Source organism: Leopardus geoffroyi, chromosome C3, assembly GCF_018350155.1.
Source record: "Leopardus geoffroyi isolate Oge1 chromosome C3, O.geoffroyi_Oge1_pat1.0, whole genome shotgun sequence".
In the NCBI taxonomy this organism is placed as follows: domain Eukaryota; kingdom Metazoa; phylum Chordata; class Mammalia; order Carnivora; family Felidae; genus Leopardus; species Leopardus geoffroyi.
The window spans coordinates 119,440,913-119,671,874 of record NC_059338.1 but is presented as its reverse complement, the minus strand read 5'-3'; the positions used below and the strand labels follow the sequence as shown (position 1 = coordinate 119,671,874).

General features: G+C 36.6%; 2 protein-coding genes and 1 long non-coding RNA gene across 8 annotated transcripts; 1 reads left to right on the top strand and 2 right to left on the bottom strand.

Moving 5' to 3' along the window:
* The first annotated feature begins 2,542 nt into the window (after window positions 1-2,542).
* CPNE3 (copine 3) lies at window positions 2,543-50,599 on the top strand. 4 transcript variants are annotated; one of them, XM_045454563.1, is made up of 16 exons: window positions 2,543-2,682; window positions 15,865-16,004; window positions 16,286-16,465; window positions 18,169-18,243; window positions 19,311-19,382; window positions 25,119-25,202; window positions 28,003-28,092; window positions 32,725-32,823; window positions 34,762-34,848; window positions 35,841-35,900; window positions 36,386-36,519; window positions 40,762-40,816; window positions 40,897-40,948; window positions 44,108-44,241; window positions 45,492-45,728; window positions 47,504-50,599. In XM_045454563.1, the coding sequence occupies exons 2-16, from the start codon at window positions 15,873-15,875 to the stop codon at window positions 47,612-47,614; spliced, it is 1,602 nt and encodes a 533-aa protein (XP_045310519.1). In that variant the 5' UTR covers window positions 2,543-2,682; window positions 15,865-15,872; the 3' UTR covers window positions 47,615-50,599. The 4 variants fall into 4 exon arrangements, with proteins under 4 accessions (XP_045310519.1, XP_045310523.1, XP_045310520.1 ...); XM_045454564.1 differs by lacking the exon at window positions 2,543-2,682 and adding an exon at window positions 3,082-3,228; XM_045454566.1 differs by lacking the exon at window positions 2,543-2,682 and adding an exon at window positions 4,399-4,473.
* Window positions 27,050-38,067, bottom strand: LOC123585901. Its single transcript, XR_006706480.1, has 2 exons — window positions 37,642-38,067; window positions 27,050-27,170 (listed from the first exon to the last, which is right to left on the bottom strand). It is a non-coding gene; the product is annotated as an uncharacterized LOC123585901 (long non-coding RNA).
* Window positions 50,600-78,773: 28,174 nt separating the features above from the next.
* Window positions 78,774-230,536, bottom strand: CNGB3 (cyclic nucleotide gated channel subunit beta 3). 3 transcript variants are annotated; one of them, XM_045454542.1, is made up of 18 exons: window positions 230,358-230,536; window positions 226,757-226,838; window positions 217,134-217,260; window positions 168,920-169,065; window positions 166,744-166,896; window positions 165,567-165,775; window positions 159,338-159,388; window positions 156,477-156,563; window positions 153,147-153,211; window positions 152,047-152,169; window positions 138,598-138,739; window positions 133,962-134,121; window positions 132,619-132,716; window positions 117,632-117,715; window positions 105,923-106,041; window positions 82,036-82,182; window positions 81,412-81,586; window positions 78,774-79,091 (listed from the first exon to the last, which is right to left on the bottom strand). In XM_045454542.1, exons 1-18 carry the CDS (start codon window positions 230,466-230,468, stop codon window positions 78,831-78,833), a joined length of 2,340 nt encoding a protein of 779 aa, XP_045310498.1. In that variant the 5' UTR covers window positions 230,469-230,536; the 3' UTR covers window positions 78,774-78,830. The 3 variants fall into 3 exon arrangements, with proteins under 3 accessions (XP_045310498.1, XP_045310499.1, XP_045310500.1); XM_045454543.1 differs by lacking the exon at window positions 82,036-82,182; XM_045454544.1 differs by lacking the exon at window positions 226,757-226,838 and having other exon boundaries at window positions 230,358-230,470.
* Between the last annotated feature and the right edge of the window lie 426 nt (window positions 230,537-230,962).

The following is a 230,962-nucleotide window of genomic DNA, read 5'->3' as shown; positions in this document are numbered from 1 at the left end:
ACAGCCAGTGATGTAGAATAACATGTAGGAGAGTATTTTATAAATATCTCATTCATTTAACATCCTTTAAATAATATCTATCTGGTGTTGAGTCCCATACTTAACTGCTCTTTGTTTCTAGAATCTTGTTATTGCTGATACATAAATACACATTCAATACAGTAAGAGCAAAAGTAGAAAAGAATTCAGACTATAGTTGGGGAGAATGAATAAACACATCAAATAGCTATAGCACTATGTATTTAAATGAGAGATTGCATATTGAGTATTGAAAGTACAAAACTATTTCCTTGTCTCTACCCTTTCCTTGTTTTAATGGAGCCAAAAGTAAGGAAGGCTAGGTATGCACACTATGTATTTTTGAAATTTTGAAACTTGCAATTAAATTAGTAGTGTCTGAGGACCTTAACTTAAGTGTAACATCAGAATCAAAAATAAAACAAAAAGTTGTTTTTACAACTTCAATAAAAACAAGATTAAGTACTTCTCTTTCTTCTCCCCACTGTCCAACCACAAAGGCCCTGTTACTGTCCCTGCAATTTGCTGTCTCTTTCTGTCTCTGCCCATCATTTCCCTGATTTCAGACCTTTGCCTGATTGGTTCTTTCTTATTTTTCAGGTCTCAATTAAATATCACTACCTTAGAGAGACTTTCCCTGCGCCCCAGTCTAAAGAAGCTCCCATTATGGGCACCTAGCTGGCTCTGTCAGTAGAGCATGTGACTCTTGATCTCAGTGCTGTGAATTTGATTCCTATGTTGGGTGTAGATATTACTTAAAAATAAAGCCTTGGGGGAAAGAAGCTCCAATTATCTCACATAAACCTGTATTACTTTCCTCATGCTACTTATGGCTATCTGAAATTATCTCTCATTTGTTTTTAGTAACTTATTTGTTATCCCTCTAGAATAGAAGCTTCTGTCTGTCACTATTTTATCACAAGTCTAGAACAATGCTTGGCACATAGTAGGCATTCAAACGGTATTCAATAAATAAATGAATGAATCTTTACTTGCACTGATATAATTATTTTAGAAGTGTTCTGTTTGCATTTTTGGATTAAAAGTAGTTTTTGTTTCTGTTTTTACTTAGGAAAGTCTATATTTCTTCATTTGTATCATTTTCCATATCCTCCACAATTTAAAAAAATGAAACTTTTGCCCATTTTCTATTTTTAAAAAATCAATTTATACTTAAGATACTAAATCTTCCTTTGGCTGTCAGATTTGTCGTATTTTTTCAGATGTATTTGCCTATTGATTTTGTCCCTGTTTTCCTTGTGCAGAAGTTCTAAATTTCAAGTAGTCACATGTAGCAATATTTTCCATTGTAGTTTGTTTACCTGCAGGAAGCATCAAGTAGTGGTCAAGCAGGACATTTTGAAGTTAGTTTACTCAGGATCTGTGATTTTAGGCAAGTGAGCCAATTACTAAACTAACAAATTTCAAGTTACTCAATCACATTTTTCTCATTTGTGAAATGGGTTAATGGTACTAAACACATCACAGAATTGTGAGAATTAAATGAAATTTGGATGTAAAATGACTCAGGGTAGTGTGCACATTTAAAGCTCTCTAAATAAGAATGGTTAGGAGCTTCCATTTCACTACTTTCATGCTGATATTCCTGGTCAGATAGTGGTATGAATTTTCTCAGATAGTTTAATTCTTTTATACTTCTGAAATTGACTTTGGTGCACCAAGCAACTCATTTTAATGCCTCAGGTTGGGTTTTTTTGGTGAGTAAGTTACTTACACTGATAAACAATATGTTTACACCTAGACATACAAATGCATTCACTAAGTGTATGTTATACCAACCTCTAAACAATGTCCTATAATATATAACAGTTTAGGTCAATAGCATAATGATTTGAAAAATACATGGAGTCTTTGATCTCAAGAGCATCTCTGCGACCTTTCAAGGAAGTCAGCCTCTACTCAAAGGCCCAAGAAGCTTGAATGTCAAACAGTAGGTACCATTTAGCCTCCTTTGCACCTTAGGTTTAGTTTCAGCTTTGTCAAGGCCTTGCCACATAGACATATGTGTCTTATGTACCTGCTTTTCCTTTTTTTCCCAAAGGAATCAAGATGGCTAATTTAATTCATCCTCCAGGCAGGAGATCCTTGTAGAAACACCCAGGAATCAGATTAGAGCCCAGATGGGAGCAAGAAGAAAAAGAAGAAACAGTACAGAAAATGTGTCAGAATTTATCACATGGATCCTCCAGAGTGTCTCTTCACTTGCTCTCACTGGCATAAAACCTTCTCATGAAGTTCTGAACCATCTTACTGCATAGTGACACCACTGAGTAGCAAGACAGTGGAAAAAATAAGAACATAGGATACTCACACTTTCTGTAGAATACACTTTCTGATAATCTTAGTTTTCTAATTAAATTAGTTACAATAAAATTTTCAAGATTCTCTAATGAATTATAAATGGAAAGAAAAAGACGCTTTAAGCATCAGCCTACCCACTGGGTGCAGATCTGGTCTGCAAGTAGTGGGCGGTAGGTGGCCGTGGTGGGCGGGGCCGCGTCTTAGCTCCACCTCAACCCGCTCCGCCCCGCCCCTCGGCCCAGTGGGCCCCAGGTTCCTGTGAATCCCCGCGCCCCGGCTGCCCTGTGGACTCCGGCTGTCTGGTCACCACCCGTACCTGATTTCCACTACTGAGAGCGGGATGTGAGTGCGGGCCTCTCTCCGCTTCGGGGCCGGTGTAGCGGGGCCCCAGCAATTCACAGATCCCCTGGGGGAGAAAGAGAGCCTGGGCATGGAGAAACGGGGCCCGCAGGCTCCGAGCGGCAGGGCCCGCACGGCCCTAGCGCTGGAAGTGCACCCTGGGCTCAGCGCGGCCGGAGATGGGCCGCGGCGCTCAGGGGACTCTTGCGCCTTAGCATGCAAAGTCCGCGGCCTGGGGAGGCCCGGCGCTGGCCAGCGCCTACCGGAGAACCCGGTGTTCGGGGTTCAGCCCTGGGCCGCGAGGAGCCTCCTGGGCCTGGCGGTCGCGCACCTGGGTAGGCGGTGCCCAGGATCGCCAACCTCACGCAGCGGGGAGTGTCGGGCCTTCGGCCCAGGGGAGGGTGACACGCTTAGAAAAATCCGCAGCGCCCAGTGGGGGAGAGGGACCGGGTCACGGTTCCGCGCTCTGAATCGAATGCCCAGAGGAAAAGTGCACGCTTCAGAGCCGCTGAGGATTCAAGGAGAAGCTGCTAGGTCGGGTGGGAAAAGGTAACTTGATTTCCGAGTAAAGCAGGAGGTTGTGAGAAGGGGTACCTAATAGCTCCTGTTCCGGCTCTGGCTGCTCCGTTCTTGTCTTGTGTTTTGGGCTCACTATAACCGGGGGCGTGGAGGAAGTGCAGTTGTATTCGTTTTGCAGTGCCAGATCCTCAGGGAGACCTAGCATACCGACCATTAATGTTGCGCTTGGATGATGATCCACAATTTTTGCTTACCTTTGGTGTTTTTGTGTCTGCCTCTATAAACCAAAGAGAGAATCAAATAGAACAAATGCGGGATTAAAATATAGCGATTTTTGGTTACAGTGTCCAACAAACAATTTGCTAGACAATTTTTTATATATGTTTGTTGATTTAATGCTCACAACCACAAACTTAAGTGGAATTGTCATTCTGTTTCACACTAGGAACTCAGATTAAATCATTTGCCAAATTACATGCTAAATGGTGGCATGGGGGTTGGAATTCAGGTCTGTGTATGATTTCAGAGCACAGGTTTATGGCTTAATGTAAAGAACATTACTTCTTGGGATAAGACAAATACCTAGGTTTCAAATCTGTGCTTAGTGTTAGCTGTCTGACCTTGGGCAGATTACTTAACCTTTTAAGGCCTGTTTCTGCATTTGTAAGATAGAAAATACATCCTGTCGTAGGGTTTTTATGTGGATTAAATAAGATCATATTTGTAATACACTTAACAAAGTGCCTGGCACATAGTTAGTGGTAAACATAGCTACACATATCTTCCTGTTGTCATTAATTGGGGTCAGCAAACTTCAGTTACCCGCCAGAGCCAAACAAAACTGTAGGCCTAGAGCATAGGTAGAGAGAAGCAAGAAAGGATAAGGAGAACTGAGAACAGATGACATATATGGTGGCAATTATCGTGAAACCCATAGATTAATCTGTGGTATCTTTTTTGCCCACTTTTTTGCCTTTCTGATATTTTCTTCAAAGGCGGTTCCTTCTGGCTGATGTTTTGAAAAAATGCATCCCACTCTGGGCTGAAAAAATTCAAAGAGGCAAGTTTTGGGGACTGGACTATGTGGAGACTCTCTGGATGTGAGGGCGAGCTGAATTTTAGCACTCCTCAAACTGAAAGGTGCTTGTCACAAACCTTCCAATGAAGTGTGCAGTTCTCTTGTAGGATTTCTTCTTTTAGATCTAGCCCCTGAAGAATGGAGCAGGAGAGGTGTTTTCAGGATGGGAGAAACCAAAGGATTCTTTGTATTTTAAGGTTTGCTTAATGACTGGACACCTCTTTTACTTTCACCTATAACTGTATACACTTTATAGACAACGGTCTTGATTTCCACATAAATTTAAGGCAATTTAAGTATTACACATTTTCAAATTTTTTTTAATATATCCTTTCCAATGCTATCACTGAGGTCCTGAATATTTCCTTTGCGTATCTGTTCAGATAACCTGTTCATACTGTATCCTAGCTCCTATCAATGCTTGGTATGGCTTTAGACATAGTTTTCCTTGCCCTCCTTCTTTTTTGGTACTATTGCTATGTTTCGGGGTTTTTTTTTTTTCCTACTATAGAGTTCTTTTTCCTCCTTTTTCAAAATTTGCTTTAGTCAGTGATTTATTACGCTAGAAACCTGTAGCAAAACTGAGAAGGTTAGTGTTGGATATGAAATATGACTAAGTAACATTTTGACCTTCAAAGATCTATAATGAACCACCACTGATCATCAAAAGCATAGTCTCTGAGGTGGATCTTTTAGCAAGGATGAATGACACTATCATTGGTGGTACTCAACAAGTTTGAGGAGTCCAAACTTGGACATTCCTTTAATGTACCCACTATTACCTTTATGCTATAGGTTAGCTTCCTTCTCACCAATGTTTTCCCTTCATGTTCACTTATGTTATAAGGATTGCTAGTCAGGTTAAAGTCCAACAAACAATTAAGGAGGATATTTGGTAGAAGATTTGTTGAAAGATTGGCTAAGAAGGAGGTTTAAATGAACACCTAAAGCTATCATAGATTTTATTTAACTACGTTATTTAAGTTTCTGATATGATAATCAAAACCAGATGTTATATATACATTTGGTAAGGTTATGATAACTATATTTAAGTTGATTATGCTGGCTTAAATTTGAAGAAGCTCGTGGAAGAGTATTGGGATTCTTTTGGAGATTCTGTTTATTCTTTTAGTATATAACAGCTTATCAGTGTGCAATCACATTTTTTTTTGCAATCATATTTAGATATTAATACAGTAATCATATCTACATCACCATCTAATACAGTTTCCCAATGAAAAATAGAAGGAAATACTACATATTCATTTTAGCAAATCATTTTGAAATATCACATATTAGATATTCAGAGATTCTAAGTTAAATGGTGGTTTTACAGATGTTTATTTGATTGTTATACTTTATAACTCACACATATGTTACACACAGTCTTTTCTGTGTGATATATGTTGTTCAAAGGAGACTGGTTTCCTCATCTTAGGCATTTACCATTTCAGGCTTCTATAATTCCATTAGGTTGATTACTTATTTTTTTTATTTTTATTTTTTTTTTTAAAGTAGGTTCCATGTCCAACATGGGGCTTGAACTCATGACCCTGAGGTCAAGAGTCCCATGCTCTACCGATTCATCCAGCCAGGCTCCCTCCCCGTTTACTTATCTTTTTTATTGTCTGTCTTCCTATAGTGTAACCTCATCAATGCAGGGTATTTGTTTTGTTCATTGTTCTCCCAACACCTTAGAACAGTACCTGACACACAGTAAAAGCCCTATAAATATGTGTTTAGTGAGTGAATAGTGTTTTTAACTGTTCTTGGTTGGGAAACAGAAAGGGGCTTGCCGGAAAGTTAAAACCAAGCTGCAGTGTATGTGCTAAGTAACCAGAAACGAATATTCTCGTAATCAGGAAATGTATAAACATTTCAACAATCCTTGCTCAACATAAAAATTTTTACTTTTTTTAAAATGTTTATTTACATTGAGAGAGAGAGAGAGAGAGAGAGAGGCAGAGCATGAGAGGCAGAGGGGCAGAGAGAGGGAGATACAGAATCCAAAGCAGGCTCCAGGTTCTGAGCTGTCAGCACAGAGCCTGTGACCTGAGCCGAAGTCAGACACTTAATTGCTTAATCTACTGAGCCACCCAGACACCCCCTCTCTCCGTTTTTGTTTTTGTTTTTGTTTTTTTTTTAAGATTTTATTTTTAAGTAATCTCTATACCCAACGTGGGGCTCAAACTCACAGCTCTGAGATCAAGAGTCACATGCTCTAGTGACTGAGCCAGCCAGTTGCCCCTGCTCGACATACAAACTTAAATCTTGAGAAGGAAGTAGTTGTAGTTGTTCCAGCTTTAAACTGAAAGAATTGTTGTGTCATTGGGGCTCCTGGTGGCTCAGTTGGTTGAGCATCCGACTTTGGCTAAGGTCATGATCTCACAGTTCGAGGGTTTGAGCCCCACATGGGGCTGTGGGCTGATAGCTCTGAGCCTGGAGCCTGCTTTGGATTTTGTGTCTCCCTCTCTCTCTCTGTCCCTAGCTCCTCCCCCTCTCAATAATGAACATTAAAAAAAAAAAAAAAGTTATGGGCTGATTGGATTTAAAAAAAAAAGAAAGAAAGAATTGTCATGTCATTGTTCACTATGAACTAGAAAGGAGCACATAAGTGACAAAATGTGAAATGCCTGTCTTGCTCAATTAAATGTTGTATGTGCCCAGCTAAGAAGAGTAGGAAGGGAGCCGAGTTTTAGAAAGCCTGCTTTTAGAGTTGGGCATCATAGTTGGATAGTAGGGACAGGTGAGAAGTTCTGATGGCCAGCCCAACATCTAGGAGATTCCATTAGGTGGGGAGTTTTTCAAGCTCTCTGAACACCAAGGGGCATCAGTCTCAGCAGGTCAATGCGCCTTTATATAAAATCCAAACTGCCTGCTTCACAGCTGGCCAGAGGCTTCACTGAACCCTTATAATTTTAACATTTTCAACTGAGCATCCTGGAATTTTCTGCTAGGGAATGTAGTTCTGATTTTTATCAATACAAGTTTTGGTAAAAGGTGATTCACTTAGTAGATATTTACTTTGTAACTAACTTTGCCAAGATGCGTGTTTCATAAAGTGAGTCAATATTGAGATGTTGTAACTGCTTCTGACTTTTATTAACACCTCACTCAGTGCACCTACTATGAACTGTTCATTTGACAGGCTTGACAATATAATCAGTGACATTTCCAAAATGTATATAAAGTAGCCAAGGGATTGGTAAAGCAGTATAACCTGAAACACATGTGAAGTAAACTCTGTAGCCTGCTGTGAATCATAAAACAGATCAATATAATCTTAGGAATTTTCTAGAGAAATCAAGGAAGGGGCCTTAGTTAATCGCTCACTTTTTAGCAATAAGGACAGGGTTAAAACAGCATATACTTTCTGTGTTTAAAGTAAGAGTGATCAAGTGTGAACACTTTTATATTTTATATCTTTCTGCACTTCTGCATCTTCAGGTATCAGCAATAGTGTTGCTATCTGGATTTTATTTAGGATAATTCAAGAATCTGGAAATTCATTAAAAAAAATGGTGGTCAAAAGCTGATTGCTTTTGCTGCTGTGATATGAGCTGGGAGTGAGATTCCATGGATGGTAGTAAAACTCACTTCCTTATTATCTTGCATGTACCTAATAGGTTGGGCCCTGTGTTTTGTTGATGTGCATTACTTTTTCAAGTCACTCAGGGACAGGAAATTTAATAACAGTTCCAAGCAAAGGTACGTAACTGGTGGGAAAGTATTTACCTAACTGTGTAAATCCTAGACAGATACAGCTTTTTTGGTAGTGGGAGATGGAAGTTGAATTTGGAAAATTTTGTTCTTTTCCTTCTGTTTCCCTTTTTGGTTCTGATAATTTTTCTTCTATTTTCTACTTTTTTTTATTTTTCTATGCCTTTAATACGACTTCCTCAACAAGTTCTGTATTCACTATAATTAAATTAGTCATAGAACATTAACTAGAAGAGGCTTTAGAAGTTACTGAAAGTGATTGGCTCAACTCTTAGAATTAGCACTTGAAAAATCCAAGCCTAGAGAAGTTATAGCGCTTGCACACAGAGGTATGACTGACACAAAACTACTTCCGCCTTCTCCAACTCCCAATCCAGTGACCCTCCTGTTGGTCCTTTTTGCACATTGAAAAGAAAACATGCCCTTTTCTCTGTTTATGTGCTTTAGTGCTTGACCTAATTCTAATTCTCTATCCCCATTTCTAGTGTTCCATTGCAGGGTTTAAAAACAAATGTGGGCATCACTTTCTTAATAAATACAGGGCAAGCTTACTGTACAATTCCTTTAATGTAAGTTTTTCACTTGATATTCAGTATGGTATATTCCTGAGAATTAATGTTGCTGCATTAATTCAGAAAGCACTGAGATCCTGTGTCCCCCATGTAGATCTGTGTGTGTGGAGACTTTAGCAAGAAGAAAATGCTTTCTTCGCCTTAAGTAATTCACAACGTAATGGGCTGTCTGGAAAAGGACCTGCTGTGATGTAAACACAAACCATTCCGGTTCTTCCACTATTTGGCCGTTACTGTTTATTCTGGTTGTCTTTGTCTAAGAAAGATAATCATAGTTGTAGGCTAAATATTAATCTTCTAATTTTAAGATTGTGTTCATTAATTTGTGTCAGACTGAATATTTACATTTCATATACTAACTAAAAAGCTATTGGGAAATTAATTAGAGACTATTGCTGTTATACTAAGTAATGATTAATTGCAGGCTTTAGTGCTCCCAGGGCATCTGGCACGAGAGCAGACAGATCTGGGATCTTCTGCTGGCCTTGTTACTTATCAGCTTGTTTATCTTGGGCAAGTAATTTAAACTTTTGGGGAATTTTTTTTTCTAATACACACTATGTGTTGTTTGGAAGTTAACAATGTGCTGAATATTGTTAACATATTCTGGGGCAATCCAGATATTATAGTCCTAGTTACGATGTATTGACCTCTTGCCATATAGTAGTAATCCTTGTCCTGTCCAATTTACCAGGGTTTTTTCATAAAGTTGAGAATATATTATTTGGAAGCATTTTGAAAAATTTGTAGAAAGCAAAAACCAGAATTTATCCAACTGTATGTACTTATTAACTCTCTCTCCTCTCCCACTCTCTATCCAAAATCCAGTAGCAAGTGGCAACATGAATACACATTCTTTTGTAACAGAATATAGTTTTAAGCCTTGGTAAAAGTAGAAATCTATAGATTTCTTTTCCAGCTCTGAGGGCACTATGACTGCTTCCTGTCTGCACCATGCGGGTTTATCATGTTGTGTATTTCTGTGTATACATAGATAGCTAGGCATTCTGCTTTTGCGTTGCATTCTTCCCTTACCCCATTTAGAACACATAGACAATATTCAGTGAATAATTGTTGAATGAATGGATCTCCCCAGTATGATTATAATGAGCTCCAAGGTCTTCTTTTGCTGTATCAAGTCCCCGCTGTCCTTAACATGAGAATGGGTGCACAATAACCTCTTAATGTAAACACTTGTTGATTTGACCTGGGATCTCCAAGAGGTGTAGCAGCTCTTAGACTTATTGCCATATTACCCTTCTCCCACTTTTGGGGGGTGTGGGTTGAGAGGGACACTTATAACTGTTCTGAGCCACACAATTGGAGAAACACTGCATGGGCTGTGTACTGCTGATGTTGCTGGGCCCCATTCCAGCTGCCCCAAGGTTACCCTGCTTGCTTTCATTGTAGGTCATCCAGGATGCAGTATGTATACCATTTAGTGAATCATCGTATTAGAACCAGAAGGAACCTTTGAGAACTTTGTAATGTTGCCAGCCTTCTCATTTGGTAGCTAAAGAGTGAAGTGTACTAAAGACATTGGTGGGTGGGCATTGACTTCTCCCTCCCCATTGTTACAGGACAAATAATCAGTCACTGCCACTGGCTCTGTCCCCTCTCCCCCATACACCAACTAGGCAGTTATTCAGGTAAACAAACTCTTCTGAGAGGATTTAGGAAAATTAACACTTATCTATAATAAAGCCTGATTGCTTGGCAAGTTAATTTTGTGTAAATCCTAGACATTCTTTTATTATTCTTCTAAGAACTTCTTTATTTTTTTTAAGCTTTATTTTAAAAAATATTTATTTATTTTGAGAGGGAGGGAGGAGACAATCCCAAGCATACTGACAGCACAGAGACCGATGCAGGGCTCAAACCCACAAACTGTGAGATCATGACCTGAGCCAAAATCAAGAGTCTGATGCTTAACTGACTGAATCACCTAGGAGCCCTTAAGAAGTTCTTTATAAACAAGGATAAGAAAGGTGTTTTATGTCTTAATATTGAATAATAAGCCATTGATGCTTAGACAGTCAACTAAAATATTTGAGTAGTCAATAAACTAATTGCTACCATTCATAGAATATTTCAAAATGCTGAGTGTCCTACAAACCAAAATTGTCTGGTAATTTTTTATCCCCACTTTATAGATGAAGGAATTGAGGTTCAGACATAATTTGGTAAAGCTGACACACCCAAATTAACAAGAGGAAGCAAATTTGAACCAAGCATACTGACTCCAAAGCTACAGCTATTTCTGCCATGAAAAACCTGTGCCAGATATTCTGCTTCAGGATGAAGAGGAAGCAGTAAAACATGGGTGTCTGTCTTCAGCTCACAGTAGATAAAAAGGGTGATGAGCCATGCATACAAGTAACAATAGTGAAAGAAAAAAGTGTCAGTACATAACTACTTTAGTGGGTAGTTATGTACTTTAGGTGGGTATCAGCAACAGCTTTATGGAGAAAGTGTCATTTGAAATGGATCTTGAAGAACTTAGATGGGCAGGCTGGGGGCAGATGTAGACAAAGCCATGAATTCCAGGTGTAGCTAATTGGACTAGGCCCTGGATAGTCAGTAATGATTTTTTTAAAAAATGTCAGAAGTGAGGAGCGCCTGGGTGGTTAAGTCAGCTAAGCATCTGACTCTTGGTTTCAGCTCAGGTCATGATCCCACGGTTCATGGGACGGAGCCCCACGTCAGGCTCCATGCTGACAGCGTGGAACCTGCTTGGGATTCTCTGTCTCCCCCTCTCTCTGTCCCTCCCCCACTTGCACTCTCTTTCTCTCTTTCAAAATAAATAATTGATTCAGGAAAGTTAGGGTGACCAGGAGAATGGTTGATAGGTTTAGTGTTTTGGGGGGTTATTTGCATTTTAGAAACCAAACGATTCTCTGGTAAAGAATCTGTATAATAGAGAAGCTGTTGTCCACTGCTAGGGGCTGTTTCTGTCTTTTCTATCATCCTACTTTTTGGGTAGTAAAATACAAAAATGACTCGTTAGTTGTACATACACATTCTTCTGCCTGGTCACTTATCCCAGCCAAATCTCCTATTTCCCATCCTCAAAGGGTACAAAACATTTGCTTTATTTTCTTCCATCATAAAAGAATATCTTATTGCTCTTTTTAAAATTGTGTATCATGTGCTGGATAATGACATAGAAAGGAAATGAAAAGAGCATCTTCATGAATGTTGCTATTAACAAGGTTCCAGACCTGATTATTTATGTAGTTTCTTCCATTTGTCATTCAGTCATAATGAGTTTCTAGATAAAAATGAGGCTGCATTCAGAGTCATTTTCATGGGGGAATGCTGCTAATAGAGGAAATTTGTGTCCCAACAGCAATTAAGTTATGTAACTGTCAACAATTTACTACATAATCAGGTGTGTCTGGCATGTTGGTTTTGTAGCTCTTGTATGAGCATTGTTAGGGAAAAAAATAATGTTCCTCTGTTGTGTTGTGTCTCTTTGCTGTGAGACTAACTTCACACACAGATATGGTCTGTATTTTCTGTGTCCCCATCCTTGGAAATTTGAGGGCTTTCTGGTTACACTACATGTTCTTCAGAAGCTTTAGAAATCCTTGTTCATTCTAAGTCTGTCCACAGGGTACTGCATTATCCTGGGTACTGCTAACATACAATTTACAAGACTCTAAACTACCTTATGCAAACGGAAAAATTATATAAGTAATATTTATTCCATAGATTCTATGTTAGATATGAAGAGCAAGATGGCTGGCACATTCCAGATTTATAAGTTTCCTTGGGGTATCTCCATTTTCACTGATGAGGAAATCTAGGCTCAAAACATTTAAGTAATTTATATGCGGTCATGCAGCTATCACCAGATGCAGGATTCAACCCAGGTGTGCATTCCTTCAAATTTGATCTTGTTCCTATACTGTAGTTATCTGTTACTATTAGTGCAGCAGGAATTCAAATGAGGGACTTGGTGTAGGTTGGAATAATTAGGGAAATCATCTCAGAATAGAATAGTAAAAAAATATAAAACATGGGATACACTGGAGGAGATCAGAATCTGGGGGCAGGTAGTTCTAAAATTAATAATAATAATAATAATAATAATAATAATAATAATAATAAAAGCAACTTTTGAACACTTACTATGTACTAGGCACTGTTTAAATATATTCATTCATTCAGTCCCCACAACAACTATATGAGGAAGGGACAGTTATTATTTTCATTTTGTAGATGAAGAAACTGAGAAGTTATATGCAGGTTAAGGCTCTTGCCTGAGATCACAGATAAAGTCACTGGTGGGATCCAGATGAGAACTCAGCTGTCTGATTCCAGAGCCTGTCCTATGGGGGAATGAAGAGGAAGGGACAAGTCAAGGGTCTTCAGGGCCGAATACAGTAGATGTAGAATAGGGAAAAGGTAATTGTGTATAGGGACAAGGCTGAAGGATGTAGGTTTGGGGAGTACTATATGCCAAGTGGATGCCTGAAGCCTTGAGAGGGAAAAGAAGTAAAGGTAGACATGACGTCAGGAGGTGACAGAGCCTGAAGGGATACTCACAGTTTCTTGGAGGGGAGGAGGATGAAGGGTTGGAATAGGAAACGAAGAAAGTCAAGGATGGAGAATCCAAGGAAGAAGAGACTGAGGATGAGGCCCCAGTGTCAATATGCCAGAGACTTCATGGATTTGGATAAGTTCAAAGTAACTGGACCATTGTCTCTGTGCTTTTGTGTTTGGTGGTATCTCTTTTTTCCTACCAGTTTCTTCTTGCCTCTTACTATATTTTTAGCACTTTTTCTTTTTTCACAAATCAAACTGTAAAGGAATGATGATTGTATTCATGCTATCATTGCAAATGCTCTTTAACATTGTGCGTATTTCCAAAAGGAAATAGCTAATCTTCTGAATTAGATGGTGTGGAGACATGCTAATTTTTGTGAATTCTGTATCCATGGATTGCTAGATATAAAGACCTTATGGGTATCATGTTCTAAATTCTAAGATACTGTAGAATTAGAAGAGATTTGACACAAGTGACATTTTAAAAGAAGCCATTTCATCCTGCCATCCCTAGTTTGAGAACTATCAGTAGCACCTTCTTGCCCACCCCCCAAATCCTTCAGCTGGCTCTCAGGTGACCCTAAACTCACCCCTCCTACCTGTCCAGCCTGGTTTCCCCCAATGTGGATGCTCACTTCTGTGACACACAGTGAGGCATCCTCACTGTGTCTTCTAATGTCTTGGTTCTTTTCTCCTTCTATGCTGTCTCCCTCTTCACCTAATGGAGTCCTTCAAAGCCTGGAGAATGAAGTCTCATCCACACTCTTGATACTGCTAATTCTCTGTCTGCTTCAGTGATTTCTCCTTTATCTTGATATCTTTGGCGCATATTGTCAGCACTGTGTATTTTGGCACTTAATAATTTAGACACAGGTAACCTGACCAAAAAAAAAAAAAAAATGACTTTATAGTAGTTTTATTTTACAAAATAGGATACTTAGTAGGTGAATTGGGAATATGTGAATTTTGTTTCTTATTAAGGAATAATTCTCTTCCAAGTGAAGGTACACACATATAGCATCGCTTTTAAAAGGAATTTCTAGCTACCAAGAGTATGAAACCTACCTCATTCTCATTCTTCTTTAATTTAGGAATATTAAATGCTGATATTGATTTTTGGCACACATTGAGGATCCCTACAATTTTGAGAGCATCCATTAGAGCAATTAATGAGTTTCCATGAGACATAAGTTGTTTTGACATTGCCAAAGGGCTCTTCTCATAGTAATCCTTATCATTTTAGACCTGATGAAGCATTTTGTACAGCACAGATATCCTGTTTAAGTATAACAGGATGATGAGTGGATTTGTCCCTGTTGTCCCAAAATGTCAGCTCATCTCAAAGTGGAGGTCAAGGGCATTAAATGCTACGTCTTACTGTCCTACCTCCAGAACCTGTCCTACCACCATCAACCTGCACTGTACTCTTAGACAGCTGGCTAAGTGAACTTTCAACCAAGGAATGCAATGCCTGTTTCTTTTTCTTGGTGAAACCCACAGTTTCTTTCTTTCCCTGGGTTCAGGGAAGAAGGCAGCTTACCCTCAACATATCACCTCTCAAGGCCAGCTCCCAAGTATTCCACTCTGTCCCCAGTCATCTTCATATATTGATTGGAGGTTGGAGTGGGCAGGGGTGTGTGAAAGCTAGGTTAACTGTGGTATTCCTCAGCAAGTCTTGAGGAAACTTAGGCCATGCCTGTTTGCTGGATGCTGTCTGTGAAAGAGTGCGTTTGCCAACCTTGCCTACATGTTAGAGTCATCCAAGAAGCTGATGCCCAGGTTGCACCCTTATCTCTTTCTGTGGGACTCTAGCATCAGTCGCTTTGAAAACTTCCCAGGTTATTCCAATAAGCAGCCAAGATTGAGAACCACTGCTGTAAAATGTATGGGGATGGGATAGGGAGTGGAGGGGGTACTTGGGGTCTTTTATTCTCCAGGTTTGACTTTTAGATAGAATTCTTTTTTTAAAAAAAGATTTTATTTTATTTATCCTTGAGACAGAGACAGAGCACGAGCAGGGTAGGACAGAGAGAGAGAGAGAGAGAGAGACAGAATCTGAAGTGGGCTCCAGGCTCTGAGCTGTCAGCATAGTGCCTGACATGGGGCTTGAACTCACGGACTGCGAGATCATGACCTGAGCTGAAGTCAGATGCTGAACTGACTGAGCCACCCAGGCGCCCCCCAAAAAGATTTTATTTTTAAGCAATCTCTACACCCAGCATGGGGCTTGAACCCACAACCCTGAGATCAAGAGTTGCACGTTCTACCATCTGCGCCGGCCGGGTGCTCCTGAAATTCTTTGAAAATAAAATACCTCACTCAGTATCTTGTTAAATAAGTAAAGATAAAGGTTGTAGTTTAATCTATCTTGTGTTTCAGCTGAATACCATGTTTAACTGAAGGATCAAGATTATACTTGCTTGGACTTTTTCTGAATGGTAAAACTTTTAATAAAGTGAAAAGATTAGTATGTTTTATTGGCCATCTTAAAAGCTGCATCTTATTGTCATACAGTAAATTAGTTTCATCCCAGCAAGAGAATCTGACTAAAGCAACATCACTGGGATGAGCTAATAGCCATCTGAATTGGCAAGGAGCATATATTAACAGTCATATTCTAGCAAGTTTATTCTGTGATCCTATTCTGACAACTTGTCCTAAGAATTCCACTATTTCATTGAGCGTGCATGTACTTCTTAAAGGCACCATTTCATTGGCTTTCTCATTTCCTTGGTTTTCTCACAGCTCGAGAGATGGCTGCCCAATGCGTTACAAAGGTGCAACTGAGCATTTCCTGTGACAATCTTTTGGATATGGATGTAGGGTCAAAGTCGGACCCCTTATGTGTGTTATTTTTGAATACGAGTGGTCAACAGTGGTATGAGGTAATGTTAAATTCTGTAGATGAAAAGCAATCTGAATTGCTCTTTTGATAATGTGAAGTGCTTATTTGAATTGTTAAAATAATAACAATTTAAAATTAACAATCTCTTAATGCAGTTTTTTTAGGCAAGTTTGTCCTTGATTGCGGAATTTTTCATCTATGTATAGAAACTTCCTTTACCTATCCAGTATGCCTATATCTAGTTACCTGTAGGACAGCAAGATGCTAAAATGTGAGTGCATTTTGATCTGAAGAAACTTTTTGTCTTGGGGGGGAGTATAGGTTGATCGCACAGAAAGGATTAAGAATTGCTTGAATCCCACATTTTCCAAGACATTTATTATTGATTACTACTTTGAAGTGGTTCAGAAATTGAAATTTGGGATTTATGACATTGACAACAAAACCGTCGTGCTGAGTGATGATGACTTCCTAGGAGAATTTGAATGTACCCTTGGACAAGTGAGTATAATTAGCTGTTGTACTATCTTGCGTCTAAATTTTAACCAGAGAATTGGGCATTTTTGATAAGTGCTCATTAGTTTAATTTTTAGAGTTGAAAAACATGTAATCACTTTAAAGCCCTGGTTCATATATATATATATGTTTGGTTTGAACATTATATAATTTATCTTATTTTTCATAAGGGCAGGAACTGTGTGTTTTTGGCAGAGCCCATTAATTCTTTTGCGTTGGGGTGTTTCTTTTCCTTTTTTTTTCTTAGACATGTTTCATTTGTCATTTCAGCATTTCAGTAAGTAATACCATTGCTCTAGCTGCTTTGTGTACTATTTACAGGTTTCCTATTTACATATTTCAGTACAGTTTTGTTCTTATGTTTAAGTCATAAACGCTTTCAAAGTAACATCAACTTCTCTGATGTTCTAACTAATGTGACTGGTCCCACTAGATCCCTGATGGCCCAACACCATCCCTCTACCTGGCTTGCTCTTCCTAAACATTAGGTACATCAGTGTAAGCCTTCCTCCCCTAGTAAGCGTCCTCTGAACACCTTGAATAGTTTGGAGCACAACCCTAATCTCAGCTGGTACTCTCTACTGCTTCTGTCTTAACATCTACCACATTGTATTATAGTTGCTTAATTATCCATCTTTCCAGTATATGACAGATTTTATCAGGGTACAGGTATGTCTGTAGGCTCACCATTTAGCTCCTAGCTCAGAGTCTGACTTCTAAGGAGAGATCATGACCATTGCAAAACAGCTGGAAAGATCTCAGGAGGGAGCAACCATTGTTTTTCAGTGGGTGACATTTATTGCTTAGATTTATTTATTTTTCAGTGTTGAATTGTTTGTGGATCTTGGTATTTCCTATTCTCAAGGACAAAAGCTGGTTGGTTTTCTAAAACTTTAATGAATAGTATAAAAGAGGAAATTAAAGTAATATTTATTTTTTGGAAAAAAAATCACATTGTAGCTAAAATTATGATGAATTTCAGAGATGTTCTGTTTGAGAGTACCTCTCTGTTTGAGAGTACTATATTGTTTTAATCAAAATGATATATTTTTTCCAGTTTTAATTTCCTTTTTTTTTTTTTAATTTATATTCAAGTTAGTTAACATACAGTGTAGTCTTGGCTTCAGGAGTAGAACCCAGTGATTCATCTCTTACATATCACACCCAGTGCTCATCCCGAAAAGAGCCCTCCTTAATGCCCGTCACCCCTTCAACCCTAAGGTTGTTCCTGTATTTAAGAGTCTTTTATGGTTTGCTTATCAAAATGATATTTTGTGGGGGTTATATCAAAGTTATGTGTCAGTTGAAAAATTGAATCCCATTTTTGAGTGTTCTGAGGCCCACCTCTTGCCTACAGGGTTTTCAGGTCAGTGATTAGTGTATGTGAAGAGAATCTGGCCCTCTTTTTCCACTACAGGGAAGCAGTTAAACTTTGAAGTAGTTGATAAAGAAACTAGTGGTTGGGAAGATTGTATCTGTCAGGATTGGCTCCGTGGAAATCTTTTCCAGTGGGTTTTAAATAAATAGATGTGTTTTATAATCTCTCAGTCTTTAAGGAATTGACTTAATGTTTCCATATGTAATGACTTAAGTCTACTTTATACTCAACTCTTTTTTCAAACCGTTCAGCTTAAAAATTTACATGTTGAAGTGAAATAGCTCTTTGTATCACTTTCCAATTTTAACAGATTGTGTCCAGTAAGAGGCTAACTCGACCACTGGTGCTTAAAAATGGCAAACCTGCGGGGAAAGGGACCATTACGGTAACAATAAGATATGTGTCTTTTGCCTGAAAACATTTAGCATGATAGGACATGCTGAAACTATACATACCAGACAAATATACTCTGTAGCCATGCTTTTATCATTTGATCTTGAATGTTGCCCTTCATTGGCACTTGCCTTATAATGATCACAAAATGGGAAATGTATTGGGTCAAAAAAGAAGGAGAAAAATGCAGTGTGGGAATTCCTTCTTTGAGTCTTTTAAATTGCCCATGGAATCAGGTGCACCTTGGTGATGCTTGCCTCTCCCCCATGGAAGTGTAAATTCCCAAGCTAGAGAGAAACAACTTAATCATCTGAATGGACCAGTTTGACCCTCTACAAGCAAACATAGTTCCCTTAATAGGACAGAAACTTTGCATAATGGATTTTATTCCAAACGGTTCTATATCATGCCATGCCCATTGAGCCTCTCAACTCTTAACCATCTTTTTTGTGCTTGCACTCTGCAACCCATCCGTCCACTCAGATTTTTCCATTGCTGATTATTGGTCCTAGGCAAATGAGTATATGGTTTATACTGTTTTAGATTTCAAATTATATAATGCTACACTTTAAATAAGTACCTCTAAATAATAGAATAAGATAATTATCTTCCAGAGTTTCTGTCCAGGTTATCACTGCCTGGAGCAGTAGTTTTGAACTTTATCCAAGAATAGAAGGCTGGCTCCCTGAGAGGCCATGTTTGAGGGTTATTGTCCTTGTCAAGTACATTTCACCACACAACTGTTGCTCTGGTTTAAATTTCCTGAGACAGAAGAATGTTAAGTGTCTTTGGGGTGTTGACTTCTGTGGGACAGAGAGCATTACAGTAGTTAGCTTTATTGCCCTTGGGGTCATAATAGTCTGGAATTTGTTTTTAAGTAGAACAGTTTTTCAGTTACATTGGATGAAAATTATTGATCTGATAGTTCAGTTTAAAGTTCAATTTAAAGTGTTCTCTAGGTATGATTTACTCACAATAATAATCAATCAGCACTTCCTAAGTTTATCAGAACCCCTAAAACATATTGTCTTTCACTTACCTTATGAAATCCACTTATAGATTTCAGCTGAAGAAATAAAGGATAACAGAGTGGTCTTATTTGAAATGGAGGCAAGAAAACTGGACAATAAGGTGAGTAGTTGATGCACATTTCCACAAGGATATCATGTTTTGCCTCACATTGATTCCTTTTTGAAAAAAATAATAATGCAATTAGCATTATGAAGTCCATCATCTGAACATCACTTAGTATTTAGTTACTTCCAAATTCTGCTTTTCAGTCTATTTTTTTTTTTAATTTTTTTTAACGTTTTATTTATTTTTGAGACAGAGAGAGACAGAGCATGAATGGGGGAGGGGCAGAGAGAGGGGGAGACACAGAATGGAAGCAGGCTCCAGGCTCTGAGCCATCAGCCCAGAGCCCGACGCGGGGCTCGAACTCACGGACCGCGAGATCATGACCTGAGCTGAAGTCGGACGCCCAACCGACTGAGCCACCCAGGCGCCCCTTTTCAGTCTATTTTTAAGCAGAATCCATTTTCCTTAACCTCTTTCCTCTAGATGTTATCAAAGGGTTTGTCTATCTTAAAAGAAGAGTTAATAAAAGCATTAATGTTATTGTAAAAGATATTTGAGAGAGTGTTGTTGGATCACTTTAGGGAAAGAAGGAAAATTTTTATGTTCTGTTAATTATGGATTTTCCTCTTTGCCTCCAAAAGTCAATGTTTTTGTTTTTTTTTTTTTAAATGAAGGAGGAGTACCAGTACATAATAACACAACTTAGTCTATGGCATGAATTAGTATAATTCTTTGAGTGATTTTTATACCTAATTACATAATTCAATCAAATTTTTATAATTTGCATTTACCTTACAATTCACTTTGTAAACATCTTAGACTAGTAGCCAGGAACTATTTTTACTTTGGAGAAAGTTAAACATACAAAGAATAGCATTTAAAAAACATCTGCATGTCCCCATAACCCATCTTCAACACTTCTAACTCAGGGCCAATTTTGTTTTATCTCCACCCCTATCTACCTTCTCTCCTCCCAGACATCATATCATTTCATCCATAAGTATTCTGGTGTATCTCCAAAGACTCTTTTAACATTATAATTGGTTGGTATGTTTTAAGTCTTTTTTAATCCATAAATTCCCCCTGTCTTTTATTTCCTTCCTCCCTCTTTCCATTATTCCCCCTCATTTTCTCCCTTCATCCCATCCATCCATCCATCCATCCATCCATCCATCATGCAATTTATTCAATAAAGAAACTGACTCCTTTGTCCTCTAGAGGTTTTAATATTTTGCATATAGCTGATTAAATACTTGTGATATCATTTAACGTGTTTATCTCTCCACCTTTATTTCCTGATTTATATAAGCTGGTGATTGAATCTAGAGGAATGATCTGATGATATTTTGATGGTATTTTGTTACAGCAGTTTCATAGGTAGTGGCATTACATCAGGAGGCTCACATTGTTGAGTTCTGTCTTTTTGGGATGTTAGTGAACATTGATGATAACTGTACTACCTAGATATATTATTTTATTCAGAGTCCTTTAAATAGTGAGATTCTCACTCTATCATTGCTTCTTCATTTATTAATGAGGATAGTTCCATAAAGAGAAGTATTCTTACCCACGTTGGGTATTTATTTATTCTGAGATATTATTGTACAGGAAGCAAATTAAAATGTTTGATTTTTTCCCCCCAATATATACAATTTCTCAGAATAAGTTGGTTCCCTATTATCCTCTAAATGTGACAATGAGGATTTGTTTGTTGTTTTTTATTTTTAGTATTATATGAGCTCTTTATCAGTGAACTTTTATTGATGCTTAAATTATCTTAACTTTGGCCTTTGGGAATCTCTTTAAATTTGTTCCTGAAGTCAACTGGCATATCTCCAGGAATCTTTGGATAGCTTCCTTGTTCTGTGGCATGACAAGATGTTCCAGGATTATTTTATCTAATTTCTTCCCCAGACTGGCAGATTAAAAGAAGCCTTATTATGTTTTAGTGGAAATTGTTGTTTAGAGACCAGTCTGGTGCTAGGGGTGCTTATTGTTGATTATTGCCACTTATTGTTTCTAAGGCTTTTTAGTAGACAGAGGAAAGACTGTTTTGTTTTTGTTTTTAAAAGAAAAACTAAATCATAAATTTATACAGCTATTTCCAGTTCAGATACAGAATTACAGGGCTTTACTTCTTTTTTTTTTTTTTTTTTTTTTTTTTATTTTTTTATTTTTTTTTTTTCAACGTTTATTTATTTTTGGGACAGAGAGAGACAGAGCATGAACGGGGGAGGGGCAGAGAGAGAGGGAGACACAGAATCGGAAACAGGCTCCAGGCTCTGAGCCATCAGCCCAGAGCCTGACGCGGGGCTCGAACTCACGGACCGCGAGATCGTGACCTGGCTGAAGTCGGACGCTTAACCGACTGCGCCACCCAGGCGCCCCAGGGCTTTACTTCTTTAATTCTATATTTACACCTCCTGTCTCTTATGCTGAAAATCTCATTTCGTAAGGATGTTAACATAACTGTTTATCTGTTGTGCCTTTTATAATATCTAAAAGTTTCAGAATAAAATTATCCACATTATCTTTAACAATATTTTTACTGGAAACAGTTTGAGCTTTCTTTGAAATTCTTTAAAAAAAATTTTTTTAATGTTTATTTATTTTCGAGAGAGAAAGACACACACACACACACACACACACACACACACAGAACATGAGTGGGGGAGGAGCAGGCTCCAGGCTCTGAGATGTTAGCACAAAACCTGATGCGGGGCTTGAACCCACGAACCATGAGATCACGACCTGAGCCGAAGTCGGATGCTTAACCAACCAAGCCACCCAGGCGCCCCTTGAAATTCTTTTTTAAAATTTTATTGATTGATTGGGGCGCCTGGGTGGCGCAGTCGGTTAAGCGTCCGACTTCAGCCAGGTCACGATCTCGCGGTCCGTGAGTTCGAGCCCCGCGTCTGGCTCTGGGCTGATGGCTCAGAGCCTGGAGCCTGTTTCCGATTCTGTGTCTCCCTCTCTCTCTGCCCCTCCCCCGTTCATGCTCTGTCTCTCTCTGTCCCAAAAATAAATAAACGTTGAAAAAAAAAAATTAAAAAAAAAAAAAATTTTATTGATTGATTAATCGATTGATATATATAATCTCTATTCCCAATGTGAAGCTTGAACTCATGACCCTGAGATCAAGAGCTGCATGCTCTACTAACTGAGCCAACCAGGCACCCCTCTTTGAAGTTGTTTTTGTTTTTAGGGTTATATATTCTACGTGGGTTGTATATTCAAATTCTTTGGTTTAAAGAAATCTTTTAGTTATTATTCTATCACAATGACACATAATTGAATTTTGCTTTTGAAATTTAGGGATTATTTTCAATTTTTAAAAATTTAACTTGCTTTTATAATTATGTGAAAGATTTATATAGTTCCAAAGCCAAATCTATATTATTAGATATATTCAAGAAATTTAGCATCTTTCCCCATCCACTCTTTTTTCTTTTTTCGTCTTGGTAGGTAGTAATTTTTTAAAATTTGTTCTATGGTTTAATTGTTTAATTTTATAAAAAATCTAAGATTTGTGTGTGTGTGTATGTTTATGTAATTTATGTGTCTCTGTGTATACACATATGATATGTGTGTGTATATTGATATGTCCATATAGATAGATATGTATGTGTGTATGTATGTATGTATTTGTATTTATATTCCCTACCCCCAGGCCTTGGGTAACTGTAACATACATACATATATACCTTCATACATATATATGTGTGTGTATATATATGTATATATGTGTGTGTATATATATGTGTGTGTGTATATATATATATTATGTACATATACACACTTCCTCCACCTTGCTTTCATCACTTAACATGTTATGGAGGTCTGAGTCAGGAACTTATAATTCTTATTTTAATTCTACTACTGACAACATCATGAACTTTTAAACAACGTTTGTTGTCTAACCTTCAGAATGATAATCATGATATTCTGCCCTTCTCATAGGTTTATTTCTAAGATAGGCCAGACAAGATACATTAATGTGTTTTTAGAAAGTTAACTTTTCTAAAGTGCTATTATAAAATGGTTCACAGAGAGACTTATTACACTGATTCTTTTTTAGAGTTTATTTATTTATTTTGAGAGAGGGAGAGTATGCGCATATGGGCAAGCAGGGGAGGGGGAGAGAGAGAGCATCCCAAGCAGGTTCCATGCTGTCAGTACAGACCCCGATGCAGGGCTCCATCCCATGAACCTTGAGATCATGACGTGAGCCAAAACCAAGAGTTGGATGCTTAAACGACTGAGCCACGCAGTCGCCCCTGATTCTTAAGACTCTTCTTAGCCATAAGGTTAAATTTTAAAAGTTCTGCATAGCCTTTGTGTTTATATACCCATATATATATATTAAAAGTTTATTTATTTAAGTATTCTCACTCAACATGGGGCTCAAACTCATGACCCCAAGGTCAAGAGTCACATGCTCTTTAGACTAAGCCAGCCAGGCACCCTTGTGTTTATATTTTTGACTGTACCAAATATGTTACTTGCTTGACATTGAACTGCTGAGGAGGGAAGTAACATTATCTTAGTTCTTAATTTAATACTGAGGTTAATTTAGGACTCAGAAAATCTTCAGTTCAAGGACATTAACTGCATACATTACTGTGGAGTTAACAGGTGTCTTTTTGGGGCTCCTGGGTGGCTCAGTCAGTTAGGTGTCCAGCTTTGGCTCAGGTCATGATCTCACTGTTTGTGAGTTCAAGCCCAGCATCGGGCTCTGTGCTGACAGCTCAGAGCCTGGAGCCTGCTTCAGATTCTCTGTCTCCCTCTCTCTCTGCCCCTCTCCCACTCATGCTGTGTCTCTCTCTCTCTCTCTCAAAAATAAATAAACATTAAAAAAAATTTAAAAAGTAAAGAGATCCTGATGTATCAGGTGTGTTTTCATTTTAACAAATAATAAGTAATATATTCTAAGGAGTATGGAAATTTCAAAATGAAAACAAACAAAAATGAGAAAACAAAATCATTTATAATCTCTGCTTAAGTTTGACCTCTGTGAGTGATTTGGTCATTCTTCCAGAATTTTATCTGTGGGTGTGTGTGTGTTTATGTTGAGGATAGTGGTAAGGGTATTTTTGAACACTCAGTGTGATTCAGCATTATACAGGTGCTGTGGTGAATTACAGAGGAAAAAGAAGATGTATTTTGCACCCTTGAAATAATTCTATTATGCACTCTACATATTTACCTCTACTCCCTTATATAAGTATGTAAAGAAATGTGTGGAATTGGGGAAAGAGTGTTGGACATAGAAGGATAAGATATAAAGTCAAGACTCAGATCCATCAATTAAATTAGATGTGTGATCTTGGCAAAGTTACTTAACCTCTCTGAATCCATTTTATTGCTGATAACTGCTCTGCCCTTCATATAGTATGACTAATGTTTGGGATGGCATTTATATCAAACTATTCAGTGCTATGCAAATGAATACTGTTAATAATGAAAACAAGCCCAAAACATATTTTATTGATTATGGGTCCTATTGTTCATTTTATTTTATAGCAATGTTCTCATGTTTTTTGAGAAGTGAAGTTGTGATACATAGGATTATAAGCATTTATCACAAATGCCTTAATAGTTCCCCTTGTAGACATCAGCAAGTTTATAAGTTCATGAGGAAGGTGATGGGATTTGTATTTACTACTATACTGTGCTGTATATATCTGTACTATGAAGTTAGACTTTTGATATTGCTAACACGTAACATGTATAAAGTATGGTTTTACATGGTTTCAAAGGAGAAGAATTGATTTCTTTTTTTTAATGTAGGATCTATTTGGAAAGTCAGATCCATACCTGGAATTCCACAAGCAGACATCTGATGGAAACTGGCTAATGGTTCATCGAACAGAGGTGAATATCTGAATTTGAAAAAGTAGAGTTGAGGTTTCTGTTGGAATTCTAGTAATCTAAAATATTTATAAAAATATCAATCTGAGTTCAGACATATATAGCCAGAGATGCAAGATCAACATACTCATTTTTTTCATTTTTTTTCTTCTTTTCATGAGGAAGTGCTACTATTAGTGCTGCTGAATTATTAGCAAAATTTTTATTTTGAAATATTTAAGACCCTGTAAAAAGCACTAAAATGTATACCTGTGTATCCTTCACCTAGACTTACCAACTGGTCATATCTGTATGTATGTTCTTTCTCTCTCACTTACACACACACACACACACACACCACACACACACACATCCATGCACCCATGCACACATATAGTTCCCATTTGCAAAACTGTCCTAATGTAGGCTTCAGATATCAATTCCCTTCACCTTAATACTACAGCAGGTATTTCTCAAGAACAAGGGCATTCTCCTACACAACTACACTTGAGAGAATTAATATGGATTTATAATATCACCCAGTATATCCTTTAAGTTCAGATTTCCCCAGTTGTCTCACACATTACACACACACACACACACACACACACACACGTGTGTGTGTGTGTGTGTGTGTGTGTATAGTTTTGTCCAGGATCAATTCAAGGTTCACATTTTGCATTGGGTTCTTATGTTCCCAGTATATACGATTCTTCTCCCTATCTGCCTTATATCTTTCTTCATGCCATTGAATCTCCTGAATAATCAAGGCTAGTATGTCCAACATTCTGAGTCTTCTGTTTCCTTACGATTGTATCCAAATCAAACATTTCCATCAAGAACATTATGTGTGCATCTTGCTTTGCACCATCCAGGGACCCATAGTATCAGGTTGTCCAGTATTGATGTTGCCAACCTTGTTCTACTTGGTTAAGCTGGTGACCACCAGATCTTACTATGATAAAGTCCCATTTTTTAAACTTTGTAATTAATAAGTGATTTGTGGTGTGATACTTTGAGACTGAACGAATAAATTGTTCTTTAGCATATCACCTGTCCAGTGATGATCCATCCTGAATCAATTTTTATATTAGGGGTTATAAAATAGTGATTTTTTTTCTAAGTCTTTTATCCCTTTACATATAATAGCAGATACTCTTCTTTCATCTCTTCTCTCCCACATCCTTTTTTTATTTTTAGTATCATCATAGACTCATGACTTTTATAGCAGTGTATTTGTGTCACAAATCATTATGGTCATTATTTTTGCAGTTCAAATTAATCCAAGTTTGACCAGGGAGAGTGATGTCTAAAGGCTCCTGGGTTCTTTTTTTTTTTTTTTTTTTTTTTTTTTTTTTTTTTTAAAGTTTATTTATTTTTGAGACAGAGAGAGACAGAGCATGGACGGGGGAGGAGCAGAGAGAGAGGGAGACACAGAATCGGAAGCAGGCTCCAGGCTCTGGGCCATTAGCCGAGAGCCCGACGCGGGGCTCGAACTCACGGACCGTGAGATCGTGACCTGAGCTGAAGTCGGACGCCCAACCGACTGAGCCACCCAGGCGCCCCTCCTGGGTTCTTTTAACATGACCCCATTAGCCTTTAAGCATTACTTTATTTATTTATTTATTTATTTATTTTTACTTTTTTTAATTTTTAAAAATTTTTTAATATTTATTTTTGAGAGAGAGAGAGAGAGAGAGAGAGAATGAACAGGGGAGGGGCAGAGAGCAAGGGAGACATAGAATCTGAAGCAGGCGACTCTGTCTTGTGAGCACAGCCTGAGCGGGGCTTGAACTCAAGAACCACGAGATCATGACCTAAGCCAAAGTTGGATGCTTAACCAACTGAGCCACCCAGGTGCCCCATATTTATGTTTTTTTAAAGTTTATTTATTTATTTATTTTTTAGTAGTGTCTACACCAATGTGGGGATCAAACTCATTACCCCCAGATCAGGAGTCATATGTTCTTCAGACTGAGCCAGCCAGGCACCCTTCATTCTCTTACTTTATATTAAAGTATATTCTCAGGTCACCTTGTGCTCATCCTATCCCAGGTCCAGAATGAGCCATTTCTCTTGAGGAACCCAGTTCCTTTAAGACAGTAGTGCTATTAAGGAATCTACTCCTGAAATCATTGTTGCACCATATACTAACTTGGATGTAAATTAAAAATAAATAAATAATTTTTTTTCAATATATGAAATTTATTGTCAAATTGGTTTCCATACAACACCCAGTGCTCATCCCAAAAGGTGCGCTCCTCAATACCCATCACCCACCTTCCCCTCCCTCCCACCCCCCATCAACCCTTAAGAGAGTAGTGCCAGATGTACTCATTGCTACCCAGATGTCATTGCATTTAGGTCTTTCCAATGGACAGAGCTGGGAAATGTGTATTTGTGTATATCTGTTTATTATGTGTATATATATTTATAACAATTTTAAATCATCAATTTAGACTATTTTTTCAATTCAAGTCCAACCCAGATTCTTTCTCATCCTTTTTTTATTCCAAATTTGAATCTTCTATGTCCTGCAATGAAAACCCTGGTTTCCAACAGAATCAACAATCAGTAGTTTCTAAATGTACCTTGTGATGGGTAAAATAAATTTTCCAAGTAGTTTTTTTCTTTTCTCAGACTGTATCTGTCACATTTTTCTTATAACAATTGTATAATATTGTCCTACCTAGTTTCTCATTGAAAAAGTTGACTGGGTGAAGAGGTAAAGGATGATTATGAGAGTATAGCAAGAATCTAGGAAAAGGAAGGGAAAATGTTAATGAACTGAATATTTTTCTAACTAGTCTTGGAATCTTTACAGGTTATTAAAAATAACTTGAATCCTGTTTGGAGGCCTTTTAAAATCTCTCTTAACTCCCTGTGCTATGGAGATATGGACAAAACTATCAAGGTAATTTGAATTCATGTGGATGTTATTTATACACACATACGTCTTTCATAAAACTAATAGATTAGATAGTATTTAATAAAAGTTAATGATGTAATAGATACCTGTAAGGATTGAATTGTATTTTTATTTAGGAATACTAAAATAGAAATGTCTCTGATAAGTAAATAGTTCAAAGGAGTAGATATGTTTGACTGATATGTTGACCTAATGCTTAATCAAACATTGTGATTTTTATTTTACTCTTCATTTTAAAAAATAGAATGTCCAATTTAAATCTTTCCTCCTTTTAATAAGATTCATTTGCTCTGCAAATAGAAACCTTTAACTGCAGTCTTTGACTTTGGTATGGCCCTTGTGGATAAAAGCAGATGTTACTTTAACTAAAAACCCCAAAGCTTCCCCCTATAGCAGAGAGGAGCAGCAAAATAGAATAGTGGTGGCATTTTCCATCACTTATTTTCAGAGAAAGATATTATTCATTGAAAACTTTTAGATAGCTTTAGTATAAAGTATTAGGAGAGCAGGGTGGGTACAGGGAGTAGCAGCAGGTGACTAAGAATTTTTTTTAATGGTTTAATTTATAGCTATTTAACAGAAAATATTTATTATTTTTAAGACATATTTTACTAGAGTCTCTTGTCTTTTTTTAATGTTTTATTTATTTTTGAGAGACAAAGACTGACCGTGAGGGGGTGGAGGAGGGGCAGAGAGAGGGAGACACAGAATCCAAAGCAGGCTCCAGGCTCTGAGCTGTCAGCACAGAGCCTGACGTGGGGCTCGAACTCCCAAACCATGAGATCATGACCTGAGCCAAAGTTGGGCACTTAACCTACTGAGCAAATGAGGCACCCCTAGAGTCTCTTTACATAAGCTTCCAGATAGAAGTCTCTTGTGTTTAGAGTCAGCAAACTGAAGTGGGTGTTTTTGTTTTCTTTTTCCTTTGGTAATGAATATGGTAAAAACAGGAAAGGTGATGGCATGGAACACTGGATTTTGTGTCAGGCTATAGTTCAAGTCTTGACTTAGGCTTTCAACCAGATAAGGGATCTTGGGGAGGTCGTCTGACTTCTTCATTTATATAATAGAGAAAATAATGTCTATGTTACAAAAAAAAGGAAGGATTAAATTAATGAAAGTAGAGGTTTTATAAATCATTATACATAGAATACTGTTACATTGAAAACGGTTTCATTCCTTAGCTCTGTAAAAATTTGTCCTCAGTTGACAGAGAACTTCAGAAATCAATATAGAGGCGCTTGGGTGGCTCAATTGGTTAAGCGCCGACTCTTTATTTCACCTCGGGTCATGATCTCATGGATCGTGAATTCCCCACATTGGACTCTGTGCTGATAGGGTAGAGCCTGCTTGGGATTCTCTTTTCCTCTCTCTGTGCCCCTCCACCTTCAAAATAAATAAATAAACATTGAAAATCAATATAAGTATGATTTATGTTGTATTTCAAACAGCAGTGAAAATTTAGGTAACAAATAAATAGAACGGTAGTTTTAAAAATTACTTTCTATTGTCATATTAAACTTTTGCATTTCACATTAAAAATAGTAAGTTGAGGGGCACCCACCTGGGTGGCTTAGTCGATTGAGTGTCCAACTTCGGCTCAGGTCATGATCTTGTGGTCCATGAGTTCGAGCCCTGCATCTGGATCTGTGCTGACAGCTCAGAGCCTGGAGCCTACCTCGGATTCTGTATCTCCCTTTCTCTCTCTGCCCCTCCCCTGCTTATAGTCTCTCTCTCTGTCGCTCTCAAAAATAAATAAAGATTAAAAAAAATAGTAAGTTGATACTTTATTAGCTCTGAGAAACAGGAAAGGCTGGGGGAAAAATGCCTAAAACATAACCGGTTGCTTATAATAATATGTTAACAATGAAACAATGTTTTTTAAACTTTCTTTTGCACACAGTGGCATGCTTACAGGGCTATTTTATTATAGTAAGTAAACTGATTTTATGAGCTTTCTCTGATGAATGTCTTCCGTTCTTAAAAGTTTCTCAGTTTGTTTTAACTGTACACAATTTGGTTTGCCATATCATGACTGTCTTTCTTTAGTTCTCTATTTCTTTGCAATATCACAAAGTCATACATCTGTGATTCTTGTGGTGTTTGGAAACTGTTTAGAGGTGTAGCAAAGAACATTAGAGCACAGAATAGAGTCAGAATAATTGGTAATTTGCTGTGTGAACGTGCCAGTGTTATCACTCCAGCATGTATTATTATTTTCATAATATCAAATGAATAAAAGAAATAATCATGCATGCTACCACCTTGCCTAAAATGGGAATGCCTTAGTGAATGTAGTATTGTGTGGTGTGTACATTCTTTTACATATATACATATGTGCATATGTATATATGCATATATTTCAATTTCATAAGCACTGCTGATACTGTTGTTTAAAACAGCCAATAGTACTAGTTTTTGTATTTTTGAGAAGAGAAATTAAATGGCACAAATTATTATATCGTTTACCTCAAACTATATCTGACCATATGCCAGTATTATAAATGTTACATCTTTCTTTAGTGCCAAACATTTGCCTTCAGTGGGGCAACAGTGAGGTTTTCCTGTATATTTATTATAGTGTGCTATCAGAAATTACAGTTTAAAAATATTTTAACATTCCCTGAAGTCTCAGGCAGTCTAAACATATGAAGAGTTTTAGATGTTCATAAGCTTCTTAAAAATAAAATTGGCCTTATCAAAGCTTGATCTTATATATAAATTGGAGTTTGCTGAATGCAAATCTAAAATGCAAAATTTGGGGGCACCTGGCTGGCTCAGTCCATAGAGGATGCTACTCTTGATCATGGAGTGGTGAGTTCAAGCCCCACACTGGGTATAGAGCTTGCCTAAAAAAAAAAAGGTCCAGTTCTATTTTCCATAATTTAAAGAAATGCATTAAAAATGCATGAAAATATTAAGAGTGTTTTGGCTTTATCTTAATTTTATTTCTCTAGAAAAAAAATAGTAAGATCATTAATTTTCTTTTCTCCTGATACTTTGAAGAGTCAGATAAAGGGCTTTGGTTTAAAAATTAAATACCAGATACATAAGGCAAGAATCAAACCGTCATAATTGGTACATGACCAAAGTGTTTCTAAAAATAAAAACCCTTTACTGTTACTCAAAATTGCAATTCTGGGCCTTGTTTTTATTGATTGGTTTTTAGTCTTCCTGAATACTAATGGAAATATTAGTAAGGAATGAAAGACTCCTTGTTACAGGCGCTTAGTTCACTTCTCATAGAACTGAGAAGAAGGTAAATCATTTTGCTGGCTGAACATATAGAATCTCTAAGCATTTTAGCTTGGCAATTAATATAACTTTGTAAAGGATGCTTTCTTGGCAAATCACTTCTTATAGGCTTTTATTTTAAATCATAGGCTCTTGAAGAATTCAAAAGTGCCCTCAGCATAGCTTTACCTATATTGGTTACCAAATAAAACATATCATCTTCTACGACTATTTAATTCCTTTGCCTACTTCACAAGCCTAAGTAGAGAATGTGTGCAGTGCACATAAAAATGTTTGCAGAAATGAGATAATCTGTTCTGAAATTATAAAGCACTCTAAAAATGTTAGTTATCCAGTGATCACAATGGACACCTCTCCTTGCTAACAGTTCACACCACATTAATTTTTTCATTACAATGAATAATCAGGTATTCTTGTGAATATTTACCCTCTGGTTACTCTGTCAACTTGGCACAAAATTACATGCAGCTCTTGGGGTGCCTCGATGGCTCATTCAGTTGAGCATCGGACTCTTGATCTCAGCTCAGGTCTTAATCTCAGCATTGTGGGTTCAAGCCCCACATCGGGCTCCATGCTGGGGGTGGAGCCTACTTAAAAATAAAAACAAAAACAAAAATATAAACAAATATACTTGCAGCTCTCTTCCTCCTGCTGTAAGAAAGAGCAAACATTTGGCCAGAGGCATAGGTAAGACTAGAATTCACCCTGTCTTACATGGAAATAGAGTCAATATGACCTAGAATAGATAGTTCCTCAATGGATCAAGTACTCTTTCCCTTGAATTTTCTTTTTTATTGTAAGACTTGTGATTCTCAGAAGGATGCAGATATGACTTCATCATATCTAATTCTGAATACAAACCTAGCCTTACCAGATTGCAGCTGATGAAATACATATTCCATATTTCTAAATCATCTAGGATTTAATTATACAATTTTTAGCTGTCTAGGATCTGACTTCCTTTCTTCCTGCAGATGATGGCTTTTAGTCTTTGTATAGTGATAACAAAGTAAAGAAGTGGATGAGAAAGAAGACGTAATTTCATTTTGATTTTATCAGCTCTTACAAAGAGCATGATGGTGAACTGGGAACTGCTTAATATGGAATTTAAACAATATTTGTACTTTTTGTCTGCCTATGATCTATCCTAGAGCCCCATTCCAAGGATAGCTGGGGTTTGAAGTGTTTCAGTATTACTCCTCCAGGAAGTTACTTCCTACTTCTCTAAGTAGAGCTGCATAATAAACATTTTCACTTATTTTAATTGAAAGGGCACTTCCTGGTAAGTCTCAATTATTGCAGCCAATCCTTTTAAACAAAATTTTGTTGATTTTTATATATTCTTATTATACTTAATTCTAGGTAGAGTGCTATGATTATGATAATGACGGGTCACATGATCTCATTGGAACATTTCAAACCACCATGACAAAACTGAAAGAAGCCTCCAGAAACTCACCTGTAAGTTACATCTTTGTCATTTGAATGTACTTTATGGTTGGCCATGTATTTATTATTTCATTTTTTCCCCTTGGTATGGCAAACAGTTTGCCATGGTTTTACTCTGTATTATAAAATGCTATGAAATCTGTGGATTTTATTTATGTAGTAATTGGATGATCCAAAATTCATCTTGGAGTATAAGTTTACATTTGTATTTAGAGGTTTGGTTTCCTTTGGCTTCAGACAACATATGTGGTTTGATTGGAAAACCCTAGTTTTAAAGCATTTGGTATTTCATTGGTCATAATAATTAAGTTCTACAACACTAGATAAATACCTGGGCTTGATCTGTGTACATTTATGTTCCTTTTGGACCCGCTTTTACAATATGCCTCTCATTCTTCTCTCCGACTTTTCTTCACTGAAGGGAAGGATAAAAGGATAATTATGGTATTTCAAATTATGTAATATTAAGCCTCCATCTAATGGCACTAATTTTGTCAAGTTCACTAATGTGCTTTAACTACATTCAGTTTATTATTTAGCATCCCAACATATTGCTAAAAGTGCTTCTGAAACTTTCCTGTCTCTAAAGCCGAGGTGCCTAAAAATTATTCCAGAGCATTTTATAAGTAAAATTTATCAATTGCTCCCATCTTATTTCCTTTCTAGTTTGAATGAGATAAGCTATTAATTCTCTTTATAGCTTACTTAAAATAGAATAATATGAATTGTTTATTACCTGCATAATGTTCATGCATATAGCCTTTGATTTTGAAAACATAAGAGGTTATGGTTAGATGAGGTCTTTTTTACCTAGTCATGTAAGTGAGGTGATCTAAAAGATACTTATAGTTTTAGATCAAAATGTAACTACAAAATAAATAACACTTATGAGCCATTTGGTTTAAGTAATGGGGAGAAATGAGTTTTAAACAAACATAATGAGACTCGAATTTTTAGTAGGTCACATAGAGATCTGTAGCCCTGTCCCTACTCCCTGGTCACAAAGGCCAGGTACTAGAAGTAGACTATACAAAAATGTTTGTGTGAAGTATGAAAGGCTTTTAAAATCATTCCTAATGGTTTAGGGGCATCTAAATGCCCTAATGCCTAAATCTAAATGCCTAAAATCATTCCTAATGGTTTAGGGGTTGCTCAGTCAGTTAGGCATACAACTCTTGATTTCAGCTCAGGTCATGATCTCATGGTTCATGAGATTGAGCCCCAAGCACGGAGCCTGCTTGGGGTTCTCTCTCTCTGTCCCTCCCCTTCACTCGCATGCTCTCATACTCTCTCTCTCAAAATACATAAATAAACTTAAAAAAATCATACCTAGTAGTTTAATTAAAACAGCAAAATTCAGCTGTAAATATCCTAAATAATTTTTTTTAAAGCAGAACTAATGGCAAATGCTAAAAATCTGAACAATTCAAAAAAAGCAAGCTACCTAAAAGAACTAAATATGAAGAGTGATTTGAATTGTTGTCACTATCCTTCAGAATCAGTAAATGACCTACTTTTAGAAGATATTGAATGAACAACCAACTCTGTAATACTTTATGGATCATGTAGAGTTTTCCTAAATCCAACTATCTTGATCCTTCCCTCCTCCATGACAGAATGAGGCTTTTAATGTTGCTGCCATGGCAAGGTTTACCTACTCTTATTCTTCAAAGGCAAGGCCATATCTTACCATCTCTGTTTTCAGTGCCTGGAATAGTGCCTGCCACTTGGTAGACACTTTGCAGAGAGAGAGGGAGACAGAGAATCCCAAACAGGCTTTGCTCTGTCAGCACGGAGCCCAATGTGGGGCTTGAACTCAAGCACTGTGAGATTATGACCTGAGCCGAAACCAAGAGTCGAATGCTTAACCAATTGAGCTACCCAGGCGGCCCACATTGGCATTTTTAGTATTGCTAGAAAGAATTAACATTTTGTCTTTTCTTCCTATAGGTGGAATTTGAATGCATAAATGAAAAAAAGAGGCAAAAGAAGAAAAGCTACAAGAATTCAGGTGTTATCAGTGTGAAACATTGTGAGGTTAGTTGATATTGACCATTTATAGTAAGTGTAATGAGATCCCATTTCAAGTTCTTTTTTCAATATGGTATATATTAAGCAAACAGACAAAGAATATTAAAGTTTTTTCTTAAGAAATGTGAATTGAATTTTGGGCAATTGAAAATCACATGAGCATCTGGATACCCTTAAGGAAAAGAAGAGAGTAGGAAATAGTAAAGAAATCTTTCAAGTAAACTTGGTTCCAAGGTTTGACAACTTTTTAGCAAAAGAAAAGATTATTAAAGTTTTTTCCTTATTGTAAGAAATATGAGGGGCGCCTGGGTGGCTCAGTCGGTTAGGCGTCCGGCTTCGGCTCAGGTCATGATCTCGCAGTCTGTGAGTTTGAGCCCCGCGTCGGGCTCTGGGCTGACAGCTCAGAGCCTGGAGCCTGTTTCCGATTCTGTGTCTCCCTCTCTCTGACCCTCCCCCGTTCATGCTCTGTCTCTCTCTGTCTCATAAATAAATAAACATTAAAAAAAAATTTTTTTTAAAAGAAATATGAAGCATCATGGTATTTTCCCAGAGCATTAGCAGAAACGACCTGACCCAGTGCATCTATCCTGGTCATAATTTCGAGTTGAGATATTGTAAACAGAGGGAAAATTCAAGAGATTTCTTACAACAAACAAATAAGGTTTTTCTGGTTTTGTTTTTTATTAAAAAAATTCAATTATTATGCTTATTAAAGCTCTCAACATATTAGATTCATTGCCAGTTTCCTAAAACCTAAAGTGATTTCATCTTTGGCCATTAATATTCTAATCTTAACATTGCTTTAATTATCTCAAATTAAAATCATACAAATTCATGACAAGTAGGGGCAGCATTAAACTCAAATGCTGGGGTGGTTTCCACATGCTTATATCATGTTTTGTTCAGTTTCTAAACTGTTAAAAACGTATGCCAGAGAGCTCTTTGTATCTCTTGTATAGTAAAAGAGTTTTAATTTTAACAGTGCTATCTGTTTTTAGATTACAGTGGAATGCACATTCCTTGACTATATCATGGGAGGATGTCAGCTGAATTTTACTGTAAGTAACACTGACTTTTTCAAAAGTCGTGTAACATATTACTTTTTCCTACCATTTTGCAGTGTTCTCTCTTTCCCTGTAAAACTGACTTAGTGATGAAATTTATACAAGCTGTTTAGTATGATCTCCTCAGACAGGTTGTCTAATAAGCTCATCCACAAGCTTTCAACTTTGTTGATTAGATCTGTTCCTTCTGATGGAAAGCAAATATGTCCTATAGCAATTTAAAATTATAGAAGCATTAGTCAAACAACATACAAAAATAAGCCCTACATCTAAAGTCATGGATTTGAGGCATCTAGAAAAAATAGGAATAACAGATTGTTTCATGCTGAAGCTTTAATTGTTTGTCTGTGGAAAAACTGGTAGGCCCAGGCATTTGTTAGAAAATGGTAGCAGCAGGCTCTGGGATGAATATTTGTTTCATCTCCTGGACATCGAGTGTAAGCTTTTCCTTATTAAGGGCTGCGATTATTATTTGGCAGGTGGGAGTGGACTTCACTGGCTCGAATGGTGACCCAAGGTCTCCTGATTCCCTTCATTACATCAGCCCCAATGGTGTTAATGAGTATTTGACTGCTATCTGGTCTGTGGGGCTGGTCATTCAAGATTATGATGCGTGAGTATGACTAAAATATTTGTTTTTATAATTCCCCAGAAGGGGCAGTTTCTGTTTCATCTGCTAGTACTTGGATATAGTTGTTGGTGATAAGACTGCTGGGGTTGACAGAGGGGAGGGGAAGGGGCATGGTAGGGGTAGCTTTATCCCTAAAATTTCTTTCCTGTTGTCTTTTCTAGTTTTCTCTTGCTGACAGTCTTAGTGTTTACTTTTGACCTCTAATCTCTGGCTGTGATCAGTTATAAAGAGCCCACAAGCTTGTTTCTTTGATCTGGTTTCCTTGGGGTTTACTCATTAGGGATAAGTTACCTGTGTGATTGAAGTTCAGATGACACATTCTGTAAACATTCACAGACACTATTTACTAACATGTCTGTTTCTTGCCAGTGGCTGTCAAATTATTTTCTTAATGGCAACCTTGAACAAGTGCCAAGAGATAACTTGACTTAACTGTTATAAAATATTTTGAATAGATTCTCAATATATAGATTTTTAAGAGATTAAATAGGTCCTCTTGAAGGTTTACCAAACAATAGAAAGCAATCTACATTAATACATTTTTGTTCTGGATCTCTTAGAGCACAGTATAAATTTTCACTTGCCTTTGCCTATTATTTTATGATAAAAGCCCTTACACAAATTGATGGAGCTTTTTATTAATCTGTTACAACATTTAAAGAGGTAATCTTTTCAGGCAAATGAAAACTAATCTAAAGCAAAGATGGCAATTCCAATATCAACCTAGTATGATTTAAGTCAAAACTCATTAAATGTAATAAAAAATTATTTTATAGAATACTTTGTTATATAATCCAAAATGGAAATATAACCATGGACATATTTGATAAAAGAGTATGAAAGCATTTCAACTGAAAATAGTTAGAAATAATTAAAAAAATTTTTTTTAAGTATTTATTTATTTATTTTGAGAGAGAGAGAGCACAAATGGGGAAGGGACAGAGAGAGAGGGGGAGAGAGAGAATCCCAAGCATGCTCCACACTTTCAGCATGGAGCCCCTCAGCACTGTCAGCATGGAACCTCATGTGAGGCTTGAACTCACGAACCACAAGATCACAGCTAAAGCCGAAATCAAGAGTTGGACACTTAACTGACTGAGGCACCCAGGCTCTCCTACAATAAAACTTTTAAAGCAACACAATTAAAATGGAGTTTATATAAAGAATAAAAAATTTATAAGGTTTCTTTCTCAGACTGCCACCTGGAAGTTAATACAAAAGGATAACTAAAAAGAATTTACCATATGGAAATTTAAAAAAATCTTAAGTAGTTGTTAGATGCAAGAGGAAATCAAACTATAATAACAGACTATCTAGAAATAGAAGGAAACAAGAAGACTATACATGGTCCTATCTTTAATAGAGGAAAATTTCTGGCTTTACGTGCTTTTATTTTTTAAAGAAGAAAAATCAAATATAAATGAAATAGAGTTTCAACAAAATAAAATTAAAGAATAGGAAGAAAAAATAAAGATATGATGATAATAGCAGATTCTATCTGTGTATGAGCCATCATGTGTCAGGCACAATTTAATGTAGTTTCTATGTGATGCTCATCTAATCTTTATAATTTGCTGTGACATATGTACTATTATCATCCATTATCATCTGCATTGTGTAGATGAGAAAATTGAGGCATAGGGAGTTAAGTAGCTTGTCCAGAGTGACTCAATTGGTAACTGGCAGAAACAGAATTGAGCCTGGGCTGTCTGCTCCAGAGACATGCTCTCCAGGCTATATTGTGTACTTTGCTGTATGTCCTCTAAGCACCAAAAGTAAGGGACTTGGAAAGTTTTAAAACCACCACTAAATGAATAAATTAAATGACAAGATGATTCTTTGCAAGTTCAACAAAACATAGGCAAATCTTGCCAACAACGTGCATAGAATATTAGTAATGAGACAGAGATTATAAGCATATAATCCAAAAAAAAAATTAACAATTGTAAGTTAATACTCAATAAAACTTATTACACTGGAACATCTGGATTAAAGGAAGATTTTGGGGGGAAGCTTTAAATTAGCAAAGTTGACTCAAAGAGGCAGGAAGCCTGAAGAGACTAGAACCATGGAAGGAATGGTATAGTCCAAAGAGCCACTCCTCACAAGAGAACCAGGCCAAGACAGTTTCATACATAAATTCTACCAAACCTGTAAGGAATAAATTTAAACCTAAGAGAATCAAGTAAAAAAATATTAGAAATCAGTGAGAGTTCAGAAAGGTGGTCAGATACAACATAAAATTAAAAAAATCAGTAACTTCTCAGTAGCCAGCAATAACCAATTGAAGAAATTATAGCAGATACAAGATCACAGTTCATGATGCAATAAAAAATAAGCATGAATTTAGAGAGTTCTAGGATCTTTAGTGAGGGAAAACTGCAAAATTGTACTGAGGGACAAAGAAGGAAACTTGTTTAAAGGGAGAGCTATACCATGATTCTAGATAGGCAGATGTCATAATGATGTAATATATAAAAATTATCCCAGAATTAAGCAATTCTAATCAAAATTGCAATGGAACCCTGATAAAATGATTTTTAAAATTTCCTAGTGGGAAAAATGAATCCAAGAAATTTTTGAGGGGGGAAAAAAAAAGAAATGAAGGGGAGTTTTGTTTTAGCAGATATTAAAACTTATTTTAATGCTGTATTAATTAGAGGCACCTGGGTCACTCAGTTAAGCATCTGACTTCTGCTCAGGTCATGATCTCATGGTTTGTGGGCTCTCATCGGTCTCTGTGCAGACAGCCTGAACCCTGCTTGAAATTCTGTCTCCTTCTCTCTCTGCCCCTCCCCACCACGTGCTTGATCTCTTTCTCTCAAAATAAATAAACTGGTGTATTAATTAATATTACAGAGCTAGTATATGACAGTGGAACAAAACAAGTCTTGAAATAGAGCCTAGGGTGTACTTGAACTTAATATAGAGATGTGATAGAGATGACATTTTAGGGAAAGGGGTTGTTACAGCTGCTAAACTAGACAAGAACTGAATTTGTATTCCTAAAATCATACCTATGTATGTTAGGACACTATTTTTTTTTAAGATTTGATTTGATTTATTTTAATATTTATTTGATTTTGAAAGAGAGAGACAGAGTAGGGGAGGGGCAGAGAGAGAGGGAGACAGAGAATCTGAAGCAGGCTCCAGGCTCTGAGCTGTGAACACAGAGCCTGACACGGGGCTTGAACCCACGAACCGTGGGATCATGACCTGAGCCGAAGTCAGATGCTTAACCAACTGAGCCACCCGGGTGGATTTTTAAGTAATCTCTACACCCAACATGGGGCTTGAACTCACAATCCTGAGATCAAAAGTCACATGCTCCACCAACTGAGGCAGCCAGGTGCCCCTTTTAGCATACTATTTTGTATAGAATATAGACAAACTGTTGAAATAGACACCCCCCAAAAAACGTACATTTACCAAAATAGGTGTTTACTTCTTTTTCATGTTGCAAGTGTAGAATGTGTCTAACTTAGGTTCTATCCTAAACGCAAAAAGAACAATTAAGAATTAATATAAAAAGAATATCCCAGCAGAAAAATTAATATGTTCATTACAGTGTTTTATAAGAGCAAAGCATTGGATGTTTATTGGTTGTGGGAGAATATCCATACAGTGGAATATTTAGCCATTCACATGATGTTATATATTCAGGTCCATAATCCCTTATCCCTACACCATTGGGGCCAAATATTCATACATTTTGCTACAGAAATGTGAGAATTTTATATGTGACTTTGCACCATGTTTCTGTGGCCAAATGTATGAATATTCATATTCAGTAGTATGAATAAAAGCTATAAATAACCTCATATCAGTTGAGGTCAGGTTTTGCTGCCAAATGAGTTTGCTATAAGCGAATGAACTTTTGTTTTTTAGGGCTTTATGGATTTATTTACATATTTATTCAGCAAAATTATATACAGTATTTAAGTAGAAAAGAGTATGTTATAAAATATGAATATAAACTCCAGTTTTATAAATATATATAGAGAGAGACATTTTTCACCCTTGTTACACAGAAAAATACTTAGAGTGATTGTTGCCAAATATTAACATTGGTTCTCTAGTGGTTATTATGGGTTTAATCTTTGTATTTGCCTTAGATTTTGAATTATTTTAAAACAAGCTCTATTGGTTTTATTATGAGCAAAGATAAAATTTTCTATTTTGAGAAAAAAGTTACCTTTCAGTTTTTTCAAATTTTCTTTTTAGTGATAAAATGTTTCCAGCATTTGGTTTTGGAGCTCAGATACCTCCTCAGTGGCAGGTGAGAGGAAATCCTATTTTAAATATTTCCCTCCAACAAAAGCAAAACAGGGTCTAATGAGTCCTTTCATCTTTTGACAGGTTTCGCATGAATTTCCAATGAACTTTAATCCATCCAATCCCTACTGCAACGGTAAGCTAAAAAGTTAACAGGAAGATTTTACACAGAAAGCCTCACTAGTGTTTGTTACTTGTTGTTTTCTTGTGATTCAATACTACTCAAATTCCCTTCCTCGTTTTCTTTTCGTGACATATTTAACATTCTGTTGTATAAAGTGGAAGAATTACACCAGGTTGTTGGTTCAAGTGGTAAAGATAATAATGGTGCAAATCTATTATGAAGATGATTGTTGGCTAAGTTCTACCTTGAGAGGTTCAATAGAAAAACAAGATTCTCAGTCTTGAGAACAGATCAATAGTCGTAATCATATTATTTTCACATACAGGTTGGTTTTAAAACAAACCTTTAATAAAACAAGTAATCGAATATATACAGATTTGTGAAGCTTTTCTCAGAGTAGCAGTCACTCTCTACAAGGAAAACATGTCCAGCATCAAATTACTTGTTACTCAGATTACATCTGAGTGGGCTAACAACGGAACAAAGAATTAAGCTCCCACAGTGGCTCTCCTCTACATAGACAGCAGAAAACCAACATCTGTTTCATTTCATTTTCTTCTTTATACCTCAAATATGCAAGTGTTTCCTCCTTTTTACCCCAGTGAACAATCCACCTAAAATGCCAAATGTCCCACAGTATGATACAAGTCTGAACTGTTTGTAGGAGGAAAAGGAGGTAGGGAAAGAAGCATAAAATTGTAGCCAATAAGCTAATTTTCTGCAAAGGGTCCTTTTGACAATTACAGAATATTTAGATTTCTAACAGAAGAGGGCGTTCTTTCCTTATCTTCAGTTTTCATGAACAATATTCATAGAGCAGAAGAGCATGAACATTTTGTTGGGAATAGTTTGTATTAGGGTTTTCTTGTTTTTTTCTAGGACACATTTTCCATACTAATTCAGTGTTCCTTTGATGTACTTTCAGTGGCTGGTTGTGACCTTTTTATCCCTAGTCATTTGAAATCGGGAATAGCAATTCTTGTCAAGAACTGTGTTTCATGCTTATGATGAAATTGGAACAATTTTTGGAATTTGGTGTTAATTAGGTTTTATTTCTTGCCAATAAATATGGATGACTTACATCATGTGAAAGTTCATTTTAGAAGTTCATTTACTCTGAGTAAAATGAGCCCATCTTTGGGCTGTCACCAAGCATAGCTTTTCTATTTTTGGTTTATAGTCTGAAGAAAATAATCCATTTGGTTTTAGACAGAGGACATACTGTACTGAAAAAAAAATACGCCTTATTTTAAAGCAAGGGAGTTGAATTCCCTTTTCTTGATTAATCATTGAACTTAGGTGCCCAGAAATAATATGTCTTGCTTGTTCCTTTAATGCAAAGGAAGGATTTTGGCATAATTTAATTTTAGTGGAGGAACTGAAGGCAATGGATATTTGTGAAGAAATTTAATTAACAGCTTATATATCTTCAGACTGAAAAGCAAACTGAAATGATAAAAATGAAAAAGAATATTATTGCTGTGAGGACTCAAATTTTCTATAGCATGTATCATTGCAGTAAGATCCTGCTGCTGGCCTATGTTAATATTATTTTTGTTAGCACTGAACTGACTGACCACTAGTTACGGCTTCACCTTGTGCATGTAAAATCACCTGTATATATGAATTAGTCACTTTCTCAAAGGATGTTCATGAGACTTATTCCTCACTTCAAAGTGACTAATAGGAGCTAATTAGAACTCTTAAATGTTAAGAGGAGAGCACTGGTCTTGTGAAGCTTTTAAATCAAGTATATACTTCTTTTCCTTGTTGATCTCTGTTCTGTTGGACATTTTTAATAGAACTTTTAAAAATTATTTATTATTTTTGACAGAGAGGGAGAGAGAGAGAGTGCGAGCAGGGGAGGGGCAGAGAGAGAGGGAGACACAGAATCTGAAGCAGGCTCCAGGCTCTGAGCTGTCAGCACAGACCCCAATGCAGAGCTTGAACTCATGAGCCATGAGATCATGACCTGAGCCAAAGTCGGAGGTTTAACTGACTGAGCCACCCAGGCACCCCCTGTTGGACATGTTTAAAGCAAGACACCTGTTTTAGTTTACATGTAACATTTTTTCAGGCAGATTTCCTTAATGATATCAACAAGTATAGTGGGGGAATTTCTTGAGGATTTCTAGTATCTTACCTGCATCCTTGACACTCTAATGTTAGGGGTAGATTCAACAGGCATGTATGTCACATTAAAACTTCATCAGGAGTGTTTTTACCAGGAATGCCACTCAAATTCCACTAAGTTGTGCTGTTATAATAACCAATCTCTCAGTAATTTATAATAACAATAGTTTATTTCTTGCTCACTTTATATATCCCTTTACATGTGGCTAGTCTGCTTGTTATTTCTTCTCTTTCTGGGACTCAGAACCTTGACTGAGATGTTCTGCTCTCTTCGCAGAAGGAAAGAGCAAGATTGCTGGTGAAAATAGGCAGTGGTTCTTAAAATATCTACTTAGGCATGAATGTCATGTCCATCTACATGCGTGGTCAAAGCTAGTCAAATGGCCCTGCCCCGTCTTCTACTATGCAACATCTCGGCAGGCCTGGGCGGTACTGCATCAACAAACTCTTTAGTATTTCTGCAGCAAAATGTAATACACAAGCTGGAAATGAGTTTTTAGAACTATACAGTTTATCATACCATGCTTAATCTTTAAGTTACTGAATAAACCCTTGACTAGAATTAACATTAGGATTATAGCCGTCTGAGTCCAGAGAATCTTTGGCCATCTATGCAAAAGTTTTTCCATTATAATCAATAACTTTTACTTACGCCTTATCGTCAGTTACATGATACAGCACCTTTTTCATTCTTTTTTCATTAGAGTCTTAGTCCTAAAACAACAAAAATTAAGCAATATAACAGTCCTACTATAGATTAATGAATAATTTGGCTGAGATGAAAATAAATGCCTTTGGTTGGAGGAGGGAAGCATTTAGGTTTTTGCAATAGAGCATAACTATGAAGTTTTGTAATATATGGCTGAAGAGAAACTCTTGAATATAGAATTTTTAACTATTTAAAGCAATATAGTGTGTGTGTATATATATACACATATATATAATTATACGTGTATATTAATTAAATTAACAGGTGTAGTGAACAATGAACAATTAAATTGTGCTTGACAATTTTTAATACTGCTTTTCTTGGCCTAGGAATCCAAGGCATTGTAGAGGCATATCGGGCCTGCCTTCCTCAGATAAAACTCTATGGACCAACTAATTTTTCTCCAATCATAAATCATGTGGCCAGGTTTGCTGCTGCAGCAACACAACAACAGACAGCTTCTGTAAGTATCGTAGTGCCAGGGGACAGGGAGAATATGGGTTGGTAGTTGCCTTTGGTGCCGAGATTCATCAAGATACAAAGAGCATGAAATAGTAAGATAGCTGTCCTTGGTTTTGGAGTAATATCTGCTATTTTTAAATTAGTGATCATTAAAAGCAGGACAACAAAAAAATAACCCTTAGACTCATGAGTCTTTTCTCTTCCATTTGAATTAATTTTCTTAGATAGGTTCTACTAAAAAGAAATGGCTAATACCTACCTTTTCAAAGGTAGACTTAACAAATTAAGGTTTGAGGAAATTTACTGTTTCAGTTAGTGATGAAAAATTACTTACTGTCCTAAAAGGGTCTGAATTAGACAACCATTATCTGTTGGATTTTGATACCAAATCTCTCTTAGTTTCATAGTTTTTTATACCCAAAAGTAAGGCAGGGATAACTACCTCATACAACTGCTGAAAAGTGAAATAATATAATTCATATAAAGTGCACAGTGCCTGGGGCAGAGTGAACACTTAGCACGTGATTGCTCTGTTATAAAACTTATCTCCATTCTAGACTTAAATGATCCAAAAGATGGGGTAACAACTTTATGTAACATTTTACCAGTCTCTAAAAATATTTATCAGAGATGACAGTATTGAGAGAAAGATTCCTCCCCAAACCATATCCATTTTTCAAAAAGTGCACTTTAGTTTGATAAACAATTCTGCTTCTTTCATATTTGACCTTTTAGAAACAGAGTTGCCACTTACTCTCTTGATCGATACTTTAACATATTTAATACTTATGTTACATCAAAGTGTTTATTCCAATGCTCACTAAAAGTTTAATGTCTGACATTTAGATGTCTCGCTTCTGTATATTTATACCAACTGTATTTTGTGGTCTGTTGCATTTTTTTTTATTTTTTAATGTTTATTTATTTTTGAGAGAGAGAGAGACAGAGCATGAACGGAGGAGGGTCAGAGAGAGAGGGAGACACAGAATCTGAAACGGGCTCCAGGCTCTGAGCTGTCAGCATGTGGTCTGTTGCATTTTTAATGAACCTGCAATTTTTGTATAAATAAATTTCCTTGTCATTAGAGAGTCTTAGAATATTTTATGTAGATGGTATCCTAGGTAGAGACTGGAAAGGAAAATGAATAAGAAAGAGACTGAAAGACTCATCAAGCTGGAGATGTTTTTAACTGTTGCTTTTATTGTTTGGGAGCTCCTGTGCTCAGTGGATATAATTTTCTTTTTTTGGCAGCAATATTTTGTGCTCTTAATCATTACTGATGGTGTGATAACAGACCTTGATGAGACCAGACAAGCTATAGTTAATGCTGCCAAGCTTCCTATGTCCATCATCATTGTTGGAGTGGGAGGTGCTGACTTCAGTGCCATGGAGTTTCTGGATGGTGATGGTGGAAGTCTGCGGTCCCCATCAGGCGAGGTAGCCATCCGAGATATCGTCCAGTTTGTGCCTTTCAGACAGTTCCAGAATGTGAGTACCACTCCTCCTTATTCTTCATACACACTAAAGAGTTTGACCACAGACCTTCACCAATCCATAACCAAGTGGTTGAGTGGGAGTCTGGGGTTAGAGGATGTGTGGATTTTTGGTTTGAAGAGTGCTGATTAGATTCAGCAGTTTTGCTTCAAGTTGTGTACTTGTGTGTTTCTTGCAGTCTATATGATAAATTGTTATAAGTGGTGTTGCTGTGAATGTTTTAAGATCTATTTTATCTTTACCTATGTATGTAACAACAGAAAAATTCTGTACAACTATATGATGAATTTGTCAAACTGGAAGTTGACTTGATGAAATTCTCTCAGGACCCTGTTTTACCCAGTTTACTCCAGTGGTAACGTCTTGTAAAACTGCAGCACAGAATCACAGCTGGGATGTAGACATTGATGTAAACAAGGCCCATCACCTGTGGGACCCCTCTTGTGGCCCTTTTAGAGCCACACCCACTTCCCTTGCACCTCCACCCTGCCTTAACCCCTGGCAACCACTAATCTGTTCTCCGTTTCTATAATTTTGTCATTTCAAGAATGTTATAGAAATGTTGGGATTGGCTTTTTTTCACTCAGCATAGTATTCTGCGTTGTTGTTGCTTGTGTTTATTGTGATTGGTGAGGTGTATTCCATGGTATAGGTATACTGGTTTATTTAACCATTCACTCATTGAAGGACATCTTTAATTCTTTCCAGATTTTGTCTATTATATGCCAACATGCTATAAACATTCATGTACAGGTGTTTGTGTGAACATGAGTTTTTATTTCTCTGGGATAAATACCCAGAAGTGCAGTTCCTGGGTTGTATGATTACTGCATGTTTAATTATGAAAGAAACTATGCTCTTTTACATTCCCACCAGCCAGTGTGTCAGTGTAGGGGGAGGTGATTAAAAGCAGTAATGTTAGGGATTCTTGTGGTGACGAAACTGTTGTGTATCTTTTTTTTTGTTGTTTTGTTTTTTTTTAGAGAGAGAGGGTGCAAGTGAACGAGGGGCAAGAGAGAAGGAGAGAGAGAATACTACCGGGGGAGGGGGGAGAGAGAGAGAGAGAGAAAGAAAGATGGAGAGAAGTGGGATTCACCCGAAGCTGGACAGGAGCTCACCCCAAGCAGGGCTCGATTTCACCAGATGTAGGATTTGAACTCAAGATCCATGAGATCGTGACCTGAGCCCCCGAGGCACCCAAAACCATTGTGTATCTCTATTGTGGTTATGGTTATACAGATCTACCCAGATGGTAAAATTACACAGAATAATGCAAACACACCTGCAAATGAACACATGTAAAATAAAACTGGTAAAATCTGAGTAAGGTCTGTGAAATGTACCATTACTAGTTTCCTGGTTTTGATATTACACTATAGTTATATAAGATATTACCTTTGGAAGAAACTGGGTGAATACTCTCTGTATTATTTTTGCAACTTCCTATGAATCTGTATTTCAAAATATAAAGTTAAAAAAATTAACACTAAGTAAATGAAAGACCCACATTTAAAACCTAAGGAACAAAAAAAAATTGTCAAATGCTAAAATGTTGGCACCAAAAAAGGATTTGATAAATGTTAGTGGGGGTAATAAAACATTAGTTACTTAGCTTATTCCATGCTTCATAGACCATTCCTAAGACAAGATACAGGCCTAGGAATTGGGAATTACTGTTTCTTACTGACTGGTGAGGTATTCCTAGTCTGTTATCAAAATGCCAGTAATTTGGTTACTAATAACGTCACTTTGATTTTGTTTTTCATAAGGCTCCAAAAGAAGCGCTTGCTCAGTGTGTCTTGGCAGAGATCCCCCAGCAGGTGGTGGGCTACTTCAACACATACAGACTCCTTCCTCCCAAGAACCCAGCTAAGAAATGAAAGGAGCCATGGCCGCAGGAGCAGAATTCTTTTGTGCTGTATGGAGCAATGGATTCCTCTCCCACCCCAAATCATGAATCTGTTATTTTACATGCTTTTCATCCCTACCATTTATGATGTAAACCTGGTTCTCTATGGATTATATCTATTTAAAGCATTCTTTTTATACTTTTTTTGGAGGAAAGTGCTAAGTTAATCTCTGCTCAATCAGTGCCGTGATTGCTAGTGACTTGCAGTGACACTATCAGGATTAGAAACTCGCGTGAGAAGAGCTGATTTGGTTGTTGTGGTTGTTTATTTACATATTGTGAAAATGCTGTTTTTTGAATGTTTGTCCCTAGAAAGAATGGAAAATTGCTAGGATGTGATTTACAGGTTGCTTTACTTTGTTCTAGGCAATATATGTTTTATAAACCAATGTCCATACCTGATGACAAGAACTTCTTAAATTACATGGTATTGAATTTGTTCCTATAACTGTATTCAATGCTTTTCCATGGGATAAAACTTCATTCACTTTTGCCCCAAAATTGCTGCAGTTTAGACATTGCAGTTTACAAAACAGTATGCATTTGCTTAGGACTTCATAAATAATACTGAATCATTCGAAGGGAAGGTACATATTCAATTCTTAAAATGTACAATCAGTAGGTAAAAGGAACCTCATGTAAGTAAGCCATTTTTATTTGCCCTTCTGGATCTTTTATTTCTATTGTGGAATACTGTAAACATGGTCAGATTCGACCTTTTCATTTACTATGTGGGACATTCAGGATTCTGTATCTGCATAGATGATAGTTTATCCTAGATTCAACATTATTAGAGTATTTTAATTGGAATTTGCTAAAATGGTTAGGACTGCTTTGTCCATGGAAGCTATGAGGACCAAACATATAAGAGGAAATTCAGAATTCCATTCCCTTTTAACTAATGAAATACTTTAGTTATTAAAAAAGGACAATTTTTATATTTTCCTTGCTAAGATCTCATACATTGATTTGTACATTTGTACAGATTCATTTAGACATTTGCTCCATGTTTTTAGTAACATTTTAGTCTGATTTTTAAACTCATGATACTGGTCATGTATTAATCAAAATCAAATTTTGCATTTTAATAATGTGTTATTTCCTAAGTCCAGAATGTATGTATTCAGCATAAAACCTGTTGTACCTTAAAAAAAAATTTCCCACTGCTGCTGCATTAGGATAGGGTGGACTTTACGTGCTTTTTTTTTTTTAGAGTAGAATTATTTTTTTCTGTTTTTTACCCTTTAGAACATATTCAGACATTTTCAGAATAGATTCAGTAATATTTTATTAAAGGACCTGTGTGCCAAGTACTATGCATATTCATATGCTGGCCAATCATCTCTAACAATTTAGTGTTAAAAATTGTGTGTTTATCATATATCCATAAGTGGATGCACCCGGTGCCTTGCTGACATGCCTTTCCTTCTTACTGAAACTTGCATCGCAGCTCATATCTCTTGTTCTCTGAAATGTCGAAGGGAGATGAGCTCTCAGCCATGAAGAACTTTGGCTTCTCAGAAGTCGCATGTTGTCAAGGTCAGGCTAAGAGGAGACCTGCTTGTGCTTGTGGTTGCCTAACTCACGTGAGCAGTTCCTGCCTTCCCACTTAGCTAGCTAGCGTCTGCATACGTGCTGTTAACTTGAAGGTGCCTAACTAATAGGCTGTTACTCTATGGCATATTTCAGTTGACAAATCATTTTAGCATTAGTTAAGTGAGAAAAAAACTGATAATTCTTCCAGTAGTTTGGAGCCTTTGTTGTCTCAGATGTCCTGATTTCAGTTCTCTTTGTGTGCTTGGAAACAGCATATATATATTGCTGTGGATTTCAGGATTTTTTTTGAAGCCTTAAAAATGATATACACACATCCTCAATGTATGGTGAAACAGATAGAAGTGGAGCTTCTCTACGCTGGAGCAGGGTCCAGAGTCCCTCTCACTGGTCCTCCTCCTCCCTCCCCTTAACCAGCTGCTGGCAGCCCTGAGTCACCAGCACTGGGCACCTGGGAACCACTGGTCGTGAGCATTCATTGTTTTCATTAGCCAAATACTGGTACTTCTGTCACCACTGTCTGATTTGGTCTTCATAATTTTATATGCTGGTTTTAACCAGAATCATTCCAATTTTTAAATTACTTTTTAAAAATTCATTCTTGATCAGGTTCATCAGTAGATGCTATTATTCATAGGAACTATGATTCCAGCAAATGAGGATAATTGATGCCTTTTTGCAGTTCTGAATAAAAGCATTTACAGTTTCTAAATTATCATTTGGTAAAATTCTTACTATTTCACCATTTCACCTCAACACATACTGATTTAATATTGTTTTGTATAAAAATAGTCCTTTTCCCTATTGTGCCACCATGCACTGCACTGTCACCAGTTCTTAAAATGCATTAAAAAAAATAACCAAGTTGACTTTCCCGTCTCATATGATCATCTGTCTTACAAACACGTATTGGGGTGACAGTGCCCTGGGCAAACGTAATATTTCTCACATATGCCTGCACTGAGAAAATAATATATACCAATTAGCATGGTTATGTCACCTTGTGCTTTGAATTGAAATTTTTAAGATCATAAAATTTCAAAGTCAGATCAGGAATTTACAACTGTTCATTTTGGTAGTGCCTTAGGCACCCTTTCCAGAAAAAGTTCTGGGCCCCATTGCTGTTTATGCTTTATCCGACATATTTTGCCTTTTTCATTGTATAAATTTCCAGGAAAACCATCTTCAATAAATTTCTTCTAGTCTCTTTCTGTGTGCAGTTGATAGTCATGGGAGTGACACATAAGGGAAGCCAGAAGTTTGGTTATGATTGGCAAGAGACTATCTTGTGCTTTAATGATGTTGTACTTGATAACAAGTGTATAAGTTACTAATGTATGAATTCATGTTAAATATATCTTCCATTTGAATTGCCTTTGGATAAAGTTATTTCTTGATGTGATTCAATAATGGTGCCTTGTTTTCATTTATTCTTTCTCTAAATTGTTATCAAAACCAGTAGAAAAATTAGAAATAAAGTGAATATAGTATTTAGGGTGGCCTGTATTCATGTATTGCTGCACTGAGCAGTTTGGGGCTTTTTATTATTTTATAGGAGTTTTTCATTTAAAATATAATGAATGCATTGAAGATACATTTCTGGGTGCAAGGGATAGGTTCTCAGCTTATAGCTGGATGGCCTAAACAATATGGTGCTCACATTGAATCAGTTGTGTTAAGCAGGGCAGTATACCCACCTTACTTTTTTGTTTTTTGTTTTTTGTTTTTTGTTTTTTGTTTTAATTGCTTCTGTTATGTTGCAGTCATCGGGCAGGGCCTTGGGGATACAGTGGTGACCTAGGGGCTGCAGCTGCTGCCTTCATAGAAATAATGGACTGGGGGAGAGAGAAAACATTAAATGAGTAATTACAGAAACATGAGATCAGTGTATGATGTAACATATTGTAGCAGTAGACTTGACCCGTCCATCTGGCAAAGAGCAGTTCCCTGAGGATGTGCCGTTTAAGCTAAGACCAGCTAACGTTAGCTGGGTGAAGAGGGTTAAAAGCATTTACATGGGGTTAGGTCAACAGCAAGTTTAGACTTTTAGGAATGGAAAGAACTTAAGGTGTGCTGAAATATAAAGTGTGGGTGGGAAAGTGGTAGGAGGGGGGAGAGATAAAATGGAGTGGTTGGTGTTTACATCCTGTGAGACCTCAGGGGCATGCAAGAGAGTTTGGGCTTAGACTAAAGTTACTGGGATGCCATGAATCAACTTACACAAAAGAATGATGTGATGAGGCTCATGTTTTTGAAAAACTGGAGGGCTTCAGATTTTAGGTTAGATGATGGATGCCTATTGCCAATGGCTTTGCCTTCCTGAGGCCTTGAGGAGGGAGTCAGTGGTGGTTACCTTCTGGTAGAAACTCAGCTGTCTGGTCACTTGCTAAGTGCTTGATTTTAGGTTAGTTTCTGAATTCTGTGCTTTTCCTGCCACAACCCTGACTCCACATCAAATCATCTGTTAGGCCCATATCTTATCAATTCCATAGTGGTCCAGAGGCTGGCTCACACCTGATGGCAACACAGATCCCCAGGATTGTCAAATCCTTGCTTGTAGCAAGATCATGACCTTTGTCACTTGTCACCAAGCATGGCCATGTTCAGCCACATTCCCCAGAAAACTCACAGCAAGTTGGAGTGTCCTTGGAGAATTTTATTCTGGCTTGGCTATTGATTCTCTCCTCCCCAAGAAGACGTGATGAGTGAGACAAATATTATCAGCAGAATTTTTACTTCTTACAATAGAAAGGGAGGCCATGATATCTTTGGCCTTTTCACAAGCAGATTCAACATACCAGGTTTTCTAATAGCACCTGGTCTTCTAGGACCAGACTCAGAAGAATATCAGGAATTGGGGAGCTCAAGAGAGTTCTCAGAAAGATGACTGAAGAGGAAATAAATTTCTCTTTTCAACCAGTTATTCTATCCAGTAAGAGGTATTCACTTTGAGCATATATTTATTGAGTAGCTTAGTATTGGCAATCAACAGGCAATGTCAAAATGAGTAAAATTTCTTCAAAGAGCTTATAATCTAATATGGAAAAGAAGATAGTGTATGATGCTAAAATAAAAAAATAAAGTGAATGAAATAATTAAAAAAAAGAATTAGTAAGCCCTTCGTGCTTAAGTACGACTATCCCTTCTTTTTTTTTCTTTTTTTTCCAACGTTTATTTATTTTTGGGACAGAGAGAAACAGAGCATGAACGGGGGAGGGGCAGAGAGAGAGGGAGACACAGAATCGGAAACAGGCTCCAGGCTCTGAGCCATCAGCCCAGAGCCTGACGCGGGGCTCGAACTCACGGACCGCGAGATCGTGACCTGGCTGAAGTCGGACGCTTAACCGACTGCGCCACCCAGGCGCCCCACGACTATTCCTTCTTACGCCTTCAGGCATCTGTAGACCCAAATACAGAAGGAACCCGTGACACTGCTGGCAAGATGTTCCTTTCTCCCCTCTTTCCAGCACTCCTTTCTCCCCACCACTGTCCTAAGATTGTCAGGACTGATCCTGCCAGTTCTCACAAGAGGTTCAGATCATGAACTTCCTCATTCAAACCCACCTCTGGCTCTGTACAATCCATATCCTGACCACACCCCATTTCTCTGCCACTGCCCAAACCCTCCCACTCCGCCCTTAGGAACTGGGTCATTCATCAGCGTAATCCGTTATATCAGTACTTTTTTTGAACAATCCCTTCCTCTGTAGTCCTCTCTAGTTATTTTCTCTTCCTGATCTACCATTGGGATTGGAGGATGGGTTAAGTGTCCTTGGTCCTCCCTTCTACCTTAGATAACCTTTGTCTCCTCTTTAAAACCTTTGGCTTTGGATCTCTTTGAATCTCTTATCATTAGATTATACCACTTTCTATTCCTCTTTGTAATAATCTTGTTCTCAACCTTACCTCAGCCCTCACTCTTAAGGTCATTTTCTGGACCTTCTTTCTACCCATAGCAAACCCTTTCCTAATCTCAAGGATCCCATTTTCCAATAACAACCCACTTTATAGCTCATTTTCTCTAGTACCACAACTTCAACAAATTATTCTCCATCACTACCTTCAAGTTACTAATCCTGCCAACTCTTCAAAGACTGCTTCTCCTTCTCTAGAATTCTTTTCTACTAATCTTTGCCTTGGCCACTCTGCTCCAACCATATGGGCTTTCTCACTCTTATGTCAATGTGCCTGGCATACACCTGGCTGTTGTGCCTTCTTGAAGAACTCTCTCCCTCTTCCTGAAGAACAAAGCACTTGTGAGCTTTGTTCCATTGCCTCCTTCAGGCCTTCTTTCAAGTATCACCCAGTGAGGTATATGCTGATCACTCTGTTTAAAATTGTACCTGTTTGAAACGCATGGGGGAGGGGAAGGAAAAAAAAAGAGGTTAGAGTGGGAGAGAGCCAAAGCGTAAGAGACTCTTAAAAACTGAGAACAAACTGAAGTTTGATGGGGGTGGGACGGAGGGGAAGGTGGGTGATGGGTATTGAGGAGGGCACCTTTTGGGATGAGCACTGGGTGTTGTATGGAAACCAATTTGACAATAAATTTCATATATTGGGGGAAAAAATTGTACCTGTTTCCCCAGTACCGTCTATCCTTCTTCCCTGCTTAAGTTTTAGTTATCTTGTTTCCTGTCCCCTTTACTCACTGTCATGTCTGTTCCAAGAAATCAGGGATTTTTGTTTATTATGATTTTATCCATTGCTTTATCCTGAGCCCAGATGAGAGCTTGGCATTTAGTAGGTGCTCCCTAATAGATGTGGGAAAAAACTGAATGAATAAGATATGTGCTAGAGCATATGTAAGGAAAGAAATTAGTTTATATGAGAAAATGTTGAAGTTTAGAGTGGGGAGCAGTCAGAACACTGGGGAGATATTGGAGAGCTTCACAGGTGGTTTAGTATTTCATCTGAGATTTGCAGGTTAAAGTTTTATAATGTAGAGAAAGCAGCAGAGCCTGCAGATATAGAAATTGACACTGTCTATGGATTGAAGTCAGAAAGTAGGGTGGGTTGGGAACATTGTTGGTACAGGGAGAGGAATATGTGTTTGTAATAATCCTTGCATTTCATAACCGCTTCTCTTTACTCACTTTTACAAATGGGAATTCAAAATTCCAACTCTGTATTCACATTCTTATTTTAGTGAAATCTGTGGTTAGTCCCTTCTGAAATATAGGCTAAGTATGAAAATTTCCTCTCAGATTTGGAATATAAATATGGTCCTTTCATGGCAGACTTTATTATCATTTTGCCCCATGACATTTTGGGAAATAATTTTATCTGAAAAAGTCCTTCTTCAGGTGGATGCTACTTTTATCAAGTTAGTCTATAATCTTCATGTTTGAAAAACAATGTGGTATCTTTGTCCTTGGATTCTGTGGTGTGATCCTGGACAAAGGATTTGGTTTTAGTGTTGTATAATGGGGCCTTGGAGTAATAATCTCTAAATTCCCTTTTAAGTCTAAGATTCTGGCATAAACAACAGAGCTTGATTTATTTAAAGCTGGATGCAAGAAACTGCATCACAAGCCTGCTTAATAACCCTTAGCATGCACTGTGTGATGAATTTCATATTAGTTAGAGTTTCCAGCAGATAGGGTCCTCGTAAATTTGTAGCAAAGTCATTGTGTGCAGTTGGCAGAGATTACTAGGGCTGCAAAGGGACAGTAAGAAGGGCTGTGACCTTTCAGGTAGGCTTCCCTTTCCTCATCTGAAGGAGTTATTGTCTAGAAATGTCAGGTTGTATTGCTTAATGATGCACATTTATTTGACCTTTGCACTGTCATTTCTAGTCACAAAAGTTATAGTAGGAGAAATACAGCCAGTCATAAAAACTCATGGAGGAAAACATCAAATTTTACTACAGTGTATGGATAAGGTACTTAAAATGTGAATTTCAAGTATCTTTGCTTTGATTAGATACAATGAATTCCAGAACAGCACGATGATTAATATCTTCCAAAGATTTAGAAAATTCCTTATAGGAAGGTAAAAGCATTATTATAAGTATAGAATAGGCCAGAATTACAGAAAGTACAGATTCTTTCTTCTCTTGTTGGTGTTCTATGTAGCAATTTATCATCTAATGCATAGCTGAAATGAAACAGTTTGTTATATATTATTTTAGGGTTTTTTATTAGCAGTGTTTCACCCAAGATGGTTTCTAGAATATGGGGAAGGGGCAAATTACTCCTTTCCTTCTAATACAACATTTGTTATAGTTGTACACTTTAACAGTAATTTCAAGTTCTCTCTGTCTCTCTTTCTCTCTCTTTTAAGTAGACTCCATACCCAACATGAAGCTTTAATTTATGGCCCTGAGATTAAGAGTCACATGCTGTACCATATGAGCCAGCCAGGCACACCAAAGTTCTTTCTTTTAGATAAATAAAAGTTTTGTTTATTTCTGACATGGTCTGTGTGTAGGATTGCCAGATTTAGCAAACAGAAATACAGGCATCAAATTAAATTTGAATTTCATACAAATAATAAATAAAATTTTAGTATAGATAGGTCCTAAATATGGCATGGGACATACCTATACTAAAATATTACTCATTGATTGAATGTCCTGTATTTTATCTGGCAATGTCCTGTCTGGGTGATTGCAAAAATGGCCATAATCCTTCCCCTCTCTGTACCTACCTCTTTTGCAAGGTTACTTTGCAGTCCTCCCAAGAGGTACACTTTTCTATTTTTTTCTATTTTTCTCAGATTTTATTTCTCTGCCCTTTTCACCTAGTCTGGTCTTGTGACTTAGCTAATAGAGTGTAGGAGAAGTGCCAATTCTAAGCCTAGACCTCAAGAACTGTGCTCACTTCTGCCTTCTTTCTCTTGGAACTCTGTGCAGCTTCCAAGTCCAGACTGTACTTTTGGAGGATAGGAGACTACATGGATGACAAAAGCCAGTCCGTCTGAGACTTCTAGAACAGCAGCCTCCAGCCAATTCAGCAGATGACTATAGAGCATGGACTAGCCCAGCTAAGACCAGAAGAACCCACTGGTTGAACCCAGCCCAAATTGGCAACCTACATGATTATTATTTTAGGTCACTTAGTTTTAGTTAGCAAAAGCAAGTTGATATAGTCTAACAATTTAAAGCAGAGCTGGGCATTTTTCAAGACTAGTCAACAGCTTACAGATTGTGCAAAGTTTTGAGGACCACAGATGAAAGTAATATAACAGGTAATTTGTGTAATCAGCCTTGAGCAAATAATACTTGAAGATGGCTTCAGGGAACCAGAGGAAATTCTTTCTCGAATAAACACTTGGGCCCATAGAAAAAAATCTCTTTGTATAGAGATGTTGCTTTACTTCTATAACAATGTAATGTTTATAAAGTGTAGAATTTCTGCTGAGTGACTCCTTGCTTTCTTCTTTCTCTGGGAATCTTTTCAGGATACATCCCTTTTAACCAGTCCACTCTCCACTATATCTTTGGCAATTGATAGATCAGACCCACATGAGACTCGGTGAAGAATTTTCATGTATCTATGCACCATCAATTAGCCAGTTAGTCAATAGACTACTTGTTGACTGGTCAAATGACTAATTAACATGATTCTATCAGGGATCCAGAGAAGAGAGATATGTGGGTTAGTAGTGGTAGGGGAAGAAAGAAAAAGTCGTAGGGGAAAACTCAGTCCTTATCTCTGGAGATCCTTGGATGTCTGGGTTTTGACTTTTGGCTAAGATAAAGGTGGTGGGATCTACAAAGTGGTATTTCAAGTGCTAAACTCTGGTGACTCACCAGTGGAGTTAGTCTTTGCTGAAGGTTTTCTAGTGGCCTGATTAGTCTGCCTTCATTATGCAGCTAGAAGGGTTTATGACCCTGACTGTGAAATACAGTTTTGAGCTCTCTTGTAACCTAGATTCTTTGCATAGATATTGACGGTTCAATCCTGAAACAGAAAGAGGCCAGATCCTTGTGTGACTAAGGATGCTGGGAGTTTGTTTATAGGATGTCAACCAGACCTCTCAATGCTTGACTGGGTGGGCTCTTTCTCTTGCTGCATCGTATCCCTTGCCTTTAAATAAAAACAGTGAGTATGAGTGTGAATATGAATATGAATATGTGAGTATGAATAGGCTCTCTGGAATGTGGCGATTCCTTTCCAATAGCCTATTAGTATTTTGGGCCTATCTGAAACCTCAGCACAGGGGGAAATTTGCTCAACTTCTTGTTTTTTTTTGGGGGGGGCGGGAGGTATGTTTATGTATGATAATTGTTTCTTGTTCACTCACCTATTATTAAGAAAAATACCTTGTTTTAAAATAATTGGTTTCTAACTTTTCATATTAAATTAGTCACCCTATGGTGGGGCACATAAAATTAAAAAGTATTTATTGTTTGTAATTCAACATTTGAATTTTTATTGGGGGACATTCAAATGCCCTCGTGTGTGTTCAGAAAATAGTAGCAGGGCATCTGTTTTGTGTTCTTAATGATGTTTGGTTTAAGCTAATGCTGGATTTAGTTTGCATTTGTTGGAGAGCATACTGTATAGGAGAGGGTATGGGTGGGGTAGAGAGGTCCTCCAGGGAAGGATGTCAATGCTAACCCACATCATGGCAAGTGGAAACTGGGTTGTGTTACGAATGCAGATAGCTTGAGGGAGACAGCATGCCCTTGGAGAGATCAAGGATGAGGTTGAGTGGTTGTTCTGCACCAATAACATTTGGAAGATTTTGTCAATAGCAGTGAGTCTTAATGTGACTTGAAATTGAGTATAGAAAAATGGAGAATAAACCCTGATATCTTGAGGGGATCTGGATGCAAAAAAAACCCTGAATGAGCGCTTCCTGGGAATTTATAAATCCTCTGCTGAGACAAGTGAAAAGAATATAGAAGACCTGAAGGTCCAGGAGGCAGGGAAGATGGTGGAGTAGGACCCTAAGCTCATCCTGTCCCATGGGTACAACTAGATAGCACTCAGATTAGCATAAACAACTCAGAAAATGACACAAAGACTGGCAAGAACAAACTCCACAGCTAAAGGTAGAAAAGAGGCTATGTTGAAGAAGGTAGGAAGGACTGGGCAAGTTTTGGGAACAAAGTGGACTGTGACCATCCATGGTTGTGAGGGAGTTGGTGGCACAGAGGAGGGCAAGGAAAACACTATCACATCAGGAAGCCTGCACAGGGAAGACAAACCCCTGTAACACTGGCTTTGAAAGCAAGAGGGGCCAAATTTCATGAGTTCTTACAACCAACTTGTAAGAAAGCTTGGAATTAAAAAAAGCTTGGAATTAAAAAAAAAAATCAATGGGCTCAGCTCTGAGAGAACCTGGAGGGTGTTAGAAAGTGGAGGTTCTGCCCTTAAAGGGACAGCCCAGGAGTGCCTGGGTGGCTCAGTCAGTTAAGCATCTGACTTAGGCTCAGATGATGATCTTGCAGTTCATGAATTTGAGTCCCGCATTGAGCTTTCTGCTGGCAGCACAGAACCCACTTTGGATCCTCTGTCCCCCACCCCTGCTCCTCCCCCCACTTGTTTTCTGTCTCTTCAAAAAAAATAAACATTAATTTTTTTTAAAGAAACAGTACAAAAAGCAGCCCACAGGGATACAGCATAGAAGCAGCAAGATAAAATATGTCTGGGGCATGCAGGAAGGAGAGTTATTTACTCATCTCAAAGCATGCCCTAAAGAGACAGAGATCACAGGGAGACAGACAGCAGGCACAATTCCCTCCCTCACCCCCTAATATAAACACAGAGCCACCTGCAGGAATCAGCACAGTGCCAATATTTGTTACTGAACTTGCTTACACCAAACCCTGAATCCCAATCATGTTTACTTCATTTCCTGTATTGCTGGTCCACTCCCCTAGAAGATGGACACAAACCCTGCCACACCATGTCTCTGACCCATGCATTTTGTGGGGTCTTCGTTCAGGTGACAGTGGCAGCAGGCCTCATTTTCCAAGCAGACCAGTGGGAACCTTGTTAATATGTGCCCCACTCCAGCCGGAACCAAACACTGCCACAATGGGCAAAGAGAACCTCTGAAGACAACTGGACTGAAGGAAAAAGTGGCCAATATACAACAAAAGAGCCTAGGCAACACATATAGGAGACGTACCCTGAAGTGTCAGGCCCTGGGGAACAAGAAACACTGCACTACAGGACATTTAGGACCTCTTTTTGATAAGGCCATTACCTTCAAGAGCAGGAGATGTAGTTGACTTTCTTAACACAGAGAAACAGACACAGAAAGTTAGACAAAATGAGGAGACAGAGGAATATGTCCCAAGTGAAAGAACAGGACAAAACCACAACAAGAGACCTAAGTGAAACTGATATAAGTAATATACTTGATAGAGAAAGTAACAATCATAATGATACTCACAGGACTTGAGAAAAGAGTGGAGCACATCAATGAGACTGTAACAAAGAGATAAAAAAGAACAAATCAGGGATGAAGAACACAATAAGTGAAATTAAAAATACACTTGAAGGAGTAACTAGCAGGCTAGATGAGGCAGAGGAATGAATTAATGACCTGGAAGACACAGTGATGGGAAGCAATGAAGTTGAGCAAGTGAGAAAAAATTATGCAAACTAAGAGTAGACTTAGGGAACTCAGTGACTCCATCAGGCATAATAGCATTTGCATTATAGGGATCCCAGAAGAAGAAGAGAGAATAAAGGTTGCATAAAATTTATTTGAAGAAATAATAGTTGAAAACTTGCCTATTCCCTATTCTGAAGAAGAAAACAGATATCCAGATCCAGGAGGCACAGAGATGTCCCCACAAACTCAACTTAAGGAGGTCCACACTAAGACACAAAAAATTAACAAGTAGTGATAAAGAAAAAATTAAAGTAGCAAGAGAAAAGGAAGACAGTTACATATAAGGGAAACCCCCTAAGGCTATCAGGGGATTTTTCAGCAGAAATTTTGCAGGCCAGAAGGGAGTGGCATGATATATTCAAAGTGCTGAGAGGAAAAACAATCTGCAGCCAAGAATACTCTATCCATCAAGACTATCATTCAGAATAGAAGTAGAGATAAGGGGCTTCCCAGACAAACACTGAAGGAATTCATGACCACTAAGCCAGCCCTACAAGAAGTATTAAAGTGGACTCCTTGAGTGGAAAGGAAAGATAATAAATGAGAGTATGAAAAATAGGGATCACAAAAGCAGCAAAAATAAGTATATCTGTAAAAATTAACCAAGGGATTCACAAAATAAAATAATGCCAAATATGACACCATATACCTAAAACATGAGGGAAAGAGGAGTAAAGAATAGGTTCACACTTGAGTGATTATCAACTTCATATAGACTGCTATATGCTGAAGATGTTATACACAAACATAGTAGTAATCACAAATCAAAAGCCAGTAACTGCTATGTAAAAAATAAAAAGTATAAAGTATATGTAAAATATATCACTAAAGAAAGCCAGCAAACCATAAAAGAGAGGAAGAGAAGAAAGGATCAGAGAAAAATTACAAAAAACAACCACAAAACAAGTATCAAAAGGGCAATAAATACATAGCTATTAATAATTACTTTGAATGTAAAGGCCTGGATGCTCCAATTGAAAGACATGAGGGTGACAGAGGGGGAACAAAACAAAACAAAACAAAAAACAGACCCATCTACATGCTGCTTAGAAGGGATTCATTTCAGATCTAAAGACAAATGCAGATTGAAAGTGAGCTTGCTTGGGATTCTCTTTTCCTCTCTCTCTGTCCCTCCCCTGCTCACATGCATGCACACACTCTCTCTAAAAATAAATAAGTAAACATTAAAAAAAAAAGAAAAGAAAGTGAGGGGATGGAGAAACACTAATAATGAAAATGGATGTCAAAAGAAAGCTAGGGTAGCAATACTTATGTTGGACAAAATAGAGTTTAAAACAAAGACTATGATAAGAGATAAAAAAGGACACTATATAATACTAAAGGAGACAATCCAACAATAAAAAATAACAACAATTGTAAATATTTGTGCACTAAAAATGGGAGCATCCAAATACACAAAACAGTTAATAACAAATCCAAAGGACCTAATCAATAGTAATACAACAATAGTGGGGGTCTTTAACACTCCACTTACATCAATGGACAGATCATCCTAACAGAAAGGAAACAAGGAAACAGGGAAATAATGACTTTGAATGAAACAGTGGACACACAGATTTAACAGATATATTCAGAACATTCCATCCTAAAACAGCAGAATACACATTCTTTTTAAGTGCACATGGGACATTATCCAGAATAGATCAAATATTAGGTCACAAAATAAGTCTCAATAAGTTCAAAAAGATTGAAGTCATGACATGCATCTTTTCTGACCACAATGTTATGAAAGTAGAAATCAACCACAAGAAAAAAATCTGGAAAGAACACAAATACATGAAGGTTAAATAAGATGCTACTAAACAATGAATGGGTCAAGCAGGAAATCAATGAAGAGATAAAAATTACATAGAAACAAATGAAAATAAAAACACAACAGTCCAAAATCTTTGGGATGCAGCAAAAGTGGTTCTAAGAGAAAAGTTTACCCTAAAACAGGCCTGCCTCAAGAAGCAAGAAAATCTTAAATAAACAACCTAACCTCACACCCAAAGGAAATAGAAAAAGAAAAAACAAAACCTAACAACAGCAGAAGAAAGGAAATAATAATTAGACCAGAAATAAATTACATAGAAACTAAAAACAATAGAACAGATCTATGTATCTCGGAGTTGATTCCTTGAAAACATCAACAAAATTGATAAACCTCCAGCCAGACTCATCAAAAATAAAAGAGAGAGAGAGGACTCAAATAAGCAAAATGAAACAGGAGAAATAAAAACCAACCAACACCACAGAAACACAATTGATTGTAAGAGAATATTATGAAAAATAATATGCCAGTAAATTGGACAACCTAGAAGAAATGGATAAATTCCTAGAAACATATGACCTACCAAAACTGAAGCAGGAAGAAATAGAAAATTTGAGCAGACCAATTACCAGCAATGAAACTGAACAACAACAACAACAACAACAACAACAACTCCTAACAAACAAAAGTCCAAGACCAGATGGCTTCACAGGTAAATTCTACCAAACATTTAAAGAAGAATTAATACCTATTCTTCTCAATTATTCCAAAAAATAGAAGAGAAAGGAAAACTTTCAAATACCCAAATATCCTGATACCAAAACCAGATAAAAACAACACAAAAAGAGGACTACAGGCCAATATTTCTGATGAACATAGATGCAAAAATCCTCAACAAAATACGAACAAACCAAATCCAACAATACATTAAAAAAATTATTCACCATGAAAAAAAAATTTAAAAAAGGGGGGTGACTGTGTGGCTCAGTTGGTTAAGTGTCTGACTTTGGCTCAGGTCATGATCTTGTGGTTCATGAGTTCGAGCCCATTGAGCTCTGTGCTGATAGCTCGGAGCCTGGAGCCTGCTTCAGATTCTGTGTCTCCCTCTCTCTCTGCCCTCCCTTGCTCATGCTCTATCTGTCTCTCTCTCTCTCAAAAATAAATAAACATTAAAAAAATGAAAAAAAATTTATTCACCATGATTAATTAAGAGAAATTTATTTCCAGGACACAAGGGTGGTTCAATATTTGCAAATCAAAGTGATACATCACATCAAGAAATGAAAGGATAAAAACCATATGATCATTTCAACAGATGCAGAAAAACATTTGACAAAGTACATTTATTCATGATAAAAGCCCTAAACAAATTAGGTTTAGAGGGAACATACCTCAACATAATAAAGACCATATATGAAGAATCCACAGTGAACATCATACTCAATGGGGAAAAACTGAGAACTTTCCCTCTAAGATCAGGTATAAGACAAGGACATCCACTCATTATTACATTAGTAATAAGCCGGAGAAAGAGAAATTAAGAAAACAATCCCATTTAAAACTACCAAATATAATAAAATAGCTAGGAATAAACTTAACCAAGGAAAGACCTGCAGTCTGAAAAACCGTAAAATATTGATGAAAGAAATTGATGATGACACAAAGAAATCGAAAGACATTTCATGCTCATGGATTGGAAGAATAAACATTGTTAAAATGTCTATATTACCCAGGGCACCTGGGTGACTCAGTTGGTTAAGCGTCCAACTCTTTATATTGACTCAGGTCATGATCTCATGGTTGGTAAGATTGAGCCCCATATCAGGCTCTGAGCTAACAGTGTAGAGCCTGCCTGGGATTCTCTCTCTACCTGTCTCTCTTCCCTTCCCAACACCCCCCCCCATCTCTCAAAATAAAAAATAAACATTAAAAAAAAATGTCTATACTACCCAAGGTAATCTGTAGATTTAATGCAATCCTTAACAAAATATCAACAACATTTTCCCCAGAACTAGAATAAACAATCCTAAAATTTGTATGGAACCAAAAAGACCTCAAATAGCCAAAGGAAACTTGAAAAAAAAAATCAAAACTGGAAGTACCAAAATTCCAGACTTCAAATTATATTACAAAGCCGTAGTAATCAAAACAGTATGGTACTGCCACAAAAATAGACACACAGATCAATGGAACAGAATAGAGAGCCCAGAAATAAAGACACAATTGTACAGTCAATTAATCTCTGGCAAAGGAAGAAAGAATATACAGTGGTAAAAGGACAGTCTCTTCAACAAATGGTGTTGGGAAAGCTGGACAGCTACATGCAAAAGAATGAAACTGCACCACTTTCTTACACCATACACAAAAATAAACTCAAAATGGATCAATGACCTAAATGTGAGACCTGAAGCTATAAAAATTCTAGAAGAGAGCATAGTCAGTAATATCTCTGACATTGGCTTTAGCAACATTTATCTAGATACATCTCTTGAAGCAAGGGAAATAAAAGCAAAAACAAACTACTAGGACTTCATCAAATTAAAAAGCTCTGCACAGCAAAGGAAACAATCAACAAAACTAAAAGGCAACTTATGGAATGGGAGAAGATATTTTCAAATGATATATCTGATAAAAGTTTAGTATACAAAATATATAAAGAACTGATACAACCCAACACCAAAAAAAAAAAAAAAAATAAGCCAATTAAAAATTGTACAGAAGACATGAACAGACATTTCTCCAAAGACACACAGATGGCCAACAGACATGTGAAAACATGAACAACATTACTTAGCATCAGGGAAATGCAAATCAAAACTACAATGAGATATCACCTCGCACTCATCAAAATGACTAAAATCAATAACACAAGAAACAACAAGAGTTGGTGAAGATGTGGAGAAAAAAGGAACTCTCTTGCACTGTTGCAGTCACTCTGGAAAACAGTATGGAGTTCCCTCAAAAAGTTAAAAATAGAATTATATTACGATGCAGCATTCACATTATTATTTACCCAAAAAATACAAAAATGCAAATTCAAAGCGATACTTGCACCCTATGTTTATTGCAGCATTATTTGTAATAGCCAAATTATGGAAACATCCCAAGAGTCCATCAATAGATGTGTAGATAAAGATTTGGAATATATATATATGAAAATTACACAGTCATAAAAAAGAATGAAAGTTGCCATTTGCAACAACATGATTGGAACTAGATAGTATTTTATGCTAAGCAAATTAAGTCAGTCAGAGAAAGACAAATACCATATGATTTCACTCATACGTGGAACTTAAGAAACAACACAAATGAACAAAGGAAAAAAAAGAAAAGAGAGAAAGAGACAAACCAAAAAAACAGACTTTTAACTATGGATAACAAGCTGATGGTTACCAGAGGGGAGTTGGGGGGGAGGGGCGGAATGAGAGACATCATCAGATGGTGGGGATTCAGGAATGTACTTTTTGTGATGAGCTCAAGTGGTGTATGGAAGTGCTGAATCACCATACTATACACCTGGAACTAATAGAACACACTATGTTAACAATACTGGAATAGTAATAGTAATAAAAAAAAACTAGGGGCACCTAGGTGGTTCAGTCAGTTAAGTGTCCGACTCTTGATCTCAGCTTAGGTCTTGATCTTGGGGTTGTGAGTTCAAGCCCTGCATTGGACTCCATGCTGGGCATGAAACCTACTTAAAAAAACAAAAAAACAAAAAAAAACAAAAAGAAAAAGAAAAAGACCTGAAGGGCTCTATGCATTGCAAAGCCAGACTATTTCAGCAAAAATCTCAGCAGTAACTCTGAGGTCTGTCAGAGTGATAAAAGTAGGCTCAATAAGGCTGGGTCTTGCTCCAGCATGGACAGAGGGAATCTCACATTTAATTTGGAGATTCCATTCACTAAGCTACTCTTCATTGAACATGTTCTGTTAGTTTTGCTAACCTGGAAAAGAAAAACACGTTAAAATTTTTTTAAAGTAAAAGATGTTTTTGAAATTCATAGGAAAAAATGTCTCCCGCATCCATGTTTTACCATGTCTACCTTCTCCCTCACATATTTCACATATTTCAACCAAGTATGGAATTTATATTATCAAAAGTTCTGGGCCTGGGTTCTATGAGGTACTAGATGATAATACTCTGGGGTTTTATGAAGAAAAATGAATTCATTAAGACTTGTCAAGAGAAGTGTTGTCAACATCTATGGAGGTTATGAATCCAGATTTCAACTATTGTTCTTCCCCATGCTAGGAACTCCTTGTTTGTGATGTGCCTAAAAAATTAGCTGATAAAATTTAAGGCTGGAACTTAGCGTGTTCCCTTACAGTTGTTCCCTACGTACCCATTATGTACGCTTCAATGTACACTTCATCTCTGTTTCACTGTCCTTTTCAACTTCTCAAACAGCTATTTCCCACCATAGTTCATGAAACTATGTGTACAGTATTAGTATGCTAGAGTTGCCATAACAAAATACTACAGAATGGGTATTTAGCAACAGAAATGTGTTTTCTCACAGGTCTGGAGCCTGGAAGTCAAAGATCCAGATGTCTGAAGGGTTGGTTTCTCCTGAGGCTTCTCTCATTGGTTTGTAGATAGCTGTCTTCTCACTGTGTCCTCACAGGGCCTTTTCTCTGTGCATGAACATCTCTGGTATCTCTCCCTTTTCTTCTAAGTAGTCTCTGCAGTAGTCAGTGGAGACCTGCTTACATGCAGGAGAAAAGCCTCATTGGTAAGTCAAGCACTAGTTAAGCAGATGAGGTAGTGGCTGTGTCTACAGCAGCTACCTGTGTGGCTCAGGAATGACCAAAGCTAAAGGAAAGATCCTGGTGTTAATGGGGTCTCACTTCTCTGCTAGCTTGTTACTAGACACAACACTGAAACTTACGTGCATAGAATTGAGTTAATCATGATTCTCAGTTCACTGTACACTACCCTTATTAGTTGATACTCTTGATTTATAATTTTTTGACATCTTTTATTCCTATCCCTTCAATAGTTACTATCTTTAATGAATTTAACATGGTTCCTTAGATATGTATATACTTTTGGAAGACCTATAGTGTTTTGTGTATGTTTTAAAATTGGATCCTGTGACCACTGCTTTTGTTAATCAACAAAAGGACATGGTGTTGAGAAACGCTGTTCTCCAAAATCAAAGATTGACAGAAACCTTGTTGTTTGAAATCTTATCAATAAGTCTGAAACTTTCTACTTTTGCCTGAAGGATCTCAGTAATTCCAATGCAGAGAAGCAGCTAGGCATATAACTTCAGATAAGAGTTTTCTGGAAACAACAGTCTATATTTATTTTAACTGAGTAGTAGTAGTTTCCAAGGAAACAGGACCGTGAGTCTGCTGGTTGGCCCAGGCCTGATATTAACCCCTTTACATACAGTTTTGTTTTAATTTGAGCCTCTTGAAACATTGTTTCATTTAAACTTTACATAACCTCTACTTTTTCCCAACATCTTATAATAATCCTGTCCTTTCCTGTGTTTGGATGGACACCCATGTTTCCTCTGGTCAATGGTTTCCCTTGTTGCAGCATGTTGATTTGGCTTTATTGGGCTATGGGTTTGTCCCTGACTGGTTTTAACAGATAGACTTTATAAAAATACACATGCACAGTATTACTGACAATCTCATTCTTTTAAAAAACAATTTTTTTTAAAGAAAAGATCTATCCATGTTGTTATGTGTAAGTCTAATTCATTACTTCTAATAGCTGGATAGAATTTCATCTTAAAAACACATCCACACTCTCACATGCCATATTTATTTTATCTATTTCCCAATTTAGACACCAGTCCTTTTGTACTACACACAAGGCATTTCCTCTTGAATTTTCTCTGATGAAACTGCCTGAGAATTTTTTGGGATATATTTTCTGAAGCAGTACTGCTGAGCTCTAAGGTGTACTGCCAGAATAGTAGCTCCAATTTATTTATGTATTTATTTATAAAAAAAAATTATTTTTTTAATGTTTACTTATTTTTCAGAGAGACAGAGCGAGAGCAGAGGAGGTGCAGAGAGGGAATGAGACACAGAATCTGAAGCAGGCTCCAGACTCTGAGCTATCAGCACAGAGCCCGACATGGGGCTCAAACTCATGGACTGTAAGATCATGACCTGAGCTGAAGTCAGATGTTTAACGGATTGAGCCACCCAGGTGCCTCAGTAGCTCCAGTTTATATATTTGCCAGCACTTGGCATTATTATCTGCTTTCAAATACTTTCCAATTTGATGGGTATAAAGTGATTACTCCATTTTTGTTCTGATTTGTATTTCTTTGAGCACAAGCAAGGCAAGCATCTTTTCTATGTTGATTACCTAATTATTTTGCTTCCATGATTTGCCTATTAATATTCTCTCTCCCTTTAAAAAAAACTGAGCTTTCTGTCTTTATACAAATAAAACATAAGAGCTAGTCTTTAACTTGTTATACTTTACAGGTAAGCAGAAATAACTTATATTTAAGCAGAAAATAGAGAATAATGGAGTGCTGTACTATGTGGTACTTCCTGAAAATGCAAAAGATCATCCCTTGAGACTAGAACCATCATGGGGTGTTTCTAGAGGCAACTGGGAGACATTTGGAAGTACAGTAAAACCTTGGTTTGTGAGCATAATTCTTTCTGGAAACATACTTGTAATCTAAAGCACTTGTATATCAAAGCAAATTTCCCCATAAGAAATAATGGAAACTCAGATGATTTGTTCCACAACCAAAAATATTCATACAAAATGATTACAATAGGAGGAACCAAGATAGCGGAAAAGCATGGAAGTTTTTTTTTGCATCTCATGTCCATGAAATACAGCCAGATCAACACTAAACCATCCTGCACACCTAGAAAACTGATTTGAGGATAAACAAAACAATCTGCTCAAACTGAACAACAGAACTCAGCAGGTACACAGTGTGAAGTGAACTGGGATAGAGAGAAGCCGTGGAGGGCAGGGAGCAGTTTTTGCTTGCAGGGAAAGGATGGAAACTTGGGGAGAGAATGGGAAAACACCCCCCCACAAAGCAGCTGGAGAGAAAGTGGAAGAGTGGAATCAGCTGCAGGGATTGAACTAAGAAGAGAGAGAAGAAAGGAGAGGGTTTAAATTCCATTAAGACTCTATAAACAGGGGGAGCACAGAATCTGAAACTCCATAGCTCAATACCTGGTGGTGCTCTGCTGGGAAGGGTGAATCCTCAGGAACAGAGTGAAGTCTGGGGAGTCCTCAGGCCACATGGGGAGAGGCAGTTCCCCTTTTGGGAAGACATTTGGTAGAGGTGGTGTGGCCTCCCCACAGGCAAAGGTGCCAGCAGACCCCAGAGAATAGCCACATCCACTGGTGTTGGAGCGAGGACGTTAAGGGTGAAGCCTGTCACCAAATGTGTGTTGTGATTTGCCATAATCTCTGAAATGCTACTGCTACACAATCGGGTGAACTTTTTCTGGGGCAGGCTGGCACCCAGCTGCAGTCTCTGCGCATTGGCAGCAGCGCGGTCCCGCAAATGTTCCTGCGGTTGGGCTGGCACCTGGCCATTGCTCAGTGAGACCCTCCCACAGAGAGTCAGAAGGGGTTAAAGCCAAAGTTGCTCAGAAGTGAGGGGTCAGAAAATACAGCTGCATCTGAGATAAAACTCAGGAGGGAGGTGCTGCCTGGAAACCTGACAGCTTGGTCATGGACAGTGTAAAAGCGGGGAGTGGATGGAAGCTGGAGACAAAAGACAGGTGCACAATTGCTGATCAGGGAGAATAGAGTTCCAATACTACAGCCTGGGTAGCTGGGTGATGCCATTTTCACCCCTCCCACACATGTGCATACACACCGACAAGCCCCACATCAATCCACCCAATAAGCTAAGCAGTGCCATCTAGTGGAGAACGGAGCTGTTACACTAAGACCCTCCCAAATGGGCCAACTTGGCACTTCAGGAACACCACAAGCCTCTCCACCTGCTTAGCTTATGAACTATAAGTGTTCACAGTTTGACTTTTAGAGGAAAACGATGTAATTTCAACCATATTTTAGTCTGTTTGCTGGTCTATCTATTCCATTTTCTTTTTTCTTTTTCATTTCTTTTCTTTTTCTTGAATACAGAAAGAGAAAAAATTTATTTTTGTTTTTAATTTTTATTAAAAATATTTAAAATTTTTTTCTACTATATTTTTTACTTGTGTGTAATTTTTTTCAACTTCTATTTTATTTCCATCATTTCATTTTATTCTATTTCACTGTATTCATTTTTCAAATTTTCAAATGTTTTCCTTTATCCTTTTTTTCCTTTTTTTAAATTCTCTTTGTTCTCTAATCTATCAAGCTCCTTTCAACACCCAGACCAAAACACATCTAGGATCTAGCAGCATTTATTTGATTTTTTTGGGGGGTGTGTTTTTAATTTTTTAATTTTAATTTTTTTACCTTATTAATTCCCTTTCTTCCTTCAAAATGACATAATGAAGGAATTCACCCCACAAAAAAGAGAAGGAAGAAAGGAGAACCAGGGACTTAATCAACACAGATACAAGCAAGATGTCTGAACCATAATTTAGAATCATGATAATAAGAATACTAGCTGGGGTCGAAAATAGATTAGAATACCTTTCTGTGGAGATAAAAGAAGTAAAAGCTAGTAGGATGAAATAAAAAAATGCTATAAATGAGCTGCAATCTCTAATGGACGCCATAGTGGCAAGGAGGGATGAGTCAGAGCAACAAATCGGTGATATAGAGGACAAACTTATGGAGACAAATGAAAGAGGAAAAAAGAGGGAGACTAAGGCAAAAGAGCACGATTTAAGAATTAGAGAAATCAGTGACCTATTAAAAAGGAACAAAATCAGAATCATAGGGGTCCCAGAAGACAGAGAAAAAGGGTAGAAGGGTTAGGTGAGCAAATCATGGCAAGAAACTTTCCTAACCTGGGGAAAGACAAAGATATCAAAATCCAGGAAGCACAGAGGACTCCCATTAGATTCAACAAAAACCGACCATCGACAAGGCATATTATAATCAAATTCACAAAATATTCAGGCAAGGAAAAAATCATGAAAGCAGCAAGGGAAAAAAGTCTTTAACCTACAAGGGAAGACAGATCAGGTTTGTAGCAGACCTATCTATAGAAACTTGGCAGGCAAGAAAGGAGTGGCAGGATATATTCAATGTGTTGAAGCAGAAAAATATGCAGCCAAGAATTCTTTATCCAGTAAGGCTGTCATTCAAAATAGAAGGAGAGATTAAAAGTTTCCCAAACAAAAATTAAAGGAGTTCATGACCATTAAACCAGCCCTGCAAGAAATTTTAAGGGGGGCTCTCTGAGGGAAGAAAAGATGGCAAAAAAAAAGACCAAAAGAAACAAAGACTAGAAAGGACCAGAGAACACCACCAGAAACTCCAACTCTACAAGAAACATAATGGCAATAAATTCATAACTGTCAGTACTCACTCTAAATGTCAAAGGACTAAATGCTCCAATCAAAAGAGATAGGGTAACAGAATGGATAAGAAAGCAAGATCCATCTATATGCTCCTTACAAGAGACCCATTTTAGACTGAAAGACACCTTCAGATTGAAAGTAAGTGGATGGAGAGCCATCTATCTAATGGTCAACAAAAGAAAGCCGGAGTAGCCATACTTATATCAGAGAATCTAGACTTTAAAATAAAGACTGTAACAAGAGATGAAGAAGGGCATTATATGATAATTAAGGGGCCTATCCACCAAGATGACCCAACAATTGTAAACATTTATGCTCCAAATGTGGAGCACCCAAATATATTAACCGATTCATCACAAACATAAAGAAACTCATTGATAATAATACATAATAGTAGGGGACTTCAACAACCCACTTACAGCAATAGACAGATCATCTAAACAGAAAATAAACAAGGGAACAATGGCTTTGAATGACACACTGGACCAGATGGACTTAACAGATATATTCAGAACATTTCATCCTAAAGCAGAGGAATATACATTCTTCTCCAGGGCACATGAAACGTTCTCCAGAGTAGATCACACAGTGGGACACATATCAACCCTCAACAAGTACAAAAAGACAAGATCATCCATGCATATTTTCAGATGACAACGGTATGAAACACGAAATCAACCACAAGAAAAAATTTGGAAATGTAAAAATATTTAGAGAGTAAAGAACATCTTACTAAAAAAATGACTGGGTTAACCAAGAAGTTAAAGAGGAAATTAAAAAGTACATGGAAGCCAATGAAAATGATAATACCACAGACCAAAACCTCTGGGACACAGCAAAGGCATATATATATATATATATATATATATATATATATATATATATATATATATTATATACATATATATATTATCTGCATATGTATATATGCATATGCATATATATAAATATATAATATATATATTTATAATATATAAATATATAGGCATATAGTATATAGCAATCCAGGCCTTCCTAAAGATGGAAAAAAGTTCTCAGATACACAACCCAATCTTACATCTTAAAGAGCTAGAAAAAGAACAGCAAATAAAACCCCAATCCAGCAGAAAACAGGAAATAACAAAGATCAGAGCAGAAATTAATGAATTGAAACCAAAACAAACAAACAACAACAACAAAAACAACAATAAAAAACAGTAGAATAGATCAATGAAACCAGAAGCTGGTTCTTTGAAAGAATTTAAAAAATTGATAAACCCCTAGCGAGTTTTATCAAAAAGAAAAAGGAAAGGACCCAAATAAATGAAATCAAGAATGAAAGAGGAGAGATCACAACCAACACAGCAGAAATACAAACAATAATAAGAGAATATTATGAGCAATTATATGCCAATAAAATGGGCAATCTGGAAGAAATGGACAAATTCCTAGAAACATATACACTACCAAAACTGAAATAGGAAGAAATAGAAAATTTGAACAGACCCCTAACCAGTAAGGAAATCGAATTAGTAATCAAAACCTCCCAAAAAACAAGAGTCTAGGGCCAGATGGATTTCCAAGGGAATTCTACTAAACATTTAAGGAAGAGTTAACACCTATTCTCTTGAAGCTGTTCCAAAAAATAGAAATGTAAGGAAAGCTTCCAAACTTTCTATGAAGCCAACATTACCTTGATTCCAAACCCAGACAAAGACCCCACTAAAAAGGAGAACTATAGACCTATTTCTCTGATGAACATAGATGTGAAAGTCCTCAACAAGATATTAGCCAACCATATCCAACAATACATTAAAAAATTATTCACCACGACCAAGTGGGATTTATACCTGGGAGGCAGGGCTGGTTCAGTATCAGCAAAACAATCAATGTGATTCATCATATCAATAAAAGAAAGGACAAAAACCACATGATCCTCTCAATAGGTGCAGAAAGAGCATTTGACAAAGTACAGCATCCTTTCTTTATAAAAACCTTCAAGAAAGTAGGGATAGAAGGATCATACCTCCAGATCATAAAAGCCATATATAAAAGACCCAATGCTAATATCATCCTCAATAGGGAAAAACTGAGAGCTTTCCCCCTAAGGTCAGGAACAAGACAGGGAGGTCCACTCCCACCACTGTTATTCAACATAGTATTGGAAGCCTTAGCCTCAGCAATCAGACAACACAAAGAAATAAAAGGCATCCAAACTGGCCAGGAGGAGGCCAAACTTTCACTCTTCGCAGATGACATGATACTCCGTATGGAAAACCCAAAAGATTCCACCAAAAATCTGCGAGAACTGATCCATGAATTCAGTAAAGTCACAAGATTTAAAATTTGTGCACAGAAATCGGTTGCATTCCTATACACCAATATTGAAGCAACAGAAAGAGCAATCAAGGAATTAATCCCATTTATAATTGAACCAAAAAACATAAAGTACCTACAAATAAATATTAACAAAAAAACCTCCCAAAATCTAAACAAAAACAACCTATACACTGAAAACTATAGAAAGCTTATGAAAGAAAATGAAGAGGACACAAAAAAATGGAAAAAGATTCCATGCTCCTGGATAGGAAGAACAAATATTGTTAAAATGTCAATACTACCCAAAGTAATCTACATATTCAATGCAATACCTATCAAAATAATGTCAGCATTCTTCACAGAGCTAGAACAAAAAATCCTAAAATTTGTATGGAACTAGAAAAGACCCCAAATAGCCAAAGCAATCTTTAAAAAGAAAACCAAAGCAGAAGACATCACAATACCAGACTTCAAGATGTATTACAAAGCCATAATCATCAAGACAGTATGTTACTGGCACAAGAACAGACACTCAGATCAATGGAACAGAATAGAGAACCCAGAAATGGACCCACAAACATATGGCCAACTAATCTTTGACAAAGCAGATAAGAATATCCAATGGAATAAAGACAGTCTCTTCAGCAAGTGGTACTGGGAAAACTGGACAGCGACATTCAGAAAAATAAACCTGAACTACTTTGTTACACCATACACAAAAATAAACTAAATGGGTGAAAGACCTAAATGTAAGACAGGAAGCCATGAAAATCCTTGTGGAGCAAGCAGGCAAAAGCCTTTTTGACCTGTGCTGCAGCAACTTCTTACTCAACACGTCTCCAGAGGCAAGGGAAACAAAAGCAAAAATGAACTACTGGGACCTCATCAAAATAAAAAGCTTCTGCACAGCGAAGGACACAATCAGCAAAACTAAAATGTGACCAACAGAATAGGAGAAGATATTTGCAATGACATATCACATAAAGGGTTAGTATCCAAAATCTATAAAGAACTTACCAAACTCAACACCCAAAAAACAAATAATCCAGTGAAGAAATGGGCAAGAGACATGAATAGACACTTCTCCAAAGAAGACATCCAGATGGCCAACTAACACATGAAAAAATGCTCAATATCACTCATCATCAGGAAAATACAAATCAAAACCACAATGAGATACCACCTCACACCTGTCAGAATGGCTAACATTAACAACTCAGGCAACAATAGGTGTTGGCGAGGATGCAGAGGAAGAGGATCTCTTTACACTGCTGGTGGGAATGCAAACTGGTACAGCCACTCCGGAAAACAGCATGGAGGTTCCTCAAAAATTAAAAATAGAACTACCCTACGACCAGGCAATTGCACTACTAGGTATTTATCCAAGGGATACAGGTGTGCTGTTTTGAATGGGCCCATGAACCCCAATGTTTATAGCAGCACTATCAACAATAGCCAAAGTATGGAACGAGCCCAAATGTCCATTGATGGATGAATGGATGAAGAAGATTTGGGGCATATATATATATATATATATATATATATATATACACACATACATACATACATGGAGTATTTGGGGGATATATATATATGGAGTATTACTCAGCAATCAAAAAGAATGAAATCTTGCCATTTGCAACTACATGGATGGAACTAGAGGATATTATGCTAAGCGAAATTAGTCAGAGGAAGACAAATATCATATGATTTCACTCATATGAGGACTTTAAGATACAAAACAGATGAACATAAGGGCAGGGAAGCAAAAATAATATAAAAACAGGGAGGAGGACAAAACATAAGAGACTCATAAATACGGAGAACAAACAGAGGGTTACTGGAGGGGTTGTGGGGGGGGGGATGGGCTAAATGGGTAAGGGGCGTTAAGGAATCTATTCCTGAAACCATTGTTGCACTATATGATAACTGATTTGGATGTAAATTTAAAAAATAAATTAAATACAATGGTAAAAAAATGATTACAATACTGTAATATAATACAAAGTAGTAATGAAAATACAAAATATAAAAAAAACTAAACTAATAACCTGCACTTTCTTTTGAAAACCTTCATGGCTGGTGTGATGGAGACAAGAGAGAGGAACATTATTGTGTAGGATGACTTCCACTATCATAATGGAATCACTGCTATCTATTGGCTTAATGGAATCTTTTTTTTTCCCATGAAACTTTAACAGATCCTATGCAATGATCTAGTTTGAAGCAAGGCATTCCTAAGTTTACTCCTGTATGGAAAAGCAAAGTACTGTCCATACGTGCTTTGAAGTGACAAAAAATATGCTAGTGGCAGTTGTGGGGACCTTCAAACATCCCAAAAAATCACTTTTTGCCAAATGCCATGGTCTGAGAGCAAACAGTGAGCTTGGGAGACTATCACCCCACAATCCTGCAGCGTGTGCATGCACGCCAGACAGAACAATTGGTTCAGTTGTGATCATGTGATGTTTGGCGTCACGTACTACTTTTATTGTAAGACATCACTTGTTTTTTAAGTTAAAATTTATTAGAAATGTTTGCTTGTCTTGCGGAACACTCGCAGAACAAGTTATTCGCAATCCAAGGTTTTGCTGTATAGGGAAGAGGAAAGCGATGGAGAGACAACATCCTGTACTGTGGCAGGCAGCATGGACAAATGCCAGAGGAAGAAAGGTAGGTCATAGTCCAGAAAAAGCAGGAAGATGAGTGTCAGTGAGGGGTATGTTTGGGGAAGTGGTAATTAAATTTGGATAAGTAAGATTTAGGACGGACTAGTATGTTCCTGAGCAGGGAAATAACATAGTCAAAAGGGGTTGCTACGATTTGAACGTGGTGTCCCCCGCCTGCAAAACTGACATGTTGAAATTCTAACCTCAAAGGTGAAAATATTAGGAGGTTGGGCCTTTGGGAGGTGCTTTTTCCTCATGAATAGGATCAGTGCCTTTGTAAAAGAAGCTCCAGAAGCATCCCTTGCCTCTTCCACCTTGTGAAGACCCGGTGAGAAGGAGTCTGCTATGAACCAGTAAGAGGGCCCTCACTTTACAATGCTGCACCATGGTCCTGGACTTCCAAGCCTCCAGAACTATGAGACATAAATTTCTGTTGTGTATTAACTACCCAAACTGTGGTATTTTGCTATAATAGCCTGAATGGACTGACAGTAGTATTTTAGAAAGATCTGATTTTTCCCTTTAAAGGGCTGAGAAGGCAGATCAGTGATTAGAAGAGATTATAAGTAAAAAGTGTATGTTTATTTGAATTGAGCAGAAAAATATGTACTGAGATGTTAGCACTGGAACTTAAAAAGAGGATAATTAGAAATATTTAAGAAAGAAAAAAGATTTGGTGACACTATATAAACAATGGAAGGGCTACTGATTACTCATATTTTAGTTTGAAGGACAGGAAAAATGAAGATGATATTATCTAAAATAGGATAGTTTGGGGGTGCCTGGGTGGATTAGTCGGTTAAGTGTCTGACTTTGGTTCAGGTCATGATCTCATGGTTCATGTGTTCGAGCCCCATGTTGGGCTCTGCTGATAGCTCTGAGCCTGGAGCCTCCTGCAGATTCTATGTCTCCCTCTCTCTTTGCCTCTCCCCCACTCACTCTCTGTCTCTGTCTGTCTCTCTAAAAAATAAATAAATAAAAAATTTTAAATAGGATAGTTTGTGAGGGAAAATAAGCAGCAGGGAAGAACATAAATTGAAAAGGTGTTATATATTTTAATTTATTTATAGGATGTAAGGGGAGAACATATTATTCACAAATTCAGAATTTTTTCCCTATTACTAGACTTTTTTCAAGCTATATTTCCACATTTTGTTTCTTCCTTTTCTAATCATTCTTTCTACACATGAACTTCCGTTAATCAAGCAAGTGCTATTTAACAATTTCTCTCCATTCCCTCAACTCCTGAAAAACATCAACCAACCTTTTGTAAAGCTTGCCATGTGTTTATGATACTCAAACACTGTGTTCAAAAATGGTGACTCAACCAAATGGTACATTTTATTATAGTGATCGATTTATACATGGTTTGCTGAATGCATCTATGTTGTAGGCATTTTGGCCAACATGATTTGTTAAAATCCTCTCAGCAAAGTGCTGTTACAATGACCATCCTCTGGGACTTGGGAATAGCCTTATTATACAGAACTTAATGTTATACACTAATGGCATTTATTAGAATGGAATTCTATATATATTATTACTTCCGACATCAGCCTGGCTTTTTTAGTCTCCTCACAGCATGAGACTTTAGTAATTATGCTAATGTTAGCTGATTCATGAGGACAACTTCCTAAAGTGCACTTAATTAACTTGGAGATTTTGTAAACAGCTGTACATGTAGGTTCTGCAAATTGTAGGGATATGTCAATCTGACATGTGTACAGTCTGCCTTCCTAACCTCATCACTTTTTACTAAAGCTGAAAACAATGAGAAGCTGAGATCTGGCACCTTTATTTTTTTTTTAAATTTTTTAATGTTTATTTTTGAGACAGAGAGAGACAGAGCATGAACGGGGGAGGGTCAGAGAGAGAAGGAGACACAGAATCTGAAGCAGGCTCCAGGCTCTGAGCTGTCAGCACAGAGCCCGACGCGGGGCTCAAACTCACGGACCGTGAGATCATGACCTGAGCCGAAGTCAGACGCTCAACCGACTGGGCCACCCAGGCGCCTCGAGATCTGGCACCTTTAGAAGCAAACGCTTGAGGAAGATTCTGAGAAACATCACTTTAGCCTACCTGAAGATGGGGATGATCGGATTCCTCCAGTCTGAGTCTGTGGAGCCAGATGAGTTAGGCAGACTGTTGCCTTTTAAGTTGGTATGAGGGAAAATATTCAAGTTTGTTTCTTTAGCAAAGGGAATGAGTTTTCCAACATGTCGCTACAATGTGATATTTCCCCGTGGGTTTGTTAGTACTACTGACCAATATTGCTCCTCAGGGGACTTTTCTGCAAGTCAGATTTCACATCCACAGACTCCGTTATCTCTGCTTCCCTTCAATTCCAACTGCTGGATTGATATGATATTTGAATGACTCATCATCCTTGCTTGAATGGAAATCACCTGATGTTTTATTTTTGACATTTTATTGAAATCTCATAATCCCCTACAAGTGAGAAACAACAGTACCATGCAAGACTTTCACACACACACACACACACACACACACACACACACACTGAAAAGAAAAGGTAAGTGAATCACTTCAGGGCCAATCCCAAGCTAATCAAAATGGAGGGAGAAACATCATCAAGAAAGAATGGAAGAGAAAAAAACCTTACTACATAAAATTAGGAGAAATACCAATTGCACAAAGCTAATGACAATGGAGAATAGGGATGGTTTTGAAATAATCTTCTTATTACTACTGCATAAGATCACACTCTCACATAAGTTCTAGAAACTAAGCCAGGGATTTGTCTATGGATTCTCAGGGGTCCTGGCAAGGTCTTTTCCCCTCATTAATTTAAGCTACAATCCTGGGTACAATCTCTTTGGGAATTAGCTAGATTACATCTAAAGGTAATCAAACACTTATTGTTTAGCCTTTTCTTTAACTTCAATCATCAGAACTTCTTCCCCAGCCTCTGTAGAAGGAGCCATACTGATGATGAGTGATTGACGAGTAGTTCCTCTGGGTAAAGCTGCCCTTCTAATTGACTGGGGCATTTCCTCTGCTGTAACAGAATTTGCTCTACATTCGGAGCTGTCCTGTGTTTTCTCTACTGGTTCTCTTCCTTTATCTTCATATTCTCTTCCTTTACCCTCTCCTTCTTTGGAGTTTTCACTTTTTTCCTGGAAGAAGTAGTTACAAAAAGTTGGTTTTGAAATCATAATCAAGGACATTGGAGTCTTATGATTAATATTCAATGGCTAAGGATCACCACCAAGACAAAGACTGTCTGAATTAAGTTAATGTGGGAATCATGTCTGCCTTGCATTCTACTATCATTTGACAGCTTTGTGATGTGCTGAAGAAGGAGGCTGAGCTGTCACATTTGACAGTGTAATTCTGGACTGCATTTTTGTCCCTGACAAGGAATTCTCTTCCTATTGGTCCTCATGCTCACTGAACTATTAGACTTAGTGCTTAGGACTCTTTGCTTTAAAAATATGTACTTATTTATTTTATGAAGATGAAATTTTAAATATTTATTTTCTAATAAAAAAGTATTAACCAAATGCCATAAAAATACTACAGAAAGTATGGTTTTCCTGTTGCATAAGCTCATGGGAGAACCTCAGGGAGAAACTCATATCTCTTTCCTCATACAGTCTTATTCGTCCCACGGGTGGTTGAGCTATATGGTTTTAGAAACTATTATGCTTAGTATCATCTGTAGAAATTTCATAGTGAAAAAACATACTATGCTCTGTGCTGATGATACTTGGGGTCAGTTTAAGAGAGGCTCTTACTAGGTGTGAATGGCACATATAAAGTTGAGAAACTTACTTAACATGTTGACACATATTTCTTTACCCTGTAAGTCTTTTACCCAGATTATTATGTTTTTTAATTTTTTTAAAAGTTTTATTTATTTTGAGAGAGAGAGTGAGAGCACAAGCACATGAGCAGGGTAAGGGCAAAGAGAGGGACAGAGAGAGAGGGAGAGAGAGAGAATCCCAAGAGGCTCGGCACTGTCAGTGCAGAGCCAGATACGGGGTTGGAACTCATGAACCTTTACAGAGATTATTATTTCTATGCTGATTTAGCTTACACTGTATCCCTAATTTTCACCATAGTGCTTCTCTGTGAAAAGGAAGAGGCAAGTTTTAGTCTCTTGAGTGTGACTGGTTTATAATATTTGCTTTACCAATTTTCTGAAAGATCCAGTCAGCCATTTCTTACAGTTTAAGAGATAACATGACTAGATTCAGAAAACCTGCATCCCTGCTCTGTTTTTCAATAGCTGCCCCATAGACTTATTATAAGAATCAAAGAAATATGAAAATAAAGACAGAAAAACTGTAACATTTGAGTATCTTGACATTTCTAGGAATTGGGAGGCAGCTCAGTATAGGACTACAAGTGTGAATACCTGAGTAATAGTTTTCGCTCTCACTTCGCTGTCACTTTTTGTGAACTTATCCAAATAAATTGAGCTGTTTCTTCATCTATAACATGACGGGTTTGGATAAAATCTGTGAAGTTATTTCTGGGTTTAAACATTTGTGATATATAAGTGATTGAATATTTGTGAAAGTATTCACTGGCTCATTGGTAAAATGTGCTATATATTTATAGGTGTATATGTATGTTTATACATAAACAATTGATTCTCATTATTCCTGGTAGTTTTGTTCTATACAGCTGCCACAAACACAGAATTAGCAAATACTGAACCATTGCTCCTAGGGGTAATGCAGGATTTGGTTCGTATGAGGCTCTGGCCACATTTTTGTCAACAAATCAATACATAACCTTGTTTTATGAGTATTTCTGTTTAGGGACATTTATTTAATATATATTGTTGATTCATTTTATTGAACTCATGCCCAACAGCACTATAACTCATGCTTGAATGAAGCTTATCTAACACATGTCTTTTGTCTGTAAGGCATATCAGAAATTTTTGTGCTTAGGATCACTAGACAGAGCTTCAGCACTATGCACTGCAAAAATGAGGAAAACATAGCACTTAAATAGATCATGAAAAGGTCACTTGTTTACAGTGTGAGACCTGAAATAAGAAGGTAGAGTTGTCTTCTTGCTCAACTTCAGCTGGGGACATGTGCATTGGGCAACTTAAATTTTTCACTGCTCTGCACATATGTATGTTTGCAAATGACCACATGGAGTATTGATATTGGGATTACAAAGAAATTTCAGCAAATAGGCAGATTTGCAAATATACAGAATATATAGATAATGAGAGTTGAATGTTTGTATATACATATATATTAAAACCATCTATAATAAACTGTGAGGATTAAATGTAATGAAATATGAGGATATAGTTTAGACAATAATAAGTGCTATAAATAAAGTAGTTATTATTCACATTAGATGCATCCAAACTGTCCCAGTGTTTGAAATGGAATTAGAGTAGGAGCTTGTCTGGGTATACTTAGTTCAGTGATCTGTTACAGCCCCCACTTCACTCTGCCTCATTACCTGGATGGTTTGTTCCCTCTTCATTTTGAGTAGTCTTGTAAGACCTGCTTTTCCTGTGCCTCCCAGGAGAGCTTTAAACATTTTGGGTGTCTTTTGTTTTGGTTGGAAGAGAAAAGCAAGTCCTTTTCTTGGAGGGGATTCCTCTGTGCCTGGAGCCTTCTTCTTTAGAAGCACACTGTGGATGGAAGAGAAAGGCTATTTTAGATAGTACCGTAAAAGTTCTGGAAAAACCTACCAGAGACACTGTCTTGTCTCCTAATCTGTGAAGTTTTCAATGGATATCTGCATAAACAATTGTTTGTTGAATGTTTCTTATGGAGAAAGTTGATCACTGCCATCATAATATAGTTCTCCTCTTAGATATTACAGTGTAAAACCAACTCTAATTTTTTTTAAGCTTATTTATTTTGAATGGGGGGGAAGGGCAGGGGAGAGAGAGAGAGAGAGAGAGAGAGAGAGAGAGAGAGAGAGAGAATCCTAAGCAGGCCCTGTGCTGTCAGTGCAGAGCCCAACATAGGGCTCAATCCCATGAACCTGTGAGACTGTGAACTGAGCTGAAATCGAGAGATGCTGGACCTACTGAACCACCCAGGTGCCCTTCTAATGAGGTTTTAAAGGTTGTACCTGGCTTTCTTCATGAGGAGCTTTTCAGAATCTGGATAATGCACTAGAATTTCTTGGAGGGTCTTTTTGTCCAGAGTTAAAAGATTGGCAAACCCATGGGCTATCACATTGGCAGTTCGACGGTTTCCTCCTCTTGCTGCTAGAAGGCTGTAGATAGAAAGGTGAATGTTTGCCACGAGTTTCACTCTCCTTTCACCAAGATCTTTTAAAAAATGGATTTACACTGCTTCAGAGAGGTGAAGGTGAGAGTTCAGGTGTTTGTGTGGAAGAAGTAAGATGTGGTGGTGATGGAAGTGGCAACAGTTTTCAACATGTTTTGTCTATACCTCCCACTTCAAATGAAGGATTTGTAGCCATCAGTGCCCCGTGAGATTCTCCCTCCCAGATTCCAGAGGCACAAACTCCTGTTGAACTGGGTATCTTCTGTTTGCTCCTCCAGATTCACTTTTCATCCTTCCCAATCCTCTCTGCTCCCCAGAAAGCTGACCTCTGGAGGTCTGCCCTTTGACTTGCATCTGAGTTCAGCCAATGGGAAATAGCAGTAGGAAGTTGGAAAACAGGAGGAGTGTGGTGTTGGAGCATTTATTCCACTGTTCATTCCTTGCCAGAGCTTATGTTAGCAGTAACTATAGTTCTCCACTAACATCCACAGCTCCTGACATGTGGCCATCTTCTAGAAGTATGATTCTCTATAGCTCTGTCTTGGTTCTGGTAATGTACCCTCCTCTTGCCCCCTTCAGGCCTAGCTGCAGAAAAACTTCTTTGCTGTTGCTAGCTCCAGGATGCATCACCATCCCTTGCTGGATATACTGATGTTTCTCCCAATTTCCTTCTATTGACTTTTGCCAATAGTTCCCTTTTAAAGTCTTCTTCATTACCTTGTTTGAGTGTACTTTCTGTTTTCTGCCTGGGCTCTGTCTGATATAGATCTGACATCAAATCTTAATGGTGCCCTGGTTATATCTGGTAAATCCAATCTCTTCTCCTAGTTAACACTCAAATCATCTTGGTTCTCAGTATTGTAACCTCTCTGTAGTATAGTCCTTCACATATAACTTCCCATTAGGAGTGTCAGTGAATTCTGGGCTTTATATCTCTCAGAGACATAGCTGGGCATTTTGTATTTGAGAAGTGACGAACAAATAGTTGGTGAATAAAAGAATACATGAATGAATAAAAAAATGGGTAAAATTATATCATTCACCAATAATCTGGAAAATAAGGGTTGGTATTTAAAACAAGACAAGAAAAAACACATTTAAATGCTTTAAAAACACTACAGGCTTTGCACTGCAAAGATAACACAATAGATTTAATCTCTTGGAGTCAATCAGTTAGGAAAAAACAGTTGTGGTTTTATCATTTGTGTGTGTGTGTGTGAGAGAGAGACAGAGAGAGAAGGCTCACATTAATAAAAACACAATCTTTAGGGGTAGAAAGGACAGGGAAAGCAACTTGGCAATAAAAATATTCATATTTTCACAGCCCTGCCTTTGGGGGCAATAATGCATGAGAACTTGCATGGGTCCTATGTCTGAAGATTTGTATTAGATAATGTGTGATTCTCTGACTATTGCAGAAAAAGGAACATTCCACTGCCTGTTAATAAGATAAAAAACTAACATAGGTTTCAGAAGTTGTCACTTTTATTCTTATTATAAAAAAAAAAGCTGAAGAAATTGGAAACCAATAACATTTCTTGGATCTATCAGAGAACTGAGGTTGCAGGGTAAATTCTCCTCCAAATCTGGAGAGATAGGTGAATCCAGACAGCCACAGCCAGATCTACTTACCTGGAACAGAAGTCCTGGAGCTGAAACGGCTACAAAAATTTAAATGGTACTTTTTATAAACTGCTAGGTTGAGAGTGGATAATCAAGAAACTCTTGGGGGTCACAATTATGGGGACTAATACCTGGGTTTAATCCTTGAGGAACCCCACCATGTTCTCATGGTTAAGAGCCAAGAAAGATCTGCTTGTGGCTCTGGCAGTAGAAGAGGATGATTAATCATCTTAAAATATACCCAGAGCTCATTTGTTCTCTACAACAAAGGGCTGCTATCTAGGGGAAAAGACTACCAGAGCCTTATCCCACCCAAAGGAAAAGTGTTTCTCCCACCCCAGACCCCTCTAGCCTTCCTGTCTTATTACCTAAGGTGGGTAGCAAGCTAAGAAACACTTGTAAAGGTCACATCCCGGGAACATAGATCCACTACAAGACTGAGATTTAGTTATAAGATTATTGATTCCCCCCATATCTTATCATTGTACTAATGGGGCTCTTGTATATTAACAGTGGATTATAGCTGCAGGATGCAGACTTTCTCTGAGGAGGTGTACTTAGGGAAGGCCAAAGTCAAAAGGTGGGGATGGAAACAAGGGCGTTTTAGAAAAATTTCGTAGCTCTGGCACTTAGAGCTACAGCAAATATTAAATACAGTCCAACTCCTAGTCAGATTAACATAAAACATCATGCTAAAGACATATCTACCTCAGTTCCAATTACTAATTACATCATGTACAGCTTCCAACAAAAAATTATAAACCACACTAAGAACACAAGAAAACCACAGCCTAAAGAGACAAAGAAAGCATGAGGACCAGAGTGGGATATGACAAAGATACTGGAATTCTCAGAGAATTTAAAATGACTATGATTAATATGTTAAGGGATCTAATGGAAAAATTAGACATCATTTAAGAATAGATGGGAAATGTAAGCAGAGAGATGGAAATTCTAAGATAAATTCAAAGGAAATATTAGAAATCAAAAACACTGTAACATAAATGAAGAATGACTTTGATGGGCTCATTAGTGAACTGCATGGGGCCAAGAAAAGAACAGATGAGTTTGAAAATAGGTCAGTAGAAAGTTCCCAAACAAAAATGCAAAGAGAAAAAAAAAAAAAAAAAACAAGCTCCCCCCCCGCCCTGAACATCAAAAACTGTAGGATAATTTCAAAAAGTATAAATATATATGTATCTTTTGTGTATACATATACATAAGATATATACAAAAGCATGCACCATCCTCTAATATTAGAAAAAATATTTGAAGTAATTATGGCCAAGAAGTTTCCCAAATTAAGTACAGACACCAAAATGCAGATCCAGAAAGCTTAGAGAATAACAAGCATGATAAATACCACCCTCCTTACATCCTACACATATCAAATTCAAATTGTGATAAACCAAAGATAAAATCTTGAAAAGAGACAGAGGGGGAAAACATCCTGCCTATTGTAGTATAAACCCTGATAGTTGTGTTTTATTCCTTATTTTGTAATGCAAGTGCTTGACCTAAGGTTGATTGCTATTTCAATGATGATCCCAAACACATTGCCAGCCACCCAACTATATAGAGTCAGACTGCCTTCCCTCACTGAGGTTCCTTTGTTTTAGAGATCTTGGTGAATTTTGATAACTGACAATTGGGCCACTTGTTTCTTTCTCTTCCCACACTTTAAATTCCTGGTCTTGTGTATGTATGTATGTATGTATGTATGTATTATTTCTTTTTATACTTCATTTCTTTTTTTTTAAATTTACATCCAAGTTAGTTATCATATAGTGCAACAATGATTTCAGGAGTAGATTCCTTAATGTCCCTTACCCATTGAGCCCATCCCCCCTCCCACACCCCTCTAGCAACCCTCTGTTTGTTCTTTATATTTAAGACTCTCTTATGTTTTGTCCTCCTCCCTGTTTTTATATTTATTTTTTCTTCCCTTCCTTTATGTTCATCTGTTTTGTCTCTTAAAGTCCTCATTTGAGTGGTCATATGATATTTATCTTTCTCTGACTAATTTCGTTTAGCATAATACCCTCTAGTTCCATCCACGTAGTTGCAAATGGCAAGATTTCATTCTTTTTGATTGCTGAGTAATACTCCATTGTATATATATACCACATCTTTTTTATCCATTCATCCGTTGTTGGACATTTGGGCTCTTTCCTTACTTGGGCTATGGTTGATAGTGCTGCTATAAACATTGGGGTGCATGTGCCTGTTCAAAACAGCATACCTGTATCCCCTGGATAAATACCAGGTAGTACAATGTGGGGTAGTTCTATTTTAAATTTTTTGAGGAACCTCCATGCTGTTTTCCAGAGTGGCTGTACCAGTTTGCATTCCCACCAGCAGTGCAAAAGAGATCCTCTTTCTCTGCATCCTTGCCAACACCTGTTGTTGCCTTAGTTGTTAATGTTAGCCATTCTGACAGGTGTGAGGTGGTATCTCATTGTGGTTTTGATATGTATTTCCCTGATGATGAGTGATGCTGAGCATTTTTTCATGTGTCGGTTGGCCATCGGATGTCTTCTTTGGAGAAGTGTCTATTCATGTCTTTTGCCCATTTCTTCACTGGATTATTTGTTTTTTGGGTGTTGAGTTTGGTAAGTTCTTTATAGATTTTGGATACTAACCCTTTATGTGATATGTCATTGCAAATATCTTCTCCTATTCTGTTGGTCACGTTTTAGTTTTGCTGATTGTATCCTTCGCTGTGCAGAAGCTTTTTATTTTGATGAGGTCCCAGTAGTTCATCTTTGCTTTTGTTTCCCTTGCCTCTGGAGACGTGTTGAGTAAGAAGTTGCTGCAGCACAGGTCAAAAAGGCTTTTGCCTGCTTGCTCCACGAGGATTTTCATGGCTTCCTGTTTTATATTTACGTCTTTCATCCATTTTGAGTTTATTTTCCTGCTCTTATGTCTTAAATTCATCATTAGTGAGCTCACAAAATCCTAGGCCTCCATTCTCAACCCCAATAAAAGTAGAACCCCCGGCCCATACACTCTCCCTCTCTCTATCTGCAACCTCACTATGTGTAATTTTCCAGGTCTTGTAAGTAATAAATCTTATTTTTTCAAAGTTTCCTCTGGTTGTTGTTGAAGAGCATTTACAGTCTTTTTTTTTTTTAATGTTTATTTATTTTTGAGAGAGGAATAGAGAGACTGAGAGCACTCAAGTGGAGGAGGGGCAGAGAGAGACAGAAACACAGAATCCGAAGCAGGTTCCAGGCTCTAAACTGGTATCTCTAAGCCCACGTGGGGCTCGAACCCATGAACCATGAGATCATGACCTGAGCCAAAGGTGGATGCCTATCCAACTGAGCCACTCAGGAGCCACTCACAATATTTAAAAAAAAAAAAATAATGTTTATTTATTTTTGGAGATGGACCAAGACAGGAGTGGGGGAGAGGTAGAGAGAGGGAGACATAAAATCTGAAGCAGGCACCAGGCTTTGAAGTGTCAGCACAAAGCCCCATGTGGGGCTCGAACTCATGAACTGTGATATCATGACCTTAGCTGAAGTTGGATGCTTTAACCAATTGAACCACCCAAGCTCCCCTGGGAAGCTTTTTAAAAAGTTTTAAAAGTTTTTATTTATTTATTTATTTTGAGAGAGACAGAGCACTGTGAAATCATGACTTGAGCCAAAATCAAGAGTCAGGTGCTTAACTGACTGAACCACCCAGATGCCCTGCATCTTACAATCTTAATAAAAACTACAAGGGCCAGTCCAGCCACATTGGTTATTCATAGGTTTAGACAGGCACAAAACACCTATCAGAGGAACAAGGATAATAACCAGCAGACTTTTCATGAGAAGCCACACAAATAAAAAGAGAGAGTGAAATACAGTGTTGAAGTTCCTAACAGATTAGATCATAATTGTTTTTACCACAAAGAAGAAATTATAATTATGTGACATGATATAGGTTAGCTAATGCAATAGTGGTTATCATATTGCAACATAAATGAATTTTTAAAACCAATATGTTTTATCCCTAAAACTTACACAATATTAAATGCCAATTATATCTCAATAAAAATAAAAACAGTAATAAAAAAGAAAGAAGCAAAAGCAGCAACTTAGAATTCTATGTACATGGAAATTACCCTTCCAAAGTGAAAAAGAGACAAAGATTTTCTTAGAAAAACAAAAGCAGAGGGGCTTCAACATTAGTTCACCCACTCTGCAAAAAACGTTAAAAAGAAGTTCTGCAGGAAGAAAGAAAATGATATAGTTAGAAACTCAGGTCTACATCAAAACTGGAAGGACACTGGGAAAAGAATAGAGGTAAAATCAAACTAAAATCTTAGTTTTTCTTATTATTAATTGATCTAAAAGATAACTTTAAATAATGAAATAATGATGCATTAGGTGATTATAGTATATGGATAAGTGAAATGAATGACATTAATGCCTTAAGGACTGGTAGGGAAGAATTGGGGATATTGTGTAAGGTTCCTGCTCTGCAGTTAGTGTTCTGTGAAGGGAGACTTAGATTAGTTTAAATTGTATATTGCAAGCTGTATATTGAAAAGAAGTATAATTGATATGCTAAGAAAGGAGAGAAAATCAAATCATGAAAAAAGCTCACTTAAAACCAGAGAAGGCAATCTCAAGCTATTCCAAAAGATGGAAAGGGAAGGAAAACTTCCAGACTCATTCTATGAAGCCAGTATTACTTTGATTCCTAAACCAGACAGAGACCCAGTACAAAAAGAGAACTACAGGCCAAAATCCCTGATGAATATGGATGCAAAAATTCTCAATAAGATACTAGCAAATAGAATTCAACAGCTTATAAAAAGAATTATTCACCATGATCAAGTGGGATTCATTCCTGGGATGCAGGGCTGGTTCAACATTCGCAAATCAATCAACGTGATACATCACATTAATAAAAGAAAAGATAAGAACCATATGATCCTGTCAGTCGATGCAGAAAAAGCATTTGACAAAATTCAGCATCCTTTCTTAATAAAAACCCTCGAGAAAGTCGGTATAGAAGGAACATAGTTAAACATCATAAAAGCCATTTATGAAAATCCCACAGCTAACATCATCCTCAATGGGGAAAAACTGAGAGCTTTTTCCCTGAGATCAGGAACACGACAAGGATGTCCATTCTCACCGCTGTTGTTTAACATAGTGTTGGAAGTTCTAGCATCAGCAATCAGGCAACAAAAGGAAATCAAAGGCATCAAAATTGGCAAAGATGAAGTTAAGCTTTCGCTTTTTGCAGATGACATGACATTATGCATGGAAAATCCAATAGACTCCACCAAAAGTCTGCTAGAACTGATACATGAATTCAGCAAAGTCACAGGATACAAAATCAATGTACAGAAATCAGTTGCATTCTTATACACTAATAATGAAGCAACAGAAAGACAAATAAAGAAACGGATCCCATTCACAATTGCACCACGAAGCATAAAATACCTAGGGATAAATCTAACTAAAGATGTACAAGATCTGTATGCTGAAAAGTATAGAAAGCTTATGAAGGAAATTGAAGAAGATATAAAGAAATGGAAAAACATTCCGTGCTCATGGGTTGGAAGAATAAATATTGTCAAAATGTCAATACTACCCAAAGCTATCTACACATTCAATGCAATCCCAATCAAAATTGCACCAGCATTCTTCTTGAAGCTAGAACAAGCAATCCTAAAATTCATATGGAACCACAAAAAGCCCCAAATAGCCAAAGTAATTTTGAAGAAGAAGACCAAAGCAGGAGGCATCACAATCCCAGACTTTAGCCTCTACTACAAAGCTGTCATCATCAAGACAGCATGGTATTGGCACAAAAACAGACACATAGACCAATGGATTAGAATAGAAATCCCAGAACCAAACCCACAAAAGTATGGCCAACTCATCTTTGACAAAGCAGGAAAGAATATCCAATGGAAAAAAGACAGTCTCTTTAACAAATGGTGCTGGGAGAACTGGACAGCAACATGCAGAAGATTGAAACTAGACCACTTTCTCACACCATTCACAAAAATAAACTCAAAATGGATAAAGGACCTGAAAGTGAGACAGGAAACCATCAAAACCCTAGAGGAGAAAGCAGGAAAAGACCTCTCTGACCTCAGCCACAGCAATTTCTTACTTGACACATCCCAAAGGCAAGGGAATTAAAAGCAAAAATGAACTCTTGGGACCTCATGAAGATAAAAAGCTTCTGCACAGCAAAGGAAACAACCAACAAAACTAAAAGGCAACCAACGGAATGGGAAAAGATATTTGCAAATGACATATCGGACAAAGGGCTAGTATCCAAAATCTATAAAGAGCTCACCAAACTCCACACCCGAAAAACAAATAATCCAGTGAAGAAATGGGCAGAAAACATGAATAGACACTTCTCTAAAGAAGACATCCGGATGGCCAACAAGCACATGAAAAGATGCTCAACGTTGCTCCTCATCAGGGAAATACAAATCAAACCACACTCAGATATCACCTCATGCCAGTCAGAGTGGCCAAAATGAACAAATCAGGAGACTATAGATGCTGGCGAGGATGTGGAGAAACGGGAACCCTCTTGCACTGTTGGTGGGAATGCAAACTGGTGCAGTCGCTCTGGAAAACAGTGTGGAGGTTCCTCAAAAAATTAAAAATAGACCTCCCCTATGACCCAGCAGTAGCACTGCTAGGAATTTACCCAAGGGATACAGGAGTGCTGATGCATAGGGGCACTTGTACCCCAATGTTTATAGCAGCACTCTCAACAATAGTCAAATTATGGAAAGAGCCTAAATGTCCATTAACTGATGAATGGAAAAAGAAATTGTGGTTTATACACACAATGAAATACTATGTGGCAATGAGAAAGAATGAAATATGGCCCTTTGTAGCAACATGGATGGAACTGGAGAGTGTGATGCTAAGTGAAATAAGCCATACAGAGAAAGACAGATACCATATGTTTTCACTCTTATGTGGATCCTGAGAAACTTAACAGAAACCCATGGGGGAGGGGAAGGAAAAAAAAGAGGTTAGAGTGGAAGAGAGCCAAAGCATAAAAGACTCTTAAAAACTGACAACAGGGGCGCCTGGGTGGCGCAGTCGGTTAAGCGTCCGACTTCAGCCAGGTCACGATCTCGCGGTCCGTGAGTTCGAGCCCCGCGTCGGGCTCTGGGCTGATGGCTCGGAGCCTGGAGCCTGTTTCCGATTCTGTGTCTCCCTCTCTCTCTGCTCCTCCCCCGTTCATGCTCTGTCTCTCTCTGTCCCAAAAATAAATAAAAAAATAAACGTTGAAAAAAAAAATTTAAAAAAAAAAAACAAAAAAAAACTGACAACAAACTGAGGGTTGATGGGGGGTGGGCGGGAGGGGAGGGTGGGTGATGGGTATTGAAGATGGCATCTTTTGGGATGAGCACTGGGTGTTGTATGGAAGCCAATTTGACAATAAATTTCATATATTAAAAAGAAATAAATGAAGTCAGACAAAAACAAAACAAAACAAAAAATAAAACAAAAAATAAAACCAGAGAAGGCAGAAAAAGAAGAGGAAGAAAACCTAATGCTAGGCCACCTTAAGGCATCAAACAGGGTCTGTTACCTGAACTTATTAAACTTAGATCCAGAACTGGAATCATTCCCCCAAGACCCAAAGTATATATTTGGAATCCATAAATGTTGCCTATGTTAATGCCTACTTACTTTGTCCAATTTTTAAAAAATTTCTTGTTCCATGGCAAAAAACACTTTCTTTAGTCCTTTCCTGAGGCTCTCCCCAAGACAAACTCTGCCTTCATCTTTTTTTTTTTAAGGAAGAGAGATGAATTTTACCTTTGTCTGTCTATCTATCTATCTATCTATCTATCTATCTATCTATCTATTCATCCAATTTCATATCTTATTTTCTTACCTGTCTCTCTATGAAATGGATGTTGGTATTTGAAGGACAATGAGAGAATGAGCCTGTTTCATTCATGTTCCTGTCTCCTTGTGCACAGGGTAATCCAGTAGTTAGGCAGGGTGAGATGGCACTGGGGAGCTTAATTTGGTTCTGAGAATGGCTCTGTGTGTGTCAGACAATGAGAGCAGAACGGAAATAACATATTTAAATGTCAGGTTATTTTGAGATTTCTCAAGCTTTAATTAAACTTGCCTACAGGTTACACGTTTAGAGTGCTTGATGAGTTTTTGAACGGAAGAAATAGTCTGTTTGCCAGATGGATTTTGCCCAAACTCTCTCAGCAACGTTTAAAATAGCATCTTTTTTTTTTTCCTCTTCTGTCCACAAAATGCTTCTCTAGCATTCCACCAATGGAAAGTTTCATGCATTAAATAGCTTAGTAAGAAGATACTTAAATATTCCTGACCCCATACAGAGTTTCTGGAAGCATGTGCTATAGGACAAATAGTTGAGGTTAATGGTAGATGTCCACAGGTTAAAAAAAAAAAAATAGCGAACAGAGCAATGGCTCAGGAAAGAAAGAAATGGATTCTAATTCTAGATCTACCTCTGTGTGCTGTGACCTTAGACAATAACTTAAGGACCTTTTTGATTCTCACTCCAATAAATGTAACTATTAAGCATGTACCACGTATTCAGTACAGTGAGATAAAGTAGAGCAAAAGAAGAATTATTAAAACCTGGTATTTGTGGAAAGAATATAGACTTTGGAACCAGATAATGTTAGCATTTATTGCATGTATTTCTAAGCAGTTTACTTAATCACTCTTTTAGGAAACAAGGCCATCTTTTATTACCCAGTATAGGTATATGATTATTTTCAAGGAGAAATAGACTCCTGATATTTAATTATGAAGAAGCTGCTATTAGGTAAAATTCCTGGCTGAGAAATTTTAAACCCTGATTTGTGGTATGTAACTGTAAAAAGTAATAATAACATTTTATTACTTGGAGTTCTCCAGAAAAAAACACAGAACAAATAGGATATTTACAGATATATATAAAAGGATATTTATTATAGGAATTGTTAATGAAGGCTGACAAGTCCTACAATCTGCCATCTGCAAGCTGCAGAACTTGCACCACCAAGGAAAGTTGGTGGTGTAATTCCATCCGAGTCCAATGGACTGAGAAGGGGAGAGGGGAGAAGGAAGCCTATTGTGTAAATCCAGGTCTGGATCTGAAAGCCCAAGAACCAAGGGTGTTGATAGCTGATGTCTAGGACAGGAGAAGATGGATGTGTCAGCTCAAGCAGAGAGTGCAAATTAGCCTTTTATTCATCTTTTTGTTCTATTTAGTACCTCAACTGATGGGATGATCCCACCTGCATTGGTGAGGCTGACCTTCTTTACTCAGTCTATTCAATGTTAATCTCTTTCCCAAATACCTTCAGAAGTAATGTTTTATGAGCTATCTGGGCATCCCTTAGTCCAGTCAAGTTGATACATAAAATTAACCACCATAGTACTAGAAGTACTATATATAGTTCTAGTGTGTGGATAAGTGAGTGAAATCAGTTGTGTGAATGTCAGAGAGACAATGTATATTCAGGATGAGAGGACCTATATGTGCAAAACCCTTAAATGTCAGGAATAAATAGCAACATGGAGATAATATATGTGTGTACATATGTGTGTACATATGCATATACATATATGCACATTATGCACATATAATATACATATATGTAATACATATATATGTGATATGTATAAATCACAAAGAGCTAGAATATTCATATGGTCCCTAGTCAGTCAATCATTCTCAGTTGTTTTCCAGGGTTGCCACATATGGCATCATAAATTGTGCTCTGCATACATAGACTATGTGACTGGAACTCCCTGGAGTTGTGTAGTGCACAGCCTGCACAGCCCTTTTTAGCAGAGTTAGCGTATCAAGAAAGCCCTCACACAGATAAGGAGAACACATAAATTGAGCATAAATTGAATGGAAGAGCAAAAGAAAAACAAGCATGGAGACATAAAATGGGATTCATACAAAAATGTAAACTTTGCTATAACAGTGCTTCAAACTTGACTTTAAGTCTTTTATACCATAAAAGTGGATTAATTTTTAGCTTTAGGACAGATAAAAATATCTCCTGAAGGGCTTAGTAGAGAGACCACTTGAAAGTGGTGGACACCATCTTCATTTTCTTATGATAGATGCAAATACAAGTTTGTTAAACTGTGATACAGTCCTCAATAAGGCCGTGTCACTCCAAAGTCCAGTTCAGCAAGAATAATTCTGTAGCGGGGAAAGGGGCATGCAGATACCCTGCTTTCTCTTTGTTGTACCTACGATATCCAGAGAACAAATAATCCCTCTTAAACATTGCCTTTCTCAGCTGGGCTTTTGATAAATAGTGTTTTTGTATGAGCTTGAGAGGCCAATCATGCAGGAGAATGTAAGGAATCATTGTATAAATTGAAAAGAAAAAAAAAGAAATTAGAGATAAATTAGGAGTGTGTAAAAATAGTATACTCCATAATGAGCTGGATACTAAACTAAGTTCCGGGGCTATAAAGATGATTAACATCTACCCATAAAATGTTTAAAATTTTTTTTTCAACGTTTATTTATTTTTGGGACAGAGAGAGACAGAGCATGAACGGGGGAGGGGCAGAGAGAGAGGGAGACACAGAATCGGAAACAGGCTCCAGGCTCCGAGCCATCAGCCCAGAGCCTGACGCGGGGCTCGAACTCACGGACCGCGAGATCGTGACCTGGCTGAAGTCGGACGCTCAACCGACTGCGCCACCCAGGCGCCCCTAAAATGTTTATAATCTAGAAGTGGGAAAAGTATGAGTGAGGGTTGTCAGACTAGCAAATATTAATAATGATATTACTAGCTAATGTTTTTGAGTGCTTACTATGAGTCAGGTATTTTTCTAAGTTCTTTTTTTATGTATTAATGCATATATTGCTTTCCAATGTAATGGATAGTTATATATCATTATTAATCTGTTTTGACTGATGAAGAAATGAAATCTCAGCTGAGTACCTTCCTCAGAGTCACACAGCTCATAAGTTGTGGAGTTGGGATGCAAACCCAGACATATTTCTTTTTTTTTTCCAATGTTTATGTATTTTGAGAGAGAGTGAGGGAGAGCACATGTGTGAGTGGGGGAGGGGCAGAGAATGAGGAGAGAGAGAATCCCAAGCAGACTCCATGCTGACAGTGAGCGTAGAGCTTGATCCCATAGTGAGATCATGACCTGAGCCAAAATCAAGAGTTGGACACTTAACTAAGCCACCCAGGCATCCCCCACACAGATTTTTTTTTAAACAGATATATGCAATTCAAAATGACAAATGCTTTAAATGTAAAAAATGAGAATGATTCCTAAAATAAAAATATTTCTAGTTTAAGAGCATTTTTCCCCATATATAATAATTTCATAGAATAGAAATAAAACTAACTCTGACTACTGTCAATGGAAAGAGTACCACATCCAATGCTGAGTAAGAGATTAAAATTTCAAATATATGTTCTCATTAAGCAAATTTCCAAGTGGATTATATTTAGAGGGTAGGAGGTTAGATCACCCATGTAGCCTTTTTTGAGATACCCTTTTATCCTTTCAGTGTCATTGGAAAACACTTTGTTGCTTGAACATTTTTATGACTTCACTAAAAATAAATTCTAACAAAACTTTTGTAGGTGAGCAAATATCAGAAGATGTTCTAGTATCACCTCTGCCCAGGCTGCTTGCTCTTTGTGGCTACTTTGATCTTTATAAAACTACTGCAAGGCAAACACATGTTAACCTAGAATTTTTTTTTCTTTTGTAAAATACTTTGAGAATAATCTGTATGTGTGGATTTTCATCAGAGTTAGAGAGTTTAGATTTCACAGATAGAAAATAGGTAGTCCCTTCTACCCCAGAAGGTGTTGATAATAGAGTTGAACTGGCCTCAGAGGAAGTGGATGAACAATGAAGAATCTAGGTAAAAATCCTAAGGATGTGGGGAGGAAAGAAAGAATAACATGTACATTTTATTCCATACCCTGTTTACTTTTATATCTGTTCAAGTGCCTAGGGTAATACTCTGCATTGATACTCTAACTCGAAAACACCCTATCAAACAAACTAGAAAGTAGCTTGTTTAAGGGTTTCTTTGAAGTCAAAATAGCTAACAATGACATATATTGATGACCATGTCAATCTGGTGAAGCACATTCTTACTTCTACTTCCTGACATAGAAACTTAGGTCCAGAATCAGTGAAGTGACTTATTCAAAAACAAATATGAGTTTCATTATTGAAACTCAAATGTAAGACTAGAGCTGACTTTAATCAAGAGACCTTTTCTTTATACATGAACTCTAGTGCTGCTAATGAAGTCTTCATTATTTTAATGACACATATTTTCCCATGGACATTAGGAAAAATAAGAGAAGAAGCCAATCAGGCTGGCATTATAAGCTATGTGCCAAAGTCTGACTATCAGAATCTTTATTCTTTTCCTACTGTTCCAAATGGTGGTAAGGAACCTCGATTTTCATAAAATTAAAGACATGGGACAAAGTTTCTTTAAGAGGCATCCTTATGATATTTGAATACATTTTTAAATAATGGTACTGATAATATAGTTGTTCACAGGAATATTGTGAAACTTACATGAGGTTTCCTTTTTGCTATAAGCAAAAAGGTATTACACAATCAAAAGAGATGATCTACAAAAGGATATAATGAAAATTCAAATACGTATTTAAAAAAATTTTTTAATGCTTATTTATTTTTGAGAGAGAGAGAGAGGGCAGGAGAGGGGAAGAGAGAGAAGGAGACACAGAATCTGAAGCAGGCTCCAGGATCTGAGCTGTTGGCACAAAGCCAGACTCGGGTCTTGAACTCATGAGTCGTGAGATCATGACCTGAGTCAAAGTCAGATGCTTGACTGACAGCCACCCAGGTGCCCCACAAATATGTATTTTTAACACAGGTTGTGTTTACAAGTTTGAGATAGGAAAAATATAGAAATGAAGAATTTTTTTCTCAATTAATCAAGATTTCTTACCCTTGCTCATAAGTCTAATGTAACTAACTCTTTCTGTCTTTAGGAAAGGAGTTGAGGGAGGGGGAAGGCATAACAGAATTATTCTCATGAAAAGTAAGAATATGGAATTAACATAGTCCAAAAGAACTAGGAGTCTCCCTTGGTATTCCCATTTAAAAAACTGAGTGTTCAGGGACAACTGAGTGGCCCAGTCGGTTGTGTCCAACTTCAGTTCAGGTCATGATCTTGTGGTTTGTGAATTCGAGCCCCACATCAGGCTCTGTACTGACAGTGTGAAGCCTGCTTGGGATTCTCTCTCTCTCCCTCGCTCTCTGCCCCTCCCCCACTTGCATGCCGTCTCTCTCTCTCAGAATAAATAAATAGATTTAAAAACTGAGTGTTCAGGAGAAAGAGGCAAACATGGTTTACAGGGAAAAAGAGGCTTAAAATTATTTTTCAAATTTTTTGGCTTTTTCACAATGATATAAATACCAAAAAGGAGTCCTCAGAATCGGTGATTTGACTAATAAAACTAGTGAAACATCAGAATTTACATATTTTAAATGAAAACCACACTATCTAAAATATATAAGAATGTATCAATGCCTAAATTCTACTCAATAACTCAATGATGGAAAAGGGATAGTGAAGAAAAAAAGAAATATGGAAGGTAAATAAATGACCATATTTATGAAAATAAATAGGTCCATAGAAAATTAATTCATTTAGAAAATATTTCTTATGGACCTATTATTTTCCAGGCACTATTTAGAGAAATGCAAATTAAAACAACCTATTAAAATGCCAAACCAATGAGAATAATAAAGTAACGTCAGGGATGCTAGGGAAAAATAGCTATACATTTCATGTTGAATTGTAAATTGATTCAATTTTTCTGGAAAATAATCTGCTCATATATTAGAAGAGTTATAGAAATGTTTCTACGTTTTGACCTAGTTATCTCACTTTTGGGAATAAACCTCAAAGAAATAAAAGCAAAGTAATTTTATAAAGATAAACATAGCAGTGCTATTCTTAATAATAAAAAACTGACTAAAAGGGCAAAAGGCTGAATATGCATATTCATGACAAAAATGGATGTGTATTAGTACATTTGCAAAGATAGATAATTACATTCACTTATTTATTGAATAACTATTTATTAGGTACTATGTGGAACAGGCACTGCCCTAAAGGCTGGGAATTGAGTACAGAGCAAAACAAATGTGGTGTATACTATTATTCCTGGGATATCCCTATGCCTTTGTGCAATTTAGAAAAACGTAGCTTCTCTGGGAACATGAAGTCCTATGGGTGCAAAGCTTTGCCAGAAAAATGCCCCCATTTGCAAAGTAACGGGTATCCATGCATGAGGAAGAGCACAATAGCAGGGATCATGAGTTGGGAGTGGACTATTGTCCCTCACTGGACATCTTGATGCAGAGCACAACAGGCATAGCCGCGCATAGCAGTCCTGGTGCTTACAAGTCAGTGAGGAAGAAAGACATCAAAGAAATAAATGCACCAATGAGGACATAATTACAAAGATAACTTCTCAGAAGAGAGGAATATAGCCTGACCAGAGCATATAGCAAGGAGAACTGGAAGGTCTCTATTATGGAGAATCTAGGAAGTTTGGAAAGAAGTTGAGACTAAGTAAAGGAGGTGGGAAAAGTGTCCAGACAAAAGTAACAGGATGTGCATAAAACTCCCCATGGCTGTACAGCATGTGGCATATTCAGGGAACTGAAGTTTGAATTAAAGAGGGCCCAGGGGGTGGGGTGCAAGCTGAAGTAGAGAGGTGGGCAGGGGCTACGCTCTGTAGGACCTTGTAGGTCAGGGTAGAAATTTGTTCTTATTCCTAAAAACAGTATAAAAGCACTAAATTGTTTTAATAAGAAGAGCAGGGGTATGATCATATCTGTGTTTCTAAAAGATCCCTCTGGCTGCAAAGTGGATGATGGATTGTAGAGGATGATGGTATTGGAGTGAAAGATGCAGAGTAAGCCATTGCAGTTGTCCAGGAGAGGTGGAGGTCATTGGACCAAGGTACCATCAGTGGAGATGGTAAAATGCAAATTATTGGAGACATACTGAAGAGATGAGATCGACAGGTCTTGGAGGTACACTGGCCATGTAGGGTGAGTAGAGGGAGGTGACAAGCATGCCCTTTTTTTTTCTAGTAAAATATTTTAAAGTTAACAATTTAGAGAGTTTAGTATTTGTTTCCTAGGGCTACTTTAACAAACTGCCACAAAACCAGTGACTTACCACAATAGAAATGCATTCTCTTACAATTCTGGAGGCCTGAAGTCCAAAATCAAGGTGGTGTCAAGGCTGGTCTCCCTCCAAAGACTCGAGGGAGGAATCCTTTCTTGCCTCTCAGCTTCTGGTAGTTCTAGGATTTCCTTGGTTGTGGCTGCATTAACTCCAACTTCCACCTCAGTCTTCAGATGGCCTTCCCCTCTTCCTCCTGTGTCTGTATGTCTTCTCCTCTTCTGTCTCATGTGAGGACACTTGTCATTGGACTTAGAGCCCATCCAGATAATTGAGAATGATCTTATATTGAGATCCTTAACTTAATTATATCTGCAAAGAGCCACCCCCCCCTTTTTTTTTTCCAAGTAAGGTCACATTCATAGGTTCCAGGGTTTAGGGCATGGATGCATCTTTGTGTGGGCCACTACAGGCATTATGTGAATAATCCTTTATGTATCCTACAGCAGGGACTACCAGGATTGACCTTTGTACAAGCATTATTGTCTGTATTTGCCATTTGAGGAGCACTGAAATGTTCTCTTTAAGTTCTCAAATAAACTCAAGTAATTGCCAAATCCAAGGGATACATTGGTCCTTGTGAAGCCTTTGTACTCCATAACGTCCTGTGTATATTTCATCATTGGATGCAATCCATACATTTTATCACCTGGTATTGGAATCTTTTATTGCCCTGTCTCATTGGTTTGTAAAGCTCTTCAAGGAAGCAATTTGTTTCTTGTTTGCCACTCTTGTTTACCATGTCATGCATGGCCTTCTTTCAGGTACTTCACATTATGCTGTAGGGGGGTTCTGGGTGTAATTTTCTGTTGTTTTTAAACATCATAATTAATTAACTAAAAATTACTGAATACACCTAAAATTATTTTTTAATATTTCAGGATATCAATGAAAATCAATAATTATTGTATAGTTTTTAAAATTCCAGTTTAATTGAGAAACAATTGACATGTATCACTGTATAAATTTAAGGCATACAGCATGATGATTTGATTTACATATATCATAAAATGATTACCGCATTAGGTTTAACTAACATTCATCTGCTCATATAGGTTCAATAAAAAGAAACAAAGAAAAAAAATGAAAAATTTTTCTTGTGATGGGAACTCTTAAGATTTACTCTCTTAACAACTTTCCTATCTATCATACAGCAGTGTCAACTATAGTCATCATTTTGTACATTACAACCCTAGTACTTATTTGTAACTGGAAGTTTCTACCTTTTGACCACCTTCTTCCAAATCCCCCTCCCCTCTGCTTCTGGTAATCACAGGTCTTTTCTTTTCTTTCTTTCTTTTTTTAAATGTTTTATTTTTGAGAGAGAGAGAGAGAGAGAGAGAGAGAGAGAGAGAGAGAGGATGAATGTGTTGGGGAGGTCCAGAGAGAGGGAGACAGAGGATCCAAAGCAGGCTCCATGCTGACAGCAGAGAGCCCAATGCGGGGCTCGAACTCATGAACCACGTGATCATGACCAGAGACCAAGTAGGACGCGTAATTGACTGAGCCACTCAGGCACCCTTCACAAGTCTTTTCTATGAATATTTTCTTTCTTTCCTTCTTTCTTTCTCTTACTGAGATCATACAGTATTTTTCTTTTTGTCTGACCTACTTTGCTTCGCATAATGCCCACAGGGTCCAACCTTGTTGTTGCAAAGAGCAGAATTTCTTATGGCTGAATAACATTCATATATATGCAAACAAAACTTATTTATCGATTCATCCATTGATGGATACTTAGGTTATTTGCATGTCTTGGGTATGGTAAATAATGCTGCTATGAACATGGGGTTGCAGATATCTTTTTGAGTTAGTGTAGCTATATTTGTATCAGACAAAATAGACTTTAAACTAAAAATGGTAAGAAGAGACAAAGAAAGTCATTATATAATGATAAAGGGTTAAAGCATCAAAACATCATTGCGTTCCATAATTCCTGTAGGCCTTTTTTACTTTTTTCATTTTTTCATTTTCCTTTTTGCTTCTCTGACTTGGTAATTTCCAAAGTCCTATCCTACAGATCGTGAATTCTTCTGTTGTGGTTGGATCTACTTTTGAAACCATTTTTGAATTCTTCAGTTCAATTGTTGCATTTTTCAACTCTTGTATATTTGTTTGCTTTTTTTGTTTGATCATTCTGTTTCTTTACTGAACTTCTCATTTTGTTTATGCATTGTTTTCTGTCTGCCTGTGTTTCCTTGTAGTTCACTGAACTTCCTTAGGTCGATTATTCTGAATTCTTTGTCTAACAGCTCATGGATCTCTATTTCCTTAGGGTCAGTTAGTTTTATTAGTTTCCTTTGGTGGTGTCATATTTACCTTATTTTTCCTGATCCTTGATTTTTTATATTATTGTCTGCACATCTGAATAATTGGGCTCCACTTTCAGACTTCACAGTTTGGTTTGGCAGAGAGAGTTCTTCACCAACCAATTCAGTTTGGGTTTCTGGGTGTCTGCTGGTTATGTCCTTGGGCAAGTGAGTCATGTTATTACAGTCAATTTTTGTGTGATGCAACCGTTCAAACTGTAAGGATAGAGATGAGGGACTCTGCCATTGGCTGAGAACAGTTGGATACGACTCCTATCCAAGTGAGGCTGTAGGATGGGTTCCATGATTGCCTGGATTCTCTGTTCAGGCTTACTAGATGGTCTGGAGTAGGTACTATATTCAGTAGTGGGTGGGACTATAAATTAGCTTCTCTGATGTAGCAGGGCAGTGGGATGGGACCCAGTCGTTGTTTGTGTACCTGAATCAGACCAGAGTGTGTACTGAATTCCTTGGTTAGGTGAAGCCTCTGGTTTTTCTCTGTCGATGGGGGAAGTTGTAGGCTCTACTCTCTGTTCATGTGCTACTGTACATAGGGCAGTTGAATGGGCTCTGGAGCTTCCTGTGTGCTCTGGTTAGGTTCCCTAATTGGACAGGCTGAAGGCTGTAGTCACCAATATCAGGGATGTGAATTAGATTCCCAATCTGGGTACAGCAGGAAAAGCAGCTTTAGAAGCAGGTAGGGTTCATTGTTTGTTAACTCAAGCCAACCTGAACCCCAAATTCCCTGATCAAACAGGACCACTGGCTTTGCTTTGTAAACTGTCAGCAATACCTGTTCTCCTTGACTGAGTGACTTGAATATAGTTTCCAGGAGTTGTCTCCAGCCCTTAATGGTCAGATGGGGCCCGATGACACTCTCCACAGCAGCTGGGGCTATGTCTTAGCTCCCTTGCCTGAGTGGGAGGAGAAGGGACTGCTCTAAGCTACTCAAAATTTCACAAACAGGTTCTGTACTTGAGGGGGGCTACCCTTAGCTTTGGCTAAGAATCAATCCCTCTGCCTGTGCATATCATGAGAATGCTCCACGCCTGGTACTGGCTTTTCTGCAGGCATTCAGTTCTGCCTGCCCGACTCTGCCTGCCACTGGCCCACACTGCTTCCAGGAGTTGTCACTAGCCCTTTTGGCCAGATGGGGCCAGAAGACTCTCCACAGTGGGTGGGACTGTGAATAAGCTCCTTGCCTGGGCAAAGGCAAATGGGGCTCTAGGGTCTGCAACTTCCTTGTTTGGGGATCTGAATCAGACAGATCTGTACTTCTTTGAGTTCCCTGGTCAGAATGCATTCCTGATTTGTTTCTGCAGAAGAGTAAACCCACTGGTTGGGATTACTACTTGAGCACGGGAGGTATGAACTTAGTCTGCCAAGATCCACTTACTGGCTATTGCAAACCTCCCCCATCTTCTCCATCACAGTCAGATTCCTAGTGGTTGAGACCCACAGATTCTCACGGATTCTCCTGCAATCCCCATGTTGAAAGATCAGAGTATGGGCTCCCACAATGCTTGGGGGCTGGGGATGGTTGTCCTCCTTGGGTTCTCTTTTCACAATGGAGGAACCGGAGGCTCAGGGGAAACCACTTTGCTTGGTGCTATGCTAGCCTCAGGTAGGGGCAATGTGGTCACTGTGTAGTCATTTCTCTTACCTTTCTAATTCAGGCTCTTGGTCTCTGTGTTGCAGACTTACCCTTGTGTTCTAGGATTCTCTCAGTGATTTTTTTTATTTATTAAATTTAAAAAAATATTTATTCATTTTTGAGAGACAGAGACAGACCATGAGCGGGGAAGGGCAGACAGAGGGAGACACAGAAACCAAGGCAGGCTCCAGGCTCTGAGCCGTCAGCACAGAGCCCAAGGTGGGGCTTGAACTCACAAACTGCAAGATCATGACCTGAGCCGAAGTTGGTTGCTCAACTGACTGAGCCACCCAGGTGCCCCAGTGATGTTTTGTTTTTAAATAGTTGTTAGTTGTTCTTGTGAGGGGAAGCAAATCAGGAAGAACTTATGTTGCCATCTTGGTGATGTCATTGGCTTACTGAATTAAAAAAATTTTTTTAATGTTTATTTATTTTTGAAAGAGAGAGGAGAGACAGAGTGTGAGCAGGGGAGGGGCAGAGAGAGAGAGGGAGACAGAATCCAAAGAAGGCTCCAGACTCTGAGCTGTCAGCACAGAGCCTGATGTGAGGCTTGAACTCATGAACTGCGATATCATGACCTGAGCCCAAGTCGGATACTTTAACCAACTGAGCCAGCCAAGAGCCCCTGTATTTTTTTTAAGTTTGTTTATTTTGAGAGAGAGAGACAGAGAGAGAGAGAGAGAGAGAGAGAGAGAGAGAGAGAGCACATGCACATGGGGAAGGGGCACAAATTGAGTCTTGAAGAGTGAATGGGTATTTTTCAGAAGGCGGACATTACAAAGAGATACGAAACCAGTAGGGAATTCTACTGAAATCACAATAGCAATACCAATGGTAAAAGTCCAGATGTGTTTCAAGAATGGTGAGATATAGAGGGAGGATAGGAAGTGGTTAAATACATTTGGCGAATAAGACTTGGCACTTAGTGTATATGTAAGGAAAACAATGGAGTCAGAACTAATACAAGACCATCCATTGGCAGACCCTAGGTCTCTCTATTAAAATTGGGGTGTCTTCACTCTTCAGATATTAATTGGAAGTGTGGCCTGCATTTTCTCCATGACAGGCTGTAAATCTATATTTTAGTCAGGGCTTTCCTCTTTTAGATTAATATATAATGTCCTTGAAAGCCCTCAATTCTTTTCTTTCTTATTTTTTTCCTCAGAAAAAAGAACTATCTTTAAATAGCTACATGATAGTGTTGGATGTAGCTCATTTTAACAAAGGTCACAGCATTTTTGAGTAGTAAACACGATTACCAGATCTTTCCAGTATATAGATGTTTGGCAGGCATGCCTCCATCACTGGAATAAATAACTAGAGTTCCAGGGGCATATGACAGCTGTGGGCCTGTGAAGCCTGTGGGTATCTGGAAAGAGCCAGATGCATCCTGTTTCTCCTCAACTATAGCCAAGAGGAGAATCAAGGCAAAAAAGCTCCCTTTTGCTTGAATCAACCAGACTATTGAACAAGTTTAGAGCTTGTCTGTTCTACTGGTTTCAAGTTGGCCTTAGAAACCAAATGGGTAATAGGAGCTGTATTTGAGAAGCTCCTGTCAAGAATCTAAGATTCTTTTCAATTGTAGCTCAGCAGCACCTGGATTCTATTCCTAGAGTATTTCCTCCTGTGATGATAATATCAGCAATTAACATACTTTTATTTATAAGATTTCATTCTTTAGGGAGTACTCAACCTTTGGGAGGGGTCAGCTAATTAATTTCTGCAGTGTTTCAGATTAGACTGCTGCATGTTTTATGACCCTGAAGATTACAGTGGTTATTAAGTCACTAAAATATTAAATCACTTTTGCAAGGATTCACAGTAAGGAAGAAATAGGAAACATGCAAAGAACTCAAATCCTGGATATTCTGAGAAGTATGTTCATCACTGCCCTAAAACAGGACCCTCACAGAAGTGTTCACTCTGTTTTAAGCAAGGAGAAAAAATAAAAAAAGAGAAGCCACATTATCAACAGAGAAATAACATACTTCAACATTCCAAGGTAACCCCACATAACATGAAGTCATCTGAAATTATCCACATCTCTGGAACCCTGAATATGTAACTTCTTAGTAGGTATGAAATCAGAGTTTGGATGAACATCTTTCTTATGTAGTGTGGTGGGACGATCACTGGACCCTAAGCCATAAAGCTCAGTTTTGAATATTGTCCCTTTCACTTCTTAGCTATGTTATCCTGGACAAGATAATTGACACCTTGCAACTGCCATTTTCTCAAGTCTGAAATTGATATATCATTACCTGCCTAACAGTGCACTCTTCTCTTCACCTTAAGAGCCAGAATCCTAGTTTAAGACTCCATCATCTTTCACTTGAACCACCATAACTGACTTTCAATTGGTTTCCTCTATTTTATTCTTGCTCCTCTACTGTCACTCCTCCACATAGCTGTTGGAATGGTCATTTAAAATCAGATTTCAAACTGTATGATTCTTTTGTCTAAAATCCTCCACTGGTATCCATTTATATTCAGAATAAAATACAAATTACTTATCATTGCCTAAAAGATCGGTAAAATCTGGTTGTTGTTCACTTCCTTGGCCTACTCAAAACTGCTATCTTAGCCTGACATTTAAGTTTTCCAACAATTTGACAACTAACTCTACCAACCTCTTCTTCCATAATTCATTTATTCACATATTCATTCAACACATATTGAGCATCTATTCTAGGTCAGGCACTCACTGACCTAGGTCCTGGGACTAAAGAGCTGAATGAGCTAGGTCTTTAGGGGAAGAAGGGATAAATAGAAATGTGAAAATCCTTATTTTACCAATGCTCTCAGAACAATGAAACCTTTGCCGAATTTGAGCAGGAACCTTAGTTATTTTATGACCTAAGATTTTTCTTTTATGACAGATGGTAGACTTCGATATTTATGATCTGTCTTTAAAATACCTGATTTCTCCAAACACTGCTCCAGCTTTCAGAGTAACCAGAACTTGAGCACCATCAGAGCCTCCAAGAACTTGGACTTCTCCTTGCTTGATGATATACATTTCCTTGCCAATTTCTCCCTGCATGCCAAATATAAACAGGAAATGGTAGTAATTTTATTCTTGACAAGTATGCCCCAAATTAAGAAACAAACTCTTCTAGAGGAATAATTATAAATAAAGCAAGAAATATCAATGTAAAAGTAATTGTCTTAAGACCTGAGGTAGTTATATACATTGGTTCGACAGACATGAAAGGAAATTATTAGGAAAGTTCTGGTTCCCAACATGTGAGCACTGTATGCCACCACTGGGCAGGTATCACTCAGCACATTGTTTTAGGAATGGGTATGGATAGAGGAAATAACGGGTTGTAAGCATAATCATCCTGACTTTGGTGACCGCTGCTATGCTTTGAAGAAGGTGCTTGGTCTATCAAAAGAGCATGGGCTACAGCCATGCAAAAGTCAACTCTATTCTTCTGCCTACAGCACTGATGTCTGAGTTTAGTAATTGGAGCACAGGAGACCTTTAAGGTATTATTCTTGTTTCGTATTGAAAGGAAAGTGTTAATGCAACAGGTTGTTTTACTCAGTCTTGCTTATCTCTGAGGACTGTTGGAGCCAGGGCAATGACCCTTGTTCAAAGCACTGAGAACTAAACTCCTGCAATGTTCACATAGTTACTGGTTAATAATTTTATTCTCTATTTCTGGGGCAGTGTGGCAGGATGTACCAGGATTTCAGCACTGTTTAATGTAAGCACAAAGATTTATGATGTATATTTGGTATCTAGTTTGGAGTCTGAACCATGGCTAGTCATGTAGCTACGTGACCAGCCCCATTTAAGAACTTCTGACCCCAAGACTCTGATGGGTGTTCCAGTGGAGACATTTTGTTCTTGTCTCTCTAGGTCCACAGCTGAGGAGAAAGTACTCTTATGACCATTTCAGAAGTAGGACTTAGGAAACCTGCACCTTATTTTTCTGGTCTTTGCCTATGTATAAATTTCCCTTCCTGTTCCTGCACTGTATTCTTTGCTGTAATAAATCTTAAGCCATGAATATAACTTTATGTTGAATCATGCAAATCACCAAACTAATGGGTGGTTATGGGATCCTTGGAACATCTCTTCTCACTCCAAAATGCAAAAAGAATAAATATATTTTACATGAGATCTAAATTGCAATTGGGTCAAGAAAAGCTGTTCTATTCTAAATAAGCCAGTTTGCCTATTACCAGGCAAACTATTTGGATAATAGCACCTATAAGTCTTAGTGAATTGGGTCTTGATCATGCTGAGCTATAAAATAATAGCATGAAAACAACAAATTTACTTACTTGGTTCAGGAAGGGACTGGGTTATTTGAATTCATTAAATATTCTTGTTGCCATATTTTCAAAAGATTAGGATACATTAAAATTAACTCAGGATTAAACAATGTTGATTATAGTTCATGCTCTGTGATGGCTGAGACAATGTTTACTTTGTTCCAGTGCTGAGCATAGGGCTTATGATATAAGCACTCATTTATGAATGAGGGAAATATAGTTTAACCATTTTCTAGGGAGTTTTGAAGTCTTTTAATACCAAGAGTTTTTGTACTATAATCATTAGGTAGAATTTGAAGTTTTCAGATTCTGTCTCTCAGTTAATATCTGTGACATTGAAATTCTCATTTTATCTCCCCATTATTTTTATGAGGAAAGTAGAGTAAGCACTATTATTTCCACTGTACAGAAAGAAAAATAAAGGCACAGATTGGTCCACTTGACTAGCCAAAGTTCCATGACAGTAATTAGAAGCAAAAGGAAGCCTAGAACATGGATCTCCTAACTGAGCAATGCAAGAAATATTTTTAAATTTTGCATTGTGTGGAATATTAAGCATGTATTTATTCTCAAACATAGATAAAAGAAGAAATTACAATACAGATGGATCTTATTACAGTTATTTCCATAATATCAATGCTAATAACAACATGTTGCATTTACATAGTACTTTTAAAAACCATAATATCTGATATTTACATTGCTCCTTATTTTAATACCTATATTTGTTATATCAGAACATACTACTTTGTAATTCCAAAGCATTTTCATCGATAGTAACTCATTCAATTCTTGCAAAAATCTCAGTGAGGTTAAAGATATTTACAAATTGATAGTAGAGGCTTGAAAAGTTAAGTGTCTTGAGCAAATTTACAAGGCTGGCCAATAATAGCATTAGAACTAGCAGCACCTATGTCACCTGACTGTAGAATATATACAGTTAGATCATTGATAAATCCAGTATCAACACCAATCTCTTACAAACCAATAAAATAGCTATGAATTATTTTTTAAAAAGGAAAAGTGTCTGCATATTACTATTCCACAAAATACTCTAGGAAGTAATGATTATGATGGGGTCATATTCCTTATTCTTTGCATGAAGTAATTCTCAAGGAACTGGAATGATTTTTCAAAGGCAGTTATTACAACTGACTGGAGGTAGAAGTACATAATGGGCACTTAAATATAGCTCAGCACTTTTAATTATTTTTTAATGATCATTTCAATAATTTTCCAAGGAGATCTGGCATAATCAACGAACCAAAACTTCCACGATTTCTTGCATATTTCTAGACTAATTTAAGCTTTTCGTGCAAGTTTAATTAGCATTCAAATGAAGTAGACTTTCCTCAGAGAACAAGGTCTGACAGCATGTGCAAAATAAGATCAAACCAAGCTTTTGTGGTTGGTTTATGTGCTAATTTGGAGGAAGTGTAGAAATGCAAGAGCTTCATGTAGAGTAAGGTAACCCTTAGTGAGAGAGCACTTCAAATTTTCAGAGTTCCTGTGTAGAAGAATATATCCAAGGCTATTAGAGACATTCTGACACTCAAATTAATTCTTACAATTAATTCTGGGAAAATTCCCAAATAATCTTTGAAACAGTTCAAGCTACCCACTCAATATGTTTAGGAGTCATCTTGAGGATTAGGCAGGTCAACAAACTTAGTCCCAAACCCTGACATTTCTTCAATTGTTAAGGCAACTGACAATAGAATGAGTTTTTTTCCTTCCTGTTTCCTACAATGATGTGTGAAAATGATAAGCAAAAACAAAGCTGAATTCAACAACTTTTCATCTCTGTCAATATCTACTATGATTAAATCCTCCTCTCTTAAAAACAAAAACAAAGAAATGTGGCAGGTAGTCTCATTTCTGTCTTCTCGTTTCTGCCATTTCCCCTATTTATTCCTTTCTTTCCCTCATTTGTGTTCACTGATCTGTTTTTATTATTGAGTGATGAATGTATGTGAGGAAGGAATTAGAAATGAGAAAGCTGTATCTACTCTGCATTTCACACTTTGTTAAGCAAATTTGCACTGCTTAGGGGCATGGGTACTAAAGTTTCTATGAGTTATCTCAATTTCCAGTCCCTGGTGCTATTGGAACAAATTGAAAGGCCATTTTGGTGCATTAAGGCCATGTCATTCCAAATGTACCACTGCCCTAAAGGGGTCCTTAAACTGAGCTGTGGTTTGTATTTCCCATTTCAATAAAAATGATTTCATATCACCAGGGTGCCTACTTTTAACTTGGACTAATTTGTGTGGGATTGCATATTCTTGGTTTCTATTATATCACAATATCTATATCTATATATCTGTATCTACATAGACACACACACACATACACACACACACATATACATACACCACATCTTTATCCATTCATTAGTCGATGGACATGTGGGCTCACTGGCTATTGTTGATAATGCTACTATAAACACAGGGGTGCATGTGCCTTTTTTGAATCAGTATTTTTTATCCTTTGGGTAAATACCTGATAGTGTAATTGTTGGATTTTAGGGTAGTTCTATTTCAAAATTTTGAGGAACCTCCATACTGTTTTTCCCCAGTGGCTGTACCAGTTGGCTTTCCCACCAACAGTGGAAGAGGGCTCCCCTTTCTCTACATCCTTGCCAACATCTTTTGTTTCCTGAGTTGTTAATTTTAGCCATTCTGACAGGTGTGAGGTGGTATCTCATTGTAGTTTTGATTTGTATTTCCCTGATGATGAGTGATGTTGAACATCTGTTTTTGTGTCTGTTGGCCATCTGTATGTCTTCTTTGGAAAAATGTCTATTTATGTCTTTTGCCCATTTCTTAACTGGATTATTTATTTTTTGGGTGTTGAGTTTGATAAGTTCTTTATAGATTTTGGAACTAACCCTTTATCAGATATGTCATTTGCAAATATCTTCTCCCATTCTATAGGCTGCCTTTTAGTTTTGTGGATTGTTTTCTTCACTGTGCTGTTATTTATCTTGATGAAATCCCAATGGTTCATTTTGGCTTTCTTTTCTTGCCTCCATATATGTGTCTAGTAAGAAGTTGCTATAGCTGATGACAAAGAGGTTGCTACCTGTGTTGTCCTTTAGGATTTTGATGGTTTCCTGCCTCACATTTAGGTCTTTTATCCATTTTGAGTTTATTTTTGTGTATGGTGTAAGAAATTGGTCTAGTTTCAGTCTTCTGTATATTGCTGTCCAATTTTCCCAACACTATTTGTTGAAGAGATTGTCTTTTTTTCATTGGATATTCTTTCCTGTTTTGTCAAATACTAGTTGACCATGTAGTTGAGGGTACATTTCTGGGTTTTCTATTCCGTTCCATGGATTTATGTGTCTGTTTTTGTGCCAGTACCATACTGTCTTGATGACTACAGTTTTGTAACATAGCCTGAAGTCTGAACTTGTGATGTCTTCAGCTTTGTTTTTCAAAATTGCTTTGGCTGTTCAGGGTCTTTTGTGGTTCCATACAAATTTTAGGATTGTTTGTTCTAGCTCTGTGAGAAATGCTGGTGGTATTTGTACAGGGATTGCATTAAATATGTAGATTGCTTTGGGTAGTATCGATATTTTAACAAGATTTGTTCTTCTGACCCATGAGCATGGAATGTTTTTCCATTTCTTTGTGTCATCTTCAATTTCTTTTATAAGTGTTCTCTAATTTTCAGAGTACATATCTTTTACCTCTTTGGTGAGGTTTATTCCTAGGTAACTTGTGGTTTTTGTGTAGTTGTAAATGGGGTTGATGGCTTGATTTCTCTTTCTGCTTCTTTATTGGTGTATAGAAAAGCAACAGATTTCTGTATATTGGTTTTGTATCCTGCGACTTTTCTGAATTCGTGTATTGGTTCTAGCAATTTTTTGGTGGAGTCTTTTTTGGTTTTCCACATGGAGTATCATATCATCTGTGAATAGTGAAAGTGTGATTTCTTCCTTGCTGATGTGGACGCATTTTATTTCCATTTGTTATCTGACTGCTGAAGCTAGGACTTCCAGTACTATGTTTAACAACAGTGGTAAGAGTGGACATCCTTGTCTTGTTCCTGACAGTAGAGGAAAAGCTCTCAGTTTTTCCATTGAGGATGATATTAGCTATAGGTCTTTCATATATAACCTTTATGATCTTGAGGTATGTTCCCTGTAACCCTATTTGGTGGAGGGTTTCTATCAAGAATGGATGCTGTATTTTGTCAAATGCTTTTTCTGTGTCTATTGAGAGAATCATATAGTTCTTATCCTTTTTTAAAAAATTATTATTAGTGTTGTATATCACATTGATCTATTTGCAACGTTCAACCACACCTGCAGCCCAGGAGCAAATCCCACTTGGTTGTGGTGAATAGTTAATTCCTCTAATGTACTGTTGGATTCAATTTGCTAGTATCTTGTTGAAAATTTTTGCATCATCATGGATCAATAAAATTTATTGATTTATCATCATGGATGCAAAAGGAGAAAGGAAATTCTCCTTTTTAGTGGGGACTTTGGTTTTGGAATGAAGGTAATGTTGGCTTTGTAGAATGAGTTTGGGAGTTTTCATTCATTTCTATTTTCTTGAGAAGAATAGGTATTAAATTTGAGAAGTTTGAGAATAATAGGTATTAAATCTTTAAATGTTTGGTAGAATTCCCTTGGGAAGCCATCTGGCTTTGGATTTTTGTTTGTTGGGAGATTTTTGAGTACTGATTTTTGAGTACAATTTCTTTCCTGGTTGTTGGTCTGTTCACATTTTCTATTTCTCCCTGTTTCAGTTTTGGTAATTTGTATGTTTCTAGGAATTTATCAGTTTATTCCAGATTACCCAAATTATTGGCATATGATTTTTCTTTTCTTTTTTTTTTTTAATTTTTTTTTCAACGTTTATTTACTTTTGGGACAGAGAGAGACAGAGCATGAACGGGGGAGGGGCAGAGAGAGAGGGAGACACAGAATCGGAAACAGGCTCCAGGCTCTGAGCCATCAGCCCAGAGCCCGACACGGGGCTCGAACTCACGGACCGCGAGATCGTGACCTGGCTGAAGTCGGACGCTTAACCGATTGCGCCACCCAGGCGCCCCTGGCATATGATTTTTCATGATAATCTCTTGTAACTGTTTGTATTTCTGTGGTGTTGGTTGTGATCTCTCCTTTTTCATTTGTGATTTTATTTATTTTGGTCTTTTTTCTTTTTGATAAGTCTGGCTAGGGGTTTATCAATTTTAATAATTCTTTCAAAGAACAAGCTCTTAATTTCATTGATCTGTTCCACTGTTTTTTTGTTTGCCGGTTTGTTTCTATATCATTTATTTCTGCTCTAACCTTTATTATTTCCCTTCTGCTGGCATTAGGCTTTATTTGGTGTTCCTTTTCTGTCTCCTTTAGGTGTAAGGTTAGGTTGTATATTTGAGACATTTCTTGCTTTTGAGGTAGGCCTGTATTGCAATATACTTCTCTCTTAGCTGTGCCTTTGCTCCATCCTGAAGGTTTTAGATTGTCATGTTTTCATTTTCAGTTGCTTCCATGTATTTTTTATTTCTTCTTTAGTTTCCCGGTTAACCCATTCATTCTTTAGTAGGATGTTCTTTAACCTCCATGTATTTGTGGTCTTTCCAAATTTTTCTTGTGATTGCCTTCTAGTTTCAGTGTTGTGGTCTGAAAATATGCATGGTATGATCCTGATATTTTTGTACTTGCTGAAGCCTGATTTGTGATCCAGTATGTGATCTATTCTGGAGAATGTTCCATGTGCACACAAGAAGAATGTGTATTCTGCTACTTTAGTATTCTGAATATATCTGCTAAATCCATCTGGTCCAGTGTGTCATTCAAATCCATTGTTCCTTGTTGATTTTCTGCTTAGATGATCTGTCCATTGCTGAAAGTGCGGGTGTTAAAGTCCCCCACCATTATTGTATTATTTTCAATAAGTTTCTTTATGTTTGTTATGTATTTATTGATTGGTTTTGGTTCTTTCCAGTAGGGGGCATAAATATTTACAATTGTTATGTCTTCTTGTTGGATTGTCCCCTTTATTATGGTATAGTGCCATTCTTCATCTCTTACTACAATCTTTGTCTTAATGTCTAATTCACTCCATATAATTATTGATAAATATGAATGTAACCTGTAAAGTCATTATTTCTGGAGATTTTCTCTGTTCCTTTCTAGTCTTTGTAGCTTTTGTTCTTTCCCATTCAAAGAGTCCCCTTTAATATTTCTTGCAGGGCTGGTTTAGTGGTCATGAACTCCTTTAGTTTTTGTCTAGGAAACTCTTTATCTCTCCTTCTATTCTGAATGACAGCCTTGCTGGATAAAGTATTCTTGGCTGCATATTTTTCCCATTCAGCATGTTGAATATATCATGTCACTCTCTTCTGGCCTGCCAGGTTTCTGTGAAGAGATCTAGTGTGGACCTGATCTGTCTTCCCTCGTAGGTTTGGAATTTCTATTCCCTTATTGCTCTCAGGATTCTTTCCTTATCTCTGTATTTTGCAAATTTTACTATGATATATCTTGGTGTTGGTCAGCTTTTGTTGATTTTGATGGGAGTTCTCTGGGCCTCCTGGATTTGAATGTCTATTTCTTTCCCCAAATTAGGGAATTTTTCAGCTATAATTTGCTCAAATAAACCTTTCTGCCCCCCTTCCCTCTCTTCTTTTACTGGGACTCCTATGGTGAGAATGTTACTATGCTTAATGAAGTTGCTGAGTTCTCTAAGACTACATTTATGATCTAATATTTTTCTTTCCCTCTTCTTTTCAGGTACATTATTTTCCATAATTTTACAGAAATCACTTATTCATTCCTCTACTTCTTCCATCCTTGTCATTACCTCCAGTCAGTTTTGCATCTTGGTTATAACATTTTTCCTTTTGACCTGATTAGTTTTTAGGTCTTTTATCTCTGCAGTAAGGGTCTCTCTGATTTATTCTATCCTTTTCTCAAGCCCAGCTGGTATCCTTATGATTGTTGTTTAAATTCTTGTTCAGGCATATTACTTATTATGTCTATTTTGATTAGCTCCCTGGCTTTGACTCTTTTTGTTCCTTCTTTTGGGATGAATTCCTCCATCTTGGCATTTTGTCTACATCTCCATGTTTTGTGTATTAGAAAAGCCTTTTTCTGGTCCTATTTCCACTAGAGCTGAAGCTGTGCAGCACTGTATGATCAATAGAGCTAGTGCATGCATGGAGGAGGATAATGGGGGGTGGAGGTTGTGTTTTCTTTGCTGTTGTTCCTTCCTTGACTGATTAAAAAAGCCACATGCATTTGGCTCAGGTCATGATTTCATGGTTGATGAGTTCAAGCCCTGAGTCCAGCTTCTCATTGACAGTGGAGAGACTGCTGGGATTCTCTCTCTTCCTCTCTCTGTCCCTCCCTCGCTTGCTCTCTCTGTCTCTCTATAAAAATAAGTAAATAAACTTAAAAATAAAGGAGTTGCAGAGCACAGGGGGACAGAGCTTGGTGTAAGAGGCTCAAGCCTCTGTTGTGTGCTCTGTGATGATGGGAGGTGTGAAAAATGGCATCAGCCCACTCTTTTCCCCAGAGAGCAGAGTTTGTGCCCATTGCTCCTCAGACAACCCTCACAGAAGAGTGAACAATCTCCCTTCTTGAGTCTGAGGCTTCTGTCTGATCCCTGTCTTCATCCTGTCTGTGTCTGTGCCTTCTGCCTGCCTGGTAGTGCAATGCTCCTGTGTTTTATCTCAGGTGCGTGGCTGAGTTTCAAAACACCATTTTAGGGACCCAGTGCAGCATGGGCCTGCACTTATCCCCTGGGGGATGGTCTCACCATGGTTTGGCTGGTGCAGTTTGTCCCAGAAAAGCAGTCACATGACTGTGCAGGGATTTGGATTTTATGGTAAAGTATAAAACTGGCATCCGGGTTAGCTGTCAACAGAGGAGTCTCTGCTTGTATACTAATGAATGGTGTAACTCAATGGCACCCACCAGCTCTTTTGTCCCCTGAGAGGCAGTACTGCCTGTCCCAAATGCATTCCAGGGAGGGGAACTGTCTATTCCAGTGTGACCCAGGGGATCCTCAGAGCACGCTGTCCACTCCCAGGACTCTTCTCTCCTTGTCCACAGGAGCACCACTACACCTGCCAGGCTTGACCCTAGCAATGGTGCAGATTTCTAAAACTTTAGACTTTCAGGTCTGCTGCTTATAAAAACTTGTGATAATCAGCCTAGTCAGTGGTTTTGGGGAAGTTTTTTTTTTCTGTGCAATCCCCTGTGTGCTGCTTTCTCTTCCTCTCTCTCTCTCTCTGTCTCTCCTCTCTCTGTGATCAGGGCTGTTTCCCCTCTGCACATCTGCAATTGTTTTCTCTTCCAAATCACATCACTGCACCTCCTACCTTCCACGATGTGGCTTCTTTTCTCTCTCTAGTTGTGCAGTTTGTTCTCAGTCCTCAGATCAATTTCCTCGGTGTTCAGAATGATTTGATAATTAAGTAGCTGTGTTTGAGGAATGAGGCAGGCATAAGGTCCTCCTACTGCTCTGCCATCTTAACTTCTCCACTGAAGTGAGCACATTTCACCGTTATACATTTAATTTTATTTCACTTGTTCATTGTTTATATCTTCCATCAGGCCAGTGATTCTCAACTTTGGCTGCATTTTAGAATCATCTGGGAGCTTTTAAAAAATACTGATATGTGGGTTCCATTCTGATACACTGAATTGTTTGGTATAGAGCCCAGACTTCTAATTTCAGTAAATTCTGATGTATACTGAACTGAAAAGCCCTGCACTAGACTGTAAGCCCCTGGAGAACAAGAACCATCTTTCTTGCTGTTGATTATACCCAGTACTCAGCATGGTGCCTGGCTCATAGTGCTAAAAAACAGTTTTTGAGTTTTTTGAATAAATGATACTAATGTGTTCTAACTTTTGACTTATTGTAGTTCTCTGCACTTCCTTGGTAGAGAGGTTTTTTCTTTCTGCCTTAGCTCATGATAATTCTTTCCTTTATCTGGAATGCTTATTTCTTCTTTCTCTTGGTTTATGTAAATTCATTTTTTTAGGAATTGGCTTAAATACCATCTTCTCCAGGAAATGTTGTCAGTATCCTAGTGGGACCAGTGTCCCTACTCTGTGTCCTATAACACTTTGTTGCTTATGTCTACTATAGCACTTAATAAATTATTTTAGAATGACATAAATGCTTCTCACTCTCACTTGCTTGTGAACTGTCCAGGGTTTTGGATCATTTCTCATTTCTTTAAACTGCTCATCCTTCTGTACTTTTTATATTTATTATTGATTTCACCACTGATTTAGTCTCTCGAGATATAAAATCCAAAGCCAGCATTCCTTCTCTTCTCCCTTAAGTTAGAAATCAGGGACGTGCAAAAATGTTCACTGTAGAGTTATTTATAATAGCAAACATTTGAAAGTTGATTAGAATATATTCATAGAGTATAATACTATGTAGCTTTAAAAATGAGGTTGTAGAAGATTACTGAATAGTAAATAAAATGTTCATATGATATACAATTACATGACAAAACATAAATGCAGCATGATGTCAATTAAAGAAGATCTTTAAAAAAATTTTTTTTAACAATTATTCATTTTTTGATAGAGACAGCATGAGTGGGGGAGGGGCAGAGAGAGAGGGAGACACAAAATCTGAAGCAAGCTCCAGGCTCTGAACTGACAGCACAGAGCCCGACGTGGGGCTCGAACTCATGGACCTGACCGTGAGATCATGACCTGAGCTGAAGTCGGACGCTTAACCAACTGAGCCACCCAGGCGCCCCTGTATGATGTCAATTTTATAACAGAATATTTATCTACATCAATCAATATAAAAAGATAGGTTGGAATATATGAATAATGGTTATTTCTGGGTGGTGGAATTTTTGTCTTTATGTTTTTATGTGTTTTCCATTTTAAAAATAATGAGCATGTATTACTTTTGCAATCATAAAAATCATAGTAAAATTGAAAAGAATGTGGCACTAATTATCCATTAATTGAGTGAGCGAAATGGAGGTAACTGGTATCTTGCTGAAGACATAAAAAAGGCAGAATCACCTTTCACTTCTATAGCTTTTTTCTCCACTTTAAATATTTGGCATTAACGGGGTGTGGCTATTGATTTACATTTATACAAAGCAACTTTTCACACTACCCACACTTATACCCTATAAGTAATGAAATCCATATTGTCTTGTTCCATTTTGAACTCTGAGAACATTCTTCTTTTATAAAACTGTGTATCATAATAATTTCTATACTATGGAATTCAGCCTGGAAATTCTGTTTAAACTAAGTTCTTGACCTATGTCTGAACCCCTTAAATGCACTTATTTACTATTTGTGCATTTGAAAGATAGCATGCACTCACCTTTTTGCAGACAAAGTCACCAGGTAAATAAACAGTGGATTTCAATCTTAGCAACATGTCATATATCATTTGTGTATCACAACCCTAAAGAAAAAAATAACAAAAAGAAAAATAATTTTTACAGACACAGCTACAAAGACAACATTCCAAATAACTTTAAAAGGATATGAAAATAAATAGTAATAAAGATTGTCTGTGTTAACACTAAAACATTAATTGCCAATGAATATGGATTTGTTTTGACCTAAAATTTAGAAAAAAAACCAACCCAATAGTTTGAATGCAAGACTTTGGATCCCTGGTCAGATAGATTTGGGTTCTAATCCTATCTCCACTACCTATTGCTATGGAATCTCTAATGTCCTCAGTTTCCTAACCTGTTAAATGGGTACTAATTCACAATGATAAAATTTTAGTCATGTAAAACTTAACATAATGATTAACTAATGATGGATATTAATGATTAAGATAATATAAGCAATAATAATTGGTTAATATTAAGATTGACAGATAAAAATCAAAATCTGAATATTTTTATTTTTTATAACATCTTTAATACTTTTGTTAAGTATTATTATTTAACTGTCAAGGCTTCTATGTCTGTCTTTACCAACTTATTTATCTTCTTAAAGGCAGAGTATCTGTATATAATAGATACAAAAGCAGTACCTGTTGAGTGAATGATGTTCATATCCACTTTAATAGTGTAAGAGACGAATTTGATTTGTTAGGATATGTGTCTAGATTTGTGGTGTGCCCAGAGAATTATAATTTATTGGGACACTTGGGTGGCTCAATCGGTTTAAGCATCTGACTCTTGATATCAGCTCAGGTCATGATTGCACAGTTTGTGAGACTGAGCCCCACAACCAGGCTGTGCATTAACAATGTGGAGCCTGCTTAGGATTCTCTCTCCCTCTCTGCCACTTGTGCTCTTTCTCAAAATAAATAAACATTAAAAAAAGAATTATAATTTATCTATTACGATACGGCAAAGAAGAATTGACAGATGCTTCAAAAATGTTTTTACATAGTGATTTTGAATCTTTTGCTTTCGCCAAATATTGTTATTTATTTTTCTCTCATAGCTGCTTTCCTTTTGTGATTGGTCCTGCCCATCCCTTAGGGAAACTATTATTTTGCAGAAAACTAGTCATAGTCAGTAGCAGAGAAATGAGGAGGAGACACAAAGGGCGTACTCCCAATTTGTGGATTGGATGATCATTCTTTTAGCAATCACGAGTTTTCTATAATGACACGAGTTTTTTAGCAAACACTTGACCTAGATCCATCTGAAATTTAGACATCGGGTTTGCTGAATGATAAGGAAAGTTAATAAGTTATGATTGAAGTATCTTCACGTAGCCATTGGTGAGGAGCATTCAAATGAATGTGAAGTTAGAATTTTAAAAACTTATGTGAGAAAGTATAGCTTTTGGTTATCCAGGATAGAAAAAAAGGCCAAGGCCGACAAGAATACCTTAATACAGCCCAACAAAAATTGATGAAAAGCTGCTATGAGCAAGCTTTTTTACATGCCCTTGGAGCTATGAAAGATGAAAGAGAGTAAGCTAGTTGGGATGATGTTTTAAGTAAACAGAAAAGCTGTTATTGATGATTGAAGTGAATCATGTTATAAGACATTCCAGTTAATTATCTATAAAACTTTTAAAAGGAGGGGCAATTACAACTTCCTGGGAGTGGGGATAAGAGGGTAGGGAAGCATCAAGAAGTTGCTCATATGGATAGCACAATTTGAGTCAGTTGAAGAGGAGTATAATTTGTATTTGCAAAAACACAGAAAGGTTTTTATATGTAAAGGAAAATTTGCCTTTTCTTACCATGTTATGTATTTTTTTTGTGCAAGGTATATGATTTTTATTTATATTTGTTTTATTCCTACCATGTCTCATAGGTTATCATATTTGCTAAAGCAAATGACAAACATTAATTTCTTTCTAAATATTGTGCTTATTTTGTTTTTAGTAAAAATTATCTAAATATATGGCTCATATACCTGATTTCTTTTAAAGCTGTCATTGGTTCAGAGTAATTTCATTTTGTAAACTGGTGTTCTGATCACTCAGAACTCTTAAAAACACATACAAACTTTGGATTCATCTTAGGATCTCTCCCACTAAAGAAAGTTCATGTTCTTGATGTTTTAGAGAAAATTCATTAGAAATATATTCCAAAGTTCTTAAGCTTAAACATGTTTGGAATATCATTGCAATGGAGCTAACTCTCAATTATTCATATTCATGGAGAAGAATAACACTGTAAATAATCAGAAATAGAAGATCTAAACAAATCCACTTACATTTATTTTCATATGTGCAATTTGAATATTTTGGCATTAAGTTTTACAATCCTAATTATAATTTTAGGGCAAAATTAAGTTTTCATTCCTTGAGAAATTCCTACTGGAATGAACTTTGATGAAAATTCCCAGCTGTACTAAATAATATTCATAGGAGTTATTAATGATTTTAAATGTTTTCCTATAACCATAATTCTTGTTCTATAAATGCACAGAGATGTGTGTGCAGTATTTTTTTCAGTACTGGAAAAATTGGAAACAATATAATGCCAATCTGTGGACAGATAAAAATGTTGAAGATCTGTAAGTTGGATTACCATAGAGTGGTTAAAATAAATAATTCAGATCTCTGTATATACAGATATGATTGAACTCGACAAAAAATGTGAGCTTCACACAAAAGTAAGGTGTAGAATATATTCAATATGACTCCAGCTATGAGAAAGTTACACAAAATAGACCTTGATGTTTATATAAAGTAAAATTATAAAAATGAGGATTAGATGGATACCCTTGAAATCATCCTAATGGCCACCTCTGGGAAGGGGAGGAGAATGGAATTGGGGAGAAGAATGGATGAGATGTCAGCTTGACTTTTATTAATTTTAATGAAAATAAGTAAAACACACATCCTGAGATCGTTTGTAGGAACAGAATGTCCTTTGAGGAGGAATACGTTTCATCTTTTCTTTCTATCCTTCAGGTTAGCTCACAGGCAGAAAGCACTAATAAAGGAAACCCAATCCATGAAAGTGTTAGACCAAACTAGGAGATAAGCTCTAAAATAGATAAGCAAACAATTATTGCTTTCCTCAGTCGAAATGTGCAAGTGCTTACAAGAATAACTTTTAGCTTATAGTTTCGATTTCCTCAAAGAAAAACATCTGAACTGTTATAAATATGAATTTTTATTAACACATTTGCATAGAATATGTATAAATTTATGTAAACGGAACATAGCAGCTGTATGTAATAAAAACTTACAGTTTACGTTTTATCAATGAAGTGATTCTGTTTCCTAATTGCTTCATGGACAGGTGCGACTGGCCTTGGGGCCGCTGTGATCTAGAACTAGGTCCTTCTCATCTGTACTTAGACGTAGCTAATGAAATTTGCATTATGAAGTTGTTATAGTTTATGTATATGAGAACAATTATCCCCACCCTTTGAAAATGATTATTTTCTTGGGATACACTTTGCTCCACTATTGTGTATAAAAAGAGTTACATCCCAGGGCTACTGTTTTCTTTCTTTGTAATGGCAGCTCCATTTCTTTTATAGAAGCCATTAGGAAATTTTCTGATTTACTGGAAGTGAGAGCACAGTCATTGTTTCATAAATGTACTTTTTTCTATAAAGTAAGAGTACCTGTATAAGTATCAACATTAACATTATATTAATAATGTTTGTATTAAATTTTACTATTTTCTTATCTTTACTGGTTTTATTCTTTCAACCTTCCTGTGATGCCTGGCATTAATTAATTTGTTATTACTCCTGGTTATTGATGAAGGGACGGAGGCTCAGGAAGTCTATTGACTATTTCTCTAAGGTCACACATGCAATAGATGTCAGAGAAAGAGAATCACCAGTGTGTGTGTGTGTGTTGTTGTTGTCTTTTAAATCTATCTTCTGAGCAACTGAGGACTGGATATGTGTATTATTCACTTTTGTACCCCCAGTGTCTCACCAGTATTTGGGGCATGCTAAGCACTAAATAAACATGGGCTGATGTATAAAATGAAGTTGTTAGAGATTATTCCATTTGCAACAATGGGAAATTCAGTGCTATATGAACATGTGCCACAGATTTGAATAAAGATTCTGGAGATCTGGACAGAGTTAGGAGAAATTCTATTTTTATTTTATTCAAAATATAACATATAGATTAGATGGTGGTTCCTGTACCCAGAAAGTTCTTTTAATAATGGTAAGCTCTGAACACAACTGAAAAGCTGGTAACATTTATTTTTGGAATGACTACTTTCTCAGTCCTGTAGGATGCCTCCAGTTCTGGGCTTATTCCTGCTTAAGTTCTTTGAAACAGAACTTAAGATGTTATCAGTAATTTATAACTCACTGTGACTTTAAGTCATCCTTAAGTATAAACAATAGTCTTCCTTGGGCTTTTCTCAGCTCAGATTTATTTATTATAAAAGGAAATGCTTTGTCCCATCTTAAACTCCATTCCTATTAAGCAAGTGATGGGTGATATGTGTAGAGCAGGGAGTTCTAAATCCAGTTGCCCATGCTATTGACTATGCCAGTCATGTACTTATTGGCAGCTGTTGGAAGCAATGAAGTCAAATGTGATAATAATTTGCAAGTTACTATGTCATAACTTTTTGAGTTCTAAGTCATGTTGGACCCAACCCTATGCTCAATATTTGCAAACACTTGTAAAGGTCACGTCCATCAAGTGTTCCTTGAGAACTGACAATAATTATATTTTTTCTGAGCTTCAGTATCACATAGTCAAAGTGGGAAAGTCACAAGTTGAGTGAAACCCTGTGGATAAATCCAATCCATCTTCCTATGTTCAAGCAGGGCCACATGAAGAAGATGATTTTACCAGTGTAGAAACTCATGTGTGATTGAATCAGTTTTATTTTTCAGTTAGTAATATGGTAATAATAACATAGAAGAATTTACTATGTGGCAGGAATTGATATAAGCATTTCATGTTTTGAGTCACTTCATCATTGCACAACCAAGGGCATTATTATTTAGAATTTCCCCACCTTATTGAGAGTCCCTGGAGACTAAGGAATATAGGGGTATAGTATCTGGAGTGCCCCACTAATGCTTTAGACAGAGTAACTGTTCAGGGTGTATAGTTGAATGGAATTCATCTGGGTCATAATCTCATTGTTGAAAATACTTTAAAAAGTCTAGCAACAATACCTTATTACTGATACCACCAGGGTGAAAATATAGCTAAAAAAAATGAAATGTAGTAAGTCTAATTGTAATGCTCTGATTTGAAACCCTTCAGAAAAAATATGTGGTGGCGTAACTGCTTAGGATGTTACTACTGTGGGGTCCGTGTGATTGGTAAAAATAATGGTGTCATTTCCATTCTGTTCCTGACTCTGTCACTCTCATTGAAAACTCTTCCCCTGCATCTTTCCTACCCCTGAAGCCAAAGCCTTTCCAGGCCTCGCTTGCCTCATAATCACAATGAGTCATGGGTCCCAGTGAGGTGTCCTGTTTGGGATCAGTTCTGCAGTTTTACTTTAGCAGCAAATAGTGAGAAACGGTGTGCTTTCCTTGACAGACTGGTGGTGCCTACATTCTCATTTTGGTATCTCTGGATCCCTGATTTCTTACTGTTAAGCTCTGTTTCGAAGAGATAAGATTTAAATTCTGACCACTAGGTGGAGCAATAGAACTTTTATTAAATTCTCTCTGATTGATGGTAATTTAGAGTTAGAGGCAAAATGTGATTTCCCTAGCATTTTATTTGATAAAAGATATTTAAAAATCGTAATCAAAATAATAGATCATAAGAAAGTAGAGAAAACTGCCCAACCTTATAGAAATGATGTGTTCCTTATTAGCTTAATACTTGAGCTTGGGCTGTAATAACATGCAATCTGCAGGGAAGAGAGCCATTTTTGTGAAAAAATTAAAAAAAATATTATGACTATTCATCTCTAAGCTCTTTAGAAACTCTGAAAACACCATGTAGAAGAGGCAAATCTTACTAATTAGCCACAACTGATTGAAGCAAAGTTTTAGTAAAATCCTGTTACTCTCATTCTATTTGCCTTGACTGAGAGAAAAAAGAACCACATGAGATTCAGGGTTTTTTCTTAGTAGGAGGATAGGAAAGTGTGTGTGAATTTAGGTATCTGGGTGTGAAATTGATGTGCTAATACTAATTCTGTGAAATTGCTGAAGAATTGCCATGAGCTAGCATTGTTTTTTTGCCCCTAGGAAAAATTTCTCTGGTTCCTCAGCATCTTATCACTTATCCAACTAAGGTTGCTGGGAATTGAAAACCAGCATCATAAATGGGTTAAGTTCATAGACTGTGGGGTAAGAAAAATCTGTGTTCAAACCCTCTCTCATTGCTTTGAGATCTATGGCCTCAGTCAGGTAAGTAATTTGCACTTTCTGTAAAATGGAGATACTAATAAAACATTTGTTAGAGGTGTGTTGTGAGAATTAATTGACAGAAGCAGATAATACAGTGTAGTACACAGTCAGAACTCAATAAACAGCAGCTATTATTATTTTTGAGAAGACACATGTATCAATTTTCAAATTTGGCATTACCAATAGCTTGGTTTCTTATCTTTGACTTGATTATATTACATATAGTTCTGACAGTGCTTGGGGACCCTGATGGTTAATTTTATGTGTCAATTTGGCTAGGCCATGGACTTCTCAGATATATAGTCAAACACCAAATGTTACTGTGAAGATATTTTTTGGATGAGATTAATATTTAAATCATTAGGTTTTGAGTAAAGTGTGGTATACTCCATTATATGGGTGTGACTTACCCAATCAGTTGAAGGCGTTAAGAGAAAAAAAAGACTGAAGTCTTCTGAGGAAGACAGAATTGTGTTTCCAGACTACTTTTGGACTTGAGCTGCAACATTAACTCTTCTCATGGTCTCCAGCCTGCTAGTTTGCCCTGCAAGTTTTGAAGTTACCAACCCTGATGATTATATTAGCCAGTTTCTCACATAAATCTCTCTCTCTCTCTCTCTCTCTCTCTCTCTCTCTCTGCATATCTTATTGGTTCTATTTCTCTGGAATATCCTGACTAATGTAGAGGCCATGAAAGAATTGGGTATAGCAAGGTTTATGGTAACAGTAATGAGATTGAAGGATCAAAAACAGTATGGACAATTTTCATGTAATGTTGTTCATATTATGATTCATTACTCCATTATTATATTACTCCATTATATACTCCATTATTATATTACTTTTGCTAAAGCATTACAACACTCACTGTTCCACTAATATGTAAACAAATTTCACAAGGCTAAAAGGAAAGGAATATAAGCATATTTGTGCTTTTTGCAGTTTCAAAGAAATTTGAATATAACATAAAATTAAAGCAACAGATATATGTCTTTTGAAAAAACTCGAAGCAAGGTTATTTAGCATAGAATCATTCCCTGCAAACAAATTCTACTAGATCTGTATCCATTGTCAAATTTACAAAATGGAGAAAAGTCCATATGAAAATTTTTACTGAAGGCCCAAGAAACAAACTTAAAATATTCCTTAAGGCATCTTAAAATAAATCTTCATAAGTTAAATGATTTTCAAATACTTTTTATTTCCCCTAATCTGGAAGATTGAAAAGACACAAAACATGCCTGCTAGCCTCCAATCTTGGTGCCAGATCTCTCTCTCTTTTTTCTCTGTCTCTTTATCTCTCTCTTTCTGTTGGCCTGCCTTTTAAAGATATGGAAAATTCACTTTATGGAGGTTTTCAACAGTTGACAGTCATCTTTCTTTGTTACTCTTGGATATTCTGGTCTATTCAGTGTAGTTCCATTTCTTGTCTTTGTAAAACTGAAATCTACACTGTCAGTTTCCTGCTTTCTAGCTTTCTTTCCTTATAGGATTGGGCCCACACTACCTACAGGCTTCACTGACCTTTCTAGATTCATCTTTCGTTATCATCCTATGCACTGGCCGTAACTTCTTATTCTGTAAACACGTTATAATTTCCCATGCTTGTGATAATAAGAAGGCTCCTGCCCAGGAGCTTCCACTTCCTCAACCTGTAGACTCCTAAGCATCTTTTGCACACACATACTTCAAATGTTCTCTCCATTGTGCACTCAGCCAGAGAGCATAGGTGATACTCTGCGAATGTATGTAACTGATAGAAGCAACACCAGAGTCAGTTGGGTATAATTTATGAGGTAAGGGTGTAGGATTACCATTCAGCCTATTTTCGCCTTAAGAAAAATAACAAATTTGTATAAACTACTAAGAGTGCCTTCACGAAAATAAATTTAGAAAAATCCCATACCTATTCATTTTCTACTTCATTTAGCTTTAGAAAAAAATAACCTTTTTTACTTAACAGAAATATAAGTGGAAATGGGTTCTTTCTGGAAGAAAATGAATTTTTAATGGAAATGTCAGGAAAGAATGAATCTAAGTTTATATACAACATTAGTAAGATGTGAAGATTTAACCTTTTTTTCTCGATCAGATTTTGCTGATTTTATGGATTAAAAAAATATATATTAGCCTCAGAAAAAACTCTGAGGCTAAAAACTGATAATTTTCCAAATTAGAGACAATCCCATAAACGTCATTGGTACATAATTTAAAGGTTTTGTTTTGTTTTTAAAAGAGAGACAATTATGTTACTTATTCTCAATTAAGCTAGTCATTAAGGTATAGAGAATTTTATAACATTTAAAAAATGTTTATTTATTTTTTGGAGAGGAGGGGCAGAGAGAGAGGGAAACAGAAGATCTAAAGTGAGCTTTGCACTGACAGTAGAAAGCCCGATGTGGGGCTTGAACTCATGAACTGTGAGATTATGACCTGAGCTGAAGTGAGAGGCTTATCCAACTGAGCCACCCAGGTGCCCTGAGAGTTTTATAACATTTTAAAATGCTATTAAAATAATTTAGTTTCATGGCTTTCATATCTTTTTTGACCATACCCTACAGTAACACAGATATTTATGTTGAGCTCAGTATACACATATTTATATGTGCTTTAATTTAATTTACTTTAATTTATTTTATTAAAAAAAGTTTATTTATTTGTTTTAAGAGAGAGAGAGCATGAGCAGGGGAGGCGCAGAGAGAGGGAGAGAGAGAATCTTAAGCAGGCTGCATGCTGTCAGTGAGGGGCCCGATGCAGGTCTTGATACCATGAACCATGAGATCATGACTTGAGCTGAAACTAAGACACTTAACTGACTGAGCCACCCAGGTATCCCTATTTTCTTTTATTTTTAAAGTAGGCATCATGTCCAGCACAGATGTGGGGTTTGAACTCACAACCCTGAGATCAAGACCTGAGCTGATATTAAGAGTTGGATGCTTAACTGACTGAACCACCCAGGACCCCATATATATGTGCATTTAAAGCTAAATAAAAGAAACAAACATTTCATAATATAATACCTACCCTTACTTATGTGTGAAGTACTCTGATATTTTCTCTTCTATTTTACATGCTTGTTGTGACCCCCTTAACTGAATTCATGATCCCCCCAGTGGATTGTAATCTGCAGCTTGAAAACCATTTATTTAGTTGAGCCTGCTAACCAATGGAGGAATCTCTCTCCCAGTTTCCCTGATAGAAGATCAGAAAACTCTCTTTGTACACATTCCATGATGCTTCTACTTCACTGGAGCTTCCACTGTGGGAGTCTCACTAGAAATTAGAAATTACTTTCCAACTAGAAAACTACTTTCATATAATCTCAGTAGTTGGCCCCAGTGCTTCTTCTCCTCCCCACACCCCTTCTCTCTCCCCACTGCCCCTCCCTCCCTTCCTTTCTAAGTAGCTATTCTCTGTCTAAAACTGTGCTGTGTCCAGTGAGTATCAAGACTATTAGGACCAAACTTGCTCTCCAAGAGGTTTTACTTCTCTGTACAGGGCCTGTTGTTCAGAAATGGAGTTTACAGTTGAGTGTTATTTTGCTAAACAATATAGAGTAAGTCTCATTCCTTATCCATATAAGTGACTTTAATATATGTAACCTTTGCTCCTCTTGAATTTATTTTTTTCCCATAACTAACATCCCATAACTAAACATTTTTGTTTGAGGCCATTCTTCTTTTTTTAATGGAAGCATAATGTATAAGAAGTAAAATATACACATTTTAAGAGACAGTTGAATCAGTTTTGACAAATGAACACACTGTAGCTTCCATAGCAAGACAAAAAAATTTCACCCCACAAGGTCCCCTTATGCCTCTTCCTAGTCAGTATCTTCATCCCTGCTCCCCACTAGAAGCAACTGTTGATTTGATTTGTATTATCATAAAATAATATTATTTTTAAGATCATCTTCTCACTATTTCCTTGGTTCACTATTCAACTCCTACCTCTTACCAGTAACTCTTAGCTTATCTACCTTGTAAAAGTTCTTAAAACGGGTTATTTGCAATGTGATAGGTTAATCCAGATGTAGTTACAATAATCAAGAAAACCAAATTATGTTTGGTATAGCATTATACCAAATACAAACATGTATTATAACATTATAATACATAACTCTGTTGATTTATACAGAGTTTGATCAGCAAAAATGCCCAGGTGTAAAAAAAATGTTGTGAAACTAGCTATGGCTCTTTTATATGTGTAATATTTCAATTTTCAGTCTAAATTTGGAACTTCACTTTTATGCTGTTGAAGTTAATCTTGGTTTTGCTCATTGTTTCAAAGTATTCAGTTAATTTTTAGTTTTTTTAATATAACGCATTTTATTTTATTTTATTTTATTTTATTTTATTTTATTTTATTTTATTTTATTAAAGTTTATTTATTTATTTAGAGAGACAGAGAGAGAGAGAGACAGAGTGCTGAAGGGGTGGAGAGAAAGGGAGAGAAAAAGAATCCAAAGCAGGCTCTGCATTATCAGTGTAAAGCCTGATGTGGGGCTCAAACCCACGAACTGCAAGATCATGACCTGTGCTGAAGCAGGATGCTTAACTGATGGAGCCACCCAGACACCCCTATAATCTAACACGTTTTAAACTGTTCCTTCTTACTTTGTGTCATCTGCCAATTTTAAAATCACATGGTTTATATCTTCACCAAAATCTGGATGGAAATCTAGAAGGATATATCAAGAAAAGAGTCCTAAGATACAGACTTAACTCTAGTATCCTATGGAGCCGAGGTGAGCCTAACACTGGGAGTGACTCTGCCCAACCATTTTACCATACAGCTTCTGCTTCTTCATTTTGTCCCCAATGGTGTTGATTATGTATTTTCAAGGCATATGTTTCTGTCTGGATTACATCTTCTTTTCTGTCTACACTTTTCAACCTAGGGGATCACATCCAGTCCCATGGCTTGAAATACATCAATATGTTAATATGCACAAATTTATTACTTCAGCTTGGATATCTCCCCTGAACTCAGATTTATTTATCACACTGCCTACATGACATTTCATCTGGAGGTCTAACTCCCACCTCAAACAAACACATCCCAAAACAGAGGCCATTTCTAACCCCCTCACCCTTCACTTACTCCAAAACTTCTTATTTTGCAAACGATATATTTGTTCTTCATGTTCCTCAGGCTTAAATCCATGGAGTCAGCTTTGCTTCCTTTCTCTCCCTGTCTCTGTCTCTCTCTCCCTTCACACAATCAACAGCAAAAACTTGGGCCTCTTCCTTTGAATATATCCAATATTTGGCCACTTCCTAACAATTCTACTCCTACTACTCTGGATCTGGTCTCTATCCTGTCTTCTATGGATGGTTGCAGTAAACCCTATGTGGCCTCCCTGCTTCCACATTTGCTTCCATGGTCTATTATCCACATTATAGGAGAGACGATCCCTTCAAACTGATCTTAAATAGGTCACTTTCTGCCTAAGGTCTTCAGTGGTTTTTGCATCTCACAGTACAATCCAAGGTCTATCCTACAGCTTCCAAGATCCTCTATTAACTTACCGTCCCCCTTGACCTCCCTTTCTTTTATTCTCCTCGGACTATTCTTGTTTTCTATCACTGTGCCCTTGCCTCAGCTACCCTGGCCCCCTTTCAGGATGTTGCTGGCTCAGGGCTTCATCTTGTCTATTCTCCTGTAATATTGCCTTTCTGCCCATCCCTCCTTTCCCTCCTCCAATATCTGCATGGCTCATTTCCTTGCCTCCTGTAGTCCTTTGCTTAAATACTCCATTGTACTTTATCAGAGCAGCCTTTATTGACCAGTACCCTCCTCATCCGCCTTAGTCTGCTTAATTTTGTTCATAGAATTATCACCTCAAAACATATTTCATATTTATTTTTTATTTTCCTCTTTGGGATTTAGGCTCCATGTAGCAAGTATTTATTTTCAACAAAGTGGCTAAAATGATGCCTGGAACATGGTAGGAACTTAACAAATATCTGGTGAATGAACAGATAATCAAATAGATAAATCAGTGCCATGACACACACAGAATTAAATGTTAATGAGAAAAGTTTACATGCAGTACATTGCATTAAGAAGAGGAGAAAGTAGTAAAATTAAAGACGCTCAAAAGTTAAAAATTTCTTTGTTATTCATTCCCCCCCCCCCCCCAAAAGCTTCTAAATTTGAATTTGGCCATCTAAAAACTCTAAATCCAAAGCATTTGTGACAGAAGACATGGTTAGGCACAATTCTCTGATTGTCAGACCAATCCAGAGCTAATTTGGGTCTTGTCTGTCACTCATTGCCAAGGTACATTAATAAATGGGAAATTGTGTGCATAGTAGCAAAGACATAAAGCTATAGAGCTTAATTACATTTAAATTAATTCAAGAAGAGCCTGAAAAACTCTTTTCTGACCGCAATTAGGAGAGAGTGGCTTCTAAAGAAGAAGTCATCTCATGATACTCTATATGGAAAACCCAAAAGATTCCACCAAAAAACTGCTAGAATTGATTCATGAATTCAGCAAAGTGGCAGGATATAAAATCAATGCACAGAAATCGGTTGCATTCCTATACACCAACAATGAAGTGACAGAAAGAGAAATCAAGGAATCGATCCCATTTACAGTTGCACCAAAAACCATAAAATACCTAGGAATAAATCTAACCAAAGAGGTGAAAAATCTATACCCTGAAAATTATAGAAAGCTTATGAAAGAAATTGAAGAAGACACGAAAAAATGGGAAAAGATTCCATGCTCCTGGATAGGAAGAACAAATATTGTTAAAATGTCAATACTACCCAAAGCAATCTACATATTCAATGCAATCCCTATCAAAATAATGCCATCATTCTTCACAGAGCTAGAACAAATAATCCTAATATTTGTATGGAACCACAAAAGACCCCGAATAGCCAAAGCAATCTTGAAAAAGAAAACCAAAGCAGGAGGCATCACAATCCCAGATTTCAAGCTATACTACAAAGCTGTAATCATCAAGACAGTATGGTACTGGCACAAGAACAGACACTCAGAACAGAATAGAGAATCCAGTAATGGACCCACAAACATATGGCCAACTAATCTTTGACAAAGCAGGAAAGAATATCCAATGGAATAAAGACAGTCTCTTCAGCAAGTGGTGCTGGGAAAACTGGACAGCGACATGAAGAAAAATGAACCTGAACCACTTTCTTACACCATACACAAAAATAAACTCAAAATGGGTGAAAGACCTCAATGTAAGACAGGAAGCCATAAAAATCCTCGAGGAGCAAGCAGGCAAAAACCTCTTTGATCTTGCCCGCAGCAACTTCTTACTCAACACATCTCCAGAGGCAAGGGAAACAAAAGCAAAAATGAACTGTTGGGACCTCATCAAAATAAAAAGCTTCTGCACAGGGAAGGAAACAAGCAGCAAAACTAAAAGGCAACAGACAGAATGGGAGAAGATATTTGCAAATGACATATCAGATAAAGGGTTAGTATCCAAAATCTATAAAGAACTCATCAAACTCAACACCCAAAAAACAAATAATCCAGTGAAGAAATGGGCAAAAGACATGAATAGACACTTCTCCAAAGAAGACATCCAGATGGCCAACTAACACATGAAAAAATGCTCAACATCACTCATCATCAGGGAGATACAAATCAAAACTACAATGAGATACCACCTTACACCTGTCAGAATGGCTAACATTACCAACTCAGGCAACAACAGATGTTGGCGAGGATGTGGAGAAAGAGGATCTCTTTTGCATTGTTGGTGGGAATGCAAGCTGGTGCAGCCACTCTGGAAAACACTATGGAGGTTCCTCAAAAAAAAACTAAAAATAGAACTACCCTATGACCCAGCATTGCACTACTAGGCATTTATCCAAGGGATACAGGTGTGCTGTTTCAAAGGGACACATGCACCCCCATGTTTATAGCAGCACTATCAACAATAGCCAAAGTATGGAAAGAGACCAAATGCCCATCGATGGATGAATGGATAAAGAAGATGTGGTATATATAGACAATGGAGTCTTACTCAGCAATCAAAAAGAATGAAATCTTGCCATTTGCAACTACGTGGATGGAACTGGAGGGTATTATGCTAAGTGAAATTAGTCAGAGAAAGCAAATATCATATGACTTTACTCATATGAGGACTTTAAGAGACAAAACAGATGAACATAAGGGAAGGGAAACAAAAATAATATAAAAACGGAGAGGGGGACAAAACAGAAGAGACTCATAAATATGGAGAACAAACTGAGGGTTACTGGAGGGGTTGTGTGAGAGGCGATGGGCTAAATGGGTAAGGGGCACTAAGGAATCTACTCCTGAAATCATTGTTGCACTGTATGCTAATTTGGATATAAATTTTTAAAAATAAAAAATAAAATAAAAAAAATAAAGAAGTCATCTGCCAAAGACAGACCCAGTTTATTTGACTCTAACTTCACGTAAATTCTCCAGATTGCTGATTTTGTTAAAACATAAGGCAATAAAAATAATAAATCTGTATACAGTAAGAGCTTAGACTTTACAGAGAAATTGATATGGTGTTTTTCTCTTAATTATAAAAGCACTTGCCTTGAACAAGTCGACTTTGCTGATGATGCTGAGGTTCATATCCACGGTGAGGGCTAACTGCATGGTGACAGGCAGTGTACTGATCAGATCTGACTCATCTTTGCAAAGACAAAAACATAAACCCACAAGCAGAATAATTAAAAAAAGTCACCAAAGTATAAGAAAAATTTTTTAAATTAAGGAAACAAAATGCCAACTCTTTTTATAAACAGCTGCATCAAATTCTAGATTTTTATTACTTCTATTGGACATACATACATATCACAATAGCACTATCACTTTAATGAGAGAAAAGAAGTATAGTATTTTAACTACAAATGACATAATAGTTCTGAATAGTTTCAGAACATTGTGTTTATTGAAACTTTAGATATAAAGTTTAGTGATCATGGGACAATGGCTAGTGAACTACCTGGATGGAAAAAGGATCCAGTTCTTGTCTTTTGATCTACACATTCCAGCCCTAACATCCTGGGGATGACAAGTAATAATGAGTACCACCATGTGGCATTTGAAAGCTTACTGAGCTCTGTCACTATCTTAGGTAACCTTTGTGACAACCCTAAGGTAAGTGTTCTCATTCCTGCTTTGCAGAAAGAAGAAACAGAAAAACTGAAGCTCAGACAGGCTGTAAGTGACTTGTTCAATTGTGAATAATTGGTAGGTGGCTCAGCTTGGAATGGAATCTAAAAGAGAAATTGCTGAGTAAATTCAAATTATTGTTATTTACTTGCTTATTAACTCAATGAAGAATGTGAATACATTAAAGATTTGTCTGTATGTGAATGAAATGATAGGCCTTCAGGCTGATTAAATGTTCCATAAATAAATCTGCCCATTCTTAGTCTCTAGTATAGGACAAATTTCTGAGAGTTGATTATTTTTATGTTTTCTTACATCCATTTAGAAAAAAAGAATTGATACATTATATCCTTATTTTGATTCCAATATTCATTCTAAATCTGAAAATCCTTTCTATAAAAACATAACCCCTTGTTTCCAAGGGTTATTTGTCCTTAGTTCCCTCCTAAACCAAGGTGACGGAGTAGTATTTATAGTTGGAGAGAAAGAAGGAACCTGTTACTGCTCCTTTTGCTGCCCTTCCTCACTTGTCATGTCCTCAGGAATAGCTGTGGATGATCTTCCAGGATTTGCATAACCAGTAAGTTATGTCCGGGCATTTAAGGAAAAAAAATCTCATTGTATTAAATTAATACTTTGAAGAACATTTAGTTGTTTTCCAGTCTTTTGTTCAAGTCCAATTAGTGTCTGCTTCTAACTTACAGAACTTCCATTATATGACATGCTATACAGGGATTTAATCAGTAATCTGCCTTACTTACCTAGCATTCTTTGAGAATCCCATGTATATTCATACCAAGTCCGAACCCGCTTCTGCACACTCTTAGGAATGGAATAAGTATTCATGTAGGAAATGGTATGATCCATGCTGTTTCGGAAGTTGCTCTGATTGGCTGTAGCTGCTCCAATTACATCTTGCATCTGAAACCACAAATATGGTCACTCCACACCTGGCAGAGGAACTGAAAGAGTTTTTTACAAACCCAGGTGAATTAAGAGTTTGTATGAGGTACATTCCATTCTAATGCACTAACTACTAGATTTTTAACACACTGATATTGGGTCTTAATTTCAATCATTCACATAAAACAATGGGCAAATCATATCCTCCTTTTGACCCCATACATACAACAATAGGACCCGTCTTACCATGTGAAGTTTTTGGGAGGATTCAGACACATAATGCATGCATCTGCACACAATCTTCTTTGCAAACTTGTATATTACTGAAAAGATGTTAGTTGATATTTTAAAAATTATACAGCTTATGCTTATTCAAGGGACAAGGAAAGTTGAGCAATTACCTGGCAAAATGTTTAGTCCATTTTGGTGAGTCTCACTTTGAAAGAATCTTTCAAGACTATCCAGTGTGGCTGGCTATATAGACTCAATTCATCATGAAATTGCAACCTCTGTACTTCCCTTTGTGTTGTTTAGACAGATAAAATCAAATCTCATCATGCTTAAGGCACAGTATTCAGCAGAAGTTGAAATGTGCTGAAATTACTGAAGCATCATCTACTGCTGTGACAATACTTAAGGAACTGTCAGGTTTTAGTTCTTGGATGTTTATAACTCAGCCATAAAAACCCACTCTAGGTTAAAAGCTGATCTTTAAGGTCTCAGCACAAAAAAGATATATAGCTTGACTCTTCCTCTCACATAGAGGGAAGCAAGTGGTTGTAAATTTGCTTTGACTGTAGGTTTATAATACGGAGGAAAACCAGAGTCTTGCTTTTATATTCTCAAGACTTCGCTCATTCATTCTAGTAGCTGAACCTTTTCTGCTTATGGAAAAACTACTCATTCTTTGAAGTCTACCTCAAATGGCTCTTTTATTGTGGTGCCTTCCTCAGTTTCCATTTTTAGAGTCAATAAGTTCTTCTTATCAAAAGTATCTGCTGAGGAGCTATGCAGATAGTCAAACTAGATACATCTATTTCAGTCTCTGACTTCCTCCTTGGGGGCTATTCCAAATGTTCTTCTGCAACCTCAGTTACTAGATCTCCTTTTTACAAGCCATTCTTGACAGATGGAGAACATTACCAACTCACCTAAGGCCGTGAGAATTGGGACGTTAGGGGTTGGGTTGGGAAATTTAATAAAGTTTAAATTGGGAGCCGAGGACAATTAAAAGCATTATTGATCAATGTTGAAGGCCCAAAATCTATAGTGACAGGAATCTGAATGGTTTATGTGCTATCCTTCAGCAATGATGGTTTTGGTAGTGAGGTGAAGAATACATGTATTTCATGATGTGTTCCACATTAGGTGAAGAAAATGCCAGTCTTTATTAATTGTATCAGAGACTAGAATATTGTAGTTAAAATGTGATGATCACATCCAGGGTGTAGTTCTTGGTGTGGTTATATATGGGAATTTTGAATAAATGGGGATTTTGTCCCAGTCTCTCTTTTGTTTTTAACTGTTTTCCTCAGCATTTTTTAGTCACTGTGAAAGTTTAACCACAAATCTGTACCTCCTGTCTCAATCATATTTTTTTGTGACAGGAGGGGGTGGCAGGCTCTAGTATTACATTTTCAGTGGCTTGATATTTCTTCCTGTTCCTGTTGGAACCTCGAATTCAGTGTAAAGGCAGATGTGGTGTGGTGTGGTGTGTAAAGCAACACTTCTCAAACTTTCATGTGCATATAAATCACCTGAAAATATTGTTAAACTGTAGATTCTGATTCCTTAGTTCTGGGGTAAGGTCTGAAATCTGAATTTCCCAAGTGATGCTTCTGCTGCTAGTCCAAAGACCACATACTATATAGCAAAAGAACTGAACTCAAACTAGATATAATTTTTTAATCTTGTAGACATTGACTTGGACACAGTAAGTGCTAAATACGTGTTAGATTTTACTATTACTATCAACATTTCATGGCTGTATCATTTCACTGTGTGAATTACATGTATGAATTAGGTATGCCTCTTAATCTCTTTACACTGGAGTTTCCTCATCTATAAAAGTGAGACAGCAATGAAGGGGATATGGCTACCTCACACAGAATTTTATGAGAAATTATGAAATAATTTTATTTTTGCTATTTAAGTTCAAATTAATTGCATTAACCAGCTTTCCATTTTCAGTCATTGATGCGGTGACTGAGCCACTAAGATTATGGTATTTTATACTTAAAGTTTTTTTTTTAAGCAGGCTTCATGCCAAGTGTGGAGCCCAATGTAGGGTTTGAACTCATGACTCTGAGATCAAGACCTGTGCTGAGATCAGGATTTGGACGCTTAACTGACTGAGCCACCCAGGTGCCCCTATACTTATAATTTTTAACTGTTTGTGTATTCTTCCCAAACCTGAATATTTTCTAGAGTTTCCTTTACAGTCTCTCTCTCCATGATGTTACCATATTCAGGCTGGAGTTGCCATATCCCTATATATCCCTATATATCATGGTATTAACCATGTTTTTTTATTTTCTGTATTTTGATGCTTTGATATCTGGTACTACCCTGTCCAGAGTCAGCTGATTCCGAGAGATCGCAAACAACTCCACTGTGAGTGGGCTTTTATAGTCAAAGTAATCAATGTAGAGGCCATACTCCCAACAGCCTTCTTTATTGGGCTCTCATATTCCAGGCTACTATCCACCTGATCCACCGAATCACTCCAGAGCCAAGTACCAGACAGAGACAGTTCTTAAATCCCAGAACCTGCTAAAATTATCCAAACTAGCCAATCCTAAATCTGTTACCATGCTTCACCTGCTCCTTTCCTGGTGCTTCCCATGTGTCTCCCTTGGCATATTGTGACCCTTCCTTTTGAGTCTGTTTGTCTAACAAACTATCTTATCAATGCCAATTGTCTCTTGATTTGTTGGCTTCACCATATCTAAATAATAATAAAACCTCCTTTTTATTTTTTATTACTTTTTAAAGTGTTTACTTATTTATTTTGAGAGAGCGAGCAAGTGCATGCAAGTAGGGGAAGGGCAGAGAGAAAGGGAGAGACAGAATGCCAAGTAGACTTTGTACTGTCAGTGCAGAGTCTGACACAGGGCATGATCTCAAGAATGCATGAGATCATGACCTGAGCTGAAATTAAGAGTCCAACACTTAAGTGACTAAGCCACCCAGGTGCCCCAATAAAATCTACTTTTAAAGACAGTATCACCTCCTCCAATTCATATTATATTTTGATAATCTTCCTGAATTTCTCCTTTGTTCAAAATTCTCCCTTGGCTGACTTCCCACTGCCTTTAAGATAAAGTTCAACATCTTTAACACTCAGAGCCCTAAAATATTTTGTCTTTATGTACATCTCTAACCTTATTTACAAGCATCCTTCACTCCAGTCATGCTGGTACTCCTTCTATTTCCTCAAACATACTTGTTTTATATTGTTGCTATCTTTCACACACTATTTCTGATTGACTGGACTATCTGTCTATAATGACTGAATCCTATCTGTTTTATTAAGATGTTGCAAATACATTCTTCTCCAGGAAAACTTCTGGAAAACTTCCCTTTTCTTAACTAATATAATACAGCTTTCAAACTTTCCTCTGGTACTTACCATGGATAGCAGGTCCTGATATTCATTGATGTAGGATTTGAGTTTTGACTACTTGTGGTCAGCTTCAAATGTTATTAAAATAGCTTTTATTGCAAAATATTGTTAAAGCATGCAATTTATTCATACCACTGTGAGTGTGGTGAATGAGAAAGAATAATTTATCTAGTGGGAATAGTCAAATAGTCATTTTGTGAATTTGTCTAACTCTACCCAGCATACAAATCTCAACATGGGGCTTTTTTGTTCTCAAACATATGGCATATGAAGTACCTTCCAAGGAAGTATAACTTCTAAAAAACTATGTTGTCCAGCTTTTTTTTCTTATGCATCTGGGAATGCACAAAGATACTGGGTTCTATGCCTTGCAAATGCCAACTACCTTGCGGTAATTATTTGTGTTTGTTTAACTTTCTTACTAGACTGTGATTCCTTGAGAATAAGGACAAAGAGATGCCATAGTAAACATTTATGAACCAATGACTTATTAATTAAATTTATCTAAATGGCATTTGGGAGCCTATGGTTTAAATGACCTCTGAAGTTGATTTTAATCCAGGGATTTTATGAAAATGTTTGAAGTTTAATTAAAGAAGGGAGATTTTAAAGGTTTTTCAGGAAATTCCAAGTTAATAAGTCAATTTAGAAACTTGACTTTCTCTGGGAGTCTAACCTGACATTGTGGACAGGTCTTCTGATAGATTTAATGGTTTAAAAATTCAAAGGCAATGTTGGCTCATTCGCATCCTCCTCCAATTCATTAAAATAGATGAAAGATTGATTTTTTCTTCTGTAAATTTATAAAGACTTATTAGCCTTTCAAAAATAGCAGTATTATGTATTTAGAGATTCATATCTCCATTTACCTGACCAATTAAGCTGGAGAACACAAAAACTCCAGAAAAAAAATTCACCAGTTGAAAAACAATTTCAAATGATGTTTGTGGTTCTGGAAGGCCCCCAATAGTAATTAAAGTTCGAACGGCCCAGTAATAGCATCTCAGGTACCTGTGAAAAGAAAATATATCCATTTTGCCTTTTATTAGCACATTAAAATAGCACTATGCTTGGGAGTACAGATCACTACTAAATTATAACACATTTCCTCCTAATCAAGATTTTCTTTCTATAGGAAACATTAGCAAATACCATGTGTACCAACATAAACTTCTCAATAAACATAGTGAAATGACTAAATAATTAGTCCTAAGGAGGGTGTTTACTAGGTGTTCTGCTTATCTCTTGCTGCAAAACAGATAACCTCAAAATTTAGTGGTATAAAACAACTATTTCATTAGGGCCCATAAACCTTTGGGTTGGGTATTTATGTAAAGCCCAGCAGAGATGGCCCAGCAAGATGAGTGGACCCTCAGCTGGGGTGACTTGTATGACTGGTGGTCACTGGGCAGACTTATTGAGGCCAAATGTCTGGGAACTTGAATCTGTTGACTGGGTTTCTCTGTTCTCCACATTATATCTTTTTGGAATGCCCAAGATGTCTTCTCTCATGTGTCTGAACCTGGGCTGGCATAGTTGGAATAGCTGGGGCTGGCTGGGTATCCTTTTTTCAAGCAGCTTCTCAATATGACAAGCTTGAGCTTCCTCATACCATGGCAGTGTCAGAGTAGATGGGCTTCTTACCTGGTGGCTGGTTTCCCCCAGAGCCATAGTAGTCCTGACAGTAGCTATACAGTTTCTTATACCTCAGAAGTTGAGGAAAGGGATATTTGGATCCACCTTACAATGAGAGGAGCAGCAAAGAATTTGAGGGCATCTTTAAAGTACCACACTAGTGATTTGTGAGATCAAGGATATTTATAAAGATTGGAGAGCCTTTTATAGTGTAGATAGTTATTTTTACTTATAGAAAATATAGCAGATATGTTCCTCCTCTCTCTTCTCTACTTACATCTTATTACAGTATTCATTATATAAACCAGGACAGGGACAGAGACGTACGGACTTCAATCTTAAAAGGGAAATTTCTCTTAGGTATAACAGGTAATTTATCTAGAAATTTAGTATTGAAGAAAATTAAGTATAATAATATACTTGATTAATATAATAGTCAAGTTTAGAAATATACTTGATAAAGATTCTGTACTTAACTTGAACATTTGAAAGTAGAGAGACTGGTATCCTAAGAGCCCAGATAGGAAGAAAATCAGGAATCAAAGCAACAGAAAAGAATATAATAAAGATTAGGACAGAACATATAAGATTCACTTAACTACAAATGTCTATGCACTGAATACGGGAGCCCCCAAATATATAAAACAATTACTCACAAACATAGGCAACCTTATTGATAAGAATGTGGTAATTGCAGGGGACTTTAATACCCCACTTACAACAATGGATAGATCACCTAGACACACGGTCAATAAAGAAACAAGGGCCCTGAATGATACATTGGATCAGATGGACTTGACAGATATATTTAGAACTCTGCATCCCAAAGTAACAGAATATACTTTCTTCTCGAGTGCATGTGGAACATTCTTCAAGATAGATCACATACTGGGTCACAAAACAGCCCTTCATAAGTATACAAGAATTGAGATCATACCATGCATACTTTCAGACCACAATGCTATGAAGCTTGAAATCAACCACAGGAAAAAGTCTGGAAAACCTCCAAAAGCATGGAGGTTAAAGAACACCCTACTAAAGAATGAGTGGGTCAACCAGGCAATTAGAGAAGAAATTAAAAAATATATGGAAACAAACGAAAATGAAAATACAACAATCCAAACGCTTTGGGACGCAGCGAAGGCAGTCCTGAGAGGAAAATACATTGTAATCCAGGCCTATCTCAAGAAACAAGAAAAATCCCAAATACAAAATCTAACAGCACACCTAAAGGAAATAGAAGCAGAACAGCAAAGACAGCCTAAACCCAGCAGAAGAAGAGAAATAATAAAGATCAGAGCAGAAATAAACAATATAGAATCTAAAAAAACTGTAGAGCAGATCAATGAAACCAGGAGTTGGTTTTTTGAAAAAATAAACAAGATTGATAAACCTCTAGCCAGGCTTCTCAAAAAGAAAAGGGAGATGATCCAAATAGATAACATCGCAAATGAAAATGGAATTATTACAACCAATCCCTCAGAAATAAAACCAATTATCAGGGAATACTATGAAAAATTATATGCCAACAAATTGTGGACAACCTGGAAGAAATGGACAAATTCCTGAACACCCACATACTTCCAAAACTCAATCAGGAGGAAATAGAAAGCTTGAACAGACCCATAACCAGCAAAGAAATTGGATCAGTTATCAAAAATCTCCCAATAAATAAGAGTCCAGGACCAGATGGCTTCCCAGGGGAGTTCTACCAGACGTTTAAAGCAGAGATAATACCTATCCTTCTCAAGCTATTCCAAACAATAGAAAGGGAAGGAAAACTTCCAGACTCATTCTATGAAGCCAGTATTACTTTGATTCCTAAACCAGACAGAGACCCAGTAAAAAAAGAGAACTACCGGCCAATATCCCTGATGAATATGGATGCAAAAATTCTCAATAAGATACTAGCAAATCGAATTCAACGGCATATAAAAAGAATTATTCACCATGATCAAGTGGGATTCATTCCTGAGATGCAGGGCTGGTTCAACATTCGCAAATCAATCAACGTGATACATCACATTAATAAAAGAAAAGATAAGAACCATATGATCCTGTCAGTCGATGCAGAAAAAGCATTTGACAAAATTCAGCATCCTTTCTTTTTAAAAAAATTTTTTTTAACTTTTATTTATTTTTGAGACAGAGAGAGACAGAGCATGAACTGGGGAGGAGCAGAGAGAGAGGGAGACACAGAATCTGAAACAGGCTCCAGGCTCTGAGCTGTCAGCACAGAGCCCGACGTGGGGCTCGAACTCATGGACCGTGAGATCATGACCTGAGCTGAAGTCGGATGCACAACCTACCAAGCCACCCAGGCACCCCTCAGCATCCTTTCTTAATAAAAACCCTCGAGAAAGTCGGTATAAAAGGAACATAGTTAAACATCATGAAAGCCATTTATGAAAAGCCCACAGCTAACATCATCCTCAATGGGGAAAAACTAAGAGCTTTTCCCCTGAGATCAGGAACACAACAGGAATGTCCACTCTCACCGCTGTTGTTTAACATAGTGTTGGAAGTTCTAGCATCAGCAATCAGACAACAAAAGGAAATCAAAGGCATCAAAATTGGCAAAGATGAAGTTAAGCTTTCACTTTGTGCAGATGACATGATATTATACATGGAAAATCCGATAGACTCCACCAAAAGTCTGCTAGAACTGATACATGAATTCAGCAAAGTCGCAGGATAAAAAATCAGTGTACAGAAATCAGTTGCATTCTTATACACTAATGATGAAGCAACAGAAAGACAAATAAAGAAATGGATCCCATTCACAATTGCACCAAGAAGCATAAAATACTTAGGGATAAATCTAACCAAAGATGTAAAAGATCTGTATGCTGAAAAGTATAGAAAGCTAATGAAGGAAATTGAAGAAGATACAAAGAAATGGAAAAACATTCTGTGCTCATGGGTTGGAAGAATAAATATTGTCAAAATGTCAATACTACCCAAAGCTATCTACACATTCAAAATGGCACCAGCATTCTTCTCGAACCTAGAACAAGCAATTCTAAAATTCATATGGAACCACAAAAGGCCCCGAATAGCCAAAGGAATTTTGAAGAAGAAGACCAAAGCAGGAGGCATCACAATCCCAGACTTTAGCCTCTACTACAAAGCTGTAATCATCGAGACAGCATGGTATTGGCAAAAAAACAGACACATAGACCAATGGAATAAAATAGAAACCCCAGAACTAGACCCACAAACATATGGCCAACTGATCTTTGACAAAGCAGGAAAGAATATTCAATGGAAAAAAGACAGTCTCTTTAACAAATGGTGCTGGGAGAACTGGACAGCAACATGCAGAAGATTGAAACTAGACCACTTTCTCACACCATTCACAAAAATAAACTCAAAATGGATAAAGGACCTGAATGTGAGACAGGAAACCATCAAAACCCTAGAGGAGAAAGCAGGAAAAGACCTCTCTGACCTCAGCCACAGCAATTTCTTACTTGACACACCCCCAAAGGCAAGGGAATTAAAAGCAAAAATGAACTCTTGGGACCTCATGAAGATAAAAAGCTTCTGCACAGCAAAGGAAACAATCAACAAAAGTAAAAGGCAACCGACAGAATGGGAAAAGATATTTGCAAATGACATATCGGACAAAGGGCTAGTATCCAAAATCTATAAAGAGCTCACCAAACTCCACACCCGAAAAACAAATAATCCAGTGAGGAAATGGGCAGAAAACATGAATAGACACTTCTCTAAAGAAGACATCCAGATGGCCAACAGGCACATGAAAAGATGCTCAACGTTGCTCCTCATCAGGGAAATACAAATCAAAACCACACTCAGATATCACCTCATGCCAGTCAGAGTGGCCAAAATGAACGAATCAGGAGACTATAGATGCTGGCGAGGATGTGGAGAAACGGGAACCCTCTTGCACTGTTGGTGGGAATGCAAACTGGTGCAGTCGCTCTGGAAAACAGTGTGGAGGTTCCTCAAAAAATTAAAAATAGACCTCCCCTATGACCCAGCAGTAGCACTGCTAGGAATTTACCCAAGGGATACAGGAGTACTGATGCATAGGGGCACTTGTACCCCAATGTTTATAGCAGCACTCTCAACAATAGCCAAATTATGGAAAGAGCCTAAATGTCCATTAACTGATGAATGGAAAAAGAAATTGTGGTTTATATACACAATGGAATACTACATGGCAATGAGAAAGAATGAAATATGGTCCTTTGTAGCAACATGGATGGAACTGGAGAGTGTGATGCTAAGTGAAATAAGCCATACAGAGAAAGACAGATACCATATGTTTTCACTCTTATGTGGATCCTGAGAAACTTAACAGAAACCCATGGGCGAGGGGAAGGTAAAAAAAAAAAAAAAGAGGTTAGAGTGGGAGAGAGCCAAAGCATGAGACTCTTAAAAACTGAGAACAAACTGAGGGTTGATGGGGGGTGGGAGGGGTGGGAGGGTGGGTGATGGGTATTGAAGAGGGCATCTTTTGGGATGAGCACTGAGTGTTGTATGGAAACCAATTTGACAATAAATTTCATATATTGAAAAAAAAAGATTCACTTAATTACATTTGGCTAAGGGTTTCATGGAGTCTATAGTGAAGTGGGAATGAAAGTTGGTATTAGTCTCATTGTATATTTATTGTAATCTTTGTGCATGATTAGATATACTACTTGGTATATTCCATATACCACTGAATTTCTAAAGAAAAATGTGCTGTATATATACAACATCTCCATATATTATTGCAGAGAGGCACTGGATTTAGTGGGTTCCATCTAGCAATTCTAGTTTCTAGGGTAGACACAGAAAAGCAGTACTGTTTACAGAATCCTAGACCTAGTTGGCTTTTTTTTTTGTCTAGGTGTGCCACATAAATATTTGTACTTCAGGTAATCGTGTTTTAGTTTTTGAGCAAGGGTGGTCATTTTCTTGTGAAAAAGTTTACAGTTTTCAGATCTTCAAGCAGCAGGGAGTTGGAGGTTTACAAAGAATCAAACTTCAGTTAAAGTCAATATTCAAAAACAGATCTAGAAAGAAATCATTCATTTTGAAATTCAATACCTTTTCAAGGATATGAGTTTGTATTTTTTTTAAAACCTGGTGGAACAGAAAAATAATTAACTCTTTGGAGGGTATGAAACCAGTGTGCCAAGAGAATAAAAATATTACCACTTTGCAATTTTTTCTAGCAAGTTTCTTTGGACTTACTAATATTACAGTGAACTGGATGTCAAATAGAACCACCTTGAAGAAGTACAGAATTAATTTTATGGATTGCATTTTAACTTTTCAAATTCCAATTTAATTTCCTATTACCTGATTTAGTTTGGTCACCGACCTAGGACCTGTGGGTCTTTTTAAATTAAGGAAATATATTGAACCCAATACTATCCAGAATGGGACAGGGACTAGATTCTCTCCCTACACGGCCATCTCCCTTACAAGTGTTGGGATTATTGTCTTCTTCAAAGTCACTGCAATGTTAGCAGGAACAAATACATGAATTACTTTCTCTAATTTTCTTATTTGTGAATGCCAGGAGATAACAATCAAATGTGAAACTTAGGCATTGATTTTCCAAATCTGAAGAGTTAGCCTTGAACTATTTTTTGTTGTTTACGAATTAGTCTGCTATGTTAATTGGAAGTTTTCTGCCTTAATGCTTTGAAGTTTATTTTTGGATTCTTTTCTCAGTCATGTCTCATGCACTCAGACATGCACAACCAAAGGTAAGATTTGTAATTTAATTAGATGGCATCTTATTGATTTTTCTAGGATTAGCTTAATTAGTCAAGTGTGTCCACCTCTAATATTAACATGCCAGGCAGATAGATCTTTTCAAGGAGATTCTATCTGGCTGATTTAATACATGAACTATCTAACAGGCTGTATATATAGCGTTCCAAGTTAGAACACTAAGGCAGAATTTGACATAAAACCATAAAAAAACATTTAGTGTTGAAAACAGAAATTCTTCTGTGAAACAAACATGATATGAAACTTCCCCCCAAGATTTCATTATAAAAAATTTCAAATAAACAGAAGAATCACAAGAATTTTACAGTGAGCACCCACTTTTTATAGTGAACACCTAGATTCTGCTATGAACATTTTATTCTACCTGCTTTGTCACATATCCTTCCACTTTTTCATTCAGGAATCCATCTTACTTTTTGGATGCATTTCAAAGTAATTTGCCAACCATAGATACTTCCTTCTAAATACTGTGCTTTAGAATATATATATTAACCAGAGTTTGATATTTATGTAGAGTTATTTTAAAATTTTGAAAATACAATACATCTTAAGTATATTATTTGATGAATTTTGACAAATGTATACACTTGTGTAACCCAAACACCGATCAAGACCTAGAACATTCTATCTCTCCAGAAAGCTCCCTCATTCCTTTTCCCAGAGGCAACCAGTCTTCTAATGTTTTCTACCAGAGATGAAGTTTTGCCTGTTTTAGAATTTCACACAAATGAAATCACATCACATGTACACTTTTCTGTAAGATGTCTTTCACTCAGAATAATGATTTTGAAATTTATTCATGTTGTGTGTATCAATAGTTTATGCTTTTTAATTGCTGAGTATTATGCATTGCATGAACATAGCACAGTTTGTTTATTCTCCTGTGTATGAACACCTAGGCTGTCTCAAGTTTTTGGTTGTTATGAATAAACATTCTTGAATGTACTTATATGAGTTTTTAATAGACATATATTTTTATTTATTTTGGGTATTTATGTTTGAATTTTTGTTTGTAAGGTATATATTCCCCCCCCCCTTTTTTTTAATTTTTTTTTTCAACGTTTATTTATTTTCGGGACAGAGAGAGACAGAGCATGAACGGGGGAGGGGCAGAGAGAGAGGGAGACACAGAATCGGAAACAGGCTGCAGGCTCTGAGCCATCAGCCCAGGGCCTGACGCGGGGCTCGAACTCACGGACCGCGAGATCGTGACCTGGCTGAAGTCGGACGCTTAACCGACTGCGCCAACCAGGCGCCCCAATTTTTTCCACGTTTTTATTTAAACTCCAGTTAGTTAACATACTGTGTAACATTAATTTCAGTGTAGAATCTAGTGATTCATCACTTACATACAACATGTAAGGTGTACGTTGAATTGTAAAAGAAATCGTCAAATCTTTTCCCAAAGTGGTTGCCATTTTGCGTTCCCTTCAACAATGTATGAGGGTTTCATTTGCTTCACGTTCTTAACCTAACACTTGGTATTTACAGTCTTTTTATTTTTGGCTATTTTGGTGGATGTGTAGTGGGACATGTAACTTTTTTTTTTTAAGTAGGTTTCACGCCCAGCACAAGCCTAGTGTGGGGCCTGAACTGATGACCTTGAGATCAAGACTTGAGCTGAGATCAAGAGTCTGACACTTAACTGACTGAGCCACCTAGGCACCCTGGGTAAATGCAATTTTTAACAGGATCTAATTTAATACTTTTTGTGTGTATTTTCTTAACTGCTGCTATCCATCTTAGTCCCAAATTTCTGTAAATTTATCACTGGAGGCACTGAGTATGAGGGAACATGTTCACATTAGAAGGTAAGTTCCAAAAAGACAGCTATTTATGGACTTAGCACAATAAGAGTTTAATAATATTTGTTGAATGATATGAAAGAATAAGTGAATGGTTATGCACACCTAGACTTATTGAAATAAAAACATGGGAAGACTACATCTGTGAGCACATCTGTGAAATCTCCTTTCAGACTCCTCCCTGTCATGCTGCCAGCTGCCTTTCCTCTCCTTTCTGGTCCACTAAACTCGTTGCTGTTCTGGTATGTTTCTGTTACATCCAAAGGGTGTGTAGTGTCTAGTGTGAAGACTTTTCTTTTTTCTTTTCTCTTCTTTTCTTTTTTCTTTTCCCTCCCCTCCTGTCCCCCCTCCCCTCCTTTCCTCCCTTCCTTCTTTCTTTCCTTCCTTCCTTCCTTCCTTCCTTCCTTCCTTCCTTCCTTCTCTGTCGGTTTCTGAACTGAAGTATAGGAGATCCTGAATAATTACCTTCATCTATCCCAGTCTCATCATCTTTATGTGTAGAATGAAGGGTGGTAAGTTGTCCTAAATTTCCCTAGCACTATGGTATAGTAAATTCATTCCTTCCTTACCCTGTCGAAAATCATGATTCCCATGATGCTTTGCATGGTTTCTACTCTTGCATTTGAAGGTATATATTTTAAGGATTGGGGCTAGGCATTTAAGACATTTGTGGACACTGGGAAATTTATGCCAGTAAATGACTAAACTGTGGTATACATGGACAAAGGACAAACGTACATTGGGGATATTTCTGTGTTCCAAATAACCTTAACTGCTTATGTTTTCTTTTTGAGCTAAGCCTTTTCCTTCTTTGTCAAATTTCACAGTTGACTGAAGGATGCCATCTATTCAATATGAATGAAAATAACTCCTTGTCTTCTATTGAAATGAACAGACATTATTATTCTGGTAAGGATTAATGGAATAGAATTAAACTTGACTCTTATTTTAATTGTTCACAATGTTCTACTTATGATCCACAATTTGCTGCCTAATTCTAATGAGGGCAAAGGATATGAGTCCAGTGGCCTCATAAACAACCTTCACTTTATAGGTCATCAGAAACTATCACAAGGGTTAAGTAAGAAATGTTTTGGGCTTACAAAGCCAAGAGTATTATGAAGAGATAGAAGGGGCATAGTAGTGGATGGTGATGTTTAAAAACTTCAAGGAAAATGTAAGTATGTTAATAACTACCATATGCAATCTTACAATATATAAAAATGCAGCAGCATTTATATATTATAAATACATATAAAACATATACAAAATACATATGCCCCTGACAGCTGGTAATAGGATTATTAGAGCTTAGGTTTTGAGTAAGAACCCTTCAATGAGCAGAGCAGAGCCTATGAAGTAATTCTTATCTTGATAATCAGAGAATGTGGGCTGTATGATACCAATGCTGTGAAATGTAGTGAAAATTGCCTATTGGCAAGAAAACTACCACTTTTTGTAATTTTCCGTGAATGATTAAAAAGAATGGGTGGTTTCTAATTCTTGGGTGCAAAGAGCTATTTTTATCTGTTAAATTAAGCTTGTTTTAAAAAGCTTCTGCACAGGGTGAAGGAAACAATCAACAAAACTAAAAGGCAATCTTTGGAACAGGAAGAGATATTTGCAAATGACATATCTGATAAAGGGTTAGTATCCAAAACCTATAAAGAACTTATAAAACTCAACACTCAAAACCCAAAAAAATCCAGTGAAGAAATGGGTAGAAGACATGAACAGACACTTTTCCAAAAGAAGACATCCAGATGGCTAACAGACACATGAAAAGATGCTCAACACCACTCATCATAGGGAAATACAAATCAAAACCACAATGAGATGCTACCTCACACTTGTCAGGATGGCTAGAATTAACAACTCAGGAAACAACAGATGTTGGCAAGGATGTGGAGAAAGGAGACCCCTTTTGTACTGTTGGTGGGAATGCAAATTGGTTCAGCCACACTGGAAAACAGTATGGAAGTTCCTCAAAAATTTAAAAATAGAACTATCCTACGACTGAGCAATTGCACTACTAGGTATTTATACAAAAGGATACAAAAGTGCTGATTTGAAGGGGCACATGCACTCTGATGTTTATATAGCAGCATTATCAATAATAGCCAAAAATATGGAAAGAGCGCAAATGTCCATTGACTGATGAATGGATAAAGAAGTTGTGACTGATGAATGGATAAAGATGTAACATATATATATATATGTATAATGTAATATTATTCAGCCATGAAAAAGAATGAAATCTTGCCATTTTCAGTGAAGTGGATGGAGCTGGAGTGTATTATGCTAAACAAAATAAGTTAGTCAGAGAAAGACCAATACCATATGATTTCACTCATGTGGAATTTAAGAAACAAAATAGATGAACATTAGGGGAAAGAAAAAAAGAGGGAGGCAAACCATAAAAGAGACTCTTAACTATAGAGAAAAAACTGAGGGTTGCTGGAAGGGAGGTGGGTGGGGGGAAGGGTTAAATGAGTGATGGGTATTAAGGAAGGCATTTGTTGTGATGAGCACTGAATGTTGTATATAAGTGATGAGTCACTAAATTCTACTCCTGAAACTAATGTTACATTATATGTTAAGTAACTAGAATTTAAGTAAAACTAGAAGCATAAAAAAAATCAAGCTTGTTAAGTGGGTTCTCAAATCTTTTATATCTTTACTAATTGTTTTGGTTGCTTGGTCAATAAATAGTTGTGTGTTGATACCGCACACTTTGATGGCACATTTGCCAATTTCTCTTCCTTCTATTAATTTTTGCTCTATGACTTTCTTTGATTTATTGTAAGTATTTTATTAGCATATACACATTTAGAATTGGGATATACTGATGGTGAATTGAAATTTGTACCATTTTATGGTAATCTTTTTATACACAATAATTAAAAAAATTTTTTTAACATTTATTTATTTTTTGAGAGACAGAGACAGAACATGAGCGGATAGGGGACAGAGAGAGAGGGAGTCACAGATTCCGAAGCAGGCTCCAGGCTCTGAGCTGTCAGCACAGAGCCTGATGCGGGGCTCAAACTCACAAACTGTGAGATCATGATCTTGAGCCGAAGTCGGACTCTTAACCGACTAAGCCACCCAGGCGCCCCTAGAATAATTTTTGTTTTAAAGTCTATTCTGACCATTATTAATTGGCAATCTCTTTAAGTTAGTGAATTTAGTCCATATTAATTTATTGTGCTTATTGGTATATTTTAAGTTGTTTCTACTATCTTATTTTGTGTTGTTTTGCCTTTCTGCTTTTCTATTTTCTATATTTCTCCCCAGAACTTCCTTACTTTGTTTTTGCCTTTTTTTAAATTTTTTGGACTTGTTGAAATTTTTTTTTTAGTTTTTTCATTCCTTTTTTCCCCCTTCTACTGAGTAAGAAGTTATGTTCTTTATTTCTGTTCCACAGTGGCTATCTCACCATTCTGCTCCAAGTTATTATACACATTTATTTTTTAGACTTTGGAGACTCTTTTTACTTTGTAGAGAATTCAATAATTATTGAAAACTACTTTATTGTAAGTTATTTAGAAATGTATATTATAACAAGTAATTTTATGACAAAAATTATAAATAATATATTTTGTCTTTTAGAGAAGAGGTGCTTTGGATATCTGGTCTGCACTGGAGTGGGAATTATAAGTCTAAAATGTTAGCAAACATTAGCTTAAATTTCTTATGGGTTGAAGCTGGTTTCTTTTTTCTTGTTATAACACAGATCTGATCATTACCTCTTTTTGCTTACTTCCTTTCTTCTTCCCTGCCTTCTTTAAGTACTTAACATATAGTAAGTGTTTTAATATACTTAACAGTGTTCTAGGCCTGGGAACAAGATATAGTCTCTAGAAATGCTGCAGAGAGACATCCAGGTGTGAAAAGAGAAATAGTTCCACTTTTTCTGGAAGGCATTTTGATGCATCTCTATTATCTTGCTGATTTGATAAGAAGCGTTATCAGACTGAGGCTGCTAATAATGTTAGATTACACACTCACTTTTAGGCATTATTTAATACAGTTGGTGCCTTACTCATTTTTCTATATAAATTCATCATTTATATTAAACTAAATATATACTTAATCCACATTCTAAAGGAAATTACTTGTAGATTTGGTTATAAACTTTCCAGGAATAGATATTCTGTGTGTGTGTGTGTGTGTGTGTGTGTGTGTGTGTGTGTGTGTGATATGTTTTCCCAGTCAGTGAGCCTTCTTGACTTTAAATTTCTAACATCAGTTCTGGTTAAAAGTTCAAAAAAATGTTGTTTTAATCCCTCACACATATTCCGCTCACTCTAGGTGGTGTGTAATTTTGTGAGGTATCTTCACTCCTATAATTGCTTTCTTTCCCAAGGCTGCTGTGAGTTGCTCTTCAAAGTCATGCTGGGACCTGCCCTTTTCCATTAAGGACATTGCCTTATAATAAGCTCAATGTCACTTCATTGGAGCAGAAAGTTAGGGGAGTCTACTTTATGCCAGGTTCTTGTATCTACCAAAAGGAGATCTCACTATTAAATAACCTAGTTGCCATTCCTGAGTCCTGATTCTACTGCCCTAAATTTTTCAAATGATCTCTTTTATTCCTGTGATACTTGCATATCTAATTGTCAAGTTTAATTTATGGTCCTTGTTACTCTGTAAGTATTTAATTGAGTTAGTTGTTATAGCTGACTCATAAACCCATAAAACCCTTCAGTGGTAAACTAATTAGCTACCTCACCTGACCTCCAAATAATTAACATTGTTCATTACTAACAATCAGCACTGGAGTTATTAAAAGTTATCTTATCACTCAGTTGTCTAAAGCAGAGGCTTTCAAACTTTTCTGATCATAATCCAGAGCAAGAAATGCATTTCCCAGGTCAACCCAGGATGCATGCACGCACACACACACACACACACACACACACACACACACACATCTACTAGGTACGACAGACTGATATTTTCTATTTTATTCTCCTCTGCTTTATTTTCTTTCACTTAGAAACATACTGCCTATTAATGGATTGTGACTTACAGTTTCAAAAACACTAGCTTAAGGAAACATGTACACTGAAACAAAAAGTTAAGAATCCATGTTTCCTTCAAATTAAAACTTACTTGTTTCCTTCACCATCATACACCCATTTAGTAGTTCCAATTCCTTCATAGTCTGAAGCCCAGTAATAAATACAGGCATTAATGTGCAGAGTAAACAGCAAGTATCCAGTTGTTCGAATGACTCTGCCAAGGAGAATAAATGCAAAGAGACGCTCATGTTGTTTCTGGAATACAGCCTCTTTTAACATTTTCTTTTTCTTAAAGTCTCCACTGAATCTCCTTGCTTTAAATTTGTGAACTGTTAACTCTCGTTAGTACAGTATAAAATGATGGTGCCATTGCATGTTTTCTAACTGCAATGTCTTCACTGGGACTGACAGAGTGTAAAAAAAAAAAAACCCTTCCTCTCTTTTCACAGATGGTATGAATCAACTCCCTGAAAGACATGCCTCGAGGGTCACCTCTCCACTTTGAGTCCCATAAAATACGCCACGCTGATTTAACTGGATATCTCTGAAAAGCTCGTGGGACTTTACGCTACGATTAATAGTGACTAGAAGTCTTCTGTGCAAGTGAAGTTCAGGACAGCAAATGAATGAAATTCAGATTAAAATGAATTGTCATGTTGGGGTGCCTGGGTGGCCCAGTCGGTTAAGTGTCCAGCTTCTGCTCAGGTCATGATCTCAGGGTTCATGGGTTTGAGCCCCACGTGGGGCTCTGTGCTGACAGCTCAGAGCTCTGAGCTTGGAGCCTGCTTCAGATTCTGTCTCCCTCTCTCTCTCCCCTCCCTGCTCACACTCTGTCTTTCTCTCTCTCTGTGTTTCAAAAATAAACATTTAAAAAAGATGAATTGTCATGAGAAAGATGCAGAATCAATTTGTGAAGGAACACATTTATCTGTACTTGTTATGACTGAAGCAGGTAATACATTCTATTTTTAGTCCTATATTCTTATAAAATCTAATATGATTTTCATGCTTTTATCTCACTTCAAAATATTCAAGTCTGTTTTAGAACATAACCCTATATTTTATAGAACCAAAAATTTGAGATTATTCTGTTTCTTTCACAGGGATATCATATTCTTTCCAAATGCTGGCTAAACTGTTGTGCCATTGCTTTCTCTGCCACCCCTGGAAGTATACTGAGTCATACTTTACCTGTAGATATATGCCTTGTCCATTATAGACTCTAGGTGATGATTAAACTCGAAAAATGAAGTGTACTATGTAGAAAACGAACAAAAGAAATCCCAAAGTGTGTTAGTCTTAAATACATATATTTAAATCAAACTATGTAAAATAAATTTTATTTGTTACTTAAAATAATTCCATTCATAAGTCTTCAAAACAACCAAACAAACAACAAGGGTCTATTTATTTGTATCTTCCTCTGGTCAGTACATTTTAGAGTGGTGCAAACTCCCAGTGCTTCTTGCTTTATTTTATTTCTACTCTCTAGTTACAGTCTTGTTTGTAATGTCTTTGAAAATCAAGCTTAAAAACATTTCTTTCCCTTTTCTTTTTAAAGCATCTAACAGAACTCTATTTTACAATAATTTAAATCACACTCACCCTAAGACACAACTAAAATAGGAAAAGTATAATATAATATATTGAAGTCATAAATAGGTGTTAAGTCCAGTTGCTTAACACTAGCATTATTTTTAAGCAAGTTGCATTAAATGAGCATTTACTTCAACAAAATTTAAAGTCCAGTAATAGTAGCATTGGTTAGCTATTCTTGACATTGTTCAAAGAGGTACAGTGAGTTTACATGCATGTAATCCAGAGTTGCTATTTCCCTCAAGGTCTCTTCCTGCTTACATCTTCTTCTATCTCAACTCATACACCCTACATGAACTCCTCTTTCATTACTATATGCAGTATAAGGCAAGAGGAAGAGCATGAAATCCAGAGCCAAACTCCAATCTCACCTCTGCCATTTACCAACTATGCAACATTGGAAAAGTCACTAAATATTTCTGTATCTTGGTTTCCTCATCTGTAAAATGGGAACAGTAAGACAACATATCTCCTGAAGCAGTTGCATCCATACAAGAGTTAGTGTATTTAGTTATTTAATTATTAATTTAAGACTCACAGAATCTTACAGATATAAGGGACTATTGAATATTACTTAGTTCATGGTTTATTTAGTTCAAAATTGATCCGATGTAAATATGACTGCAATAGAACATTTAAAATTACAAAACAGATATAATAGGAATCACTGTTTACCTAGAAATACACACAAATGACTTGTTTTTCCAGAATCCTAAGTAGGAAAAATCCCTCATTCGGTTGAGATAATTTCAATTTGTGGTAACTTGTTTATTGTGCTCTTAATAGAAATTTGCACAAAGGTGTTTTTAAGTTTAGCTTAAGTGTTCACTGTAGAGAAAATTTATATTTTTAATTTGTATTCTCATATATAATTTGGAGACTGAGAAACGAAATTTTTCCTAGGGAATTGTGCATTAAAATGACACACTTATTTGTGAAATGACTAGACTATTGGGCTATGAAAACAAGATCAATGTTGACTTTCAGGGTATTCTATATTTAAAAAGGCTATTGAATATAGAGAGTCTTTGGACACCTCAGAGATACAGAGATGAGGTGTAAAGAGTTGGCTTTTTACAAGTTTTTATTATAATGCCAGACAAACTCCCAAATCCATAGGAACCTGAGTCTTCCTGGAAAGTTGGTTATCTCTGAGCAGGAATCTCTGGCAACTTTCATGTGTGATTAGACATTTGATGAGGGATGGCCTGCCTGCTAAGTTGCTTGGAAAGTTAAGTTTTGCTCCAATCTAGACCCACATTCCAAGGTGAAACCAAAAATCTCTAGAGTTGTCTTAAATGTGTTAAAATATAAAGGAAAGTCCCTTTCAACTTGAAAAAAATTATGGGTGGGGTGCCTGGGTGGCTCAATCAGTTAAGCATCTGACTTGGCTAAGGTCATGATCTCTTAGTTTGTGAGTTAAGCCCTGCATTGGGTTTTGTGCTGACAGCTCAAGGCCTGGAGCCTGCTTCAGATTTTGGGTCTTCCTCTCTCTCTGCCCCTCCCTGGCTCTCTCTCTCTCTCTCTCTCTCTCTCTCAAAAATAAATAAACATTGAAAAAAATTTAAAAAAAAAACCCAAAAATTATGGGCATGGAAGGAAAGCCCTTTCAGGTTGAGGTTTATTTGCCAATTTGATTATAGTAAAAAATTTGGAGTCAAAAACATGTGATAGAATCTACATTTTTTCACCCTGCTAATCCTCATCTCTAAAATGAAGTTATTCGAGGAATAAATGGTGTCACGAATATTAAGTTTGACGAAGTTTGCAGCCCCAAGCATGTATTCAACAAAGAGCTGCTGCTTTTTTTTTTTTTTTTTTTTTTTTTTTTTTTTGCTGCTATTGCTGCTGTTGTCAGGCTCCACCATGTCCCCAGGTTATGCTGTATTGTCTTCCCAAGATGTGAGAGAGATAACCACTTAAAATTTATAAAATCTTTGGTGTTCCTTTTATAAAGGTTGTTTTTGGGAATACATTATTGTTGCTATTTTTAAAGATTTACATGAAATTTCACATCCTGACTCTCCTCAGATTTGTTTTAGGTGCCTGATGAAGCTGAGTTATAAAATGTTTATATCTTAGAATCTTTTTGAATAGGTAATGCATTTCCACAGTTTAAAAACAATAGGAAACATATGCCTTCAAAGTCTTGCTCCCATTCCTGTCCCTATTCATTCTAATTTTCCCTCCTGCCTTCCATCCCCACCCCAGCTAACCATTTTTATTAAATTCATTTGGTAGTTTTTCACTGTTTATATAAATACAAAGAAATGGAATATTTTCCTCTTTCTGTTATAGAAAAGTTAGTAATGTTCTATAAACTATTCCATAACTAGCTTTTAAAAAAATTATCCTTAAGGTCTTCCTGTATAAGTTCATACAAAACTTTCTTTTTATTTATTTCTTTCTTGTGTTACAAAGTATTCTATTATATAGGTGTCCTACAACGTATTTAACTAGTTCCCTGTTGGTGGATATTTGAGTTATATCTAAATATGTAAACAATTCTGTTATGCAAAAAGCATTTGCAGTTTTCTTCTAGAATTACAGATGAGTAACATAATTTAAAGGTAATCTAATCTATCATTTTACTGCCTGTGTTCCTGGTATTCAGTGACCATCTAATGAAAAAGGACAAATGGGAAAGAATATAATTATGAAAGATTCATTTGTAGTTATAGTTGTATGTAGAAGTACAAAGGCATTCCCATCTTAGATTATAAAAATACCTCTTGTGAGACATAGAATAATCAAAAACAACTTCCATTAGTAGAAACAATGATGTTTTTCCTTCATTCAGTTTTAAAATTCATAGCATTGATAAGGGCAGAAAAATGGACAGTTTGGGAAAAATTAAAAATATACTTTTAGGACATTTTAAATCATTTCAAGATTATAAAAAGAAATTAAATATAGTTATCTCACCTTTAATATCCTATTTGCCCTAAATATTGGATTAAACCCAAAGAAGACGTAGAAAACATCAAATGGCATTATTGATGCAACATCCAGCTGTTGGAAAAACATATTCACAATCATTGTATTTATGTGCTTTTTTGGACATGGATTGATTTATACCAATATGTAAGAGCTGACTGGGTACCATGAATTATTTGTTGTTTAATACAAAACTGCCTTCAGTTAAGTATGCCCGGTGTCACTGAAAGGTATATTAGCACCATGAAAATAACAACACTATTTTGTAGTCTACTTCCAATGTTTTTCATTTCCACTTTCATGCATCTGAGCTCTCCTTAGGCTCTGCATTTTCTGTAATTTCTGTTGAGCTGTCACATTTACTTCAGAGATGGCGTGGTTGCTAATGTTAAAATACATTTTAATAGTGTTTTAAACATGGGGCTTTTGGACTGAAAGTCAAGTCAATTCTTGATTTTATTAGAAACCATTGAACATTAAACGCAGTTGCATATTTTTATGTTTCAGCCAATACTCCAGTATTCAGGCCTGATTATACTGTTGGTGGTTCTTCCAGATACCTCAGTTCTCTCTACTGCTCTCTCTTCGGGATGGTATTGCTAAAAATAAACTGCTATGAAATCTATCTCTTAGACACTGTGCAGGCTGAGATAGAGGAAAGGAACCAGTCCCATTTACAATTAATCAGTAACTCCAATAGGAGTTGAAAGTATTAAAAGTATTATTATAGCTCAAAAATATATATATATTAAAATCTGTCATGTATTTAATTATTCTCGTCTTCTATTATCCTGGCAGTTGCAAAATGGCAACATCACTTGCATACTTTCCTGATTGCAATGATAACAATAAGAAATTCTTTTAGTAAGATATATTCATTTTCATTAATTTTTATACAGTTTTGAAAAATAGAGTAATTTAAAAAACATTTAATTTATTTAAAACATTTAAGAGCAGTTAAGGGCTTTTTGTAAGGCATATGAAATGGAAAGTTGAGGTAATTAATTGCATACCAGAATTTCACAATAACTTAGTGTTACTAAAGAGAAATGAAACTTTTAGTTTAAATTAATCAGACTGGCTATTACAAACAAATTCTTTACAGATAGTATTGGTTTATAAATTATATCATATCCTCAAACCTCATTAATTTTACCCTACAGATATTGAGCCTTGTAGCAAGTTGAGACGAATACAGAACAGCTATTAAAATAATGTCATATAAGTATAAAAGCAGGAGCATAGAATTGTTAACTTGTCTAGTGTTATTGCAGCACTCGTGTTTTCTGGCTCAAATCATAATAATCTTTTTAAATTCTTTAAAGTAAATTTATTAGAACTAATATGTCAGAATTATGGTCTTTTTACTTGCTGTCTATCCAATTGCTCAACTGCCCACTTTAATTCTCTATGTAGTCATTAGCTGTGTTTGATATTAACACGCTAGTGTTAGATAAAGATGATTTATTTCTCATTGAATTGTAGAAAATTGAATAGAGTAAGAATTGACCAATACTGAACTCTGTACAAGGCACTTTACAAAACATGTTGGGATTGAAATAGGAGTAAAATATTGTTTCTGTCCACAAGAAATTAACAATCTAATAGTGGAATAATGAATCACAAAAATAACTAGACAAGCAGGATGTGCTAAAAGAATTCAAAATGAGTGACCACAATTGAATAAATGTTAAATTTTACATTTGTAAACCCACATTAAATGTATGAGTTAATTTGCCTTTATTCAAATTCAAGACAGTGACTAAGAGTTTAGAATAAGTTTTGTGACACTTAAAAAGAATATACATTCTCTTGTGGAGTTCATCAAAGTAGCATAGATTATGAATATGTCTAAGTATGTGGCAATTTTTTACAAAGAAAATTAGTTGGAGATAAAAACAAATTGAAAGAGATTTTAATCACCATAGACTGCCAATGGGGACAATAGGGTTCCTAAACCCAAATTTGTATTTTTATACAAAATTCGACGCCACAGAAGTGTTCTTGAAATGGGAGGTTGGACTTACACAAGTTAGGTAAGCTTGGATATCTCCCAAATCTATATTTCTCAAAGGTAGGAGGGACAAATAAAAGATAACAAAGTATTTGGGTGTAAATAATCATGAGTGAAAAAACATACAATTATATTGTTATTTGAGGAAAGAGGGTGCCATATTATATAAATAATTGCTTCTTTTCTATTTTGTTTATATGAACAACAAAGAAATAGGAGTAGAACAATTTGATAGACATTTACAACATGGTATGTGAATTGGAGGCTAGCATTCTATATGAATAAGACAAAGTACAGTATAACCTTGGTTTGTGAGCACAATTCATTCTGGAAACACGCTTGCAATCCCAAGCACTTGTATATCAAAGCGAATTTCAAGAACCATTGGCTCAGTTGTGATCATGTGACATTTGGATCATGTACTACTCATATTGCAAGATACTGCCTGTTTATCAAGTTAAAATTTATTAGAAATGTTTGCTCATCTTGCGGAACACTCACAGAACAAGTTACTCATGATCCAAAATATTACTGTACACTCCATACTTCTTTACTGATATTTTACTCAGAATTTAAATGTGAGCACTAACATTTTGTTGTGCTTGATAAAGATGCATATAAAGAACTGCACATTCAAGGAAGTATACCATGTAATTATTGAGAAGCAAAAACTTCAGGTTTGCCTTTGCTTAATAGAACTTCATCTGTATAAACTTTGTTACAAAAGCTACAATTCAAAAAGAAGCAGATTTTGAAAAAAGAAATTTGTAGATGGGACTTAAAATCAAAATGGCAATGGATAACTTGCACAATTTTGAAATTGTAAGTCACCTACCTGAAATTTTGTAGAACTCCTGTAGTGTGTCTTTAACTCATTTGAATCCACCTGAAATGTGATATTTTGAATTAATTTTACCCAATTTCATCAATTATTTTTCTCACTGTGATAAATATATATACCTATTTCTCTTTCCTGGTTCCTTGTAACTTCAGCCCATAAATATGCTCTATCCTCGTATCTCTTAAAATAGAATAAAAATCTTCTTTGGTGTTTGTTTTGTTTTTGCTATTGATCTATTATTTGTCTCAAATTTCCCTCCTTGATCCATGGCAATTTGGTGACAATTTGACTTGCTCTCATTTTTCTCATCCCATTAAGACGACCAATATGAATGCCACCAACAACGTCCTAATGATCACACCAAGGGAATCCTTGTATTCTTCTATGGCATTCACCATGTTTTGAAATCACACATATTTCTTATTTAAAATCAGTGTATTCCATTAAATGATAATCTATCTTAGGACAGGGTTGACTTTGTTTAGCAACTGTATATAGTTAGTGACTAGAATATACTAGGAATCCAATAAATACTTATTGAGTGGATAAACAGATCAAGGAATGAAGAGATGACTAAAAAATTTGATATTTGTCTTTGAAACTTTTTCTTTCCAAAGAATCTGTAATGCCATTTTTCATTTACGTCTTCAGTTCTAACTATTTGGTGACTTTTTTTTCCCTTTAATTCCAGGGCTAGCCATTTAAATGGCAACATTCCCCAGGACTTAGCTCTCTTCTCCTCCTCTTTATACCTGCTTCCTAGAAAACTTCACCCACTTAAATGGTTTCAAATATACCCATGTACATTGATGCTAACAAAGATCTACTGCCATCTAATACCACTTTCTGGAGCTATTGACCCACACAAACAACTGCCTATTGTCTTCTTCACTTAGTAATTCTGCTTATCTCAAATTTAATTTATATCAGACCTGAATTCATCATGATTCTTCATTCCCCTCAAGCCTAATCATCCTCCCACCTCCTCCTCTTGAGTATCCTATGAGCATCCTCATCTATATTGGTCAGTGATCCTAGACCACTCATTTTCCCTCAGTCCTCATCCAACCAGAAACCAATTCTATGATTCTTCTTCCTACACTTTTCTGATGTCCATTCTCTTCTTTTGGCATGGGTCTCTTTGCCATAGTCTTGTTCCCCTTGATCCATTCTATAATTGCAGCTAGATGATCTCAGTAAATCAGATTACTTAACAATCACCATTTATGTGAAATCCTCTGTTTCTACATGACTTAAAAAAAAAACAAACTCCCTTTCATAGTCTATAAGGCTCTACTTTGTCTCACTCACCTCCTGCAGCATCCCATATCCACTTTATTCAGCAGTTCCTCAGATGCATCAGTTTCTCACTTTCGTGACTTTGCCTATGCTATTCTCAGAGCTTGGAACTTATCTTTTTCCCCTTTTTTGTGGGATGGAGATGTGCAGATAATGGAAATTCATTCATCAAGATTTGGACCAGGTGTCCTCTCCTTCACATGGTTTTCTCTGTACCTCATAACCCCTAGGGCTCACCTCTGTCATGACTCACATTACAAAACCTCACCATTTTCCTTTTGTCTGTCCTTCATAGGGTGAGTTACTTAAGGGGGTCCATATCTTTGTCTTCTTTTTCCAGTTTCTAATGCAACATTTAGCACATAGTAGGTGCCCAATAAATACATGATAAGCGATAGATGAAGAAGCATTTGTTACTCTTCATATCTAAAAGAATTAATGCTAATACTGGATTTATACTCTTATATTTTAGTTATAGGTAGGGAGGAATTGTCTATGTATTACTAATGATCTGACCAAAGTATTGTAATTTGGACACATGGAAGCAATGTCTTCTAACAGTTATCATCCAGACTGTCCAAGCTCAGAAGTTTTAAACTACTGCCAAGCAATGTTAAATACTGGTTAGCCAACTCACCAATTCCTGTTCCCCTCACATTTTTTGGCTATAATTTTTACCCATGCACATATACTGTATCTTACAGAAATATATTAGAAAAAATATAAGACATGCTCATCTAATGATTTTACTGTGAAACACAATGACTTATTTAGCCACTGGTAAGACCTAGACAGTAGTTTAAGTTGAATCATGTACTGAACTTGAGTAAAATCAGTCAGCTCTTTCAAAGCTCATCTGGGACTGACAGATAAATTTCAAGTGCTATGAGGATAAAATACCACCCTCTCCTCCAACCTTGGAAGAATGATTTTAGCACTCTTATCCCTTTACTTTTAGGCTTGTTTATGATCCTATAATTGAATAAATGTAAATGAAACTAAAACTTGTTATAGTAGAGGAAATGCCATCTAGTGATTCTAAAATTTTCTTTGGAGCACTAAATAAATTAGGTATTATTAGTTGTATGAGGATCTGCATGCTTACTGCTAACAATTAGGCACTTATTTAAAAAATGTTGCCCTATTTAATTCTCTTTCTCTCTTTTAAGCCTTGTCATTATGCCGGCAACATTTTTTTCAGGGGAGGCTTACTTTATGAAGGACAGATATGCTGACTGCACCTAAATCCTCTTCCAACAGATAGTTTGTGAAGAAGCTTTACCCAGGTATGATTATATTTACTTCTTCTGATAAGTAATTCATAGAAACTCCATAATTTCATATAGAACAGATAGAAATGTTTCAAAAAATAGTAATATCATCTGAAACAACTACAATGCAGATTAAATAATTATTCAAGGAAAGAAGATTCTTGAACCAAGTTTGCCATTCATTCACTCCTTCAAACATTTCTTGGATATACTCTCTGAGTTCCTAAAATAGGCAAATGAATTGAATACTGTCCTTATTCTCAAGAAACTTATTATCAGGTAAGAAAGAGAGCTACATATAAAAATAGGAGACAATAAGGGAAGTTAAATGTGTGGATATTCATTCATTTGATTCATTCAACAACTTACTGTATATCTTTTAGACTCCAGAGTCTGGTCTCAGTGTACACATTGTCTTATTCTTCACAATAGGTTTCTGAGGTGGGTATTATAATTCCCATTTTATGGATGAAAGGTAAATGCATTTTCTTTAAATAATGCTATTACTATATTTCAGAGATGAAATTTGACCCTGGTCTGTTTGTTTCTACTATATCATAATTAACCCAATTTTTACTTAACAATTAAATAACAGAATTATGAATAAAGTGTACAGAGCGCAGAGAAGGGAGTGATTAATTTTCTTTAGGTCAGTTTATAAAGAGTAACTGAGAAGATGCAGTGCCAAAAGTGGTTGACAATAATGGCAGGCCTGATTGGCATTGTCATTAGATGGCGCTGAGCATTTCCATGGATTGTTGTGATTGGTAGGTTTAGCATTGTTGTGTGTATGAGTCTCCTATCTCAGTAATCCTCATTGCCATTTCCAGCTCTATTTCTGCAGTCTATAAAGGAAAGTAACAGCAAGAGAGTTGGTCTTTGATACAAAATTTTGTTCTCTATTTGAATAGCACAATTTTCAGAATAAAGATATTGCAAATAAATGCTGTGAAAAACTTGTAAACCCTTCCAATTCCCTATATTGTGGCCTTTAGCACTTCAATCTGTACGTTACCTACTTTTCAAGGCCTTGGGGAACTAATATTCCCATTCTCCAGCCCTGAAATACCTGGAAACTGTAAGTATTTAATAAATGTTTGTTGAATGAATGAATGAGTGAATGAATAATTTGTCTCTGTACACCAAAGGTAGCAGAGATAGCTAAATGTAGTTAGATCTTTAGTTTGGGTTCTCAACTTGCATAGTCTTCTTACCAAAATGTAATCAAGTTTCAAAGGCTAACACTACCTATCCTAAATTAAAGAAACCATTAAACTTCTTTTGAACAAACAAAGCAATTAGTTCCTGCTCTGTATTTGTAGTTTGTGATAATGCATTTTAAATAGAGTCCGTTGAGTGTGTTTTTATTGGTTATTTTTCTTGTTTTTAACACTCCATTGTGTGTAAAGCCCTTTTAGAAAATTGAAAATAAGTCTCCCCTTACTGATTTTGTCATTTTCCATTTGTCAAACATTGATTTTCTCCCCCCTTGTGCATCTAATGGAGGTTGAAATTAGCACACTTTTTTTGTGTGTTGTTTACTTCTTATTTGTACACCATCATCATCATTCATCAAACTGCCAGTGAGCTCTGGGGATAGTGCTGGTGAGCTGACTAGTGCTCTGAAGTCCACACAAGGAATATTTTGAATAGATTTTTGTTACAGCTTTAGCTCTTGCCTTCAGAATTTCTTTCTATGAAAACTTTCAAATAATAGGAGGATTTCTTCAGCAAATAAAATTTTTTCTAAAATAAAACAACAATAACCAAAATTACTCCTTTTAGCTTTTTGATAATTTAAGATTGTCTGGAGATTAAAAAGAAAATATTTGGGAGATGAAGGAACCCACCTCTGGTCTTTAAAAATATGTTTCAACCACGGTGCCATATATTCCACTGGTCTGCTCTTCCTACTGTGACAGATCCTCTGGAGGATCTGTTCTGTGCTGCCCTCACAGAGATTGTGACATGGACACCAGTTGGAAAGGAGGCATCCTTCTAGTTAGTTGAGGAAGGGGCTGGAGAGTAGAGGCTTTAAGATTTGGGTATGTGCTTGTGAAAACATATTCTTCTGTCTCTGTCTTAGACTGACAGGATTGCTTATGAAATTCCCTCAATACTGAGGATAAATCTAGGAGAAGATAATTTCTCCTAAGGGTAAGAATGCTAGTTTCTGAGGTAAGCCACTGCATTTGATGATGAGAACTGGGATGTGATGAGTCTGGAAAGTGGAAGAGTGAAAAGAATATAAGCCAGTAGATGCCATATTAATTAAAAAAAAAAAATCACAAAACAACTGGTGTGTTTTTTGTGCTTGTGATTTGTACCTGTCTGCAGGCTGTGTGGCTTCCTACTTACAGTCTGGCTCTTTTGATGAAGAACTTGATGGCTTATTGTTATAGTACTATCTAATAGCACATTCTGCAATGGTGGGAATATTCTGTGTTCTCGGATATGGTAGCCTCTAGCCAAATGAAAATTGGGCACTGAAAATATGGATAGTGTGGCTAGGATACATGAATTTTTAATGTTATTTAATCTTAATTAATTGAAATTGAAATTTGAACAGACACATCTGGCTAGTGGCCACTATATTGGACATTGCAGTGAATCTACACTGATTTAAAGGGTCATGACAGCTTTTCTCTTCTTTTTAAGTTAGGTTTTCCCAAAGTGTCAAGGCCTAACACTTTAGATTTGTTTTTTTTGTACTATGTACAGGTGCTGTGCTCAGTGCTGACTATACAGTTATAAAAACAGTATACAGTCTGTGTCCTAAAAATCTTATAGACTAGGGCTTTCGAACAACATCAGGCTATCTCCTGAGGAGGTTGAGTAGACTTTTATGTGTGAAATAATATCTGCCTTATTTAAAAAAAATATTGAGGTGAATGGTAGATTCCAATGTGGTAGAAACTACCTGCCTCGCGGACTATATGAAGCTTGATTACTAGAGAAATATATATTAAATTACTTCTTTTTACATTGGTAATTCATACTTTTTTTTTACATTATTTAGGTAAAGTATGTGTATGTTTTTGACATTTCAGACCTGGTATTATCTTTCTATCGTCACATATTATCAAAGTCTGAAAAACTTACCAACATGAACCAACATGGTGCAGTTGTAATGAACATGGGTTTTGGAGTAAAGGTCTAGGTTCGAATCTTGTCTCAACTACTTTCTTAGCTTTGTGCCTTGAGCAATCATCTACCCTCTCCAAACCTCAGTTTCATCTCCTGTATATGGGGTTGACAATAACATCTTCTTTATAGGGTGACTGGAAGGATTAGGTGAGGCAGCGTAAATAAATGCACTCATGAGGCATCAGACATAGCACGAGGCACTTTACATGCATCATTTCATTTAGTCTTTCCATCAACATTGTGAAGGTACTATTGTTATTACTATTTTTAAGATGAGGAAACTAAAGCACAGGGAGATGCATGGTCCCCAGAACACAGTGAATCCTCAAGGGTTGTGTTGTTGTTGTTGTTGTTGTTGTTGTTGTTATACTGGTGGTTTTTAGTGGTTAAAGACTCATACAGACAGAAACAGTCAGATATTAAATAAACAATGTTGTTAATTTATTTTTTTGTTGTCCAATCTGATATTCATTTGTCAGTTTCTGCTTCTCCCCAGCCCCACTTACTATTATGTTTCCTCCTTTTATAAACTGGAGTCTGGGCTGGATTAATAGCATATCACAAAGGTAGATGATATCACATATGATGTCTGTAATAAACCAGTAGCGTGTGTTGTCTGGTGTTTGATATGGAAAGACAAGGCGCAGTGGTATAAGCCAGCAGTTCCAGTTATAGGCAGTGGTGACAAGCAAGAGCCACAGGAGATAGAGTCGATCTAGAAAAATCCAAATGGCATGTAATAAGCATTAAAAAAGACTCTCTTGTAATGGTAATGTTGGAGCAATGTCCTCTGGAGATAAGAAAATTACTGTAAAAGGTTCTATTAACATTCAGTACAATTCTGCCTTTAGAGTCGAAAGCACTGGGTTTTACAAGGGATACTGAGTGATCTTATCAGCTCTTCTAACATTGGAGAAAGGCCTTCTTCTTTGCCAAGTGGCCATGCTAAGTCTGTCCCCACAGGTAAGTGTGCTATATGGATCAAGGAAGAGGAGACTCAGGGGAAGTCAGAGGTGCCCTGTTTGGATAACTGCGGCAGTAAGCCTTTTCTGCATCAGGAGTTAAACTTCAGGATCACCCAGGGCGGGTAGACAAAAAGGCCACATCTTGCCTGAATGAGTAAGGCTGATGTGAGAGGGCAGAGAATCGGTCCATTAACACAGTCCATGTCCTTTCACAATTGCTTTCTTCTGCTGGAGGGAGGCCACAGGAAGGGATTTGTTCAGTTAGAATAATTAACAATGTGAAAGGATGGAAGAAGATAGATACTTTATAATTACTTTTTTAGGGAGGGGTGTGGGTGTACATATTGCTGAATACTTTGGAGCTTTCTTTTCAGAAGTAATTACTGGCAGTATAGACCCTGGACTGCTTTTTATATCTATCTATCTATCTATCTATCTATCTATGTATCTATCATCTATTTATTTTGGTGATTATACATTTACTTTACTTCACATTATTCTGGCATACATTTTAAAAATAGGCAGGAATATTTTATCTCTTGCTTTCACCAGAGAGGCGCAAACAGTCCATTGCATATTTGATATAGTTTATGTTCTGCTTTCTAGACAGATTTAGAATGTGGGCTAGGGAAAAAAGGAAGTCATTGGTGACTTTGGGTTACATGAGTTCTTGATAATAGCCAGCCCTCCCACTGAGAATTTCACCCTTTGATGGTACCTGTGTATGAATCTATGCTTCTTGGAAGTCTAATTTGCTTTAGATACTCTGTCAGAGGCATCTTCTGGAATTTAAAACACAATATGTGATAGTAATGTTCTTCTTTTAGCTTAGCACTGCTTTCTTGTGTTGATGGTACAGCTGTGGGCTTTGCTTTATAGGGGAAAAAAGAGATAAACACATTTTTAAGAAGTCAGGTTAGCTAAATGAGAAAAAGCTTGTATTTCTCAAAGTCAGAACATTTCAAAATCTTTCCTTCTCAATATAGGCAGATAAAGCATGTTTTGACATTGAAAACAGTGACATGAATGACAATATCCATGTAAGGAAAACACTGGAATTTGGAAATAAACAGATTTAAAGCTTACTAGTAAATTATCCTACAGGTGTTACAAATGGGGTATATTATTTTATTTATTTACTGTAATCTCCACACACAATGTGGGACTCAAACTCACAACCTTGAGATCAAGAGTCACATGATCTAGTGACTGAGCCAGCCAGGCACACCACAAATAGGATATTTTAAGTACAAGCTTAATTCTTACATATTTTGTAGCATAAAGTCAGTCCTTAGGTTTACATTGAAAAGAAACATTAAAAATTTACATCATTCTAAAGGTTTTAGTTTCATGCTTCTTGAGTTTTGCATATATCTTTCAAGTTATGAATAAATAAAGCTCAAAATATTTTTTCAGCATATGTTTATCAAAATACAATGACTGCCTTTTCTTTCAAAAAGAAATTACTATACAATATGTAGTTTATTTTTTACTTATTTAAAAAATGTTAATTTGTTTATTTTGAGAGAGAGAGAGAACATGTATGAGCAGAGAAGGGGCAGAGAGAGAATCCAAAGCAGGCTCTGCATTCAGTGCAGAGCCCAATGTGGGGCTCGGTCTCCTGACCCTGAGATCATGACCAGAGCTGAAATCAAGAGTGAGACACTTAGCTGACTGACCCATCCGGGATCCCCTGTAGTTTATTTTAAAAATCCAATTTACCTTATACAGAATTTTCCTTATAAAGGAAACCCTTAACTCTATATGTTAACAGTTTACTTTTTATTTAACTGTTATTAAACAACCTTTCTTCTATTTTTGTCTCTCTCTCTATATATATACATAAATATTTTTATAAAGATGTATTCATAATATATATCACTTTGTGCTCTACTTTATTGTATTTATTAATTTTTCATAAACACATTTCTGAAATTATTAGGGAAGCTGATGATTGCCCCCCATGTGATTAGTTTATTGATGTTCTCTACTATGTTGCATATTCAGATAGTGTTCTTATATTTTTATAATAAATGCTTTGTGTATAAAGGGTATTCTTAATTAATATTTACAGTAAAACTTGCTATCGTGGATATTGCTGTTGGCTTGTTCATATACGGTGGGTCCAGAGGTCATGTGCAGAGGGCTCCCTGTGTCTCTCTTCTTCAGGGTTTTCTCTGAGCTGGCTTACTTAAAGTGTTGGAGACTTAGCAACATACCCCAGCAACAACCTTCAGCCAATGTAAAACAGTTGGTGGATTGATACCCCAGCTTCTTTCTCCAAAATATATAAAGTACTTATACAACTCAACACCAAAACACCTTCTACACAATCTGATTAAAAAATGGGCAGAGGACCTGAATAGACATTTTTTCCCAAAGAAGACATACAGATGGCCAACAGACACATGAAAAGATGCTTAACATCACTCAGCATCACACCAATGCAATTCTAAACCACAATGAGATATCACCTCACACCAGTCAGAATAGCTAGTATCAAAAGGACAAGAAATAACAAGTGTTTGTGAGGATGTGGAGAAGGGGGGATCCTGCGCATTGTTGGTGGGAATATATGTATTGATGCAACCACTGGAAAACAGTGTGGAGGTTTCTCAGGAGAATTCTTAAGTGTGATCCACATAGTTTTTCAGCTGGATCAAGTCCTAGGGCCTACAGAAGAAGCCATCTCATCAATACATCTTTATTGTCTTAACTCCTATCTCCATCTCTCTTATCTGCTCTCACCTTCCTGGATCACCTTCAATACAAACTATCTGTACTTAAATCATTGCCACAGGGTCTGCTTTTGGGGGAACCCAAGCTAAGATATTTGAAAATACATGCCCCTTCATAACTTTTTTCTTTCCAGTACTTTGAGTAACAATGCTTACCAGTTTGGGGGCTGGCTTCAGGTGAGGATATATCTCCTTCTGCCAACTTTTTCTTGTAGAGGATTGTTCTTTGACGCATCCTTCTCACCAAGTTGTGTAGCTGGGCATCAGCATACTCATTTATAACAGGGGCTTCATGTGGTTTGCTTTTTGGACGAAATGAGGAAAAAAATGGTGATAGAGATGGATCCATGAAGAAGTACATACAAGGGAGAAATTAAGTTTTTTCACACTCCTTATAGATCTTAAACAATTATTTGCTCCTTTCTACAAGAGAATAGAACAATTTAAAACTTAAGTTTGATGGGGGCGCCTGGGTGGCTCAGTCGGTTGAGTGTCCAGCTTCGGCTCAGGTCATGATCTTACAGCTCATGAGTTCGAGCCCCGTGTCGGGCTCTGTGCTGATAGCTCAGAGCCTGGAGCCTGCTTTTACTTCTGTGTCTCCCTCTCTCTCTGCCCCTCACTCACTCACATTCTGTCTCTGTCTCTCTCAAAAATAAATAAATATTAAAAAAAATTAAGTTTGATGGAACAGTGCTGGTTACCAATGAAATATTAGAATCCACAAATAACAAATGTCCATTCTTGACTCTATTAGATCTTGAGGACTGTGATTCTGACATTTAATTGCATCATTACAAGAAAAAAAAAAAAAAAAAGAAACCCTGGCATTGTAGGTAGAATTCTATATTTTTAAAAGGTTTATTTATTTATTTTGAGAGCAAGAGTGAGAGAGAGAGAGAGAGAGAGAGAGAGAGAAGGGCAGAGAAAGAGAGAGAGAAGGAGAGAGAGGATCAGGCCTGATAGCATGGAGCCTGAAGCAGGCTTGATCTCACAAACTGTGAGATCGTGATGTAGGCAGAATTCTAAGGTGGCCCCCTGGTGTACTTGTCCTGCATAATCCTGGAGACAATAAATATGGTGGATTTTGCTTTCATAATTAGTGTGTGCTATATAGCTTAGTTGACTTAAAGGTAAGAAATTTATGCAAATGGGCCTGATGTAATCAAATAAGCCCTTTAAAAGCAGAGAGTTTCTGTAGCTGGTGATAGAGCAGAAAGTTACAGGTTTGAAGCATAAGGGCAATTCTACTTGAGAGACATTATCAATTTTTGTCTTTGAAGAATAAAGGGGCCCCCTCATGAGAATTACATGAAGCTTCTAGGAGCAGAGACTGTCTCAGGCTAGCTGATAACAAGAAAACAAGGACCTCAGTCCTACAACCGCATGGAGCTGAATTCTGCCAATAATTTGAATGAGCTTGGAAGTAGATTCTTCTCTGGTGCCTCCAGGTAAGAGACTAGCCAAGCCTGGCTGACACCTTCATTTCAGCTTTGAGAGACCTTAAACAGAGAACCTAGCCTCACCCAGATTTTTGACTTATGGCAGTGTGAGCTATTAAATGGTATTGTTTTAAGTTACCTAGTTTGTAATAATTTCTTATGCAGCAGTAGAAAATGAATATATATAGTGTGCATTAATGCACTTCCCTTCTAAGAAAACAAACAAAAAAAATAAGTACAGGGTATAAGATATGAATTAGTATACTTCATAAAGATCTGAGTTCCTTGACAGATTTTCCTCAGACTTCTAACTCGTTCTCTCTACCTTCCTTCTGAAGTCTGACACTGTGTCTACGCAGACCCATATAGGTTCTATCCATTCTCACCTCCTCACATCCATATCTCCCCTTTCCATCTCATTTCCAAACTGGAACTGATGGGGTTCACATTGGAGCTGGGTAATCTGTGGATTCTATTTAAAAAAATTAATCTTTATTTATTCTTGAGAGAGGGAGAGGGAGAGAAAGAGAGAGAGAGAGAGGCAGTGAGAGTGGAGGAAGGAAAGAGACAGAGGGAGACACAGAATCCTAAGCAGACTCCAGGCTCCCAGCTGTCAGCACAGAGCCTGCAGGGCTCAAACTCACAAACCATGAGATCATGACCTGAGCTGAGGTAGGACGCTTAACTGACTGAGCCACCAGGCACCACCCACTGTGGATTCTATTTAAAAAGAACCCTAGTATGAGCCCCTCTCTACTAATCTCCATTCTCTATCACGAACAGAAATATATCATATCTATAATTGTTTACAGATTCCCAGACCATCGGTATGTCTTTCTTTCTTTCTTATTATCATAGTATAATTTATGCCTCTTTTATATGTCAAAAGTCCTGCCTCAGCATCAACATTCTTTTTAAAAAAATTTTTTTTAATGTTTATTTATTTTTGAGACAGAGACAGAGCATAAACAGGGGAGGGGCAGAGAGAGAGAGGGAGACACAGAATCTGAAACAGGCTCCTGGATGTCAGCACAGAGCCCGACATGGGGCTCGAACTCACGAACTGTGAGCTCATGACCTGATTCGAAGTCAGACGCTTAACCAACTGAACCACCCAGGCACCCCTCAGCATCAAGATTCTTTAAGTGTGTCACACTAAAAGCTTTAAAAGCCTTCTCAAGAATGGCGAAGACTGAGATGCAGTGGAAGACTGGTACATCTTAGACAATATAGAAGTAGGGGATATTAGGTCTACAAAACTAGAATTTTTTCTTCTGATTAAGAAGTGTTATATATATCATTTCACAGATTTCTTCTTAGTATGCCTAGGAGTTTATTCATCCATCAGACTGTTGAGTTTCTACTTTATGTAATGGAATAAAAAGATGAATTAGACTGTAACCCTATGGATGTTCATAGTTTAATGGGGGAAGTAAGGATGTAAATGAGTACCTAATAAATAACAAAGATATGTACAAAGTGCTATGTTCATACTAAACTTGGCCTGGGGAATCAAGGAAGGGTTTCACAGAGAAAGCATCTTAAGTCTGAAATGTTTAGAAGGCCTTTGACAGAGAAATGAAAGAAGGACCTTCGAGGCATTGAGAATAATACGTTCAGAAATGTGAAAAAACATAACACATTCAGCAAGTATTGTGGGGGTGACTGGAACAGAGTAAGTATATGGAGGAGGCCAGGTGGCAGGGGTGGTAGGAGTGGTGGTGGTTAGGTCCTGAAAGGTGAGTGGGGTCAGATTATGATGGTTCCTACATGATTTATTAGGAGTTTGGACATTAATCTATAGGTTAATGGGAGCCAGTGTAGAGTATTAAGCAAATGAGGTGTATGAGCAGATGGAAGTTTTAGAGACCCAGAAATAGTGGCAGAGTTGAAGAGGAGCAGTGTAAATGGATGGACGTAAGGAAACAAGTGAATGGGTTAGGTTAGAACTGTTACGGGAAAAGAGAAGGATTAAAGAAATAATTTAGAGCCAGAAAGAAAAGGATTTGATCTTTCTGGATCTTCTGAATAATCCAAATAAGAAATCAAGAATAACTTCTAAGTTTGTATTACAAGAGTCTAGCTTCATGAAGATGCCATTAATATAATGAGGAACTCAGAAAGATGTTTGTATATAGAGGGTGTGTGGAAAAATGAGTTTTTGTGTGTGTGTGTGCATGTTCAATTTAAGATGTTTGTAGGACCTTGTGTGATAGGATTTTGTGCCTCCCAGAAGACATTTTCTGGGGATAAGACCTTGGTGGTCATCAGTGTATATGGGATGTGTGAAGAGATGTATGTAGATGATATCATTATAGACTGAAGTTCTCAAGGTCAGAAACCGTGTTTTCTTTATATTCCACAAGACCTAGGACAAGGTAAGTTTTCAATAAATGCTTATTGAATAAATAAACTCACTACTTCCAACCTTTTGTTTGACCTTATGTGATGTGCCTCAGTGCACTAAAAAAAAATCTATAAAAAGTGAAGTTGAGACTTGCTGGATCATTAACTGTAAAGGCAGGTATTTGAACTGTCAAAATATCTAATCCAAACCTTAAGACCTAAGGAGAGTGTTTTTTCTCTTTTCCTGAATCATCGATAAGCCCTAATTGACCATATAATAGCCACTTAATCACACTGGTTTTTATTGTGCAAACCTACCTCATGATTAAAGTGCTGAAAATTATATTAGAAAGCATGCCAGCATTTCAAATGCATGTCTATATTTCAACTACGATATATTTTTCTTTTTGTATTAGTTGAGTGTTTTATGTCCATTTATTTCATCTTTTCTTTTTTCCCCAGCTCTCTTAAAGAGTAATCCTTGTTCATCTTCTCCCTTACTGACATATATGCAGAAGCTATGAATGTATTTTTCTTTAGGTAATTTTGTGACTGAATAAAAAGTCATGTATTTTCATGAGATAAACACAAAATCAAACGGGTGTAGAGAGAGAAGCAATGGATATGCCTTATGTAACTATGCTTCATTTGAGTGATATTTGATATTTCTTGTTCATATTACTAAATGTATATTTTTAAAAGAATTATTCCTCATAATTCCTTGATGAACCATATCTTACATAAATATGTAAACATTTTACAAATTTTAGTAAAGAAATAGAAGGAAAGTCTTATTAAAACTCTTATTGAGATGAGTGAGGCTGTTAAAATTTGTATATGTATCTATGGGAGAATAAAAAATTAGTTGTTAGAGTGACATTTATTCCTGTTTTAATTTTTTTGATAAGGGTATAGAGAACACTCATTTAAAATAAAAGCTGATGAAAAAATCAAATTATAGTGGTAGTCTTCATTTCTTTAAATTCAATCAGAGATATAAGCAAAAAAAAATCATATATTTGACAATTGTTCTTGCATTTGGGGTTGCAGAAGCTTTCTCACTCCAGGGTGAATACATCATAGTAATAACGAGATGGGTTAGAAGTAGGCTTTTCTTTTGCAAAGGGAGAAAAAAGCCATCGTGAAAGGGGAGGCAGAAAAGAGAAACTTGTGGTCTGTGGGAGTATTCAAGATATCATTTTTATTTATTTATATTTGTTTATTTATTGTTATTTTTGAGAGCAAGAGAGCACGTGCGTGTGCACATGAGTTGGGGGGCTGCAGAGAGAGAAGGGGACAGAGGATCTAAAGCGGACTCTGTGCTGACATCAGAGACCCTGAAGGGGGCTTGAACTCATGAACCGTGAGATTATTAACCTGAGCTGAAGTCTGATACCTGATCCACTGAGGTACCCTAGGATATCAATTTTAAGAAAGAGTACGTACGTAAGATGTGGATCTTGAAACTGATTCTTTCAAAACTATTTGTGTTTACTGAGACTCTTGGAAAGTTTTTATGTACACCCAGTGATACCCATTCTCCATTCTCCCATTAAGGTTGTTGCTTTAGTATAATGCAAAGGGGTGACTACTTTTGACGAGCTGAAATGGATGGTGGCAGTCAAGAACGAGTTTGCAGTGAAGGATGAATGGCACTTTGATTGATAATGTAGAGGGAAAATATTCAAGGCAAAGGATACAGCCTGAGAAAAAGTGTATCAGTTGCTGCTCTGTGGAGAATAATAAAAACTCAAACATTTAATGTAAAATCCCAAATCACCTATGATTTGGTTTGAAAGGTCAGTTGAGACCAATGGGGAAGCATAGCAGGATTCTAAGCAGAAGAGGGACATTATTAGCTATATTTTGGAAAAATAATTGAGAAAAATAAAGATAATTAGTTGTGGTGTGGAAGAAGTATAACTGGAAGAAGGGAGAAAGTTGAGTTAAAATATGTGGGTTAATGTAACAGTGAAATTTAAAGTTTGGTCGGTGTATTACACTGAACAGTGTTCTGCCAAAATTCATGTCCAACTGGAACCTCAGAATGTGACCTTACTTGAAAATAAGATCTTTACAAATGTAAGTAGTTAAGTGAAGATGAAGTCATACTGGAGTTGGGTGGGCCTTTAATCTAATGACTGGTGTCTTTATTGGAAGGCCAAGTGAAGACAGGGAGGAGACACACAGGGAGAACACCATGTGACAATGGAGGTAGAAATTGGAGTGATGTATCCACAAGTCAAGAAACACCACAGACTGCTGGCAACCAGCAGAGGCTAGGATAGGGATGTGGACCAGATACTCCCTCGGGCTTTCAGAAGGACCAAACTTGCAGGCACCTTGATTTCAGGCTTCTAGCCTCTAGAATTGTGAGAGGATAAATTTCTGTTGTTTGAAGCCACTCAGTTTATGGTAATTTGTTGTGACAAATCTGTTGTGACAAATGTGACAAAGTTAGTTAGCAAACTGGATGACTGTGATGCAATGTAACTCAGATGGAGGCATAAGTTGTAAGATATCTGTAAATGCACTCAATTCAGTATACGTTAAACTTGAAGTGTGAATGAAGAATCAAGGTCTTTTTAAAATATGTATAGCAGGCAGTTGAGAATTTGTGTTTGGAATTCAAACAGGGAGGACTGAGCTGGATGGAGATGTTGAACTAAGATCACCTTTCTAGAGGCTATGGTGGGAATTATATAGTGGATGAGATTGCTGGTAAGAGCCTGCGTAGAACAAGAAAAGATTGGGAGGTCAAACCTTGTAATTTGCTGACATTTAAGGAGTAGCGTAAGATAAGGAATTGAGAAGTAGCAATTAGAGAGGTAGATCTGAGACAGAAAAATGTCACAAAAATCAGGGAAACTAAGAGTTTGGAAAAGAAGATCAGTCATGTCTCATGCTGCACACAAACTGTGCAAATTTTGTCATTTTTGTCTTGACAAGTATTTTGTAAAAAAGTACAAAGACTCTGTTCTCGAAGTGATATTTTGAATTTCCATTCGTTATTTCCTGAACTCAGTTAAAAGTGGTATTTATTCCCTTTAGTAAAATCTTGAATAAACTTTGGCTTTTGCAAACTTTATCTGATTCTTATTAATGCTTAAGTAAGAATTAAATTCCTTTTTTCGTTAAAGACAATGCTTTTTAAAAATTCAAGTTGATCAAAGTCCTTTAAAATCTCCTATTCAAGATATGTTGAATAACAGACAGGGATTGGACAAAGAATATTATATTCCTATTTGGGAAAACTTTGAGGGGAGAGAGGAGCAGGTCTTTTTTGTTTGTTGTGTTTTCTCAATAATTAAAGATAAATTCAGACAGTTGTTCTCAAAGGTTACATTTAAAGAAAAGAAACCTGCTTTGAATAAGTGGAAATTTTTGTAGGCATAAATTTCTGAAAGAAAATACTTGAAATTAGTACAAAATTCTGATTCTTACCAATGTATCTGGCGGTTGACCATAAAACCTACAAATTTTAAGGAAATATGGGCTAGTGTAGTTGTAACTCAACCAAGCCTCACTTGGTTTCCCTCTCATACTCACCTCTAAATGCTGTGAAGATTTTGAGTTGTTTATCACATTTTGCTTGTGCATATGGTATAGTTTGTACACATTAGTTTGTACAAATGGAAATGTACATATGGATATTATGATGCAGTTTCCTAACCTAAATTCTTGATCTGTCTAGAATGTGCTACAATGCATTTGTGATTCCAGAACTTGTTTCTGAACTCTGGCCAGCAGTTCACTCTCTAGATTTTTCCTTCTGTTAATCTTTAAGTGTTGGAGGTTGTGTCCAAGATATTTATTGCTATTGTTATTGAATCACATTGTAATGGCCTACAAATGTAGCGGTGCCTAACTTTGTTAATAGTTAAAACAACATTTTAAGACTAAAGGAACAAAAAAGTTATAAAAATAGTGTCACATAGGTTACAAACTTATAACCTAAGACCCATATGTACACATCAACATACATACACACCTACTAATAGCAATCCTTCCCAAATCTTAGCCCAATTGGAAAGAGAATGAATATACATATAAATATACAAACATAAAATAATCATAATACTAATATGTTTCATGTCAATAGACATTAAATTCTCTAATGATGTCAGGTATTTTTTGAGATTAAGGTGAACAACAGCTATGTTTTTTATCATTTTTTTCCATATAGTAGCAGCCTGCAAGAGTCAAACTATCTGCTCACAAAATGTTCCTGAAAATTGATGCATTTTGAGTGTCTCGTTCATTTATTTAACAGATATTTATAGCACTTACTTTGCATGAGGAAAGATAACATGTTCTATATTGACTTTGAAGAATCTTAAAAAACATTTTTTTAAAGTTATATCTTGCCCAACGTGGGGCTCAGACTCATGACCCTGAGATCAAGAGTCACATGCTCTACTGACTGAACCAGCCAGGCTCCCTGACTTTGAAGATTTCTTAGTTAATAGTCCTTTCTTTCATTTTACATATGTCATTATGTTTATTCTTACTTATTAGGCTCTTCTGAGTAAATTGCTGGGGTTTTTAAATTTAAAAACTGACTGATTAGAACGCACCATGGACTGAAACATGTATCCCACCCCCCGTAATTTATACATTGATGCCGTATCCCCCAATGTGACTGTATTTGGAGATAGGTCCTTAGGAAGGTAATTAAGGTAGAATGGAGTCATAAGGTTTAGTCCTTAATCCAATAGGATTGGTGTCCTTAGAAGAAGAGGAAGGGACACCATAGGGTTCTCTCTGTGTGCGTGCACAGAAGAAAGGTATCTAATGTTAGAACATAGCAAGAAGGCAGCCATCTTTAAGCCAGGAAGAGAGGTTTAATCAGAAACTCTGACAGCACTTTGATGTGGATTTCCAGTTTCTACAACTGAGAGAAAACAATATTCTGTTGTTTAAGCCACTCAGTTTGTGGTATTTTGTTATGGCAGCCTGAGCAGACTATTACAGAATGTATACAGGTCTAGAAAAAAAAAGGGTAAAGCTGTTTTAAGAAGCAGATGAAAAAGTAAATCAAGATAATAGGCTGAATGCCATAAATCTCTAAAAATGACAAAAGAAAAGATTTAAAAAATGTATAGTACCGGAAAACAAATAGGAAACTTCTAGTCAGAAAACAAGGAATTTGAGAAATTACTTAAAGACAGAAAGCTCATGGGTTCATATGTTAACTTGTTTAATTCTCCCAAATTATGACATGCTTAGAACAGCGCTGCTCTTGTTATTACTAATGAAGAAAAACACTGCCAAAAACACTCACAGTAGATATTGTTGGAAAATGAGAGAGGGTTTTGGGGGGATCTGGGTGGCTGAGTTGGTTAAGCATCTGACTTTTGATCTCAGCTATGGTCATGATCTCACAGTTTGTGAGATGGAGCCCTATGTTGGGTTCTGTGCTGGCAGAATGGAGCCTGCTTGGAATTCTCTCTCTCCATCTTTCTCTGCCCTTCCTCCCCTCTCAAAATAAATAAACTAAAAAAAAAGTGACAGAGGTTCTGGAAGTGTTTTACCTTTTTTGGGGGGAGTGGACGTCAGGGGGCCTTAAGGGGGCCATGGCCAATCGTTGGGATGATTACACAGAGTAGTGAAGTAGGTTACTTTCTTTCTCACCTAACCTTCACTAAGTGGATAGAAGCAGGAGCCATTGCCTCCAGGATGTTGCAGTGAGATGGGTTTTAGGCTGGAAAAGCAGGGCTGTCTCCCAGGTGACTGGTAAGAATCAGAATAAATGGGGGGCTCTATGACCAGACGATGAGTTAGTGTTACACTTCTTGGCAATGTGTTCTTTCCCACAATCACCATAGAAAGAATATAATAAATGGAACAGAATCTACAGCAATGGTTTACCACAAGGTGGAGTGAGGTGAGGAGGTGGAATAAGAGGGAGTTCAGTGGAAATGATTTTCCCCACGTGCAGGCAGTAAAGGGAGGCATTGTCTGTAGCCAGTTTAATAAAAGCTATAAATGACTGAAAGTTGGTCTCTTTTTTAATCATCACTGTGTGCTGATAATTCTGAACAATGTCGATAATAAAATACTTCTATAGCCTCAAGGTAGACCACTCAGTGCTCCTTTTTAAATGTTTACTTATTTTGAGAGAGAGTGTGTGAGCATGAGTGGAGGAGGGATGGAGAGAGAGGGAGAGAGAATCCCAAGCAGGCTCCACACTCAGTGCAGAGCCCAATGAGGGGCTCCATTTCACCACCAGGAAATCACGACCTGAGCCGATATCAAGAGTCAGATGCTCAATCGACTGAGCTACCCAGACTCCCTATTGTTCCCGTTTTGTACACCACTGATCTACACAAGTTATAGGGAATTTCAAGTACAAAGACGATCACATAAACCAAGAATTACCAAACAATCGTGCAACATCAACATTATCAGAAACACTAATGTAAACAAACAGAAAAACTAATACCCGAGGAAATGAACAAAACAGACAATAATTAAAAATAGAGTTATGAGAAGATTATCTATTTTATATTAATCAGAATAGGTTATGTGAAAGAGAATCAATTCGAAACTTGGAGATAAAAAGCTTGATCATTTGAAACAGAAAAATAAAAACAACAATAAAAATGAAGAAAGATACTATAGAGAAATCTTATTTCACAATTGAAGAAATATGCAAGCCTTCAGATTCAAAAAGGCCACCAAATGCAAGTGAGATGAATACTAGAAAACTCAAACTTAGCACACCAATGTAAATCTCAGAACACTAAAATTAAAGAGAAAAGTGTTAAGAGCTTCTAGAGGTGGAAAAAAAAATCCCTATAAATAAAGGAGCATTAGATCAGCACCAGATTTCTCACTGACACTACTGGATACTAGAAACTAATAAAGCAGCATCTCAAAATTTCTAAGGGAAAATGAATTTTCCTTGAACTCCACCTGCCAAACCCTATATAAAATCAGCTCTTCACTTTGTTCAGGGAGACTTTACCTTCCAAGTACAGCTCTGCCTGGCTTAGCAAGCAACAAATTCAATTTTTGTGTCAGGTGTTACATGGTGGCCTCTTCCTTTGACACTAGGAATATAATTTAAAAGGTAAAAGGGTTTAAAAAGACGAAACAGATGAAGGAGTTGGGATTTTAGTTAGCAGAGAATGTAGAGCTCTGGCAAAATCTATATTGAGAAATTCAGTTTAGGCCTTGAAGCTAAAGTAGATTCTACAATCTTTCCCTGAATCTAAATTTGGGAACCACATGCTGAAGAGAAATATGCTATTTCTGTAGGTCAGATTGTGGGTCTACTTATCCACCTACCCACCTTGAGTGGAAATATTCCCTAAGAAGTAATCCATGCCCAGATGGGTTTACTGCATAGGAGAGGAAAAAACCCTAGAGAAAGGGTGAGGGCCTGGTTTCTTGCCTTCAAGGCACAGGAATCCCAATCACTACTAAAACACAGCAGATCAATGTTTTGGGTTCTAACTACATTAGCAATTTCTCTTGCTATGAGTAAACTGGGAATGAGACAGTGAACAGCAAGAAGCAGATGTGACAAAGGGAATGTGGAACTATTTTAACTCCCCTAAACAAATGCCAATTACCCTGAGGCAGATTTGTCATTGCCTTGGCAGCGGTATGTGTGGCTGTGGCCTGTAGACAGAAACAGAATCTTATGATTCAGAGCAGAGATTGGCTTCTTTCAAACAGATGCCAATGGAAATAAATGTATGTGGAAAACTCTTCACAGGAAGGGGTTCCATTTGGATTAATTCAATAATTTAAATGTGAAGAGAGGCAATCTGTAGAAAAGGGAAACCAAGACTGTCTGAGTTGATGAAGCAAAATCACAGGAGATCCTTACAGAAACCAGATATAGCACGTAAGGAAATTACACTAGGAAAGGGAGAAGTCAGTGCTGATGATAAGCACTTAGAGTCAGATCACAGTTCTGCACAATGGGAACAGGACTGCTGAATAGAAGTCTAAACTCCGATGGCCTGTATGTGATTGTGGTCAGCTTCTAGAGTCCTAGAGAACCAAGCTCCCAGTCCCTGCCCATCTAGAAATTAGGAGTTTCAGTTTCTTGTGGGGCAAAATTCTTGAGTAGATTCTTCCTTAAGAGTGAGTGCACACACCTAAAGGAAATAGAAGCAGAACAGCAAAGGCAGCCTGAACCCAGCAGAAGAAGAGAAATAATAAAGATCAGAGCAGAAATAAACAATATAGAGTCTAAAAAAACTGTAGAGCAGATCAACAAAACCAAGAGTTGGTTTTCTGAAAAAATAAACAAAATTGACAAACCTCTAGCCAGGCTTCTCAAAAAGAAAAGGGAGATGACCCAAATAGATAAAATCATGAGTGAAAATGGAATTATTACAACCAATCCCTCAGAGATACAAACAATTATCAGGGAATACTATGAAAAATTATATGCCAACAAATTGGACAACCTGGAAGAAATGGACAAATTCCTGAACACCCACATACTTCCAAAACTCAATCAGGAGGAAATAGAAAGCTTGAACAGACCCATAACCAGCGAAGAAATTGAATCGGTTATCAAAAATCTCCCAACAAATAAGAGTCCAGGACCAGATGGCTTCCCAGGAGTGTTCTACCAGACGTTTAAAGCAGAGATAATACCTATCCTTCTCAAGCTATTCCAAGAAATAGAAAGGGAAGGAAAACTTCCAGACTCATTCTATGAAGCCAGTATTACTTTGATTCCTAAACCAGACAGAGACCCAGTAAAAAAAGAGAACTACCGGCCAATATCCCTGATGAATATGGATGCAAAAATTCTCAATAAGATACTAGCAAATCGAATTCAACGGCATATAAAAAGAATTATTCACCATGATCAAGTGGGATTCATTCCTGGGATGCAGGGCTGGTTCAACATTCGCAAATCAATCAAAGTGATACATCACATTAACAAAAAAAAAGAGAAGAACCATATGATCCTGTCAATCGATGCAGAAAAGGCCTTTGACAAAATCCAGCACCCTTTCTTAATAAAAACCTTGAGAAAGTCGGGATAGAAGGAACATACTTAAAGATCATAAAAACCATTTATGAAAAGCCCACAGCTAACATCATCCTCAACGGGGAAAAACTGAGAGCTTTTTCCCTGAGATCAGGAACACGACAGGGATGCCCACTCTCACCGCTGTTGTTTAACATAGTGCTTGAAGTTCTAGCATCAGCAATCAGACAACAAAAGGAAATCAAAGGCATCAAAATTGGCAAAGATGAAATCAAGCTTTCGCTTTTTGCAGATGACATGATATTATACATGGAAAATCCGATAGACTCCACCAAAAGTCTGCTAGAATTGATACATGAATTCAGCAAAGTTGCAGGATACAAAATCAATGTACAGAAATCAGTTGCATTCTTATACACTAACAATGAAGCAACAGAAAGAGAAATAAAGAAACTGATCCCATTCACAATTGCACCAAGAAGCATAAAATACCTAGGAATAAATCTAACCAAAGATGTAAAGGATCTGTATGCTGAAAACTATAGAAAGCTTATGAAGGTAATTGAAGAAGATTTAAAGAAATGGAAAGACATTCCCTGCTCATGGATTGGAAAAATAAATATTGTCAAAATGTCAATACTACCCAAAGCTATCTACACATTCAATGCAATCCCAATCAAAATTGCACCAGCATTCTTCTCGAACCTAGAACAAGCAATTCTAAAATTCATATGGAACCACAAAAGGCCCTGAATAGCCAAAGGAATTTTGAAGAAGAAGACCAAATCCCAGACTTTAGCCTCTACTACAAAGCTGTCATCATCAAGACAGCACGGTATTGGCACAAAAACAGACACATAGACCAATGGAATAGAATAGAAACCCCAGAACTAGACCCACAAACGTATGGCCAACTCATCTTTGACAAAGCAGGAAAGAACATCCGATGGAAAAAAGACAGCCTCTTTAACAAATGGTGCTGGGAGAACTGGACAGCAACATGCAGAAGGTTGAAACTAGACCACTTTCTCACACCATTCACAAAAATAAACTCAAAATGGATAAAGGACCTGAATGTGAGACAGGAAACCATCAAAACCTTAGAGGAGAAAGCAGGAAAAGACCTCTCTGACCTCAGCCGTAGCAATCTCTTACTCGACACATCCCCAAAGGCAAGGGAATTAAAAGCAAAAGTGAATTACTGGGACCTCATGAAGATAAAAAGCTTCTGCACAGCAAAGGAAACAACCAACAAAACTAAAAGGCAACCGACAGAATGGGAAAAGATATTTGCAAATGACATATCGGACAAAGGGCTAGTATCCAAAATCTATAAAGAGCTCACCAAACTCCACACCCGAAAAACAAATAACCCAGTGAAGAAATGGGCAGAAAACATGAATAGACACTTCTCTAAAGAAGACATCCGGATGGCCAACAGGCACATGAAAAGATGTTCAGCGTCGCTCCTTATCAGGGAAATACAAATCAAAACCACACTCAGGTATCACCTCACGCCAGTCAGAGTGGCCAAAATGAACAAATCAGGAGACTATAGATGCTGGCGAGGATGTGGAGAAACGGGAACCCTCTTGCACTGTTGGTGGGAATGCAAACTGGTGCAGCCGCTCTGGAAAGCAGTGTGGAGGTTCCTCAGAAAATTAAAAATAGACCTACCCTATGACCCAGCAATAGCACTGCTAGGAATTTATCCAAGGGATACAGGAGTACTGATGCATAGGGGCACTTGTACCCCAATGTTCATAGCAGCACTCTCAACAATAGCCAAATTATGGAAAGAGCCTAAATGTCCATCAACTGATGAATGGATAAAGAAATTGTGGTTTATATACACAATGGAATACTACGTGGCAATGAGAAAAAATGAAATATGGCCTTTTGTAGCAACGTGGATGGAACTGGAGAGTGTGATGCCAAGTGAAATAAGCCATACAGAGAAAGACAGATACCATATGGTTTCACTCTTATGTGGATCCTGAGAAACTTAACAGGAACCCATGGGGGAGGGGGAGGAAAAAAGAAAAAAAAAAAAAGAGGTTAGAGTGGGAGAGAGCCAAAGCATAAGAGACTGTTAAAAACTGAGAACAAACTGAGGGTTGATGGGGGGTGGGAGGGAGGAGAGGGTGGGTGATGGGTATTGAGGAGGGCACCTTTTGGGATGAGCACTGGGTGTTGTATGGAAACCAATTTGACAATAAATTTCATATAATAAAAAAAAAAAAAAGAGTGAGTGCATAGTAAATGGTTAGCAGGGATACATTTCCTTGACGGGAAAATATTTGCACAGATTCTTTTCTGTGAAAGCCTAGAGAGACATCATGTATATTCCAGCTAGATAATTAACAGTGTCTAATAAAGAAATAATGGCAATTGAATATTCAGTTTGATGTTGAGATAAAGGAGAGGGCAATGCGTATATTTAAGGGATACTCTGAGTGCCAAATTCATGGCTTTTTTTCCTTCTTCTAAATGTTGGGGAGAGAAAAATGATCTGAAGCACTGAAGAGTCAAATTAAACCTGTTAAAGAAGTTGGCTAGGCACGTGGGTAAAATTTAAATAATTCTGGCTTTTAAACTACTAAAAGGAAGGATGAAGTGTTTGTTAGAAGTAGGTTAGTAAAAAGCAAGATGAGTGGCACCTGGGTGGCTCGGTTGGCTGAGCGTCAGACTTTGGCTCAGGTCATGGTCTCACAGTTTGTGCGCTGGAGCCCCAGGTTGGGCTCTGCGCTGATAGCACGGAGCCTGCTTGGATCCCGTCTCCCTCTCTCTCTGCCCTTCACCTGCTCTTGTGTGCATGCACACTCTGTCTCAAAAATAAATAAACGTTAAAAAAAAGCAAGATGAAATTACAAGTTGCCGATAACTGCTGAAATTTGGTGAGAGAATAGTGCTAGTAGCTTGGCTCTACACTGAAACTTTCCTTAAGATAGAAGCAGACCATAATAGCTTTTCTTCTCTGTTAGTAATTATATTTTCATAAAGAAATCTGTGCTGACTGGGACACTCCCATAGTTTTGATTGCTGTCAGTTATCTACTTCTGGGGACAGACTGTAGGACATTTATGCCATTATGAAAAACACACCAACTGACTTTTGACAAAAGTGCAAAAGCAATTCTAAGGAGGAAGGATAGCCACTTTGACACATATGGTGCTAGAGTAACCGGACATCTAAGGCAAAAAAGTGAACTTCAACCTAAACCTCATACTTCATACAAAAATTAACTCAAAATGGATCATAAGTTTAAGTGTAAAACAAAACAGTATAAAATTTTTTAGAAAAAGTGAAAGAAAATCTTCTGGGTCTGGGGCTAAGCAAGGAGTTCTTAAATTTGATATCAAAAGCATAATCTACAAAAGGAAAAACTGAAAAATTATACCTAATCAAAATTAAAAACATTTGCTCTATTAAAAGGTCCTATTAGGAGGATGAAAAGATACGCAACACCACGGGAGAAAATATTTTCAAACAACATATCCAACAAAGATCTAGTACCTAGAATATATAAACAACACTACAGCTTAGCAGCAAAAATTTAAAACAATTTGATTATAAAGGGAGCAAAAGACATGAACAGTCATTTCATGGATGAGGATATGCAAATGGCAAATGAGCTCATGAAAAGATGTATAATGTCATTGGCCATTAGGAAATGCTAGTTAAAAGCATAATAAAATATTACCGCATCAATCAGAATGGCTAAAATAAAAAATGGTGACACCACCAAATGCTTGCAAAGATATGAAGAAACTGGATCACTCATACTTTGCTGGTTAGGATGCAAAATGGTACAGACACTCTGGAAAACAGTTTGGCAGTTTCTTATTAAACTAAACATGTAATTATCGTATGATCCAATTATCACATGATGTGTTGGACATTTATCCCAGAGAACTAAGAAGCTGTGTTCACACAAAAACCTGTTCACAGATGTTCATAGGAGCTTTGTTATTAATAACCCAATATTGGAACCAACTCAGATGTCCTTCAGTGACTAAACTGTAGTTCAGCCATATAATGGAATACTACTCAGAAAAAATTTTAAAAAAGGAATGATTAATGATGCACACAACTAGAATGAATCTCTAGGAAATTATATGACTTAAAAGTCAATAGCCAGAGGTTAAATACCATTTGTGATTCCATTTATATGATATTCTTAAAATGACAAAATTGTAGAGATGGAGAACGCATTAGTGATTGTCAGGAAGCAGGGAGGGGCTAAAGAATGGGATAGGGAGTGAGATACATGTGGTTATAAAAGGGCAATAGGAAAGATCCTTGATGGAACTATTTTGTATTTTGATGGTGGTAATATGAATTTACACACACAATAAAATTACATAAAACACACACACAAATACACAAATGAATACAAATAAAGCTGGGGAAATCTGAATAAGATCAGTGGATTATAACTCAATATCCTGGTTGTAGCACTGTACAATATATACCCTTGTAAGATATTACCATTGGTTAAAGGATATGTGGGAGCTTTCTATATAATTTCTTACAATTGAATATAAACCTATGAGTATCCCAAATTAAAAAAAAAAACCTACCATCATTAACCTGAAAAACACCATTATACCTATTAAGTTCAGCATACTGAGGTAGAAATATGGCGTTCTACAACCTTGCTATTCAAAAGACCGGTCTGCAGACCTGTAGTATCAGCATCCCTGAGAGCTTGTCAGAAATGCAGAGTATCAGGCCTTGCCCTATATCTTTTAAAACAGAATTTGCATTTTGACAAGCTCTTCAGATCACTTGTATGGGCATTAAAATTTGAGAAACACTGTTCCATTAAAATTGAACTTGCAAGCTTAAATCTGTAAAATGTTGGTAGGAACCACACTTTTTCCTTGGCTTAAGTCCCCTTTTTCTCTTCTTGAAGGAAGGGTAGAAAGTTCTCATTTTTCTTGAATGCTAGCTGTGTCAATATCACACATGATTCTTACAAAACTCAATGAGATGGGCTTTATTATATCTCTTTCAGATGAACTGAAAACCCGTCTGATTGAAAAGTCATGCATGAAAATAGGTGATGAAAGGTTATAAACAAATTATGACAAAGCTATACAAGAGGAAACTGGAACTAATTAGAACTCAATGTTTTCTGATCTTTAAAAGGTGAGTATTTTGATTTTAAAAAAGCCAAACTAGTCTGACAGTGCATATCTTCTCTTAAGAAGTAGAGAATATTTAGAGTACATGTAGCACAACTGAGTGAGAATCTAGTCATTTGGGTCCTACTTTAGTAATATGTGTTGGAAGGTGAATTTGTTAAAATTGAATGACATTAACTTAAACTCAGTTTGCTCACATGCAAGGTAAAGCTAATATTTTGTACAGGATAAAATTATAATAAAAGATGGAAAAACACTTGAATCTTCAAGAGGAAAATGGGGAAAGCCAAGAACACCATATGGTACTATAACATAAATTTTCAAGCCTTTTCGGAGAGGCAGGCCACTCTCCTGATGAACATTATCATCAAATTTTATGGTCAAAAGTACTTACCATGTCTTGTGCAAATAATCTGTATAGTCTGTCACATACTGTATTACACTGAATATTCAATTTGAAGAACCTAGTTTCTGAAGGGCATAACAGCACATAGTAGTAAAACTTACTCATAAATCATATGGGCATGGTTGAGGGAGCTCACTATTTGATCTGTCTATAGTCAGTACAGATCTTGAATGTGCATCACAGATTTTTATGTAAATCAGAGACATCAATAGTCACATAAATTTGCATTTACAACTTGATTTCTGTTAGTGAATGTGACAGAATCATCCTATCTGCTACAAGCAAACTGAAAAAGTAAAGTAAAAGACATTATTACTTTAAAATATTGCAGAGACCCTATGGCTCTGTTCTCTGTTCTTTTTAATTTGATATTTGAGAAGGAGAGGTAATAATTAGAAGAATTATGAATGTATCCTTATGGAAACAGAAATTTATGTTTGGCTTTCTAGCAATAACCTGGACACAGACGATTCTGCAATTAATAAGTGGCTGGGATTATTAAGGTTCCTGCCATGCTACCTGGAATACCTTAAATTTGTTACTCAGGTGACATTTGTCATAAAGCCTTTAAGTATGGTGATGTTGGAAGAAAAAGAATACACCACAATAGCTGGGGATAGGTATATTTCTGTTATGAACAGTAAATATTTACTTGCATGTAGGGGAAATTCAAGTTTTGTGGGGCTGGAAGCTTTCATAATTTATAGGGATCTTTTAAAGAAAAAAGAATAAAAAAATATGACTTCTAATTTCAACACAGAGTCTTCAATTGAAGGACCCTGAAACAGGCTTCTTAGCTCCACAGTAAATTCACCTCTTTACATATTACAGATGTGTACAAAACAGTCCAATGTTTTAAAAGTCACCATCCAGAGGTACCACTTACTACCCAGTTGGATGTACATAATAAAAAAAAAGTAGAAAATAAGTGTTGGCAAGGTTGTGGAGAAATAGAACCCTTATACTTTGTACGTTATTGGGAGTATAAGGTGGTTCAGGGGTTTGGAAAACACTCTGGCAGGTCCCCAAAAAGTTAACTACAGAATTATTATATGATCCTACAGTTCCACTCTTAGGTATATACCTGAAATAATGGAAAGCAGGTATTTAAACAAGTTCATGTATAAACTATTTACAATAGTCCAAAGGTGTAAACAGCCAAAATGTTCATCAGTGGATGAATGGATAAACAAATATAGTATATACATACAACAGAATATTATTCACCTGTAAAAAAAGGAAGTACTGATACATGCCACAACATGGGTGAACCTTGAAAATATTATGCTAAGTGAAAGAAGCCAGTCACAAAAAGTCACATATTGCATGATTCCATTTAGATGAAATATCCAGAATAGATGAAGTTACAGAGACAGAACACTGATTGGTGGATGCTAGGAGCTTGTAAAAGGAGTGAATGGGGAGAAACTGTTTAATGGGTAAAAGATTTTACTTTAGTGATAGAAATGTTTTGGGAGTAGATAGAGACAGCAGTTGAATAACATTGCAAATGTACTAAATGCTTCTAAATTGTTCACTTTAAAATGGTTAATTTTATGTTATGTGGATTAATTTCACTTCAATCAATTATTTTTTTTTAAAAAAACCCCACCATCGATTCATTTACTCAATTAGTAATTAATTATTACTAACATTACAACATTAAATTATAGTGTGCCAAATTCCAAGGAGAAGTTTTTATGGAGTACCTGTTATGAGACAGGTACCTGAATGTACTAAGAAAGTAAGTCGTATTACTTGTTCTTAATAATTTATTATCAAAATTTAAAAAACCTTATGAATGTTAATGCATTTACAGAATTGTGTGATATTCACAATGAGTGATAAGGAAGGACTTGTCAGATAAGGCTTCAAAAAGCAAATAGGTTTGAGATTATTGTGATGGGTGTGTGGGTTTAAATAATGGAGGAAAGTATGGCAGTAAAAAAAGGGAGTAGGGACATGGGGATAGGAATGAGTATGTGTCTCATGGGAGTTAAAGAGAGGACCAGTAGAGAAATGTTTTGGTTGATATTTGGATATAAAGTTGGGAAGTTATAATGAGGTCAGATAGTAGACTTGGTGGCCCAGAAGAAGGCAGGTGAAAGGGCATATTAGTAGAAGAAACAGTGTGAGCAAAGGTATAGAGGTGGGAACTATCAAGTTATGTGTTGAATATGCTCCCGTAGGGGTTTCTTGACTTAAGGTTCATGGGCTACCTAACAGTTCTTATACTGGTTTCAGAAATTCCATGAACCTCTGAAATTGCTGCATTTTTTAAAATGTGCATACACATTTTTTTTTTTCAAGAAAATGTCTGTATATGTTTAGCAGATTTTCAAAGGGTAACACCTCACCTGTTAAGATATAGCAAAGTTTGGGGCGCCTGGGTGGCGCAGTAGGTTAAGTGTCCGACTTCAGCCAGGTCACGATCTCGCGGTCCGTGAGTTCGAGCCCCGCGTCAGGCTCTGGGCTGATGGCTCAGAGCCTGGAGCCTGTTTCCGATTCTGTGTCTCCCTCTCTCTCTGCCCCTCCCCCGTTCATGCTCTGTCTCTCTCTGTCCCAAAAATAAATAAACGTTGGAAAAAAAAAAAAAGATATAGCAAAGTTCACATATTGCTGGGAGAACATAGCTAGAAAATACTATTATTATTTTTGCATCTTAGGAACTCTTGCTCTTCATAGAACCAGATGCTTAGCTTTGGGTATGAAATATGAAAAGAAATGTCTTATTTACGAATCAATCTTTAAGGTAATTTTTATCTAAAAAAAAAGAAAGCATGGTATCCTAACCAAATAGAGCAATTCCACTAGAATATGAGTGATTTGTACTTGTGGCTAAAAACAAGGCAGTTTGTGGTGTGCCTGGAAGGGGAGCATGGTTTTGCTTCAACAAATACACAAACAACTCTTCCCTTTTACCACTGTTAGAATTATGAATGAGAGACTGTGGTGGAAATACAGGCATTCCTGATGGCCTTAGAAGCAGTAAGAAGCAAAATGAAGTAATTTGATTAGAGCAGCACCTTGACCATTTCTAATGGATTAAAGAGGTATAACAGATCTTTTAGGGGTCATTCTGTATAACATTCCACTCTAAGAAAGAAGTCTCTACATCTACCTCATCCAGAAAGGATAGTCATTTGATCTCTCTTTGAACTTCCTCAAGTATAGTAATTGTCATCGCAAGCAGCCCATTTCATATATGAATTGCTTTCATGATTAGGATTTAAGTAAAAAATGTATAAATTTTATTAATTTTTCCAAATGACTTTATTTTTTAGAGGAGCTCTAGGTTTAGAGGCAAACTGAACAGAAAGAACAGAGAGCTTCTCCCATATATCTACACCCACCCCACCAAAGATTCCTTTATTAGTGTGCATTAACATTCGTGTGGTACATTTGCTACAATTGATAAATGAATAGTGATTCATTATTATTAACTGAAGTCCACAGTTCACATTAGGATTTTCTTTTTGTGTTATACAGTTCTGTGGGTTTTGACAAATGTATAATGACATGAAACCACCATTACAATATCAAACAGAATAGGTTCATTGTCTTCCATGTGCCACCTATTCATCCCTCCCTTCTTCTCCCGAACATTTGGCGACCACTGATCTTTTGTAAGATATCTATAGTTTGCCTTCTAGAATGTTATATAGTTGGAATTATACAGTCTGTAGTGGTTTTCAGACTGGCTTTTTTTACTTAGCGATATGCATTAAAGTTTTCTCTATGTTTTTTTGTGACTTGATATTTTCTTCCAATCACTGAATAATATTCAATTGTGTAGATACACATAGTTTATTTTTCCATTCATCTGTTGAAAGACATTTTGGTTGCTTCCAATTTTTGGCAGTTATGAATAAAGCTACCACAAATATCTGTGTGCAGGATTTTGTGTGGACGTAAGGTTTCAACTCATTTGAGTAAATACTTAGGAGTGTGCTTGCTGGATTATACAGTCAGAGTATGATTAGCTTCGTAAGAAACTTCCGTACGTTCTTCCATAGTGCCTGTACCATTTTGTAGTCCTGTCAGCAGTGATTGAGAGTTCCTGTTGCTTTACATCCTTGCAAGCACTGGTGTTGTCAGTATTTTGAATTCTAGCCATTCAAAAGATGTATAGTGGTATCTCTTTGTTGTTTTCGTTTCCATTTCCCAATGACAGATGATGTTAGGCATATGCTTACTTTCCATCTGTATATCTTATTTGGTGAGGTGTCTGCTCAGATCTTTTATTTCCCCCCTTTTTTTGTTTTAGATAATGGGGTTGTTTTGTTGTTATTGAGGTTTAGGAGTTCTTTGTATATTTTGCATAATATTTTTTATCAGATATGTGTCTGGAAATATTTTCTTCCAGCTGTGGCTTGTCTTTTCATTCTCTTAACTGGGAAAATTTTATTGTGAACTAAAGTAAGGCAAATTTCATACACTGACCCTCAATTTATTTTCTGAAACTACACAGAACACATATAACCCCTCTTCCATACAGTAGACAAATATATCTGAAGACAATAATAATTTACTTCCCATTAGGAGTCTTAATTTGCTGGGATACCATGTTATTGAGGATTTTTTTATGTGGCATGATATTGAGACCCCGTCATCATCATTGTAGGTGCCTTTCTTGGGAAGCACTCCATTTTGTCATAATTCCTTTTAAGAAGTGATGCCGAGAAGCAAACAGAATAGATATGTTTTGATTAACACAGATAGAGTGGTACTACACATTCTGTTATTATGTTACTGTTATTATTGCTTTTGTTTTAAAATAGCTACCTCCCAATATTGACTCATATTGAGTCTTTTTCCTCAACTGAGTCTCCCAGAAATTTCTATGTGGTTCTCTCTCAGTCTGTATTCCAGTGATTTAATATTTTAACCTTGTATTTGGAACTCTACATCTCTTTCTGGCACATTTAAAAATATCTGATTGCACTTCATAATTTAAAAAGTTTTCACCATTTTTTTGGTTATTGAAGAATAGTTGACATAAAATGTTATACTAGTTTCAGGTGTACAACATAGTGATTTGACAGTTCTCTATAGTACTCAGTGCTCACCACAATTAGTGTAGTCACCATCTGTCATCATACAATATTATTGACTATATTCCCTATGCTGTAATTTTCTCATCCCATTTGCCTCCTACAACCCCATGAGTAAGGCTGCTCAAATGTAATTATCCTCCTTTTCAGTAAGGACATTGAGGTTCTAGCAAATTAAGAGATTTGTCCAAGTCTAAAAGAACAGTAAGTGGAAGAATTAAGAATAGAATCAGGTTCTTTTAGTGTCATTTGTTAGTGCCATTAATCTATTATTCCAATCTATTATTCTTTTTACCCCATCACAAATATATTAGCTTTCTTATCTTGTTTTATTTATAGATATGGGACTTCTATCATCTATGGCTTTATCCTAGTAACTCAAAAAAACGTTGAGTTGCACAATATAAAATATAGAGTCTGTAGTTATCTCAATAGTGATCAAGTTCACACTGGTTTGTTTATTACATTTTGGTAGGTATTTTTTTCAGCTTTGAATTCACTGAGCACATCTTTACATCTTATTTAAAAAGATACAATAAGAGATAGTCAAATTCTTTTCTAAAATGAGGTTAACTGGACCTCTTTATTACACCCCTCATTTGCTATGTAGAGTCCACCATTTTATTTTCTAAGTGCTCAAAAATCATGTTTAACAATCCACTTGGGAGTTCTGCCAGAGATTAACATAAAACTACAGTTTCCAAATTCTACACCATATTCCTCTTTGAAGATTAATAATTTTCTCATTTTTATATAGTACACCCAAAAAATTTGCAAATGATGATTGTTCTAAATGTTATTTGTTATTTAGATGTTCCTGGGAAACTAAATATAAATATCGTTTTCATCAGGGAAAAGTGACACTTCTGAATCTACCTGGATGTGAGTATTATTATGACCTTATAGTCAAGGATAAGTAATTCTTTTTAATGTGTAGAATAGGGAGCATATTTCAAACTTGTACTGGGTGACACCTTTGATTGGGGCACAGACATCTTTACACAAAGAGAGAAAACAATTGCCTATTGTTTGTTTCCTTTGCTCCATTCCCTCCCACACACTTCCCCTATGCTTGATGACAGTCAAAATTTCTTAATAGGGGAAAAACTTTCCATTCCACAATTAGAATTAGGCTTGACTTGCTTTTTGGAGAGGTGCTGCATAAAGTTAGATATAAATTACCAAGCAAATTCATAGAAAAAGATCAGACTTATGGTTACCAGAGGCAGGGGGGTAGAGCATGAGGGAGGGGGAGTTGGAGTTAGGTAGTCAAAAAGTACAAACTTCCAGTTATGAGATAAATAATTACTAAGGATGAAATATACAACATGATGACTATAGCTAATACTGATGTATAATATATATGAAATTTGTTGGGGCACCCGGGTGGCTGAGTCAGTTAAGCATTGGACTCCTGATTTCAGCTCAGGTCATGATCTCATGTTTTAGATCATGAGTTTGAGTCCTGCATCAGCTCTACACTGAGCCTGCTTGGGATTCTCTTTCCTTCTCTCTCTGCCCCTCGGCCTTGTGCTCTGTCTCTCAAAACAAATAAATAAACTTAAAAAAATATATAGGAAAGTTGTTAAGAGAATAGATCCTGAGTTCTCATCACAAGGGGACATTTTTTTCTATTCTTTTTATTGTATCTGTATGAGATGATGGATGTTAATTAAACCTATTGTAATCATTTCACAATGTATGCAAATCAGACCACCATGCTGTACACTTTAGACTTATATAGTGATATATGTCAACTATTTCTCAATAAAACTGGAAACAACTACAAAGATTGTTTTATTTCCTCAAGTAGATTTAGGTGATGGAGTAGGGATGTAGATGATGGAGGGGGTTGAAGGTTAGTGGAGAGGGGTAGGGTTTTAGAGAAGGAGGACTAAGAGCTTGGGATTTTCAATGTGGGACAGATGAAGAAGGTGAAAATAATTTAGAAAGCACTAAAAGAGCAATCCCTATTAAAATACACCAGCATTCTTCACAGAGCTGGAACAAACAATCCTAAAATTTGTATGGAACCAGAAAAGACCCCGAATAGCCAAAGCAATCTTGAAAAACAAAACCAAAGCTGGAGGCATCACAATCCCAGACTTCAAGTTGTATTACAAAGCTGTAATCATCAAGACAGTATGGTATTAGCACAAAAACAGACACTCAGATCAATGGAACAGAATAGAGAACCCAGAAATGAACCCACAAACGTATGGCCAACTAATCTTTGACAAAGCAGGGAAGACTATCCAATAGAATAAATGCACCCCAATGTTTACAGCAGTGTTATTGACAATAGTCAAAGTATGGAAAGAGCCCAAATATGCATCAATGGCTGACAATTCATATTGTTGACATATATTGTATATGACTGAAAGCCATATATATACAATATATACATTGTATATATGTAAATAAGATGTGGTACATATATACAATGGAGTATTACTCGGCAATCAAAAAAATGAAATCTTGCCATTTGCAACTATGTGGATGGAACTAGAGGGTATTATGCTAAGTGAAATTAGTCAGTCAGAGAAAGACAAATATCATATGACTTCACTCATATGAGAAATTTAAGATACAAAATAGATGAACATAAGGGAATGGAAGCAGAAATAATATAAAAACAGGAAGGGGGACAAAACATAAGAGACTCTTAAATATGGAGAACAAACAGAGGGTTGCTGGAGGGGTGTGGGTGGGGAATGGGCTAAATGGTTAAGGGGCATAGAGGAATCTATCCTGAAATCATTGTTGCACTAATGCTAATTAACTTGGATGTAAATTAAAAAATAAATTAATTAAAAAAAACAAAAAAGAATGGCTACCAACAACAACAGAAAAGAAATAGTTATTTTCAATTACAAAAAAAAAAAAGAAAAAAAGGAAAGCACTAAAAAAGTGAAGTCAAGGCCCTCTGTGGGCTATGATGCTACATGTTAACTACTTCACAGTTTAACACTGGATCAATCTAGACCATAGCAAGTGTACAATTAAGGCAATGAAAATAGTTTGTCATTGGAAATACTGCCCTCTTCTCTCCTTTTCTTCTCTGGAACTTTCTCATTCTGGACTCCCCTTGTCCCACTCTCCTACCCTGCTAAATGGTCCTTATTTACTGGCCCCTCATCTACTTGGGCATATAATTTACTGTCCTAGGTGCTGGTTTTATTTTACTCAGCTAGTACTGGTTTTCTTAAAATTAGTAATAAATGACAAGGGAGGTGATCATTTGGCTACACCTTTACTTTTGAAGGGTAGTGAAGCAGAATGCCTTCCCAATTTATTTTTCTTCTGAAAGCATAAGTTTTAACTTACTCTCAATTTGAATATCTTTCCTACTCCATCTATTGCACCTTAGTATCATATTAGAAGTTATAACAGATTTTAAAAATCATCTTATATTGGTGTGATGATTAATGATTTACTTGTAAGTTAATTGGCTCTTATTTTACAGGTAAACAACAGAATTAAGACTACTAGATGTCAAAATATTACATATGAGTACCATTTTTGATGGACCATTTATTAATATTTATGGATTCTTGTTGAATATTATATATGATGCTGACAGGACACATAATGCCCTCACTTCCATAATAGTCAATAAAAGGAAAAACTACTAAGAGCTTTCAGGTCTTTTCATTGTTTGAAAACTGCAGTGAGTTTGGATACAAGTTTAATTTCCCATATTTTCAAATCTCATTGTGTTAAATCTCTTTTGCTAAATTTGTAGGGTTGTTCGAGTTTTTCTGTTTCTTGGGTTTTTTGTACAATGCCTTTCCTCCCTCACTTCCTTTCTTCCTCCCTCCCTCCCTCGTTCCTTCTGTCATTCCTCCCTTCCCTTTTCCTTTCAATCCAAAAAAAAAAAAGCCCAATAAAATAGCAAGACATTCACAAAATTTTTTGACATGTTCAAATTTCTTGTTTTTGTGATATATTAGTTATAATTTTTTATTTTAACTTCAAAAAAAGGAGGCCTAAGCATTTCCATAACTAATTACTACATAATAAGAGCAATATTCTATTTTTAGATGTTCATTTATTGAAAGAGAGAGAGAGAGAGAGAGAGAGAGAGAGTGAGAGTGGTAGAGGCAGAGAGAGAGAGATAATCCCAAGCAGGCTCCATGCTCAGCACAGAGCATGATGCCAGGCTTGTTTCCACGACCATGAGATCATGACCTGAACTGAAATCAAGAGTCAAATGCTTAAATGGAGGCACCAGGCACCCCAAGAGCAATATTCTATATATTCTATGAGAATCAATCAATCAATCAATCTATCTATCTAAAGATATATATCATCTTGGAAATTATTAAAGTATATTGTTTGCCACTTTCAAACACTTATATACTCAGCACCATTTAATTGACCATACGGAAATTTACCACTAGGGAATTTCCCTGAATAAGTATTTTTAGCTAGTTGTATTTAAAAGCTAAGCATAGTAAAAATTCTGGAAATTTTTCTTAATGTAGGACTTATGATCTTATGCTATTTTCTATTTACAAAAAAAAATCTCCCCACTACAATTAACAAGATTAAGTTGTTTACATTCTAATTCATTAAAAAATTTTTTTAACATTTATTTATTTTTGAGACAGAAAGAGAGCGTGAGCAGGGAAGGGGCAGAGAGAGAGGGACACACAGAATCTGAAGCAGGCTCCAGGCTCTGAGCGGTCAGCACAGAGGCTGACACGGGGCTCAAACTCACAAGCTGTGAGATCATGACCTGAGCCAAAGTCGAATGCCCAACCGACTGAGCCACCCAGGTGTCCCTCTAATTCTTTTTCTCTCCCCACCTCCAATACCTTCAGTAGAGCCTCAAAGTAGATGGACTGGTAGCCTAAAAGTAAAGGAGTGTCTTGCGATATTTCCAAATCTGGATTATTAGCTTCTGTCATTTTCAGTGTAATTTAAAATATAAAAAAATATTGCGAATATTGAATCCTAGGCTCTACTAAAATCCATACCTCTTCAGCCTGGAAAGAATGCTTCATTTTTTTTATACTTTGAAAATCTATGAAAATGATTTTTTCCCCTATTTTACTAGCTATGAACTAGAGATTATCTCAATCAAAGTTTATGTACAGAGTATTTATTCCTTTTATCTTTTAGATTTAGATGTTCATTGGATATAGAAAAATCTCTAGCAAGCATAAGGAAACAGAGTACAGATTGGAACTTCAAATTTTCAAGTTAAAATATGTCAACATTGGTAATATTACAGAATTCACGAGATTTCATTGCTTTCAATGTTGAAGCATTTCCTAAAATATGCATAGGGCTCTAACACTAAGAATAATCCATAATTTTTATGAATTGGGGTGCAGAAAGCAAGCTTTGAAGGACATCTCAGAAGTCTCCTAATCCAATTCTACTTAAACAAGAATTCTATCTACATTGTGTCTAGACATATAATTTTTCAGTCTTTCAGGATAGATCCTCTGTGGAGTTCTTGAGTAATTTAAAAGATTGGAAAAATAAGACCACAGTGTAATAGTGTATTATCTAAAATATCTCTCTTACTGGCCAAACACATTCATGCCATTTCATGGTAGATTAAAAAAAAAATTCAATAGATTATTAGCTGGGAATGGTCACTCTTTTGTTATATATTTTGCAGTTCAAGACTTTAAATTATTTTTTAATTATTAAAAATGACTATTGTCATCATTGAGGACTCAGAAAACACAGAAAAATGAAGAAAGAAAACAACTGGTATTTTAGGTATACTAGGCAAAGAAAATCATTAACATTTTGGTGTATTCTTTAAGTTTTTGTTCTATATACATGTTGAAAATATATTTAAGATTAGGTGATATGCACAAATCTCTATTCTCCTTTTTCTTATTAATAATGAAACATTTTTAAAATTAGAATTTCCTTGTAAACATTTTACTGGTTATATAATAACCACATTTAATGTATATACTGTAAAATGCTTCCTAATCTTTTTTCATATCATGGCATACTAGAACATGAATATTTTTAAGATACTCTGAGGTGACCAGATGAAGCTTGAGGCCAGTGGCAACTGCCCTGGGGGTCTGGCCATGTAGACAGACCCTGTTACCTTTGAGGATTGAGAAAATCACTGATTCTGTAATCCCGTCTGCAGTGTGGTAGAAGTCATCAGTGGTGCAATTGGTAAGGCTCTTCTGTATTGTTCTATCATTGAACATTTAAGATGCTTATACATTTTGTATTATTACAGATAATCTTGCAATATGATCTTTGACCATGAAGCATTTTACCCATTTAAGGATATTTCCTTAAAGTAAATTCTCAAAAATGGCAGCACTGAATATTTTTGGGTATGGTTATTTCTAAGAATTCCAATACATGTCGATTGTTTTTCCAAAGATGCACCATAAAAATTTGAGAATGTCTATTTTATCCTCTCGTTCCACACTGGAAATTCATTTAAAAACATTTCTGCTAATTTGGTAATGTTTTATATACATATATATATATATATATATATATGTATTTTTTGTTTATTTAACATAGGGAAGTTTTAATTTTGGTTTAGTTGAATTACCACAGTTTCCTTTGTCATTTTCCAGCTTAGAGAGTTTTCCATATATTTAATAAAGATTAACTTGAATTTTTGAAAATTAATTTTGTTTGAAGTTTCATTTGTCTGAAATCTATTTAGCTCCTTGGTCTGATAGGAGGATCTAAACACACCTCCCTTTTCTCCAAATAGTTCACCACCTAACACAATTCTTTGAATGATCTTTCATTTTCTTCTGATTTATGATATCATTTTCATTTTCCTTTTACTATATTATTCTTTTTTCTATTAATCAGATTCCAGGGGGCTTGGGTGGCTCAGTCCGTTAAGCGTCCAACTTTGGCTCAGGTCATGATCTCACGGTATGTGAGTTCAAGCCCCATGTCAGGCTCTCTGACAACAGCTCAGAGCCTGGATCCTGCTTCAGATTCTGTGTCTCCCTCTCTCTGCCCCATCCCCACTGTGCTCTTTCTCTATCAAAAATTAAAAAAATAAAAATAAAAAAACCATCAGGTTCCTATTTCAAACAAGGCTAATTAATCTGTCACATATATCCCATTATTTATAAATAACATATAATTATTAATTCATAGCTGTATTACAGGGATTCTTTCCTTTCCACTTACAGGCATGTTCAGAATGGAAAACGTGTGTTGGGGCGCCTGGGTGGCCCAGTCGTTTAAGCGTCCAACTTCAGCTCAGGTCATAATCTCACGGTTTGTGAGTTTGAGCCCCGAGTTGGGCTATGTGCTGACACCTCAGAGCCTGGAGCCTGCTTCAGATTTTGTGTCTCCCTCTCTCTGCCCCTCCGCCGCTCACACTCTGTCTCTCTCTCAAAAATAAATAAAACATTTAAAAAAATTTTTAAAAAGAATGAAAAATGTGTGCATTGTATTGATAGAGAGATGGGGATGGGCTGCGAAGGAGAAGAAAATAAGAGCTGTCTAATAGTTTATTTTTCTATAATTGGCATTAATTGAGTGTACACAACTGAATTTCTTTTCTAATAATTTCTTCTATTCCTTGGTCATTGTTTTCCTTTGATCTCTTTTTGGCTTTGCAATTATTCGTATAATGTATGCTGCTGCATTACATCTAGTGGATGGACACTAGAGGGCAGTGCAAGTGCATGTTTATGGGTGCAAAACTTGACACCAATGAAAGGTAGTTCTAAATCAAGTTCAAGCTTTGTTGTGACTGATTGCTGCTGTGCCTCTTTTTCTTAACTTACTCCATGCTTTGGTTCAGCAGTGTACTGCACAGTAGGAGCCAATGCTGAGTAGACTATTGCATACTGCTGGGGAGCTTGTATGACCAAGTAAGGCCTTGTTTTGGTCTTACACTAAGAAGTTGTTCATTCATTCATTCATTCATTCATTCACTCATATTTTTCAACGAAGAGTGAGTAGCTATGAGTGTTTAGAGTATGAGTGATTTTCACTTTCCTTTTGTGCTCTTTGCTCAAATTTTCTAACAATGGATGTGTGTAAAATATACTATAAAATACAAAAAAATGCTATAAAATATTATTTTTTGTTATTTCTAGCAGTCAAAAGCTATTGAAAATTATTAACAAATTGTGCTTATGATAGGGACAGAAAAGGAGGAAAAATCTAGTAGACTGTATTTTTCTATACTGTTAGCAAGGGATGCTGAAAACTTAGCTATAAGGCATTGCTGGAGCCAGTGGAAAGTGCTGGTTGAGAAGAAAAGAAAGATGTGAATCACTGGAGACTAGGCTGCCTATGTGACAAGTTCTGCCTCATGCAGCTCCTCATCTCCAAAGCCTTGTAGCTTTTGCCACTTCCTTGCATGCATTGCTCTGAAAGACTTTGTGGCCAGGCTTTGGAAACCACATCAAGGACTTGGAGGTTTCTCTCTAGCAGACTGATCTCTAGTTGATTTGAACCACTGTGGTAGCTGACAAAGCGAACTCCACGTCAGAAGCACTACAGCAGTGATGTGTTCCAAACTGGAACTGGGAACACAATTTTTCATAGATTAGTTCTATAGCTCTTTTTGCGCAGCTCTAGTCTTAAGTAACTTATAATCTAAATTGCATTCCATAGGCCTACCTCAGCATCTAATTGCTATATTTAATATTGTTCCAATGGAAAAATGCATTAGGAGTTTCAAACCATCAGTGACTTTCAAAACACCATCTATTTTATTTGTTAATATGGGGGAGTCATCTGTATGAGAGAATGACAGAGTGGTAGTAGGTCTCCTTCATTCAGGGGTCACTAGCAGCTCTGGAACCAGAATGTGGTGTTAGCAGCTACACTTAAGGACAGATTAGAGTTAAAAATTATTTTTAGAATTAATTAAACTAGACCATGTCCAAGCATTTAAAGCTATTCACAGGCAATAAACCCCTCCCCACACCTTTCAAAAAGCATCTTGGACGGAGCAAATTGCCTAAGAATTCTAAGTATCTGCTGAAGCCCTTTGCCAATATTTCACTTTGAGTAGAATTCTCATATGTATTTATGTCAGTGAGTAGGCAGCTTTTCCCTTTGGCCAATTAAAACTCAAGTCTTGGGAAGTTTTTATCTTCATTGTTTAAATTTCATTCAGTCTTTGGCTATATTTATTTGCCAAAATTATACTATGGGTCAGTAAACTATTTAAAATTTTCAGATTGAATAAATTTCAGGTACAAATAAAAGTAAAAGGTGGCCCCTCCAAAGATGTTCACACTCTTATCCTTGGAACCTGTGAATATGTTATGTTAATGACAAAAAGAACTTTGTAGGTTACAGACTTTAAAATGGGGTGGTTATCCTAGTGGGGCCCATCATGTAAGCCCTTTAAAGCAGAAAACCTCTGGTCGCAAGCAGAAGAGGTGCTGCATACACAAAATAGTCCAATCCAAATCCCAAGGAAAGACTGGATATCAGGGACACACCCAGTGTGAATATATGAGGACTCAGAGAAGAGTTATACCTTCAGTTTCTACGGTGTAGTCACGTATGGTTTACATATGGCACCAGAGGCTTTGGCCTCAGGTGGGCAATGAGAAGGTCAGTTGCTGGGGCTGCTAAATTTGTATTTGCCCCTATGCATAGAGTTGATCCCAATGGTATGGACACAGTGAGACAGGGAATAGGAATAGTGGCTGATGCAGAACCAGATGCTGATCACAGAAACCAAGACAGACTTGCTGTTACACTTGGCTACATTTTCACCAAGTCACTGATGTAGAAGATTGTTAACTTGAGCATTTTCTTTATTGAGATCCTACACTAATAGTGAGCTAAGTTTGTTAATTTAATTGTAGTTCCTTGTAAAATTAGTTAATAGAATATGAAGTTCTTTTCATGTTGCAGTTTAGATTCCTCAATGAATTTATTTTAAATTGTCTTCATAAAGCAGGAAGTGAAGTCCTTTTTTAGGTCTCACGAAAACCAAATATGTGATCTAAGGAGATTAGATTGGTGATTGAGTAAAGACCCCTGTGCCTAAGGAAGCCGACTAGTCAAACAGCCCCTCTTCTCAGATTAATGTCTGAACAGGCCTATTTAAGTCTACGTGAACCATATGTTACATTTCCAGTTCCTTTCAAAACACATGTTGGTATGGTTTAAGCAAAACATTCATTACTTTAAAAAATACCTCTGATTCTAATTTTAAAAGCATGTGAGTAAATGCATTGCTCGTTAGTGTGAGAAAAGCCCTGCGCGGAGTTCCAAGTAGGTAAAAGTGCAACAGCCTTGAGAGGCCTTTCATGTGGCCAACATTTGTATCTCAATTTTGGGGGGAAGCAAAACCTTTCTTCAGTTAGCTTTGCCCTGAATAGAAGGCTTACTGTGTCCCACAGTCTGGTGCTTTTGTTATGTGGACTGATGCCTACTGAAGTCTAGATTTCAAATTTCAACCATCGTTTTCCTTTCATTTGAGTCTTAAATCATGTCCTAGAGTCTGAGGTAAATACCTACTGCAATCACTTCCTGATTACAGTGATTTCTCCAAATCTGGTTATCGCATGAGTCATTAGAATGATTGCAACTGGAACCAACAATTGTAGAGAGGAAATCAAATGAGAAACTTCTACTTCTTACACTTATACTTGTGGAATTAAAGCATGAGGGTTCAATTTTCTTATTGGCCCCAAAGAGCTTAAAAGCACATTAAATTGTGACTTTGCTATGAGCCACTGGAAAAGACTTGGTGGTATTTTGTGATAAAAATGTGAAGTAAAACATGTAATTTAATCAAATATATTCATAGAAAAAGATGTGCAGTTGCTTAAAAGAAATTAACTTTATAATATTTTAAATTTATGAACTTAAGAATGAAGTCACAAATTTATGGGAAAAACCTTAGCTTCCCTTCAAAATTATATGATTTGGAGATTCCATTAATTCATTCAGCATTTATTTATAAATTTAGAAGTAAACATAATGAAGCCCTTCCCTCAAGTACCTTACAACCTTCTAGTAGGGAGAGATAAAAATATATACATTTTAGAAACACAAACTTTGTCAGGTGATGATAAATGGTACAAAGAAAGACAAATCAGGGTAAGGGAGATGGAGAGTGACAGACACTACTATTTTCTATAGAGTGGCTAGGGGTGACTCCTCTAGTAAAATGATACTCAAGTAGAGACACTGAAAAGAGTGAGGAGGAAGTTATGTAGATAACTGAGGGAAGATTGCTTCTGGTGTGGCTGGGTCACAGTGAGAGGGTAAAATGGTGGGAGCTAGGGTCAGAGAAGCAGAGGCAGAGTGGGGGCAGACACTGTTGAGCCCTGTGGGCCATTGTGGGAACTTCGGCTTTTACTCAACATGGGATGGGAAATCATTAGAGGGTCTGGTAGAAAGGGATAATTTACATTTCATCATGATCACCTGGACTACTGTGTTGAATATTAACCATAGAGGGGCAAAGAATGGAAGCTGGGTGAATTACTAGGAAGATGTTGTAAGAGCTAGCTGAGAAATGATGGACTAGGGTAATAGCAGTGGAGGTGCTGAGATGTGATACAATTCTGATTATATCCCAAAAGAATAGCTAATACAATTTGTTACTGGATTGGCTATACTGTATGAGAGAAAGAACAGGTGAATTTTTGGTCTGAGCAAATGGAAGAATGAAGATGTCTTATACTTAGATGGTGAAGCCTGCATGAGGAACACATTCGGAGGAGGTGAAAGAAATTAAGAGTGGATTTTGGATGTGTACATTTTGACATGTCTAAATAGACACCAACATGGAGATATTAAGTAAACAACTGGTAATTCAAACTGGGCTTCTGTAGAGAGAATTTGGGAGTCATTAGGGTGTCAATATTGCTTAAAGCCATTGGACCAGATAAAATCACATACGAAGAGGACACAGGTAGAACAGAGTAGGGGCTTGAAGAGTGGGGTTGTGCTCTTCAAAGTTTAGAGGTTGAGAGATGAGAAAAGAAGCCAGTGAAGTAGGGCATCAGTCAGAGTAGTGGTATCTGAGAAGCCAAATGAATAAGTGTTTCAAGGAGGGAGTGAGGGATTAACTGTGAATTACTGCTGATGGTTGGAAAAAAGTAGAACTAACAACTGGCCATTGGCAGTTGGCAGTGTAAATATCATTGTTGACTTTGGTAAGGGTGGACAAAACCAATAACAACTTTTATAGAAGTAGATAAAAGCTATTGGAATGAAGGAATCAAATTCTGATTACGGGTTCAGGAGAACATGAGAGGGCAGGAAGTACAAAAAAATTGAATAGGGATAACTGAGGTTTGCTGTAAAGGAGAGAAGAGAAATAGAACAATAGCTGGCCACTCATGCGTAGCTAAGGGAAGCATTTTTATTGCTATTGTTTAAATGTGATAAATGCTACAACATGTTCATATGCTTGTAGAAAAATCCATCAGGAAGAGAAAAAATTAGATGTTGCAGAAGAGAAAGAAAGTAATTGTCAGAGAAATGTCAGTGAGTAGAGGACAAGGGGATGAGTACAAAGTGGAGGAACTGGCCTTAGATACAAGTATGTTCAGCTCATCTGTTGTGATAAGAGTAAAGGCTGATTAAATGGCTACAGATACAAAAACTGACACGTGTTATACTTGGTGGTGGAAGGATATGGAATTTCTCTTCTGGTTGCTCTTGTTTTGTCAACTTATCCCCTTGCTGCTTTTTCCTATCAAACATAGTAGGTACTCTACTGTCTGCCAATATCTTACAATAACAAGGACTTGGCTGTGCTCAAACAACCCTGTTTCTGTGAGCTGGATGCCCAAATAAAGGCACTGATGAACAGTTGCATATGAACAGCTACAATGAAATGAATCATTAGGCTGGGTAGAACCAATTTACCTAGCTGACTGCTGGCACACAAACTAGTTGCCAGACTATTATTTGCCTCAGCAGAATTAGAGTGAACATTTATTGCTATAGAATTATTAGACATTTAAGTTCTCAGTTGCATGTTTTACTACATTTTATAACAAACTGTCCAGGTACTATGGGATGCTAGAAGAAGATAACAATAAATAAAAACATCACTTTCCATATAAAGGAAAAACTTTTTCCCCAAGCATTTCATGTCTAGTAAAGAGAGACCTATTTGAAAAGATTCCTATATTTAAAATGAGGACAATATTCAATGCCAAAACTATACTCATAAAAGTTCTATCAGAATTAAAAAGTATGTATGTATTTTACTTTGTGATTCCCCTTTTAGAAATCTACTTGGAGTAGAGTAAAACACACACGTTTTATTCAGAAAGTGCTTATATTTGACTGCATAGAGTAGGTGCCAGACCCTGAGCTAAACATTTGAGATAAAATTTTGAGATAAAATTGTCCCTCTGGCAATTGCCTCACTCTAGCAAATGAATAATACCCCATTACCTTTGTTTGCAGACTTGGGGAAACATTCAAGTCTCTTCCTTGCTCAGAGAGGGAGGAGAGAATATGGGAGTGTCTGATAAGCTTCCCCATCCTGACCCCTACAAGCTAGCTTACTTTTAGGTTGCTTATGGGGTTGCTTCTCTTTACTTAGCTGCAGAGCATTTTTGCTGCTTCTTGAAAATCTATGTGCTACAAATCAATGTGCCAGTTTTGCCATTTACCATGCTTGAAATGGTCTTTCACTAGGTGAAAATCTCTTTTCTTTCTCAAATGACTTAACATTTTTGCCTGCTGCTATCTATCACCTGGTAGGGAGGTGTCCTCCCCCGCCCCCCAGTCTCTACTTCTTTCCCTTGTTTTGTTCTTGTCTCCTGCTAATGCCAGTCCCAGGCAGACCAGTCACTTTCTTCTTCCCAAGGAGATAAAGATTTTAAGAAACATAGTGAATCTTCCATCTATCCTCCCATGACAGGGAGCTTCCATTTTACCTATTTTAAGCAGACCTTCCAATCTCCATCAGTCAATTAACAATGAATGTTTTTCCTGTAGGGTACACCTCTAATTCTATAATGGAATTGTATTTTTTGACAATGAACTTGTTTAGAACCTATCTATTATTTCAAGGCAGAGATGGTAAACTGATGACCTATTGCTGTATTTTTATGGCTTGTAATTTAAAATAATTTCAATTTATCTTGGCAATATTCAAAGTATGGACTTATAGAATTTGGGGTTTTCCTGGAAAAAAAATCAGATGATACTGGCATCATTGGATCCACTTTTCCATACAGCAACTCTCCGACTGGCTCTTTGCCGTAAGAAAGGAACTCAAGTTCCTTCCTTAGGTGTACTCAAGTTCACCTCACTAGCCCCTTCTGTCCTCTCTTCTCATTAGGCTTGTTCTGTTGTTCCCATATCCCCAGTATACTTTATTCATGGGTCTTGCCTGCTTCATAATAATCAGAATTATTCCACTTGCAAATTTTCAAATTTTTCAACCCATCAAGGTTCCCTTCATTTTGCTAGGTAAACATGAAGACCCATTTTTTAAAACTAATTTTTTAAAATGTTTATTCCTTTTGAGAGACAGAGACAGAGAGAGAGAGAGAGAGGGAGAGAGAGAGAGGGAGGGAGCAGGACAGGGACAGAGAGAGAGAGAAGGAGAGAGAGAATTCCAAGCAGGCTGTGCACTGTTAGCACAGAAACGTACATGGGGCTCAATCCCTCGAACCAAGAGATCATGACGTGAGCTGAAATCAGGAGTCTGACGCTCAACTGACTGAACCACCCAGGTGCCCCAGAAGACCCATTTTTAAAAAGTCAGACTTAGGTGTCATAAAAAATATAAAAAGTGTCTAATTTCCTTCTTTCTATGCTAAGAGAAACAAAGTAGATACAAGTTTTATCTGCTCAGTATTTTTATGGCAACAGGCAACTGATTCATTGCCTCTCCATAATCAATAGTGAAACGATTTAAAATGGGACAACAAACTGTCTGTAGCCTTGTTCCTCTCTCAAGGCTACATACTATGCATACTCACAAAATTTTTGTCTTTTGTCTGCTGACTCATGTCTAATCACCTACTAGTAAACTACTCTTGTTGTTTCTGATACTAGCCTATTTTATCTTTCTATACATTTCATTCCTGGCAGCATTATTAATGACTTTAGAGTAGAAAGCTCAGATGGAAGCTCTAGCAAGTAATTTGCCATCAGATATACACTTATATGTATATGGATAATATATTCATAATATACAAATATTATTTATAATATATGCTTATATATTCACTACTGATAGTTACTTTTATTTTTGAGGGAAAGATGGACCTTCATATTGCACTGTATTGAGAATCAGGATCATTGTTTTACTCCTGGGATTAAATTATATATTGGTTTACTCTGTTATTAATTAAGTACATTGTGCTTCTGGTATTAAATTTTGAAAAGAAGAAAATGAAATTGTGGTAGTGACGTATCACAAAGATATCAAGTTGACTGAGTCATTAACAATTTTCAAGTATCTTAATGGAAAACAAAATTTAAATGCCGGCCATCAGCCTTAAAATAAAATGATTAATTCTCCAAGAAAGTAGCAACGAGAATTTTCATATTTGGGTATTTTGATTTTTTCTTTTGTTTATGATTTTTTAAATGCAGTTTTTAATATGGTAAAATGATTAAGCACTTCTATTGTTTTTGAATTTTTAATCTTAGAACTTAATATATGTTTCCACAGTATACAGAAATTTGTAACTTTTTTGCCTAGTACTTGTATAGTTTATTTCACATTTAAATATCTGATTTATTGGGTATTTATCCTCATGTAGAACATGAGGAACAGATCCAATGTTAGTTTTTTCTTTTTTTTCTGTAAGGCTATCCAGTTACTCTAATACCCCTTATTTAAATCTACAGTTTTTGTATTGATTTTAGATGCCAACTTTATCATACACTACATTTTTATATGCAGTTAGAGCTATTTCTATATATTCTATTCTATTCTATTGGTTTATATATTCATGTGGCAATACCACACTTTTTTCTTTAATTGCAGAGATTTCAAATAGGTTTTAATATCTGGTAGGACTACCATCACCTCTACTATTATTTTTTGGGGTTTTCCTGGCCATTTTTGCTTATTCTTCCAAGCAAACTTTATAATCAAATTTTAGAGTTAAAAAAAAAAAAGAAAAAGGAAAAAAAAACCAAAACAGAAAAGCAAAACAAAAATACCTGACGGATTATTCTATAAATTTGATATGCAGTACTTTCATCGTTGTTCCTGAGTATTTTCTTATTTTATTGTTGACTTATTTGTTGACCCAAAGGTCACTTGAAAGTGTATTTTAAATCTTAATTATGTGAAAAATTTCTCCAAATTTTAGGTTTTTTAAAAAAATTAACTTCTAATTTTATGGCATAGTGGTTGCATATACTTAATATGACATAAAATCCTCAAAATTTGTTGGCACTTACTTTATAGTCTAGTGAAATGTTTCTCCATCCTGGATGTACATAAGAATCACCTGAGGAGGTTTTCAGACATACTAATGCCTGGGATGCACTCCAGACCAATGAAATCAGAATTACTGAGGGTAGAATACAAACATTTGTATTTTTAAAGAGCTCCTGGGAGTTTTGACAGTGTTCTTTGGCACAGTATATCATGGGTTTTTATAATGTTCTACATAAGCTTGAAGCAACTGTATATTCTTCAGTTACTGAAGAAATACCATTAGAGGGCGCCTGGGTGGCGCAGTCGGTTAAGCGTCGGACTTCAGCCAGGTCACGATCTCGCGGTCCGTGAGTTTGAGCCCCGCGTCGGGCTCTGGGCTGATGGCTCAGAGCCTGGAGCCTGTTTCCGATTCTGTGTCTCCCTCTCTCTCTGCCCCTCCCCCGTTCATGCTCTGTCTCTCTCTGTCCCAAAAATAAATAAACGTTGAAAAAAAAAAATTAAAAAAAAAAAAAAAAAAGAAATACCATTAGTGAAGAATGGATATAAGGGTTCTCCAAGTGTCCTTTATTTTATTTTATTTTATTTTATTTTATTTTATTTTATTTTAATTTTATTCTATTTTGTTTTGTTTTATTTATTTATTTTTTTTTAATTTTTTTTTCAACGTTTATTTATTTTTGGGACAGAGAGAGACACAGCATGAACGGGGGAGGGGCAGAGAGAGAGGGAGACACAGAATCGGAAACAGGCTCCAGGCTCTGAGCCATCAGCCCAGAGCCCGACGCGGGGCTCGAACTCACGGACCGCGAGATCGTGACCTGGCTGAAGTCGGACGCTTAACTGACTGCGCCACCCAGGCGCCCCTGTTTTGTTTTATTTTTTAAATGTTTAGTTTTGAGAGAGAGAGAGAAAGAGAGAGACAGAGAATGGGGGAGGGGGAGAGACAGACGGAGACACAGAAACTGAAGCAGGCTCCAGGCTCTGAGCTGTCAGCACAGAGCCTGATGTGGGGCTCAAACCCACAAACCATGGGTCATGACCTGAGCTGAAGTCAGATGCTCAACTGACTGAGTCACCCAGGCACCCCTCCAAATGTCCTTTAGATTTACTTTCTTAATTGTGTTGTTCAAAGATAGTATATCTTTAACGACTTTTAAAATATTTGCTTTATTAATAAACAGAAGTATTTTCAAATCACTCTCTTTAGGAGTATGGAATTACCAATTTCATTTTGTAATTGGCAGAATTGCTTATGTGCTTTCTCTCTCTGTCATCTACTATCTTGTGGTACTAAAACCATTAAGTTTAGCAGATGGAGATTAAATACTTTGCTTTAATTAATTTAGTGTTTTTCAAATATATTTTAACATGTACGTTTAAAATTTTTTTAATGTTTATTTATTTTTGAGAGAGAGAGAATGCAAGCTGGGGAGGGGCAGAAAGAGAGAGTGAGACAGAGGATCTGAACCAAGTTCTGTGCTGTCAGTGCAGGGCCTGATGCAGGATTTGAACTCATGAACCGTGAGATCACAACCTGATCCAAAGTCAGATGCTTAACCAACTGAGCCATCCAGGCACCCTTAACATGTATGTTTAATTAAGAAGTTCTAAAATTAATCAAAGTCTTAATTCTTCTGTATGCCAATCACTTCGCTGTAGAGAGGATAGTTAATTCTACCTCAAATTTTTATCCCCACTTTGGACATTATTGTTATTGTTTTATGGTGTCAATGTAATTATTATTATTACCATTTTTCTATTTATCCACATGCTTGCATTTTCTCTGTTCACTTCTTGAAGTTTCTTTGCTCACTTCTCTGTATGCTGGATTGTCTATTTGTGATCAAGAGCCTTTCTGTTCCTTTTTACACTCTCCCATGTTATTATAGTGGCCAAAAGCCTGAAAACTTTCTTTTTGAGAATATCTTGCCAGGAGGGTTCTGATGTAGATTCCACCAATGAAAGACATTTGTAGGAGATTTGAAAGTTGAAAGGAATGCACAATTCAGTTTTCACCTGGCAGAAAACCACAGCATACTTCCTCAGAAGCAGCAGCTGCTTCTTGAACACTCTTCAGACTCCATATTCTATTACCAGGCTCCAGTTTTGGAGTTAAGGGATAGATGTGGCTTTGGTAGCTATTTTCTGAGCTCACCTCATTTCTGGGTTGCAATCTCTATTCCTGAACTTTGCTCTCTCACCCCTTACTTACAACAATTTTTATACTACCATATTCCTTGTATTTAATTACTTTCTTTTGAAATATTTAGAACAAATCATTTTTCCTGACTGATCCTTGACTAATCCAATTTAAGTCTTTCATTCTCAGATCATTTTATTTCTCTGCAGTATGTATTAAGATTTGTCTAAACTCCCTTCATTTTTGTTGGACTGCAAATGTCTATATTTTGCCCTTAGTTTTGAATAGTTTGCCAGGTATAGAATTCTAGGTTGACTATTACTTTTAGAATCTTGGTAAAGCAATTCTACTATCTACTGGTTTCCATTGTTACTGTTAGTCACATATTGGTTCATTTCTCTTATATTAGGTAGTCTGTATTTTCTTTCCAGATAATTTAAAGATCTTTGGGTTTTATTTTGTCCTTTGCACTTTTAAACTTTATTAGAATATATTTAGGACTAATTCATTTTGTACTCATTTGGCTTACTGAATTTGAGCATTACTATTTTTCATCAATTATATTCTCTTCTTGAATACTGATTCTCCACCATTCTATTTAATATCTCCTTCTAGAATTCTGATTATATGCATTTTGTGCTTTTCATACTCTCCTCCCAGCTTCTGAATCTCATATTTTTCCCATTATTTTTCTCCATGGTAGAATTCTGGGTGGTTTCTTAAGATCTGTCATTCACTTTACTGACTCTTCAACTCTATCTAATCTTCTGTCTAGCTCACTGACTTCCTAATTTTAGGGATTATAGTTTTCTTTTTTAAAAATGTTTATTCTTGGAGACAGCGCAAGAATGGAGGAGGGGCAGAGATAGAGGGAAACACAGAATCTGAAGTAGGCTCCAGGCTCTAAGCTGTCAGCACAGAGCACAACGTGGGGCTCGAACTCATGAACGCGTGATCATGACCTGAGCCGAAGTCAGATGCTTAATTGACCAAGCCTCCCAGGAGCCCCAGGGATTATATTTTTCATTTCTAGATGTTCTAATTAGTTCAACTGCAAAAATGCCTTGTCTTTTCTGACAACTTCTTGTTCCCTTGGCTTATTTTAAATCTTTTCTTTAATTTCTTTACATATACTTAATATACTTATTTGATGTTCTGTTTTTGATAATTTTACCATCGAGAGTCTGATGCTGTAGTTTATTGTTTCCTCATGTGTATAGTCATTTTTTTTAGTTTATTTATTTATTTTTATTGGGAGGGGCAGAGAGAGAGGGAGAGAGAGAATCCCAAGCAGGCTCCACACTGTCAGTGCAGAGCCTGACTTGGGGCTCAATCTTACTAACCACAAAATCATGACCTGAGCTAAAATCAAGAGTCAGATGCTTACTTGACTGAGCCACCCAGGTGCCCTAGTGTTTAGTAATTTTTGATTGTGAGTTCATGTTTATTAGAACTTTATCTATGGGGATACTTTGAGACATGGTTTTAAAAGACTGTTTCCTTCCAAATTTTGTTGTTTTGGGCAGATGTCTGAGTTTTTAAACTTAACCATTTTAAATATTTTATTTTAGCCTCATTCTTTTTTTCTAGGATACAGATGTCATAGGAATTCCGGTTCCAGATCTCTTTGAATAATGCTTATGATAAGAATTCTTTTTCTTTCCTTCCCTTCCTTTCTCTTCCTTTCCTTCCTGTGTGTCTTCATCCCTCCCTCCCCTCCTCTCCTCTTCTTTCCTCCTTCCTTCCCTTTCCCCCATTTCAAATTTCTTTCTTCTTTTTTTCCACTGAGGGCCAGACAGAGACAAGTATTATTTTGACTATTTCTCTATGGAAGACAGTTTACTTTCCAGTGAGTTACCCTTCAGAATCCTAGTTTTATGGAGGAGTCCCCAACCTGTCCTAATATGCAGTTTAACCCCAGTTTTTTTCTCATTGATGACACATTTTAACTCAAATCTAGGCCATAAAGTTTGGAATAAATTCTCAGAGTAAACACCAATTCATGACACTTTCTAACAACAGATTTTATTTTCCACCAGCTCAGGCATGCATTCAAATGTAGGTTTCATATTTTATCTAGTATTTTAATTACATTCTCCTCAAATAATTTTCTATAAACCTTTAGTCTGCCATATTATTAGAAATAGCACTTAGCAGTCTTTATTAAAAATGATGCCATTATTAAAAACAGATGCCAATTTGTTGTTAAAGTGTTTGCAATGCCTGATTATAAAGATATCGCTTACCACAGAGGAAAATTTAAATTTGGGGCTAAAAGTAATAGTGCATAGTTTTCTTATGCATTACATAAACTTGGTAAATATGTAACTGATTTTCATTTTTTTTTACAACCTTTTAAATCATTCAAGTATAAATTGTATTTTATTTTGGAAAACTTGATAGCTGACATTCCTTTTCCATTTCAACTATAAAATCACATATGGATTTTTAAGCATCTTTACTGCAGTGACTCTTGCTTTTTCTAGCTACAAGACAATAAACGGCAGTGTTTATGAGTGCTGATAAGATTCTGAATTCTATTCTGTTCTCATTGTTCCTGCTGTGAAATGATTGCCTATTTTAAAACCACCCAAATAGAGACTGATTGCTATTATGAACAAAGAAGACTATTCATAGAAATAACCTTCCTTCTTGGCATTATGGGTAGTGATGGTGATGGAAAGTCATATACTATACTGTAAAAGTCAGTCTTGCAGTGCACCCCAGTCACGGGCACTGAACGTTTCACTCACTTGCTTGTTCATCATTTAACCACTTAACCTATCAACCATTCAACTCTGTCTCCTTTTCCAGACATAGCTATTTGATGTATCCAGGCAAAACACATCTTCTTTTGCTTGCTATTCATTAGTGTCCATCAAAATATAGTTTTTTATATTAAAAAATAAGAATGTGCTGAGATGGAATGCCAGAAACAGGCCGTTTTCCTTGGTAATGGACAAATGGCATCAATGGGACTTTCCAGGGGTGAACTCCATGTCTTTCAGAAGCTAAATGATTCATCTGACAAGATAATGAATTGGTTGCTTTTTTCAGGGAAGATTTGCAAAGAATTTCTTTTCCCTGGTTAGACAATTTAGAAAATGTTGTGAAAGGATATAAAAGGAAAGAATAAAGAAAGAAAGCTGGTTTAATACAAATGGATTCCAGTCAGAACTGTGGACATGTAATACTTGGATATCTTGAAAAATATCTCCTTCTGGGCTGACATGTATTTGTGATAAATATTATTACTGTGGCTATAAAATTATTTTCAGGCTTTATTTAGAATCTTATTGACGGCTGGATGAAAAAAATCACAGAAGTGATTTTTATTTTAGGGATTTACATCATTATAATAATAATATAAATTTTACTTACCTTTTTGTGTTTATATACATAGGTAAATAGACACAATATCCAAATTTGGCTTAAACATATATCTATACTGTTTTATCCTTACAAAACAATATTTGAGACCCTTGTCATACGGAAACATTACAAAGGCTCTATGTTAAAGAGTTCAGGGCTGGGTTGGGTGATGTCTTTCTTAGTTCAGGCTACTGTAACAAAGTACTATGGACTGGGTGGTGTATAAACAACAGAAACTTATTTCTTGCAGATCTAAAGAGTGGAAGTCCAAGAACAGCTTGCTAGAATAGTTGGGTTCTGGTTAGAACTTTCTTCCAGTTTGCAGGCTGGGACATAACTTCTTGCCCTCAGACTCAAACTGAAACACTGGTTCTTCCTGGGTCTTAATTAAGTCTGCCAGCTTTTGGACTGGGACTACCCCAGTAGTTCTGGTTCTTAAGCCTTCATACTTAGACTGGAACTACACCATTGTCTCTCTTGGTCCTCTAGCTTGCTGACTGAATATATTGGGACTACTCAGCCTCCATAATCATGTGATCCAATTCCTTATATCTGTTAAATAATATATATACAGACTATACAGTGTATAGTGTATATATATATAGAGTATATATACAGACTATATAGTGTATATAGGTACTATATCTATAGTTAGTTAGTTAGTTAGTTCTCTTGTTATCCAGCTCTGTGCATCTTCTGAGTGTGACAGAAATTAAGAGTGTAACCAATAATATCAAACTGCACTTCACACACAGAGACAGGGAAATCCATAACATGCATTCTCCTTAATATTTATTGATCAGCCTAGACACACAATCCCTATTCAATTCAGGACCTAAACCAGAAAGTAATGAAACACACTTAGATAAAAAATATGCTTTTAAACTTTATTTATTAATAATATAACTTTTTGCAAATTCAAAAAATTGAGGTGGGAATCAGTCACTCACAAGCATGTATTGCCTTCAATCAATCAAATTCTTAGTGTTTTTCTAGGAAAAAAAACTTTTTAAAACCTGGCATTGCTCAAGGTTAAAGTTGTTGATTTTTAATAACTGCAATACCAAAATGATCTTTACTCACTTAAAGTACTGTAAAATAACACTTCCAATTTGAAGTTATTTTATCATTGATATTTCCTAATGATGTATAAAAGCTCTGCTAGTTAGGATTCTAGATATGGTACCATTGATGCCTATGAAATTAAAACAGGAAGGTTTTGGTAAGTTGTACATGGTACTGGAACATTAGGATTCCTGTAATATTAGTCAAAAGTGACACCAGAACTTCTAGTGACCTTTAAAGTTATTCCTTCAGTGAGGGTGGTTTTCACTCAATCCTGAGGAAAAGTGTGACTGGACGTCTAACAATAAAAAGTAAGAGTTTTAAGCTAACTTGGATTTACTCAGTTTGTCAATAATTTTCAAGCTACTTTGCTGCCTAAATTGCAGAAGGAATAATAAATTATTCCAGAGAATAATCAATTCACAAGTACAAGAGACTGAAATAGGAACAATGTGGCTGGAGTAGAGGGATAGGAAAGTAGGGGAAGAGATGAACCAGGCATGGTCTTAGAGGTCATGTCAAGGAGTTTTATGTTTTTGAGATATGCTGATTGACCCAATTTATGGGTAACTGAAAGTTTTCCATTTTCATATCTCAGAAGAGTAAAAGTATAATACTGGCGATGGATTTGGGTTAAAAGGAATATATCCCTAAAAACATTAGTTATGGCTTCTACTTCGGTCCTTTGAAAACCTACCTATCACCACTGGTTATTACAAAAAAACTAAATATACTAAAAGAAACAGTGGAAGGAGACATTGGTTCAGAGGTTAAGCTGTTGATTAAAGTAAGTGTATTGGTGAGAGGGAGGAACAAGTTCCACTCAGGAATTTGAGTCCTGTGCAGTCTAATCTTGGCTGAGCTGACCCTATTACTATAGGCAAACTAATTAACCTCCTTGTGCCTTGGCAGCTTATTTGTAGAGTGAAGATAACAATGACCCACTAAAAGACTGCAAATCATTCTGTAAACACCAACGTTATAAAAATAATATAAATAATTACCCCAATTATAAGATTTTAGTCTTTACCCAGAGTTTAAACATCTCTCTGCCTAAATAATATGCCAGGTTTAATTTTTGTCATACAGTGTGTGTGTGTGTGTGTGTGTGTGTGTGTGTGTGTGCACGTGGTAGAGTGAACTTGTGTTTAATCTCATCTACAGCGAAATTTGTATTTATTGAAAATGCACTTTCTCTTTCTGATGCCGATTGTTCAGTCCGCAACACACTGGGTCCTAGATTATCACTGTAACTCCTATTGGCAGCACAAGGTTTAACACAGTGGAAGAGCTGCTGGGACAGAGGTAGGGAGGGGGAGCTGGGGGCAGGAATAGATACTCCTAATTTCTTTTTAAATGACAACTCTTCTTGCCTGTTAAATAAGAAGAGTATGCTTTATTGTTTCATAAGCCTATTGCAATTATATTAACTATAATTAAGCAATTCAAATTGGATCAGCAGGCACATAATAGCATGCCAAGAAGTGGCAAAATGAAGGGGCTCCTAGTTGTGTTTTATTGTTGATTCACTGATTCACATTGAAATTGTCATCTCTTTTGGGATATTTCCAATAATTCTGTAGGAAGTATTTATAAAATTGTATTCCTTCATTGGCATAAAGATTACCTGTTTCTGTAATTATTCTTGGTTATCATGCCACACTTTCTTTAGCTGATAAACGGAAATAATAATCACACAATAAAATATTTACAAAATGAAATAGTTATTTCTTTGGGAACTCAAAGAAGAATCGTACAATCTCTTCAATTCCTTCTTTTTAAAATTCATGCCTAGTAAATATGTAGGCTGTTTCCATGATGATATTAATGACTCAGTCATGTGACTGCAATGTTTTTGTTGGTGTGATTTGGCCTATAGCCACATGGTTGCCTAGGAATCCTCTGGTTAGTGGCCAGGACTAGCTAGTAAGGGACAATGAACTAGACAGAAACAATCTTTTAGTTTTAACCAGTTCCCCTGTGTTATGTGACTATTGTTGCCCTGGCCTTTGCTCAGCTAAAGTGGGGAACAGGTGTTTGAATTTTTCAGTGAAGGCTGAGCAATATCTCTAACAGGTATTACGTATTTTATTGACTTCTTACCTGACTAGACCTTCTTTCCCAGTTTCCATTTCCTTCTGCTCTGGCATCGTCCCCTTTGATTCTGTTGGATTTTGATGGTCAGGGGTTGTGGTCAGATCTTTGAGTGAATTTTTCTCAGAGATTTTATCTATGGAAAGGAAACAACATATAGACAGAAGAATATATGCCACTGTTGATAAATTATATTGGACAATGTAAGTTACAGGGATGTTTGTTTCTCCAAAACAGTCTTAGGAATGCCTCCCCTAGGATTCCTGCTAAACAAAGTAGGATCTTATGCAGGAGAAGTTAGCTTGTAGACACGTTCAGGCTGATGAAAAGTATATTTAAGTTGTATTATGAAACAAAAAGTTCATAGTATATTACTTTTTGAAACTAGCAAAGCTGAGATTAGTAAGGAGTAATCCATTCAAAAGGTATTTCGGTTCTGCTAAAGTATTATTCATAATTTGTGGCTGAAATTGAAGCCTCATAAAACTCAGAAAAATAAAATAGACAGAAGTGATGTCACTGACATTATTTCAGAATTTTGCATTCTAACTTTTTTTAATTAAATAAAATCTTTGTTTTTGGTTTGATCATCTTTAGTTATGATATCTTTTTCTGAGTAAGCAGTGCAAACTAATATGTACTAGCTTCATTTTCAGCCCAAAAATTAAAATTTTCCCTTCAAGCTTATAAAAACAATTTACAATTAATATAGTTTAAATTGTAGTCTACCAAGAGAATAATCAATTCATTGATAAATATGTGGATTATAGAGAAAATTTAAGTAAATTGCTTAATGTAAAAAGAAAATATAGAAGGAGCAAAGAAATAGAATTAACACAATTTAATGGTTATTCATTGTCCACAGTTTCTAACTTATTTTTAAATGGATGTACTGTGCTTAGAAAATTAGAATCAATGCCCAAATGATAACTTATTTTTTTTGTAATAAATTATAATTGAAAAAACTTAAGCCAATCCAATATTGAAAATCTGAATTCACAAAAATGATAAATCATGGGGCGATCATTTACTTTCACAAAAGCTCTTATCATACAAGCCCTTTGATATGAAAATTCCTGTGATCCGCCTAAAATCTGCCAATATATGAAATTTTTCAGGAACATGTTTTCGGAATAAAGGCAATCATAAAATTGACTCAGTACTTAGAGTTTTGAAAGGTTTATGACTAAGAAAGCTTAAACCCCTGGATTTCCCCAAACAGATTTCTTCATTATGTATCTCCTACCTACATTTATTTTGGAATTCTAGTAATTTTGGCTAGAAGATGGAAACCACAGCATAATGTTTAAATGAAAACCCTCTGAATTCCTGACTTTACTTAGGATACAAAGGATCGTTACTATAATCATGTCCTTGGAATCTCTGTCTAAAGACTATATTCCAGATGAAATGTTTCCACATGTATGGAATCTTACTGAGAGTGCAGGATAGGGTCCTTTTTATACAAGCACATGTGGTACACTAGTGAGCTTATCAGTATTGAACAGATTTCAGAGTTAAAAAAAATTGCACTTTCAATATGTCATTTTGTACTAAGAGGCTTTTGGTAGAAATAAGAGAGAAAGATCTATTTTCCCTATGTATTTGGGTCAAGCCATATTTTCCCATTTCTCTTTATCCAACCAAAAAATAAATCATTTTTCAGATCTCTAACATTATGCTACATATTTCTGCCTAGGAAAATGAAAGCAAAATCTTTTTCCTATATCCACAAACACTTGGGTTAATTATGGTTAGATATTTGAGAGCAAAGTTCTTAACCTCTGGCCACAGAGATCTAGTGAACTCATGGATTGAAACTTTTGAGACTCTGTGTTACTATGCAAATTTTACATGGAGAAGATTTAAGATTAACATGAGCTCTTCCAAGAAGTCTGGGCCAAAAAAAGAGTTATGAACCATTGTGTCCATATATTTTTCTGGGAGTGCCCACATTCCTGCCCCCAAATTAGGAGTGAAAATAGAGCATGAAATATGAGTAAAATAATCATAAAAACCCCTCCTGAATATATAACAAGTAGAATATGTAAAAAAGTCTTTCTTAAGGGGCTTTTATTGATTATTTCTTAGAAAGGCATGTGAATATAAGCTGCATCACATACTTCCATCAGTCATTCAGGTTACAGCATATGCATTACATTTACACTATTACTTTTCTGCTAGCACCAATTAATGACTGACCTGCAACAGTTCTTTTCTCCTCTTCTGATAAGGAATTCTTGTTTATCATAATAACATTTGGATTAAAGTAACTCTAAGTAGATCATTGTACCTTACCAGGTCTCCTCTAGACAATACCAACCCCTTCTAAAATGATGCTGCCTCTACTACGACAAGTCTAGGTTATTCAGAAATTTATTACAACCTAATTTGCTTTGTGGATAAGCATTTTAATTACAAAATAAGTCCTTAATCACAGTTTGTCAATGAAGATGAGAAACCAGTTATTGCCCGTTCTTGGATTCAAAGCAGAACAACTTTAAACATACTCATGAGGACTTAAAACAAAAGAATCCCTGTCAACTATACTCAGTGTGGGTGTCTTTTTATCCATGCAGCATGTTATTTGTTTGTGGGAACAGATGGTCAGATTGCTCGCATCATCCTCATCATGGAAGAAATCTAAAAAACACAGCAAATCTTGCTCTGGCATCTGGGTGAAGTTTTGTCAACCTCACATTGTAGTTTTACCCAGCTTCACACATGGAAAGCAGGATCCCCTCGTTTGTAGCTGCCCAAATGAATAGTGTAAGTCTTTCTGCCAACTGTGCTCTGAAATTGCCAGATCTCATCAGTACACTTGGTCAAGTTCTGCCCTGGAATGTGTGCCCATGGCAGATAGTAAAATCTGGAGTCAAAGTGTTCTGATATGGTTGCTTTTATTGAATGTGCAAGAATGAGTAGAGTTTGCCCTCCACACACCTGGCTGATTTTGTCTTCGGCCTGGCAGCATCTCACACTGGGCCTCTGTAATACACTTCCAAACTGCTTTGTCCCCTTGTAGTAGCACATTGTGGAGAGCATTGTGGAGAGCTGTGCAGGTGTGGAACAGCTGCTTCTGTCTTCAAGTGAGGAAATAAGTGATGCAGAAAGCCATTAACCTTACACATTTTATCAGTGGCACTAAATAATTGCTGGAAAAGGAAGAATCCAAAGAAAGAAACTGATTTGGGAATAAGGTTGTGAATTAGACAGGTGTTGATTCAATTGTTTTTTTTTTTTTTATGGATGTAAAAAGGGGAAGACTTGAAAATGCTCTCATTGGTTGGAATATTTGATGTGGGTGAGATATCACTTGGTTGAATTTCTAACTCTTATAACACCAAATACATCGTGAGTTCTATCTCAAAAACAAATTTCCTTTTATTGGACACCAACAATATCTGAGTAATTAGATGGAAGGTGAATTAACAAAAACTAAGCCTGAGTACCTTGATTAGATGCATAAATGATACTATCAATTTCATCTTAATGAATGAACGTTTGGAATAAAACAATAACAGTTTTAAGAAATGTATAATTAATGATTATCTTCTGGCATCTAAGATGGTATTTTTGACTCAGCTTGTGGTTTTTTTTTTTTCAACGTTTATTTATTTTTGGGACAGAGAGAGACAGAGCATGAACGGGGGAGGGGCAGAGAGAGAGGGAGACACAGAATCGGAAACAGGCTCCAGGCTCTGAGCCATCAGCCCAGAGCCTGACGCGGGGCTCGAACTCACGGACCGCGAGATCGTGACCTGGCTGAAGTCGGACGCTTAACCCACTGCGCCACCCAGGCGCCCCAACAGCTTGTGTTTTATAGTTGCCAGAATATATAGTGCTCTTAGAATAATTTTAATTACAACATGTTGATCATACTTGAAATTTTATTATATCTTTGTGGATTGTCAAATGACATGGAGGAAGCTGATAAACATTATAGCAATGAGTATAGAATAGAACCTGAAGGAGAGTCCTAAAATGTAGCAGATTTGAAAAATGTAATACTTTACATTAGAAATGTTGAAGAAATCTATAAAAAATCCAGAGGCGAAGCAGTCAGAGTAACTGAGAGTTCTGGAAACCATCTCATATGAAGAATTGTGGAGAAACTTTGGGTCTAAAATAGCTAATGACTAACTAGTGACCTAGCAGTTATTTCAAATTCTTTGAAGGGCTGCTGTATAGAAAAGACTTATTTAGTGTATACCAGAAGGCAGAAGAAATATCCATCATTGGGATTTCCAAAACAAATAAAATCCCAAACATTCTAACAATTAAACTTGTCTAATAGTGAAACATATGGCTTTGTGAGGCAATGAAAGCCCTGTTGCTGGAGGTATACAGGCAGAAGCTGGAGCCCATATGAAGGACCCAGATGGGGTCCTTGCATTGGGTCAGAGGTTAGAAGTCTTCTAGTCAGCCTTAATGTGCCAAAAAGTCCTGAAAGGATTTTTATATTTAGGCAGTTTTTTTTTAACTTTAAGATACATCATCGCAAGTGAATAAATGAACAAATCAACAAACAAAAAAGAATACAGATCCATCTAAGGTAGCTTTGGTACTGTGTCAGGATGAGAGATCCTGTCCTCTCTCAATGTCATGCTTTGTTTCAGGGACTTTTGTACTGAGATTAATTCATCTAGAAAATACATTTTATGTGCAGGTTTAAGGAGTGTGGTGAGTTACCGGTGCCGGGTACGAAACACAGAGCTGTAATCCTTACATCACTAATTCTCTGGGTGACTCTGGATAAGTTACTTTTCTATAACAGTTTCCTCATCCATAAAATGAGAAATACTTTTGTCATGGGGATTTCTGTGAGGATTAGATAAAGACTCCATTCAAGAAAAATGCAGTATAAACACAAAGTGTTCCACCGGCTTGACTAGGGTAAATTATCTTCTTTAAAAAAAAATATTAACTATTTCAGGTCTGCATAACATTGATATATATGAGGCATGCTGAAGCTTTTATTTACTTAAGAGTGTTTCAGGAATCAGGAAAGCAGAATTAGCTATATTCTTTAGCAGAGAAAAAAGCTAAAAACATAGTTTGATTTAACTGAATTATACAAATATATTTAAATCATGCAGACTATAAAAATATATTGTATTTTATCAAAAAAAATTCATCCCATCCACATTGGTTAGTGTCTCTTAAGTTTTTAGCTTATTAATCAGGTGGAAACTAAGGAATTTTATCAGAGTTTGGCCTTCTATTTGATATTTAAAACAAAGTATAATTTCTATGCCTAACTTTTCCTTCTAGCTGATCAGCTCTCGTTACCTCTCCATCTTCAGCAAGGCAGCTCTGTTCTGTATAATACACAGGAATGGTTATTGGTTGTGCACATAGCTGGGCACCTGACCTGAAGAATATGGCCAGATCACAGCTGGCTGGTGATCCGGGTGGTGAACCGGGTGGTTCCCATGGACTCTGCCCAGTGGGAACAATGATTGCTATCTAAATCAGTCAGCCTGCTCTCTCTGGAATTTAGACTGCGAAATGATAGGATGGGAGTAAGAGCAGCCCAAAGTAGATATGCAGAGAGAAATGCAAAGCTTTGTTGACTATGAGTGAAAGGCAGAGAAAGCAATCAGCTCCCAGGGCTAGCTCTGTCCCTTAAATGGTTTTCCAGTTCCAGTTATCCAGAGGTTTCCTTAGCCTTGAGCCCTTGCCACTGAAGGTGTCCTGATTATGTCTCTGTGCCTTGCCAAATCAGCACTCATTTCTCATTTCTTTTGTTCATATCAGATATCATTTTGAAGGAATGTTTAAGTTCAATAGGTGTAATTATTTACTATATAAGGTGTTTTTTCCCCTTTTTCTTTTGGATGAAGCAGAAAAACATGCTTTAATAGTTTTTGAAAAGTTTCTCTCATTTTGTTGTCATTGTTTCTATATTCCTACCTTATCCTTTGTCTGATGAATAGTATTGACAGTTACAGAAAGTGAACTATACTACTAAAATTAACCATAGTACCTCCCATGCATGGTAATCAAACTCATTGGTCTTATATAGGGAAGCCTTTATTGATTTAGACATTAAATTTCTGTATATAGTCTGGCTATTATCCTATTCCATACAAGACAAATTAAATTTGTATAAGTCCTGCCAAGGACTAAAGAGTGGTTTCCTGCTTAAATGAGTTAGGATTTTCCCTCTTTTTTTTTCCTGTAATATTTAGAAAATTAGTATACTTTATGTCTTATAGTAGTTTTAAGTTCTAGAGTAGTTTTTAGCTTTCCTTATTTCTGCCCAAACTGAGTTGGCTGAGATGCAGTTTGGATAGTGGTGGGAGACTGGCAAGGCCTGGGACACCTCTGAAGACCTGGAAATGTGTTAGACTTGAAACCTAGGTCTTGGTTATAGAGAGCTATTTGGCACAGGAGGCCCAGGGAGGACATGACATTTGCAGTTGGTTTGCAACACAAACCTGGGATGGAGGGCACAAAGGAAGAGAAAGGGAAGAGGAAGAGGATAAATAAAAACATTGCTGGATTTAGAATCTTGTCCAGGTTGTCATTGTTCATAGGCATGAGCAACATAGAGTATCTACCATGTGGTTGGTTAGAGGTCACAAAATGATCACATTTTGTTTTTTAAAAATGTTTTATTTATTTTTGACAGAGAGAGAGAGGACCTGAGTAGGGGAGGGGCAGAGAGAGAGGGAGACACAGAATTTGAAGCAGGCTCCAGGCTCTGAGTTGTCAGCACAGAGCCCAGCACAGAGCCCCGCACTCAGGAACTATGAGATCATGACCTGAACTGAAGTCCGACACCTAACCAACTGAGCCACACAGGAGCCCCAATATTTCAGTTTTTATTTCAATGATTTAAAAAGAGAATATTTAAACATTTTAAAAAGTTGACACTTAAAAATTGAGAGAATTAAAATTAAAATTTGTATTTACAGTCTCTCTAGACTGAAGATGGACTATCTGGCAGCACTTGCCTCTCATCTCCACATGACAGTGACTGGTTGGAGCTGAGTGGCCCCTGGCCTCTTTAGACAGGGCAGGCATGATCCTCATTTATGCTACCTGACCCCCATCAACATTGGAATTTATCAATCTCAATGCTAAATGCTTTATATATATTAACTAGTTTAATCTGTATCTACAACTTAGAAGATTAATGACAGTATTATCCTTATTTTGTACATGAGCAAACTGATACTTAGAGATGTCAACTATCTTGACTAAAGCCAGACAAAGTTATTAAGTAGTAGAGTTACAATTTGAATTGAGACATGCCAAACTCCAAAGCAGTGCTCTTTATAGTATAATATACTGCCAATATACTGAATTTATGTTATTGATTAGAGCAAAACTCAATTTCTTGTTTCTTTTTTTGGTACTTAAGTAGGGAGTATTTTAAAGTCATACACATTAGTTTTCTATTGTTGTAGGAAACAAGCTTAAATGCCTAGAATAACACAGGCTTATTCTTTCCTAGCATGTAGAGGTTGCCTGTGTTCCTTGGTTTGTGGTCCCTTCTTCCATTTTCAGATTGCATCAATGTGACCTCTGCTTCTATCATCCCATCTTCTTTTATCTTTGATCCTTCTGCCTTCTTCTTATGAGAATACCTTAATTACATTGAGGCCTTCTGGATAATCTTCCCATCTCAAGATCCTTAAGTTAGTAACATCAGCATTTTGTTCCCCTTCATGTAAAAATTCATAGTTTTTAGGAAGCAGGGTGTGGATGTTTTTGAGAGGCCATTATTCAACCCACCATACCATACTAGCTACCCATGGGCACCTAACTTTGATCCATTTCCACACAAAGTCACCTTATATCATGATAAACTATTAGGGAAGTCATTTAAATATCCTCTACTGGAAGCAAAACATTTTTTACAGAAGGATTTAATGTACTATAAGTGAAGTGGAAGCCTATGAAAGATGATTGTAATCAAAAGAGAACCTTAGAAAGTTATCTTTATTTGAATCCAAAATGTATTACATTCTTCATTTCCATGGCAGATAAAAATTAAACCATGCTCTGCAGAAGATAAGAGTTCTATAATCAGAAATCAACATCTGCAGATATTGTGACATTGCACCTGCATGTTTTGAAGGGAAGAATATAAAAATACCAAGCACATATAAGAGGCTATCTTTAAACACTAATAATTTTGCTTTTTCAAAACAAAATATCTTAAATATAACTGCTTTTCCTATTAAAGCCTTTGAAGACATGCTAAGTCTGCAAATTTAAATGAAACTATTTTTTTCCTTTCCACTCAAACAGCTTCTATGTTAAATGAAACTTCCACAAGAGTTTTTATTACCAGCTATGAAAAATTAAGCTTACAAATATACTTTGAAAAAAGTATAACAAGAGTAGGACAAAACTTGTCATCCCAAAGATGTGATCCTTGGTTTCATACCATTAAGGTTTCGTACCATAAGGTTTTTATGGGGTGCCTGGGTGGCTCAGTTGGTTAAGTGTCCGATTTTGGCTCATGTCATGAGCTCATGGTTCGTGAGTTCGAGCCCCACTCTCTCTCTCTCAAAATAAATAAACTTAAAAAAAAGAGAAAAAATACTTTATTTTTTTAAATTTTTTATTTTTTTAATTAAAAAAAATTTTTTTTTTCAACGTTTATTTATTTTTGGGACAGAGAGAGACAGAGCATGAACGGGGGAGGGGCAGAGAGAGAGGGAGACACAGAATCGGAAACAGGCTCCAGGCTCTGAGCCATCAGCCCAGAGCCTGACGCGGGGCTCGAACTCACGGACCGCGAGATCGTGACCTGGCTGAAGTCGGACGCTCAACCAACTGCGCCACCCAGGCACCCCAGAAAAAATACTTTAAAAAAGGTTGTATTTTTATGTCAGAAGAACTGCAAATTGGAAACTATCACTATTATAAAATGACTCATAGTAAAACAGAATGGCAGCAGAACATACAGGTGTATATGTCCAGTGGTTACTTAGAAAATATTGCAAAAGGGAGGACACTTGTTGGGATGAACACTGGGTGTTATATGTAAGTGATGAATCACTAAATTCTATTCCTGAAATCATTATTACACTATATGTTAACTATCTGGGATTCAAATTAAAAGAATAAAAAAATTATTAAAAAAAGAATCTTTCTGGCAGAATATACCTGAAAAGAAGAGACAAAAAAAGAAAATATTGGACAGGGTCTTAAAAAAGGAATTGGGTCTGCTATGGAATCACTGATATAGAAATGAGTTATGGTAACCTTAGGAGTAGATGAGATTTCTAATGGAGAGAATTTAAAGAAAGAAGAGCAGAGGTATGAGTGTTGAACCTTTAAATATGTACAATCCACATCTATTTTATCATTTTATAACCCTTACTTAAAATTATATTGTTCATTTATGCATATGTTAACACAGACTTGGCCATATTGTTCACCACTACATTTCTAGCCCATAGACCTGGCACATAGCAGGTAATAAAAAAGCATCTATTGAATAAGTGACTGAATGAAGAAATTATGTTTTTATAAACACTCAGATCTTTAAAGTGTCTCAAGTGTGATTTACCCTAGATGATTTACCTAGTCAAGGTCAAGTGTTTCATCAGGTAACACATTTCAGAGAGATATGCATTTTATTTTTTCCTACAGATTTGAGTTCTGACCTTGTATTTTGGTGTGTGACTCTTCAAATGCGACTGGAGTCATCTTGGTTTGGAGAGATTTCTTTTCATTTTTGTTTTCTCCCTTTGAGAAACAAAGATTGTACACAATTAATTTACACAAAAAATAAAGTTAAATGTAAAATATAATATGGAGTTTTTCATTCAATGATCAAGCCAATCATTAAAGCTTATCATTTGTTTATGATATACTACAAATGATAATTCTTGCACTTAAATGGATATTCTCGGCTCTACTATTGAATAATCAGCTTTGACTTTCACAGCTTGTTGGCCTTAGGCACTCTCTTTTTGTCACTGTGGTTGCTACATTTACCTGGCACATGTTCCTCCCAATTCCAGTCCTCATTCCCCACAGTCCTAGTGTTGGTCCTGCCTGGTCTAGGTCTTTTGTAGTAGAACTTAAAGTGATAGAAAAAAGTAGTCTAGTTTCTTAATTCAGAGCTCTCTTCTCTTTGTGATTTCATTTGCCTCTACCTTGTCATTTGTCTGAGAATCTAAGCTTTCCTTTGAAATGTAGGTATGTCTCACTGGATGTGGCCAGTGTGTGTCTGAGGATGGTCCTATGGGAACAAAGTGAAACAAGATATAAGGTTAGAACACAGAAATGTTGGCTCCCAAGCTATTTACAGAGTGGTAGGGGAAACATACACAAATGTAAGTGCAAGGAAATGTTATAAGTAATGAATGTCTGTAGAGGATAGAGATAGGGCATAAATGTGGGATGGTCAATTCTACTGCAGTAGAAGGAAAGGGAGGAGACTATCAAAAAGGAAGTAACTCTGAATTTTACAAATCAAGATGAATTTTTTTTCCAGATGAACAAGGCATGGAAAATATTCCAGGTAGTGGATACCTGTTCAGCAAAAGTCTAAGGTGTGATTGTATACAGGCTGTGGGAAACTAAAGTAGAAGTGGTTGGATGGGAAAGAGTGTGAGAAAGTAAGCCTAGCTACATAGGCAAGGACAAGGGCCTTGAGAGTCCCATTAGCCTTGATGTGGAGTTTGACATTATTTAACAGCAGTGTATGTCAGAAACATTTTAAGCTGGGAAGTAAATTAATCAGATGCTTTAATTTAAGCCTCACAGTAACCATATGTATTAGGCAAGACAGCTATTATTATTCTTATGTTATTGAGTAGGAAATTGATAAGGTGGCTAAAAATGTATGGATCTCTGGATATATTATGAAGTAGTGGTAAAGCCTTCTGATTTCAATCAAGTACTTTTACATGTTATGATGCTATTCATAAACATTTTAATCATAGTCTTTTCATGTATACAAGTGTAGATTTATGTGAATGATGTCTTATTCTGTAGCATGAAAGTTTGGATTAGCCTGAATTTGCAGATCTTGATTTATTGGTTATTGACAAATGGAAGTCACCTAAGTTATTTTGGTTTGAGAACTAAGTATTTTTTTTAATATTTTTATTTTTTGAGAAGTCTTTATTTAAAAGAAGAATGTAAATTGATTTTTTATTTCTAAATATCTTCTTATAGGCCTCAAATAATCTATTTGTACTTCAGAACGTTACTGTTTAAATGCCATTTTAAAAGGTTATATTCTATGGATAAAAACACGGTTTTAACTTTCTGTCATTTTTAACATTTAGTGTATTTGAAACTGGAGAAGAACTATTGCCTCTGCCAACATGTTATGATCTCTAAAGAGTAGATGCAAATAATTTCCTTAAGTATGACTTTTAAGATATAATGTGATGTCAGCAGAATTCATGATCAACATCTTTAAGTGTTATGTCATGGGAATGTCATGGGATATACACCAGAGTTGTTCTACCTGTGTCTAATCTAAGTACTTCTCCAGTATTACTGTTTCTGAAGGAAAGGCAATTCCTTTAGAGTTTCTGTTCTTTTTGCCTTCTCTCTATCTCTCTATCTTGTGAGTAGAATATTTAGAAAGTTGATTAAACTAATATTCATCCTTTATCATTCATACTTCTTATTGATTAGTTGATTCAACTAATATTCATCATTCATTCATACTTCTTCAGAAGCATAGCCTAGATATTTAGCTCTCAGGTGCTGAAGTCAGATGGAACAGGGCTCCAATCCAAGCTCTGCCATTATCAGTTGTGTGCAAGCAGCAAATTGTAACAGGACTCATGGTTATTCTGAAGATTTAATATAATAGTTCTTGGAAGAGGATAGCACCTTGCCTGGCACATAGTAATTATTGTTAGCTATTATGTTCTCCAAGAGAATAATATATTAGTTATTTTTATGTGTTCTATGGAAAAAGAATCATGATAGACAAAGGTTAAATATCATTGTAGTGATTTTCCTAGGGAGAAACACAACAAGACTACCTGAAGGAAAGTACCCAGCTCAACATTTGTGATATTCCATGAGCTTTTAAACATATCAATAATTTTAAAAATGTGGAATTATTTATTTTAACATAAGAATTAGAAAGAAATCAAGGACACTCTCATGAAGCAATGCTAAGCACATCCTCCTTCATATCTGCTCTGCATTGCAAACATAGTCAATGTTAATCAGAAATGAAAGGCAAATTTTCCAGGGCCAATGCTAAGTCATCTCGGTATTTTCTGTACTCTAGGCTCATTTAAACCTGAATCACTGGACCATGCTATTTGAGTCCCTGAGGTACACTCCTGCTTGTACTTGACATCTTTCATCCAATTCTTTCGATGGGAAAATAATTATTGCTCTAAAAACCTTACATAGCACTTTTAGATAAATTTAGTCAGTAATTTATGAAAATGGTTCTTTGGACAATTGTAAGTGAATACTGATTATATAATTATCCCTTTGGACTTTATTGTGTCATATAAGCATAAATTACTCATAATAATGATAATAAAAATTGCCATTTGGTAAGTCCCTACTATGTGCTTTATATACACTGCCTCTAGTTTATACAATAAGGCTACAAAGCATTTTCATTTTACAGGTGTGTAGGCCTAGAACTTATGAAAAAATATTTCTCTAGAACAGGGTTCCTCCACTTAGGTGGTATTGAAATTCTGAATTGGATAATTCTATGTTGTGAAGGGCTGTCCTTTGGATTCTACAATGTCTAGCAGCATTTTTGGTCTTTACTCCCTAGATGCAAGTACCATCTCTACCCCTGAGATATGACAACCAAAAATAACTCCATACATTGCCAGTTGTCCTGAGCGGCAAAACTGTTTCCTATAAAGAGGTCCTGGTCTAGAGCAATTACTGTTAAATTGTAGTTTACCATGGCCACGGTCTTCGACATTCTTTGTTGAAACTAATTCATATAGCCCATTTAATATTTGAGAAATGATTTCATTTGGGATTATGGTAGAAATATAAATCTGCAATGAGAAGTCTTATTTAGCTTTTTCCAACTCCTAATGTAGTCTTCTAAACATTTATCAATCTGTTTTAAAGCAAATATAAATAGTATATATAAAACCCCAAAGAAAAACAAGTGCATGACCCAAATGGTAGAGGTGAAAGAGCAAAGCAACCTTACACATCACAGTATATTAAAACACTGGACAAATATCCATCACTAGACAAAAAATGATGACAATCAAGATTTATTTAGGTATGTAAGTAGCATACCTGTCTTGTGGATTGTTGAGGCTGATTGCTTGGATCAGGACCTTGTTTACTCTCATTGTTCTCCTCTTTAGGCTTCACCTTGTTGGATTTTATCATTAGTGATTTAAACATCTTCTCTGAGATGGTTCTGAAAGCTTCTGTTTTTATGACTCTGTCTTGAGGTAGAGAAATGCACTTTGTTTTTCCTTTCATTAGTAGACAAGCCAATTAGTTGTTTAATCGGGATTTTGTTCTGGCTAATTCCTAGAGGCAACTCTGTGGCTAGTAAGGGCTTAAAAGCAGCATATTATTTCTGCTTGGGTGATCTGAATTCTGTTTATGAACTTCAAAGAGCCAAAATGCCCTTGAGAATAGGGCAAAATTTCATTGTTGATTTGAATTGTTCAGATGTGATCACATTGCCCATTGTTTTGTTTATTTTCCTTTTCTAATTACCCACCTACCTATCTTCATCTATCTAATTTAATCAAAGTAACATAAACATTATTAAAAAATAATATGTGCATAAGGGCTTATAATAAAAACAACAGATCATTCCTCCATCTCTAGTCCTACACCATGAGATAACTACTTTTTCCTTTTTCTGTTCTTCGGGTGTCTTTTTT

Coding starts and splice junctions, on each gene's coding strand:
- CPNE3 (XM_045454563.1), top strand. CDS start 15,873: ATGGCTGCCCAATGCGTTACAAAGGTGCAACTGAGCATTTCCTGTGAC. Junction 19,383..25,118: donor CAAGAAAACTGGACAATAAG/GTGAGTAGTTGA, acceptor TTTTTAATGTAG/GATCTATTTGGAAAGTCAGA. Junction 44,242..45,491: donor CACAACAACAGACAGCTTCT/GTAAGTATCGTA, acceptor TTTTTTTGGCAG/CAATATTTTGTGCTCTTAAT.
- CNGB3 (XM_045454542.1), bottom strand. CDS start 230,468: ATGTTTAAATCACTAATGATAAAATCCAACAAGGTGAAGCCTAAAGAG. Junction 138,740..152,046: donor TATGATGGTGAAGGAAACAA/GTAAGTTTTAAT, acceptor TTCTTTTCACAG/GTACCTGAGATGCTATTACT. Junction 132,717..133,961: donor GGATTCTCAAAGAATGCTAG/GTAAGTAAGGCA, acceptor GTCTTTGCAAAG/ATGAGTCAGATCTGATCAGT.